The 234,921-nt window shown below is 32.3% G+C and overlaps 24 protein-coding genes, 2 non-coding genes and 5 pseudogenes across 28 annotated transcripts; 15 read left to right on the plus strand and 16 right to left on the minus strand.

Annotated features, from left to right (window-relative positions):
• Nucleotides 1–3,507: 3,507 nt before the first annotated feature.
• TRNAN-GUU lies at nt 3,508–3,581 on the minus strand. The gene has a single exon. It is a non-coding gene; the product is annotated as a tRNA-Asn (tRNA).
• A 1,636-nt stretch (nt 3,582–5,217) lies between these two features.
• Nucleotides 5,218–5,291, minus strand: TRNAN-GUU. The gene has a single exon. It is a non-coding gene; the product is annotated as a tRNA-Asn (tRNA).
• Nucleotides 5,292–8,828: 3,537 nt separating this feature from the next.
• Nucleotides 8,829–9,427, plus strand: LOC120138626 (GDSL esterase/lipase At1g28600-like). The gene is made up of 2 exons (XM_039154058.1): nt 8,829–9,078; nt 9,150–9,427. Exons 1-2 carry the CDS (start codon nt 8,829–8,831, stop codon nt 9,398–9,400), a joined length of 501 nt encoding a protein of 166 aa, XP_039009989.1. The 3' UTR covers nt 9,401–9,427.
• A 9,166-nt stretch (nt 9,428–18,593) lies between these two features.
• LOC120138625 (nematode resistance protein-like HSPRO2) lies at nt 18,594–20,117 on the minus strand. Its single transcript, XM_039154057.1, has one exon. It carries the CDS (start codon nt 20,064–20,066, stop codon nt 18,642–18,644), a length of 1,425 nt encoding a protein of 474 aa, XP_039009988.1. The 5' UTR covers nt 20,067–20,117; the 3' UTR covers nt 18,594–18,641.
• Nucleotides 20,118–33,817: 13,700 nt separating this feature from the next.
• On the minus strand, nt 33,818–35,743 carry LOC120138666 (60S acidic ribosomal protein P0). The gene is made up of 5 exons (XM_039154089.1): nt 35,358–35,743; nt 35,186–35,254; nt 34,604–34,702; nt 34,113–34,505; nt 33,818–34,033 (listed from the first exon to the last, which is right to left on the minus strand). The coding sequence occupies exons 1-5, from the start codon at nt 35,613–35,615 to the stop codon at nt 33,890–33,892; spliced, it is 963 nt and encodes a 320-aa protein (XP_039010020.1). The 5' UTR covers nt 35,616–35,743; the 3' UTR covers nt 33,818–33,889.
• A 1,839-nt stretch (nt 35,744–37,582) lies between these two features.
• Nucleotides 37,583–43,835, minus strand: LOC120138629 (peptidyl-prolyl cis-trans isomerase FKBP13, chloroplastic-like). The gene is made up of 6 exons (XM_039154060.1): nt 43,614–43,835; nt 40,934–41,170; nt 40,737–40,829; nt 38,987–39,047; nt 38,842–38,910; nt 37,583–37,774 (listed from the first exon to the last, which is right to left on the minus strand). The coding sequence occupies exons 1-6, from the start codon at nt 43,833–43,835 to the stop codon at nt 37,713–37,715; spliced, it is 744 nt and encodes a 247-aa protein (XP_039009991.1). The 3' UTR covers nt 37,583–37,712.
• A 1,152-nt stretch (nt 43,836–44,987) lies between these two features.
• Nucleotides 44,988–49,314, minus strand: LOC120138667 (annotated as a pseudogene).
• Nucleotides 49,315–61,986: 12,672 nt separating this feature from the next.
• LOC120138631 (sec-independent protein translocase protein TATA, chloroplastic-like) lies at nt 61,987–62,538 on the plus strand. Its single transcript, XM_039154061.1, has 2 exons — nt 61,987–61,990; nt 62,162–62,538. Exons 1-2 carry the CDS (start codon nt 61,987–61,989, stop codon nt 62,536–62,538), a joined length of 381 nt encoding a protein of 126 aa, XP_039009992.1.
• A 2,388-nt stretch (nt 62,539–64,926) lies between these two features.
• On the minus strand, nt 64,927–67,000 carry LOC120138656 (annotated as a pseudogene).
• A 3,033-nt stretch (nt 67,001–70,033) lies between these two features.
• Nucleotides 70,034–75,634, plus strand: LOC120138665 (nuclear pore complex protein NUP88-like). The gene is made up of 9 exons (XM_039154088.1): nt 70,034–70,404; nt 71,013–71,164; nt 71,465–71,587; nt 72,082–72,226; nt 72,748–72,809; nt 73,252–73,468; nt 73,688–74,608; nt 74,905–75,154; nt 75,250–75,634. Exons 1-9 carry the CDS (start codon nt 70,108–70,110, stop codon nt 75,504–75,506), a joined length of 2,424 nt encoding a protein of 807 aa, XP_039010019.1. The 5' UTR covers nt 70,034–70,107; the 3' UTR covers nt 75,507–75,634.
• A 9,252-nt stretch (nt 75,635–84,886) lies between these two features.
• LOC120138621 (chlorophyll a-b binding protein CP29.3, chloroplastic-like) lies at nt 84,887–98,733 on the plus strand. Its single transcript, XM_039154054.1, has 3 exons — nt 84,887–85,426; nt 87,317–87,643; nt 98,712–98,733. Exons 1-2 carry the CDS (start codon nt 84,923–84,925, stop codon nt 87,632–87,634), a joined length of 822 nt encoding a protein of 273 aa, XP_039009985.1. The 5' UTR covers nt 84,887–84,922; the 3' UTR covers nt 87,635–87,643; nt 98,712–98,733.
• Nucleotides 88,170–92,024, minus strand: LOC120138622 (annotated as a pseudogene).
• On the plus strand, nt 93,800–98,357 carry LOC120138620 (mucin-5B-like). The gene is made up of 5 exons (XM_039154053.1): nt 93,800–94,281; nt 94,381–94,504; nt 95,750–95,864; nt 96,497–97,564; nt 97,856–98,357. The coding sequence occupies exons 1-5, from the start codon at nt 94,089–94,091 to the stop codon at nt 98,108–98,110; spliced, it is 1,755 nt and encodes a 584-aa protein (XP_039009984.1). The 5' UTR covers nt 93,800–94,088; the 3' UTR covers nt 98,111–98,357.
• A 3,939-nt stretch (nt 98,734–102,672) lies between the features above and the next one.
• LOC120138632 (probable LRR receptor-like serine/threonine-protein kinase At3g47570) lies at nt 102,673–104,182 on the plus strand. Its single transcript, XM_039154062.1, has 3 exons — nt 102,673–102,688; nt 102,904–103,797; nt 104,166–104,182. The coding sequence occupies exons 1-3, from the start codon at nt 102,673–102,675 to the stop codon at nt 104,180–104,182; spliced, it is 927 nt and encodes a 308-aa protein (XP_039009993.1).
• A 155-nt stretch (nt 104,183–104,337) lies between these two features.
• LOC120138633 (probable LRR receptor-like serine/threonine-protein kinase At3g47570) lies at nt 104,338–106,182 on the plus strand. Its single transcript, XM_039154063.1, has 3 exons — nt 104,338–105,451; nt 105,574–105,986; nt 106,165–106,182. Exons 1-3 carry the CDS (start codon nt 104,419–104,421, stop codon nt 106,180–106,182), a joined length of 1,464 nt encoding a protein of 487 aa, XP_039009994.1. The 5' UTR covers nt 104,338–104,418.
• A 4,919-nt stretch (nt 106,183–111,101) lies between these two features.
• LOC120138634 (probable LRR receptor-like serine/threonine-protein kinase At3g47570) lies at nt 111,102–114,589 on the plus strand. The gene is made up of 3 exons (XM_039154065.1): nt 111,102–113,799; nt 113,920–114,351; nt 114,476–114,589. The coding sequence occupies exons 1-3, from the start codon at nt 111,102–111,104 to the stop codon at nt 114,571–114,573; spliced, it is 3,228 nt and encodes a 1,075-aa protein (XP_039009996.1). The 3' UTR covers nt 114,574–114,589.
• A 1,186-nt stretch (nt 114,590–115,775) lies between these two features.
• Nucleotides 115,776–131,534, minus strand: LOC120138612. Its single transcript, XM_039154046.1, has 2 exons — nt 131,524–131,534; nt 115,776–117,203 (listed from the first exon to the last, which is right to left on the minus strand). The coding sequence occupies exon 2, from the start codon at nt 116,930–116,932 to the stop codon at nt 115,925–115,927; it is 1,008 nt and encodes a 335-aa protein (XP_039009977.1). The 5' UTR covers nt 116,933–117,203; nt 131,524–131,534; the 3' UTR covers nt 115,776–115,924.
• LOC120138611 (probable LRR receptor-like serine/threonine-protein kinase At3g47570) lies at nt 128,307–131,957 on the plus strand. The gene is made up of 3 exons (XM_039154045.1): nt 128,307–131,158; nt 131,282–131,696; nt 131,799–131,957. The coding sequence occupies exons 1-2, from the start codon at nt 128,446–128,448 to the stop codon at nt 131,674–131,676; spliced, it is 3,108 nt and encodes a 1,035-aa protein (XP_039009976.1). The 5' UTR covers nt 128,307–128,445; the 3' UTR covers nt 131,677–131,696; nt 131,799–131,957.
• Nucleotides 131,958–134,336: 2,379 nt separating this feature from the next.
• On the plus strand, nt 134,337–134,851 carry LOC120138623 (protein EARLY FLOWERING 4-like). The gene has a single exon (XM_039154055.1). The coding sequence runs from the start codon at nt 134,456–134,458 to the stop codon at nt 134,789–134,791; it is 336 nt and encodes a 111-aa protein (XP_039009986.1). The 5' UTR covers nt 134,337–134,455; the 3' UTR covers nt 134,792–134,851.
• Nucleotides 134,852–136,118: 1,267 nt separating this feature from the next.
• LOC120138655 lies at nt 136,119–137,775 on the minus strand. Its single transcript, XM_039154078.1, has 2 exons — nt 137,246–137,775; nt 136,119–137,171 (listed from the first exon to the last, which is right to left on the minus strand). The coding sequence occupies exons 1-2, from the start codon at nt 137,259–137,261 to the stop codon at nt 136,783–136,785; spliced, it is 405 nt and encodes a 134-aa protein (XP_039010009.1). The 5' UTR covers nt 137,262–137,775; the 3' UTR covers nt 136,119–136,782.
• An 829-nt stretch (nt 137,776–138,604) lies between these two features.
• On the plus strand, nt 138,605–139,257 carry LOC120138635 (protein PXR1-like). The gene is made up of 3 exons (XM_039154066.1): nt 138,605–138,613; nt 138,712–139,014; nt 139,108–139,257. The coding sequence occupies exons 1-3, from the start codon at nt 138,605–138,607 to the stop codon at nt 139,255–139,257; spliced, it is 462 nt and encodes a 153-aa protein (XP_039009997.1).
• Nucleotides 139,258–141,616: 2,359 nt separating this feature from the next.
• On the plus strand, nt 141,617–142,554 carry LOC120138636 (protein starmaker-like). The gene has a single exon (XM_039154067.1). It carries the CDS (start codon nt 141,670–141,672, stop codon nt 142,552–142,554), a length of 885 nt encoding a protein of 294 aa, XP_039009998.1. The 5' UTR covers nt 141,617–141,669.
• Nucleotides 142,555–144,460: 1,906 nt separating this feature from the next.
• On the plus strand, nt 144,461–145,516 carry LOC120138637 (uncharacterized protein DDB_G0283697-like). The gene has a single exon (XM_039154068.1). The coding sequence runs from the start codon at nt 144,461–144,463 to the stop codon at nt 145,514–145,516; it is 1,056 nt and encodes a 351-aa protein (XP_039009999.1).
• Nucleotides 145,517–148,011: 2,495 nt separating this feature from the next.
• Nucleotides 148,012–148,539, minus strand: LOC120138641. Its single transcript, XM_039154071.1, has 2 exons — nt 148,223–148,539; nt 148,012–148,191 (listed from the first exon to the last, which is right to left on the minus strand). The coding sequence occupies exons 1-2, from the start codon at nt 148,508–148,510 to the stop codon at nt 148,027–148,029; spliced, it is 453 nt and encodes a 150-aa protein (XP_039010002.1). The 5' UTR covers nt 148,511–148,539; the 3' UTR covers nt 148,012–148,026.
• Nucleotides 148,540–155,189: 6,650 nt separating this feature from the next.
• LOC120138671 (putative serine/threonine-protein kinase-like protein CCR3) lies at nt 155,190–157,899 on the minus strand. The gene has a single exon (XM_039154093.1). The coding sequence runs from the start codon at nt 157,739–157,741 to the stop codon at nt 155,336–155,338; it is 2,406 nt and encodes an 801-aa protein (XP_039010024.1). The 5' UTR covers nt 157,742–157,899; the 3' UTR covers nt 155,190–155,335.
• An 8,116-nt stretch (nt 157,900–166,015) lies between these two features.
• LOC120138624 (carboxy-terminal domain RNA polymerase II polypeptide A small phosphatase 1-like) lies at nt 166,016–168,393 on the minus strand. The gene is made up of 7 exons (XM_039154056.1): nt 168,291–168,393; nt 167,936–168,252; nt 167,408–167,536; nt 167,199–167,319; nt 167,032–167,113; nt 166,559–166,712; nt 166,016–166,461 (listed from the first exon to the last, which is right to left on the minus strand). Exons 2-7 carry the CDS (start codon nt 168,239–168,241, stop codon nt 166,327–166,329), a joined length of 927 nt encoding a protein of 308 aa, XP_039009987.1. The 5' UTR covers nt 168,242–168,252; nt 168,291–168,393; the 3' UTR covers nt 166,016–166,326.
• A 2,071-nt stretch (nt 168,394–170,464) lies between these two features.
• On the minus strand, nt 170,465–174,236 carry LOC120138617 (serine/threonine-protein kinase ppk15-like). 2 transcript variants are annotated; one of them, XM_039154049.1, is made up of 7 exons: nt 173,797–174,236; nt 172,300–173,143; nt 171,903–172,182; nt 171,677–171,784; nt 171,250–171,528; nt 171,004–171,147; nt 170,465–170,914 (listed from the first exon to the last, which is right to left on the minus strand). In XM_039154049.1, exons 1-7 carry the CDS (start codon nt 174,077–174,079, stop codon nt 170,741–170,743), a joined length of 2,112 nt encoding a protein of 703 aa, XP_039009980.1. In that variant the 5' UTR covers nt 174,080–174,236; the 3' UTR covers nt 170,465–170,740. The 2 variants fall into 2 exon arrangements, with proteins under 2 accessions (XP_039009980.1, XP_039009981.1); XM_039154050.1 differs by having other exon boundaries at nt 170,741–170,914; nt 172,300–173,105; nt 173,797–173,953.
• A 15,666-nt stretch (nt 174,237–189,902) lies between these two features.
• On the plus strand, nt 189,903–193,260 carry LOC120138614 (annotated as a pseudogene).
• Nucleotides 193,261–193,876: 616 nt separating this feature from the next.
• Nucleotides 193,877–197,352, minus strand: LOC120138615 (annotated as a pseudogene).
• Nucleotides 197,353–205,960: 8,608 nt separating this feature from the next.
• On the plus strand, nt 205,961–208,655 carry LOC120138642 (PHD finger protein ALFIN-LIKE 2-like). Its single transcript, XM_039154072.1, has 5 exons — nt 205,961–206,157; nt 206,247–206,279; nt 206,733–206,955; nt 207,979–208,099; nt 208,200–208,655. The coding sequence occupies exons 1-5, from the start codon at nt 206,070–206,072 to the stop codon at nt 208,446–208,448; spliced, it is 714 nt and encodes a 237-aa protein (XP_039010003.1). The 5' UTR covers nt 205,961–206,069; the 3' UTR covers nt 208,449–208,655.
• A 4,931-nt stretch (nt 208,656–213,586) lies between these two features.
• On the minus strand, nt 213,587–218,453 carry LOC120138618 (probable 2-oxoglutarate-dependent dioxygenase At5g05600). 2 transcript variants are annotated; one of them, XM_039154052.1, is made up of 5 exons: nt 217,782–218,453; nt 217,323–217,653; nt 215,471–215,715; nt 213,855–213,857; nt 213,587–213,607 (listed from the first exon to the last, which is right to left on the minus strand). In XM_039154052.1, the coding sequence occupies exons 1-5, from the start codon at nt 218,291–218,293 to the stop codon at nt 213,604–213,606; spliced, it is 1,095 nt and encodes a 364-aa protein (XP_039009983.1). In that variant the 5' UTR covers nt 218,294–218,453; the 3' UTR covers nt 213,587–213,603. The 2 variants fall into 2 exon arrangements, with proteins under 2 accessions (XP_039009983.1, XP_039009982.1); XM_039154051.1 differs by lacking the exons at nt 213,587–213,607; nt 213,855–213,857 and having other exon boundaries at nt 215,421–215,715; nt 217,782–218,452.
• Nucleotides 218,454–234,921: the final 16,468 nt, after the last annotated feature.

Consider the following 234,921-nt stretch of genomic DNA (forward strand, 5'->3'; position numbering starts at 1 on the left):
TATTATATAATTTTATATGATATTTGATTTATTAAATATCATTACAAATCTTACTTACACATGTGAAAAATGAATATAAAGAAATATATATATATATATATATATATATATATATATATATATATATATATATATATCTCATATATGGTTAAAAAGAATCGTTTAAGTTGAAGCAAATTGATATCATAATATTATAAATTAATAATTACATTTAAACAGAAACTCTATTAAATATATCTGATTCAATTCGATTCAGATTTCATAAACTAAACTCAATTTGAACAAATTTTAAATAAATTTTTATATGAGTATTAATTTTAATGAAATTTTAATATTTTTTTATTAGAATTAATTAGGTGTTGACATGTGTTATCATTTAATTGATTGAAATAAAATTAATAAAAATAATACACCATTCTTGATTAGAAAAAAAGGACATTAGAAATTTAAAAAAAAAGAACACATCAGAGTAGTTGTTAAATATTTAACAAAGACAAAATTAAGAAATAAATAATGTTGGTGATGATTTTATAAATAAAACTAACTTAATAAGAAAACAGGAACATAATAATAGATTGATGACTGAAGATGTAGTTTACTCGAAAATAAACTGTCCCAACCCGGCCTTTGTCATCCCTGGTACTGCTTCACCGTCCCACGTGCTCAATGCTAAACACGATTGTCAAGGTTTTTAACCCAGCTGAAAAAATGGACTCTCCTCTCACGGAACCCGCTCCAACGTTAATGATAATTAGATGCGAGTAAAATTTGATTTAATTTAAAAAATTAATTCTTTTGATTTATTCGATTTAAATAAAAAATTTAAATATAAATTGAGTTATATTTATAACTCGAATAACTCAAAATTTTTAGTAATTATTATATTAATTTTTAAGTTTAAGTTAATTCTTGGATTTTATATGATATATGTATATCACATATGAAAAAATATAAAGAAATATATATGTATTATATATGGTTATAAGAAAACGTTTCAATTTGAATCAAATAGTATAATAATATTATAAATATTTACAATTAGATTTAAACAAAAACATGAACTCGACTCGACTCAAAGATTATAAACTCGACTCGAATTTTTTTTAAATCAAGTTCAAGTTATAAAACATAACTTGTCAAATGTAATAACTCAAAATCTTTTTGATTCAACTCGATCGAACGCTTACTCTTATTAGACCTGCTCAGTAAATTATTTTTGTTACTGTTAAATATGATTCATAAATATACCGGTAAAGAGAATAGAATATGACCCATATACCCGCTTAAGATCACAATCATACTGTTGATCGAATCTTTTTGATTTGAAAGGAATGGCTCTGATCACAACTACATGGTACAGTGCTGCTCCAATCATCGGACCAACCCAGAAAATCCATTGCAACCAAACCAAAGTGCAACATTAATAAATAATTCAAAATCGTAAAAAACAACAATACTTCCTTTAAATAATAAGGTGGTTTAATAAATTTACATTAATATCATTTTTAGAAAAAATAATGACTTAATTTAATATTATTATAATTCATATTGATAATCCATTTATATAAATAATTTATGTCATTGGACTGACATGTGTAAGGAAAATATATAATAATGGCATCCAATGCAACATATAATCACATTCAGAATCTTTTAAGCTTTTATTATGCTGGTAAAACCTTTAGGTTATGGACTTTATTAGTTCATCTTATTCCGTAAGCATATAATTTATTTAAAATAAATAAATATGCAATTACTACTAAGGGACTTTACACATCTGCCCCTGTTAATAATGACCTATAATTAAAATAGTTCTGTTTTTGATATCTTAGTATGAGTAGGATGCAAGCTAAGTCTATTTTGTAATTAATTAATTGAAAGCATGTATTTAATTCAGGTTAATCTAGTGGTTAAAGTTCTATCATTTCTATAAAAGTTTAATTAAAGAAATCATCTCAAAAATGTATTTTAAAAATATTATGGGTGGTTAAGTGTTCATTGCTCAATGATGATTGCATACCTAAAATCACATGCATGATTTAACACTGTTTAAAATAAGATTAATTATACCGCCCATTGAATGAAGACCATAGTTTATGTCTGTTGGTATGTCCAAATCACATGGCCTCACAAAAATGGTTGTTGAATGAACCGAAGAAAGACTATTTCTATCAAAACTTTTACAAGATAAGAAAAACAGATGCAGGAGAAAGGTGTAATTATCAGTTAACAGAAGTGGAAAATACGTGAATGAGCTTGTTATTAATTTCCATATTCATAAACCATGATATTCTTATTGAACATTAATGGTGTGAACGGTAAAATTATTATTATTTTTTAAATAGTTTGAGGTGATTATAAAATATTGTTTAAAATATTTATTAATTATTGATTATGTACATACATTATATAAAACTAATTATTCGAATCCGAATTTTCTAAAAAGAACAACACTCAATTTTACCACTAAAATCACTCGATAAATTTAAAAAAAAATAAGTTTTAATGATATATATCAAAAGATAACTTAAGGTTTGAGTTCTAATGATTTAATCTTAATTTTGAATTTCACTTAATAATTTGAGATATACTTCAACTTTCTCTCTGAATAACCTAAAGGGTTCTTTAATACCCTTTGAATACTTGAAGAAGATGAACAAATTCTCTCTCTTTTCTTTTCTTCAATTAGTTGGGTGAAGGTTTTTGTCCCAAAATAGTGTTCTTGGATTTTTCCACTGATGGATAGTTTCTTAATAAACTAATAATATTAATATTATCATCAAATTTCTAAGTATACTACACAATGGCACCTAGCATTATAATCCTACCAAAAACCATTATTTTCCCCAATGGAATAATTGTCATGCAAAGTTTTCATGTTTTTCTTTCTTTCGAATTAGTCTTTGAACATCAATTTAATGCTTTTTGTCTTCAATTTGATTCCAAATCAAACCAACAATCAATCAAATGAACTTAATCGACTTAAATGTATTTCTCAGGAGTTTAAGATAAATATTGTTTTTGATCATCAGACACAGAAAAATTTAGTTTAAAAAAATAGGAATGTTACAGAAATATTATAACCATAAGATTAATTATCAGCTGAGGTAAAATTAAGTTTATAATATGAATGAACATAGTTTAAGCATTGTTGGTTGTTATTAAAGCAAGGTGAGTGATGGTAAAATTTTGAAATTGTGATCACCTATGTTTATATATCGTATGAGAATGGTGGGAATAAATTAATAGGAAGAGAAATTATAACATAAAAGTCCTATTCAAGGGCAATGGTAATGATCAATGTCTATGCATTGTGTAAGATTACCGAACAAAAAAAACTATATAATGAGATATTAAAGACTTTACTTATTATTTTATTAAAGACAAAAAGACATGATTGGTGAAGGTTATGCGATTTAAATTAATATATAATTTCATGAAATTTTGAAAAGGATCATAGTTAAAGAGAGTTCTTTAGCTATGATGTAGAACCTAAAATCTTTTAGACGCTAGAAGGAGGGCTTGAACCTCCGACCTTGTGGTTAACAGCCACACGCTCTAGCCAACTGAGCAATTCCAGCCTTGTTTTATCGCACTGAAATAGCTTACTGAAATTGGAGAAGATCTGTATTGAAATGTAATTTCATGGAAGCTGATTTTCTTGATTTCTTCCCTTGGAAACGAATAAATCCAGCTTGAAATGCCGATGGAAGATGCCAACGAACTTTCTTCTTAGCATCGTTACATTGACTATCTTCCACTTAACACCCTTCGAACTCACTGTGGGCATCGCCTTTGCTTTGAAGAAACAGCTCATTGCTGGCTCTTGTGGACCTCTAAGTTCATGGAATGGTCCTTCAATGGGGAATTTATCTTTTCTTAATAAGTTAATACTATCCATTCAGTTTAGCTCGATTAATATCATTGTCGTTGCAAATACAAGAGGATGTGGTATCAAATTTGTTTAAACATTCAATATCATCCGATATAAAGTTAAAAAGTTAAACAAGAATCTGAATAATCCAGACCTTGTATCCAAAAATTAATGAAGGATTGACAAGTTTATTAATTATCAACAAAAATTATGATCAGGTAATCATCAACGCACTGATTAATCTTGAAATAATGGATAAAAAAGTGCAGAAAGTAATTATTTTATGAGTATGTGTGTTTTTTAAAGTTACTATTTTGGCGTTCAATTGCAAAACTATTAGATTCTCTCACTGAACACCTAGACATGTAAATAGTGAAATTAAATTGAATGTTTTGTGAAGATAATTCTTTCTTATTAAAAAATGAAAAAAATTAGAAAAGTTAATCAGAAGACGATTAACAAGTCATATTGTATTATCTTTGTCAATAATTTGTCACCAAAAATCCATTGGAGATGACTCAAGGATATGTTCGAAAGATATGGTAAAATACTATATGTTTTCATTAGGGGAAAAAAAGATTGTTAAAGGGCGTAAACTCGGCTTTGTTTTTTTTAATAGTTTAGGATGATTACAAGATAATAACTTTCTTAACCAATTGGCCGCGTGCACACACCCTGTAGACACAGTTACTCGAACGCATAACCTTTAGAGAGAATAATACTCTATTCATCACTGAGGTAACTTGATGAATTCGTAAACTTAGCTTTGTTAGATTCTCAAGCATTTGGAAGGATACACTATCAAGTTGAATGTTTTTGTTTTTCCAATCAACATATTCAACTTTATATGTCCAGGTTTAGTTCTTGCTCCTCGTATTAGAAGAGAGTTCAACTAAAGATCCAACCAGGAATGGATCAAAGAGATGGCGGGTGGGGGCAACCGCTGAAATTTTCAAATCATTATATATTTTAAATTTTTTTTCTTTGTATTTTCTATTGATAATATATTTTCGACCCTAAAATTTTAAAAGTTCAACCCCAATATAAAATTTTACCGCTTTAAGACAATACGATACTATTGGATAATAGGGATAGGAGCCCTACATGAGTATGATTATGGGAGTCCCTTTTAAGACAATTAAAGAGAAGTTGAGATGAATTTAATGAACTAGTTTGGGAGATTTTGAATGTTGAACATAACTAGCTTTGAGAATAATTTCAAATCAAATTCTTTAATATTATATCAATAATTTAGCTAGCACTAATCAAAGATAAGTATTCCTTTAATACTAGCTACTTACCTTGAATAAAAATATCAAGAACAAATAAGATAGAACACGGCTCGCTAGAAGGAGGGCTTAAACCTCCGACCTTGTGGTTAACAGCCACACGCTCTAACCAACTGAGCTACTCCAGCTTTGATTTCAAGGTTTGAAATTTATTTATTAATCATTTAGTTAAACTACACTAGATACAACTAAACTTCAAGTGGTGTATTGTCTATATTATTAAACTTTACATTTCTTCAATTATAACATTGAATTTTAGTTTTGACTTCAATTGTTCCACTGAACTATTAAAATCCAAACGATGTGATAAAATGGACAAAACGATAATGTTTTGATGCGATTATTGAATGCCTAAAATGGTGTGTTTTAAGCACTAAACTTTAAGAGTGTATCAATTTTGATGCTATAACTTTTAAACAGAATTTTTGTACTGTAGTTTTTCGGTCGTTGCCGGCAACCAATTATCATCCATCGTCAGTTGTCTTTCATGACAATATTAGTACCAAAATACTCTCATTTCACTCATCTTTCTTCTCATAATTAAGATTGATTTTCCATGAAACCCACTAAAAATTGACACAATTAAACAAAAAAATCTACCATTTTAGGGATTTGGGGGCTTTCGAAGATTTAAGAGATTTAGGGTGTTTGTTCGAAAATCCGAACAGTGAGAAGTATTATTTCGAGAAGACAAACAATATGTCTCAAAACTAGCCTCATCGAATGATCATTAGAAGATATCAAATAATTAGATGGATTTTCGTTGATTTTGAATAAGTTTCATGGAAAACTAATCTTAAGAGATGAAACCGATGGTGAAATGCGTACATTTTGATATTGATCTTGTCGTGAAAGACGATGTTGATGTGCGAACATTTTAATTGTTAATCGACTAACATATAATCCTAATCATAATCCTCAATATTTAATGGTATTTACTTAATTATAAATTAAATTTGTATATTAAAAAATCTACTCAAATTATGCACGGCTTTCAAGTATTAGTCGATTAACTTATAACCTTAATTCTTATCTTAATCTCTAGTATCTAAAAATAATTATTTAATTTTAAATTAAACTTGCATATTAAAAAAAATCTACTCAAATCACACATGGCATTTAAATTCTATGCCGACTTCCAAGTGTTAAACACAAACTTGTAACTCTAATCTTAATCCAAATATCTAAAGATAATCACTCGATTATAAAATAAACTTGCATATGAAAAATCTACTCAAAACTATCAGTAACATTCAAATTATGCACGACTTTCAAATATTAATTAATTAGTAATGTCCTTCTTAATCTTTAATATCTAAAAATAATTACTCGATTATAAAATAATCTTACATATTAAAAAATCTACTTAAAATAGTCAACACATTCATCTGATACTTTTTTTCCTCCTAATTTTATCTTCCAACAATTGGGTTGGCCTTCGAACTTATTGAAACCAATCAAAACGGAATTCAGTTCATAAAATAGACCCATTTAAAAGTATCCTTTTCAATTTACTCCCCAACCAAAGATAAGTTAAAACAAATATAAATATGGCAAACCTGAAGAAGATGAACAAAGAGATGACAATAAATCTTTGAAGGAATTCACTTCAACTCCTAAAGAAATATTGGTGGAGAAAATGGGAATTCCTTTTTCTGCTAGAAACGATGAATTGAGTGCAGTAGCACCCTCCACTGCAAAGTTCACACCCTTTTCGACCCGCTCCGATCTTCCATTTTTGGATCCGTAATACGGTGGTAGAAACGGAAATCCCAAATCTTCAGCTGCAAAAAACATGTCGAATTGATGATATGTAGTATTCATGTTTAAATATGTGTCGAATATGGATACGTACCGAGAAAATCGATAATCAAGCGGTGACATCAGAGGAAACTATTTTTAATAGGATCGGATTAAGGTAAAAAGGTTTCTTTTTCGAGTTTTAAAGGTTGTTATAGGTGCAGTGACACCATGCTTAGAGGGAATACTTTTATTTTTAAAGGCTTTAAGTTCGAGTATGATGTTTACACGGGTCGACAAAATGTTATTGTTAAACGATTAAAAGTTTTTGTAACATATATTACCTTATAATCACTCTATATTAATAAAAGAAAATATTGTTGTTACATGAAATTCAATTTTCTTTTAAATTTTATATTTTAAAATTTTAATTAAAACTCTTATATTTCAAAATTTCATCAATTCATTCCACTAATTACATTGATAATTAAATACAATTTTTTAAAAATCTGTGTCATATATCACATTACAATATTATTAAATGACATTTTAAAAATGTATTCATTATAATACGCTAATGGCTGGATGATTAAAACAAAATCAACCAAAAAATGTTAGTGACAAAATCAAGAGTTTTTGTAGTTTGATGATCAAATCAGAAATGTACTAATAGCTAGATGATTAATGATGCGTTTTATCTGTTTATATGTTCGTATGAACGCAAATCTCAATGAGCAACGCATACGTTTTCTTTAATATCAATAAATAAAGTGTACTTAGAGATTGACAAATATATTTGAATTATTTTTTAATTAAAATAAATTCAAAGAAATGTGTGATGTGAACCCTCAAAGTATATTTTATTTAATGGATATGCAAATATAAAGGGATTTGGAGTGCTGATTTTGTGTTACTTTTTAAATCGAGGTTATTGAAATATTTTATAGTCAGAATTAATCGTTAAATTTTAAATTATAAAAGATTTATAAAGTTTTTTATCAAAATTTATCATGAAAAATTATTAAAGATACCATCAAAATCTTTGTTTACTATTTTTTATATCACTTTCCTGATAATCAAATGGAAAACTTGTTTTTTATTCGAATAAAAATATAATTAGGACGCGAAGGTTATACATGGATAGGCTCGAATGACATTTATGAGTAGGTCCTCAAATTTTAGGGCCTATGACGTGTTACAGGCTACATGTGTAAATGGACAGACCTGATTATATATATATATATATATATATATATGAGATTTAATAGTGTAAAACTTCTTCGTTCTACAATGATTTAGAATCATTTGATAAGTGAAAATAGATGATGATATTAAAAGTATGGAATAAGAAAATATTCACTGAAAAAATAAGGAGTTAATCTCGACACTCTACTTACACTCATCCAACAACCCTAAATCTTTGTAAAATTAAAAAAAGTTTTACATTGTGTAAGTGGATCCAAACCTATATATATCGCATGTGTAGCATGCTTTCCTTTATATTATTTTAGGGTAAAGTATGCTTTAGGTTATTAATTTATGTGTAAATAACTTTTTTGGTAACTAGGTTTTAAAAATTATAAAATAGTCATTAGTATTTTGAGCAGTTACAAAATAGTCGTTAAATTTATCAAATTATTGCAAAATTGTTATGAAATTCTATTGAAATGTTACATATAGATCATTAAATTTATCAAACTTTTACAATTTATTATAATGTTATAGTGACCATCTTATAACAATTTGATAAATTTTGTTGATCATTTTATAATTTTTGAAAATTTAGTAGTTAAAAGTATTATATTTTAATATAGTTAAATAACTGTACTTTATTCATTATTTTATTGTTAGCGTTAGGTGCACGGAAAGGTAGCAGTATACATATCCACATTTCAAAGCTTAGGGTGCAATTCTTTTCATGTAAAATGTTGAAACATTTAATTATTGTTGATTTCCTCTTTGCCATATTAACCAGCCTTCATTCACCGGTGAATGCATGTTTCGCCTCGATTTTCAGCTTCGGTGATTCCTTGACGGACACCGGTAACTTAGTCGCGATTTCACGTTCGGTGTCTCGCCGGCTTCCTGCGTCGGCTTTTCCTCCGAACGGCCGCACCTTTTTTCATCGTCCAACCGGGAGGCGCTGCGACGGCCGGTTAATTAGCGATTTCCTTGGTAGAAGTCCCAACTCTTTTGTTTAAGTATTATTCTTGTACATATGGTTTGAATTCGGCATGATTTTGCAGCTGACTCTTTGGGATTTCCCTTTCTACCATCATATTACGGATCGAATCGAAAACCGGACGAGTTCGAAAAGGGTGTGAACTTTGCAGTGGAAGGTGCTACTGCACCGAATTCATCGTTTCTAGCAGAAAGAGGAATCCCCAGTCGAATCACCACCATTTCTTTAGGAGTTCAAATCAATTCCTTCAAACATTTATTGCCATCTATTTGCTCATGTTCATCCGGTATTTTTTTTTTGGGTAAACTTCTTTAAATACCACTAAACTTTAGGTACTGACTCGTTTATACTACCAACATTTTAATTTTATTAATTTTAACATTAATTTTACTTTTAAGTGTAATTATACCGCTCAGTTATTAATGATTTAACGGCACGATGATATGATAGTTTTACGTCGTGATATTGTTGACATAGATGTCTCACCAAAACGATGTCGTTTGATGCCTAAAAAGCCAAAACGACGTTGTCTTACTTGAAAGATTTAGTTAAATTTTGAGTTTAATAAAATTTGACTTTAGACCTTTAGAAACAAAGGCTAAAGTTTAACCACTCAAGTAACTTGAGATTTTAACTAAATTCTTATAAATATAGTATACATAACATAGAGTTCAGATTCTCAAATTTTGGTTAATATTTTTATATATGATTTATAATAAAAATAATATTTTTTTCAAAAACACCTAAATTTTTTAAAATTCTCAAATTCCTCAAAAAAAAACCCAAAGCCGTAAATATTAAATCCCTAATTTCACCCATTGTCGTCGTCGAATCAATGGTCACTGCCCACAACTTTTGTCGCCAAACCCTTGCTATCAATTACCCCACTTTCTGTCACCAGAAATCAAAGAGTAATGTGTTAATTGATCATTAAAACACCGAATATGAAATGTTCTAATCAAATCATGGACGACGATATATCGACGGGCAAATAACGAATGTCTTGCATGACGAGAAGAGAAGACTTCTGTGTGGTGGCAGCAATGTGCTATTGTCAACGATGGTTGATGAATTTAGAGATTGTGATTTAAGGTTTCTATTTTTTTGGTATTTTCGAGAATTTTGAGTTTTTTCAAGATTTTTAGGTTTTTTTTATAGAAAATTCATATTATTTATATTAACAAGATGATGTCGTTTTAGGCTTTTTTAAGCATCCACGTCAGCATCGTCATGGCGTGTGACTGTCATGTCATCATGTTGTTAAATCTTTAACAACAGAGTGGTATAATTGCACTTAAAAGTAAACGTTAGTGTTAAAATTGAAAAAATTAAAACATTAGTGGTATAAACGAGTCAGCGTCCGAAGTTTAGTGGTATTTGAAATAGTATAACCTTTTTCTAATAAACTACTACAACGGTAACTAATGCATTAAATTTTTATTTTTACCACCGATGTTTAAAAATTACATTAGACTCATTAATATTATCAATTTGTCATAAAATGATTATTCAGCCATTAATATCTATTGTCCATACAACTTATTAACGACTGAGTGATTGTTCTTAACAATTCGATAATATCAACAATCACAATATAACTTTTTAAATTTTAATGATGAAAAGAGAAACTTATACAAATTTTAATGGTCATTGATGTAGTTTATCCAATTTTTTTATATTTGTTACACTAGGTTGACTTCATCTCAATCGTTTGGGGTTGTCTTAAAAAAAACGAACCAATATACCACTAAAAAACGGCGTGACCAGAAACTTAATAAGATAATTAATAAATTCGATAAAGTGTTACCTATTATGTTGTCAGACTCATAATATTGTAGGTAGAAAACATAAAAAACTATTATAAAATTTGGTAACCGGTAAACTTTGGTCACCGGTAGGTATCGATACATATATATAAGTGTCCATACTTATTTCACTGTGAAAAATATAAATTTAGGGTTATCTTTTGAGTGTGTTTTAATATATTAATTTAGTAATTATACACGTCTAATGATTTATTTTTATGTTACAGTGTATATTATTATTAAATTAAAAAAAATAAACATATATATTGCATATTTATTATTATCTTTGGTTAAAATTGTTAAATTTAAATTTTAAATGATATTTTATAAAATATCTAAACAATCAAATAATTTTTGTGTAAATGAAATTATTAAATTAATGTTGTAGGTTGAAAGCATGAAGATCTATTAAAAAATTTTGAAACATAAATTGCATAACTTATGTATACATACTTACTCTAAAAATATGGATATTTATAGAAATATTGTCATTTTATATTGTTATGTATTAATACATTTTTATAAAGTATCGATACTTTATAGGCGCTATTACTGATTTTCTTTTAAATTCTAAAAGTATCGATACTTTCAACATATTCGGTAGCGTTTTATCGGATTTGTTATAATGAAACCGATTTTGTCATATTTTTACTTGTTATATTATTATGTATCGATACATTTTTATAAAGTATTGATACTTTATAGGCACTATTACTGCTTTTCTTTTAAATTTCAAAAGTGTTGATACTTATTTAAATGGAATCGATACTTTCAACATATCTGGTAGCGCTTTACCGATTTTATCATAATGAAACCGGTTTTGTCATATTTTTACCTGTTATATTGTTATGTATCGATATATTTTTATAAAGTATCGATACTTTATAGGCACTATTAATGTTATAATGAAACCGGTATGTATTTTAATGTAATAGGTAGCGCCTATTTTTTTTAATGTTTATATTATTAATTAGCAACCTTAAAAAAATCGGTAGATAATTTAATGTAATAGGTAGTGCCTATTTTTTTACCGTTTACATTATTAACATCCTTCAAAAAAACCGATAGGTATTTTAATATAATAGGTAGCGCCTATTTTTTTACCGTTACATTATTAACAATCTTCAAAAAAACCGGTAGGCAGTTTAATATAATAGGTTGCGCCTATTTTTTTTTACCGTTTACATTATTAGCAACCTTCAAATAAACGGTAGGTAGTTTAATGTAATAGGTGACACATATTGTTTTACCGTTTACATTATTAACAACTTTAAAAAAAACCGGTAGATATTTTAATGTAATAGATAACACTTATTTTTTATACCGTTTACATTATTAGCAACCTTAAAAAAAAATCGGTAGGTATTTTAATGTAATAGGTGACACCTATTTTTTTAAAAAAGAAAAAATAGAAAAAAAAAGTACATATGAATTAGGACTTAATTAAATTACATACAAAAGAGCGAGGGTCAGAACTTAACTAACCCAAAATAAATGCAAAAGGCACGAGTCTTCATGGTTTCGAGTTATGCTCGCGGGTCAGATACAAGTTGACTCAACTCACAAGCAGCAAAACGATGGCGTCTTGAAGAGGATATAAAAATCATTTTTCATCCCTTTTCCTCATTTTCTTTTTCTCATTCTCGTTTTCACTTTTATATCTCTCTATTTTTTTCCTCAAGTAGGCGTTTGGATGGGGGAATGTAGGATTCTCCTGTGAATGGAATCCACATTCCCCCGTTTGGTTTGGTCAAGAATGTCATTCCTGGTAATGTTTTATTATCAATAGTGAATTTTTTGGGGTATATTACCGGGAATGTCATTATCTCCGTTCCCTTAGGTATTGTAACATTACCGGTGTTTTGGACTAAAATACCCTTAAATTTTTATTTTTTTTCAAAAATATCATTCTTCTGTCATGGAATAATAAAAATTATACGAATGTTAAATTATTTTAGATTTACAAAAAAAATCTATAATTAAAATTTTATATGAAGTTCAGGGGTTAAAATAAAATTTTACCCTTTCATTAAACTTTTTTTATATTTTTAATTTTGTAAAAAAATTATATAAATATTATGAATTTAATTTTTTAAAGAAAATATATAAATATTTTACAACTTGTAATGTTATACAAATATATAATGACAATTTGGTCAAATATACATTCCCATAATCTTTTATTCCTTTAACCAAACACGGCAATCTTACATTCCTGCTAAACCAACCAAACACAAAATACAACATTCCCAGTAATCCTATTCCCTGATAATCTTTTATTCCCACTGATAATCTTACATTCCGTGAACCAAACGCACCCTAAAAGTTAACCGGTTGGTCGTCACAGTCTGTCACTTGTCAATGGCCATCGTCGCACGGATCATCATCTCCATTGGCGAATGAAGCTCGAAGTTTGCGGGTCACGCCTTTCCAAATTTAGATCTAAATTAAGCTCAGGCTTAATTAGATTGTTCTGAGTTGAACAAGCTAGCTTGGTTTTAATTTGGATCTAAATTCAGTTTTTCGACCTAAATCGGACCAAATATGGTGTTTACACGACAAAATTTTTTTATACAAATTCTAAATTTAATTCAAATTTTATTTGGAGAGAAGGGAAGAGAAAAAACTCTAAAGGAAAAAAGTTTTAGAACCTTTGACCTAAGAAAATATAAAGAAACAAAGAAAATATGACCAAACATAATTTGACTTAACATAATTTGACTTTTTATGTATCTAATTGATTTGTAATTAATTAAAATAAGAAACGAAATCAATTAAACTTATAATGTACCAACAAAAAATCACTTTATAACATTTTATAATAAAATGATATCATAGAAATAAGACATACATAAAAGATAAAATTTATTGTGGTTTAGTCTTATTTACTTTTACGAATGTGAGAAACAATAATTTACTACAAACGTAAATATAGTAAGGACTACAAATACATTATATGTATTCCAAAATCTAATATTTATAGCAAAATTCAATGTACCTTAAAATACTATTTCAATATATTTATAAAATATTTTATATGATGTAGATCCCAAAAGCTACATAGACACACACAAAAAACACGATTACATATTTCTATAATAATTGTCTTATAATTCTAAAGGTTAAATCATATCCTATATTTATAAAGTCAAAATATTTGATTACTTAAAAAAAACATAATCCGATAAGATTTCTTAGGTGGTGTTTGTTTTCACTGTTCTACATCTTCAAACCTTTTATGTCTACGCCGCGCAGACCACGCGTAGGCATTGGGTTTCGCAGACCGTTTGTTTTTTAGAAGACAGAAGTTCTTCTAACTTCTGTGCGACGCAGACGTGACCTTATTTCTGTAGACGTCTTTTAACCTCTTCAAAGAGGTTTTATATTTAATTTTATATTATAGATATTAATTTTTAAATAAATTAAATATTAATTTTTAATATTATATTATAGATATTAATTTTAATATTAATTTTTAAATAAATTAAATATTATTTTTTAATATTATATTAAAGATATTAATTTTAATATTAATTTTTTAAATAAATTAAATATTGATTTTTTAATATTATATTATAGATATTTAATTTTATATCATATAAATTATTTTATATATTATTAAAATTTTATATTTATTTTAATTATTTTGATTTAAGTTTAAATATAATATTTTTTTTGATTTGTTATTTTTAAATTATATTTAAACCTTTTATACGAAATGTAAATATTTAAACCACATTGCTTAATAAAAAATGATTTCATTGTTTGATAATTAAGATTTTAAAATATAAAAAAGTTATAAATTATGTTTTTAAAATTTTAAAATATAATCACAATTAAATAAAAAATAATCATAAAATAATTTGATAAATTAAAATATATTTTCTAAAAATATCATATAATTATAAAAATAAATTAGGAATATATATTTAAAAAATTAAAAAATATTACATAATTGCATATTTAATAATAGTTTAATGATAATTAATGTTTAAAAAAAGAGAGGTGTATGATTCATTGATTAATAATAGTTTAATGATAATTAACGTTGCTGTGCCATATGATAATAAAATTCAAAATTTAATATTATTATATAACTTTAGATAATTTAATGTTTAAAAAAATCATATAATTTAATGATCATTCATAAATTTTATTCTATAAAACTTATAAAACTAATAATATATGTGATTATGTGAGATTTATAATAGAATTAATAAGGTGGTGTTTGTTTTTCTAAAAAATTTATTATTGTAGTTGTATGAATTATTTAAATTTCAGTATTATAAAATTAAAATTATTTAAATCTTAGTATTGCAAAACTCTTTTATGTTTAAAAAATCACTTTATTTATATTTCAATTTATTTTAACAGTCTGTAGACGTTAAAAAACAAACAGTCTTCTTCTTGCATATTGCAAACTTTTGGTCCACCTCTTATGCTGCAGATGCCTACAGATGTGGTTCGCAGACTGCATACATTTTAACAAGCACCACCTTACTTAACATAAATATGTATTTATTAAATAAATTTAATTATCAAGTAATCATTAATCAATAGAATAATAATAAAATCTAATTTAATTACCCGTTAGAATTTGAGTCAATATTTGACAATAAATAATACATTTTAAATAGGATTATCATTGAGACAAGTTAAGCTCGAGTATTGTTGAACTCGACTTGACTAAAAGAATTCAAAGTTGAGCTTAACTCGAAATCTCATAAGCTTAAAATTATCAACCTTGACTCAAACTTAAAATCAAAAATAAAAACTTGATTCGAGTTAGAAAAAACATTGAACTCGAAATATTTTCATGTTTTGATCTATTGAAACTCGAACTCAAATTCGATTCAAGCTTAAGTTCGAACTCAAATTCGATTAAAGCTCAAACTCAAGTTCGAAATTGAACCTCGTGTACATGAAAAATTTATATTGTATTTATAAATATATAAATATTAAAAAATAATTTTTTTAGTTACTTGTGAACTTTTCGAGGTGGGTATCAAATAGTTCATTTCATCTCATTAAAAACTCAAGTCAAACCCATTCAAATTAAACATTAATGGCTTTGATTGAATAAACTCAAGTTATTTATGATATATCTCGTCTTATTTACGACCCTAAGTATTCCGAATTGAGACGTCGCAGTTAATATCAAGTGTTGGAAATCATATCTGTCATGGTCCTCGACAACAAGGTAAAGAAACTGAGCATAATTCAAAAGCAACAGAGAATTCTCCGGCTCCTCGGCGATACGCATCTGATAGAAGAGATTCATTCTGAAATGAGTTTCGTAGTTATTATACATTTAGAGGAGACACCAACTGCTTCTTGATTCGAGTATCCATGCCCTTATAATGCATTCTTGAAGCCTCCTCCACCATTGTCCTCCATAACCCTGATTCCCCATCAACCTCGACATCGAGATGTTCATCGGTTTCTTCCACGATCGGTTGTCTACCGACATCGATAAAGGCCTTATTCATCATTCGAATGTAATGAGAAGTTGACCAAGAGGAGCATCACGTAGACCATAAGCGTCGGAGTTTTCGAAAACACTTGCTGAAACAGCCACACATTGCATCTTGTTCACGGCGTCGATTAAATCATCGCAGTTTAAGCCTTCCTTTATAGCCAATGTGTAGCTTTGAAGCTCTCTTATGATCAAAACGAGCGACGAAAACGCCTTTTTAAGAGAGCAGTATGCAAACTCCCCTGCATCGGCGAAACCCTCTTTCCAATTTTGCTTCCTCTTTACCATCCGCAGCGAATGCGGGACGGTGAAACATCTTGCTCTCTGCTCGATATCGACCCGACATACCTCATCGAGCAAACCAGGGTCGATCAACTCGACATTCGATGGAAAAATATGCATTTCTACTCTTTTTGCCCCCGTTTTCATCGTCGAACCGTGCACGGCAAGCGAGTCTCGGGTTGCATCCCTTGAACTTTCTCCGGCTTAATCCAAAGGCCAAAGGTTGTTGATTGAATCCACCATGATTCGATAACCAAACGAAGGAGATCAAAAGGACTGATTTTTTTGGGACTTTGTGTATAAACATACTCTTTGGTGCTAAATTCAGCTCCATAGTTTATAAAACCGATCTTTTATCCGCTAAAGCAAGATCAATAACAATAAATTTAATATTCAAATTCGACACTTTCGAACATTTATGACTCGGAAACTTACTGGAATTGATGAATGGATGAAAAAGGATTCAAATTCGAGCACTGGTTGTCGGAGGTCGAGAATTTGGGTGGTTGAGAAATATACCACATGGGTTGAGTTCATTGTTCGCTGATATAAGTGAAAACATAGGGACCTTTTTCAGATCAGTCGCCATTTTTTGTGCCGGTAAATAGCAGGGAAAAAGGTTTGTATGGCGTTATTACCAGAGACACGTTGCTGTTGGATTATGTGTTTTGACTGGAAAATTTTGGGATGAGCTGAATGTCTGGTTTGTGCTTTGACGTTTTCTAAACTGATATTTAGTGATTTTTCATTCGATAGAGTCCATATTTAACTATTAAATTGATGTTTGGTTTGAACTCATAATCATTAAAAAGAATAATATTTTTTTCAATTACTGAAATAATTTGATAGGTTCATGTTATCGTTGAAGTTATAATATGTATTTTCTCTTCAAGAATATAACGTAGGGATCTTTTCAAAAATACAAGATTTCGTGTGTTCCACTCGTTATCCATATGTAACAGATTGATGGGTTTGTCTTCCATGATTTTGTGGTTGGTTGGTGCTGACAGCTTTCACATGCAAAGACTTGGTTTAGAAACTTCCACTCGTGGAGTTGCCAATGACCAAATGAATTCAATGTAAGTTTTATCAATGGAAATAAAACGTTTTCAAAGGCCATGATAATCGAACCCAAAGGAGAAATATCAGCCAAAATACATGCAAATATGGCATGATACAACATCATTCGTTCAATGAGAAAAGGGGCTCTACCATGTATATCAAAAGTGGTTTATAATCTTCTGGCCATGCGTGGAAACTCTATCTAGGAATAGGGATGGCAACGGGGCGGGTATTGGTCCCCCGTCCCCGTCCCCGTTTAAAAAGCCGGTACCCGTCCTCGTTTAAAAAATCGCGGGGATTTAAACGGGGATCCCCATCGGGTAATCGGGGAAAACTGCGGAGAAACGGGTATCTCCGTTTAGCATAAACGGTTATTTAAACGGGTATTGGGCCGGGTATTGGGTCGGGTATTGGGCCGAGAATCGGGCCGGGTATATATATATATATTTAAATTAAATATATAAATATCGGGTCGGGTATCGGGGCGGGTAATCGGGGCGGGTAATCGGGTAATCGGGGCGGAGATTACCAAACCCGTCCCCGTCCCCGTTTAAAATAAATAGGTTTTCTCGTCCCCGTCCCCGTTTATCATCCCCGAACCCGACCCGTTTAATTCGATTTTCGGTTTTCCCCATCGAATTCGATTTTTTTTGCGGGAAGTAGATCACATTACAGCCATCTTAAATATTATATTCGAATCAAGTTCTGCTAAATTCATAAATCAATCCCACTTCCAATGAATATTAACATTATGTATTTTTGTTGATCTCTTTTCTATAAATAATGAATCTCTCATACAAAAATTTAAAAATATACACAATAATCGACTCTCAAACTTCCACACTAAAAAGAATTTTTTTTTCTTCTTTCAATTTGCTTATCCCTTTAACCAAATTAAGTTTTCTATTCAAAATGAGTAGACCAAGGCAACTCACTTCTCCATCCGCCGAGTCAGTCCATACCCACCCTGTCCATGACTCCAAAACTCGCCCAAAAACGTCTTGGCCGCATCCAAACTAGGGAAATAAGTAGGCTCCAAGAATATCTGACTCAACGAGTCGCACGAGACGGAACTCGTCACGACTTGGTTCCCTTTCGCTTCCAAGCTCCCCATAGCCACCACCAACACTTGCTTGTACCCGTAAAAGAACCGTTTCAACGCTCCCTCGATGGCTTGCAACGCCTGTACTAAAAAGACCTTATTACCCTCCCGCTTCTCTGCGTACATTCTCATCGCAGCTTCTTGAATCCTGGGCCCACCTTTGGGGTCCACCTCCACGCCCAGAATAAAGGGAACCTTGTGTTTTAATTCCTTGGACATTTTCGTAATTTCGACCAATCCTTTCGACCTGAAACAAAACGCCTCAGTTTCGTTCACCGATTTTATCATCAACTGACTTTTCAAATGAAGGAAATCGTCGGGATCCATTAACAGGTGTAGATCTTCGATTTCCGATAGAAGCTTCCAGATCTTCTCCATCAAGTAACCGTCGCTCGCGGCGGCTTCGAAGCTGCCGGCGTCGATCCTTAAAACGACGCGTTTCAATACTTGTTTGGCGGTCTCAATCCACGATTCGAGGATCTGGTGCGCCGTGTAAAGCACCGCGTTCTCGTGGTTGTCTACGTGATCATACGGGCTCTTCTTCAGCGCGTGGAGCTCGTTCGGCCTGCAAACGGCGTCGTAATCAAGGTTCGGTTTGCCGGATAGGTTGGGTTCTCCCAGACCGAGGGTGTACGGACACCGCCTCATCTCGCACTCGATGGAGTAAAGGATTCTCTGCGCTACGTCCTCTGCTTTCTGCCACGTGGCGAGCCTCGGCAACAAACTGGCTTCGCTTGTCCGGTTCACGACCGTCGTTTCGCCGTGAAGTTTCCACACCTCGGCGGAGCTGCACTCGCGAGCGATCACTCCATTCGAGGACGTCAGATCGACGATCGGCGCTGTTCCGGCCGTCGTTTTGTCTTCGTATTCATCTTCGCAGAGCATAGCGATGAGTTCGATCTGACTCTTCGCCAGTGACTCGAGCCGACGCGTCCACTCCCGACTATTCGAATACGGTCTAGGATCCGACAAGACGATCGAAATGAACCTGAACGTGATCTCCAAGGCGTGCAAAGCAGACTTCAAAACGGCTTCGTTTTGCCAAGACGGAAACTCCTTTGTTTGCCACAACATCCTCAGCTCCGGTAGACGAAGATAGTAGTCGTAAGCAGAAGAAGCGGGAGCTGAAGCCGAAAGCGGCGACGAAATATCCGAGAAAGGAAACGACGTCGGAATCGAAACTTGTGGTTTATCAGAGGATTTGTTACTAACATCTGAAGAAACCATTTTTGATTTCCAATCAATATCAAGCATTCTCAGAACAAAAAAAATGAACAAAGAAAGAAGAAATAATTTCAGTGTGTTTAAACTCGGTGATCTTATTGTATAAAAATGAAGAGAAATTAGGTATTTATAGCGCAGAGCAAATAGCGTTAAATGGGAAAAGAAAAGGCGTGTGGGAAGGATAGGAAGGACGCGGATTTAGAAATTTTAATTTTATTTCTTTGTTGAGGATGAAAATTTTAAAATTTAAAAACTAAATCAAATATCGGGTAGAATACACCAAAGGTGATTTTATTATGACTAAATAATCATTTTGGTTACAGATTTTGAAAAAGTTACAAAACATTTATGTGTGGAGGGGAAATTTTAGGTCAAATTATTTATAGGTCTCTCAAACTTTTGAATCTAAGAAAAATAAGTTTTTACCCACCAAATTCTTTTGATCCAATTACTTTTAAAGGTCCTTCTTGGTTTTAAAACTAGAAAAATCAAGTCTTAACCTAAACTATTCGGTTTAAATATTTCTTTAGTTTCTATTTATTTTAAAAATAGATAAATAAAGTATGACCCTTATTTTTTTTTGTTTAAATACAGTTAGATCATTGCCAATTTCAAAATTGGGCAAAATAGACTGATATTTTAATTTTAAAATTTTATATTCATAGCTTAACAATTTCCTCATTTTATTACCATCTATATTCCTCCACTAAAAATTCATCATGGGTCCATCCATGATTATGATGATCATTTTATAATAGTTGGATAAATTTAATGACTAATTTATAATTTTTAAAAAATTGTGACTAAAATGATCATTTAAGTATTGTTCAATGACATATGGTCTAGTTTATCCTAAAATATTTAAAGCTTATCCAAAATTATTTTTCAGACCAAACCCTTGGGACTAAAATATGGTCTCGTGTTGGAATCTGTTGTTAGGAAAGTGGAAGCGAACGGTTCCAACTTGGACTTTGGTCGTTCCAATTTGTTTTTTCAATTAAAAGACCGCCTCAGCCAAGTTGATCAACTACATTTCTACTTAATTTATCCTTTTGGCTCACGACCAATCCTCTTTTGCCACATGGTTCACCTAATTTATTTAAAATATCTAAATCTATACAACTGAAAATATATATTTATAGATTATTAATACTTGACCAACAAGTACTATGGTTATAACTCCACTCTCCATTCTTATAGAGCTATTTATAAATATTTTTATACATTAAAATAAATAATTATGTATATTTATAAAAATATTTATGAAAATGAATAAGAAAATTTATAGATAATATTATGGTTAAGTTGTTCATTTTCGGGGATAAAACATTTAGCTATAATTATAGTTTCAATCTCTTTAATGTATCGAAATTCAAAATTTAATTTGACATAAAATCTTTTATTTACTTTTATAATGTTATTAATAATATTGATATGTTCATAGAAATTCACATCATTATTCCAAGTTAACTTATTAACAATATTATTTATTTGGATCTATTAATGATAATATAAAAGTAAAAGAAATCTAATTTTATAAAATTAAGCAAGCAAAATCAATCTCAGCATAGTTGAGGGACTAAAACTAAAATTAGACCAAACATTTATTCCAAGCAATTCATGGAATAAAGATGCTTCCTCAATTTTCGGCCAGTGTTCTCGCAAATAGACAAGTTCTCCTTTCCAGTCATAATGTTAACCTGCTTACCTGTTGACTTATCCAGACATTGTCCCATCTTCTTCTTCTATTACAATTATGCCATCATCCATTTTTTTTTATGATCAATAAGTTTTGGTTTATTGATCGAATAATTTAGATTATATATTGTGAATAGTATACAGATGTGATATTTTGATCTAATTTATTCTATTTTTAGTATTAATATTTAAATTCTTGACTTGATTTAAAAGTTTTAACGTTTCATCCAACCAAATCAATTAATAATTCATGGCTGTCATTTTTTCTCTCTCTCTTGGTTTCGTAGGGTTCATAGCTACAAAGATTTTTGTTGCTGAGATTGCACCAAACGGGTGTGAAAAGTCAGATCCGTAACAGGTTTCTTTGAAAGGCAGTTTAGTCAAACAAGTTTTAACTCACAGTTTGATGTTTGCAAGCTGGAGACATTTGTGGCATGGATTATGACATTTTTGGATAACATTGCATGCATTTATTACAATTTTCTAATTTAAAATTTGATTATGGGTTGCTCCTTATTATATGGAATTTCAACGTTTGTAACGTATAGGACGTTACAATGATTGAGATTATCCTTTCAAAATAAATTCCACAAATTCGGGTCATTAAATTTCATTAAGCATGTTGAAATCGAAATTCTTGCTTGTTATTAGTTTTGATTTTTAATTAGTTTTATACACGATTTTCTTGTTTTCGACGAGGGAGAGGTAAATGATTGTTTTGAAATTGAGTTATTTGTGTTGATCAATAATTTAATATCAAGTCATTTGTCACTTTAACTGTAGTTTAATTATCGAATTAAATTTGAATGATTTTTTTTCTTAAACATTCTTGTTTTTCAACTCTTGAAGAACTCACAGGTAAGGTAATCCTAGAATTTTGAGTTTTAATATATTCATTATCAAATCAAATTTGACTAAGTTATGATATTTTAATATATTCATGAGTTTTCTCTCGTATAAAAAATAAAGTTCAAACTCAAATGAAATATATATTCGACATGATCTTATTCGATTTCAATTATAATTATTTAGATATATTATTTGTATATGTAATTTAAAAAAATAATCACAATCGTTAAATAAAGTGAGCTTAATTCTTGAACTTCGATATTGTTGATATCTAACCGAAAATTAAAAATAATTTGATGCATTTATAATTTTAGTTTCGAATACCTCACATGGTTCATATGCATAATGAATACTCTTTTTCTTTCTTATCTCAAGAAAACAAATTATGGAATGGCAATGAATGCAAGGACCAACCCTAGTAATTAGTAGTGTATTAGTTGTAAAAAAATATTTGGAATATGTAAATATTCAACCACCACAAAGAAAACAAAACAAAAAACAAAAGACGTTAATGACTTGCCCATTATTTATCCACATTTTCCAAATATTCTCATATTCTTCAAGGCATGAAAATAATTACTTGATGCTTATTGTTAGTATGTATTGCACGTTTAATAAGTCTGACATTAAATGTTTAGTGATAGTGTTGTAGGGATTTTGATTCCATACAATGTGTTAAAGGTGTTCAAAATCTTTTATTTTAAGCCTTTGGTTTAAAAATTGATTTAATTTGTGATTTTTTATATATTTTAAGACGATTACAAAATAGTATATGATTTGATTAAAATTAGATAAACTCACGTACGTGTAAAATTATTCGAAGTCGGATCACTAATATTTCCTTTTAATTCTATGATCACTTTTTGAATTCTAATTAACTATGAACCTAGGTGAAACGACGGTAAGGGATTTTTCTACTTCAATTAGTGACCGAGAGTTCAATCATCACCCTAGGTATGAAGCAATTTTTAAACTTGTGACACGTTTTTATCATTGATTTACATATGTTAGGTTTTTGTTGATTCAATCTGACTCAAATATTATATTTATCCACATGTTACTTGATCCAACTTGGGTTCAGAGAGACTTCAACCAACTCGAAACTCGATCAATTTTGAGGTAAAAATCTACACTCGACGCGCACACACACGTGCACACATATGAGATACGATCTAATTACACAATATAAAACTAAAGAGTTTTACATTGATTTATGATCGTTACACACAAATATAAAGTAGCATATAGTTACACAATGTAAAATTAAAAAAGTTTTACATTGATTTAAGATCATCGAATGAGTTAAACTAGTCGAATGAGATTAATATGAGAAAATTAGAAGATATTCATTGGGGGGAAAAAAGATAAATAGATAATGTCAGCTAGCAGTCCCGAATTAGTACAAAACTATAAAAATTTTACATTATGTAAATTTATTCTTTTTCTAGTAACGGGTTGTGTCTTCTCCATTTCTAGTTCACTTTTCTGTTAACTGGTTGTATATGTTCGTCTATTGTGAGTCGGTTTCGATAAGTAGTTTGGAGGAGCTTGGATTGTATAATGTTCGTCTATCATGTGTATTATCCCTTACCACCTCAAGATTCACTCTTTTTCCTCCAATTAGGATTAGATAGATTTTTTTAATGAGGTCCTTGAGGTGGTGTACTTTGTTTTCTTTTAATACAAAGTACCTTATTTCAAAAAAAAATTATTCTAATCATATATATATAACTCTTATTTTTATTCGATAAATAGATATCTTTTTATTTTTTAAAATAGTTTAATATTATTATAAAATAATATTTAGTCATAATATTTTTTAATCATTAACAACGTATACATACTCTATTAATGTAATTGCTTAAACTTAAGACCTAAAACCTTAATAAATAACAACATGCTCTTTAATTATTAAGGTTATTCATTGAGTTATTATTTTTACGAATCTAATATTTATAAACTTATTTTTATTAGAAAATTGAAAAATGGGTGTTTCAATCAGTTCCATGAAATTTGATTTAAAAATAATATTATATGGATTAGTCTTCTAGTTCCATCGTTTCTTGCCCATTGAATCTTCGATTACAGTGACCGAGTCTCCGCGTTTGCCGCCTCAAAACCGCCATATCCGCCCAAAAGCCACCGTCTTTGATTGGGAACACGTGTCGTTATTTTATTGATTTTTCACGAGCTGACTCGGCCGGTCATGCTCTACAACTCAGCCACGCTTTGTCCGCCGAATTATCACGCGCCCCACTACACGTGGCTCGCCGTTTATTTAATGGGAGGCATACGTGAATGAGAATGCATTCCATTATATGTTCCAATAACAAAATAGATAAGCATTTCTATATTTTAAATTATAATAAATATCATTATATAATAACGACTTTATATTTTATATAATAATCTTTAAATAAAACAATGTTATTTACTGATTTTCATTATATGTTTCAATAACAAAAGCATCAACTTATTTAAATAATTAAAAAATAGAAAAGTATTTCTTTTTGTCTCATGATGGATCCTCTAGGGATTCTTATAATGATAAATATAAAATAATACACATGTTTTCTTCGTTAGGAAGGATATTCACGAGGTGATTCACTAAATCAAATATTTAATTATCTCAAAAAAAAATTAGTTGATTTAATAAAATAAGATATTAATTTTTAAAAATAAAATCTAAATTTCAGGTATTAAAAATAGAAAAAATAAATTCAAAAAATTATTTTATAATAATATTTGTTGTATTTAATTTATATTAATCAATCGAATGAATCAAATATTGAGTATTATTAAAAATAATATTATAATATAATATCAAATTTGATATTATAAAATAAATTATTCTACGTAACATATATTTATATAATCAATTTTTTTTATTTGTACCTTCTATCCAAACTCAGATGACAAAGAATAAAAAAAGAGGAGTTAATATTCACTAATTTGTAGATGCTTTGCTGTGAGGGTAAGCAAAGGCTTAGCAATCAACAAAATTTCTTTATTTATTTATTTTAGAAAAAAAAATTAATGACAAAAGGGTAAAGTACACAATAAGTCTCTAGATTATGATCAAATGATCATTTTAGTCATTGAATTTTCAAAATTATAAAATAATCATTAAATTTATTGAATTATTTAAAAAGTATTGACCATGACATTATAATAATAGTAAAATGAGAAATTTCAGTGATCATTTTGTAATAGTTTGGTAAATTGAAATGACTATTTTATAATATTATAATGATTATTTTATAATAATTTGATAAATATAATTTTTTTATAATCTATAAAAATTCAATGACCGTCCTTGCATGTTTTTCTTTTTCTTAAGAGAACAGTTTGAATCTTCTCTCACCTTTAATATAAAAAGAATTAAAATAATAACAATCTCAAAATTGAATTGCAATAAAATCATATTATGATGAAAAAGACTCAAAAGTAAAAACGGCTAAAAGAGCAGCATGATCAATCTTTTATTAATACTATTTAATATTTTTATAAGTATAATATAATAATAATGGTAAGAGATTTGTGTTTGAGCTATCATGTTTTGTCGATTTTCTGTCTGGTTTTAGTTCCCATGCTCGCTAACCTGTCTCCTTTATCCAAAATTATCTTTGTCGAGTTAAAGTTATATTCGAACTTATCAATTATATTATCCCATTATCTTTTTCTTCGAAATCACAGTCTTTGTTTTTATTTTTAAATATATTAAAAATAAAAAAATATTAATATTAATATATAAATCATGTAAATTGATTTTAACAATATATATCATATTTATCATTTAAAAAGGATTTTAAATTTTAATGTTTAGGATTTGGACCTTAATATTTATGTTTTAGGGTTCATGTTTTAAGGTTTCAGGGTTTATATTTATTATTCAAATAAACATAATTATACAAATTTTAGTTTACACAATTTATTTATAAAAAAAATTACTCTTGAAAGTATAATTTTCCTTTTTAAAAAAAAAGTTAATTATATCTTTCAATTCAATGGTCCCAATTGATTTTGGATTAAGATTAATGCAACTTTTAAAATTTTAAAATCATTTTGGTTCTAGTCAAGTTTTGGTTTAGATAAACTTGGATTTGGATTAATTTTAGGTTTGATCCTTTTCGAGTGATTTTTTTACAATCATGGGTTTGAGTTATTTGAGTTTAAGGTTTGTAGATTTTTTACATAACTTTTATTAGTATGAGATGATTATAATGTAATATCTATTTAAAATTTTTCTTAATAAATTGGTAATGGACGCACGTATATATTGTAGAAATAACTGCTCGAACTCAAAAAATCTAAAAAGAAAAATACTTCATTCTATCATTGATAATTTAATCTTTGACCAATCTAATTAAAATAAAGATTACCATTTTTAATGGGAATGCAACGTTATAATTTGGTTTTAGTATGGCATTTGAAAGCATTTTGGGTTTCTTATGTCTTTAAAATTAGGATATTTTTAAAAAGAAGAGATTTTCCTAGGAAACCGTCCTAGGACAACAAAAGCAGCAAACTTTAATATATTTTGGGCTGATTGTTTCACGCTTCAACAACCGAGTAATCTAGAAATTTCTTTTTAGTCAAAATTTTCTAAAGAGAGATGTATTTAATCTCGAACACATCTCTAGATTAATGTATTTCTATTTTGATATTTATGGGTTTAGTTTTAACTAATCCGAATTAAATAAATTTGAGTTTTAAATTTTTTTAAATCATTTTGATTCAAGTTAATTTAAAGTTAAGATTGTTTTGATCGCTGATCAAACAAGTCACAATTTTTTTTAATTCAGATCATTATTAGTACTGATCTCTTTAATTTTAAATCATTTTAATTTCATATAATTTTAAGCCAGTCTTGATTAATGAATTCGAATAATAAGCTAGATTGGTTTGAATTTAAATTTATATTCATGGTGGATGTACATGGAGACCGGGTGGGCACTTGCCTACTCTGAAATCCTGATTTTTTTTATATTAATTATTAATTTTATTAATAATAGTTACTCTCAAATTTTATTTGTGCTTATCCTATATGAAATTTTTTATTATTATTAGATATGTATATACTCTAAAAAAATATTTATAGATATACCACCGAATATAAAGAAAATTCTAACATGAGTTATGTTTAAATCTATCTTTAATAATGGATAGGCATTGACGACAAAATTGGTGCCATTTGCCCACAAAAACAAAAACAAAACTAAATTTATGGGTCCCGAGTGTTAGTGAAGAATTATCACAACTTTGGGAAAATAATTATTGTGTTTAATCAGGGTTTAATCGATTTTACTTTTTAATATTCACCGTTTACTTTTTTGGGTAAATTATATTAATTGGTCACTAAACTAAGCTAAAAATTATTCTTTTAGCCATTGTCGTTTTAAAAGTTATAATATGATCATTAAACTTATCGAACTGTTATAAAATTATTACTGCACTTTATAAAATAATGATAAGTTCTATTTTGTAACAGTCTGATACGTTAAATTACCATTTTATAATAGTTTAATAAGTTTAGGAACCATTTTGTATCTGTTGAGAAGTTTAATTACATTTTTTTAACTTCTGAAACTTTAATGGTTAAAAAGATAAATTTAATATTATTTAACGACTATTTATATAATATACCCTTATTTTTGAAGGATTATAAATACACTTTTGATATAATGCATAAGAATTCAGGGATATCTTGACATACGGGATCAAAGGTGTATTACCATCCCTCTGTATTGTAATAAAAAGGCTAGATTTCTATAGTGGCTTTTTTTATAATTAGTAGATTAACAAATTTAAATCGAGTAATACATATGTTCATTAGGGGCGATCCTCACAATCTAATTTTTCCAATTTACAATGTTAGGACTTAAACTCCTTGTTTAAAGAATCAAAATCTTTTTAGTTGTACATTTGATTATAAAATAATAACATGGTCACGTAAATTAACAAGGATAGGTTCATTTTTTATTAATGATGTAACAAAAATTGATTTAATTGAATCGATATAAAAATAAATTTAATTATTTAAATTAATATTCTATTTTAATTTGATTGTAAATTCAAAAAATTATAAACATTGAAATATTATTCTATATCAGTGTTATAACCCGTTTTCTATTTATTCTCCTGTCCGCTATCTTCATTCTTTATAATAAAATTCTGTAATTTTTGATCGAACATATTAAAAATAGAACAACTTTTACTATGTGCCGATGAAAGAATTACATAAAACCAAAAAATAAAATTAGTGAAATACGAATGTTAAAACCTGCCACTACCCACTTTGAAAATTTTGACCAAATTCATTGAATATCAAATTCGTGTAGGTTGTTTATCCATAGGGAATTTTCAAGGCCACTTGATAAAAATGATGGGCAAGTAGGAACCTAGACCTGTAGGGCAAGTATCCCAAACAAGTCCCACAAAATGATCAATATAAATAGACCAAACTTTAGCCTAATCAACCATGATTGACCGACTATTTTATCAATATTTAAGATCCAAAACAGGGTTTAATTCCAAGGGTCTTGACCATTTATCAAAAGTTCAATGTCAAAACCATCTTCTTCTTCCATGGAATTAATCTAGCCTTTTAAATTTATACGTTTTTAAAAATATTGAGTTGGATTTGAGCTAGTTGTAGGCATTTTAGCAAATGCTTGTATAGGGCGGTGGGCAATATAGTTTGGGATTAGATACATATCTATGTAGCTTTGAGTTGACATATCAAACTTCGTGGTTCACTGATTTTGAATATGAAGCAACTTGGCCAAGTCGTTCAAGTCACATCTTCTCAATTTGTGTTCCCTTTACGTGGTTCTATTATAAAGATGGTCAAACTATAACTTTTTTAACTCGAATTTGAATTTAATTATTTTACGAAAGTTAAAATATATGTAATCACACGTACATTATCAACAATTTTTTTTATAAAATAGTTATATCATTCATATTCTTTCTGCCAACAAATCAGAAGATATCAAATTTTTAAACATGTTCGATCTTATATTATTTATATATAATATATATATCGACAATAATAATTCAGGACCTCTAGAGAGAATAATACTATTTTTTAATCATTGAGACCATTTGATGGGCTTTATCGACAATGATTTTTTTCTTCTAAATAGTATGGAGTGATTACAATGTAGTATCTGTTCAGAATATCTTAACTATTGACAACACATATATTTTGTAGATGCAACTTTTTGAACTCAAAACCTCTAGAGAGAACACCACTCCCTTTTAACTACTGATGCCACTTGATGAGTTCTATCGATAACGATATTTTTTTCTAGAATAGTATGAGACTGATTGCAATATAGTATCTATTCATAATCTTTCTTAATTATTGACAATATGTATACACCATATAGATGCAACGACTCGAATTCAGGACTTCTAGGAAGAATAACACATTTTTTAATCACTAAAATCACTTAATATATTTTATCGATAATGATATTAATTAAACTAAAGACTTATTACATAAACAAAACTTGTGAAGGAGAGCTCAGAGGAACTCAACGTCTACACCCCCACAAAAAAAAAAAGATTTGAGTTGTTGGGATCACCACCACTACTTAATAAAAAATGGGCCTCAATCATGCAACTTATGAGATCACACACTTCTTTGTGAACCAAATCAAATGAATTTTGGACATTGCGTCACCCTGCTTGCTTCCTTGTTCCAACTTTCTTCTTTGATTTTTATCAGAGATTGTTAAGGGAAAGAAACAAAATACTTTATTTTCCCAAATTTTTAACAATAAAAATCTAAATTAAAATCATCCTAACGAAAATTTACATGAAATAATAAATAATAATCACAATTTCATTTATGGTAGTAAAAGGTCGTGTTGTTGATTAGAAAGAGAATGTCAGATAACCACAATCTCATTTACCGTCATGAAAAACTATGATCTTGGTTAGAAAGAGAGTACTACATTAAATAATAATAATAAAATAAAGATATATATTTAATATGAGTTTGACAAATTTTGATATAATTTTATGGTCGATCACTTTTTATTGAAAATTTAGGTTAATGAGTGATATAAAAATTTTGAACGACAAAATCAAATCAAATCAGATTTAAATTTAAAATTAAAAATATTATTAAGTATTGATCCAATTCAAAAAAAATATCATAATTAAATTTTATATATTTAAAAATAATTAATATAATACTCGTATATCTATATTTTTTTAATATTGTTTAATCAAATTATTATTCTACCTAATAAAATAATTATATATAGGGTAAATTACGCCAATGGTCACTGATGTTTGGGTAAGTTTTCGTTTTCACCACTAATGTTTCAAAAGTTACAAATAGGTCACTAACGTTATCGTTTGTGACAAAATGGTCACTGGCCGTTAACAGCCGTTAAGAGGCGTGACGAAAAATACAACTGGACCGTTATCTGCTAAGTTGGATCGTTGACCGCCATTTTAACTGGCTATTCTTCTTCTTCAACCCATTCCCCAACTTCTTTTTCTTCACTTTTCTTCTTTTTTTCTTTCTCTTCACTTTTCTTCTTTTCCTCTTCTCACACACGACACAATCCTCGTCTCCAAAGGCCAAACTTAAAACCTATATTTGAAGCCTGCCCTACACTCCAGACAGAAGATAACACTGAAATCAATACTCCTCCACGTACCAATATTGCACCGCATCCCAGCAGCGACACTTATGGCCCTTGGATGGTGGATGCTCGTCGAACTCGTCGTACAAACAAAAGCAGTAGTGAAAAGAAGCCTCAAGCTGACAAACCCATGTTCAACGGCTTAATGTTTAACCCTATCTTTGAAGTCGAGACTGAGCAAAAAAATGACATTTCAACTATTGTTCCTGATCATTCACAAGCTCCTCAACAGGCAAGGGTGCTTACTGCAAACCCTACGGTCAAAACAAAGAATAAAGAAAAAGTGCAGTTACTCCCCGACAACCAAAAGCCACCACCATCCATAAACCTTTAACCATCAACCTCTCATACTTCCCCATATTGTCTCGACAACTTGACAAAGACAATAGCTCTAAGTCTAGCTTAAACTCCAATAAAGGCCTCGCCCTTGACAAAACTAGACATTCATCTACAGTCATTGATGAAAATGCAGACCCAAACATCCTTCTTGCTAATCCTCAACCAGCTCTGGATAACACAAACAAATAAAATGAACCATTCGGAGACCCTTCGGATAAGACAACGAATCTTATCTGCGACTCCAGGGAAGTTGCACCAATGAACACAGACAATAGTGCTCGTATTGATGTTATTTCTGATATCGTAAGCCATAACATGGGTAGAGACCTTGTTGTGGCAATGCTTGAATAAAGTATGATCCTCCCTCTCTTTTCTTTATAGATTTAAAATTACAATGTTAGAATGTCCAGGGATGTGGTGACTATCGTTTCCTTCTGGCGGCTAAACCAATTCTTTGCGATAATAAACCTGACTTAGTGGTTTTTTTAACCTCGTATCAGTGGTCTGAAAGCAGACTATGTTATCTCCACTCTTAATTTTCCTAACTCACATCGGATTGAGGCCTCTGGTTTTTTTGGTGGTATATGGGTTGTTTGGTATGATATTATCTCTGTGATTCTCCTCATGCATCATTTTCAGTTTGTTCATTTTCGGATTACTCAACAAAGCAACAACTCCTCCTTATCCATAGTCGTTTATGCTAGTCCATCAGCTTCAAGACGTAAACTCTTGTGGCCTCATCTCAAGTGTCTTGCGGCTTTAATTCATTCTCCTTGGATTCTTGTTGGAGATTTCAATGTAACTTTATTTGATTCAGATAGAAAAAAAACTGTGCTATATCCGCCTGACCTTGCAGAGAGTTCCAAAATCTCATTTTCGACTATGGGCTTCGGGACATGCACTATCAAGGTCCTAATTATACATGATCGAGAGGATACTCCCAAGTTCGTCTGGATAAATTCATTTATAACAACTATTGGGATGAGAACTTTGCGGAAGCCACATTCCATCATCTTCTCCAAATTGTTCGGAGCACCGCCCAATTCTCTTAGACGTGGGTAGTCCACTGAAACCTTCTTCTGTGCAGCTTTTTCGTTATTTTACTGGATAGCTCTGTCATGAATACTTTTCCAGAATTGTTGGCGACAATTGGATTAAGAGCTCCAACATGACTAAAACTATTCTCCACTTCACCAAAGTTGTGGATACTTGGAATTAATATGTGTTTGGTTACATTGGGAAAAAGAAACGGATGATCATGGCTAGACTTCGTTGTATTCAAAAGGTAATTTGCATGAGATCCTCTCAGTTCTTACAAAATCTGGAATTTGATCTTCTCATTGATCTTGAACACCTCCTTGATCAAGAAGAACTTCTTTGGAGGCAAAAATCTCGATCGGATTGGATTTCTCTGGGTGACCGTAACACATGTTATTTCCAACAAAGCCATCTGCTGTAAGCAGCGAAATAAAATTGTTGCTCTCAAAATCAACGGCACCGATTGGTGCAGTGATGGGGATTCTCTTACGAACACCATTGTTAATCGGAGTTGGTCTTTGAAGAGAAGAGAAAGAAAGAAGAAAAGTGAATAAAAAGATGGGGACTGGGTTGAAGAAGAAGAAGAGCCAGTCAAAATAGCGGTCAACGATCCAACTCAACAGATAACTGTTTAACTATATTTTTCGTCACGCCTCTTAACGACTATATTTTTCGTCACGCCTCTTAACGACTGTTAACGGCCAGTGACCATTTTGTCACAAACGATAACGTTAGTGACCTATTTATAACTTTTGAAACATTAATGATGAAAACGAAAACTCACCGAAACATCAATGACCATTGACATAGCTTATCGTTATATATATTTATGTAGAATCAAATGCATATTTTTATCCTCTAAAATCAAATCGAGTTTCAAGTCAAGGAATTTATATAGAACAGATCAAACAAGTAAAGGGAAAGAGAGAAAACAGAAAAAATAAAAAATAAAAAGGGAGAAAAAGCTTAGAGCCCTCCATTAACCATTGACAATAGTAGAAAGCAAAGATCAAACCCACACATCTAACCTCGAGAAGATAAAAAAGAAACCGAAAGTACAAAACTCCAATCAAACAAATTTAAAATACATCAAATAAAAACTGGGAAATATATATAGAAATAACAAAACGACCAAATTATACTTTGAAATTCAACAATCTTGGAGAAATGAAAGAACATAAAAAAGAAACTGAGAAATAATCCAAGCTGATGATCAAAAACTGTCTTGTAATCCTCTATCTTGATGCTTAATACAAATCAAATTTAGTCAAAGAGACTGAATCCCATATCATCGTCCGACTCTTCTTCAGGTTCGGGTTTCTTCTCATCCTCGGCAGCGGCAGCAGCAGGAGCAGCACCAGCAGCAGCGGCAACGGGTGCGGCAGCAATGGCAAACTTACTTGGATCCTGGAAGCAATGAACATAATTTTAGCTAACATTGGGAAGCCAAAAAGAAAATGTTCGAATAAAAGCATAGTTTTCTTACAGCCAAGTACTCCTTCACTTTATCGGCTTGAGGGAAGGAATACTCTGTTGCGACTGCAACAGCCAACACATTCTTGTAGGCATTGATGAACATGTGTGGTGCAGCAGAAAGGGTTGGGTACGAGATGGCCAGAGACAAAGCCGTAACCATTGAGACACCAGTAGCAAATTTCTCAATCAGGTCATCCTCAGTGAGATCCAGCACCTCGGGGCTAAACACTGATCCATTGTCGTAAACAGACAAGACAATAAGACCATACGAGAATGGCCTGATTCCAAGCTTGGCAAGAAGGGCTGCCTCAGAAGAGCCAACCTTCTCACCCTTCTTGATAAGCTCCACGGGAGTGATAATTTCAACAGTACCCTTGTTAATCTTGGTTGGAATATTGAGCACCTAAAACGTAACAGTAGTTAAGAATCGTGCAAAGACTCGGATAAAGAGCACCCAAAACCAGATAAAAACAAACATTACTGCCAGAAAAATAGAATTACCTGGAAGAAAGAGGTCTGGGAAGGGTCAAGACCGGTGTTGCCTGGTGGGACAACAACATCAATGGGAGCAACCAGACCGACACGAGCCGGAGCTCCAACCTGTTATTAAGAAAATATGATATTAAAACAAACTTACAAAAGCAAGAGCAAGAAACAACATTAAATCAAGTGAAACTAAACTTTACAACAACCAGAAAATCACAATAGTATCATTTGAATTTCAAAACACACCAAAAGAACACAGATTAGCACAACAAGATTGATACCTGGTTTATCAATCAAAATAAGCTTAAACAGTCTATCCTTAAATGCAATGAAAGGAGTTACCATTTACCAAAAGTAAGTACATCAAGGAACCACCCTCTATTCAGTCAAATTTCTAAAAATTCAATATTTTTTCATCAAGAAAGAATATAAAAACAATTTCCCATTTCATTTGGCTAACTACACTAAATTATTGATATGAGTGAACTAAAATACACAAGTATACTTGCTATTAATCATGCAAAACCCGAATACTTCAATATTCCATTAACTACAGAAACTCAAAGAATTGACAGAATAATTCTAAAATCAAACCACCTTGTACTTGGCCACTTCCTCACTGACTTCCTTCAAATCACCCTTAGTGAAGATCAAACCCACATTTCCCTTTATTCCAAAATAACCAAAGAAAAGTGTTACTTAAACTTAATCATCAAGCACAACAGATCTCAAACCATATACATAAAAAAGTTCCAAACTTTCAAATCACCTGAAGCAAAGGGATGAGATTAAGGAAGGCCTGGTTTCCTGTCTTCTCAGCATGCATCCTAATGGACCTTTTCATCATAGTGTTCTTACCCATTAGAACAATTGAGTCGCCTCGGAGACCCTTGCGGATGTTCTGGAGCTGGTTCGAGCCCACGTTGTCGGCTGCCGCGATTAAGATCTGGGTGTACTCGTCTAAGAGCTGGCATAGCTTCGCGTCGTACGCGATTTTTTTCTCGGCCTTGGAGGGTTTCGCTACCATTTTTAGGGGTTAAAAAGGATTTTACAAAGGGAAAATGGAGGACCAAGACGATGCCGGATGGTCGGTCAAGGTGGACAGCTAAGACGGCGCCGTCTCTTTAACCTCTGCTTCTACGATAGTGCAAAATGAGGATTTAGGGTTACAGTATGGACTTATATAGTAGGAGAGGAGATGAAAGGGGAATTAGGGTTTTTGTGATTTCCTTTGATTGAACGGTTGAGATTTGTTCCGAATATTTTCTATGGTGGGAATTGGTTTGAATTTGAGTTTTAGGTTTTTACTTAATTAAGAAAGGCTAAAGTACACAAATGCAAATAATTCGGAAAAAACAACCCAATAATACAAGCGGGTAAATTATTTAGCCCAGTGATTCAAAAATAATTTTGAGATCTATGGTATTTACGATAATGTTTGTATAACTCGTCACGCTTACATGACGATTTTCATAAAAATATATTTAAAATTAGAATTTGTCATATGATATGAAATAAAATTGTACGAAACACTATAATAAATACCGTAGATCTGAAAATAAATTTTGAGTTGTCCTATTGAGTTAAGTAATTCGTCCGCTTGGATTTTTAGGCTAATTTTTCCAAAAAATTATTTATAAGGTATTGCTTTATTGAGTATTTCAATTATTAAAAATTATAAAACTGTCTCTTAATTGTAGGATATTACTTTGTTACGTCTCCAACTATCAAAAGTTATAAAATGATCACTCAACTATTCATATGTTCCAAATTCATTTTTTTCCATTAAAAAATTAATGGTCATCTGAGTTTGACGTTAACATGTTAACTAATATATAATAGAATTTGATCTTAAAACCGTTTGAGTTATATTTTGTGGATCAACTTTCCGTTTATATTACGTCATCGAGTCAAATGCTTGAAAATAATAGTGATGGTAGTAGGTATTATTAAAATGTAATTCTATCATATCTCAATTAATAGTTTAACGTCCAACTCATACGATCGTCAATTATTTAATGGAAAAGTATGAATTTAGAATATATAAATAGTAAAATAATCATTTTGTAACTTTTAATAGTAAGAGATTAAACAAAACAATACTCTATATAGTCAAAGGACTATTTTATAACTTTTAACAATTAGGTGATTGAATAAAATAGTATCTTATAATCAATGAATCATTTGTACACTTTACCCATCAAGAAAATGGTCTTGGTTTAGTATCTCTACCCCGTTCTGTAGCCATTGATATTAAATAGCTAACCCTATTCCCATATTAAATGAAATAAGAAGAAGGTAAGATAGTAGATTGACCCCAAACGTTCGATTGAGAGCAACTTCTGTGGAAGACCTCCAACAATTATGAATTGCCAACCGTGAGACTCGATACTACGACCTCAAGGTTAAGAACCTTACACTCTACCAACTGAGCTGGACATGCAATTCTGATATTAAATTTATTAATAGACTAATATAGATTATTATAAAAGGTCACGAATTTCTCAACTAGTCCACATCATCCCGGCCTTAGCCCATATACTATATATCGGCCTCTGCACGGAAGGTGAATTCGTAAACGGTCAGATCTCTTCATTTGCTAGTAAATGTTTACGCCGTCCGACCTCTGCTCGGACTAATATCATAACAGTGTAATTATATGGATAGAATGCAGCCGAGATACGGGTGTTCGCAGTTGGATTCGGATTGGGAGGTTGGGCAAGCATGACGAATTTCATCAACCAAGTCAACACATTCGGACTCTTCGCCAAGTGCTACCAGTGTCCCTCTTCATCATCATCAAAACATCACTGAATCAAGAACTTCGATTCAAGCTCATCCCCCTTCTTTTTTGTTTGTTTACAGTTCAACCACAGTGCATTGCACCTCCGTAGCTTGCTCTACAAGTAATCAATGATTATGAAGGGTTTTTCATGGTACATCAATATATTCAATTGATCTCTGTCGAAAGTTCTTGACTGGTCAAGATTAAATTGTGTCATCAATGATTTCATTTAATCCATAATTTAAAAAATATATATATATCAAAAACCTAAAACAAAGTGAATGTAGTTTCCTGTAAAAATTCCCATTATTCACAAAGAGGAAGCTTCCATGCTGTTTTTCATGCTTTGCCAATGAATTCCACATCAAATAGAACTGAATCTGGGGGTTTAATACATGAACCTGCAACACATCCAATATATATATTTATATGAGAGAAAAATACTAAAGATTAACAATAAGAGCAGTAAATTTTGTACGTTGTCCGATGCTGAGTTTTGTTTGGATCTAATCCACTTTCCGACTGATCTTAAGATCAAACTCGGGTCAATAATAAAAGGGTATTCTTTCAAGAGAACAGAGGTAAATTTATTCTTCTTAACAATATAATTTTTTTTTTATAAGAATTGGATGTCTCGTTAAAAAACCCCTTCATAATTGTCAATATACCATAAGGGTGCGTTTGGTTCACGGAATATAAGATTACCAGTGGGAATAAAAGATTACCAGGGAATATGATTACTGGGAATGTTGTATTTTGTGTTTGGTTGGTTTAGCAGGAATGTAAGATTACGTGTTTGGTTAAAGGAATAAAAGATTATTCGAATGTATATTTGACCAAATTATCCTTATTATATATTTGTATAATATTACAAATTATAAAATATTTATATATTTTCTTTAAAAAATTAAATTCATAATATTATATAATTTTTTTACAAAATTAAAAATATAAAAAAGGTTAATGAAAGGGTAAATTTTTTTTAATCCTTGAACTTCATATAAAATTTTAATTTAGAATTTTTTTGTAAATCTAAATAATTTAAGGATAAATTTGTAATTTAACATTCGTAGAATTTTTATTATTCAATGATAGAAGAATGATATTTTTGAAAAAAAATAAAATTTAAGGACATTTTAGTCCAAAACGCCGGTAATGTTACAATACCTAAGGGAAGGGAGGTAATGACATTCCCGGTAATATACCCCAAAAAATCTACTATTGGTAATAAAACATTACCGGGAATGAGATTCCCAGCCAACCAAACATGGGAATGTGGGATTTCCATCCCATGAGAATCTCACAATCCTTGAACCAAACACCCCCTAAAGGTAACCGATATAACTCAACAAATAAAAATAGGTTGAGTAATATAGTTATAAGTTGAAGATTTGAATACTAACGTCTTAGAATGCAAACTCTTTTGTATGGAAATAAGAAGTGCAGAAAGCTCTCTATAGTTGCTTACCTCCTTTACAGCCGGCACCTCTCATACCATATCCAAGCTCCGGAGGAAGCCGTAATGTTCGTTTTCCCCCTACATTATGATAAAAGAAATTAAATTACTATTGATTTAGAATAGTGAATTAAGAATTAAGATTTCTATCTCTTACCAGCAAGCATGGGAGGAACTCCATCACCACCTAAAATACCCTGGTCCCAGCCTTTGATCACCTGCGGCAATTCCTATTAAATATCTTTTATTTTCTATGCTCGGAAAATAATTTATTAGAATTAAAAAGACGATATCGAAACATAATACCAGCAAAAGACAACCGAGTACAATCTCATAAGCATCAAATTGAATATCGAACAGAACACTAACTCCCGAAGAAACAAACAGGCAAAATCACGAGACATAACATATAAAAAGCAATGCATTTCACATCCTTGTCATCCCTGCAATAACCAGGGCAAGTGCAACAACCAATACCAACATGTATCAGAAGCACACCTCCACTATCAAGTCTTAAGTCCATGCAAAAAACCGATTGAACCTGTTAGTTTCGGCTTTATCGAGAGCATCGGCAAATCCGTTTGCTTCCCTGAAAATATGAGTGACAGTCACCTCTTTAATTTCACCGAGCAAACCATCATTGTACCATGAAGCAGTTGCCAAAGAACAACCAATGAACAGATGATCAATGGTCTCAAGGGAATTATTACACCATGGACACAACATTGAGCATCATCAATAGGCCGCCCTCATCAATAAGCAGATCTCCCTTGAGACGCAGTAAACAGAAACTGGAAATCATTGTTCAGCCATACCCTCAGAATGAACTGATCAGAGACATCTTCAAGTTTCGGTCTTGTACAAGTAACATATCCGCTTTGGATGTTCTTAAAAGTTTACTTACAGTTTTAGTTTTTACAGTACTACTTAACCATGCGCATTCCACATAATTAGCTTCATGCTCACAGGATGTAGATCCCACATTTCACAATGACACACGCCCCTTCAACAGCCTTACCAAACTGTCACTGGCCCTCTAGTCTTCTATCCAATTCAATATTTACAAGATCCTCTATGAATAAATCATCGAAACCATTTGAAAGAAAACCAATGCTCTTACCTAAGCTCCATGCTTTTTATGACTCCTTTAGGATCACTTGTTTACTATTTTGGAAGTGCGAATCCGAGGGAGATCTGCTCGAAAATCTTTTTAGTCATGGTTTACTATTCTCTACATTCTTTAAGTTTCGTCCTCTCTGTTTATTGAAAATTTTCAAAGGGAGGCCATAATCATCAACCAAGTCACTCTGCCACTCATGTAGTATTCATCAGACCATACCCCAACTTCTTTAAACCAATTGCTTAACCACACCCATATTAGTGACTTCACCGCTTCCATCTTTTCTTCATCATCGAAAACAATGGAAATTAAAATTTCCAGTGATCTTTTTGACGTCGATGTCGAAGCCCCTTCCCAACGTGAACTATTCTCGACAACTCCATGGATTCTTATCAGACTCTTCATCACGGCATCAAATTGGGAAACCTTTACTTCATCACTGTCAAGCACCTTTACTTCATCACACATCAGCTACACTAGAGAAACTTGCAAAACCAAATCTTTGCCCGTCTTTGTTCTTCTTTTGAGGTATAATCGATTCAATAACTTCAACATAAGATTCGAATATTGTCCACAGACCCTACCATTGCACCCTTGTCATTCCGAACGAAAACTGCAGCACACTTCGCCGCCATCCAGGAAGAATTGTTGCTCGTAACTACTTTTTTATTTTAGTACTTCAACAGTATCATTTAGCTCATAACTGATTTCGACATAAAGCTACTAGAATCTTCAAATTGAAAGAAAAAGCGTAAAACAAGTGAAATAAGAGAAGAATTGGAAGTACCCCACCGACACCTACTCGGAATGTAAGAGGCTTCCCACGGTTATAGCTGCTATCAAACACTTTCCCATTCTCCAATCTCCCTACATAATGTGCCTGTTTCATTCACATACACATATAGATTTGAACAATCATCCTTTCATACTCATTCACAGTTGAAAATTGTTGAAATTTATTGAAACGAATAATTGTTCACTAACCTTTATCAGCTGCCTTTTAACAGCCTCAGGGCCTTTCCCCACAACTTTATCACAGAATGCCAAACCTGAACGGCTAACAGTCAATTCACAAGCCACCGTGGCTGCATCAATGGCCGCAACACTGGGACCGGGCTGTGGCAGAAACTGCAACAAAACATTATCAATCCCAACACATAAACCGATACCAATTCCTTCTCTTCTCTTCAACAGCACCTTGTTGGAATTCTCATTTTGTTGCTAAAAAATGTCTATGGAACCCAACTTTGGGTTCCTTTTTGAGCATCTAATTACTGGGTTTAGTGTGTTTTTATTGGGGTTCTGGGGTTGGGGATTTTGGGGATGTAAGTTCCTGCTGAGAATGGCAGTGACTTCATCTTCTCACTGGCCACAACTTCTTTGTCTGGGGATAATAGGGATAAGCTTATAGCACAGTTGTCGAGAGAAGTTAAAGACGTAGAATTTTCCAATTAAGGGATGTGGATAATAAGAAATTACTGCTATCTAAATGGATCTAACGATTAAAGTTATATTGAATTACTGATTGGGTTTTAAATTATTTCGATTTTAAGTTATAAATAAGGGTAAATTATACAAATAATTTCTCAATTATAAGATATCATTTTATTGAGTGACCTGATGATTATTAAAAGTTGTAAAATGATTTTCGAATATAATGCATTATTTTGTTGAGCCTCCTGATTATTAAAAATTACAAAATGATCACTTATCTATCAATTGTGTTCCATACTCGTTAAAGTCAAACTGACTGAGATTAAAAGATTAAAGATAATCTAAGCTAGACGTTATCTTACTGATTGAGATATGATAAAATATGATATTAAAATCTCAAACGACTGTCATATATCAGACAGCATGTTAAAGTCCGACTCATATGACTGTTAATTTTTTAACAAAAAAGGACAAGTTTGGAACATAATGAATAATTTGACCATTTTGTAACTTTTAATAGCCGAAAGACTCAACAAAACAATGTCATATAGTCGAGAGATCATTTTATAACTTTTAATGATCAAGAGACTCATAGTATCCTATATTCGATAATTATTTTGAAACTTCATGGCCGACTCTTTCCTTTCAACTAGGCTAAGCCACAACAAAACAACTTCGCTAGTGTTCATGGTTTTCAGAACCGGACTGGTTAGCGAACCGGTCATACTACCGGTTCACTGGTTCAATCGGTCGAACCGGTCCGACCGGTCGGAAAAACCGGACGACGTCATAATTATTTAAAAAATTAAATAAAAATACCAAAAATATTTAATAAAAAATAATTTTTTATATCACAAGTCATATTCAAAGCAAGTCATAACATATATAAATTAAAAACCATAAAATCAAGTGAAACAAAATGATTCAAATTAACTACAACATAATATTTAAGGTAAAACATATTAAATAATAAATATAATTATATAACTATAATTAAAAAATAAATTTGGGGCTAAAAAAATCATAACAAAATGATATTGTTTGGTTTAATTTTTTTTAAAAAACAATCCCACATGGCTAAGAAACATAGAAGAGCATCTCAAAAGTCTAAAGAGTAAAAATATGAGAACAAAACAATCCCACATTGCTAAGAAACATAGAAGAGCATCACAACTAACTTCTATAAATAATAGATGTAATTTGGCATTCAAAATCATGGAGCCTTTTGGTGAGCATTGAGTGAACTATTCTTTCACTTCAATCAAGCTCGAATTTTAGGCTTCAATTGAGCTTCTAAATTTTTTTTAGTTCAAGCCTTTTTGAGTTCAAGTTTCAATATTATATTTCGAGTTCGAGTTGAACTTGATAATTTTTAACTTGTGAGTTTGAGTGGAGTTGAGCTTACTTTTAAAGTTTTCAAGTTCGAGTCGAGCTCAGCAATACTCGAGTTCGACTTGGCTCGTTTAACTAACGACGTTTGGTTTAATTTTTAAAAACAAAAAACAAAATTTTTGGTTTTTTCCCGGTTTTCAGTCAGTCCGGTTCGAACGGTTCAGTGGTTCTGGCTGGTTCACTAGTAGCGATTCAACCAGTTTAGATTAAACCGGACTAGGCAACGGTTCTCGATTGAACCGGTTGAACCGGCCGGTCCGATTTTCAAAACAGAGCTAGTGTTCCTTTGTTTGGTATTCTCCTACTTCGCCATCTTTGTTCTCACTCTCTTTTCTTTTCATCGCATGTCCGTTTCATGCTCTTCAAAGCATGTCATCATTTCATCAATCCAACAAAGTAAGGAGAAGCGCAGATCCAAATAGGCTAAAAGACGTGTGTTTTGCTAGAGATGGGGAAAACGTGATCAAAGTACAAAATCAAGATATATGTTTTATTTTGGGTGATGGATCATTTCTCAACTTCTTTTGGGGGAATCAAGCTTCTGGGTTCGAAAATATCTGCTCCTTTAAGGCAAACTCTTACTTAGTGTTCTATGGTTTGGGTTGTGTTCTTCAACAGGTCACTATGTCAGTTTTCTATGTCTTATTCAGCTGTTCACTGTGTTAGTTTTCCGTTTGCGTTTCAGTAGTTCAGTTTGTTCTGGATCTTTGTGGGGATCATTTCTTTCAATCCTAGAAGAAACAAGAAATTGAGTTCATTCTGATGAAGCCAGATTGCTTCTGGATGTGCAGTGTGCTTCGGTGGTTCTGGAGTAATGTTATGTTTCTTTTAATGGTACGGTTTTTCCTTCTATTCTCTTTCGGTGGTTCATGAAGAAGAAAGAGTGTTCATTGGATGGCTCTTTGGCCGGTGGTGGAGTGGTGAATTCAGCAGTAGACGGTGATAAGAGGTTTTCTTGGTTGCAGTTATTGGTTTCGAGGTTGTCCTTAATGTAGAATGTTTCAATGTTACACATAGTAAGAGGTGTGAAGTTGGGTTTCTGACATGCAGATTCCCGCATGTTGATCTTTTTGGTGGATTTAAGGTGGTTGTCGGGTGATTGTTAACTCTTTTGATGCTTCAAGGATTTTTTATTGGTTTAGGGTGAGCATGGTATGGGCATTAGAGTGGAGGAGGGAGTGGTGAGTAAGTGGAAGTATGGGTGGTTTTGTTTGGTTGTAGTGCTAGCATGGGAGGCATGGGTGGTGCTCCCACTTTTGGCAAAAAGCAACGTTATTTAATATGGTTTGAGCCAAGCTTAGTATGTTGGGTTTGTCCTGGTGTTTTAGTAGTGCCAATAGGTTCTTACCATTGGCTTTGTTGTTTGTGTATGTTACTCAGTGTGTTCTCTATGTATATTGTCGGCTTGCCTGTGTTCGTTATACTTGTCGGATTGGGGTTTGTGGTAGGGCGGGGGTTCAGTTTGAACCTTGTAATAGTGTTATGTGTATTTGTTCTTGACCACCTTAAGGTACACTCTTTTTCCTCCATTTAAGATTAGGGAGATTTTTTAATAAGGTTCTTGAGGTGGTGTACTTTGTTATCCTTCTTAATACAAAATATCCTCTTTCAAAAAAAAAGTTCAAAGTTTGAGTTTTTGTGATCAAATTATTAATTTCATTTTAGTGATTTAAGTGTTTGTATATTTTTATTTGACTCTACTACTAATTTTGTTGGCTAAATAGTTCAAACGAATATTATTTTGGGAGAAATATATGTGTTTGAAAATTAATTTGAGATCTAAATCATTTGTTACTGTGCATATAATCGTTAGAAAGGAATAAAAGCTAGGTTATTACACTTATGATCATTTAACCGTAGACATATTTTATACACTTGATTGACATTATTTTATCAATTTGATCTTATTTACAAAATTAAGTGATCAATATTTAAAATAAAATCTGTCTATAGTTAAATGATCATAAGTGTAATTAAGAGATCAATCATCAAAATAAAATATGTCTATAGTCAAATAATCATACGTGTAATGTAGAACTCCTCACGAAAGAATAAAAGTAAAGCTATCAAATTAAAGTTAATTTATTCAACTTTTTAGAATAAAAATCCAAACTTTTCGTGCAAACAAAAGGATGCGAGATTTTTTACTAACTTTTAATCTTTTTCCATTACAATGCATACATAAAGACGTACATATTGGTGAATCATTGACACAATTCAAAAGACTATACTTTTGTGTGTTTTAGCTGCAATTCTGTGTGAGAGACAATAAGCAGTAGACATGACAGTAATCATGGGATTAACACCAATGGCAGTCGGTAAAACACTTGCATCACAAACAAACAATCCTTCAGCTTCCCAACTCTCACCGTTTACATCCACAGCACCGAGATTTTCATTAATCCCCATCCTACAACTCCCCATTTGGTGTGCACTCGTGTGAACGTCCCAATTTATGCCACTAAACAATGGTCCGCTCGCCGGTGAAACCGAGTCCAAAAACTCCTCCAAATCGTCATCGCTAACCCCTTTGCATCTCATTCTTTGCCCGTCGCTTCGATGGGTCCCGACCTCAACCGGCCCGGCCGCTACTAAAACCCTCAATGACCGTCTCAACCCGGCTTGGATATTTTCTCGATCTAATGCGTTGAACTTGTACGTAATGCGTCCACCGGTGTGGATGGTCCCGGACCCTCGGTCCCGGACTATTGTTATCAAATGAGCAGTTCTTGAGAATTTTAGCATTCTTTGCTTGATGTCAAGACCAGAGACCCAAGGGCATAATGCAGTGTACTGTGCAGGCCCAATTGATGGAGTTTCGATAATGGCTTGCACTTTATTATCTGATCCCAACACTTTATGAACCGATGTGATGATCCCACCCTCAGTGGTTTTCCCTTGAAGGTCTGAATCCGTATTTGAATCTGAATCTGGAAAGTAACCCCATGCCATTGAAACCGGATGGAGATGAAGGTTTCGACCGATGTTCTGATTTTTAAGGCCGCTCGAATGCATCAAGAGAGGTGTCTGAAGTGCCCCACATGCTGAAATTGTTACTTTGGCTTCTATTCGCAGTTTCTTCGTGATATTTTGGTTTGATGATTCTGCAATAACACCCAAACACTTCATCTTCCTTGTACTTGCTGTCTTGTTTCGTTCCAAAATCAATCTACCTGCCTTGCAGGCTGTTAAAATGACCGTGCCATTGTTAACAGCATCGACCAGCCATGTTGTGTCTGTCCCTTTCTTCTCTCCTCTTCTGCAACCAAACCCGCACGATCCACAATAATGGTCGTCCGATGAATTTCTCGACACGTTTTCGATGTCGAGGCCGAGTTTTTGACACCCTTTACGGAGAACTCGATTCTGAAAACCTTCCTTCTTACAATCATCCGTAACACCAATTCTCTCACAAACAATATCCATGGCCGAAGCATACTCTTCGCTCCCGAAAACCGGGATTTTACAGTCGTCCGCCCATTCTCGAAGCACCGGTTCAGGTGTCTTTATACAAGCTGACCAGTTGATGGCTGTGCCACCACCCACGGTGGAGCCGGCGAGAACCAGTATCTGCGCATCGATACTAGGAAGACTACCACCCGCTTCGTATAGTTTCTCCATCGAAGGACCTTCGTAGGGGGAATAATCCGCCGGACCGAAATAGTTTCCTTTCTCTAAAACGACCACCTTCAGGCCAGAACTAGCCAGCACTGCCGCCGCAACACCACCGCCGCATCCCGAGCCGATTATTACGGCGTCGCATTTGATTTCAATGACGTTTTTCTTGGGATCTTCTATGACTTGAAGGCCTTTATTTATTAGTGATTTATAAAGATCAGTGGAGTCCTTTGCATGCATTGTCTCAACCATTCCTTTCTGAAGAGGTCTCTCGTTTGCAACATTCTCAACTTTGTCTACATTGTACCCAATATAGCTCCCCATGCTGGGTTTTCACCATCTTCATCAACCTGAGGATCAAATTGTTAACAAGGAAAATTATAATCCTGAACTCGAATACGAGTGTCAGATACAAATATATTAACTTTTTAATATTTATTTTAAAAAAATCTTTAGATATTACAGTCTTATATTCATATTCAAATATGCATAAAATTGGATCAAAACCCTTTAAATTTGAATCAAATATCCATCACTACTTATCATATCTTCCCCAAATTAAAGCTTAACTACAATTGGAAACTATCTTTAAAAAACAATTATATTATAAAGGTGAAGGGGTTAAATTCTATAAAATAAAAGTAAAATGATTAATTTTATAGATAATTGTTGTTTTATTCTTTTATAGATAATTTCCGATTGTAGTTAAACTTTAATTCAGAGAAGAGATTACAACCAGCTCCTATACAAAAATAATGTATACGTCTCTTATTTTATAATAATTTAATAAATTTAATAATTTTTAAAAAACTAAATGATCAAAAATGTATTTGAATATTTTTTAAGGATCTCCTATGTACTTTACCTTATTCTGAGAGTTTAAACTCTTAAAATTAAAAACATGACTGAATTATGGTGTGCAAAGAGTATAGGAAATACCAGCATATTTTAACCAATTATAAATATAATTCCAGTAAGATACGGACCCAAAATTTCATATCAGGAGATAAACATCTAAAATTTTAAAAAAAAATCTTATAAAATTATAAGAGGAAAAATATTTTTTTTAATAAAAATACATGAAATAATTTAAATATATATAATAATTCTAAATTTTCAAGGGAATACTATCTGGGTCATCTTTTTAATTTATCTTTATTCCAGCTAATTTTTGTAATGATCCTCACCTAACCTAGATGTAAATGGGCATGCATGCACCATTTTATTAGTTGAACTCACAATTTTTTAATTAAAATACTAGTTTTTCTATAAATTAAAAACAAAGGTCGGCCCAACCCGACGTCATATCCAAATAAAGAAATCTTCTAGTGCAAAAGGTTTGGCTCATATAATCAACCTATTTATCAATTAAAATGTTAATAAATTGATTTCATATTTATAATTTATATATTTGGTAAAATAGTCACTTTGGTCCCTATTATTTTTTGAAGTACTTTGATTCCGACAATTCATTTTGAGGCAGAATATTTCTTGGCTAGATAGAAATCGTTAGTTGATTAATGATCAACGTTTATCGTTAATGTGACAAGTCTTATATATCCAAAGTAATAACGTGATATTTATAATGTCATTACTTATGTATATGTGACATGTTTTATGTCATCGTTTACTTATATGTGGCATAAACCATATCATCACTTTAAACACATAGCATGTGTCATATCATCACTTATGTACAAATTATATGGATCACATCATCATTTATATATACAAAAGACTTGTCACGTCAGCAAAAAGTGTCGATCGTTATTCAATTAACAAATCTCATCCAACTAGAGACTATTTTATCTCATCTAACTAGAAATCATTTTACTCCGAAATGAAATATTATACATAAAATACTTAAAAGAAAAAATAGATAAAAATTAAATTGATTATTTTATCAAGTGTTAAGAATAATTTTTAGAGTTTTATTTAAAACCGAATCAGGTAAAGAAAGTCATAAATTTGACTACAAATAATAAAAAAAGAATATAATTGATTAAATAAATAGTAAATTACCCTAGAGAAAATGTTCATCTTTATTCAATTAACTATTTTCTTAGAGATTATTTTATCTTGAAATTGTGTAAAGTTATTACAAAAATAGATTAAATGATGACTTTATCCAGCATTAGAGATATTTTTATAATATTAAGCCTTTCTTTAGAACCGAATCATGTAAAGAAAGTCATAAATTTGACTAGAAATAATAAAGAAAAAAAGTGAGTATAATTGATTAAATAAATAGTAAATTACCCTAGAGAAAAGAGTGAAAAGGATGACGACTTTGAAGTAGACGAAAGCAATCCTAATAGGAGTGAAGATGTTGTGCTTAAACCAGGCTTGCAAAACTTGCTCTCTTCTGCCTAATGGGATGCTCGAGAACCGATTGACGTAAGGCCATTTGCCCCCCAAACTATGCCTTCCACAAAGCAACAAACTCCCCACTCTGGTCGACAGCAGCAGCAGCACAATTCTCACCAGCGTCAAACACTCGATGAATGTTCTTTTCCATAGCATCTCTGCTGCCTGCCAAATCACAAATAGATGTTAAATAATTGAACAATTACACACTCAGTCCCTCTCTAAATCTGACTCGAAACACTTGAACGTGTTATGATCATAACTGTGCTTTTAGAAAAATAAACTTGTTTTACCTCGTCTGGAATTGGGGACTCAGAGGCAGAAGTTTCCATGAAAAACGGAACAGCTTTGTTTGTTGTCTGGTTTTCTTGTGTTTCAAAACGACAGGAAGAAGTTGAGAAAGAAGGGAACAAAACTTCAGCTATGGCGGCCAGAGTGTGGACCTCGGTTGAAGAAAACCCATGATCGTATTTCCTTTCATCCCCTTTCCCACCTTTCAAAAACGCCTTCCCAGACTTTCTTCCCATTTCTCTCCTTTATTCTCTCTTTCTCTTTGGTTTAGGAGGTTTTCTTTCTTATTGTTTGACCCTTTATATAGTGGAAAGTGAAACATGGATGATACTCATTGGGGGCGTTTAATTAATTCCATTAACAACTCCAACTTACTCTTATATATATAAAAAAGGTGTGATTCAATAACACAACGTAATTTTTTTTAGTTTTATACTGATTTTTTTCATACAAATCTCTCTATTTATTATTGTTGGCTCCGATCATCCATTTTTATTCGTCTAACAATCTATAAAATATGTGAAACTTAATATTCGATGCACAACTAATATTTGATTCAATGATAAACTAATTCAGATATAATCCTACATAAGCCCATTATAAAGATTACTCTCTTAACCTATTTTTATTCATTCACATTGTGAAGATTCAAACTCTTGATATTTACTTGAAGGAATATTTATATTAATATAAAATAATATGGGGTCAATTATTAATATTTGTCCAATTCATTGGTGTCACGTGTGATCATTTAATTAAAAGATGACACGTAAATTATTAGCAAAAAGAGAGAAAATGATGTAAAAATTAAATATATATATATATATATATATTAATGTCGTTAACAGTCGATGACCAAAATAAAAAAAAAGTGTCGTTTTCTATGACTAAAATAAGAAAGAAACAATAGAAACAATAAATTGGTGGCTAATAGTGCAGTTTAACCTATTTTTTTTTATAACAATTGATGGTAAGGGACGAGATTTTATTTAAATATATTAAAGTCTGCATACAAATCAATAATGCTTCATTTTTAGTTAACATAACAATTAATGCTAGGTTTTCCTGTGAAAGAATTTTCACAAGAAAAGCAATTTGGTATCTACCAATCTGAGAGGAACAAAAATTAAAAATTTCAATGCATTTCTATATTTGTTAAGGTAGATGTCAAGTTGGTCCAATCACACAAATTGGGTAATTTTTGCTTTAAATTCATCCCACTTTGTTAGATGAATAGTTATGATGATGCAGAACAACCTGGTAGAAAATGAAAACAACCTCTCAAATTGATTGAACAAAAGGTCGGTAGTCTATTTACTCCCAAACTTATAATTAAATGTTGGATTATAGTAAAAGGTTGGTTAAACTAAAGAAAGTCAAACTGAGTCCATGATCACAGATTACGAGTTGGAGTTCGAGATAAAATTTTAAATTTATTTTACATCATTTTGATTTGGTTTAAGAACACAAAAGAAAACCTGTTCACATTAATCTTATAAAAAAAATTTGATGATATCTTATTAAGGAATACTTTAGAAGATAAATATATTTGTCAACGTGAATACACGATTAAACATGCTATTAAGAAATGAGATTGAGATGTGATATGGTTTCTTTAGTATCGTTAAATCAAATATTTTTCTTGTGTTAATTAATAACTATTTTTACTATTTATTTTACATTAAATAAGTGTTAAATTATAATTATACTAAATCTAGAATTCAACTGCTTGAATTGAAAATTGATTTTTACTTTATTTGATAAGATTATCATTAACCTTTGAGGGTTGAAGCTAAGAGATTTATGTTGAGAAATCGAGATAAAATAATAAAATTTTTGGTGGTCAAAGATTAAAAAAAACTCATGCTAAAAACTTAAATTAAAATAAATATTTGAAGAATTTAGGGCCAAAATAAAAATTTACCCCGCAACCATATAATATTTGGTTTCTTCGAATTTCTTAAATATCTATGTTTGACATTTATATTATATATAGGGTAAACTTCATGTTTAGTATATAAATTATTACTCTTGTTCTATTTTGGTAGTGATGTTGACATTTTACTTAAGGTAATGTAATGTCATCATTAGAAAAAATAAAAAATTCTACATCAGCGGTTCTATTAATTTTTTAATAGCATGATACCAAATTGAAACATAAACTAAATGTTAGGTATGGTATGAAAAAAATAAAATTTAGGTATCAAAATAGAACAATGATACTAATTTAGATACAAAACGTATAGTTTACCCTTTTATATATATATTTGAGTATTAAAATATCAATATGATTAAAATATATCCTTATTGAAAATACAGAGACGGAACCAAAGGGGCGGACAATGACCTTCCCCTCCCCCAAATGGCCAATTTGCGACTGAGTCAATTTAAATTTTATAAAAATTTCAATTTAACATAATGATAAAATTTCACTTTGTCCCCTCTAAATTGTAAGTTTATGGTTTAGCTCCTTTAGAAATTGTAACACATTAATGCAATGATTAAAAACACATTTTGATCCTTCGAATTTTTTTCATTTAATTCAAACTTCGTATATGTGAACAAATATCTTTTTCTAACACTCACCTTAAATTCGAATAACATAACTTGAAAGGTCAGTTCATGAATAGTTAGTGACGAATCCATAAATATTTTTTAGGGTAAACACATATATATTAATAATATAAAATTTTGATATAAGTGGACACAAATAAAATTTCAGGATGAACACAATCAATAAAATATATAATTATCTTAATAAAATTTAAATTTTAGGATAGACACTTAATCACCTTCGGGCCTTAGTAGATCCGAATGGTCACATTTATTTCTTGCTTGTTTTCTGTTACCCATTTTTACGGGGATGGTTACGATTTTACCCTTTTGTTGGTGCAATTCTCCGGGGATAGTTAACGTACCGTACTCGTTTTTGGTTTGCAGAAGCACCAATTTGGCAATATCGTTTCATTTATTCCATAACTAAAGAGTAAATGAGTTTTCATGAGACGAAACTTCTTTAACTCTACAATTAAGTATTCGACATCTTCAAGATTTTAATTGAATTATTGTGTAATATTTCGATATCCAAAATTAAATTATGATAAATATCTTACATTCTGTATAAGTTTCAAATAGTTTCTTTTATTCTCGAAGTGCTCTACGATATGATAATCATTCTATAAATATAATACTTAATTATTACAAATTATGTTGGACAATATACAATCAAAATCCCTCAACAAATATAATATTTCATATAGTTACAATAAAGAGTAATACGATGGCAATATACATTTAATATTGTATGCATTGTATTTGTTATGATTTTAACACATTTTTATAAAAACACTACTATAATTGAGAAATTAATGAGAAACTAAGAACAAATCTAATCCACATAGTTGTCAAATAAGTTGGATGGATCTTTTAACTATAAAAATATAGGTGATTTAGTTCTGTCAAAATTTAATTATTTCATCAATAATGGATGGACAATTAATATATATATATTAGTCAACGAACAAATCAAATCATAAATAATTTCCACATAGCATTTATAAGTCTAGATTTTCTTGTCTTGTTTTCAATATTCTGGAAATGACTAGAATAATCTTCAATGTTTTGAAACCCTATGTTATACAAATGCACATATCTATCCTATCTTTATAAATCACTTTGAGAATATATATTATTTAATCCACTTACGGAGTCGGTATTTATGAAGGATGTCATTTCTAAAAGAATTATATATATATATATATATATGGGGAAGGATCCAATTACATAATGTAAAACTTTTTAATTTTATACCTTTTTAGGATCGTTAGACTAGGGGAAAACAAAGGCTGAGATTAATAGTAGGAAATGTGAATATATTTAGTAAAAAAACAATGAGTTAACCTCAGTCTTTAATTTCCCCTCATCCAACGATCCTAAAAAGGTGTAAAACTAGAAATTTTACACTAGGTGTAAGTGAATCCTAACCCTATAAATAAAAACAAAAACAAATGGTACCATTGACTTTATATATTTAAGTAAATTTATATAATTTACTTATATATTATAATTTAAAATTCTCATATCGTGATTTAAAATTTCTAGTTCCACCCCTATTGAATCAAATTAATATTTAGGTTTTATGTCAAAATTTGCTCCCCAAACATCTATCAAAATTGTCATTTTGAGACATATTCTTTTTTTTTGGAACATTTTAACCTTAGCGCCTCATTTTATGGCAAAAATACTTCTAACGTTTGATTAAATAATTACTTTGACTTTTATTAATTTATTCTGAAATATTTTAACAATAAACATTTCATTTTAGGGCAAAAAGACTCTCATTATAGAACATTATCCGTTTGTTAACTAATGATTTTCATTCATAAATTGGTGTTTTTGCCTCAATATGAAACGATGAGGTAAAAATACTAAAAAAATATGAGTTAAAATAACTATTTTGATAAATATTAAAGGTTAATTTTGATATTATATCTAATATTTAACAATAAATATATTTAATGTTGAACTATTCTAAGATTTTTAAATCATTTTGCAAATGAAAGTGACTATACGATAATGTCAAAAAAATTAGATTATAATATCAGAATTTAAAAAGAAATGATATCAGTATTTTTTTAAATCCTATCAAATTTGTTTTAGGTTTGTCGGATTTGACTCGGCCCGTCAACGCATTTCACTAATTGGAAAATAATAAATAAAAATATCTATTTATAATAAATTAATAAAAAAAATATTTATATTATTTAATTTAAACGATAAATGCACTTGATGCATTTTATATGTTTGATCTGTCAATTGGCACCCAAGATATATAAAAAGATAATGTCAACTTGCTTAAGATTGGCTCATTCACGCTGGTAATGGCCATTTGGTGGCTGTGACGGCCAACAAAGATGAGACCTAAGTTTGAATTTCAACTTGGTTAGTTGTTTAATTTGTCTCCATGGTTAGAACAACGATGAGGTCTGCAAAATATATAAAATTTTGGTGTTTAAAAGTGGAGAGGAAATAGAAACTCAAGTTGATCACTTTGAAAAGTAAACTATTGTAGTGTACGATATATTGTGTTTCTATTTTAATCATTCGTCGTTAAAAAAATTAACGACGATGTTGATGTTATTTTTTTACTGTTAACACATCATTAATAATTGATTTTTTATGCTTATATTCGCTCATAAAATAATGATATATGTCAATAAAAAATGTCAATGCATAACCAATAAGCTGGGTATCATATTTGGTCAATTTCACCCAAACAAATATTTAACTTATAATTAGATTACACTACAAAATAAATAATTAAATTTGAATCACTTCAAGTTTGCTCGCAAGTTAGCTCATTGGCTATGCGTTTGCATCCATTGCCATAGAGCTTGGGATCAAATCACCTCAACAGTAAATTGAGAGCACTGTTTTTATTTAATCGATTAAAGTGGGCAGTTGAATCATTTAAAAAAATTAAAATATAAATTATTAATAATGATTAAAGTTTTAATATATATATAATATTATAAAATTAAGAAGAATATAATTTACAAAGATTATTTAAATAAAAAATAAAAGTGAAGAGTGCGAGTAAAATCTGTACTGATTTTATTGTACTAAAGGAGTTTGACTGTAAAATCTACTGAATGACATGTCTATCGTAGCCAATGGCGGTACAAGAATCTAAGTTTCAAAAAATTAAATTATTATTATGATAAAAATAAATCTAAACTCTACTCTTACGATTTATAAAAACATACGAGTAATCTTATGAGTACGAGAATCATGCGGATTTATTAGATATGAAATATCATATTGGATCGATGTTCGAACAAAATATGAGTACCTTCCCAAAATACAAATTTTAAATCAATTCTATATCCGAAGTCTATTAAAAAATAAAAATACTAAAATTACAAATAATTGTTCGGGTCAACAGGTTTAATTCAAATATTTTGGATTATAATTTGGTGAAATAGATCATAAAAACGGAATCAACATGTCAAAAAGCATTAGGTCCAATCTTTCAAGGTTAATAGAAAAAGTCATTACCGATCAAAGCCAAAGTCAATGATCAACTCGACTAGACCAATTCGATTCAAACAAAATTGGTTCGGTTCATAATGGTTTCCAAGTAATATACTAAGTCCATGCGTGCAACGACCACCAATACTCGAAAAATAATAAAAAATTCCACAAATTAAATTTTCAGCAATGCGACAGAAGTAAATTTTCACGAATAACCAAAGTTTTCTCTCATCTAAGATTCACAAGGACAATGTAGATGTTGAACCAAAGGTACCTGTCACTCAGAACGACATACTGGAATCGAAGACATCAACGATGTGGCTCATGGATGACTGAACCATGAGAGGAAAGATATTAGAGAGAGAGAGAGAGGGGAAAAGTGATATATTTCAGATATCCAAAATTTTATCTAGTTATTCAAGATTGGATGCATATCACTATTTTTGTTATCTAAAATTTTGGATATCCAAATTTTTAGATTTAATATCTGAATTTGTGCACCACTAATAGACACTAGTATGATGATATAGCATTTGAAGTACCCAATATCTCAAAGGCACTGTAGCATAGGTGGTTACCTGAGTTACTGCAAATTCAATAGATTATAGGCATGAATCATTTAGATTTTATTAAATTCTTTTCCTCTCTTTTTACCGTTAAGAAAAATGATTTTGAAAAGATGCAGTCTAAAAAATATAAATATATCTAATCTATGAGTGTGTATACAAAGCTATTAAAAGAATTAAAGCTAAATTACTTCTTTATTACTAATTAAAGCTAAATAATATTATTTTTCTTTTCTTCCCAGTAATCTCTTCCTAATTATACCAATGGGTAATTCAAGAAGCGATAAGAAAGGGCCACTTCTTATGTAACCTCTGCAACCATGCAAAGTTTAAACGTCATGGTGGTCTCGCAAAGTTTAAATGTCATGTTGGTCTGGAACGTCAAGTGAGGGTCATGTCATGCATAGGAAAGGAGCTTACTTTGGAGTTTGGACACTTACAATCATAGAGGATATTCTCAGTATTTCTCCTATGTAACCAATAATCTTTGATTTTGTTTTTCATTTTTCTTAAATGAAGCTTAAAATAGATCTCATGTATTTTAAAAAATAAAAATGAAATACTTTGAATTTTATATATTTAATAACTAAACTAGTTTTTGGTTTTCTTTTTATTTTGTATTTTTTTCTTAACTACGCTTGGGATGGAACTTTAAATTTAATACGATGAAAATGTAATTAAATTTTAATTGTGGTATTTTCATAAAGAGTACTTGACACCAAATAATATCATAAGAAATGCATAGTTCATGGAGTGACTTATAATGAAAAAAAAATATGTATGTTGCTTAATCACAGTGTTCTTACAAATAAATGTTGGATAGGGTTGCCTCCATTTATAGGCAAGAACCCTATATCCAATGGTTAAGAATGTTGTAAGTGTATACACACACTTAGCTGACCCTATTCTCATATGTAATGGGAGTAAGGGGGAGATAGGATAGTAGGTTGCCCCCAACGGCAGGTTGAGAACAGCTTTCGTGAGAGACCTCCGACAGTCAGAATTATGAATTAGCCACCGTAAGATCGAATCCCACGACCACAAGATTAAGAGCCTTGCGCTCTTACCAACTGAGCTGGACATACAATTCAATATTGCAAGTGTATAACTATGATAAATCATCTAGAAACAGCTTAGACTAAGGCTTAGGGTGGTTATAAAGAAGTCTAGGTTGTGGAAGCTTCTAGGTGCTTATGGAGGCCTTTTGGCAGTTGACTGGGTGGTTGACCCTTGAGACTTTGGATTGCGTTACTCTACGGTCAGAGGAGTAATCAGAAGAATTGTCATGGACAAAAGGTTGGAATTACCACTTTGGTCATAAGCAAAATTTATTTTTTTTATAGTCAAAATGAGTTTTATTTATACTATCACGACCCGAAATATGACCTAGAATTTCAGGGGAAATTTGCTAAATTTTGGATTTATGAAGTTAAACTAAAACCCTAGACCTAGTTCACACATCGACCCTTGTCCCTTTTCAACTCTTTGTCGTCATTTTTAATGACAACCCTTACCAATGATTAGTAGGCAAAACATGTTCATGGCTTGATGGTGATGGTTATATGAAACGGGAATCAGAATTAGGGATGGAACGAGGGACAAGTGGAGATCATCATTTCTCTAAAAAATTTAAATTTATATATATATATATATATTTATTAAAAATATATTTTCGTTCCTCTAAAATTTTATATGATTTATAATCTATGTTAAGAACCCTCAATGGTGATCTTAGAGCTTTGAGGAAATTAGATTCTTGACGGCAGAAAGGTTCCTGAATGTTTATGTGTCAAAACATTGAATACAAGTTGTATTTTACATACCCTTTTAATATATGCTTCACCTTATGCTTACATTAGACGCGTATGTGGTCTGGTTTGGGTCGGTCTAATTGATCAACCCTATATATAATTGTATTTATACAACTTTGCAAATTCCATGTTAAAGTATCAACATTGCATCAACTTATTATCAAGAAATGATATGTTTCAATATAATTTTGTATACGCTTTCAGAAACTGATTGTCTGCAGAGATTTGTCTTTAGAAAATATGGTTTAATTTTTTTCCCAATACAACAATCCATACATAAATATTAAAGGAACTAGAAAGAAAAGGGAACCTAAAACATATGATTCTTAGAGGAATATGGTAGAAATTCAGCTATAGTAATGGTTGGAACATCATATATATCTTAACTCAGTACAGCATACACTGTGTAGGTAGAAGAACATGGTGATATAGAAAATTGAGAATCCCTCTAAACACCAATCCAAAGCAAACCTCTAGAGCAATTGATATTCTGGCACCTTAGGTTCCTACAACATATGTAACCAAAATACATTTTTTTGGGTCAAATCATTTGAACAATGCAAGTTGCTTACTTCATGTAATAATACACTATTTTGTTAAGAACAATGCAAGTTTTTAACTTCAGCATAAGAAGACATTCTTGAAATAAGCAAGTTTGTTCATCAACAAGATCCAGCGAGCAATTCTGCAGTTTTTGAACTCTGATATTATCTAATTCAGTCTCTTCAATTGGTTCAAGTTTTCTGACTCTGAAAGTCATGTGGCTACTATTTCCATGGGCCAGCTTTAGTTAAATGAGTCTACTTGGAGGTTGGTTTTTGATGGTTGATATTTCAGAAAACATTAATTTATTGTCTAAGAAAATGATATAAGCAGACCTTTCAAGTAAACGCTGGGTTATATGGAGGATAATCTCAGCAGGGTCACAATTATTGGTTCAAGTTTTCCAACTTTGAAAATCAACGCCCTTTTTTAGGGTCATGCATTATAACAAAACAAGCAGATTTCTAAACCATCAGATTTTACTTTGACAAAATGTATTTGAAAGCTTTGATGACAGATGCATCAAAGTCATGTCTACGCATTAAGGCTTTGGAAAAATATGAACGCCTAAACAAAGCAACCCTCTGTGGAAATTTTTTTGGAAAAATGTAACTTTTGATTTCCGAAGTCATACCCTTGAAGGAATGCCACTTTTCGAGCAATGAATAAACCAGAAACACTCATCCCCTTCTAAGAAACAGACAATCAATCCACTCATCAGTTTACTTTATTTAAGAATGTTGTGTCCCACATTGCCATCTACCAAAAAGGAAATGAACATTGTAATAAGTTTTGGCGAGCAATTTCCTATAGCTTTCCTTCACCTGAATATGCCATGAAGAATACAAAAAATCAAGTACTTTGTAAAGAGTTCGAGGAATTGCAGTTCCAACTTGATAACTCTCCGATGCTTGCGGCCGCATGTAACACCACGTCACTGACAGAAGTGAAGGAAGTATTCCAGGACTCCATAATTCTGAGCTGATCGCTTGTTATCTTGGCTTTGAACTGGAGTAAAGCTTGTTGATCAGTCTCATTTGCTCTAAACACACGACTTGCTGTTGCTAAACCAAGCAAGTTGAAGCATGAGAGGAGGGTGATAACTTTAATGTAAACAAGAGAGGTGGATGGTACCATATGTGTTTTTGATAGCTCTGTCAACTTGAGCTGAAGTCCTAGTTGTTGAGATTGGTTAGTATTTGAGAATGCTTTGTTCATCAACAAGAACCAGCGTGCAATTTATGTAGTTTTTTTTAACTCTGATATTATCCATTTCTAGCTGCCGTCAGTTGGTTAAAATTTCCAACTTTAATTATAACGTGACTTCGAGAAGTTTTTTTCCCGTAACTGAGTCATGCTTGCCGTACTTTCCCACCACTTTCTACATTAATTTATTGTACAAGAAAATGATAGAGGGAGACATCCCAAGTAAACGATGGATTCTATAGAGGAAATTCCCTCCAGGATCACAATAATGACTTTATGAGTCCCCCACCACTGGCAATTTTAAATATGTTTTATTATTAAAATAATATTTCATTATCAGAATTTTATTTATTTAATATGAAAATCGCATATATAATATTTAAATTTATTATTTATAAAAAAATAGAGATTAAAAAATTTCCATTGAATTTGAGTAACTCATGGTAACTTCATTATCACAAGCTTGTAAATTAAACTCTCGTATAAAAAAAATAAAGCTCAAACTCGAATTATGTTTACATTGACTCAATCAAATTTACATTGTGAACTAGATAGTTAGACTATATATTTAAATAATAATATTAGAGGTATCATAAACACAATATTCATAAAATAAATTAAATATTAAATGATTATTTAAATATGCATAACATCAATTAAATATTAAACTAATAAAAAATAAAAATATTGAGTGAAATTTACACCATAAATAATTAGTTGTTTAATTAAAAATTATGTAACAAAGATTCAGACGAAGAAAACACAATTCTATGTAAAACTGTAAATGAGACGAGACAGCTCACAAGTTACTTGATATTTATTCAGGCAAAGTTCGGTCAACTCTCAAATTGAATGGAGTCGAGTCAGGTTCTTAAAGAGTCGAAGCAAGCTACTTGATGCCCGACTCGAAAAGCTTTTGAACAACTCGAAAAATAATATATTAAAATTTTAGATTTATTAAATTAAATTATTAATAATATTAACTTTTATATGTTGTTCTTTCCTAAAAAAATGTGATATAAGGTTTTCATGTACTTAAGGTTTAAGTTCGAGCTCGAGTTTGAGTTTCAATCAAACTAAGTTTGAGAAACGAGTTAGAGTTAGAGTTAGAGTTGAGCTTCAATTTTTTTATTTTGAGTCAAGCTTAAAAAATTTAAGCTCGTGAACTTTCGAGTTGACTCGAACTTCAATTTTTTATTTCGAGTTCGAGTCGAACTTGACAATTTTAAGTTCTTGAGTTTTTGAATCGAGTCAATCTGAATAATCCTCAAGCTCGACTTAGCTCGTTTTTATCTCTAATTCTATGAATAATCATTATACTTTATTTTTCAAGCCTTCATCATGAATTTTGACCATAATTGATCCATATATATTGAATACTTTCTTATACAAAATTAAAGTGGCAAAGAGTATGATAAACTGATTGGCTAGCTCGTAATTGTGCTCTTGAAGACTTGAAATAGATGTTAAAGATAGTGGGATCTTAGTGTATCTTAGATTAGAAAATAGAATGGAAACCCAACTATTGCACTATGTTGATAGCACTTGACATTGAGAAAGTTTGCAACTTGGAAAAATGGTTTGGTTGTTGTTTATGATTTTAGCAGAAAGATGGTGGTCTTAAACGGTTTGTTTTTATTAGACAGAAATTCGTAATCGACAATAATTTAAAAAAGAGAGAGAGAGAGAGAGAGAAGAGAATAGAAAAAGATGATAAATAGTGGGTGTAAGGTTAAAACTTCCCGTCCAATCTAAAAAGAATAAATCGCTTAATACCACCACATCCTCGCTCAGACCATCAACAGTGGTGCAAGTTGAAGAATGACTATCCCATGTCTTGCACTACAAAAAGAGCTGTTTTCATTTAAGAGTTGAAGAGTCAATCAATGGTTATGTAAGTCTGCAAATTGAATAATGATGTAATTGGGAACTTTCACCAGCAGCTCCTAGGCTCCTTACCTCCTTTCACCAAGCTTCCACAAAGCTTGTGTTGTGGGATGATTTTATACACACAAATATATTTCACTTTTGTTATGATTCATTTTTTTTCTTTTTTGCATTGCTAATACGCTTTCAAATATGAATATTGTTGATAGTAACAAGATGGTTGTAACGGTTATAGATAGTTTATCTATTTTGGTTTGGAAGAAAAACCATAGTCAGTGAAAAACCAGTTGTTAGCCGATGATATTGACGTCAAAGATGCGGGGGAGAGTCGTAAGAGAGAATAATTTAGAAGAAATTCAGGAAGTCCCCCTTCTTGTCTGTAATTGAGATTTATATGTTTTCCTCTTATGCATGTTTCTGTCAGACCTACAGCCATCATTGTTTTTCGTAGACCAGCAGGATGTGTAAATGTGATCAGTTGATCAATTTAGTCTTGATAAATCTTTTAAATTTATTAAAGGCCTTGTCAAAGATTTATGATCGGTCAAAAAAATTTTAGTGAAAAATCATTCCGAAGATGATCTTATCCCCTAGAAAAACTTGTTGCAACTCCAATTTTATTAATAGGTTTAGGGGTAAAAATTAACCGAATTGAACTCGAATATTACTAAACTTAACTCGAACTCAAAAACTATAAACATAAACTCAACTCGAAAACTCACCAACTAAAAATTATCAAATTCAACTCAAACTCAAAACATATTATTAAAACTTAACTCGAACTCAAAAAAATTAGAATACAAAAAAAATTTCAATAGTTCAATTAAAATTTGAGACCCAACTTAATTCAAGCTCAATTCAAACTTGATTCTCCACCTTGACAGTGAGGATGGGTTAATTTTCATTTTTCTGAAACTCATCCCCTTTTATACACTGATTTTACCCCTTATTCTCCTATAACCACCGATTTGGGATATAACTCACACTCGTATAAAACTCTTAAATTCTCGAAAACATATCAAGGTTCTTCGAATTCAAAGATCTTGACTGGGAATACCATGCAGAGTTTTTCTATGACTCTTTCACTTTCAAGACCCCAGCAGCAGCAGCTTCACTTTTTCTCTCTTCTCCCCAATCCAATTTTATTAGCAGCAGTAACACCATTTTTTTGTTGAGCAGATCAAAATCCCAGAAAAAACCTGTTTCCTTTGTTGTCGGTCGACCAGGACGGAGGACAACAGTCGAGCCTGCTAGAAAGGGCTTTACTTGCAATGCTTTGTTTGGTCTTGGGTTGCCAGAACTTGTCGTTATTGGTGGAGTGGCTGCTCTTGTGTTTGGACCTAAAAAGCTGCCTGAAGTTGGCAAGACTATTGGGAAAACTTTTCAAGAGTTTTCAGCAAGTTTGTCGATTTCTTCACCTGGGTTTTTGCTCAATATGTAAAATGAATAAGAATTTGAATCCTTTTCTTCCTCTGTTCAAAAATGGTTCCTTTGTTATTGGGTTGTTCTAAAAAATGGAAGCTTCGGTGTTTTCACTGGGGAACTTTTAGGGGGGAAATGAAAAGTGAGGAAATTCTTTACTGCTGTTTAACTAGGTGAGCAATTAGAACATTCAGATGGTTTTTTATGGTGTATTGATTGAGATTCAAATTTGAGAGATGATTGAGCTAGGAAATGATAAATTTGAGTGTTATTTGGCATTTCTTTGAATCATAACTGAAGATAGCTCTACAAGCTTGGTTTCCTTGGAATAATAATAGCTGACCCTATTCCCATATATATAATGGGATAAGGGGAGGTAGGATAGTAGGTTGCCCCCAATGTCAGGTTGAGAGCAACTTCCGTGGGAGACATCCGACAGTCAGAATTATTAATTGATCACCGTTGGACATGATCCCACAAGTACAAGATTAAGAGCATTGTGCTTTACCAACTGAGCTGGACGGACAATTCCATGGTTTCCTTGGAATCATTACTGAAATTTAATCTGTAGATCAATAATAATGATTATTGAGTTTGAGTAACTTCAGTATTATACCTTTTTGATTGCCATTCATGGTACACTCATTGTCTTTGTGGAACTTTATCTGAATAAGTAGGGTTGCTAGTTCTACCAGAAGTGTTCAAGTTGCTAGCAGAAGTTCATAGCACTGTCGGATTGCTTGTTGTTGGTGAAGTATTTATTTCAAACACAGATTAATCACATAACGAGAATGAAATAATCACATAGCAACTATTTAGTAGTCTGGAAAGAACAGAGCTATCCGTGGAGAATTCCACAGCCGTTGGTGAAGAGAAGAAACCAAATCTTGAGGTCTCTAGCTCAAAGGAGAACATATGAGTTCGCGAAACCATTATTTAGTCGATAATTTTTCTGAACTCGTTTCTCTGTTGTACTGATGAACATCGAACAAATAATTTTGGATGTAGATTGGTTATGTTAGTGATTGTTTAATTAAACGATTAGACAATCTTTCAATACACTTGTTTCCGGTAATGCTTTGACTGTTGAGTTACTCATATAATTATAGGAAAAGGGGATTTGATTCACAATTTACATGAAAAAAAGAGAGGAAAACGTTGTTATGAACTTCATATGTTTTCCTTTTGTTCAGATTCCATAAGAAAATAAACACAAACACGCCAGACTGTAGATGAAAATAAGTTTTTCTTCTTCCTTTTTCAGGTTATGCCTCAGAAAAAAAAAATCAAGGATCAATCTTCTTTGTTGCTAAATGAACAAAGAACAAAAAAAAAAAATCTGGATCCAAGCTTCTTCTTTAGATAGCCTCAAGTTAAAAGAGTTTGATCTTTTTCTTCATGAGTTCTTGTCTTTATGTTGGTGAGTCAGTGCTTGAAAGCAATGACGGTGTCGATAGTCATCATTAAGATATGATAAAAATCATGTATCAATCAGTAAGTTGTGTATATTTATTTTGCATGTTGATATGTTTATGTATAAGTATGCGAATGATATATTTATGAGTCACATAATATCATTTTGCATAATTTGTATGTTACTTTCATGTGCATAACTTAACCCCTATCATATAATTGGATTAAGGGTTTAGGATTTAGGGGGTTTAAGGTTTAGGTGTTTTAAGGTTTATGGTTTATGGTTTATAGTTTATAGTTTAGGGTTTAGGGTTTAGGGTTTAGGGTTTATGACTCATTGCAAAGACATTAATTAATCGACTTGGTACCGATTTATGGGGTAAGTACAATATAATATTTTGATATTAAATGTTTAAACCCTCGATATTTATGATATTAGAACTCGAAACCTCAAAATATAACAACAATTTAAATAATTAGTTATTAAAAATATTATCATTAGAAATATATTTTTAACAAGGGTTTTGTTAATTTTTTTTTAAATTTTAATAATTTTTTTCTATAATTGATCTGGCTTGTTTTACTTTATATGGTACATGTTAGTAGTATGGACTAGGGATGATCATTTTCTCTCAAATATGATTTGATGTCATTAATTTTGTTAATTAAGACATTAATTTAAGTCTAAATGAGTTTTTTTCTTTCTTAATTCTTTATAAAATCGGTTACACTCTATTTTGATATATTTTTTAAAAATTATTAATATTTAAATTGAATCATATTTTTAATTTATTATATTTTTAAAATTTTATAGAATTTTTAATATATTTTTAAAATTCTATAATTATCAATATTGTATTTTTAATATATTTTTAATAATGTAATTTTAAAAAATCTAAAATTATAATATAATATTTTTTCGAGCTGCTCACGAGCTTTTTGAGTCGAATATCGAGTAGCTCGGAGAATGATAAAGATAGTAAATGCGGAAGGCTATAATTACCTTAAACCTTGTATAGAAGAATCAAGTGATGAGCCAAAAAGGGAGGGAAAAGGTTAAATTTCCACTTCGTGTTGAAAGTAGTTTTATTTCACTCTTTCTTCTTGGTGAATCTTTTGATACCTTGGAAACCCATTTTTGCAAGCGGAAATCTGTACACAAATACCATTAAAATCAGAAAAAAAATATTTGGGTATATTCGAATTTAGTATTATACTTTTCATTATCAGAAATTTAATCTCTCTATTTTTTTAATTCAAAAAATAAAATCTAGTTGCGTTATTGAATCAAAAATAAGGGGACATGATTTCAAAAATATGAAGAGTACAGTGACTAGATGCATAATTAGACCTATAAATATAATATCTAAAGATGTGACCGATCATATACAAAATAAATGTGGGCAGACAGGTGAAAGTGGCGTGTCAAATTGGCAAAAATAGCCTATAACATGCCAAAGGCGGCTGCCTTGGCCAGCAGCTCAGATTCCATTTATTTCGTTCCACTTGGAATTTGGAAAAAAACTCAAATGTAAAATGAAACAAAAACCATGGACCATGGAGATTATGTCAATTTTTAAGTTATTTATTATAATTATCTGTATTTAAGCTATTAATCTATCAATTCGAATCAAATATTATATAGATCTATTATTATAAGGATAATTCTTTAAATTTAATTTTTTATTCACAACATTAAAATTATAGTAACTTTAATTTTATTTCAGAGATCAATCAAATCATCTATTTTGACAATCATTTTTATCAAGGATAACGTTGACAGAGCTAGACATTTGATTCTAACTTTCCTTTATACGAATCAACTTTAAGTCTATTTAGAATTTGAATTAATCGAATTTTTTTTTGAATAGTATGGGGTGGTTATAATTATAATGTAATATTTGTTCAGAATATTTTTTAACCATTAACAATGCACATACATTTTACAGAGGCTGCTGTTCGAACCTAAGACCTTTAGAGAGAACAATACATTCTTTAATCACTTAAATCCTCTTGCATTATTATTTAATATTTTTTTAATATGACCCATAACTTCAAAATTTGCCAATTGGTGCATCTAGAACCACAAGTGGTTTTGGCATTAACCGTATGTAGAAATCTTTCTACAATTTTGGTATGAATAGGTGGACCATTTTGAAGTTTCCTTTTCCTTCCCCTATAAGCATATTAGGAAGGAATATTTTCCTATGCAAACTTTCCTGTAAATTATAATTAATTGTATAATTAAACATTAATTTTCTCTCCTAATTTTATTTAAAATATCGTCCGAGTAGTTTTATAAAATAAAAGATCGAAACATCGATTACGATGTTTCAATCTAATTATTATATTGATTTAATGAAAATCAGAGAGGAAGAACTTACTGCTTCAATGTCAATTTTGTAAACGAGGAGTTTTCTTCTTTCTCTGCAACTCATTCTATACGCCACAATCACATGAGCAATTGCAAAGGTAAATGAACAAACGAAAAGAGCACTCTCATGGCCGTAACACTCGACCCTTCTTCTCTAGCAGCACTTAACCAAACACGTACGATGCTTTCATCGAGACGAATATCAACGACAACACGGAGCATATCGTCGTGATTCCCAAGTAAGGTCCCCTCGAAAGCCTTGGCCCATCACAAAAGCTATAAACACCTATAAAAAGTAAAATCCAATCAGAAAATACGTAACTTCTTAACATCATGCCCGGTCTTAACATCATGTTCCGCTTACTCGCGAACTTACAGATTATAACAGCTGATCTGATAGCGGAAACGAGCGGGATATCGACGAGAGAATATCTGAAATCGTAGCTTTCGAAACTCGAAGAAAGGGTTTCGAACAACGAAGAAGACGATGGAGAAAGCGAAGCGGAAAGCAAAGCAGAAGGCAAGAGGGTGTCGATGATAACAAAGAAAACAGGGGCAGAGAAGACAAGGAACGAAACCGCCATAGTTATCAAGAAGCACACTGTTCTAAAACCTCTCAGAATTCTTCTTGATTTCTCTTCCTTTGAAAATCCCATCTTTTTCTTCTATGGTTTTTCGAAAACCAGAGCTTTTATGAACAAAGAAGAAGGAAGATGAAGATTTGTTTTTCAAAGAAATGGCGATGAAGGTTCTATGTGTTGGCTAGACTTGTCTAAAGCGACGACAAATACAGGGAAATATACACGCGGAAGTAGCCGGTCAATGGGAATTGGAAGAGCCTTTCATAACGGAAATACCTATATAAATATCACTGTATTCTTAGGGTAAAAAAAATGCTCTGAATCTATGTACTTTTCATGTATTTGGACTTTAGTCCTCTTATTTTATTATGATTAATACCTATATAAATCCTTATAAACAGGATGGATGAACTGGTGGCGGGTAGGGATGATTTAACCCGAACTGATAAATTCAACCTGACTTGATTTAATAAGATTGTTTTTTCTATAAAATAAGTTCAGGTCGGTGAGATGGGTTTAGATGGAGAGTAAAAAATTTCAACCTGATTCGAGAGCAATAATATAATTTTTCATATAGATTAATAGATAATTGTTATAATACCCTCTTTTTTGATATTTTTTAATTAGGTCCTTATTTTATATAGGGTAAAATCATATTTATACACTAAAAATTCTAATTCAATCAGATTTGGATAGAGGAAATATACTCTTTGGGTCGAGTTGAGTTTGGGTGGCGGGTATATATATTTTTGGGCAGGGTTAACCGAAAATCCGACTCAACCCGACCCTTTGCCATCTTTAGTGGCGGGAGCATCTCTCTAAAAATTTCAATTTTTTATATAATTTTATTATTTTTGTATTATCTACTTATAATTTAGTTTTGTTTTTAAAATTTTAAAAGTTCATTCTTTAAATTTTTATAAGTTCGTCTTTAACATAAAGTCTTGCGATCGTTTTTTGTCTAACAAAATGATATAAGTTTATGATATTTTAAATTATTTTCTAATATTTTATTATAATTAAGTTTAGAATGGAATAGTTTATTGAACTAATTAATAATTTAATGGAAATATATTTGAATGTATATGTTGTAAATATTTCAAAGTTAAATTATTCATTTGAATTAGTAAGTTGACTTGTACATGTTGAATTTTAAATAAATTTTATAATAAAATATATAAATATTATTATAATGAGTGAATACGCTCAAAAATCAAACTGGATGAAGACAAAAAATATAAATATATTGAATTACAATTAAAATAGATTTGATTAATAGTGTAATTAATTCTTCATATCATGTCTGATCATGTAAATTATACATATTTATTATATACGTTTAACTTTTAAAATAATAAAAACTATAAAATCGAATAGTATAATTAAAGTATATTTTATTTAACAAAACTCATAGATTATGATAATTATTAGAACACGTTATAATTTTATAATTATATTTAATTACACATAAATTTAATTACAAGACGAATTCATGTATAGTTAATCGTATATACAATATTTTATTATAGAAAGCTTGAAAGGAAACTATTTCTTCCACTGGCTGTCCATTTCATTCTAGAAACTTTTATTGGAAAAGTGATGAGCAAAAGTTTTGCTTTGTACCATATGTACGGCGAATTCTAGATATTCAACACTTTTCTTAATACCTCAAAAACAAAAATTGTGATACAAAGGGGTTGACTGAGGGACCTAAGATGATAATCGATTTTTTAAATTTTAAAATTATTATATATTTAAAAAAATTATATATATATATTTTTAAACATTATTTTTATTCCTTTTAAAATTTTGTAAATTCGTTAATTTTAAAAATTTTATAAGTTAATTCTCCTAAAATAAAAAATATGTGTTTGTTTCTAAATAAAAACTAGGTAGGGAGATACCCTTTACTTCGCATGAACATATCAAAATTGGGATATACTTGTCCTATTTATTGGGCATCTTAGATTTCTAGTGTTCATTATAAAATAATTCATTTTATTATATATGTAATCTTTTCAAATACTAAATTCCAAAATAGCTTTGTTTGATTAGAGTATGATAATCATTTCATTTATTAATATAATTTCATAAAAATATAAATGGTTCATTCTTTGATACAAGTGTGAATGGGTAGGTCGATCATTATATTATATATTCTAGAGAAAGATATGTGTTCCTTGTTGGACTAGTACGACAGCGGTCTGTGGCCAACACATGTCTACAGATTGAATCTTATACAGTTTCAATAATTTTGTGGGTCCATGGATCCGTACTTAACAAAATAAAAAAGAACTTTGTAAGTTTTCAAAAATTGAAGATATAAATTAAGGAATTGAATCTTAATAATGTGTGTAAATATATATATTGGTAAAATTAGTATAGGATTTTTTATAATAGTCTGAGGTGAATATATGATAGTATTTATTTATTATTTTTTTAGTTATTAATTACGCACATATATTTAAATTTGTAACATCTAGAAAGAACAATAATTCATTTTACTATTAAAATCGTTTAATAGACTCTTAGTAGTAAATTTTGATAATATAATTTAAGAGTTATTTAGGAGTCATTAGAATATTAGGTAGACAATTTATATTTCAAAGCTTTTAGAGTCGTCTAGACCTATAAAGGGGTCTTAACTAGGAAAGTTAACCTCAATGTCTCAAGAAGTTTACGTATAAGTTATTCTTTCTATTTATTTATTCATTTCTATCTCATACTACGTTGTATTATATCTTTTGAACTTCTAATATTTTGTTCTTGATATTTTGAAGGAAACAAACTAGATTAGAAAGATTACTCTTATAGTGAATATGTACATTGTTCATCGTAGATTAATTAGTTAATAAATCGAACATATCAAGAATAAGATTTCAAATAATAAAAATACTACAAATGATACTATGATAAATGGATTGAGAAAATCATACCCATAACAGGAATTTGGGCCTATTTGACCCAAAATCAAAATGGCCTCTTATATTATATGGTTCCACAGCATTGCTTAAAAACGCACATTTCTATCACCTAAAACAAAAATCTTTGTAATAGAACAACAAACGACGTCGTCTCCAGTCTCCTGCATTTCTTCAGCAGCTACAAAACGTAGTCGGCTTAGTTCACATTTTCCTCCACCTTCTTCTCAACGGCATAGTAGCAGAAAGAAAGATCGACGGTTCCACTCTCACAAAGAAAAAGCACTGCAAAAACAAAGATGAGGTTCAACTTCGACTTGGCGGAACCGACCGAGGGCGATTCTCGAAGGTCCTTAACACCTAAAGAAGAACTCCAGTGGGTCCCGCTTCAAAACCACCCGGTTTTTACCTCCGCCGACGGAGGGGATGCTTCCACCACCGCCTCCGCATCCTCTCGAGGTGTTAAGAATCTTCTAGCTTGGGACGGAGCCTCAAGACTCTATTATTGGGACTCCAATAAGCAATGCCTCCATCGAATCTCCATTCGCTTGGGCGAGCCCGCCCCTACCTCCGTTGTAGCTGTGTTTCCTTCTAAAGTAAATTCCGATTCTTTACATGATATAAGAAAAATTAGGGACTTTTAGTTTTTTAGTCGCTTGCTAATTTTACCACTGGAATGTTGTTTGAAATCTATGAATTTTGTATCTTTGAGGTGAAACTAGAAAGGGAATGAATTTGACGAGACTATTAGGTTTTGTAATTTTCGGATGGTTATCTTATCTCTGTTTGGTTGTTGTAAAAGAAAATAGTGAACAACAGAAAGGAAAAAACATAATTGATTAATAGATGAATAAATTACCATTATGTAACATGTGCAATAGATTTAATACATATATGAAAGTAAAATCAGGCATTTTGGTATTTAAAAGGATTGCCTTTTTTATTCTTTTCAAGTTTTGTTTCCTTTGTACGAATATATTTGGCCTTTTGCTCCTGAAACTCTGGTAAGTTTGAGCAAAGCATAGGAGTTTAAGAACCTTGGCATGCTTTTAAAAGCTTAGGATGGGCAATGGTTTCCTTTATGCAATGTGTATGGTTATCATATTCTACCTATATATGCTTGAATAGTTATGTTAGTTATAGTTGAATGATATATATGATTTTGGTGTTTGAATGCAAAAGATGTAATTACAATAATATATAGGTGTTGCGAGCAGACAAGGAGCTGAACTTTGTGGTTAATAAAATATCTATTAGCAGGAATGGATCAGCTTTACTCCTAGCTGGTTCAGATGATCTTTGTGTCATGTATCTTTATGGACATTCTTCTACTAAAGACAACGCCATCATTTGCAGGTAATAGTGTGAACTGACAAGTTTTATATATTATGCATGCTGGATTTTGTTTCTTATGTAGTACTTTAATTGAGGAGCGTGTTGATTGTAGCTACATGATTTTTAAGTTGATATGTTTGAAATTCAGTTATTGCAATAATCTATGGTTTATGAACCACTAAACAATAATATATGTAATGTGTGTCTAGATTGTTGTTTGTAGAACCTCTTGCTCATTCAAAAGTTTGTACTCTGCTTGTGGTGTCTGTCTTTCTCTTTTCCTTAGATGTTCCGCCTAAATGTTGACATTTTGTTCTGCAGGACTGTTTCAATTGGTTCACAAGTTTATTCTAGTGAAAGCATTGCAATACGCATCCTTCAAGTGTCATGGCATCCCTATAGTGACACTCATGTTGGAATCCTTTCTTCTGATTCAGTTTTCAGGTATAGAATATTCGTACCGTGATGTTCATTTTTTGTTAACTGATCATGATTTGGGGGCTACTTATCATATTACTTGCTCTGAGATTATACCTTGGTTTAGGAAGAGAGTTGAAGAATTGCGATAAAACTTAAAAAGCAGTAAGGAAAAATTTATTTTTAAAAATTGATGCCTGTTTAAATAAGGATGCTGCCATCAATGCCTATTTATGTTTATTTATATTTGGCTCGTTGCTTTCTAACTCCACGATATTTGAATTCCATTTGAAATTCTCTCACATACTCTCTCTGTCTCTCTCTTGTGGGGTGTGTTTGAGTTTGCAGATATGGCATGTGAGTTATTTTGATAGTTTGTTACACCGGTCACATTCCTTCATTGGTTATATTCTTCTATGCCTTGAAATGCATAATTTATGGGGGTCCTGTTTAAGCATTATATAAATGGTTATTGGCTTTGATTGAAGCAGTGTTAACTTCTTTTTTTCACTTCTCCGCAGACTCTTTGATTTATCCTCTGATTTGGTGCAACCGGAACAAGAGTATTATCTGCAGCCTGTTGAACCTGGTAGATCTAGGAATGCGGCATCGATCTGTCCTGTTGACTTTTCTTTCGGGGGTGACCACCTGTGGGATAGGTTTAGTGTAAGTTTAATTTATTTCTAGTATGTGAAATATTTTTTACTGCTGTTGAATGGCTTTGTTGTTATGAGTAATGCAATCGTAATGGTATAATTGCAGTGACTTGATGAATTTAGGGAAATCATATTACTTGATTCATTATTCCAATAAATGACTATTTTGTATCTCCTTCTAAGTTGAGTTGCCCAACGAACTTGGGATTGATGGATTGCAGTTGATATTCCTTTGCTCTGTTATTGAATCTGTCTATAATTTTGATCTGCTGGTGTATGCTAAACCTTACAAATCTTATTTTACGGTCCAAATGTGGCTAAATGGTTTGTTGTCTCATTGATCTTGCTTCGCTATGCTTAATGAAATTGCAAGCATCCTTTCTCTTTTGATTTTTATAAGAAATCCTTTACTTCTTTCCCATGTATTATTATATATTTTTCCTATTGCTGAGCCTGAGCTTGTTACATCTTGGAATTAATTACTATTCACATATTGCGGCAATCACTGAATATAACTTTTATGTCATTTAGGTTTTTGTATTATTCAGCGATGGATCTGTTTACATCCTCTGTCCAGTTGTTCCGTTTGGAAGGTATTCAAAAATTTTGTTTGTTTTATTCTTTCTCGTTTTACCTGTTTTCCCAATTCTTGCAATTAAACCATCTTCATAAACACTGCTGCGCTTATAAATTCATTTGAACCAAGTCAGTGCTGATGTTACCGTTAACCCTTGCTATATTTGACTTTGTTCTAAATAGATCAAGTTACCTGGAAATAAATGGGTTTAAATTTTGTTTATTTCCATGTTTACCACATGCCATAGGTCATGGAGATGTACGGTTTAATCGTTTATCCATTTGGATGTTCTTAAGCTGTTATGAAAATGTCTGTGGCCTAGAAATTTACCTATGCCTTCTCTTGCGTCTTGCTATTATATAACGATTTCATTGCCTTTAAAAATATTGATGTTAATTTGTTACTTTTTTTTCTTGTTATACTTTTTTTTATATATCTGACGATCTATTTCTAAACAGTGTTTATCAATGGGAGTCAATATTGGAGATATATAACGATGCTCATACTTTTGGACTGAACTCAGCCAATTCGGCAGCTGTTTGTAATTCTAATATGGCAATCTCTTGGTTAGAAGCAACGTTTCCTGAGCTAGCTCAACAAACAGCAGATGCTGAAAATCCATCTACCATAAAAGCTCATTCACATGCTTTATTTGACGCATCACTTGCTCTGCAGGTACGTGAAATAATGGTACTTTAGCCTATCTGAGGGATGCATGTAGTTTTGATTGGAGGTTCTCATTTTGTTTGGATGTGCAGTTTATTCTCTTTCTAGGAATGAGGAATTTAGGGTTGATCTGTGTATCATAGCATGAAAAATTCACTGAGAATATTAAGGCTTTGGAATGTTATCATTTCAATATCATTAATCTTTTGATTTGATGACCTTTTCCAGGGTCCGTTACGTAAAGTATGCCGTGCTGGGGAGGATGAAGCTGTAGCAGTTAGGGGTGCCGAATGTGAAGGCCGTGCAGTCAGTTTTCTCTATAATTTAGTCAGCAAAGACTCAATTCTGGTGACTGCCTGGAGTGGTGGGCAATTGCAAATAGATGCCCTAGCTGATGAAATCCAGCCAGTCTGGATAACTGGTAGTGCACCTCGTCTTCGTGTTGACCCCCGTGATTATGTTCGTGGGATTGCTATGATCTGTGAATCAATTGCTGCTGAGCATTCTATTGTGAAGCTTGATCAACCACTTGATAACACTGTTTGGTTGGGTCATCCACCTCCGTTGTTGAGACTGGCAATCGTGGATTTGGCTTTGCCAAGGAAGACCGAAGGTGGTTCTCTTATCACAATGTTTCCAGATCCGCTTATGCCCGAAAGAATATATTCTCTTCATGAGGGAGGGGTAGACTCGATAGTCTTGCATTTTCTCCCTTTTACGTCTCAGATCAATGGGAAGGATGAGAATATCAAAATTCCCTCTGTGCATCCTGTACTAAGTACATGCCAGGGAGAAACATCTTCACCTTCTCCTCTTTTTGGCTTTGCCTCACTATCAGATTCATTCGGATATTCATGGGTTGTGGTAGTCACTTCAACCGAAGAATGTGTTGTGCTAGAGATGAAAACTTGGGATTTGTTGCTTCCAATTCAAATTGACCAAGAGAAGCCCGTTAGCTTGGAAGAGCAGAAAGAGAAAGATACTCCAGATATCATAAGCAAAGAACTCCTCAGTGGTCCAAAGTCAGTTCTGGTTCCTCAGGCCTCTCCTAATCTGCGTTCTATCTCTGCAGATTCCATCGAAGGTCGATCTGCTCTTCATCAGTACTTCAAGCTTTTCCATGAAAATTATGTCGAGTATGCACATAAGGTGAGAATGCATAATCTAATTGAAATCCATTTACTAGCATTGGGTTTCTCTCCCACGGATTTGTCTGTGCAGTTTCTCTCTCCTCTTAGATTAAATGTCAAAAAGGTTCTTTCTCAGATGTAAAAGACTCTTCTTTTTCCTCAACTTCTCAAGACTGATGTTTGCACGGTTTAATGTCGATATAACATTTTTCTTTTTGATTCTAAAACTGCTTTTGCTTTCGTCGTCTCTAAAAGCTGAAATCATTGTCTTTATGGTTACTTTTTAATGTTCTATTTTTTCCTCGACATCTCTAGGTCTACTTTGAGCTGAAACATCATGGACCTCAGCTAAAGAGGATCATAGATGACCAGCACGCTCGTTTGAACGAGGCACAAGAGAAGATGTTGAGAGTTGAGGCTAAACAGTCTATGCTGGATGAGAGGATTGATCGTGCAGTCCAGCGACACAGTTCCTTGGAACAGCGTCTGCAACGTCTCAGAAGACTGCCCGGGGCACACAAGAAACCGTTGTCTAGAGCAGAACGAGAATTTAAGTCCGAACTCGGTAATCAATCTCATACACATAAAATTTCTTACTATGCAAAGTCTCATGTCGATAACACCTCACATCATTGGACAATTTGTTTGTTCATCATGCAGATCGATTCACCGGAGTCGAACTGGATGCTTTAAAATCCTCTATCGATACAATAAGAGCGAGACTTAGAAGGTATACACAATCTTCAAAAGACAGTGTAACAAACCAGCGAAGGAAAATGCCCGGTAGGAACAATGTGCAGGATACTCGAATCTCTCAACTGAAATCATCACTTGAGAAACTCTCCCTGCTCAATAGCGAGAGTACGAAGAAGGTTGAACTCGTCGAATCGGCATTAAAGACCAGGGACAGCAGCTGAAATAAAACACCATTGAAAAGTTTTGTTTTTCAAGAAAGGTGAAGTTTTTCAGTCATGGGAAATTAAATATTTATGTATTACAAGAATGAAACTTTGCACTCGCTATACTGTAATCTCTTTTTCCAACATTCATCTTTACATTGGCTAAGAAGACCCATCAAGTTCATCGGGTAACCCTTTACTCGTACTTAACCATCAAGTTAGAAATTTGTATAAATTTTAGCAAAACTAATATTTAGCTTTTCTTATCTGCCTTTACCACACTAGACATCGGTGATCATATTAGACACCAATAAACTTGTTTTATCGTCCTCTCATTTTATTATTTAAATTTCTTAAAATCTCTTTTAAATTCTTGGATTTATCATCATTTTGAAGTATGAAGTCTTTCTCAAATTTGAAGATTTTAAGATGTTTGTTTGAAAAATCTAAAAGGTAAGAAGCATTCTTTCGAGAAGATAAACAACGCGGCTCAAAACTAGTTTCATTGGATAACTATTCCAAGAGATTGGAGCTTTAGAATTTTGAATTTATAAAAACTATTTGTTAATTTTTAATAAGTTTTGTAGCTATAGTAGGAGTCTGAGTTTTAGAATACCGAACATTTAGATGAATTTTCATTGATTTTGAGCGTATTTCGTAAAAAATTAATCTAAGGAACCTTTTAATATTGATTTTGTTGAGAATGATGATTGACCAACAACAATAATCATAGGAGTTAGATGAATTTTTGCAGAAAAATAAAAAAGAAATAACCACATTTACATGCTATCAATTTAACGAACTAATTTTTAACGAATTTTCTTATATATATATATTGAAAAGATTTAGATTTAAACTCACGCACACATATAAATAATATTATTTGAACTTCAATCACTTGAGGAGGTTATCTTTTACCGTTGAGTCACTCAAGTATTGTATATAAAAAAAAAATTAAATATGCCTAAGTGAATTTTGTCCACTTAATGTTGTAAATTTCTTTCCCATTCATTCAAATGATGAAGATATATTGTAGCTACTTCATTGCTTTTCTTCAATCTCGAGCACAAAAAAAACTTTTTTTTTAATTTTCCATTACAAAACAACCCAATTGTTTGTTTGGTTCAAAGGAATACTTGAACCTTTGCTGGAAAATTACAGGAAAGATTCCGAAATACCCCACAAAATAGTAAGGTGAAGAAGCCATCAACCTCATCCATGGATGGATAAGGCAGAAATAAGGGCCCTAAAATTTGATGAAACAAAACAAAAGATCAAATTATGGTTTTGACCTCTATACTTTGATAAACTTTTGAATTTAGACTTTGCACTTTAATTTGACATAATATGGTTCTTTTAGTTTTGGTAAAAGACATTGGTCACTTTCAAAAAAATGAGCAATTTAGTCCTTGACAATTTTGAATGTGAGCAAAAGACACCTAGCCACAATAGGCGATTTTCCCGATATATCACCGGTGACCGGTAATATTACCGATCTAACACCGGTCAGATTATATTTCCCGATCTAACACCCTTAGCAGTAAAGCGCGCCCCCTGCACCGCGCTATACGATGATTTGGCGCCACGTGGGGTATAGCGCGCCCCCTGCACCGCGCTATACGGTGAGCTGGCGCCACGTGGGTATAGTGCGGCCCCTACAACGCACTATACTTGTATATCTGACACGTGGGGTATAACGCGGTGCAGAGGGCGCGCTATACCCCTAACTACCGACCCCTCATCCCTATGAATACCCCCATTCTCAATCAATTTTATCACACCAAATTCTCTCAAATTCTCTAAATTTCTCTCAAATACTCTCTTTTTAAGGTATATTTTATAATATTTTTACTATTATATTTTTACTTTATTTAATATCTTACTAATATAATTCTTTTGCAGATATATAATGAAAGGCAGTCTACTTCGCTCGGATGAAAATCATATATCTCTACACTTTGCTGATACAGTAACATTTTAACGTTTTAATTTAATTTAAATTATTAGTAATATTTAGTTGATTCATTTAACGCATGATTATTAGATTAAGAATTAATTTTTGTAATTATTTATTTTTAGGAGAAGGACCGTGTATTAGATCCTTTTATTAGGAATCTTAAGTTAGTGATACTCAGCCGTGTCTTGCCGTATTTAGTAGAGGCTGGATTCGGTTATATAGGTAGATATCAGGGTCACTGTAAGATAGAGCCAGGCCTGATTTCTGTCTTAGTAGAGCGGTGGAGGCCGGAGACCCATACATTCCATCTTCCGTGCGGAGAGTGCACGATCACGCTTGAGGATGTTTCTATGCACCTGGGGCTTCCGGTGGATGGAGATGTGATATCGGGGATAGCTTCCGGTTCTTGGACTGCTTTGTGTCGTGATAGTCTAGGACGTGTCCCGAAAAATTTTATCGGAGGTAGGATACTGTTAAATTGGTTAGATGCCAATTTTCGGGAGTTGAACGCAGACGTCTCTGAGGATGAGGTTAAGATGTATGCACAGGCATGCATACTGCAGCTGATAGGAGGGTTGCTGATGCCGGACAAATCGCGCAACCTAGTTCACTGCATGTGGTTGCGACATCTTAGCGACTTTTATCTCGCCGGATCATTCAGTTGGGGCTCGGCAGTTTTGGCTTTGCTGTACAGGGAGATGTGTGGAGCCACTGACTACAAGCGTAATGCTATCGGCGGATGTCTCCTGCTGCTGCAGTCTTGGGCATGGTATCGATTGCCCTTTTTATGTCCCGTTGTGAAGAACCCATTCGTATTTCCACTACTTCTGAGGTAATTATAAAACTGATTTTGTATATTAATAATTTTATACAGCGTATAACAAATTTTTTTCCTTGAATAGGTGGTCTACTGATAGGAAAAATCATCAGGAGCTACCTGATGATTTAGAAAAGATTAGGGTGCTAATCGATCAGAAGGCTGGCACACAGGTATGAATTTTAATGATTAAAAATCGATTTTAGATTATAGTTATATAATTAGATTATTATTTTGATAAAAATTATATATTATTTGTTTTAGTTTGAATGGGTGCCATATTCTACTGATGATGTGAGGGCGGTGATCCCACCTGAGTTGAGGGGTCCATTAGATGTTTGGATGGCGATGGTCTCTCTGATCTGTTATGCGACCGTTGAGTGGCACTCCACTGATCGCGTGCTCCGACAGTTTGGTTATTTTCAACCAATTCCGGAAGCACCTCGCAATATGGACGAGTTACATAGCTTAGATAGACGCGGCAAGACAGATACATATTGGCTGGTGAGGCATCATGGGTGGGTCGTGTTGTGGGAGGATCAACATCGGCGCCTTCCACGTAGAGAGCCCATTTTTACTGACTTCTTGATGTATGCTGAGGATTATTATGAGTGGTTCAACAGTAACGGAAAACTGTTTCTACTTCCCGAGGATGCACGAGGGCAGACATTTCCACGACGTCGACAAAGACGTTCACCGACACAGTACTATCATCCCCCGACTCGTGGACGGAGAGCAGGTGCATCCGGTTCATCCTCAGCTGCACCAGTAGGACCTTCCCAGCAGCCACCGCAACCATATATGATGCCACAACCATATATGATGCCGTCATCGCCTTTCCATTACCAGATGTCGTCGCCGGCTTCACCCCGATTTTATGACCCCACCACCGCCACCGTCACAGATGACCCATCCTGGAGGCTATTATGGGTCTATGTTTGCAGACCCGACTTGGGGTTCATATAATGGATATTTGGCGGGTTCAGGCTCATCACCCATAGTCGCATCACAGACACCGCCTCCTGTACAGTTTTCACACTCAACGATGTCTGGGTTTTATGACTTTTCCCAGTTTTCACAGGCCGGTGGGATAGTCAGTCATACACCTCCAGGGTCCTTATTCTACGGAGGTGCTTCATCGTCATCAGCTCCTCATGTACCTGCGCAAGACGACGATGACAACAACGACGACGACGCCGACGGTGATGATGATGACATCGAGGAGTAGGGGTGGGAATAGGCCAGGCCGGCCTCCAGGGGCCTGGGCCTGGCCTGGCCTGTTTAACTAAACAGGCCAGGCCCAGGCCTTTTTAAAAGCTTATTTAACTAAACAGGCCAGGCTTAGGCCTATTAAAAAGCCTTATAAGCCTGATAGGCCGGCCTATTTAGAGTGACTACTTTGTAAAATGTACTAAGTTAGAGTGACTTAATAGGGATTTACTCTAAAATTAATGGCTAAACTGAAAATATTAAATGTTTATTGTTAAACAGGCTTTTAAACAGGCCAGGCTTTTAAATAGGCCCAGGCCAGGCCTAAATAAAAGCCTTTGACAGGCCACAGGCCAAGCCCAGGCCTACCCAAATCATTGTAGGCCAGGCCCAGGCCTATTAAAGCCTGGCCTGGCATGGCCTATTCCCACCCCTAGCGAGGAGTCAGAACCAGTGATACGCAGAAATCCTCCTCGAGACCGACAGCCACCGCCCTGCGGAACACATTCGCGTCGCAGGCATCGATAGATTTTGTTTTTTATTATATTTGTATTTGCTTTATTTTGTTAAATTGTAATTTTTTTATTATTTCTCATTTAATACTTACTTTATTTTGTTTTTTAATGTATTTCAGTTCATTTTTTATTACCATTTAATATCAGTTATTATAATTTGGTTATCATTTACCATTTAATACTTATTGTTATTAGTTTGTTAAAATTTAATGATTGTGTTTGTTTTTTTTAATCTTCATCGGTGATTATCAAATGACATTAACTTGAAGTAAATGCAAATTAAAGTAGAAGAATTATAATTTGATAATAAAATACATCATTTCCTCATCAATTGTTACTTGATGACAACAGAAGTGGACATGTTTTTCTAGTGTGTCATGGGTTTCTACAATGCCCACATCTTCTGTCTTGTCTAGATCTTTCTCTAATATCCATATCGTAATGAATTCGATTGGATTTTGGACGATCACGCTCCCTCAATAAACTCGGATTTGGTACAATCGGAAGCCAATCTTGAACCTCATCAGGGTCTTTGTCATTACCTATGGGGGAAACTCAAATTCGTATACCTTAAAAACTTCAGATAGTAGGTATACGAGATCCAAAAAATGGTTATAGTCTTAACGTGTATACGAGCAAGCTGCTATCATATGAGAGCATGGATACTTCAGAGCTTGAAAAAACCCGCAGTCGCATGTTCTGTCCCTTAGATTTACTCTTAACGACACAGCTTCAATCCCTTGAAGAGGTCGCGGTAACTCTGTGACACGAAACATTTCATGCCTTCTAGAGAAGCTTGTTACCGACATTTCATTTGATGCAGCAATTTTTTTTTCTGTAGATCTGCAACTAATCTAAGGTGATAGACATGACCGCCTTGCATCCAGGTTTGATCTTGTCCCCCGAGTTTCGCAAAAAGCGCCCCCAAACGAAAACATATAGTCTTTACCAAAGCCGCTACAGGTAAGTGACGTGCACCCTTTAAGGTTGAATTGATTGCCTCTGCCAAGTTTGTCGTCATGTGTCCATATCGATATCTACCATCATATGCGTTCGTCCACATTTCTTTATCGATGAGGCTGATGTAATCAATTCATTCCTCGTTCTTCGCCCGCAACTCTTGAAACATTGATTCAAACGTTCGAGGAAGTAGTTCGTAACCTGATCAAAAAATATATAACTTACTAACTTGTTGTCTTTGCAAAATTAAAACGATCGAAAGATAACAAACTTGCTAAGTTTCACTTACCCATACGCACAATTAATTGACGCTCATCATTCTTCTTGTACCTTCCATGGTAGTTCGCGGCAATGTGTCGAAGACAATACCTATGTTGGACAAAGGGTGGTTGCCACATTGGACCCAAAGACTCCATTGCTACTTTGATCTCAACTCCGCGATCGGAAATGACACAGATGTTTTCCCTCGTGATAACATGTTCCCGTAAATTTCGGAGGAAAAAAGCCCAAGAAGATGTATCTTCTCATTCGACAAGAGCAAAAGCAACTGGAAGAATATTGCGATTGCCATCTTAGACAACTGCCAATAATAAAACTTGCTTGTATTTTCCATACAAGAAAGTCCCGTCGATCTGGACCACAGGCTTGCAGTATTTGACAGCATTAACGCACTGTGGGTAACTCCAAAAAACCCGGTAGAATTGGCATCGATCGCGAAGAACTCGATCATTATGGAATGCATAGGAGGTTTCTAAGTCCACAATTGTCCCATGATTCAACGTTCACACCAATCTAAACCAACCTGGAAGTTCGTTGTAAGATACATCCCATTCGCCATGAAGTTTGACAATGTCATTTTGTTTTGCCAACCAAGCTTTTTTATAGGAGACAGTGTACTCATACTGCGATTGTATAGTTGAAATCAATACTGCAACAACTATATGAGAGCTTGCTTTGACCATGAGCATGATGGCTTGGCATATCACTTCAGAGTCCAAGTTGAGATGATCTTGGTTGATCCCTCCAGCACAACACGTGTGAGGACCGTTGTATACTGTTAGTTCCCATCTGTTGTTTTTCCTCTTCCTCTTCGATACGCGAACCATCCAATTGCATCCATTTTCGCGCTGGGCACAATAGCATACATATTTTTTGGTCGTGGAGCGGTCTACTCTGGACTGAATAGAATTACGAATATTGTAATTTTTGATAGCCATCATCGCTTCTTCTTTGCTTGAAAACTCCATGCCTAAAGATAACTCACCATTATTTATTGATGAGTAATACCCATAGTCACCGAGATGAGGCATATCCGAAAATTCTGGCCCGTACATTACACCATAATCAACTTCATACATGTGTGCAGGAGGGTCAGTTTGTGCCACATTTCCTGGAACTTCATCATCATCGGAGTTGAATTGCGGTGATTCTGGGTCAATGAACAATCCAGTCTCAGCACCATCTGCACCAGGCTCACGAAGCGGTTCTTCTGGTGGAGATGATGGTTCCTCTATGCTCTCCACATTTAGGTCGAAGAACCTACTACTTGCACGCCTTCCCCTTGAACTAGAAGGCATAGCGACATTGAGATCGAAAAAGCTCGCAGTCGAATGCCTCCCCCTAGAGCTTGAAGCCATCGCGTCAAATGGAAACTGCACAGATGATTGCGTCGATGGCATCTCCATATTAAGGTCAAAGGGATTTGCAGATAAATGCCTTCCCCTTGAACTGGACGCGATGTTGACATACGGATTGTTCGTCGACCTACCTCGGTACATATCGTAAGGAGTTGCGGATGAATGTCTCCCCATTATGACATTAAAATCATTACACATTACTGTCGTCGGGCTGTTAACTTGATCAACTTGTTCAGTCAGCCCATAGTGAGAGCTTAATGATTGACCCTGAACAACACGCACTTGAACAAAATGTGCATACATCTCAATAGCAGCGTATGAATAATTACTTTGAGCTTCAACCATCATTTCAACATCATCATTGTTCGAAAGTTCGAACGCTGTATAAGTTAATGGCAACAATGATGTTGGAAATCTATACTGCAACGACGACACTCTTCTACTACTTCCAACATGAATCTTCCTCGAAATCTTCGTTATAAGCTCCTCAAGAGTTATGTTTCTCTTGAATGATATTTTAACACGCTCATTTGATACGAAAACAACGTCAGTTTCATCTTCTCGAATTTCACCATCATAATAAACAATAGCTGAAAGTCGCGCCATTATTTGAGTTTAAAAGTGCGACACTATTATATCTGGAAAAAAAATAAATGAAACAAACCTGATTTAATAAATTATATATGAACGAACATATAACACAATAAAATTTTTACACATCAACGTAAATAAATTAAATAATATAATTTAATATTATTACCTGCACCGCAAAACTATTTCGACGTATGCTCCCGCTTTCCAATTTTACAAACACAAAAATTAATTGAAAATAATTAGTATAATATTTTTTTTCAAATAATCATAATAAACAATAAATATAAAAAAATTATAACAAAATTACCTTATAACGAAAAATCGCACGAACTTCTAAATAAAATATGAGAAGATTGTCAGAATTATTGACTCGTTGACGGAATTGTTGTATTAATTTATAAGTTGAGAGGAGAGATGTGAGAAATTAACCGGCGGAGAATGGTATTTATAGCGAGGAAAGTTATACAAAACGCGGTACCTGCCCCGCGCTATATAAAATTATGTAGTATGTCGCGGTACCTGCCCCGCGCTATATAAAATTATTAGGAGTAAATGTATAGCGCGGTACCAGATCCGCGCTATACCCCTACGTGGCGTATAGCGCACTGCAGGGGCTACGCTATACCCACGTGGCGCCAGCTCACCGTATAACGCGGTGCAGGGGTACTCTATACCCCACGTGGCGCCAAATCATCGTATAGCGCGGTACAGGGGGCACGCTTTACTGCTAAGGGTGTTAGATCGGAAAATATAGTCTGACCGGTGTTAGATCGGTAATATTACCGGTCACCGGTGATATATCGGAAAAATCGCCGCCACAACATTCATATTTTCCGTTAGTTTTACATAATTTTGATGATATAAAAAAAATTTAACCCTCAACATCTATAATTTGTGTTAATTATATGTTGAATTTTTAAGAATCAAGCTCAAATTAACATAAAATTATTATTAATTATCCTTAATATCTAAATTTTGAAATTAATAGAGGCTGAAGTATTTTTTTAAGAGGCCAATTTCATGTGTTGAAATTTTTAAGAATCATGATTAAATTAATATAATATGTAAATTTTAAGGAATAATTTTATTATTGTGAATCAAAATTATGTAAAATTAAAAATCTAAAAAAAGTAAAATTGACAGAAAACATTAAATTTTTATAAATTATCCTTAATATCTAACTTTTAAAATTAACAGGGACTGAATTACTTTTTTGTTTTTTGGAGAGATTAATTTATCTAATTTTAAAATCAAAAGAAAATCTAAAAGGTCTTTTTATCGTTTCTTTCTATAATGATAGCAGTTAATCCAAATTATAAACATCAATTAACATTTATATTAAAATCTTGATATATGTAATTTTTTTTAAAAATTTCAACCAAACAATTTAATTTAATGAACAATTGCACATTAACTGAATGCATATATATATATATATATATATATATTATTGAAAAAAATCATGTTATTACTTATAATAGTTCATGGGGTTAATAATTTGGAATAACTAATAAAATTATAAAAGTAAAAAGACTAAATTATTCTAAATTAAATTATAAGGACTGAATTTCAAGTTTTAACAGAGTAGAGAGACCAAATGTAAGTTTTACAACTGAAAGCATAACAAGACATTTTTTTATACATGATATTCCCCATATTCAATATAATATATTATTGTAAAAATTTGTAGACACAATATCCTCTAGAGCTACTCAACCACTACCACCGTTTCGTAGTCCTCCGCCATGGCTACCACCACAACCGCCACCGTGTCACATTTTTTCGGGACCTGTATCCAAAACTTCAACCAAGGCTCCGGTAGAATTCAAGCTAGGTTTGGCTTTGGAACTAAGAAAGCACCACCACAACCCAAAAAAGCAGCCCCGAAACCGCCTTCCGATCGCCTTGTTTGGTTCCCCGGAGCGAACCCGCCGGAATGGCTCGACGGGACAATGATCGGAGACCGAGGGTTCGACCCTTTCGGGCTCGGTAAACCAGCGGAATACTTGCAGTTCGATTTGGACTCATTGGACCAGAACTTGGCCAAGAATGTGGCTGGTGAGGTCATAGGGGTGATTAACGAGACGGCGGAGCTGAAACCGACGCCGTTTCAGCCGTACACGGAGGTTTTCGGGTTGCAAAGGTTTAGAGAGTGCGAGCTGATTCATGGGAGATGGGCAATGTTGGGTACTCTTGGTGCAATCGCTGTTGAGGCACTCACCGGAGTTGCATGGCAAGACGCGGGAAAGGTACGTCGTTTAATGCGTAACTAAATACACAAATATATATATATATATATATATATATATTATGGGTAAATTACAAATTTTTATCACTGAATTTTACTTTCTCTCATATTTTGCTCACTGAACTTTAAAAGTTTTCAATTTTCTCACCAAACTTAATATATTAGATTTTTTGTCACTCTGTTGTTAAATAGTTAACGACATTAAAATGATGTCTTTTTAGAAAAATAAAATTTTCACCAAAATGGTATCGTTTTGCATCTATATAATAGCCCATTTATAACATCGTTAGTGAAAAAGCGACTGGATGACCAAAAAACCCAATGTATTAAGTTCTGTAATAAAATTGAAAAGATCTAAAATAGTGAATGAAATAGGAGAAAGAGAGTAAAGTTCAGTTACCAAATTTGTAATTTACCCATATATTTATATTTTTTTAAGAATCATTGCACGAGTGAAAATAGACGGGTGAGATTATCTCATTGTTTTTTCCTTATGTAAATATCTCCTCGTTCCTTATTGTTAATCTCAACTATCTACTTTCACTCGTCCAATAATCATAGAAAAGTATGAAACTAAAAAAAATTATACAATATGAATAAATCATATATATATATATATATATATATATATATATATATATATATATATATATATATATATATATATGAACTTTAAAAAATCTTAAATAGAAATTTTAATGGTTTAACTAAATTTAGATATTTGAATATTAAAGTTTGAATATGTTATATTAGTGTAATATTTTTCAGATGTGAGTTTTAACCATTATAATCACAACTTCACAATTCACTTTTGTATCACTCATTGTTTTAGGACAACTAAACTTATTTAGTCATGTTCAACAAACAAACGTAACAAATCTCATCCTGACCCTGATAAATAAACTGACGTTATATTCATTTTATCTCTCACGCTCATCTATCTGATCATATGATGTCTAGAGCACAGAGTATATAAAAAATTTCCCCTTCTCTATAGAGTGATGATTTAGGCTCAGGTAAATCTCTCTTTATCAAAGATTTTATAATTTTCGTTTCTAATAATTTTCTATCAAAATCAAAATAGATGAACTATCCCAACAACGATCATTTTCCTTATTGTACATCAACATAATCAAATTTGTATTTTAAATATGTCTAACTTTTGAACTAACCATATTTTTTAGTTTAATATTTTTATTAAAATCACATCGAATTCGACCTTTGAATAAATCCATACTGAAATATGATATATTCATTTATTATGATATTGATATGTTAAAATGTATGGTAAAACACCTAAATTTGTCGTCAATTTGGGAGAAAATTAAAATTTCAATATCCCAAAGGGTATAGGTAAAACGAGTGGAGGAAAAGGATTTATGTGTTATTTAATCTGCTCATTGGAGGGATATAAAGAAGGGTTCACTTTCATTCATAAAAGCAAAATTTGATCTTTTGGGACCATTTTGAAAACTACAACAATGGCTGTGTCCCACAACCCATTTTCCCCTTTCTCTCAATACAATCGTGTCTTCATATGATCCAACCAAACTTTATGATCTGTATTGGCTGATTAAAAGACAAATTGACATTGATAGTGAACTGTCATACATTTTTGTAAATATCATGCTCGAACTTGAAACCTCAATGGATAATAACAATTCTTTAATTACTAAGATTGTTTGGTTCGTACTTAACCTTTAAATCCTAAATCTTAAATACAAACCCTAAAATCTATAACTCTGACACTTAAATCCTAAATAAGACATGATATTGATATAATCCGATTGCAAAATATCTTTTTCACTCATCAGTGTATCATATAATAATCCTTATTATTATTATTGCATTTTTTAATTCTTTGTGTTTTATTTATATATTTTTTTTTCAGGTAGAATTAGTGGAAGGGTCTTCTTATCTTGGGCAACCACTTCCATTTTCGTTGACCACATTAATATGGATTGAGGTATTGGTGATTGGTTACATTGAGTTCCAGAGGAACGCAGAGCTTGACCCAGAGAAGAGGCTGTACCCTGGTGGCTATTTTGATCCACTTGGGTTAGCCTCAGACCCTGAAAAAATTGATAACCTCAAACTGGCTGAGATCAAGCATTCAAGGCTTGCCATGGTTGCTTTCCTCATCTTTGGAATCCAGGCTGCTGTCACTGGAAAGGGTCCTATCAGCTTCATTGCTACCTTTAACAGTTGATCATCATATATATACTATGCCATTCTTGTAAGAAAGTGGAAAAAAAGGAACAAGTACTTATCATTGCCGGCAAATCTTATTTGTAATGCATAATATTAATCATAGTACGAGGACCAAACTATATTAAATTAAAGTATAAGGACTAAATGCTCGGACTAAATATCATAAAAGATAATTTGACCTGATTTAGATAAGTTCCATGCGTGGTATTGATATCATGTATATGTCTCGAACTTCGGTTCTTTAACAAACCAAATCGGTTTTTATCATAGGGCCTATGTTGTTAGGCTCTTAACCCTGTGGTAGGCTTGGCATTCACGAGATGATGCAAAAAGTATGTATGCCCATGCCATTACTCTAATGGCAGTAGCACCTGTAGTCAGTGTTACTCAAACTCAATATAAAAGACTCATACGAACAACTCTCATACGAGTATGTGTCTGACATTAACATTCTCAATTTCTTATACATTTTTTGGATTTTTAGAATTCTGAAAACATCATACCTCCATACCCAAGATTGTGCGATGAAAATGAAAAACTGGAGCAACAGAGCATTTTTGCTTAAAGTGGCACATCAAAGCTTATTTAAATGGCGTATAATTGCCACTACAACAAGAAAGCATGAGCATATTTGAGTTCCTTGAACTACAAAATCCAACCGATTCTACATACCGATACGTATACGAGAGGTAGATGTACCGTACCTATTAAGAGATCATTGCTTCTTTAACTAAATGGATTGAACCGAAGTGATCCCTACTCCAAGTAAGCTTAGAAGCCTTGAAGGTACATTGATTCGAGATCAAACTTCTCAAGCCATCTGAATCAAGATAAATTATACTTCTTAATCCATCTGAATCAAGATAAATTATAGCCAAGTGAATAAACCATTCTCTCGGATAGCTCTACACCCACCACTCTCTGGTAGCAATGCAATAGTGTTTCTAAGTAATTCCTTCCGGATGGACCAAATGCTAGTTGTAGATCCTTTGCAAAGAAACCTTTAATTAGAATACAAAACAATTATGTAAATGCTGAACAGGTGCCATTATGTGACAATTAAAGGAGATTTATATTTAGCTTTCTGATCCAAGTTCAAATTATTTCTCTAGATCAAGGGTGTGTACTAATAAATATGTCTCTATATGTTGTTCGGTGAAGTAAAAGATAAGTTGCAACAAGTTTTCTTAACAATATATCATGGAGCAACTTGCAAACTGGAGAAGGAAATTATGACATAAATATATCGTGGAGCAACTTGCAAACTAGAGAATGAAATTATGACATAAAAGCTCGGTAAACTCCCTCTTGGGTGAATATAAAATTGCATACATTACTAGTACTATTAGAAAATTAGCATACAAACATGAACTGAGCACAAAAAACACCTAGCCTAGCATTTACTTACCTTGTATCTTAGTCGTGAACCTCTCAATCCAACTAAAACATTACTCACATCGCCATCAACTGTTGCACCAGATCCCAAGCCACTTGTTTCCGGCTCCAATTCATCATCGGAGCTGTCAGATTCAATCTCAGTCATCTGTTCATCTTCACCCATAGAAACATCATTTGAGTCTTCTAGTCCATTCTCATCATGCTGCAAGTCTTTGAGACTTTCAGGATTACAAGATTGGGAGGACTCTCCATCTTGTAAACTGGCACTATCTGACAAGACGACGTATTTCTTTTTATCAAGCATCGGTCTCGCTATATGAAATGCAACCCACCTGGAAATATTATTTCAGCTCATAAAACTTCAAATCACCAGTATATGCAGACAGTAGCAAACATGTAATATAAGATAATTCTAGTTATGCACAGCAAGGGGAGACTAGAGGATGAGATTCTCGAAAACAGTCAAGAATATCAAGCAAAAATACAGAATATAAGATAAAAGAAGGTTATAATGGATAGAAGAAAGAAGAGATCAAGTTTAAATGCCAAGAATATTAAAAATGGAATGAACTAAAATATACTAGATGCCCCGTATTTTTAGTGTTTGCTTAAAAAACTTTTAAGTTCAATAAAAATGCACTGCACTATATAACATTTATTTCACGGGATACAAAATCCAGAATCAGCAAGTGTATTAGATGTAGATGGTTGGTAGAGGCAGAACTTACTGGTAACGAAGAGGACAAAAAAGCTCAGATGGGTAATATGCTGCTTTGTATCTCATCTTGCGGCAGGAATGTATATAATAGCCCATATAATAATACTGAAGACTGGCACAATAGGCTTGATTCTCTTTCACCCAATCAATCTCTTGCAAAGCTGAATATTTACCCAATGATAGAAATGCATAATCAGGATCCCAGAATAAATACTTGACAAGCATCTGGGAAGGACATCTACCACACCAACAGCAACTAGCTTGCCATCAATGATGTATTGCTGATGGAATGAACCGAAGCCACATTGGAGGAACCATGCCATCAGCAGATGGGAAACAAAAAATAAGGGAGCATTGACAAGAAATCTCCTGTATGAGCTTTCTGTGACACGATCTGGTGGATCATTATGCACTTTGATTTGATATTGTTTATACAATGCATACTCTTCTGGATCAAAACTGGACCTTTTCAAACGGATCTCAAGCTTCCTCTTTTTCCCGTGACGGTATTCAGAGCTCTTCTTTACAGATCTGCTTTGACTTCCACTCCCAAATTCTCCAGGCAAAGCAACAATTTGAACATCTCTATCTGAAGATGCTCTTTTAGCAGTAGATTTTTTTTATAGGACTTTTAGCAGTAGAATAAAAATTGGTATGCCCGTTGCATGCCCTAATGGACAGGCCAGAAATGTTTGCTAGCTGATTTAGAGAAAATGCCAACTTTTCGGCAATAGATTTGGGACACAGATCAATTACTTCTGCACTATGTCTTGACATTCGTGATTGTTGGTTATCCCTCTCAGCTGATAGTGTCCGCCTCAAAGTGGCTGCTATTTGGAAGGCAATGTTGCTGGTGTACAAAAGATATTCTGACCCTTCAACTGCTAACTTTCTTTTGGCATGTGAAACCATTTTGACCACAGCTTTTGGAAATTGAATTCCAGAAGGAAATTCCCCACTTTCAATATATGCATTCACCACTTTGTCTATTTGATTAGATAAATGATGCATAAACTCTTCTGACTTATTTTCCATTTTACTATCACAAGAGAAAGATTCATTCGCAGAGCTTGAGACTAAATGATTGTATGCTTAGAAGCAATTTGACCGTCGGCATGTTCCATTGGTTTCCTCACCTCAAGTGTGCCATCTAAAAACCTAGGCATACAATACAGTCAGAACTCAGGATCTACATATTCCAAAAGAATGCGATGAATGCATGTTCAAACATATGTCCATATTTAGAAACCCTTTTGGTTGCTAGGAGCACGGTGGTTAAATGGCTCAATGGAAGTATCTTATTTTAAGCAGTGCACACAAAAAAAAAATTTACTATGACACTAAAGGGTATCGAAATTAGAAATTTTCTAGCAGAAGCCAAGACAGAAACAGGGCATGAGAATCACTATACCTTTGCATTCGCCTATAAACTCGACGTTGCTCTTTAGAAGGGACAAAATCACTTGCCTTCAAACGAATAGTATAAGATGGGCAGCATGTCCTTTCAATCTCAGGTTTGTAGAGGAAACAACCGGATATCCTCCAACCACGGTCAAGAAGATCTAACAAGCAGCAATGAAGAAACAGTATAAAATCAACAAATCCAAAGATAACTCTTATCAATGAACAAAACATTAAAAATCAGATTAATCTCAGTGATCACTACTGCATAACATTCATTAAATTCCAAATTACACACATTCCTAACAATTAAATAACAATTTTCTTCTGCAATTAACAAAATTTCTAAAGTCAAATTACATATTCCACTTCTTCAATAGAAACTGCAACATCAAAATTTTGTTTTAACAGCTGAAACAATTCGAAAGAATAAAATTCACTTAGAAGATTGCTGTGAATAAATAAATAAATAAACCTTGATAATCATTAACTGTAAGACTATGCGCCCATAAACCTGCAAAAACACCACCAAAAAGAAACCCAAAAAATATAAAATATCAACAAATATTTGAAATAGAATAGAATCCTTTAGCAATATCTTAAACTGATTAACTATTAGTTATACTTAAATCAATGAAAAATTAAGTCAAGCATATCAAATTTAAAATTGAAGCAAACCCAGGAAATTTATTCTTAAAACGGGGGAAAATAAAGAATCAGACCGTGAAGACAGTGGTTTGACCGGAGGATTTACAGTAACCGCAGGAGCTTCTCCGGCGGCCGCAATCGACAACCAAGCTTTCTTCTCTGCTGTTGCTGCTGCTCACTTCGTTCTTCATTTTTCGATTCCTTCTGCAAATAAACAAAAAAGAAAAAAAAATAGGACTTATCCTATGAATTTCAAAGTTTTATTGGGTAAATTATAAATTCAGTAACTAAACTATTTTCTCTATAATATTTTACTCACTATACTTTTAATTTTTTAAATTTACTCACCGAACTTTAAATATCGATTTTTTTTGTATTATATTTTATTAATATTTTAACACCAAATAAGCTTATAATAAAAAATAAATTTAAAATTTATAAATTATACACCTAAAACTTAATTTCCAAATTATACCCAAATCATGAACCTCAAATTATAACCTCATCTCAACTTTATCCTAAACAGCCTCACCCTCCCATCGGTGGATTGTGGCTCATCATGGTTCAAGTTTAACTGAAAATTTGTATTTTTGGACAACATCATAAGAGAGCATTGGTTAAGGGTATTTGTTGGCACCCCAAATGATCAGGGTTCAAATCCTGTTGTTGTAATCTCCCCTCCCCCATTTGTAATGGTACCAAAAAAATAAAAATAATAAAACATGGTATTTGAGAATTGAAATACTTAGGAACCTGAAACTCCGAAGACCAGGGTTTATAATGTTCTAGGACTGAGAATCTTGATGCTAGAATCTTTTATGTCTTCCTTTGATTTGGTTGGTTATTGTATATGGGCTAATTACCTAGTTTCATTGAATCACGAGGAAACACCAATTGCATGTGAGAGAGCTTTTCTAGAGAAATTGGACGGGTCCTGCCGAATTCCTATTGATGGATATGCTTGCCAAGATAAGGATGACAATTGCATATTTAAAGGACATGTAGCTTCTTCTGATGGAACACGCGGTACGTTTATACACTTAAAATATTTCCCTAGTTTCGGTTAAGCTTTAACTACAATGAGCCACCATCCGTCGATGAGAGGGTGAGGCTGTCAACGGTGAGGGTGGGGTGGTAGTTACAATTTGGGGTTTAAGGTTGAGTATAATTGGGGATTTAGAGTTTGAGTGTATAATTTAGAATTTTTAATTTTTTTGGTATTATAATCCTATATGATATTAAAATACTAATAAAATATGACATATCATATAGAGATAATAATAAAATAATCCATGTCATCGTAGAATGATTAAAAAAACTAATGTATAAAATTCAATGATTAAATTAAAAAATAAAAGTATTGTGAATAAAATAGAAAAGAGCGTAAAATTGAGTTGCTAAATTTGTAATTTACCTTGTTTCACCTTTTAAAGTATTAAACACACCGTTTACCGGAGGGGTTGAATATGCAATTTTTATTTTTTTAGAAAAGGGCCAAGCCCACCTCTGTCTGTAGTTTGGGTTTATTCTTACCCGAACTTTAAATGATACGAACTCGAAATAATTTTTTATTAGTATAAAGTGATTATAAGATTATAAATATTTAGAGTTCTCTAAATTAATCGATAATTAATGTATACATATTTCTGTAAACATTGTTACTCAAATTTAGATCGAGATTTATATGGAGAATAACACTCATTTTAACCTCTAAATCTTATAATATCGAATCAGAATCTATTAAATACAAATGTTTTACTATTCATATCAAGGATTCAAGCATTAAAATCAAATGACTTAAAATTAAAATAATTTGAATTAAAAAAATATCAAACTCGAAATTAACTTGAATCCAAATTGATCTCATCCAAAATCAATCAGACCTAATAGATTTTATTTAAACGGTTCATAGATGAATCAAGTAATATTTAAAGAGTTCAATGGCATAAATACAAAAAATCCAAAAGGAAAATTCAAAAGGAGGGTATTATCGTGATTATCCATCCACCAAAAACCAGGAATCTGAAAACGTAGCTTTTGAGGAAGAAATAGAAACAACGGGAGCTCTCTAGTTTTCTTCACTCGTCTCTCATTCAACAATTTCTCGTTTTCTTTCCATTTTACCCTTCCCTTCTTCCCCTTATTTACACTCCTCTGCCACTTTCCGCCATTGTCGTTTTCCTCTCCTTTTCCTGCTTCATGTCGTTTCACATTCCCAGTTACTCCGAAGCTCAATTCAACTCTTTAAAACGTTGCATTTAGGGCTCCTTTTTGAACCGTGTTGAAGATGAATCGGAGCTTTAGGGCTCAGCAAGAAACGGCAATGCAAACGGCAGCGTTGAAACAACGGCAACAGTTGAGAGCTTCGTTGATGAAGGAGAAAGAGGATGAGCTCTTATTGTTTCTCGAGATGCGTAGACGTGAGAAAGAACAGAGTACGCTTCTTAATCACCCCTCCGAAGACTTTGATGCTCCTTCAGGTAAGTTTTTTGAATTTTTCTAGGTTTTGTTGTTCGTGATTAGTTTGGCAGTTTTAGTTGTTGTTGTTGTGTTAATTTGGTAATTTCTGAAAACCTTAGGATCTAAACCTGGAACTTCCCCGATATTTAATCTTTCGGCACTGACGACTACGGCGGGGAGAAAGACGGGTGCTGCTGCTGACGATTTTCTTAATTCTGAAAGTGAAAAAAACGATTATGAATGGTAATTTGCTCATTTAATTTAATGTATTTATTTAGGCTATTACTTTAACTGAAAGCAGAATCCAGAAAGCTCTCATTCAACTTAGAAGTTAACGTCAGATGTTTGGATGATGGAAGAACTACGTTGGAATTGGCTTAGTTGTTTAATTTTAATTAATTGTAATATCAGTTTATATGTCATATTGATGCTTAGCTCATGTTTGCATTTGAACGCTCTTTTGATCATTTGTCGGTAGATTTTGGTTATTTACTTTAAGTTTGCCAAAACAACAGGAAGAGAAAGGAACAAGAAAGTGGGATGATAGTTATTGTTGACATGTGTTTCATTAAAGTTAATAATTTGAAGGTTGTGATGGGCAGTTTTAACATGTGCTCTGGGGTCACTAGCTGCAAGTATAGTAGCACTTGTATTCTCTAAAAATGGTGGCTACTTTTGGTTTTTGTCTGCTCTGAAGCTAGTAAAGTATTGATGATGACTTGTTATGGCGTCCTTTGATGAATTGGTTGCAGTACCGTACCGGGAACTCAAACTACAGTTTCCTTTCTATTTGAGTTGAGTTAAACCACATTTCAATGTTAATAGCTTGTTTCCATTTATTTCTCATGGTTCTATAGCCTTTTTTGTTCCCTATATTATCATATTCAGATTATTACTCATGATTCATGTTACAGTCCTTTTACATGCTTCCTTTCCTTTGTTTCTCTGAAAGAGGCTGAAAGGTTGGTAGATTCTATCCGCATATCTGTGGATAAATCTAGGTTAGTTGCGTCGAAATGTTAAGTTTCAGTTTTCCAAAACAAGCCAGTTGTTCAATATCGACACCATAAGTAGAGAATTGATCCAAAAAAAAAGGACTGGAACTCTGACATCCATTTACAATGTTGGTCTGTCAGGAATGTTACACTTTCAAATTGTAATAAATTCAGGAGAAATTCTAAATTTATTGTTACTTTAGTAAACATGATTTTTTGCTTCACAAAGTTTTCTGTGACGTTATGTTGTGAATCTTAAGATATGCATGCTTGATGTTAAGAATGGTAAAGGATTTTGAAATGCGGGTTTTGATTCCAAAACCTTTTAAACGGAAGTTTTAAGATGAATTCCCACAATCTATTGAAAGATGTGTTAAAGGCTTGCACTTGCTTGAGCTTTGTGCTAATCCTATCCTTTTCTCACATGAATGTAATTAAGTGATAAATAGTCCTTTTTATACGACTCTATAACATGAATTGTCTCATATTTCAGGCTTTTAACACCTCCTGGTACTCCACTTTTTCCATCCTTGGAGATGGAGTCACAAAAGACTGCAATGAGTCAGATTGGTGCTCCTAAGGCTGGCTTAACTGCCCTGAAATCTAGGGTATGAAAAGTTTTCCTAATGCTGTAATATGGATTGCATACCTTTGAAAAGTTTGATTATTTAAGTACATGATATAGTAGTTGCTGGAAGCAGGAATTTATCCAATTCCACATTTGTTAAATGAGTCAGATTTTCTTGAAAACCATGTTTGAACAAAACTTAGCCCTGTTTTGGCCAATTTGCTGTGAAATTTGATTATTTCCTGTCAATCTTTTAGATCCAAGTGTGGTCAAGAATTAGCAACTGAAGGTTCTTTGTTTTTGTAACTATACATTAACTGATTAAAGAGCCTTTTTTTAACTGGAACAAACATGGATGTCTGGCTGTTATCTTGGAACTTGTTAATCTTTCTCTATGTATGTTACTGACTTGCCATCAAAAATCAATTAGTACTTTTTCACAGCTTAGCAGGAATAACTCTCACTGGTCCCCAAATTTAAGCACTTGGAAGTTATTGAAAACTGTGTACCTGTTAAAATATTCTGGATGATCTATGTTCTAAGATATGTTTGCATCATAAAATTGCAAAGGTTATTTCCATCTGGTTTTGTTTGGTTTTTGGACGTTTAAGTGTTCTGATAATTGGATTCATGATCTTATTCGCAATAGCTATCTGTTCATTGTTTTTATAGCTGGCAAATTCCCACCCAGAGTCTGCTGCCAGGAGCAACTTATCACCAAAGCAACTAGCTTTATCCCCTGGGTTGAATTCTACAGGTGTTCGCAGGCCCTCATCATCAGGGGGTCCAGGTTCAAGACCAGCAACACCCACTGGGCGCTCTACATTGACTGGAGCAGCTAAACCTACAAGATCGTCAACACCCAAATCTCGGGCTACATTATCATCAACTAAGCCCTCAAATCCCTCAACTAAGCCTGTAACATCTGCAACAATGCCTGTAATGTCTGCTACTAAGTCTGCAACAAAACCAGTATCTTACACAACTAAGCCCATGGTTTCTGCTGCCAAGACTGCATCTTCTGTGACTAAACCCACAGTTTCTGCAAGATCTGCCACGCCGACAAGGTCCACCAGAAGGTCTTCAACACCGACTGCAAGACCTTCTATACCTTCATCCAAACCATTATCAAGAGCAGCCACACCGACCCGTCGTCCATCAACTGCTGCTAATATATCTGCTTCTCCAATCAAACCAGCCCCATCAGTTACAAAGCCAACTCCTGCAGCATCCAGAAATTCTGTTCCATCACGGGGTGCCTCTCCAGTGGTAAAATCTAAGCCATGGAAGCCTTCTGAGATGCCTGGTTTCTCACTTGATGCTCCACCAAATTTACGAACAACACTACCTGATAGACCACTTTCAGCGACAAGAGGCAGGCCTGGAGCACCAAGTTCTCGATCTTCTTCTGTTGAACCAGGCCCCATCGGTAGACCAAGACGGCAATCATGCTCTCCTTCAAGAGGACGTCCCCCTAATGGTGCTTTGCTGCATGTCAGTGGGAGCTCCGTGCCTGCAGTAAGTCGTGGATTTTCAAAAGTTAGTGACAACGTGAGCCCTGTTGTGATTGGAACTAAAATGGTTGAGAGGGTAATAAACATGCGGAGACTGGCGCCTCCTGGGCAAGATAATAAACATTCTCCTCATGGTAACTTGTCTGGGAAGTCTTCCTCGCCAGATAGTTCAGGCTTTGGAAGAACGCTCTCAAAGAAGTCATTGGATATGGCTATAAGGCATATGGTGAGTATCTCCTAAAATTTTCTGAGGGGTATGTTTTAGTTAATAGTTATATTCTTAGGTATCATGAATCATTTAGTTATCAAGGTAAATGTGTTTGAAGGTATCACGGTATCATTTAGTTATCAAGGTATCACGAATCATTTAGTTAATAGTTATATTCATAGGTAGCATAGTTACCCCTCGTTTATCCCAACCATCTCAACTTTTAAGTTCTTAAGAGCCAATACACTAACAAGTTGAAGCTTGGGAAGTGGCTATTTCTTTATCTGACTTCATATTTTTCTTGATCAGGATATAAATCGACGCATTCCTGGTAATTTACGGCCTTTAATGACAAATATTCCAGCATCATCTATGTACAGCGTGAGATCAGGTCCTACACGAAGCAGAAATATTAGTGTCTCGGATTCCCCACTTGCTACAAGCAGCAATGCTAGTTCAGAGCTTAGTGTCAATAACAATGGCATTTGTTTCAATGGGAACGAAGTAGAAGATGATATTGGCAGTGAGGTAGGTGGTCGATCCCCTGCCAGCATGCATGCCTGATGATTGCCAGGGTGAATAAGGTACGACAATACATTAATTGTTTTTTAAATCTGTGATATTTGACATTCAGAAGTGAACCAATTTCTAGGAAGAACCACGAATCGAATCACTATACTAATATTAATGTAAAGCTAATTAGATTTGCCTACTGTGTTGTAATTCACGATCATTGTTTATTAGGGCAACCAAGGTAGATGCTAGACATCTTTTCTTCTTCAATTTCGACACGGTGGGTTGTTATGAACTAGCTTTGAAATGTTTTGTTAGATCTTGCAAATTGAAAACCAGGGTAGATGTTAGTTATCTTTCTTCAACACCCTACTAAAAACTCATAAAATTTGCAAACGCCCACTAATTTTTGGCCAGTTTCATCTATTTCCCCCATATGTATATGTGTGTATTATTGAATGGGATATAAGTTCTGTATTGGTTTAGGGTGTACTGATATAGGGTTTAGGGTTTAAGCTCATATAAATGGCCAGTTTCATCTTTATTATGGGTGTTTTTTTTTGGTGATCAGAATTTCTTTTTGAAATACTTTTCTCAAGGATTGAGCTTTTGCATTAATATTACTAACTTCCCGTTTAGCATTGCGTCTAAAATGGTTTTTTTTGGTGTGTGTGGGGGGGGGGGGGGGTTTAAAAGCATTTTTAGAGCAGTAAGCAATATTAATCCGATAATTTTTAGGGAAAAAATACGTTTGAAAAATATTTTTCAACTTAATACAAAAGTTAAAATTTTCAGTTTTTGAATTTGTAAATTTTTTTTAGAGTTAAAATTGTAATTTCAACCTTCATCTATTATCTTCTAGTGTGTTTATTTTACAATTTATAAAATCTTAAATTTTTATCAACGATATTATTACTTGATTAATAAATTATTTGTGGATCTAAAATTTTTATCTCATCATATTAAGTCTAAATTTTATGCATTTTCATATAATATGTACATACAGTATAAATTTATTTATTTTAATAACAACTATTTTATAAGTTGATATATTTTATTTTCAAAAAGAATTGATATATTTTATATATAATAATATTAAAAAAATATAAGCATCATTTATTAGAAGATCATTTATCTTTTAAAAAATATTACTTAATATTAAATACTTGAAATTTTAATCAAATGGTCTACAATTCTTCGAAAAATATTTTTCATTATACTTCTAAAAGGTAATGCTGCCAAACTAGCACTAAAAAATAATATTGTTCGTTAGTCAGTGTGCGTTTTTGGGGTTAATTTGATTTACGATTAATACTCGTTTTTTCTAATTTTATACTTAATTTTTTTCTCGACTTTGATACTAAATTATTCATTTTGTTCCCGTTTAACAGTATAACCCATTAACAAGAATATGACATATTTTTATTAATACTGATAATTTTTAGAATATAACGATACAAAAATAATAATTTAGTTATCGTAATGAAAAAAATGTAAGTATTAAAATCAAAGCTTAGCATGTCAAACTTATCATGTGATAAAAGAAAATATTATTTTCTGTTAAGGTTTTGAGTTTGAGCAAACTTATCATATGATAAAAGAAAAATATTGTTTTCCGTCGAGGTTTTGAGTTCGAGAGGGTTTATATATGTTATCAATTATTTAAGAAAAATCTGAACAAATATTATCTTATATTATTAAAAAAAGCTTAGCATGTTAGATGTCACATTTAGATCCCTCAATGAGGAAGATAACCTTTGCAACCCTATCATCGAATCACAAAAGAGGGTTGCAACTTGGTCTTGAAAGTGACCATAAACCAAAACATCATATTCCCAAAGGGAAAGCTAAATGATTCTAAAAGACAGTTTGGTCCTTCATACGTAATATTTTCATATTCGGCAGTCTTAGCTGAACCCTTCATAAATGAAACACAATAATGGAAGTTAAGTGATTAAAATGTAAATTTATTTATAATTATGTAATAAATATATAATTATTTGTTTGAAATTTTTATCTTTGGACTAAATATAACTTTTATTCGCTAAAACAAATCCAACATAGAAGCCATGGAGTGCGCCTTAAAGATCATCTGAAGAGGTTAGGTGTAGTCATAGGGATGGCAACTCAACCCGAATCCGACGGGTTCCGACCCGACCCGATCGGGTCGGATTTTTTTTTTAAAAATTCGGAGTCGGATCGGGTCGGGTTTTTTTTTAATGCGTTGTTCGGGTCGGGTTTAGGGTGAAAAAATCCGACCCGACCCGACCCGAAAAATATATATGATTTTATCCTATATATTTAGGGATAATTACAATAATATCCCTCCATATATAATTTTTTTCAATTAAGTCACTGTTTTCATTGAATAAATTTTTTTTTATTATTATTTCGGGTCGGGTTTCTAAGTTATATATTCGGGTCGGGTCGGGTCGGTGAAACCTTAATTTGGTCGGGTCGGGTCGGGTCACGGGTGGAGGACCCTTTCTTCTCGGGTCAGGTCGGGTGGCCCAAAAACCCGACCCGACCCATTGCCATCCCTAGGTGTAGACAAATTTTGAATGAATGGATCCATTAAAACTCACGACTCATTGATTTAAGCATTCAGAAAGTTTTATAAGCCATAATTAGAAATTTTAGGGTTCTACCAATGATAAGTTGATTTAGTGAGATGATACATTATATCTTTCAAGTAAATTTGAAGTCATCTTATTACTCCCATCGATGTCAGAAGAAAAAAATTTTGCTCATAATGTCGTTTTTAATATCTTGAGGTCTGGAATTCTTCACTTCTCGCAGAAATATTAGCAAAAGAATCCTTTTGAGTATCAACAGTCCCTCCCATCACAAGGCCAAGCATCCATTGAAACATTTAAATCCAGAGTAACCTATCATCTGGCAAGGGAACAGACCTTTTTGGTGCCGTATGCTTGTCACTAGGAAATTCATGCAAAACAACATTATTAAAAATCAATTGCACCTAATAATGACCCTTTGTATTTTCAATAATTCTTTATTTAGGTGACTTGATATATTTGTGTTGTAGTTGCTTTATAATATATAAAATATTGGTGGGTTGTTATTTATTTGCATTTTCATACCTTGAATTTGTAAATTTTATCCTAGTTGATTCATTAGTTCTGTTATCATTACAATTAGGTAATCGTTTTGTATTGTTATTTGAAATTGAAAAAAAAGAAAAAAAGAGTTAACACAAATTTTCTAAAAATATAACATTAATACAATTTTAAAAAATATTAATGTCCTTTGACATTTTTTTTACAATAAAACTATTCTAGTCTTGTCTACCATCTCATTTCATGCATATCTTCTAGCTTGATCATCAAGCAAAGCATAGTCGATGACTCACTTATTGTGGTTGACCATGAAAATAACATCCGTTATGTCCAACAGTCGCAATGTGATTGATGATTATGTCGAATAGATGAGCCTCATCCAACTCGATCACATCATGAAACTTGTCCAACTCGATTTCATGGTCCAATCTTTTGCAAAAAGACTCTCCATCAACATGAATTCCTTTCCTTTGAGCATATAATCAAACTGGAAAAAGAGGCAAAAAAAAATCTTGGCTAAGGGAAGCTAAAACTAAAGAATAAGACAAATCCCCCACCCGCCAGCCAAATACAAGCATGTGATTAGGTATATATAGAGAGAGATTACCTCTTCAAGATTTCGTATCACCCTTTTCCAGCCAAATCATCTCACGATTGCATTAAAAAAATATTCATGTCTTCACTGGCTGTCCTAGGTGCATCAGCGTCATCAGGGTGCCGATATGAGATCCGAGTGGCATTAGTCACGGGTAAAGTGTTCTTAGCCATGTATGAATCTTCTTCATTATAGCGAAACCGACGGGCTCCACCATCTGTATCATAACTCCTCACTCGATGAATCATTGCATATCTACTGCCATGTTAACCATCATCATTGACTTCATATTTACACCCTTTTCCACCAGTAGCCCTATCAGGAAATCTTCCAGGTCGAATCATGGGGTTGAAGTAATCATCTGAATTCAATCTCAGAATGGGGAGCGCTTGATCAAACCTTTGGTCCTGCATGCTCACATGCGATTTCCGTCCCCTAAAATGGGCTAAACCAGGATTACGATCCTTAAACATCCTGGAGTTTCGCTGTGGTGAAGCACGACCTCGAGGTGGGGATATGAACTCTCCATAACCAGCAGCAAATCGCAACCTAACCCCATCTATTCTACCATCAGACCTAAAATCTGGTGACCTGTTGCAACGTCTTGAATCCTCATTTCGATCCCTCTGCAATAACCAATCAATGGGTGAGCGCCTCCTTGATCTTGATCGAGCTCTCTTGTAAGGTACGGCATGATGAGGTCTTCCACCATGGGGGGAAATGCTTCTTTCTCTCCTGTCTAAACGATGTGGAAAGCGGCTCATGTATTGTGTGCTGTCATCAGGAACATGCCTGAAATATTCATCTCTGATGCCTCTACTAACCCCTTGCGGATATCTTCTAAACCTATTCCGATCAGTACTAGTATCTCTTACAGTATCCTTCGCAGTTGGCCTCCTTGGATGCATATATATGTTGTGTTGTGAAAGACCATAACTTTCATGTTGTTATTTAAGGGTTTGTACTTATGTTTTGCTTTTCTATTTATTTAGCTTTCATTTGCAAAGCTCTTGATGAATAAAGAACTTGTATATCCCTTTATTACATCCTCTCTGTTCTAGTTGCAGAGGCAAACACTGCCCCAAATTTGAAGTAGTAGTTTGGACTAAAGTCAAGTTGGAGCTGCGAACTTGTATATCTCTTATGCTTCAACTTGCTTGGTTTAACAACAGCAACCCCTGCAATTAGAGGAAATGATACTGATCAACAAGCATTACTCCAGTTCAAAGCCAAGATAACAGGTGATCAGCTCAATGTTATGGAAACCTGGAATAGTTCCATTCATTTCTGCCAGTGGCACGGTGTTACATGCGGTCACAAGCATCGGAGAGTCACTAAGTTGGAACTACAATTTCTCAAACTGTCAGGATCTTTATCACCATACATTGGAAATTTGAGCTTTCTCAGGGAGTTGAATCTTGGAGGCAACAACTTCTACAACCAGATTCCACAAGAAATTGGTCATTTAATAAAACTAGAAATATTGGACCTGACCAATAACTCCATCAGAGGTGAAATTCCATCCAATTTATCTGCTTGTTCTGAGCTTACAATCATTGGTATGAGAGGCAACCAGCTAACAGGAGAAATACCTGCTTCTCTGGGTCTCTTGTCAAACCTGAAGTACTTGAGTTTTCACAACAACAGTTTGAAATGGAGTATCCCACCTTCATTGGGAAACTTGTCATCCCTGGAGGTGCTTGCCTTGACGAGGAATGCATTAACTGGGATTATACCTGAAGCTCTTGGACAATTGACAAATCTTTCATTTTTTGCAGTTGCAACAAATTCAATCTCTCAAATATTAGTCTTTGATATTGGTGGAAACAAGATCCAAGGTACTCTTCCTTCTAACCTAGGAATCTCTATGCCATATCTTGAGTTCTTTTCTGTAGGAGGAAACCAAGTCTCTGGACAAATCCCGATTTCAATAACCAATGCCACAGACCTTAATGTACTTCAATTTTCGTTAAATAGATTCAACGGAAATGTGCCTTCATTAGAAAAGCTGGATAAATTGATAAGCCTTCAACTAGGCGTAAACCATTTGGGACATGGGAGAGAAGGTGACTTGAACTTTCTATGCACTTTAGTCAATAATACCAAACTAGAATTTCTATATATAAACAAAAATAATTTTGGAGGGGTAATTCCCAAATGCATTAGCAATTTTTCTACCACCCTTCTGCATTTTAGAATAGAACAGAACAAAATATTCGGAAGGATCCCGGATGAGATTGTAAACCTCTCCAATTTAGAGGCACTAGTGGCATACCAAAATCAACTATCAGGTCCCATTCCGTTTGATATTGGAAGGCTTCAGAAGCTAAATATATTTAGTGCCCATACGAATTTTCTATCCGGGACTATTCCACACTCTATTGGGAATTTAACAATGTTAACAAAACTTGTTTTAGATGTTAACAATATTCAGGGCAACATTCCTTCTAGTCTAGGCAAGTGCCAAAGTTTAATTGGAATAGATCTTTCTTACAACAATTTTAGTGGGACAATACCCTATGAAGTACTTGAGCTCTCTTCCTTGTCTATTGAACTAGACCTATCATCAAACTCCTTGACCGTTGAGCTTTCTGTTGGAGCAGAAAAGCTGCAAAATCTAGGTGCATTGAGTCTTTCCAACAACAAATTATCTGGTTTTCTTCCAAAGAACATTGGCAACTGTGTATATGTTCTTGGATGGCAATTTGTTTGAAGGGCCCATTCCTCCATCTTTGAGTTCATTGAAAGGTCTTCAGGCATTGGACATATCTGACAATAATCTTTCAGGTGGGATTCCAGAATTTCTTGAGAGCTTTGGGGCATTACGGTATTTAAACGTCTCTTTCAATGATTTTGAGGGAGCGATACCGAGTGAAGGAATATTTAAGAATGCAAGTGCTACATTCGTTGGAGGAAACGATAAGCTTTGTGGAGGTATCCCCGAGTTACACCTATCTAGATGTAACACAAAAATATCCAAGAAAAGATTAAAAATTGCAATTGTTGTTCTGAGTTTGGGACTGATTGCGTTATTCTCTTTTCTCCTCATCTTATGGTTTAGAAAGAAAAAAGAGCAGCAGTCAATAGCAACTTGTGCAGAAAATTCGCTTTTACAATTATCGTACCAAAGCATCCTAAAGGTTACTAATGGATTCTCTGTGCAGAATGTGATTGGTTCGGGAAGTTTCGGTTCTGTATACAAAGGAATTCTTGAAGAGAGTGGAACATTGATTGCGGTAAAGGTGCTTAACCTTTTTAACCATGGAACTTCGAGGAGTTTTTTCGCTGAATGTGAGGCCTTGAAGAACATCCGGCATCGGAATCTTGTCAAGGTATTAACAGCGGTTTCAGGTGTAGATTACCAAGGCAATAATTTTAAATCCTTGGTGTACGAGTTCATGGAAAATGGAAGCTTGGAGGACTGGTTGCATCCATATGTCAAAATGAATGAACTTGAGACAACAAGAAACTTGAACTTCTTACAAAGAGTAACTGTGGCGATAGATGTTGCTCATGCACTCGAATATCTACACCATCATTGTGATACAGCAATCATTCATTGTGACCTCAAGCCAAGCAATATTCTCCTTGATGAAGAAATGGTTGGTCATCTAAGTGACTTTGGCTTGGCAAAAATCCTTTCTGCAGAAATGCTTAACTATTCTACTAATCAATCAAGCTCCCTCGGGTTAAGAGGAACCATTGGTTATGTTGCACCAGGTCGGTTCATTATATTCATTTCTTCCACTTCTATAATTGTTCTTTATATTCTTCGCAGATTCAAAGCATGGATGTGAGAAGAAATCTTGATACTATATAATTTGTGATAAAATTAACTACAGAATATGGCATAGGAGACGAGTTATCAACAAAAGGTGATGTATATAGCTATGGAATTCTCTTGCTGGAGATGTTTACGGGGAAAAGGCCGACTCATGATATGTTCAAAGAAGATTTCAGCATTCACAACTTTGTTGTGCAAGCTTTGCCTAATCGAGTGAATGAGATTATAGATCCCATTCTTCTTCAAGATCTAGCTATTCAAGGAAATATTTCAAGTATAACTCTCAATTACATACATATTCAGCACTTGAATTCAATTTTTGAAATAGGACTCGCTTGTTCTGCTGAATCACCTAGTGAGCGGATGGACATGAGTGATGTTGTTCCCAAGCTTTGTTCTATTCGAGACAAGCTTCTTTGTGTAATTTGCTTACATCGGAGCACCAAGCTTTATATGCTGCTAAATCAGAAGGTATACAATAACGTCTTCTTATGTGGAAGTAAACAACTTACATCGTTCTTAACAGAATAATCAATCATTACATGAGTTCAGATTAATGCTTTAATTCAAATGATTTTAAAAGTAAAATGAATTTTGGTTACATTCAATTCTAGTAAATCTGACCTTTCCTTGTTTTCATATGTTGCAGGTACCTAAGGTGCCATAATATGAATGGTTTTCTATCTGGTATTTTCAGGACTCGGCTTTAAGGAAAAGTATATATAGTTTACTGTAATCTGTTTTTATCATAATCACATCCCTTTGTGCACCAATCGATTAGTCACAATAAAAAGAAACCTTGTCTTTTTACAGTAGAGAGTTGGGAAAATTCTATATAGAAAATATTCATTGTTGAGAAGTCATATGAATGATGGTTTAGTTCCAAGGGTTCTGAATACCATATGACAATCTAATCTCATTCCATTATCCATATAACCATCACCATCAAGCTATGAACATGCTTTGCCTACTAATCTCGGCCTTAGCCAAGGCATCCACCATACCATTGGCCTCTTTAAAATCAATTCACCACTAAAATAAAACGAATGCCACTTTAAAGAGGAAAAAAAAATCCATAAGCATTCGTCTTCAACATGAAATGAATCACCATACCATTACACATGTTATAAATTGCTGCTGACAACTCTAACTATAGACAGCACCATTTGACTCTTCCAATTGATTAGAATGGGAGGAAATAACTCTTGATTGCTTGCACACTCTTTTAAATCTTATTCTTCCATTTCTTTAAATGTATTCTTTTGTGCAATTCACACACAAGGATGACAGATTACGTTGAAGTTGGCCTACACTTTTAACCAGTAACTCATTTCCAAATTTAAAATCAGGGCTGGAATAGCTCAGTTGGTTAGAGCGTGTGTGTATTAACCTCAAGGTCGAAGGCTCAAGCCCTTCTTCTAGCGTCAATAATTAATTTTCAATTAGTTTAATGTCCAATTTAAGACTTCCACAACCATCGACCAATTCTTCAACTTGCACCACCAACCCATTTTCCAAGTTGCAAACTTTCACAATCATTACTACTTATCAATTCAATTATGGTCAAAATCCATGATCAAGGATTGAAAATAAAGTAAGTATAATGATGACTATTCATAGAATTGTGACCTTCAAAAATATGAGGATGATGTTGACCATAAAAATTAACCCCGTGTAGACTCATCTAACAAAAGTAGGATCCTTCTGAAAAATCTAAAACCCTAAACTTTATATTCAAACACTAAATTTTAAATAAGAATTGTGACAATAAACATAGACTTAATTGAGTAACTCTCCGCTTCATAAACTCTACATTCAAGTTGGGTTTTGATCGATCACATAATTGGGGATAGCAACGGGTTGAGTTAGATCGGATTTTTGGTCCATTTGAATTCGACTCGAAAATTGATGTCCTCTTTACAAAGTTGCACTCTGTACAAAGTGCTTGGTTTTTTGTATTCTTCATGGCATTTTCAGGTGAAGGAAAGCCATATGACATTGCTCGGCAAAACTTATTACAATGTTCATTTCCTTTTTGGTAGATGGCAATGTGGGACACAACATTCTTAAATAAAGTAAACTGATGAGTGGATTGATTGTCTGTTGCTTAGAAGGGGATGGGTGTTTCTGATTTATTCATTGCTCGAAAAGTGGCATTCCTTCAAGGGTATTGACTTCGGAAATCAAAACTTATATTTTTCCAAAAAAATTTCCACAGAGGGTTGCTTTGTTTTGGCGTTCAAATTTTTCCAAAGCTTTAATGCATAGACATGACTTTGATGTATCTGTCTTCAAAGCTTTCCAATACATTTTGTCAAAGTAAAATCTGATGGTTTAGAAATCTGCTTATTTTTCTATGATGCATGAACCTAATAAAGGGCGTTGATTTTCAAAGTTGGAAAACTTGAATCAATAATTGTGACCCTGGTGAGAGTATCCTCCATATAACCCAGCGTTTACTTGAGAGGTCTGCTTATGTCATTTTCTTAGATAATTGTAGTCACTATTTTTGTCCGAGGTTTTATTTAGTATATATATACAATATATATAGTTTTTAAGACAAGAGTAGTCGAGTAATGTGGGTCACATCCATAGCGTGTATCATCTCTGTCTTCTTTTAAAGCCTTTGTAGTAATTTTCATGACTTCTACTTTTTATACATTTCTGTCATTGGAATTTATGATGGCCTAGAACTAGGGTAGCGGAGTAATGTTGCATTAGTTTTAGATTTTAACCCATTTGACTTTATATCTTCTCGTACCTAGCTATTCGTTGACTTTTGTGTATCATTCTCTTCATATTTCCTCTTTTTAAATTTAGTCAGGTCTTACGTTTTCTGTCTATATGCAAAGATTATTACGCATAGATTTATTTGCAGGGATTTACTTCCCATTACAGACGCGCATATGAAGAAAGTTTAACTATGTATTTATTATTATTATTATTATTATTATTATTATTATTATTTTAATACATTCATTGCATTTTATCTTTATTTTTAATTTTTTTACTGTCGGAGGTCTTCCATGGAAGTTGCTCTCAACCTGGTGTTGGGGGCAGCCTACTACCCTACCTCCCCTTTACCCCATTGCATATGAGAATAAGGTTTTGTTGTTGTTGTATACAATATATATAGTTTTGAAAAATATTTTTCTATAACATATATAATATATAGTTTTAAAAATATTTTGAAAACATATATATAATATATAGTTTTTAAAAATTATTTTGAAAATATATATAATATATAGTTTTTGAAAACATTTTAAAAACATATATAATATATAGTTTTAAAAAATATTTTGAAAATATATATAATATATAATTTTTGAAAACATTTTGAAAAAATATATATAATATATATTTTTTGAAGTTTTTAAAAATATATATACTATATAGTTTTTTTAAATATATTTATTATATATAGTATAGTCATTATATTTTATTCATTTTCATTTTTCTTTCTTTCGTCCAAAATACAGGGTCCAAGTCCAACAGTCTAAGAGGCCCAACAGGGAGCCCAACCGGGTGGCAAGCCTGACCCAGCAAACTAACCCGAGGACCCAGTAAGCTACCCGACCCGACCAAGAGCCCAACACGCGTTAGGGTTTCATCTTTTGGCATCCGCGCCGCAACACTAGATCCGTTGGATCTAAACCAATCCAACGATCCACATGGGCCAAATGATAGAGTTTCACCTCCGTACGTTCAGGGGAAAACACCAGTCAGCCCGAGGACTCTTGGAGAGTCCTCGTTCCAAGCAACAACAACAACATAAATCATTCGGCAAAAAACAACAAAACAAATCAACGTTTCAGTCAGAATAAAACTCTAAATCAACCCAAAAACAATGGGTTCACTAAGCTATAAATTCATGTAAATGTAAAATAAAAAACAAGTAAGATGGAGGCAAGAGAGCACTTGTAACATTCGGGAAAAAAACATAAATAAACAAGGTATTTTTTTACCCTTCTCGACTAGTTTGCATGTGGTTGTATTTGGAGTTTGTTTTTGTTTTATTTTTTATTCGAAAAGCCAATGATTTAAGTGGATTTTCTCTCTCTCGAAGGATTGCTTCTTCAGATATAGTCTTCCTCGAGGCTCTTTTGTGAAAATAAATCGGATTTTTGAAAAGAGTAGATGATAAGCTTTCGAACGGTGTAAAAATATTTTGGTTCATCGCCGATGAACGGCGTCCGACGAGACGGAGCACGGCCGGATTCTGGGTTCTCTATGAACCCCGGCTGGATTGTTCTTCGAGCATGAAGAACAGTACAAAGAATTTTGGGGGGAGTGTTTTGATCGGTTTGAAGGGAGAAAGAAAAAATGAAATTTGATTATGAATTTGGGCTTTTATAGCTAACTCGAAAATTCGACCGGATCCCTAAGGATTCGCATGTTTTCAAGCGGGTAGAGTCAAATTGCAACATTGGTTCCTAAATTGTTTTAAAAGTTAATTTCGTATTTTAAATTTGATTTTAATCACGATTTTGCCTCTTAAATTTATCACTCATTTTATTAATTCTTTAATTTGGTCATTCTTTTATTTAATTCATGTTTTCATTTAATTATTTTTAAGGGTATTATATTTTGTGAGTCTTTGATCCAACAGTTTTATTTACTTCTTTTATTTAATTTAATTTTTATTCTTTTTATTCTTTTTACTTTCTTTGCTTTAATTTAATTAATTTTCATTTGTGTTTGTAATTAATCTTGCAATTGAAATTTTATTCTTATTGTAATTTAATTAATTTTTTTCTTTATCTTCCTCATCATTTTGTGTTTTAATATATACGATCATTTCTTCTTCTTTTTTTGGTTTTTAATTGTTCTATTTAATTTTTTTGATCTTTCATTTTGTTAAATTTATGTCCATTTTTTTCAGTATGTAAGTACTTATGTATTTCTTTTCATTTCTTTATTTAAGGTATTGGAATATAATTTTTGCTATTTATTCCTTTTGAATCACTCCGTATTTTATTTTTATAATTTAACCTCTTAATGACCTTTTTAGGGATATTTTAAATCGATTAAAGGTAAGTAATTTGGATCGAATTTTTATCTTTTTATTTAACTTGCAATTTTCTTAATTAAGACAACTGAAAATTAAATTAGTACCGAAATGGCAATACAAGGGTGTTAATCATTTCTTGACTGTAACCGACTCTCGAATCCTACATATTTCTGGTAAAACGCAGATCAGGTAAGATGGTGTTCGTTCAACTTACATATATTTTAAATGATCGGTGGCGACTCTAATTCATTTATTAAAGTCGAAGCCTAATTCCGAGCCCAATCTGAAAGACAGACGCGACAACAATAAATTAATGTTTTCTGAAATATCAACCATCAAAAACCCTTCAAGTATACTCATTTAACTAAAGCTGGCCCATGGATATAGTATCCACATGACTTTCAGAGTCAGAAAAGTTGAATCAATTGAAGAGATTGAATTAGATAATATCAGAGTTCAAAAACTACATAATTGCACGCTGGATCTTGTTGATGAACAAAGTATTCTAAAATATAAATCAATCTCAAAAATTAAGAAATTGATTCAAGTTGATGGAGCTATCAAAAAATCATATGGTAGCATCCACCTCTCTTTTCCTTGTTTACATTAAAGTTATCACCTTCCTCTCATGCTTCAGCTTGCAGGGTCTTAACTTGCTTGATTTAGCAACCGCAAGCCCTGTAGTTAGAGGAAATGGCACTGATCAACAAGCTTTACTCCAGTTCAAAGCAAAGATAACCGGTGATCAACTCAGAATTTTGGAGTCGTGGAACAGTTCCTTTCACTTCTGTCAGTGGCGTGGTGTTACATGCGGTCGCAAGCATCAGAGAGTCACCAAGCTGGAACTGCAATCCCTCAAACTCTCCGGATCTTTATCACCGTTCATTGGAAATTTGAGCTTTCTTAGGGAGTTGAGTCTTGCGGGCAATAGCTTCTACAATGAGATCCCTCAAGAGATTGGCCGTTTAAGAAGACTGGAAAAATTAGACCTGACCAATAACTCCATCAGTGGTGAAATTCCTTCCAATCTATCTGCTTGTTCTAAGCTTACATTAGTCGATATGAGAAGCAACCAGCTGACAGGAGAAATACCTGCTTTGCTTGGATTATTGTCAAACCTGAAATCCTTGATTTTGGTGAACAACAGTTTGAGAGGGAGTATCCCACCTTCGTTGGGGAACTTGTCATCCCTAGAGGTACTTGCTTTGTTGATGAATGGATTAACTGGGATTATACCAGAATCATTGGGGCAGTTGACAAATCTTTTAGGTTTCTCCGTAGCGGGAAATGCAATATCTGGTATTGTTCCTGTCACAATGTTCAATCTCTCAAATATTCGAGACTTTGATATTGGTGGAAACAAGATTCGAGGTACTCTTCCTTCAGACTTAGCAATCAATATGCCATATATTGAGTTCTTTTCCGTAGCGGGAAATCAAATCTCTGGACAAATCCCGGTTTCGATATCCAATGCCTCAAATATACAGGTACTTCAATTGCCTGAGAATAGACTTAGTGGAAGTGTGCCTTCATTAGGAAAGCTGGACAAGTTGTTTAGATTTATAGTACACGAAAACCACTTGGGACATGGGGAAGAGGGTGACTTGCACTTTCTTTGCACTTTATGCAATAATACCAAACTAGAAATTATAAATATATACATAAATAATTTTGGAGGGGTATTGCCCGAATGCATTAGCAATTTTTCTAACAACCTTTTGCAATTAGAAATACACGAGAACAAAATATCAGGAAGAATCCATGATGGTATCATAAATCTCATCAATTTGGAGGTGCTAATGGCATCACAAAATCATCTATCAGGTCCCATCCCCTTTGATATTGGGAGGCTTCAGAAGCTAAAAATATTTTTGACTGATAGTAATTTTCTCTCCGGAACTATTCCATATTCTATTGGAAATTTAACAGTGTTAACCGAACTTGCTTTTGATTTTAACAATCTTCAGGGCAGCATTCCTTCAAGTCTTGGTAAGTGCCAAAATTTGCTTAGAATGAATCTTTCCCATAACAATCTTAGTGGACCAATAACACCAGAAGTACTTGGACTCCCATCCCTGTCCATTGGCTTAGACCTATCATCAAACTATTTAACCGGTGAGCTTCCTTTTGAAATAGGAAAACTAAAAAGTCTAGGTGTATTGGATGTTTCTCAAAATAGGTTATCTGGTTTGCTTCCAAACAACCTTGGTAATTGTGTAAGTCTGGTGAAGCTGTTATTAAACGACAATTTGTTTGAAGGGCCTATTCCATCATCTTTGAGTTCATTGAGAGGACTTGAGGTATTGGACGTATCTGACAATAATCTTTCAGGTGGTGTTCCAGAATTTCTTTTGATCTTTAAGGCATTAAAGTATTTGAATCTCTCATTCAATGATTTTGAGGGAGTGATACCAAGTGAAGGAGTCTTTAAAAATGCAAGTGCTACATTTGTTGAGGGGAATCGTAAGCTTTGCGGAGGCATTCCTGAATTACACCTATCTAGATGCAGTTCAAAGAGATCATCAAACACTTCTCTTAGAGTAAAAATTGCAATTGCTATTGTGATTTTGACAGTGACTTTGGTTCTTACTTGTCTCCTCATCTTGAGGTTTAGAAAGAAGAAAGAGCAGCCAACAACAACTTGGGTAGAAAATTCCCTTTTACAGTTGTCATACCAAAGGATCCTAAGGGCTACGGATGGATTCTCTATGCAAAATTTACTTGGTTCTGGAAGCTTTGGTTCTGTATATAAAGGAATTCTTGAAGAGAGTGGAGCAGTTATTGCAGTAAAGGTGCTTGATCTTCTGAATCGTGGAGCTTCTAGAAGTTTCGTGGCTGAATGTGAAGCGTTAAAGAACATTCGACATCGGAATCTTGTCAAGGTTCTAACAGCCATTTCAGGTGTCGATTATCAAGGCAATGATTTTAAAGCCTTGGTTTACGAGTTCATGGAAAATGGAAACCTGGAGGACTGGCTGCATCCATCAGTCCCCACGAATGGACCGGGGACAGCTAGACACCTAAACTTCTTCCAAAGAGTAAGTGTGGCCATAGATATTGCCCATGCACTTGAATATATGCACCATCGTTGTGAAACATCGATCATTCATTGTGACCTCAAGCCAAGCAATATTCTGCTCGATAAGGAAATGGTTGGCCATGTAGGTGACTTTGGCTTGGTAAAACTTATTTCTGCAGATATGCTCAACTATTCTAATAATTTGTCAAGTTCCCTTGGATTAAGAGGAACTATTGGTTATGCTCCACCAGGTATGTTCACTTTTTTAATTTATTCCATTATTTAAAAACAAACCAATAATCTAAAAGTAGGTTTCCCTATATTTCCTCTGCAATTATTTATATCTATAATTTTTTATGATTTAATTGTAGAATATGGCATGGGAAGCGAGTTGTCAACAAAAGGCGACGTCTATAGCTACGGCATCCTCCTGCTAGAGATGTTTACTGGGAAAAGACCGACTGATGAAAGGTTTAAGGAAGGTTTAAATCTTCACAACTTTGTTAAGGCAACATTGTCCAAACAAGTGATTGAGATTGTAGATCCCATTCTTCTTCAAGAGAGTGTACAAAGAGGAACAACCGCAGACATCACTCTCAATGAAAACGGCTTGGGAAATGACAAACATCTTCATTGCTTGAATTTGATAATGGAAATAGGACTTACTTGTTCTGCTGAATCACCGAGTGAGCGGATGGACATGGGTGTTGCTGTTACCGAGCTTTGTTCTATTAGAGACAAGTTTCTTCGTCCAACTCGATTACATCGTAGGATTCAAACTTCAAAAGCTGCTCAATCAGCAGGTAATGTTTTCTTATCTGAACAAACACTCCGTCATTTCATCATTAGAGTCAGATTTCCACTACTTTCGAGATAAATGTTGTGTTTAGATATACGAAGGAGTAAGAATGATTTCTATGCTTGCAAGTTGCAGGTATCTAAGTTGCTGTATTGATGAACGTGAGAGGCTTAGGTCAGACATGGTGTTGGCTTGTCGCTTTTGTTCTCATTCTATATGGTATTAGCAGGTCTCCTCATTTATCCAAAAAACACCCTGTTTTGAGGAAAGATAATAAATACGGAATATTTGTACTTTTCCACCAAGAATTTGTCAGTGTAATTTGTATTAATGTTTTGTTTTTCTTTGCATAATGAATTAATGGATTGTTACCAGATCACATGATACTGCAAACAATAATGTCATTAATTATTATCTTTGTATTATCTTAACCAAAAATGAAATTTTAATTTCAAAAAATTCAAAGACTAAACAAAGTAGAGTATATTTATCAAATCCATAATATATACATATAAAGATACTAACCATACAATTACAATACTACATTTTATTTATATAATGTTCATATTTTTTATCTGTGCATATAAAAAATCAATTACACCTAATAATGATCCTAACTATTTTCAATAATTATTTATTTAGGCGATTTGATATGTTTGTGCTGTAGTTGCTTTATAATATAAAAAATATTGGCGGGTAGTTATTTGTTTGCATTTTCCTTCCTTGAATTTGTAATTTTATCCTAGTTGATACCATTAGTTTTGTTATCATTACAATTAGGTAAGTTTTATATTATTACTTGAAATTGAAAGAAAAAAAAGAGTTAACACTGATTTTCTAAAATAAGATTAATATAATTTCAAAAAAAATATTAATATGTGAATCATTGCCTTAGACATTTTTCTACAATGAAATTATTCTAGTCTTGTCTACCATCTCATTTCATGTATATCTTCTAGATTAATCTTCGAGTAAAGCAAAGTCGATGATTCACTTACTGTGATTGACCATGAAAATAGCATCCGTTATGTCCACAATCGCAATGTGATTGACGGCATTGTCGAAAAGACGAGCCACATCCAACTCGACCATATCGTGAAACTCGGCCAACACTTCCAACTTGATCACATCGTCCAACACCAACCTTTATAACATTGCTCAATCAACAGGTAACTATGCCAAGGAAAATAAATATGTGCATTAATCTTTTGCAAAATACTCTCCATCAACATGAATTCCTTCCGCTTTAAGCATATAATAAATCTAGAAAAAGAAGCATAAATTTAGCTATGTGGAAAGAGAGTATAGAGGCGGAAAAAAATCTTGTCTAAGGGAAGCTAAAACTAAAAATTAAGACAAAATCCCCCACCTGCCAGACAAATACAACCATATGATTAGCTATTTATATATAGAGAGAGAGAGAGAGATTACCTCTTCAAGATTTCATATCACCCTTTTCCAGCCAAATCCTCTCACAATTGCATTAAAAAAAATGTTCACATATCTTCATTGGCTGTCCTAGGTGCATCAGCATCATCAGGGTGCTGATATGAGATCCGAGTGGCATTAGTCACTGTTTAAGTGTTCTTAGCCATGTATGAATCTTCTTCATTATAGCGAAACCGACGGGCTCCACCATCTGTATCATAACACCTCACTCGATGAATCATTGCATATCTGCTGCCATGTTTACCATCATCACTGACTTCATATTTACACCCTTTTCCACCAGCAGGTCTTTCAGGAAATCTTCTAGGTCGAATCATGGGGTTGAAGTAATCATCTGAATTCAATCTCAGAATGGGGCGTGCTTGATCAAACTTCTGGTCCTGCATCCTCACGTGCGATTTTCGTCTCCTAAAATGGTCTAAACCAGGATTACAATCCTCAAACATCCTGGAGTTTCGCTGTGGTGATGCACGACCCGGAGGTGGGGATATGAACTCTCCATAACCAGCAGCAAATCGCTTTGTAAATGGAAACGTAACCCCATCTATTCTAGCATTAGACCTAAAATCTGGTGACCTGTTGCAACGTCTTGAATCCTCATTTTGATCCCTCTGCAACAACCAATCAATGGGTGAGCGGCTCCTTGATCTTGATCGAGCTCTCTTGTAAGGTACGGCATGATGATGTCTTCCACCATGGGGGGAAATGCTTCTTTCTATCCTGTCCAAACGATGTGGAATGCGGCTCATGTACTGTGTGCTGTCATCAGGAACATGCCTGAAATATTCATCTCTGATGCCTCTACTAACCCCTTGTGGATATCTTCTAAACCTATTCCGACCAGTACTATTATCTCTTACAGTATCCTTCAAAGTTAGCCTCCTTGGATGCATATTGTAAAACTCATCTCCTTCAACTGGTGATCTCCTTCGAAGGGTTGGTCTGTAAGAGTCCATAAATTGCCTGGTAATGAGGTGGTCAGGTCTTGCAACATCAGCAGCATCTGAGAGTGCTTGGCCGTGATAAATATGTTGATGCTCCCGCTTAGAAGAATCCCAATAATTAGCTGAGGGATTGGAAAATTGAGCACTTTCTGGGCTTCTGCCATGCATATGTGAAGATCTATCACTCCACATGAATTTATCAGAACCAGAGCCTCTTCCAGTTCGGGGATATGAACCATTAGAACTGTCAGACCTGAAATATTCAAACGAAATCTAATCTTAAGCTTCTCCGACTCTGAATCAGTAACATTCTCCAGTTGTCTGGAATTTTTATTGGCTAGCCCCAATCCCATTATCAAGCTTTTAGCAACTGGTTTCCTGTTACGCCTCATCCCACTCCTATTCCTCTTTGGAACTGTCTTCCAAGAGAAGTAGGAATTTACAAAACTTCTGTGTTCCAGACCTGTTGTAGAAGAGAAACTTCTGGTGCAAGCATTAATATGGCTCTGGAAACAATTAAAGCAAAGATCCAATGAAATATGCATCTATATTAAGCTGAAAGGAAATACACAAACTGGAGTATAGAAATCTTGTATCAGAAAAATTCCACTAGTTGTATGAGATTTAAAAAAAATTCAACTAATGAAAACTTTCTTTTACGAAAATTTTAGTTTTTAAGTCCTTTATAGTGTCAAACAAACTACAAGGTCGAGAAACTTACATTTAATTTGGTTCCTCCAATCTTGTCAGATATCTAAAAATACACAGATTAATATAAGGTAAAAGAAAATCAACGAGAGAAGTGTCTATCCTTCCTGCAAAATAGCATCGACGAGCACAATCAGCATATGTGCACAAAAAAAGAGAACAAAAGTTCAAATGAAAGAAGCTTAAGCATCCATCCAATCCACTTATAAAAGAGATTTTTGTCGTAATATATTCAGCCCCATAGCCGACAAAGAGACTATAACCCTATGCCTCCAAATGCCACTTACCTTGAGGCAGATCATGGTGACACGTTTGATGTACAGGAAAATTCCTTTCAATTGAGAATGTTAACATTGGACAAATTTTGTTCAAAATTCTTGGAATCGGAGTTCTTTGCATACAACAGAATATATACAGTAAACGTTTCATCAATCATCATCAAAGCATACACTTTTGACTTTTGACAAACTGTGTTCTTTTCTACGCATTATTTCTGCATATTAACTTCCGCAATAAGTACGGTTGTTTCTATCCATGCCCAAAAATTTTGACATGGCAACCTAGCTACTACGTGTCAAACTATCCGACAGCAGGATGGACTGAAGGGGGCTGGCAGGACAAGTATTTTCTATTAATAATTTGTCTCACCTAAAATTTATAAATTCCCCCTCAACATAAAATATTGTGTCCCTGTCAGACAGGCAGTCTGACCAAAAGACAAAAACATCAGTAAAGATATCCAGGTCTCCTTTGAAGGACAAATATTATTCTTTCCCTCAATTGCCGTACGCCTCTTTTCTGCATCTAAGGTGTTTTGAATTTCAAAAACAAGAACATGAGGCTCCTTAAATCAGAAAAAAGAAACTCCAAGATCCATAGATCCAAATCATATAAACATTAAAAACACCAAATTTATCATCAGAAGATAAGCACATCAGCCTTTCGACGCATCTAAATGAACCATAAATCCATCTAACAAAAAGTAAACACCTTAGAATTTCTATCTAATCAGCCTATCGATGCATCACTATAGCTCCCATAATAGTGTTTCAAGTCTTGGTTAAAGAAGCAGCTAGATTGACTTCGATATATTGCACTAAAGTAGACAAACATCCAAAAATTAGCGATAAAAATCCCTTCCAAAAAAGCTCCTGCAGCAATGATGACGATCTCCTCACTGACGAATCATCCCAGAAGAAATTTTAATACATTCGATGCCGAAGGTCGATATAGGAGAATTCGAAAACGAAGACCCCATCTCTTCAACAACTTTCATCAATGAAAAAACAAAAATGCCAAATCTGCTCATCCTCTGAATAAGATTCTTTGACGTCTAAACAACGCCAAGTCCGATTTTGGAAGAAGGGGGAGAATCAACCACAAAGGGTAGAAATTCAAAATAAAATCAAATAAAACATTAACAATCGCCCCAGCCAATTCTTACCCAGATTTTCAAATAAAAGAATCCATCATCGCCAACACAACAAAAACAAATTCAGCCGTGAAAAAAAAACAACTCCCTGGAATTTCGGTCTATAAATCAAATAAATAACGAAAAATCCAATAATCGGGGCTTCAAAACGACGATCTGGAGCTTCGAAATAGCCGATTAATCCAAAATTGTTGTTCTTGTTTCCGGTGTGTGGGAGGCGTTTAAGGGTTTCCCTAATTAGATCAACACTGCCCGTGGCTGAGAAGTTATACATTAAAGAAAAACGCTATCCGTTTTATTATTATTTTTTTAATAAAATCGATAAAAATTATAAAAAATATTATTATTTTTATCGATATTATTATTATTAATCGTTTTATCTATTTTATTAACATATCTAATAAAATTTCACTTAAAATATTATTTTTTTATTAATCTTATTATTATAGGGTACTTTATCAGAACTATTAAAAAACATTAATGTTTTACAGATAAATAATATTGTTTTAGTTATTTTTTACTGATTTTATTTTAAAAAATAAGGGTAAAGTATAGTAATTGTCCTGAATTTTTATAAAACTTTCATTTAGGTCCCTCAACTTTTAAAACTTGTAATACAGTCCTACAATATTTATTCCGTTTGCAATATGGTCCTCGACGTTGCACTGTCGTTAGTACGTTTGCAATATGGTCACTGAACTTTTTAGCCGCTTGCATTTAGGTCCCCCAACTTTTAAAACTTGCAACACATTTCTCAATTTCATTCTAAACCCTAAATTCTTTTTCGATCTCAAATTTTCTTTTTCGCTTCTCTCTTCTCTCTTCTCATTTCCAGTGTAACTTTTAAGTCGGGGATGCATAAGAAGTTCTAATATAACTTTGAATTATGTGGAGGTGTTGACTTGAATAAGGGTCCATTGAGAGAATACCCGACCAAGGGACTATCGGGACCATCAACGATTCAAGGTGTAATGTTAGATACATGTCATCTCAGGTGAAGCATAAATGTTCGATGAAATGCTTGTGAGAAAAAAATGGGGTTATAAATGCAGAGTTGACAAATACTACTAAGATGAACTAAGTATCATTGTTGAAAGTCACCAACAAAACTGGAATTATTTTGTATAAAGGACATATAATAATTTATTTGTTTAATCCTTGTGGTTAAATATTTTCCAACAGATGATCAAATATAATGAAATCCCAAACAGCGCATTCATCTCACAGTCTCTTTCGCAACTCGAAAGGCATCATGATAGGGTCAAGTAGCTGCTACAAATATAATACCCTGTCATGATGCCTTTCGAGTTGCGTGCATGGAAAATCGTCTTCTAAAGCTATAATTCAACTATAAATTTTCCAAAACATGTAAAAAAATCCAATTCATTCACGATATATCAGTCCCATAATCAACATGAACTTATTAAAAAGAATACGAGCTCAGAGGATGCCGAAAACCACATGTCGGATCAATACAATTCCCAGTAAACAAGTACTAGCACTCTCTCAGATTGAGCCTAGCGATTTCACTATGTCGATACTCACAACCAATTCCCTGATTTAAAGAAAAACCAAACAAGAAGAACAAAAAAATTTAGCCTAGGACCCTCTTTCACTTTTATTCTGATTGACTGAATATCTTTCATAAAGAGTACTAAAAGTTTTGATTAAGAAGAAAGAAAGAAAATTAGATGGTTTTGGTTCAAAACTAACATTGAATATCCAGATCATTAACATGCAGTTCCAGAAAAATAAAAATTTCAACAACAAAAATACACAATGCGAACTGAAAATGGGAAAGTGCGAAAGAGGAAAAGCTTACTTCCGGATAACCCAAAAGAGAAAATAAATACCTTCTTGCAAGTGAGGGGAGAGGCTGAGAAATAAACGCAATCGATGTTGCGTTCCAGCAATTCTTCCTCCATTATTTCTTTTTAAATAAAAAGCTGAAAGACAGAGCACTGCTTGGGTTTACAATTTTACATGGCGGAAAATTAAAGAACAAAAACCAAACGAGAGTGCATGTGAGCGAAAGAGACTGAGAGGTGAATGCATTATTTGGGATTTCATTATATTTGATCATCTGTTGGAAAATATTTAACCACAAGGATTAAACGAATAAATTATTATATATCATTTATACAAAATAATTTCATCTTTGTTGGTGACTTTTAACAATGATACTTAGTTCATCTTAGTAGTATTTGTAAACACTGCATTTCTAACCCCATTTTTTTCTCACAAGCATTTCATCGAACATCTATGATTCACCTGAGATGACATGTATCTAACATTACACATTGAATCGTTGATGGTCCCGATAGTCCCTTGGTCGGCTCTTCTCTCAATGAACCCTTATTCAAGTCAACTCCTCCACATAATTCAAAGTTATATTAGAATTTCCCATACATCCCCGACTGAAAAGTTACGCTGGAAATGAGAAGAGAGAAACGAAAAAGGAAATTCGAGATAGAAAAATATTTTAGTGTTTAGAATGAAATTGAGGATTGTGTTGCAAGTTTTAAAAGTTTGGGGACCTAAATACAAGCGCATGAAAAGTTTAGTGACCATATTGAAAACGTACTAACGGCAGTGTAACGTTGTGGACAATATTGCAAACAGAATAAATGTTAGAGTATTGTATTGTAAGTTTTAAAAGTTAGGGGACCTAAATAAAAGTTTTATAAAAGTTCAGTGACCATTACTATACTTTACCCAAAAAATAATTACAAAATCTGTAACTATATATTAAAACCTTCGCACTTTCTATGGAGACGTATTTGGATGAACTTTTTGGCGATTTTCTTTGACCTGGTTTCAAAAATAAATGGGTCAAATATATATTAGGTCACTAAACTGTATTTAAATATTGTTTAATCACTAAAAATTTATAAGTAATAAAATAATCGTTAAATTTATCAAATTATTATAAAATTGTTTGTGTAATGTTTAAGGATGATAATTTATAAGTATTTTCTTTCTGATCTGAATAGCATGAAGGTCAAGAAAGAGGAGAATATATATCTTGATTTTACATTGATCAATAAATGAAGATTACATATAATACTAATAAAAGGTCGAAACTTTGATTTATTCTTTTTATTTTGAGAAAAATCAAATTGAGATTAAGAAAGAGGAGAGAAAGAAGAACATTATAGTACCAATTATATTATAATGATGACCTACTTTAATCGATCAACAACAGAGAATGATTTCAGTCATGAGAAAAACATGATTAAAATAGTAAGTTAATTACATAGATAAAGATGCCCAAAAAGGAACATTTCAACACTTTTGTTAGACAACCGACAATTGGGAGATCCCAAAAATAAACTTCAAAAGTTAGATGTCAAAATCTGAAAATTTTAAAGTTAAGTGAATAAAAAAGTACAATAAAATTTGAGGGAGTAAATATTTCATTTGCCCAAAATGTAATTGAGAGATATTTTGCATTGGCAAATAGCCAAATAGGCAATGAGAACGGGGCACCCAAAGTCAAAAGATTCGGCCTTTTGCCTAGTCAATTATTAGACGCCGGGCCACGCATGTTGTTATGGTTAGAGATGGATATTTGAGGTAGAAATCTTGATTCGACCTGATATATTGTATTTATATTTTACATATTTAAAGATAATTAAAATAATATTATCACGACAATGGAAGCAAATTTAGGGCTCAAAATTATGAAGGGGAATTGGGATTTCTGGGTTCATTTGGTAATCGGGCAGAGTGAAGAGTTGTAATCTAGGTGTTTGGGAGATTGGTTAAACGACGTAAGTTAATTTAAATGTATTAGACTAATTGTTTGATTGGGCCATGGGTAGACGAAGCCCAATTATCTGATCTCGTTCGGTCCTGCGTAAGTTAAGACCAAAGTTAGTTGTATTGTTGTATAAAAGGCATCAACTTCTAACATGAAAGTTATGGAAAATTTTAAAGAAAATAAAACTTCTGAATTCTTGTCTTCTTGTTTCTGAAATCTCCTTCTTCTCTTCAAATCACAACAATTGGTATCTAGAGCTTGTTCTTGATCCGAAAACAAGCTGGGTAAGTTAAAGAAAATGCATACCAAAGGAAGTGAAAGTAATGAATCTACAACCATGGAAGAACCAACGTCACACGATAAAGAAGTGCTGCCAACCTAGCGGGCAGAGCAAAAGAATACATGGGAAGAAAGGTTATCAAAAGAAACCCAGGGATATGTGCAAAAAATCTTGGAATTAATGTCCAAGGTAGCAGATGAAGTGGAGTCCTCACCTGCAAGCAGTCAACAAAAATATAAGAGTAGACAATAAACAATGGCAATGAAAGGTACTCCTTTGACGATAAATCTTGAATCAATCACGAACCCAGATGATGCGCCGGCTGTATCGATCTTTATCGATCTTGCAAGACTGTCACCACTCTTTGTGCCCAAAATGCATAATATAGCACCAAAGAGCTTACTGCACTCATAACCAAGATTGTTTGCTTCACCATTACACATGCACCAGACTTTTTGGGATGTTATATTCAGCATTTCGGGCTCGAAAAGCGTTTGACAAAAGAATTTGATTGATCCAGAACGCAAGCAACTAAGGTGTGTTTCATACTCTTTACAAAGTGCTTGCTTTTGTTTTTTTTTTTTTTTTTTTTTTTTTTGTATTCTCTCTTGCTGGAGATGTTTATAGGGAAAACGCGACTCATGATATGTTCAAAGAAGGTTTCAGCATTCAAAACTTTGTTGCTAGAGCTTTTCCTAATCGAGTGACTGAGATCATAGATCCCATTATTCTTCAGGAGAGAGTGCTATTTAAAGAACAATAGAAAGTATAACTCTCAATGATATACATCTTCAACACTTGAATTCAAATTTGTAATCGGACTAGCTTGTTCTGCTGAATCACCCGGTGAGCGGATGGACGTGATTGATGTTGTTCCCAAGCTTTGTTCTATTCAAGACAAGCTTCTTCGTCTAAGTGAGCCCAAGCTTTATATGCTACTAAATCAACAGGTATACAAAACAGAATAATCAATCATTACATGAATTCATATTAATGCTTTAATTCAAATGATTTTAACAAGTAAAATGTATGTTGGTTACATTCTTTTATAGTAAACCTGATGCTTTAGACTTTTCCTTTTTTTCATATGTTACAGGTAGCTAAGGTGCCATAACATGAATGGTTTTGAGTGGCTAAGGTCAGTCAAAGTGCAGCTATCTAGTATTTTCTGGACTCAACTTTGAGGAAAACTATAGAGTTTGTCTATAATCTGTATTTAACACAATCACATCCCTTTTTTCATCAATCAATTAGTTACAACAAAAACACCTTATCTATTTATAGTAGAAGAGATGGGAAAATTCTATATAGAAAATTTTTAGTGTTGAAAACTCATATTTAAATCCAGGGTTCTGAATACCATAAGACAATCGAATCCCGTGCCATATAACCATCTCCATCAAGCCATGGACATGCTTTGCCTACTAATCTCGGCCTTTGCCAAGGCATCCACCATTCCATTGGGCTCTTTAAAATCAAATGCACCACTAACATAAAACCAATGCCACTTAAAAAAAAAACCATAAGCATTCATCTACAGCATGAAATGAATCACCATACCATTACAAATGTTATACACTGCTGCTGACCACTCTGACTAATAAAGAAATTCAGAAAAAAAAGCTATATCAAAACTGAAAGCCAAAGCTGGAATAACTCGGTTAGAGTGTGTGGCTGTTAACCACAAGGACGAAGGTTCAAGCTCTTCTTCTAGTGTGTACGTAATTTTTAATTAATTTTTGGATATTTATAACTAATTATAAATTTTTCCTGCTTTTGTTGTTCGTGGTCTCTGAATCTGTATCAGTCTGAACAAGGATTAGTATGTGATTTACAAATTGGTATTTAGAGTGTATCGACATCAATACTCCCATGGGTTCTTGCTTTTTTTATTCTTGTTTCAGATATATAGCTACTTAATAGCTTTGTGTCCAGAATTTGAAGTCAAGAGTACAAGTTCTTGATGGGGGAGATCCTTAATGATATGAAAGATTATGAAGAATAAATACAATAATTAATGGATTTATGTTATGAAAGACCTAGAGTTTTGGCTATACTTTGTATGGATTCCCATACATGTATTGCCAAACAAACGGGGGTTAAATAAAAAAATGAATGGACGGTTTGGAACACCAAAATACATAAAAGATCGGTCATGGAGATTATGTAAATTATATAAAGAGAGACTTCTGGATAACATAAAAAGAATACCATTTGAGGCTTTAAATTCGTAGAAATGATTAGGCCATACTTATCAAGATGTAACTCAAAATCCTCTTCAAAAACTTTTCTTGCATTCAAAATTGCGATTGTTGATGTGATTTTAGGAGTGATTTTGGTTTTCATTTGTCTGCTCATCTTGTGGTTTAGAAAGACGAAAGAGCAGCAGCCAACAATTACCTGTGCAGAAAATTCGCTTTTACCGTTATCGTACCAAAGCATCCTACAGTCTACTGATGAATTCTCCATGGAGAATTTGGTTGGTTCAGGAAGTTTTGGTTCTGTATATAAAGGGACTCTTGAAGGGGATGGAACAGTTATTGCAGTAAAGGTGTTTAATCTTTTGAATCATAGAACATTCGACATCGGAATCTTGTCAAGATATTAGCAGCCATTTCAGGCGTTGATTATCAAGGCAATGATTTTAAAGCCTTAGTTTATGAGTTCATGGAAAATGGAAGCTTGGAGGATTGGCTGCATCCATCTGTTGGTATAAATGAACCAGAGACAACGAGAAACCTGAATTCTGGCAAAGAGTTAATGTGGCCATAGATGTTGCTCATGCACTAGAGTATCTACATCATCATTGCAAAACAACAATCATTCATTGTGACCTCAAGCCAAGCAATATTCTACTCGATGAAGAAACGGTTGCCCATATAAGTGACTTTGGCTTGGCAAAAATCATTTCTGCAGACATGCTTAATCTTTCTGCAAAAAAATCCAATTCCCTAGGATTAAGAGGAACTATTGGTTATGCACTTCCAGGTAAGTTTCCTTTATTCATTCCTCCCATTATTTAAAAGCAAAACACACAATCTAGTAGTAGTTTTTCTTATATCTAGAGCTTGGATGTAAGAGGAGATTTTTATATTTTTAAGCACTTTCATATATAATTTTTGATGAACTAATTGTAGAATATGGCATGGGAAGCGAATTATCAATGAAAGGTGACGTGTACAGCTATGGCATCCTCTAGCTAGAGATGTTTACGGGGGAAAGGCCGACCAGTGAAGAGTTTAAAGAAGGTGAAAGTCTTCACAACTTTGTTAAGGAAGCTTTACCAGAACGAGTAATTGATATTGTAGATCACATTTTACTGAGAGAGAGAGTCTAAGGAACAATAGGTGACATTTCTCCAAGTTCAAACAGCCTAGCAAATGACAGACATCTCCTGTACCTGAATTCGATACTCAAGATAGGACTCGCTTGTTCTTCTGATTCACCAAGTGAGCGGATTGACATGAGTGATGTTGTTACCAAGCTTTGTTCCATTAGAAACAAGCTTCATCAAACTCAATTATGTCAACAAGTTCAAATAAAATATGTTGCTCAATCAACAGGTAATAATATACCTTCAAGTGATAAATATTGTTTTTAGATGATATGAAGTAAATGAGATTTCCTTATTTTCTATGTTGCAGGTATCAAAAGCAAGAAATAGAAGCTTTGTGTTTTGTTCAAGTGATAGTTGGGAAAAAGTAGACTTGTTTGCCATATTAATAATAATGTTGGGTTTTGAGTCTGCAACCTAGACTTTTATGTTAGGGGAGTAAATTTATAAATTAAAAGGGGATACACTTCTAAAATTTTAGGAGGTAAAAATAAATTATCATTAGAAAATACAAAAAAAATTAAAATATTAGAGAATTTGAAAATTTTAAGGGCCGACTATCCCAACCGCTCCCCTTAAGTCCTTCCTTTGAGTTTACTCAAGACTGACATCATATTCATATGGAGTCGACCCAAACTCAAATCTATTACTTACTATTGATTTAGAACACTTGAAAATCATATTTAAAACCATTTTAATCCTTTGAACCAAAAGAAAACTTGAAATTCTTACATTTTTAGAAATCTGCTAAAAAATCTAATTATGAATAATTTTTTTATTTATTATTTTTATAAAATTCTATAGTTATTTTATTGAAATAAGTTCAAATATCTCTTTATATGATAAAAATACATTATAAAACATTTAGAAATTGATGCTAAACATTAAAAAAAATAAAAAATCATCAATTTTATATAGATTTTTGTTAAATTTTTATGAAAAAAATAGAAAACTCAATTAGATTAACCAAAATTCAATCTGAAAAGAATAACAGTAACCGATTGTTGATTAATTGCTTTAGCTTTTCATTTCCATCCTTATCAATAATAACACACATACTTCACGATACCAAGCTCTCTCATGACGGAGGAAGCGATTTTATTTTACAATACTGGAGAAGTACTTAAATATTTTACCATGATTATAGGATTGATTATTTCAGAGTTACATCTAGTTATTAAGAAGGAAAGCATAGACATTCTTGATCCAAGTGGTGAAGAAATTGGCGTACATGACCGGATCGGTAATGTTATCGTGTTGCTTTTTCGAATTCCATGGTCCATTTCACCAAGCTTCCATCCCCCTTCTGCTTCACATTTAGGATGGACTTGGAGTTCTTGTACCACTTCAAACAACCACCCTCTACCACCTTGTAAACTATTGTCCGATTTTCGTCGTCCATATTTTCTATCATTTCCTTCACGTTCTCAGATTTACCTATAAGAGAGCAACATTCATATGATGCTAAAATCCATAATTACAGTTACATATGTATAATGTTTTAGTAAAGTATGACATAAAATTGAGTGACGAATTATATTATATGTTATAAGTATTAAAATTTCACGAAAAACAAAATATAAATACCATAAGTTGTATTTATAATTTGATGAGAGTTATGGCTCCATAATTGGGTCCTATGAATGTGCCATTCATTGAATCCAGCTCTGCCTCGGCGTTTACTTGAAGGCGATGGGTTATGTCATGTCAAGTTATCTTCTACAAGAAAGGTTGAAAAATGATGAATCAATGTCTAAAGTTTTATTCAAAACTTCACGGCTTAGTCATTGGGGCAATATGAATTTCCTTTAATTACGATCACAATTCTACTCATCGGTTGACGGATGGTTATTTCTTTAAAAATTTTAAATTTTTATATATTTAATATTTTTTTATTAATAATTTATTTTTTCTGTCTAAAATTTTATAAATTGGTATCTTAGAATTTTATAAGTTTATTCCTAACATAAAATTTTATGTCCCCTGATTGACCATAAACATCAACCCCAATTAGACGCATCTAACTACAACATGCACATGGAAATAGTAACCACGCGGCTTTCAAACTTGAACCAATTGACGGGTGATAAATTATGATAATATCGGAGTTCAAAAACTATTTATATAGCACCCTGGTCCTTGTTGATGAACCAAGCACTCTCAAATACAAAGAAATTGATTCGATTTTATGGAGCTATTAAGAAATCATTTTGAAGGGTCCAGCTCTTTTTACCTTGTTTACATTGAAGTTTTACTTCTCTTCTCATGCTTCAACTTGCTTGGTTTAGCAACAGCAACTCATGTGGTTAGAGGAAATGATACTGATCAGCAAGCTTTAATCCAGTTCAAAGCCATGATTACTGGCGATCAGCTCAGAATTATGCACTCCTGGAATAGTTCCATTCACTTCTGTCGGTGGCATGGTGTTACATGCGGTCGCAAGCATCGGAGAGTCACCAAATTGGAACTGCAATTCCTCAGACTCTCAGGACTCGTATCGCCGTACATTGGAAATTTGAGCTTTCTAAGGGAGTTGAATCTTACGGGAAACAACTTCCACGGCGAGATTCCTCAAGAGATTGGCCGTTTAAGAAGATTGGAAATATTAGAAGTGGCCAATAATTCCATCAGTGGTGAAATTCCTTCCAATTTATCTGCTTGTTTTAAGCTTGAAATAGTTGAAATGGAAGGCAACCAGCTAACAGGAGAAATACCTGCTTCGTTGGGTCTCTTGTCAAACCTGTACTTCTTGGGTTTTAGAAACAACTATTTGAAAGGAAGTATCCCACCTTCCTTGGGGAACATGTCATCCTTGGAGGAACTTGATTTGACGAGTAATGCATTAAGTGGGAGTATACCTAAGGCCCTTGAGCGCCTGACAAATCTTTCATATTTCACGGTAGACGATAATGCAATATCAGGTATTGTTCCAGTCACAATCTTCAACCTATCTAATATCATACTCTTTTCCGCTGGAGGAAACAAGATTCAAGGTACACTTCCTTCTGACTTAGCAATCACTATGCCATATGTTGAGTTCTTTTCTGTGTGGGGAAACCAAATTTCTGGAGAAATCCCTGCTTCAATATCCAATGCCTCAAATCTGAATATACTTCAACTTGAGGGCAACAGACTCAGTGGAAACGTGCCTTCGTTAGAGAAGCTGAATAATCTCTTTTCATTTCTCATAGACTCAAACCATTTGGGACATGGGGGAGAAGGTGACTTGCACTTTTTCTGCACTTTAGTTAATAATACCAAACTAGAACTCCTAGTTATGGGCGACAATAATTTCGGTGGGGTATTTCCTGAATGCATTAGCAATTTTTCTAGCACCCTTACAGATTTAGTAATGCAAGAGAACAAAATAAGGGGAAGAATTCCAAATGGCATTGGAAATCTCATCAATTTAGAAGTGCTGGGGGTATCTCAAAATCAACTATCAGGACCTATTCCCCTCGATATTGGCAGGCTTCAGAAGCTAATGATATTTTCAGCGCAGATTAATTTTTTCTCTGGGAGTATACCTCATTCCATTGGAAATTTAACTGCATTAACCAAACTTGCTTTGCATGTAAACAATCTCCAAGGCAACATTCCTTCAAGTCTAGGTAAGTGCCAAAATTTGCTTGAATTGGGTCTTTCTTATAACAATCTTAGTGGACCAATACCACCTCAAATTCTTCGACTCTCATCCATGTCCATTTCACTAGACTTATCGTCCAACTATTTGACTGGTGAGCTTCCCGTTGAAGTAGAAAATCTGAAAAAACTAAGTGAATTCTATGCTTCCCAAAACAGGTTATCTGGTTTGCTTCCGGACAACCTTGGTAGTTGTGTCAGTCTAGAAAAGCTTTTCTTGGATGGCAATTTGTTTGAAGGGCCCATTCCGTCATCTTTGAGTTCATTGAAAGGACTCGAGGCATTAGACGTATCTAACAATAATCTTATTGGTGGTGTTCCAGATTTTCTTGTGAGCTTTGGGGCTTTAAAGTATTTAAATCTCTCTTTCAATGATTTTGAGGGAATGGTACCAAGTGAAGGAATCTTTAAGAATGCAAGTGCTACATTTGTCCAGGGAAACAATAAGCTTTGTGGAGGCATTCTTGAGTTACACTTGTTAAGATGTAAATGTAACTCAAGAACATCATCATCAAAAACTCCTTCTAGATTAAAAATTGCAATTATTGTTTTGATTTTAGGAGTGATTTTGATATTCTCTTTTCTTCTCATCAAGTGGTTTAGAAAGAAGAAAAAACAGCCAACAACAACCTCTGCAGGAAATTCGTTTTTATGGTTATCTTACCAAAGCATCCTAAGAGCTACTGACGGATTTTCAATGCAGAATTTGGTTGGTTCTGGAAGTTATGGTTCTGTATATAAAGGAATTCTTGAACAGAGTGGATCAGTTGTTGCAGTAAAAGTGCTTAATCTTCTGAATCATCGAGCTTCGAGGAGTTTCTTGGTTGAATGTGAGGCCTTGAAGAACATTCGACATCGAAATCTTGTTAAGTTATTAACAGCAATTTCTGGTGTTGATTATCACGGAAATGATTTTAAAGCCTTGGTTTATGAATTTATGGAAAATGGAAGCTTAGAGGATTGGCTACATCCATCTATCGACATGTGTGAATCGGAGACAATGAGAAACCTGAGCTTCTTCCAAAGAGTTAATGTGGCCATAGATGTTGCCCATGCACTGGATTATTTACATCATGGTTGTGAGACATCAATCATTCATTGTGACCTGAAGCCAAGCAATATTCTACTCGATCAGGAAATGGTTTCCCATCTAAGTGACTTTGGTGTAGCAAAAATCCTTTATGCAGACGGACTTAACTATTCTGCTAACCATTCGAGCTCCCTTGGGGTAAGAGGAACTATTGGTTATGCTCCACCAGGTAAGTTCAGCTTATTCATTTCTTCCATTCTTTAAAAGCAAAACCTAAATTGCAGTTTTTCGTATATTTAGAGGTTTCCTCTACGATTATTTTTATATGTGATTTACAGTGAATTAATTGTAGAATATGGAATGGGAAGCGAGCTGTCAACAAAAGGTGATGTGTATAGTTATGGTATCCTCTTGTTAGTGATGTTTACGGGGAAAAGACCGACCGACAAAAGGTTCAAAGAAGGTTTAAGCCTTCACAGGTATGTTAAAGAATCTTTGCCGGAACAAGTGATTGAGATAACAGATCGCACTCTTCTTCAAGAAAGAGTCGGAAGAGGAACTCTCAATGGAAACAGCCTGAGAAATGACAAACACCTACAGTGCTTGAATTCTATATTTGAAATAGGTCTCACTTGTTCTTCTGAGCAACCGAGTGAGAGGATTAACATGAGTGATGTTGTTATCAAGCTTTGCTCCATTAGAGACAAGCTTCATCCAACACGATTACGTCGACAGGTTCGAACGTAAATATATTGTTTGATCAACAGGTAATAAAATATTCTTATCTTGTTAAAAAAAACTCAATCATTTGATCACTTAAGGCACATTTCCACTATTTGTAAGATAATTGTTGTGTTTTCATTTTGCAGGTATCTGAGGTGGCATATTGATAACTTAAAAGGCTTAGGTCAGGCGAAGTGTAGGCTTAGAGCACTCTGCTTTGAGCAAAGAGAATAAATATTGAATATTTACAGTTCTCCACCAATAATTTGTATTAATGTTCCATTTATCTGTGTAATTTCCACCACTTTTGGGGCTTGTTTTTATATATGTTACTCTGTTTGTCATCAAATCATATAATTATGTACAACAGCTTTCAAATATGGTCTAATCAATTAATAAAGGTTACCAAATATGTGGCACACTTAATTTTCTAAATTAATCATTGAAATATGGTCCTCCATGTATTCATTTTTATTGGTGATTTTTTACTTCTTACCAAATATTTAATTTGTTATGAATTCTCTTACTCTGAAGTTCTATGTACTTGAAAATTTTGAACCATCATACAGATATTTTCTGGTGAGTGATTTTGCTGGTGTGTGAAGGTACGTAATGAAGGGGAAGTTTGGCCCTTGATAAAGGATTAAACGGTTGGATTTTAATATATTGTAAAAACAACATTTGGCATTATCTTTTTCCTCTTCTGGCATCAAACAAGCAGGGAACTCCATTTTCGATATTCAATCTCCATATGAATGAGCCTGCACATTCCTTCAACATCAAGCCCCATATGCATGAGCCTATCCTTAATATTCAATCTCCCTTAAAATGGCAAGCCAGGCAACAAAAGCAATGTGGAGAGGATGCCAAAGGCACTACACTTTACTATTATGCAGTCTAATCTCTGACCATATGACTCAGGTATTAATTCACCTTAAACCAACATTATTAGCAAAGAAAGTAAGAGCTTCACTCCTCATTTGAAATAACTTGTTCAAGCACCAGCTGACATTATTGTTGAATTCAGAATATCAGAAATCAGTACCTTTCAGGACATAGGCATTGATCCACACCCCCACAAAGAACCAGCACCAGCAAGTATATTTCATATCAGAAGACCACTAGACCACTGGTGCGACGATGGGAAAACTTTAATATATTATAATTTTACCTTTTGTTAATGTTAAATTTGATTCATTTTTTTTTAATTTATTGGCTTTTATTTGCTTAAAATGTGCTCCAAGTTCCTATAGTCTTCAAACATTTGGAATTTAGTACTCCATTTTTCAAAATTTAAAATTTAAGTTCAATTATTAAAATTATTTTGTTAAATTCAGTTCAACCACAACATTATTTTCTCTAATTACACGAAAGTCAAGTTAATCTTTGTTTAGTATTGTTTCTGAAAGATGTTTAGGGGGATAAAAGTAATGTCAAACATATAAATTTTCTTTAGAAAAATGGCTGATCACTTAGTTAAAAAAGAAATGAGGATAAGTTCTTTAAAGCATGATGGTAGTTAGGACTGGGTAAGAGTTATGTATAAGTCTTCCATTTTTATAACAGCACATGTGTTTTATATTAATCTTTGTGTTTTATTTGGGCTGATATTTTTTTCAATATTATAGATTTCACTCAAGTGTTATGTACTCTTTTTCTTTATTTAGGACAGAGAAGTTTTAACGAGACACATAATTTAGATATATGTTTTATCAATAAAATAATTGACGAAAAAAAACTGAAAATTAAAAAAAAAATGCACTTTTTAACTAGGATATATTTATTATATTCAAAGATATTTTTCCGCCACCTTTACTTTCATTTTGATCTTCTTTGATAAGAAAAATTGCAGCCTAAGATATTTCTTATTATTTCTCATTACGACTCTCACCAAGGCACATGTCTCTCACCTATCACATCTTTTTGGATCAAATTTTATGTCAATTGTATTAATTGATTTAATTTACTAAAATCATATGTGGTTAGTGGTCTTTTCGTATCATTATTGTTATTTGTTAATATAATATTTTCTCTGAGTCTCTTGGTAATTTCCTTAATTAAAATTAAGATGTTTGATTATATTATCCAAAAAAATTCTTCTAATAAATTTGATATTATTATTTGGTAGAACGTCAATGAAAAAGAGTCTCACAAAACTTGAAATAATAACAATGTCTCTTTAAATATATTTAAAAAAATTAAAAATGAAATACTTGTCATAATTTTAACAATACTTGTATAAATAATTTATCACGAATAATATACCAGATAATAAAATACAAATTAAACATCCTTTTAATATAATATAAACTTTTAAAAAAAATATTTTCTAGATTGTTTAAATTTTTAAAAATATATTTAACTCTTTTTAAAAAAACAATCAAGTAACAACTAGCAAATAAAGAAATTATTTAATTTTATCTTCGTTTAGATATTAATCCATATTTGTTTCAAATTTATCGTATTTTAAAATTATTTAATTTTATTTTTAATAATATATATAATATATAATATTGGTTTAAGATGGAAACTAGACCATTTGATATCGGTATTAACTAATATCGCACACGGCAATTATTGTAGTTTATATTGTTGTCCGATAATATAAATATTATCCTCACATTCGCTTTGGTAGCGCGTGAAACAAAGCTTTCTTCAACAATTTATACCCCAAGTCTCCTCTCCACTGCGTTTCTTCAATGACTCAACCCCTAAAACATGCTCTCGTCATGACTATAGCCTTCTTATCGTACATGCAAATGTGAAAAACTAGATTCCGAAATCCAAAAAAGATTGAAAAACCATGTCCAACAAACCAAGAAACAACAACAACGGGAAATTGAAACATCATCGGAACGAGGGTTCCGATGATGTCGAAGGCAACCCCGATGTCTGGTCCACGTTGGACAAGAGTTTCAAGCAGGTCCAGACGGTGTTGGACCGGAACCGGGCGTTGATCCAACAGGTCAACGAGAATCACCGGTCGAAGATAGCCGACAACATGGTGAAAAACGTTGCACTCATTCAAGAACTCAATGGGAACATTTCCAAGGTTGTCTCTCTTTACTCTGATATGTCTTCTACTTTCTCATCTGCGTTTCATAAACAACACAGCAATGGACACACCAGGGACGACTGAAAATTTTCTTTTGAATAGCGAATGAAATTTTCGTTATTCAGAATAGTAAATAAATAAATAAAATAATAAAAGGGTAACTCTTTTGTGTAAGATATGTTTTTTTTTTAATTGATGTGATTCTTCGGTTGTTTTTATATGAAAAATAAATAAATAAAATAATAAAAGGTGTGTTTTTATATGATAAATAAAAATGATTTTCATATGAGTCGGATTAATTTAGAAGCACACAAACCCATCAAGTAATCTTAATAATTAAAAGAAATATTGTTTTCTTTGCATAATATGTTTACATTGTTAATAACTAAGAAAGATTTTGAACAGATGATACCTTGTAATCACCTCATACTATTAAAAAAGACACACATAATCTCTAGAATTATCTCTAAATATTTTTTATTTTCACTCCACTAATATTTATATTAAAGATGAAAAGGATAATAAAACCTATAAACTAGTTAAACCAGAATCAAATATATATTATTTATGCGAAATTAAACTAATACTTCTTTAAAGAAAGACAATCCGGTGCCGTTATCACCCACATAGCGAAATCCCAACAATCCTTCCTCAGAAATTAAAACCATGGATCGCCCCAAACAATCCGAACCAAATTTTCAATGCGATACGATACAAAATCAAAAACAATACGATAAACATCAATGAACAAAGCAACGCCATGAAAGTCTTTCTCTTCAACACCCAATTCCAAGACATAAACAATTTACTACCTTTAGCTATCGCATGATAATTAATCATATCGATTGAGAAAATGTAGAAAATACATAAAACCGATATAAGATTCCTACAACTGGTCTTACCGGTATCAAATATATACCGAAAGAACCAACAAAAGTTAAATAACATCAAACATGCTTAATGAGAAAACAACACTATGAGAGATCCACACCTTCTTGAAGTTTTATGGAAGATGCTAGTTTGCCTGCTCCGAGTTGAGTATCTCAGCTGATTCTTTTGGTCAAAAATTCATCTACGCTCACCGTACTAAAATGCTGATTATCAATATTAGAGGATAGAAGTTGTGGTGTTGTGTTTGGTAGTTTATCTTTTCTTGATTTGGATAGAGACCGGTGAATTATGATGAGTATAGTAAATATTTAAGAGAAGAAATAAGTGCTTTGGTGACTGGACCGTCTGGTGAAGACAAACTCTATGCTTGGAGAATGGGATAATGATCTAATATTTGTTAACTAAATTGCCTAAAACAAATGACTCCATATTTACACTTCTTTAAAACTCAGTCAAAACGAAATTACCAATTTAAAAAAAAATATATATATATATATATATATGTGTGTGTGTGTGTGTGTTTCATTGAAATCCATCTGACGAACACTACGATCCAACCCACCTACCTTCTCTGCCGAATAAAGGATTTCATTGAAATCCCCAATAACCAGCCACGACAGATCATGATCAATATAAATTCCAAGACTCACTGCGACGCTGCTCTTCCGGAGCCCCATAGAAACTAGTACAGCGCCACGTGATACCATCCTCCACACACGATATAAGAGCATCAATATGATTGTCCGAAAAGGAATGTAATCAAACATCACAGTCACCACATCATGCTAAGCTCAAACCACCGCAATTTCCGCGGCAATTAACATCAATTCCATGAACGTAACCGCACTTCCTTCTCACACCTTCCATTCTATCAAGAAAACTACAGACGAGTTGACGTCTCTCAGCACATGCCGGAGATGCCCCGCGGCCCAAAGCTTCCTTAAGCCACGGACGTTCCAGTTAAGGATCTTCATTGCATCCGGCTGGCCTGGGAACACAAGCCTGTCGATATCTCAAGGTTACCAGATAAATTTTTCGTTTGCAAAATCGGGGTCTCTGGAGTACTCCGTTTTCTTTTCACACTGTCCTGTTTATGCAAAGGATTTGCCTCCTCCACCGAGGTCATCACAATATCCGAACCATTGACAACAAGGTTGTTGCCCCCTGAATGTCGAAACGTACGTTCAACCCATTCTTTCGTTCGTCCTAGTGACTGCACCCCCTAAAGTCGAACCAACCTCTTTCCTAGTCGAAACTCGAGCAGTAGAATCATCCAATTTGTCTTCTCGTAACCATCTACTCGTTTGTTGACCTCGCCTTCGTACGAGGGCCTTAAGAGTTGAGTACCATTGCGGAATAAGATCACCTTTCTCACGGAGAATGCGCATTGGGCAATAATTCTCACCATGCCCCAACTTGCCGCATAAAAAACAATAGAGCCTTAGTTTCTCATATTGAAACGTAGCGTAAGTAAACGTATCATTCGGTAATGCCAATTTCTTTTTCCTCTTCAAAGGTTTTCGAATACCCAACCCCACACGAATGCGCAAACTACCACGATAGCCCATGGAAACTGCAGTAGCATCATATTCAATAAAATTGCCAAGAAAATTACCAAATTGCTTATCAACCAGTTCCGAAACATACCTAAAAAGCAAGTCATTCACCACACCCAATAATCCACCACATCAAGGGCCACGAAACGAGGATCATCGCCCACCCCCAAATGATGCAAAATTAATAAGTGGGAGCTAAAATACCACAGACCTTCAGAAACAACCGATCAACATCCACCTCATGATAAAGGCGAAATAAATAACGATCCACCCCCAATTCAGAAATAGAAATACTGCCAATCGGATGCCAAACGTTTTCCGCCTCATTGCCTGAAAATTAATTGTGTTCACGGTACGGAATCTCCCCACCAAGCATAAATCAAAGGAGATTGGAGACGCGGTTCCTTGAGGCGTAATCGTGAAAGCTTCCTCCTCCTCTTCCCCGAAATTCAGATTCTCCAAATCACGCTCAATGACACACCCATCACACCCCAGCAACAACAACACACGAACCCTAAAAATAAACTAGCAAAACTAGAGAAGTTGAGAAATCCTCAGATAACGTGCCAATAAGCGGCAGAGAGAAACTGCACAAAAGCAGAGAAGCCCAAACGCAGAGGGTTTAGGTAGATTGATGGAGTTAGTTAACCAATTAAAAGTTAAACCACTAAAATATTTTATATCGTTAATTTAATATATTTGTTATGTCTCATATTATAATTTATACAAATCATGTGTTTTATTATAATTCATGCATATATATTAAACCATTAAAATAGCCCGTTACTAAGAAAAATAAGACCCTTGAAAATGTTTCGAGAAATTATCTCTATCTTACTCGTGTATGATTATTAAGCATTAAATCAGTCAACACTCATTTAGTTCGGCTTAAATTTTGCTACAAGTACCTAATCGTAAACTATTTAATTTTCATTTCCTTTACGTTCTTATTCACAACTAGCAAAAATATTTTTTTTTTATCTCAACTTATCATTCGAGAACAGGATGGTAAAGGTTGCTTTGGTAATTATATTCTCATTGGCCCTAGTCCACGCATTCCAATTTGTGATAAGCAAAGATGAGAAAGATTTGTTAGCTAATGATAATGATAGAGACCATGGGAAAGCTGGAGAAAAAGAGAGTGTTGGTAACGAGCTAAAAAAACATAAAGAGAAGAAGAGTGCGAATGATGAAAAGCATAAAGAGAAAGAGAGTACCGGCGATGAGAAGACTAAAGAAAGGGATAGTAACGATGATGAAAAAGCTAAAAAGAAAAAGAGAGTCAGTCATGAAAAGGGTAAAGAAAACGAAAGTGACGATGATGAAAAAACTAAAAAGAAAGGGAAAGCCGATCATGGAAAGATTAAAGAAAAAGAGAGCGACGAAGATGAAAAGTCTAAAAAGGGAGAGAAAGCCGATCATGTAAAGGCTAAAGAAAAAAAGAGTGGCGATGAAGAAAGTAAGAGCGACGATGATGAAAAAGCTAAAAAGAAAAAGAGAGAGAGTCATGGAAAGGGTAAAGAAAACGAGAGTGACGATGATGAAAAAATTAAAAAGAAAGGGAAAGCCGGTTATGGAAAGGCTAAAGAAAAAGAGAGCGGCGAAGATGAAAAGTCTGAAAAGGGAGAGAAAGCCGATCATTTAAAGGCTAAAAAAAAAGAGAGTGACAATGAAGAAAGTGAGAACGACGATGATGAAAAAGCTAAAAAGAAAAAGAGAGTCAGTCGTGAAAAGGGTAAAAGAAACGAGAGTGACGAGGATGAAAAAACTAAAAAGAAAGGGAAAGCCTATCATGGAAATGCTAAAGAAAAAGAGACCGACGAAGATGAAAAATCTAAAAAGGGAGAGAAAGCCGATCATGTAAAGGCTAAAGAAAAAGAGAGTGATGATGAAGAGAGTGAGAGCGACGATGATGAAAATGATAAAGAAAAAGAGAACGACCACGATAAAAAGAAAAAGAAAACGGGTCATGCAAAGGATAAGGAAGAAGTGGGAGCCGGTCATGTAAAGGACAAGGAAGAAGAGAACGGCGGTCATGCAAAGGATAAAAAAGAAGAGAATGCCAATCATAAAGAGGCTAAACATGATCTACAATTGCATTAAGTGATGTACCTGCTTTATGTTGATAACTTTTAAAAACAAAGGTATTCAATAAAATGAAAATGAAACTTTGATTAATAAGGCAATTGCATGTGTTGTTGTCCTCTTATCTTGGTTTTTTTTTTCAGTTGTTATTATGCTCTTATTCATACTCGTCTTTTATACAATGTGTTGTATGTTATATTCTAATGGTTTTGAGGCAGCTATTACCAATTTTTTTTCTTTTATAATAAAATTGATCTATACAGAGCAAAAAATCATTTCAAATTGAGCGCTTTAGAACTTGAAAATCATAAAAACATTTACGTTGTGTATTTTATTATAAGTTTTTTCCTATATTCTACAAATTTAAGTGCGACAATTTTTTGTTACACGTTTTAAGAATAGCAATTGGGGACCTCGAAGCAAAATCTGCGATACTAGTTGTTGAGAATACTGAGATAACTACCACAAACATTCATAAAGAAAATAATCAAAAGTAACACATAAAATAGCTTAAGTTGTTGTTAAAGGGAGTGTTGTTCTCTTTAGAGATCTTGAATTCGAGTAATAATTTTAGAGGGTTTATGTGTATTTTTTATGCTTTAGAAAGATTATGAAAAAATATGTAGAACCTATAATATAATTATAAGATTGAGAATATCTTACTAATACACTACAATAGTTATAACTTTTAATGATAACATTTTATATAATGATGAGTAATTTTGTCACAAATATGATGCTTATTATGAAGAATGTTTTTTATAACACTATCTATATAATAAATGTTATGCCCTTTTATTTGGTCACTATTATATTAATAACTGTGACGTGTTAAGCTTCTTTACAAGTAAATTGTCACTATTATTGTATTAATAATGCCAAATGGTAGTTCGTCACAATAAGTTTATCACTAGTAAAACATAAGTGACAATGCATTTTGGTAAGTTCAGGGACTGACTGCCTGATTTTCGCAGTATCCTAATTCCCAAGGATGCTAAGCAGCATGCTGAGCCTTGTGCACTACGACACCCTTGAATAGCAAACTACCCCAGTTTGGTTTTAAACATTTTTCCCAGTAAACCGAGTTAATTAGGGTATAAAGCCTAATTTCTTGCATCGAAACCCTTCAACTTCCCTTTCTTCTCAAAAGCTTTTCTTCCTCTATACTAGTTGCAGCCTCCGATTCGTCATCGTCCAACCGTTCATGTACAGCACCGCTGACATCAGCGTGACTCCCGCCTCGTCGCAAGTTGATTGGTGCCCTCACTTCCATCATTGCTGTTTGTCGTTGTGGAGCTTGGAGGAGAAAATACTTCTTCATCTCTCGCCATCGTGAACCAACATCAATATGGAACTCCTGGATCATTTTATTTCAATTATATAGTTTTATTTAATGTTCAAGCTAGGGAGAACGCTGCGCACAGCACCTTCTACACGTGGCTTTATGCCACAACTGGAAAGTCCAGCCCGAATCCATCCAAAACCCAATTCGTACTCATTTCAGCCCAGTTTGTGAACCAAGTCATCCATAACCCGAAGCTTGTTCGACCAACCTTATTGGCCCAACTTTCTGGCCTAAGCCCAATTCTACTAAGGTCCAAACCAAATACCAGTCCGAATTGCATTCCAAACCAATTGAGCTGATCTGATCTAAATCGATTGAGTCCAATCGAGCTGGTTGATCATTGATTGTGGAGATTTTTTTACTTTGATCCTAACATATTTCGTCACGTTGATTCTGTTTTTACCGTCTATTTTGCTAAATTTTAATTTGAAAGTCTTGAAAAAAACTCGTTGACCCAAACATACATTTATAACTTCAGTATTTTAGTTTGTTTAGTAGATTCAAAACAAAGAACTGATTTAAAATTGTATTTTATGAAGGTACTAGTATTTCACCTGATCGAATCTTGATCATATCTAACATTTTTTGTCCAGTAGATCCATATGATCCTTATACTCAGAGGATTACTTGTATGTTTCCCTAAATTATCAAAGTAAAGTTTAGATCTACTTTTCATCAATATAGTAATCTAGTTTATATATATATATTTAGGTTCTAAAACCACCATTAACCGTGATAAGCATATCATTTAGTAAATTTTCAATCGAACTTCTCAGCACGTGAACATTAATTATTCTTATTGATTTATAATCTTGAAATTACACCAAAACAATAAAAATATATGTTTCTTTTTATGATCCATATCATCATCAATTAAAATAAACCCTTAAAAATGTTGAGAGGAATTATCTCTGTCCTACAAGTGTATGGCTATGGAACACTAAACCAATCAACACTCCATCAATTCGGCCTAAATTTTGCTACAAATACCTAATCATAAACTATTTAAATTTCATCTCTCTTCCACCCCTATTCGCAAATAGCAAAAAATCATTCTTTATCTCAGCTTATCCTTCGAGAACAAGATGGCAAATATCGCTTTGGTAATTATATTCTCATTGACCCTAGTCCACACATTCCAATTTGTGATAAGCAAAGATGAGAAAGATTTGTTAGCGGATGATAAAGACCATGGGAAGGCTGACAATGAACTCAAGAAACATAAAGATGAAAAAGGAAGTGCGGATGATGAAAAGCATAAAGAAAAAGAGGGTGCTGGAGATGAGAAGATTAAAGAAAAAGAGAGCGACGAGGATGAAAAAGCTAAGAAGAAAGGGAGAGCCGATCATGGAAAGATTAAAGAAAAAGAGAGTGAAGATGACGAAAAGTTTAAAAAGAGAGAGAAAGCCGATCATAGAAAGGATAAAGAAAAAGAGAGCGACGAGGATGAAAAAACTAAGAAGAATGGGAGAGCCGGTCACGGTAAGATTAAAGAAAAAAATAGCGAAGATGATGAAAAGTCTAAAACGAAAGAGAAAGCCGATCATATAAAAGATAAAGAAAAAGAGATCGACGAGGATGAAAAAACTAAGAAAAAAGGGAGAGCCGGTCATGGAAAGATTAAAGAAAAAGAGAGCGAAGATGACGAAAAGTCTAAAAAGAAAGAGAAAGCCGATCATAAAAAGAATAAAGAAATAGAGAGCGACGAGGATGAAAAAGCTAAGAAGAAATGGACAGTCGGTCATGGAAAGATTAAAGAAAAAGAGAGCGAAGATGACGAAAAGTCTAAAAAGAAAGAGAAAGCCGATCATAGAAAGAATAAAGAAAAAGAGAACGACAAAGATGAAAAGAGTAAAGAAAAAGAGGACGACCATGATGAAAAGGATAAAAAGAAAAAGAAAGCCGGACATGCAAAGAATAAGAAAGAAGAGGGAGCCAGTCATGCCAAAGATAAGGAAGAAGAAAGTTAGGATCATGCAAAGGTTAATCATAAAGAGGCTAAACATGATCTATAATTGCATTAAGTGATGTACCTGCTTTATGTTGATAATTTTTAAATCAAAGCTATTCAATAAAATGAAAATGAAACTTTGATTAATAAGGCAATTGCATTTGTTGTTGTCCTCTTATCTTGGTTTTTTTTTAGTTGTTATTATGCTCTTATTCATACTCGTCTTTTATACAATGTGTTGTATGTTATATTCTAATAGCCTTGTGGCAGATATTATCATTTTTTTCCGTGCCGCAAAATACTGTCATCAGTAAAAATATTATAGGCAAATTAATAATGAATTACCAAAAATTCTACAACAAAACAAAGGGCAGTAAACAACAACCGACTACAGACCCAAATATTACTCATCACAAAAATCTTGAATAATTTCTCGAAATATGATGTTTATAATGTGTATTTTTTTTAATTAATCACTGATATTTAGATCTATTGACTAATTAATTCAGATCGGGTACTGCAGAAGCGAGGACGACCCTCCCAACTCATTTTACTCCATTCGCAAACGCCAATATTCGAACCCTTTACATTGCTTAAGGGACCTAGTATCTCATACCACTAGACCAATTGATTATTGATAATGAATAATATTTTTTGTGACACTATTTATATAAATAATTGTTATGCCTTTATATTTTGTCACTGTTATACCAACAATTGTGACGTGTTAAACTTTTTCCCAAATAAATCGTCATTGTCATATTAATAGTGTCAAATAATAGTTGGTCACGATAAGTTTGTCATTTGTCAGTGACAATACGTAAAGTTGTCACTGTTGTTAATACATGTATAGTAATGAAATATTTTGTAATAATAATTAATTTAGTGCCCTTGTATTCACTAAAATTTATCACACCTTCTGTGTAGTGAAATATTTAGTTAGTTTTTATCATTAGTCTATGTACCATGTATAAGTTGTGCATTTTGTTCATACATTCTAATTTGTTAAATTTTAGTCTTGCACTTTTTAAAATTTTAATTTGAACTTAATTAATACATGAACAATATGATTAAATTTCAATGACATAAAATGATTTAATTGCAGAATAGAACATAACACAAGGAACTAATAATAGAATTTAACTTAACAAATATCATAGTTATGTTTGGGTCAGGAGTGAAATTTCATAATTTGAAATATATTGGACTAATTTGATCAATTAGAGTAAATAGTCTAAATCAACAACTTGTGCGTACTGGTAGGACTAATAAATGGAATCTCCCCACCAAGCAGAAATCAAAGGAGATTGGAGACGCGGTCCCTTGAGGCGTAATCGTGAAAGCTTCCTCCTCCTCTTCCCCCAAATTCAGATTCTCCAAATCACGCTCAATGACACCCATCACACCCCAGCAACAACAACACACGAACCCTAAAAATAAACTAGCAAAACTAGAGAAGTTGAGAAATCCTCGGATAACGTGCCAATAATCGGCAGAGAGAAACTGCACAAAAGAAGAGAAGCCCTAACGCAGAGGGGTTAAGTAGATTGATGGAGTTAGTTAACCAATTAAAAGCTAAACCATTAAAATAATTTATATCGTTAATTTAATATATTTATTATATGTCTCATATTATAATTTATACAAATCATGTGTTTTATTATAATTCATTCATATATATTAAACCATTAATAGAGCCCGTTACTAAGAAAAATAAGACCCTTGAAAATGTTGCGAGAAATTATCTCTATCTTACTCGTGTATGATTATTAAGCATTAAATCAATCAACACTCATTTTAATTCGGCTTAAATTTTGCTACAAGTACCTAATCGTAAACTATTTAATTTTCATTTCCTTTACATTCTTATTCACAACTAGCAAAAATATATATTTTTTTATCTCAGCTTATCATTCGAGAACAGGATGGTAAAGGTTGCTTTGGTAATTATATTCTCATTGGCCCTAGTCCACGCATTCCAATTTGTGATAAGCAAAGATGAGAAAGATTTGTTAGCTAATGATAATGATAGAGACCATGGGAAAGCTGGAGAAAAAGAGAGTGTTGGTAACGAGCTAAAAAAACATAAAGAGAAGAAGAGTGCGAATGTTGAAAAGGATAAAGAGAAAGAGAGTACCGGCGATGAGAAGACTAAAGAAAAGGATAGTAACGATGATGAAAAAGCTAAAAAGAAAAAGAGAGTCAGTTATGAAAAGGGTAAAGAAAACGAGAGTGATGATGATGAAAAAATTAAAAAGAAAGGGAAAGCCGATTATGGAAAGATTAAAGAAAAAAAGAGCGAAGATGACGAAAAGTCTAAAAAGAGAAAGAAAGTCGAACATAGAAAAGATAAAGAAAAAGAGAGCGACAAAGATGAAAAAGCTAAGAAGAAAGGGAGAGCCGGTCATGGAAAGATTAAAGAAAAAGAGAGCGAAGATGATGAAAAGTCTAAAAAGAGAGAGAAAGCCGATCATAGAAAAGATAAAGAAAAAGATAGCAACGAGGATGAAAAAGCTAAGAAGAAAGAGAGATCCGATCATGGAAAGATTAAAGAAAAAGATAGCGAAGATGACGAAAAGACTAAAAAGAGAGAGAAATCCGATCATAGAAAAGATAAAGAAAAAGAGAGCGATGATGATGAAAAAGCTAAGAAGAAAGGGAGATCCGGTCATGGAAAGATTAACGAAAAAGAGAGCGAAGATGACGAAAAGTCTAAAAAGAGAGTGAAAGCCGATCATAAAAAGGATAAAGAAAAAGAGAGCGACGATGATGAAAGTGAGAGCGACGATGATGAAAAGAGTAAAGAAAAAGAGGGCGACCATGATGAAAAGGATAAAAAGAAAAATAAAGCCGGTCATGCAAAGGATAAGAAAGAAGAGGGAGCCAGTCATGCCAAAGATAAAGAAGAAGAAAGTGAGGATCATGCAAAGTTTAAAGAAAAAAAGAATGTCGATCATAAAGAGGCTAAACATGATCTATAATTCCATTCAGTGATGTACTTGATTTATGTTGATAATTTTTAAATCAAAGCTATTCAATAAAATGAAAATGAAGCTTTGATAGACTTCTGCTTTTGTTGATGCCCTCTTATCACAAAAATCTTGTATAATTTCTCAGAAATATGATGCTTATAATGAATAATATTTTTCGTGACACTATTTATATAAATAATTGTTATGCCTTTATATTTTGTCACTGTTATACCAACAATTGTGACGTGTTAAACTTCTTCACAAATAAATCGTCTTTGTCATATTAATAGTGTTACATAGTAGTTGGTCACGATAAGTTTGTCATTAGTCACTGACAATACATAAAGTTGTCACTGTTGTTAATATATGTATAGTAATGAAATATTTTGCAATAGTAATTAATTTAGTGCCCTTGTATTCACTAAAATTTATCACACCTTCTGTGTAGTGAAATATTTAGTTAGTTTTTATCATTAGTCTATGTACCATGTATAAGTTGTGCATTTTGTTCATACATTCTAATTTGTTAAATTTTAGTCTTGCACTTTTTTAAAATTAAAATTTTAATTTGAACTTAAATAATACGTGAACAATATGATTAAATTTCAATGACATAAAATGATTTAATTGCAGAATAGAACATAACACAAGGAACTAATAATAGAATTTAACTTAACAAATTTCATAGTTATGTTTGGGTCAGGAGTGAAATTTCATAATTTGAAATATATATGGACTAATTTGATCAATTAGAGTAAATAGTCTAAATCAACAACTTGTGCGTACTGGTAGGACTAATAAAAGAATTTTACAAAAAGATTATTCCACAATAATCATTGAAAGTGATGTCAAATCTCCTATTAATTATATTTAAAAATCCAAAATTTCACAAGTTTGTCAGTACTTCCTTTAATGTGAAATATATATCCTACAAAAATATATGATAATCAATTATAAACTAATACTGGACTCTAGGGAAAAGAATAGAGTACTCCTAATAGGTCTAGAACACATAACCTAAAAATAAATATAAGAGAACAAAAATAAACAATTTAGTCAACCGACCAAATATACTTACCCAACTAGTACTTTTTTCTAAATTTATTTTAAGTGGAGTACTCTATTCACATTCCATGTCTTATTTTAAGAATTTATGGGAAAATTGTTAAACTTTAAAAACTATTCAAAATTTTGTATAGAATCAATGCCTAAAATATTGAACAATTTACAATTTTTTTCCTTTTTATGATCCATCAAGTAAACTAAACAGAAGTAAAAGAAAAAAACCTATTATTTAGAGAAAAATTATTTTAACTTACTCGTGTACGATTATTGAGCACTAGAGCAGTCAAAAATTATTTAAATTTCATTTCCAAGCTTATGAAAAACTAGCAAAATTTCATGTCCTTCAAGAACAAAATGGTAAAGATTACTATGATAATTCTATTTTCATTGGCTGTGGCTCCATAAAAAATCGAAGGCGACGACGGGTCGGAGAAAGCTTTGTTTACAGATGATAAAGACCATGGAAAGGCTAAAGAAAAGGACAATGTGGGCAACAAAAATGCTAAAGAAAAAGAGAGTATCGGTGAAACTCTGAGATTATCATAGCTTCGATAATCTGGAGATCATCATTTGTAGCTTTAATCCATGTCAATACTCGAAGCTTTGAGTAAAATATGAGGTCCATCAAGGTAGATGATTTATCATTGAAAATGTTATCGTTCCTAGCCAACCAACAACTCCAATTGGCAGCAACAATCGAGATTAACCAAAGGAATCAGATTTAACCTGTTAAAGAAACACTAAAACAAAAGTTAACTTCCCACCGTTGCCAAGTTTTGGACCAAAAATAGCCCATTAAATTGCAATCTACAAACAAATTATTCAAATCTTTATGATCGGTGCTGCACCAAGGACAACTACATTGAGCTGAATTCATCTTTATCTACCGGTTCTTCACGAAGATTTTCGTTGGGATTCTTTTCTTTTTCTTCTCAACTTTTAACAGTTATGACTAGTACTTGAAGGGAAAAATTAGGCCGATTTGGTTGAGTGTTGATCAGTCTAGTGCTCAATAACTATACACGAGTAATATAAAGATAACTTTTAACATTCTCAAGGACAATGCTTTTCTCAATAATTGAATATTTTCCTTTTCTTAATGTTTATTTTACTTCATGACGACATGGGTCATAAAAATACATATATTTCAAAGTACTTGGTTTAAAGAAGATCAATTTTATCATAAAAGAACAAAATGGTAATAGGTGCCACAAGGCCATTAGAACAAAACACACAACAAAATGTATAAAGCATGAGCATTATAACAAGTGACCAACAAAAAAAGAAAAAGGAAAGAAAAAACAAGAGCACAAGACCTCAAAAGAAGCCATTGTCTTATTAATCAAACTTTAATTTTATTTCTAGCCTGGAAAATAACATTGTTTTGACTTTGAAAAAATTTCATAGCCTTTAGAAATTATGGACATAATGCAGGTACATCGCTTAGTTAATGATCACGTTTCGCCTCTGCAGGACCGGCACTTGGCCTTTGTATGATCTTCTTTATCATTTCCATTAGCATTTGCATGACCGGCACTCTTTTCTTCTTTAGCCTTGGCATGATCGACACTCTTTTTTTCTTTAGTCTTTCCATGACCGGTGCTATCGTTTTCTTTAGCCTTCATATGACTGTCTCTTTCCTTTTTTAGCCTTTTCATCGCCGACGCTCTCCTTTTCTTTAGCATTTTCATCACCCACACTCTCTTTTTCTTTAGCTTTCACATGACCATGCTCCTTGCCTTTTTTAGCCTTTTCATCATCCACACTCTCTTTTTCTTCAACCTTTCCATGATCTTTGTCATCAGTTAGTGAAGTTTTCTCCAACCCACCATGGCCTTCAGTTTTCTCGTCTTTGATTTTCACTTCTTCACTTATCACGAATTGGAATGTGTGGACTATAGGTAATGAGAATAGAATTACCATAACAATCTTCGCCATCTTGGCTCAAAAGATAAGCTAAAAGAAAGAACAATATTTTACTAATCATGCACAAGGATAAAAATGAGATGAAATTTAAATAGTTTATGATGAGTTACGGAAAAAATTTTGGTTCAGTTAGTTGAAGGTTGACTAGTCTGATACTTAATAACCATACACGAGTGATATAAAGACAACTTCTTTCAACATTTGCAAAGGCAGTTTTTTATCTTAATGATGGCTATTTTTTTTCCTTTTACTAATGTTTGGTTTACTTCAAGAGCTAGATAATAAAAATACATATATTTTAAAGAAAAAAATATAAAGAGTACAACTATTTTAAGCATTGATCCAATACAAAATTTTAATTCAACTAATGTGAAAAGACAGAGAGGGTGGATGAGATGAACGTGTTTTTATGAATAAGCTTAATTTGTTGTTGCTCAAAGTATCGATGCCAATGCTCCTTGGTAGGACCATTGTAGTTGTTCGTGCCGAACAAGGTCACGTCTAACTTACAAGAGGGTGCGGGAAAAATCAAGGTCACTGAACATGTGTGCATGCACCACAACACATTAGATGGCCAAAGGTGTAAGGACAAGTGTTTCTCAGGTAGACACCCAAGGTGGCAACCAAATAGAGCAGGAAGAGACCTCCGCACCTAGTGGAAGCCTCTAGAAGCACCTAGGGCTCTCTCCACAACTGACATTGTTTATCCCAAACCATCTCAATCAGCCTTAAACTGCCATTTTTTAGCCAAAATCATCTCAAGGAGCCTTCTCAAACTGCCATTTGACATTTTTCAATCCTAAAGACTTCTATGGGATGTATCTTCGGCCATACACCTAGTGAAATATTGGCCTTAGAATTTTAAGGGGGTTTTTGCCTATAAATATGAGAAAAGAAAGTATACCACGATCGGGGAAGAACTTACAAAAGCAAAGTACTACTCATCAGCTATAGACGGAGAAAGCGACACTGCAGACCTTAATCTTGTACAAGATTATTGAAATAAAAAATGACAGCACAAAAAACACACACTGGACCAACGCAAAAACTCATAAGGCTTACCCTTACCACCTCGCTTTAAACAAATCATGTCTACTCGTCCCGACCTTTGCGAGATAATCCATCAAAGTATTCTTATCCCTTGAAGCATAAATAAATGAAACATTCCCTATTGGATGTACCAAATGGTAGATCCCTTCAAAGGTGTCCCCCACTTCTACGGAAAAAAAAGTGAGAATCAGATTTAATTACTAATTCATTCTTTTTTATTTAACTGGTCTCACCAAAAATCTCGATGACATTTTAATTGCAATCAGTTTTGTGAAGTCAGAGTCGAAACACAAGACATGCCTAAATTATTGGGTAACAAAAAAAACAAAATTTAATAATTTTGAAATAATAATAATAATTAGATGACAAAAAAATAAAATAATATGTGAATGACTAAATAGATAATTTATGCTTTTTTAGTTATACTTGGACTTCATAATTTTAGTCCATTTGCAGAAGGAAACCCTGGCAAGTGCCTCTCTTGCTCAAACTACGGGCATGATTCTCAATATATTTTATTATTATTAGGGGAGGTTGATCGAGAAATTTAGGTGATGATTGATAATAGAATAACAAAAATCACAATATTAAGTTATGCTTAAAGATGGACATAGATTGAATTGGACCAACCATCATAACTGATTCTTTTAATAAAAAAGTGTCATCTTCACAGTATCAAAATATTTATGCACATCATTAGAAGAAGGTGTTGTCATAGTGGTGGTGAAACTTTAGTGTCATTGGTTTAACTTCAAAAATATAAAAGAGGGAAGAAAGAGAGCCCGAATGGAGCCTCATTTTTCTCTACACATCAAATATAGTTTTATTTATATAAGAACTATTAATTAAAGATCATAAGATTACTGATCAGTGATTCAATGAAGTAAAAATACAAAATCAAGCACTGAAATACTTCAAAACGAAGATAAAAATTACAAGTAAAACATTCTAAACACACGGATTTAGTATATTGATCTAAAAACATCATCACTAAATCAGTCCAGTTCATCCACAGTCAATCAATAACCCGACAAACATACTAGTAAATTACCATGAACCTACAACAATATTACACCAACCTAAAAATAACATCACTAGCAGTCGTCAACCAAAACAGTCTGAATTCAACCGCAAACAATACATAATCCTCTACAGCAACAATTCACTTTGAACACTTCTCCTATTCCACACAATCAACCATGGTTTTTTTTTTTAAATCATGCCGACTTGCAACAGTCTCAAAACAAAATCTTACATGAGAAAAAATTGATGTAAGCATAACCTTATAAGCTCCTATCACCCAAACTTAATTACTTTTAATTAATATTCAACATGCAATTGATTTGCAAACAAATTTGGAACCATGCACCTTTACACGAACCTAAACAGCCATAGAGTTTTAGGACTCCTCACCTTCGTCAGTCCACCTATTATAGCTTTCATCCAAGAACAAGTGGATTAACAGAACCACAATCACCTTTATATATTCAAGCAACCAGAAAGATTATAACTCAGCTCCTTCTTAAACATAACCACCATTGAAACAAAACAGCTATCTACAAACCTTCCAGCTTTGCAAATTCGGGCACAACATCCTCTTTGTTGCCTTCAACACTGAAACCTAGCTTCTTTGCAAAATCCCAAGCTTGACGTGCACACACTCAAGGCCTGCACCTCTCGAGCCTTCTTTCTCTGCTTCCTTAAAGCACGATCTCTCTTTTTTTTTCAGCTTCTGATAGTACCTGGTTTTGGAGGTCTAGCGTAGACCTGTATTTTTTCTTCCCTATAATAAGCGTACGCGCATTCTCAGCATTGAATGTATTTGAGTTGGGAACCCAAGATTCAATTTCAGCTACACGAGTAGCAATTGGATCATTATCACGCTCACCTTGCCCAATACTTGAAAGCCCCAAAAGACTAATATCTTCATAAGCTCGGCTGCTGCATGGATAAACATCCAAACCATCTAACTGATAAGGTTCCTGAGCGTCAACAACCCCTTCCACTTTAACTGATGAGATTTTCATGAAAGCTGAAAACTTGGAGCTTCATCAAGTTGTTAGGCATGCAGGTAAAGTTCACTATTCTGAAAACCCCCATTTAGCATTAAAAGCCACTTAAAATTTATCGTTTGTATATGATCTTTTTTCTTGTCTCCTGGTATGTAAATCGAACAATATCTAAACTGGGTCATGAAGACGCAAGCAAGAACATAGTAGAAATCATATTCCAGTCAAGCTGAGTGAAGAAACAAACACCCAAATCCTTAAAGTCCATAACACCCACAATCATCTGAAAATTCCATCAAATCCAAAGTCACCAAGCTCCCCAAAAAGCACCCACATTGCATAGCTGACAGTAACGAGCTCCTAAGGTTTCAGAGCACCACTTTTGCATAATATTAGATTAATTACAACTTAGGGCAAAGAAGACTTGATAATATTATTTATGAGTTGAAAAGATAAGCCTCAGCAACAAGGAGTCAGAGTTGTAATTATTTTAGGTTTATGTCTTGTTTCAGTATATAAAAGAGTGTGTTAGAACTTGTATTAACCAACGAAATCTAAGCACTTGTCCATCATCGTCGTCATGTCTTTGATAAAAAAAAACTCAATCCACCTGCTGCTGCTTGTTTAATGCTTGCGGAGGAAGAGAAGAGCGACAAACGTTGTTTTTACAACATATCAGAAGAAATCTTCGTCGAGCACGGAGATGCTGGGGGACTCCCTATGGTTGGATAGTAACATGTGGCCTCGATCTCGAAATTCAACTGTTTAATCCTTTATCAAGATTCAAGAGCCACGCTTCCCCTTCCTTCACTACGTACCTTCTCCCACCAGCAAGATCGTTTATCAATTTTAATTGAGTCGCCAACTGAAAGTCTTTCGAAATTCACTGCGATGTCCATAATCCAGTTATGGTTCAAGCATCTAAAATGATGATTGAAGAACTCAAATAATTTATTATTTTAAACTTTCGGGTCATCCCATCACACCAGCTACCTCCAATGAACCTGGATAACTTTCCTCTTCAAGCTCAGAAGAGACACCTGCAGCAACCGGGGGGGGGGGGGAGCAAGAATATTTCCATCGTGTATTCAAAGAACTCCATCCACAACTCGTTGAATCTCCTTTAGATGAGGCGTCAATATTGAATTTAAGATAACCCAAGGGGGGTGGAAGCCATTTAACACCACATCGTACAACTTTTATCCATCAAGTCAAGATATTGAAAAATTGATTTTGCACCAATGTGTAAGAAAATAGGAAAGAAAATTCTAAAGGTTGACTCACATCCCAAAGTTGAGTGACTAAAATATAAACAAAAAGTTAGGGTCCATTTGAAATTAAACTTAGGATAACTATGTATTTAGTCACCCAACTATCATTTTGGTTTTGTTTTGGTCATCCAACTATTTTTTTTCAAATTATCACTAATGTTACATTTTGGTTTGAGTTGTTGATGTGGAATCTTTTTATTATTATTTTTCCAATGATGACATGAAATTATCTTAGGATGACACGTCAACATCACCGTTAATGTATTAACGATGTGGGTGACTAAAATGAATTCAAAACGTAACGTTAGTGCTAATTTTGGGGAAAAATAATTTGGTGATCAAAACAGAACCGCACGAATAGTTGGGTGACAAAATATATAGATTACCTTTAAATCTATAGTTATATTATCATTACAACTAATTAATTGAGTGATTTAGTTGTGATTTGTTAAAATATAATGATCTAATTATAAATTTGTTAATAATAGAATGACTTGTGATGTAATTTACCCTTCTATATATAATGATGAGTTAATTGCATCACACATCCTCCACCTATAACCCTTATTTTTAAAGTGGTCCCTAAACTTTTTGAATATTCTAATTTCATTCTCAAACTATAACTCTCATTCTAAATTAGTCATCAAACTTTTGAATGTTTCAAATTCATCCCTAAACTATGACCCTTGTTCTAAATTAGTCCCCCCTACTTGTGAACATTTCAAATCTACCCCAAACTGTAGGTATATACTAATCACATACCCTACTAATAAAATCGTTAGGCAAAGTTATATTATTTTATGTTTGAAAGAAAAAATAGATATAATTATGGTTGGATAATTACATATTTGGATGAATTTGAGAATAATATTGGAAAATTCAAAAGTTTGGGGGACCAATTTAGAATGTGGATCATAATTTAAGGATGAAATTGAAGTATTCAAAAGCTTGAGTACTAATTTAAAATGCTAGTCATAGTTTGAAGATGAAATTGAAATACTTTAACATTTGTGGACCAATTCAAAATAAAAAAATAATAGTTTAGCTATATATAATACAACTAACTCTATCATAATTGTGTTTGTATTGTATTTACATTAAAAATGTATAAATCCATAGCAGAATGGATCTTATTAAGATGCGGAATGATTGTTTTGATTTTAGCATAATACTGTTTAAAGTGTTAATTTTTAATAGTGCTAACGTTATGATAAATATTTTAAAATATAAAAAATATTTAATAAAAATTATTCTAAAATAATGTAAGGGATTACATGTTATATCAACAATGAAGTATGTGTGGATCTACACAAGAGTCGTTAAAATTTTAAAAGATGAAAGTAACAAAGTATATAATTTAAGGATTAAATTTGTCATTATATATGAAATTTAAAATGATTGCACAAATCAATTAGATTAAAATTCGTTAATCAGTCATTAATTTAGTGACAAAATTATATGATTATCTTCTTTTGTTAACACCTAATCTCAAATTTAAATCTTAGATAATATATTCCCTTTGAAAAGGAAATAGATTAAACACAAATTAATTTTAACAAATATAATGAATTTAAAATTAAAAAATCTTCAAATCTAGGCTGTCTAATGATATGGATAACCTGTGGGATTAACTGTAATGACCGAGCACTAGTGTAACCCAAAAAACATTTTATACTAATCCAAAGTCAAATGCCTTTACGTGTGCATTTTTTTAATGTCCATTTCATTAGAAAATGAGTTTTGTAGGACCATTTCAGTGAAGGGAACCCCATTGTTTGGGTTGAAATTTATAGGGAAACAACCTCGAAGCCCCATAGCTGATGCCAATGTGTATGTAACTTTCAAACCACACGCCCTAAAGTGAAGTTACCCTAACAAACAACTCAATACTTTAGAGTACTTTTCATAGATATATTCATATCCGACATTTATATTCAAATTGTCCTTATATATAAACATAATCTGATCTTTCTTTTAAATTCAAAACTGAATCGAAATAGATAAAAGTTTTAAATTGGATCCGAATAGTTAAATTTAAATCATTATATTAAAATGGTAAGCGTAATTTCGGTAGTTGAAAACTTCAATGTCCAATTTGATATCTAACGGATCCTATTATAAGCACAAATACCATAATCTATTCATAATACAAAAATTGATGATCGAATTTAACTATCACCATTTGAGTTAAACTGAAATTTAAAAAAAAATACAAGTGTAAAGATTAGAGATTACCAAATTAGAGTACAATAATGTAATATATGCACAATATAGGGATTAATAGCAACATTTAACCTAAAATGAATAGCAACATGAATATATCATTTAAATCATTTCTCCTTGCTGTCAATTTTCACAAGATCCTACACTACAACTCAAATATTGTGGGAAAACAAAATCAAAATCAGATTTTCTAAAAATCTTTACAACTCCAAAAATAATTGGATAAATCATTGATGGAAAAAATTAATAAAAAGTAAATAAATTTACTGTAAGCGGAAAAAAAATCACTCTGAAACAATTTCGAATCCACCACTAGAGATGCTCCCATGGCTGCCATGACAAACGGTCACAGCCCTTTCCAAATTACAAACAATGTCACTAATCGTTGGCCTCTCTTTCCCTTCCAAATTCACACAATGCATTGCAGTGTATGCCATCAGCTCCACCGCTTCGGCTTCGTTCATCTCCGGCGGTCCCACTCGAATATCCAAAACCTTAGCCAATTCACCTGCCATTATTGCTGGCACTGCAAAATCTACCAAGCTCATTGGGTTCCCTCCGTTCTCTTCATTCTTGAATATAGCTCTCTTCCTCGTTAGAAGTTCCAACATTACGACTCCGAGACCGTAGACATCGCTCTTTGTTGTTAGTACGTTTAGACCGTAGTATTCCGGATCAATGTAACCGACTGTTCCTGCTGCTTTCATCGGCCTATAATCTTGGTCGGATTCTGGACCCATCATCGAAAGTCCGAAATCAGAAACCCTTGCTGTCCAGTTCGCATCGAGTAATATGTTGGAAGACTTTATATCCCTATGGATTATCGATGGAACTGCGTAATTGTGAAGATATTCGATCCCTCGGGCCGCATCCAACGCGATTTTGATCCTCATTTTCCATGAATTCAGCAAGCTACTGGCTTTTTCGATGTTGTTCTTGTTGTGTAAATGATCATAAAGCGCGCCATTCTTCATGTATTCATAAACCAGAAGCCTCTCATCCCTTTCTTCACAATACCCAACAAGCCTAACCAAATGCTTGTGATGAAGCCTGGATAAGAAGGCCAGTTCTGAATTGAATGCGGTCTCTTTCTCTTGGTATTTCTTCGTCTTCTGGCCTGTTTCGCCTCGTTTGATCGCTACATCACGCCCTTCTACCAACTTTCCCCTGTAAACGACGCCAAAGCTCCCAGCACCAATCTTGTTTTCGAGCGAAAAATTATTGGTCGCCGCAGCGAGCTCGGCCAAGCTGAATTCCTCAGCTCTGTCAGCATGTTTTGATGATGTGCCACTTCTTTGACGCTTCATTGATCTCGAGCCCTGGCGTCTGATCGTCAATGACCTCGATGGAGGACCATTGTTCGATCCCGGACTACCATTCGAACCGGCTCTAGTGATAGTTGGCTGAACAGAATTATGCACCTTCTTTTTCCCAAAACAAACACCAGTCCATAAGCAATAAACAATAGTACAAATCCCCATAAAACCTCCTACTGATCCAACTATTGCAAAAGCCAATAACCCTCTCCTCAACTCTCTAGAGGGCGTTCTCTGCCTCGGAACATCGGGTATCGATGGTGGTGACAATGGCGGAGGCGACGGGTTGGTTAAGTTAAAACAGGGTGATGGTCTACAAATGTTACCAGAACCAGAACAAAGCCTGCTCGATTGAGGATATAACCCACATTCAGTACAAGGAGAATCAATGCAAGGACCTGGTAAAATTTCAGCTCTCAAAGGTAACTCGTTAATGGAGGAATTCGAACTCGGTCCGGGCCAACCAAGACCCCAACAAAGTACTGAAAAATTCCTGGTAGTAATTCCACAAGTGAAATTCAGACCAGCAACAATAGATTCAAATTCGATTCCTTCGACAGCACTCTCGTTCATTGAACCCCAACAAACAACTGTCCTAATCGTTCTCCTAATTCCACAGCTAAAACCATCACCAAGAGCTAACCCTGAAGCAAACCCCAATCCTCTGTTTAACGGAACATCGAGTTGACCCGTTGAGTTATTTCCTCTACAAACTAACTCACCGGCTGCGTTAACTCCACAAACATGGGAAACCCCAGCTTCGATGTTCGCCATTGACATGTTCCCGAATTGTCTTTCTATCTCTTCAGCCACTGAGTTACCCCAACACGTTACTCTGCTGTTTTGACTCGGAACAATCCCGCACGAAAACCCAAACCCGGATGTGATTTTATCCATCGCCAGATTAACATGGGGTAATCCCCCGCTGTTATTTCGATTATCCCTGTCAGTTCTCCAGCAGCTTACCGGCGGTGTACTGTTCCTCGCCGTCGCGCAAATCTGTTCGTCGCCGATGGAGAGTGATTGAAGCAGGGCGGTGTTGTTATTGTATACGCGTTTAGTGGGAAAAGATTGGAGACTTGTATTTGTATCCCAACACAGTAGGCTATATCCCCCGGACCGGAGGGCGCAAAAGTTGGTTCGGCCACCGGCGAGGGCGGAGTAAGAGACGTTAGGTTGGATAGGGATGACGGCGGACGAGGATGCGCCTCCTGCTCGCAAGCAGATGATGCGCTGATTCGGCTCCGATGCTACGATGGCGCATACGGTGGCGGTGCCGTAAACGACGGCGAGAGTCGAGCTGGATCCTAATGCAAGAGTTAACACCGGGAATAAGAAAATGGCGAAAAGCAGAAGGAAGCTTAGTTTCGTCATCTAAAATGATCAAAATTAACGGCGGGGGAAGTGGCGTTTCCGCCCGTCAGCTTCATTTGGCGAGCAGGAAATCAGAGAGGAAAAGAAAGGAAAGAGCTTTGAAAATGAAATCAATAGTTTTTCAAGAGAGAGAAAGTAAGAGAAAGCCTCAGTTTTTAAGTGTGTTTTAAGAAGAAAGGAAAACTGCGTTTGGGGAACCAGAGGATAATTAAGTAATTAATTAATTTTAATTACATGTAACAGCCTTTTTTTACTTGCCATATTATGAAGATAATATTATTATTTTTGTTGATACATGTTTCAAGTCCTTGTATTATTTATATATTTAAAATTTAATCTTTTTATATATATTTTTCATGAATATTTTATAATAATAACTATTTGAAAAAAATTAATACTATTATAAAAATAATTGAACATTTTTCTTAAATTATAGGGACTAACTTTGTACTATGAGCAAAGTAAAATGACCAAAACCATAATATAACCTTTTTATTTAATTTTATTTTCTTTAGATGAAATCTTCAAATATAAGATTCTTGAGTAATATTATGAGATACTTTCAGATCTAAAAGTTATTTCTAGATTTGGTTTCTAGATTAAAATTTGAATTATTCAACTTTTTTTCAAATTAAAATTTTAAATTAGTTTTTATTTTATCTTTAGTATGCTTTATATATATATATATATTGAAATAAAATTAAATAACCTTTAACTTGAAATTTGAACTCACAAGAATACTTCTTTTATACACTTTATATATATATTCACATAATTCTAAATATTTTTTTAAGTCTTAAATTAAACTTTTGCCCTTTTGGGGTGCTGAAATAAAAACAGTATATTTTGGAAAAGCCAAACAATTCATGCTATGGGAATTGAAGATAATAAATAACTAACTCGCGATGATTTGTCACTCGCTGTATAGGACCAGCACGTGTTACCATATGAAATATATCACGCGCGTACGCGGTGAAAGCTACACGCTTGAATGGTCGACGGTCGACACTTGGGACACGTTGACACGTATCATTGTATTATGAAACATGTTACCTAATATTGACCAAATTGGTCTTTCTTTCTAAGGCATGCATTCTCGATGGTATCAAACAAATGTGATTTAAATGTTAAAATTTGTTGTTTTTATACTTTAAAAGTAAGAGTTTGAACATAATATTCAATTTGTTCAAATTTATCATTTTATATATATGCGAACAAAATTTTATATTATATTAGACATTAAAATATAAATTTATAGAGAGTTATATTAAAATTTTAAGAGTACAAAAATTATTAAGTGATCATAATAATTAAAGAGACTGTCATTCTCTCTTGAAGTTTCAGATTTGAGCATATACATTTGTAGGGTGTATGTGCATTGCTAACGTAGGATCATCTTCATATTGGGCCTTTCTAATATTCGATCTAGATTTGTTAATTAATAGATTGAGTACCAGTAGAAATATAAATAAAATACTTAAATTATATAAAAATTTAAAATATAAAAAAATATGATTGCCTTCAACATCGCTCAATTCATCTTTGATTATTAGGGATGGTGAATTGGCCACTTTACTTGGATCTAATGAGTTTCGATCCAACTCAATCAGATCATTTGTTTGGCTCAATCCGACTTATTATCATGCCTATGATTATTTAGATTTGGTTACGGCAAATTTTATTTTAATAGTTGTTGAAATTCAATTAGTGTTATGACTATATTTTTTTTAGAATCATCTATATCTAATTTATCCATTACTAGAAACTTCAAAGTAAGACAAATTTTATAATTACCTTTTTTTTATTAAGTAATTACATTAAGCAATTTATGCGGGATGACTAAAGTGGATGGTTGCAACTGGAGTTTTGTGTGATAATAATGTGCCTCTAAAAATTAAGAGAAAGTTTTATAGAATGGTAATACGACAAGCGTTGCTGTATGGATCAGAATATTGGGCAATCAAGAAGGATCGCGTAAGGAGGATGGAGGCCTCAGAAATGAGAATGCTTCGATGGACATGTGGAGGACACTGTGGGACATGACACTAAACTCTGCAATTAGAATGTCCATGAGAGTGGTGCATGTATCCGAAAAATTGAGGGAGGGAAGACTACGGTGGTTTGGATATGTCCTTAGACGACAACCGTTGGATATCGGTCTATAAATGACAAAATCGGTAAAGAGCTACCGGATATGTTGATAGTATCGATACTTTATTATAAATATCGACACTTTTGGAATTTAAAAGAAAAGAAGTTATAGCGTCAATAAAATGTCGATACTTTATAAAAATGTATCGATCCATAACAATATAACAGGTAAAAATATGACAAAATCGATCTCGAAATGACAAAACCGATAGTAAAAAAGTGTGCTTGTGTGATCATTTTTATTTCAGAATTTTTATTTTTTAATACAAAAAGTTGGATATTTTAAACAAAACCCAGTAAGAAAATAACAAAAACTTTACAGTAACAAAAGAATAACATTGGGAAACCCATTATGTTATCAGTTTCTTAAAGAACAAAAACCCAGAAACAAACATCTCTCAATGCAAACTTATGATATACTCTTATTATCTCCATAGGATAAAGTTAGGCCAGTTTTAGTTTCTTAAAGAATAAACTTATGATTGAAGAACCCAAACTGGTGCACGCATAAATGTCGATGCATTTATGAAAAGTATCGATTCAAAAAACATCGAAATCGATAATTATTATGTAAGAGGTAAATTTACAATGTAACCGGTAAAAATATACTGGTTAATTAATAAATAGGTTTACATTATGTATCGACACTCTTTAAATATGTGTCGATACTTTTTCCCAAAATGAAAGCACAACAAGATGCACGCATAAAGTGTCGATACATTTAAAATTGTATCAATCCCAAAAACATCAAAACTGATAATTATAATGTAATATGTAAATTTGCAATGTTACCGGTTTAAATATACCTATTTAGTTAGAAAATAGGTCAATATAAGCGCTACCTATTATATTATATAAGCATTACCTAATATATTATTGTACTTGATAATATTTCCGGTTAAATAATATAACATAAACGATCTAAATTTTAATCAATCATTTGTTTAACAGATCACACTATATTTTAACCTTTTTTTAAGCGCAGCACAACAAAATCACCCAACTTACTCAGTCAAACAACATGAAAATTACGGCTACTTTTCGTTGGAAAGTGATGGAAAAGATTAAAAAAATAATATAATTATCATAATATTAATAATATTTTAGTTGTTTTTAAGTAATTTAATAATCGATTAAATTACGATACTAACTAAATTGATAGTACATATATAATTTTAAATACTACCTGACACCTTTGATCATGCATTTACATTTCAATAGAGTATATTAGATTGATCTTAATTATAAAATAAAGCACCTTACAAGCTAATAATAATTAATTTTTATTTTATTAAGAAAACAATAGACAAAGATTATGAAATATCCATGCGTAATCTAAATTGTGCATAATATCCAAAACAAACACAAAGTATGCATTATAAAACAATTAAAATAATATTTATTTTACAATTTTATATAAAAAATTAAAAAGTTTATTTTGATAAATTGAAAAAAAAATCCTTTTCCTCCACAATTTTAACCTTATCAACAAGTTGTTATCTACTTATTTATCCTATAATTATTAAACGTAATTTAAAATTTAAATATTGAAAATTTTCATTTTTAATGAAATGATATTTCATTATTGAACTTACCTTAAATTTTGATTAGGACATTCATTTTTTTAAATTCGGCGGGTTTTAATTAGATCATATATAGATAGGTTAGTTTTTATTTTAAAAGTTTAGACTCGAATAAGATTAAATTCTTTAAGGTGTGATCAGATTAGATTTGGATTTATGATGAAAAAATTTATTCAATCTAATCTAACATAATATCATGATTATCATTTCATAAATAATTTATTATTACTCTATACTAAGGTATTTTTTTCATTTAAAAAATCGAAATAAAAATGGTTGGCTATGGCTGCTGCTCGTATTAAGTTGCTTTTCTTTTTGAATAATTTGACGGTCAAATTAATTTATTCAACGGAGTTATAGTTTATTGACCATAGACTTCTCTCTTTCTTTGAACTTCCAAGAGTAGTTGTAGTTGTTGTAAAACCAGGGAAATGTTAATTAAGATAATATTTTTAATTTGGTATTTTATACATATTAATCGATTCCATTTACTTTCCCACGTGGTAAAGATTATATGATTTTTTATATAAAAAATGAATATTTTTCAATGATATGATGTAAAATTAACTTAGGAAGATTATAAAGAGGAGTTCCAGAGTGATGACCGTTTCTCAATTGAAAATTTATGATTCCATGACTATAATGTTTCGAATTTTATTATTATGCCTTTGCCCACAAGTTGTTAAGCTTCTACTATCAACAACATAATTGATATAATAAAAGAACATGGTCCATATGATCACTTTCCAACATTTTTTTTAATAAATCCAACAATCATAACATAGTATTTCACCATGTGTATATTATCGATTGAATTTTAATTTAATTGATATTGTTATTTTTATAATTGAAGATTAGTAAAATTCGATTTGTTCAAGAAAATTTAATTTTTTTTATTTTAAAATTTAAATTAGAACCATTTAGTACCATAATATTATAAATAATTATATTTAAATTTGAATAGATTCTCAAACAAATGTAATTGATTTGACTCTACTTGAATTTAATAAACATGACTCGATAAAATTTCAAATAATTATTGAATGGTAAAATGGTACTCATAAACTTGATTAACTTAATTTTTTTTACTCGATTGGGTGGGTCGAATATTCACCCCTAATTACAACATATATAAGTAAACGTGACCTCGGATACGTTTAAGCATACAATATCCTTCAATTTATTGGTAGTGAGAGAGTATGGATAGATTAAACCTAATATAAAACGTGTATATGTTTGTTTTTTATAAAATGATAATAAATAATATTTTATTATATTTATATATTTATAATATAATAATCATATTCTGATTATATAATATATATATATATAACATATGTACCAAATATATATTAATAGCATCTTCTGATTTTATATTATATTAATAACATATGGGACCCTAAACATGTTAAAGGGTAATCATAGCTGTTTCCCAAATGGTATAAGAACATTTGTTTTAGGTAATAAAATTCTTTAAAGGGATGTATTTTTTTTTTTCGTTGAAAAACAATAATAAACAATGGTCACATACTATACATTATTGCATATTATATGTACATCCTGTTGCATACTTTAGCATCAAATCTTTACTACAATAAAATGTAATAATCTTATATGTCTTCTCCATGTGAGATGTTCCGATTCCTTTTAATTAAAGTCTCATTCTACGTTGTCCTATCCTATTGGTATGTTGGTAATCACTCGGTAATAGATCTGTCTAGGGATGATCAGGGCTATGGTCTGTTTACAATTTTTAAATAATTACATGTTTTAGTTATTTTTAATTTTGTATTTTTTATTGATAATTTATTTTCGTTCGTCTGGAATTATATAAGTTTACCCCTTAACATAAAATTATGTATTTGTTCCTGGTAGGGATAGATAGAGGGACGAGGGCGAACGAGGATAGTTGTCCCATAAAATTTTCAAATTCTCGTATACTTTAGATTTTTATATATTTTCTATTGATAATTTGTTTTCGTCCCTTAAAAATTTATAAGTTCACTCCCCTCTAAAATTTTATAGATTCACCCCCTAATAGAAAATTATGCGTATGTTCCTGATCTATGAATATGTTGATTATACATGAATTTAAAAATTTGATGTAAACCTAACTAATAACTAAGCTAAGTGACATGATATGTAATGTAATTTACCCTTAATATTTCCTCATCCAATTGTGTAATACAAGAAAGGAAAAAGGCAATAAAAACCTGGAAAAGAGTATAGGGCAGAGAGATAGTGTGGTGTGTTCTTCTCACTTCATATATGTATGTGTAGAAGCGTTTAGGCTGCTTTTGGGCACTTATATCTAAGCTTTTTGCGACAGGGAAAGCTGTAAATAACTTAAAATCCAGTTCTTTAAGTTTCTAACATTCTGTCGAACCTATTTTATACAAATTTGAAGCATGATTGTCCAACTGAACTAAACAAAACAAAACCCATCCCACTTTCATGTGACCAATGCCCAGGTTGTCCCTTCTTGCGCCTTGATGTTCAATATTGTCGCGCTATTGGTTCCCACGATGTGACAAAATCAAACTAAGGTTAGGGTCCAAGACAATAATATAAAGTGAATCAACTGAATGAATTCAATAGTTAAAGGGAGTGTGTTCTCCCTTGAAACTCTGAATTCGAATAAGTGCATCTGCAAGATGTGTATGTGTTGTTCAAAATAACCATTGGTTCCTTTCAAGTGCTGGGAAAACATGTAATGATAGGATTCTTTTAATTACAACCAATCAATCGATAAAATACTCACATTTCCAAAGACGGAATCAGACATAAAAAGTATTTGGGAAAAAAAAGAAGGTTAAAATTCAATTTAATTAACCTTAAAACTATAGAAACCTACAAGATGATTAAATTAAAAATCGATATAAAATATAATTTGACTACTTTCAAAATTGGTAAAGATATAAAAATAATTAAATTAGAAAAGTTAAAAGATAGGGACTTAATCTGATTAATCTCAAAATTAATAGGAATATTAAAAAATAACAAACAATAATGTTAGTCATTAGACTTTAAGTTTTATATCGATTTTAGTACTTAACTTTAAAATGCTTCAATGTAAGCATTGAACTTTGATTTTGAATTTTGAAATGATGTGATAACATGATAGATTTAAGACTAACATGGAAATTTAAAAAAAAAATATTCAAGCCATTTTCTTTATCAAATTAGAGTTTTCCACCTGTTTTTAGCCATCGTTGAAGAAGTTATTATTTGACGTCTTTTGCAGATATCCTAAACACCAATAAACTCATCTAATCATCCTTTATCTTCTTATCAGTTTAGATTTTCTAAAATTTCTTTAAAACTCGTAAAATTAAAAAGAAAAACTATTATTTTTTGGTGTTTTGAGTGTTTGTTCAAAACTTCTAACTGTGAGAAGCATTCTTTCTAGAAGAACAACATACCTTGAAACTATCTTCATTACATAGTCATCAGAGGATAGTAGAACATTAGAACGTCAAACTATTAGATAGATCTTCATCATTTTTTTGTAAGTTTCAAAGAAAATCAATCCGAGGAGAAGAAAAAAAATATTGAAACGTTATACGTTTTATATTGATCTTAATGCAAGTATTGGTGATGGGCAATGATTGATCGACAATGTCAGTCAGAGAAGTTGATAATTTTCTGTAGAAAAATGGAAAAGAAACGATCACATCATCACGACATTAACGATTTGACGTCCTAATATCTTAACTTGACTCGAAACTAAAGTCCGTTGCTTACATCGAAGTGTTTTTAAAGTTTAGCGTTAATATTAAAACGATTCAAAATTCAATGCTAAAATTACAAAGAGATCTCAAGTTTGAGCTTGAAAACACAAACATTCTATAACAAAGTTTTAAAAGTCCCGTGGGATGTCCTAAGAGGTTGTCCTAAAATACAAGCGTTTTGCCTTTTAGCCTTAATTGTACTCCAGAAATAAAGGCTAACAGGGAGGGAAACTAATTGTTCTCAGAGACCCTTTATTTTTGGGGCATTGGTAAGTAGAATTTGGGTTACCTACCCTAACCTTTGAAAATTTAACAACCTCAAGTCCATGCAATATGTTAACAGGTGGCCACCATGCTACGACATTAGCATTTTGTCTATTCAAGGTACATTCGTTGTCAAACAAGTACGCCCAAGCCATGTTTGAACCGAGAGTTCACTCCATTTGGTTCATTGAATCACTTTTAAGTGTTTGTATGGAGGGACGAACGTATAATTTTATGTTTGAAACGAATTTATAGAATTTTACAGGTGAAAACAGATTATCAATAGAAAATTTGAAATTTTCAAGAGAAACGACCGTCACAATCTATCCATGATTGTATTACTAGTCTAGTATTTCATGTTTGGAGGATTAACTGACAGAAGATCTACAAGTAGTTATTACTCATTTGTTTCGAGAAATTTTAAAAGCTGAATCGTATCAACCCAAAACTAGTCATATCCAAATCCACACATATGAAAATGGATCCACCCCGAACCTACAATAAATAGTAACTTAACATCCGAATTCGTAAATTATGCAAATCCGTAACAAAAAACAAAGGATCTATAAATTTACAAAATTCCGAAAGCTATATAAACATCCAATAGGATTGCAAGCCTATAAACAGAGTTACAATATGAATCGACAATTTTTGTGTGGATCTGAATACATAATGCCTCACCTAATACAATACGAGATAGCATCCGATTCATCCCTTTGCAAGACTCCGGTGGCTTTCATCAGCCTGTCCGGAATGCGGATGCTACCTATAAAATTTATGGTGCCTTTGGGCAAAGATCGGTAACGGAAAGAAAGTATGCCGAAGAACTGACCGCCTCGCATATGTGATCTTCCTCCTACACTGACCAACCAGAAGCAGGGATACCCTGCTTTTGAAACCATTCCGGCATGTGGAACCTGTCGTAAAGAAACGGTCTCACGTCTTTCTGCAGAGAAAGGTGCTTGAGAAGTGGAAGGAGGACATCCAGAAGCTTTTCAACATAAAAACCAGAGGTACACAAACAGAACGTTATAACAAATCGATATTCAACGAGGATAACGAGTTTAAGATGATGTGAATCCCGCTACCTGTGTATCATGCGGCTGCCCTGCAGAAAAAGGGATGCATGGAATCCCATTTAAGGGTTGCAATAAGAAACTGAAAGGATTGTTGTCTACAATAACAGTTTGGCATAAGTTCTTCGATAGGCATGAGAGGTCTTTCACATGCTCCCGATACTCGCTGTTGTGTTAGAAGGAAAACAACAAATACATCACGAAGAAGTTGATTTCTTACACATACAACACAGAGGAAGCACAAGATTGCCCTAAAACATCTAAAGCCTCACACAAACCGAGTTGAGAGTTTTCAGGCGCTAAAACTAATTCCTAGTGCGTTCCACAAATACAAATGTTATCTTAAATAGGCAATGAGATATATAAATAACCATAAGTATAATTTCCTACACAAAGTACGAAAGGATTTCATAATTTTCCATCAACAAATCCGAGAGTATGCAGGCCGGAAGATTATAGGAGCACAGAGAGGAAGCAGTACTTACGTGCAAATTGTAGAGGGCCTATAAAGTCTAAGACTAAATCGATTTTCTTTATCAATTCTGTCAACAAGCGGTCTAGCATAGCCTGTGGGTAGCCATTAACAAAATTCATGAGAAAATGAATGAAGTGATTTGTTAAAAACAAAACAATGTCTAATAGTTGAGCAAACCTTCAAGGCCAGCAGTAAACAGCACAAGTTCGGCAAATTCACTTAATTGATTCAAGAATTCCTGCAACCCCGGGCGCTCGAACACTGTTACGTAACTGATCTTAGGTTTCCCTTCGAATTCCTTCAAAGATCAAAGTACCCAAATGACAAAGCTCTTACATAAACATCACATCATTTAAAACAGAGAATTGGATTCTTCATATGCAAACCTTGTCTGAAGATACACATTCCAGTTCAAACCACTTCAATCCGGCATCCGTTGCTTGATTACGAAGGGCTGGTGGAAGACTAGACGTCTCGTACGCGCAGACGAGAGTTTCATCCAAGTCGAGAACTACCTGCAAAAGCAATGATCAAACCTAGAACATCAATCATACACACTATCTTTTGTTTTAAAGTTTCACAAGGTTGGAACACCTTACCTTGAAAGTAACCAAACTTGGCATCTTTATTACTTCTTAATAGAACTTTCCACATCCAAAAATTTTAGGCATAATAGACACTTTACTAAATTGAAAACCTACACATGATATGATTCCTTTTGTTACTGACTTTACATGTTGAATCCCCAATAGTGATTGATTACGAATCAAAAATTGAATTTAAAGAACTGACATGTTCCTTTCAGCCCATGATTTTAATTTGAAATTTTAAAAGAACCGATGAGATTGCATTTTGATTGCTTAATTTAAAGAACATAGAATAATACGAGTAAAAATGAAGAAAAAAAAGTCTACCGTGAGTTTTTCGACGCGGACACCGCCGGCAGGAACAGGAGAGTCCAAAACGGCAGCGATCTCGACCGTAGCGGGGGACTCGATCTCGGTCGATTCAACGACCGGCAAGCGCTTAAAACGGTGCGCTGAAGTCGGAGTCTCCGTCGTCGTCGATGAAGAAGACGAAGAGGAGAGCAAAGGATATTGACCGACGGCTCTGATGATCTGAGCAAAGATCTGAACAAAAAAAGCGAGCCAATTCAAAAGCGCTCTCCATACTTGCATAGACCGAGGCGTATACACATCGGCCCGAGTCAACTCAGCCATTTCGGAGGGAAAAAAAGAACAATTCTACGCGGTGCGGATTGCGGATTGCGGAAGGGGGTAAGGCTTATCGTGCGTAGGGATTGCTAAAGTGCGCGCAGTTAACCGGAACCGGAACCGGTTCGTTAAATACGTTTAGGACATTAAAAAAGATGGAGCTTTGTTCTCTCTCTTCGCTAAGCAGTTTTTTATCAGAGGTTGTGGTCATGGTGGTGATTCGAGAAAGTGATGTTTACCCACGCGCTGAGACAAGCGAGTGACAGGCTCTTTCATTTCTCTTTTTATAGTATATAATTTGGGACAAATCATTTTGAGGACTAATTATTAAAATCATCTCTCTATTTTATAATAATTGGAAGTTTAGTCTCTATTACTTTAATTTATCAAAATGATCCCCGTATTCTTTTAAAAAGAATTGAGAACTTAATCAAGTCATTCGTACAATAGTTTAACTTGAATTATTGATTTTTGTGAATTCAATTCATAAAAATGATAATGATGGCAATTCTAATTGCAGATTCATGTATCTAAAGATGTTTGATCTATTTTTTTACATATTTGGATATTACAGATTTGGATAGTATTCTATTTTAGATATTAAATTACTATTTCATTCGAATCTAGAGTGGATACTGATAAACACCTTTAAATATCTATTATTTGTATTTATATTTTTATGCACACATGGATTTTGAATTCATATATTTGAATAAAAATATAGATTGTAAAATAAAGAAAATATTTATTTTTGAAATGATTTAAACATTGGACATCTAAGATTTTGGATGATTCATATTCATATTTTTGGAATTCAGATGATTTAAAATTTATATTTTAGTTTAGATATTCGATGAGTAATAATACTCAATTCATATTTATATTTATATCCATATAGTAACAACCGAAATTTTGTTATTGAAAACATTCCAAACACTAATTTTTGTTAAAAACGTTGGGGGGAGATTATTTGCGTAATTTATTCTTCTAATTAAAATGCCTCACGCGCTGAAAGTGAGAGTGAAGAAAGGGCAATTGAGCCGATGGCATGGAGCGTCAGGCAATGAGAAGAGACAACTTTGGGTTGTTTATGACACATTGTGCTGAGAATTCCATGTCAGGAACGAATCTATTGTGTTTAAAGCTATGCTCCTATATAATTTTACTTATTACAAGAGTATAGAATCACCGCGTGTAATCAATTCATATACATTATATTTATGTTAAAACTAATTTATTACTGTATTATCGCTGTTGTATTTTATAAACGATGTTTATATTTTACTATTGATACTAATATTTTTATGAATTTTTTAATTTTTAAGGGTCTCAATAATAAATCTGTTCTTTTTGAATTAATGCTTAGATTATGGTGAGCTTGAGCTTGAATTCAATGGAAAAATCATTGTTGCAAAGCTTTGTTCTTTACGACAATAATAATAACTTTTCTTGAACAACGTTCATGAACTTCTCTCTCTTATTTGACAAATTTTTTTATAGAGTACTCTATTAATCAAACTTGTCTGCTTGTATTTTGGCTTGGTTAAATTTCAGCCATTGATTTTGATCTTTTCCAAATTTAATATTAGTTGTTGTCATTACCCAAACCTTGTCATAAGAGACCTACAATATGTTTTGCTTAAACTAAAGACATATTGAATGATGTCTTCCTTGCTATATTTTTTTAGATGAAAACAATCATTAAAATTTTGACTACTCTCAATTTGTTCCATGGAATTTTTTAACCAATGATAATTATCACATAATTTTTTTAATCTTTATGATGATAGATTTTATCATGTCATCACCTAAGATTTTAATATTTTTGGGCCTTAAAGGAGCTTCGTCCCTGATAAGTGTAGATACAGAGAGATAGTTTTAAAGAGTTTTACAACAAAAGAATCCTATGGTTTTGGAAGATCAAAATAAAAAAATTCAAATATTTCAACATATCAATGGAGTTGGATATGTTTCTTTATTTAACATTTAATATATTATTATTGATTATTTTACATGATAGATTTTGATTAATCTAATTTATATTGTTTTATTTTGATTCTAACAAACAACTGATCTTTTGTATCCGCCGTTGTTACTTGATGAACAAGGTAGTATTTGCAGGCAAATTAAAACATAGTATTAGAACTCAATGATGGAGGAGAGATTAAAAACAGAACTCCCCCCCCCCTTTTCTAGAGGTGTAACAAACGAAGTTCAGAGGAACATATACAGTAACCGGAGCAAGTATCGATTCGATTGCAGGCGAAACAAAAAACAATCTATATATCTATACATGTATGTAAGCATATACAGTAATTGGCATTAAGAGATTCAATCAATGAATTAAAAGAATGTTAATAAACATGAAGTGTGATCCACTTTTTTGCTATACATAAAACCAAAATCGATATCGGAAATATGCTCGTCTCATAAGATGTTGCTTGATGAGTGTGTAATATACTCTCAGAAAGCGGCATTCCTCTGCCGATCTGGTTGAGTTCCGGTTTAGTACGAGTGGGAGAGCCATCGGTGTTGTAATGCCTCCCTCGCAGTTGGGCGCCTTTCAGGATTCATCTGAAGCAAGTGTCTAACGAAATCGATGAACAGCACATCAGATACTTGAAGATGCTGCTCCAACGAAGACTCCTCGGTAATGATGTATTCGAGTTGGTCCGTCTCCTGGATAGGAAAACAAACAGTATGAGTTCATCGTATTAAATCGAAACATATTGAAGTTGTACTATTTCTAAAAGGAAACCTGAACAAACCTCGTTTATATGGTACAAATCATATTCTTTTGTGAAATACTTGTATGTCTCTTGCCCGTTCTCCAACATCTCCATATCGAAAGGGCCAAGCATTCCAACCATCCGCGCGAGGATCATCACGACTGCATCATTTGGGAACAGCACCTATAAAAAGACATAGGTACCTTAATGAGTAATGGTTTAAATCGTTTCCGAGGAACAGTTGTTTCAAATGATCTGTAGCAAACATTGGAATTAAAGACATACTTCCCCTGAACATAGCTCAGTAAGGATACACCCCAGAGACCAAAGGTCAATCTTCTGGTCATATGGCAGGCCAAGGATGACTTCCGGGGCTCTATAGGAACGAGATTGAACATACAGACATAGATTGTCGGTCCGGAAACAACTGCTTCCGAGATCGATAATCTTTATCTCACATCTCCTATAACTTTTGATAAGAATATTCTCGGGCTTTAGATCGCAGTGAATAATTCCCAACTCGTGCAAGTAATCAAGTGCCTCCAAACACTGACGAGCTATGATCTGTACGAGAGAATATCAACAGCAAATTATTCAAGGTGAACCTAAAGTGCTATCCACTTATACTTCAGAAACATATAGGTAACTGCAATCGAGAGAAACGAAAAACTAAAAGAAGAGTGCAGGCAAGGTGGTAGCCATTCGAACGAACCTGCGACCTGCTGAGTGTAAAATAAGCTTCTCCACCCGATTCTTGATTGAATTTCTGAAATTCATACAAGTTTGCTCGAAGCAGTTCACAGACAATGAAGAGGAGCTCCTGGACCGATTATTTTGCACGAGTTTCAAGATATCATTAGCATTAATAAACACTTACGGAATGGTTCTGCCAGAAACTCAGAATGAGAGGGGTGGCAATAGCCATTTCACTAACGTACCCGGTGATAGAAGTAATCGTAGAGACGTAAAATGTGGCACTTATCTCCGGGATCGTGCTTATTAACAAGCTTTAGAAGCTTAATTTCATCCAAACTCTGGTCGAAAAAATCTTTGTCGTTTTTAATGATCTTCAGGCAAACATCGATCCCCATGAGAAGATCATGCGCTTGAACAACCTTACTAAAAGCAGCCGAACCTAGGTATTCCGTTACATAATATCTTCCGGCAATGACACTATTTAGTAAAATAGGCAGGTCCTTGTTTTCTTCGAATCCAGTTCTGCACATGACATAATATACAAGTTTGCTAAGCGAGATGCATTAACCTGCAGCCCATGTCTTGAAATATCTATATATTAATTCAAACTCTGAACCACACTAAGAGTATAAAGCTAACCTGTTTTTCCTGTGAATGATTCGTAAATCGAATACTTCGTATTCATCCTCATTAGAGTACATTTGAAGTTCATATGTAGCGTCACCCTCTTCATTTGCAGTAGCCTCAGGTTCACCGAGTTCTCCATCTTCAACTTCATTACCGTCAACTGTATCGGTTATTAATTTTTCCTCGGAAATCTTGTTCGCCAAGTCAGAATCACATCCAAAGCCATCAATCAAATCATTTGAACCCCTTCTGGCCGAGTAAAGGTTCATTTTTAATATATGTTCAGAAGCTCCATTATGATCCACATCAATGTCTCCAGCAACATTTACTCGAAAATCATCAAAATATGTTCCTTTAGAGCCTATATACCCGAAGTTCAGCGGATTTTCATCATAAAGACCTGGTCCCTCAGAATCATAAGCACAGTTCTTCAACTCGGGTTCAAAGTCACCTTCAAGCTCATTACATTTATCAAAATGATAATAACCCATAATTCGAGCCTCGTCTTCTCCATTTATGTTGGCCATATTCAAAAGGCAAGGCTTGTCCAAGTAATCAATGCCGTCTTCGGTTCGAGATCCGTCGGACTTTTCATATGAAATCAGCCTATTATCATGTTGCATCTCTGACTCCGACGTTGTAACAAACTTATCCTGGCTAGGGAAACTGTAGAAATCCGACCCAGCGAAGCACGGAGTCAAGAAGTGGTCTTCATCTTTATCCTCATGCCAAAACAAGTCGTTCTGCATTTCAAAATCCGGATACTCGCGTGCCGTTCCGAACTGAGATAATCTATCCGAAGAAGTATCAGAATCATCCTGAGATGCAGAATGAAGTCCATATGGATTCACAAAGTCTGCAAACAAGAAAAGAAAAAAACGGTTGGACTGCTCTTATGCCTCTATCAATTAACATTCACCTCCCAGCAGCCATGTAGATATCGAAAATAGAACCAAACAAATAACAGTAAAAATCCTATGTTACTCGAACTTGGATATGAGTGTCGGATATAATTGGAGGACGGATGGAGAGCCACATCCCCTTCGTATATGTGTCGGATACAAGTGTCGATTTTAAGATTGGAATATCAGTTACAAAGATCCATTGATGAAGAAAAAGCAGTAGTAGCAAACAAAAAGGATGAAATTTCTTGAATGGCAGCAAAAGGCTGTGTTACTCGAACTTGGGATGAATCAAGGGGGTGCTGAGGGCGGTGGCACCCCAGCAAATTTCAAATTCTCGCATAATGTATTTCTTTTGATGATCTAATTTTGCATGCCTAAATTTTTAATATACTTGCTAAAGGTTGATATCGTAACGCAAAATCTTGTGGTCGTCTCTAGGCGAGTTTCGGATATATTCGGAGATCTATGTCCGCATACGTGTCGGATAATTCGAAACTGAGATCAGAATATTATATTAGCTCTAAAGATCTATTAAAACGAGGACAGTAATTAAACTTACTATAAACATGAACTGAGATGAACAGATTAACTATTTTCTTCTTACCTGAAGAGCAAACATCACTAGAAGAAGACCTCAAGCTGACGAATTCATCACCATCGGAGCCCGACCCACCGCTGGACTTCACTTGCTCGTCCCCCTCCGATCTCCGGATTATCGCCGGAATCCTCACCGGCGGCGGCATCGGGAACAAGAACTTCTCGAAATCAGAAGCACACACCTCTTGCTTTTTCTCCATCACGTCTTGTTCGAGAGCTTTCACGGCTTCTTTCAAGCCATTTTCCCTCAAGAACTCGATCACGGCTTCAACTTCGAAGCTCGCCTCCATGAAAACAAAAACACCAAGAAAAACCAGCAATTCTCTCTCTAAGTGTTTTTCGTGTTTTAGGTGTCGTAAGTTTGGAAATTAAGTGATTTTCGAGAGTCAAAACTGGAAAACGACATGAACAGATTGCCATGTTTAAGCTCCTGCATTTTTACCCCCTTCGTTGTGAAACCATGAAAAGAGGTAGAGGCTGACAAAGGGTTTAACTGGGTTTTTCTTTTTTGTGGGTCCCATTTTCATCTTACATACAAAGATTTTTTTATATACATTTCCCTAAATACAAAAACACTTAACCAATTAACTGACATTCATGTTCCTCTCGGTATTTAAATTTGTTACTTCTATAAAAAGAGTCTTTTAACCACTAATATCAATTTATTGGTGAAATATTTTTTTAAATTATATATTAAAATACATATTATTTAATAAACTTTTTTTCTTCAACAAACTATTTTATTACAATGTCATGCATTTTAATTTATTTAAATATTAATTAAAATATATCTACTAATTTATAATATGTAATTCAAATCATTTATTAATTAATATATATTAAATGATATATAGAATTATTATAGTAAAAAATTTCAAATTTATTTTTCTTCGTTTATAAAGTTAAATTTCAATCATATTTTAAAAATTATTGTGTTATCTCATTTTTATGATTTATTTAAATTAATTTAAGATAATTATTTGTATTGGAAAGGACAAAATAAGTATCTTGAAATACTTAAATCACTGTCTTTTAAGAAAAATAATAAAGTTTCATAATCATAATCGATGTTTGAATTTCGAATTTGTCAATTTTCCAACATAGAAAGATGCTTCCAAACAAAGGTAAAGAGGTACTCCTCCCTTTTTTTAAGAAAATTTTAGGAGCATTTATATTTTTCTAATTTTGACTTGTACTCCTAGGACAAATTAATTTATTGATGACAAAAATTAAATTTGACTGAATTTAATTATTTTAATAATTGTTTTAAATTCAAACATGAGAAATATATAAATAAGTTTAATGAATGAGTTTAAATTATTTAAATTTTAATTTTAAATCAAATTTAAATTAAGAAATAAAACTTGATCAAATTTAATCAGAACCGTAGATCGAATTTCGAACCGATTTCCATGTATTACATTTATACCCTAGTAATTGATAATTTGGTGTGGGGGACCATAGGTTATTTATTTTTATTGGTGCAACCTACTTTTCATGGGGCCATGGGATTATAGCAAAAGTAAATATATATAGATATATATATATATATATATATATATAAAGTTCATGACATAATGAAATTATATTCTTTCCCCATGAATAGTGTGACAACTACAACCCTTTTTTTTCACTTTCTAAGTTTCTTTTCCATGTGACCATTAAAACAAAAGTATGTAATTTTCCCCTTTTGTATTTATTGCCACCTTTCAATTTTCCCTTTCATAAATTTTAAATATCATTTAATTCAAAAATATAAGAAAAAACCCTAAATTTAAAAGTTTATGAACATTGATGGAATGATAATGGAATAAGGGGAGGTAGGATAGTAGGCTGCCCCCAACACCAGATTGAAAGCAGCTTTCGTGGGAGACCTCCGACAGTCAAAATTATGAATTGCCCACCGTGTGACTCGATCCCACAACCACAAGGTTAAGAGCCTTGTGCTTTACCAATTGAACTAGACAGACAATTCAATGATCAATTAAGAGTGTTCAAATTAAATTATGCTTTGAACACTAATCATCGGTTGATATAATAAGATAAGTCGTTAGATCCTTAAACAATAACAAATATTTGAATTATGATGTTATGAATGAAACAAATTGAGTTGTAAGAATTATCTCTATAATAATCTTTACAATACTAAATTTAAATTTTAGGACCAATAAAGCATAATAATAATTATACCAAAAGAATATACTTTGAAATAATGTGTTTGAAAATTTGTTATGTCACTAAATTAGAATATGACTAAAGTTTCAACCTAAAAGAGGGTGTTTAATAATATAGTAGGTGAGTTGGTCCAATATTGGGACAACATGTTTGGCCAAAAATCCAACTCATCAATGTCCATCTAAACCAATACTAGCTAGCTAAGAGGTAGGTCAAATTTATTTTCAAAACTTTAATGGATAAAGATCTAGTTTCGCAATCATGTGGCATCAAAACTACGGGTTAGCTTAAATTATTCATTTTTGCGTCCTTTAGAAGGTGGATTTCAATAAATATGGGTTATAATATTAGAATGAATTAATTGCATCATGTATATCTAAAATACGATCCTTATTTTAAGTTGGTCTTTAATTTTTTTTAATATTTTAATTTCATTATCAAATTATGACCTATTTTAAATTAATCTCTACTTTCGAATGTTTCAAATTCATCCTCAACCCAGGATTCTCATTCTAAATTAATCACTCAACTTTTGAACTTTCCAATAACGTCTCACAAAATCATTCAAAAGTTTGGGGATGAAATTGAAACATTCAAAAGACTGTGACCAATTTAAAATGAGAGTATTAAACAATATTGAAATTAAAATATTCAAAAGTTTATGATCAGTTTAAAATATAGGTTATAATTTTAAGATGTGTGGTACAATTAACTCTATTAGAATTATAAATTTAAATTCTTCAATTTTTCTTAGTTTTCTTATGGACTAGTAGGGAGGGGTTGTCAATTTTTGAACTCAAAATATGATGACATAAAGCATTTACATAATTACGGAGATAAATTTGTTTAACTTTGAAATTAACATGAACATAAGAAGTATTTAATTAAAAAATGAAGATTAAGATTTAATTTATGTAATTTTAAAATATAATTAAACTAGAAAAATGTTGGATAAGGCTTACTTTCACTGATTTTAAAATTGGCAGGGACTGAAATAGTAATTTCAAAATATTATTAGGGACTAAAAATTAATTAAGCTCTAAACCTTAACATTCTTTGAAGCGACAATTAAACCAAATATGGGTTAGCTTTTTCCTTGCTAATAATCAAACATTATTTGTTATTATTGTCATTTTTATTTATTAATATGTTCTAATGACAAGAGCATATTTCTGTAATATTTTCAAGACTAACAAACTTTTGGGCATGTATTAGGCGATGATAATTGTTCATGGACAATGGAAAAGAAATGGTGATGGTTAACATCGAACATGATTCATCCTTTATAATTTAGATAGAATATTATTAAGAAATAATATGAATATATCGATAATTATTTAAGAATAAAGCACAACTCTCAAGAAGAATTGACTATTGACCAAGAGTGGTTGTTTTCTCGTAAGTTCCATTAATATATATTTGTTATGAGTATAACAGTGTTGATGAAAATTAATGATTTTTTGATGGGTTTCGTTTATATATATTATTATTATTATAATTTTTCAATCAATAAATTAATATACTAATAATGTATATAATTAAGACTAATTGATAATGAATTTAACTATCATTATTTAACAATAAAAAAATAAGAAAAAAACCATGATTTTGGAGATAAATCAAAGAAAAAAAACATGAGTGTAATCAAAGGTGATGAAGTAACACATAACCTACCTTAGAATACTATTATGTATGCAACGTGATGGGGTAAGGTTGGAGAAGACAAGTTGATGATGAAGCAAGAATTAGCCCACACGACCGTAGCTTTCATGTCAAGCTTTTATTTTCATTTCTCCAACCTTATATATATATATATATATCTTATCCATTTTTTCTAAATTTTGTTTTTTTATATAATATTTTATGTCGATGGGACACTTGCTTAATTAAAATAAAAAAAGTTTATGAATTTTGATATATTAAATTCTTATCTCGCCATATTTCAGTTTAACCAAATATATGATATTTATTAGTTCTTTCAATAAGATTCTTAATAATAAAAAAAAGGCCTAAGGAAGGGTGTTAATGGATGGGTTCAAGTTTTTGGTTGATCTGAATTTAGTCTTCGTATGATATCTTTTCATTTGTCATTCGATCTAATTTGATTTAAGGACACTTTATATGATCTAAATTCGATTTAACTTTTAGGGGGAAATTTTATTTCTAACCTGACCCAAAATATATATATATATATATATATATATATATATATTTTTTGATAAAATAAGGACCGAATTGAAAGATATAGCAAGGGATATATTATTTCAACTATCTCTAAATATATAAGGGATAACTATTATCTCGACCATCAAATAATGAATTTTTTATTTTAAACTCAAACCCAATCTAATATTTATTCTTTAAAAAATTATTAAATTTGACCTAAATTCAATTTTTCTTTTAAAAAAATGAACCTGTAAAATCGAGTGAGATCAAAACTCTTCGAATCTAGGTTCTATCTTCAAGGACATTTTTCATAAAAGATGAAAATCTTTTGGGTTGATTATGGATTATTGTTTGGGTTAAAACTACCCATGTAATTGATGGATCAATTGGCCCAATATTGATTCGAATGTGGCCTCAAAAACTTTAAATTATGGGTTTTAAGTTCCGAAAGTAGCCTAGTTCAATGTTTGGATATAATCATGATTTATTCTAGATAGGTCAAATTTATTATGAGTCCATATACATAAGTTTCGAAATTAGTCCCTATACTTCAATCCTGATCAATTTTGGTTTATATATTTTTTTAATTTTCAAATTTGAGTCACGATACCAATAATAGAAGGACAATATGATTAAGCTATATGACTTAAAATGATCAAGTTAGATGACATGAACTAAACCTACAATTTACACTTAGTACAGAGACTAATAACATAATTTTGCTTAATATATTTAACAATTACTATTTGAATTAGAATCAAATTTAAAAAAAAATAAAAATATAAAGACTAAAAATAATCAAATTAAGTACAAATAAATTAAATTTACCAATTACAAATAATATATGACCAAACTTTTAAAAATAATAATTTTTTAATTATTAAGATAATTTGATTTATACTAAAAAATTATAATATTATATGAATAGAAGTGGTGAAGTCAAATGCACTGTTGCATCAAGTGGTGGATCTATAAATTTAAGAATGGTGGTCTAAAATTTTAATTTAATTTTCTTAAAAATAATGGGTATGCAAAAATTATAATTTCTTTTTCTTTAACATGTTAAGTTAAATTTAACCAATTTTTTAAAATAATAGGATGCACTTGGACTTAATGCATCGCTGCTGGTTGCATCCAAAATGCAACTCAGTTAATCATTGCTCTATAGATACAATGATACTTGCTCCACATGTGCTCTTTAGACCCTAAATCCCATCGAGACATTATGGGCCTTTTGCTGCCGTCTTTGTGTTGAAAATTGTGGTACATTTTTAGTGAAATACGACTGTCCCTTTTAGAATATAAAAAATCTCATTATTACTATTACTTTTAATAAAATCACGCTAAATGTTAAGTTTTAGTTTTATTTTAATTATATTGTTAAAAAATAATAATAATGTGTCACTATAAGATAATGTTATATTATATAAGAAAATAAAAATAAAATATCACGTCAACACCATCATTAAAAAATTAATGACGTGTGATCAAAATAGAATCAAAACGTAATATTAAATATTATTTTTAAAAACATTAATAGTTAGATGACTAAAAAAGAAATTAAGTAATAGATGAATGACCAAATAAATAATTTACCCTAAATTATTTACTATAAGATGTATAAAATAAAATAATGAAATGCCAATAATACTATTTATATGAACTGATATATAAATTATTACGTCAGTGTCGTGAAAGAATAATTCTCACTTCATTATATTTCTAATTTTGCCTTTGTTAATCATATATTTAAGCAAAAATAAAAATAAAAAAGGTAGAAGAACAATTACGTATAACAAAATGAGGGGAAAAAAACAGAAATGGAAGGGTGAAGTCTGATCTTATAGCCCTTTATGCGACAATGGGTGCTAAAGCAATATTTCAACCCCATTCCCACCTTTCATTTCATATTATTAGAGTATCTTATTCAAATCTTATTCCATCCAATTTTTTTATACATTTAATTCATATATAATTGTTTTATTTTTTTTAAAAAAAATAAAAATTTCTATTATTTTTTTAAAATGATTTAAGATTTATTTCTCGTTAAATAATTAACTTTACAAATAGATATTAAATATTGAGATTATAAATTTAGTCATACAAGTCGAAAAAACTATTGTAATCGTAAATCTTTTAAAATTTTAATAATATAATAAATTTCTCTTCTCTATACATAAATCTATGTTTCTCATTTTATTGTGCGATTGTTCTTCTATTATCTTTTGCTTAATAATGACAAAGGGGACGGACATAAGATTTTATATCATAGGTAAACTTATAAGATTTTAGGGAATAAAAAAATATTTTCAATAGAAAAATATAAATAATATATCTAAAAATATATAAAAATTTAAAATTTTCAATGGACATCCATTTAATCTCCCTTGGTCCATCCTTGAATAACACATAGCAATAATGTTTTTTAAAAAAAATACTCATTAGTTGAAAAAAAATAAAATTAATCTCATTTACATCCACCATAAATATTGGCATTAAAATATTCGTTTTTTTCATACTAAAAAAATAAAGTTTTGGAGAATAATTTGACACGAAATGTTTAAAAGGGTTTTGAAGTGAATTTAAGGGTTTGTTTGTTTGGTTGTAATTAAATTTCCGGAAAATGAATTACTGGAATTTGAATTAATGGAATTTGAAAGAAAACATCAGGAAAACGTTTTATGATATTTGGAAGATGTTATTTAAACATTTTTCCACTAGTTGAAGAGTTTTTAAAAAATTATTTATTACAAATATTAAATATAATAAATAATATTATTTATCATAAAACTTAATATTATTATTTTAAAATATTAAAATAATTTATTTATTATTAAATATTATTTTTATAATTTTATTAATAAAAATATTAATATTGGTATATTTTAGTGAAATAAAATATTATAAATTATATTAATTATTTATTAAAGTAATAGTGGTATATTATATTTTAAAAATATTAATTAGTATATTTTAAATATCTTTACTAAAATATTATTTAAATATATAAATAAAATTATTCATTATTAAATATATAAAAAATTTATTATATATTATTAAAATAAAAATATAATATCTTATATTATTATAATATAATTGATTATTTTATATAAAATTAAAAATATAATATTATATTATTATTATAAATATTAATAAATATATTTTAAAAATTTTAAAAATTAATATTTTGATGAAAATGATATTAAAATATTTTATTAATATTAAATTCATAAAATAAAATTATTTTGAGTATTTTTACTTTGAAGTGAAAAGTTTGAATCCGTAAGTCATTTTACAGAAAACACAAAGGAAATTATGTTACTAGGAAAATGAATTACGTTCCGGAAAATGAATTACGTTCCAGAAAACGAATTACGTAAAACAAACACGGGAAAACATTTTTCGGAAAACGAATTACGTAAAACAAACACGGGAAAACATTTTCCGAAAAACGAATTACATAAAACAAACACGAGATTTCGGGGAAAACCAATTCCGTAATTTCAATTACGGCAAACAAACACCGTTGTTCAAATGATTCTTGGCCATGGAATTATTGATCTTATGTTATTATCATAAATTACCTTTAAGCAATTTTAATATGAGAGAAATTTAAAAAAATACGATAAGTACGAACCGAAATTCAAAACTTTTAGCATAAAATATATAACTTTATATATTCCAATTGATATTGTTGGTGTAAATAAGTATACTTTTTTTTAAAAGTTTTGTATTGTATTAGAAGAAAATACATACAAAATAGGATAAGACATGGACCTCGTTAAAAAATCTCCTTACACTAAATGGAGGAAAAATAATACATCATGAATTGTCGGAAGAGAGTTCTCTAACAAGCCAAATAAAACAGCCACCAACGGTGAGACAATCACACAGTCAAGAGGCTGGTTTACAACAACACAACTAAACCTGCTACAAAAGAGAAGTAACGTATTGAAAATACTCTAAATATAGCACGAACAGCAGCAAGGAGAGACCACGCCATACCACCATGGAAATTTAAAGCTAGGTTCACCAATTTAACAGCAGCAAACATCGCAACTAAAATAAACGGTCAGACTACACAACTCAATTATCAACAGAAAAGCCACAACTAGTCATCATCAGCAAAACTCATACCACCATCAGGACCAGGGACCTCTTACGCCTACCACACCAGTATCTAACCACGACAGTATGGACCAAAACCAAAACGAAAGCAGAAACATAGCCAGACGTTGTTTACAGAAACGATCAACATACCCTAGCCACAGCATCTTTAGGACATCGAGCAAAATCAGCAATAAGAGGAAATGAAAACGACCATTTACAACTGCCATAAAAACCAATTCTTAAGATTGCCAAATCAAAAATTTGGTTCGAACACCATCTTTTATGGTTAAAAATGGCTTCATTACGACAAAGTCAAATAATCCAAATAAACCCCCCAAAAAAAACCAAATTCCATATTGCTTTAACCGATTGACGCAAAACAAGACGACTCCAAACAAGCATCAATGATTTCATATTACCTGACATGACGAGATTGAAACCTATTTCTGCCAAACTGCCCAGCTAATTATGAATTGCTTGGTGATTATTGGTATGTTCATGAATTGATGAAAATTTTAGGTGAACTACATATTTCATCATATACATATTTTCTTAATTTTTGTTTTGGTCAGTCAACTATTATTGTTTTTCAAAATCATACTAACGTTACATTTTAATCATGTTTTTATCACTTGTCATTAAAAAAAATTAACAGTGATGTTGTCATGATAATTTCTTAGTATTTTTTAATATTAAAGTGACATTACCTTATAGTAACACATCAACATCATTGTTAATTATTTAAGGACAAGTGATTAAAACATAATGTTGGTATGATTTTGAAAAATAATTGTTTGAGGACCAAAACAAAAACTAAATAATTGGCGGATAACCGAATAGATAATTGAATTTTTTAAGAATTTGTGAACTTTGACACCATAGAATCTTGATAATATTAATTAATTAATGGGGAAAGTGGGAAGATTCTAAAAGAAAGATGTTAATTGGGTTTCCAAAGATTCTTCTCCAATTCCATTGCTTAGCTTTTGTTTTCCATCTCTCACTATCAAGATTGCCTTCTTCAGTATTCTGATTACTAAACAACGGTGGCCATTGGGACAAGAATGTGCTTCTTTCTCTGCCAACTTCACACGGTCTTTGGTATCAAATATATATGATTGACCCTAGCTCCATATAATCATACAATTTCTTTTACATTTCTTTTCTATTTTTATCTCATTTTTATACATTCTCTAGAATAACAATCGAATTATATTTCGATAAAACTTATATAAAAATAAATTTTAGATTTAAACATACATGATATTTATACATAATCAGACTCAAAGATGAGACATCAAAGTATCAATTTTGTATCAATCATGTCTTTCAACAGTTTAACTGTTACTTTTTGTTTGAATATCGTGGAAAAAATATGTTCCAAATTACAAATACATTTATATTTATCACATCAATAGATTAAATTTGTCATGTTAAAAAGAACATACAACAAATAAAAAGAACATACAAGTTATATGCAAATACTTCAAAAAAAATTAACAATACAAAATTTTAAAATCTCCTTAAAAAAATGTATTAATTTTTAGATTTTAAAAATATATATTAATATGTTTCTAAAAATTGTTAATTACATAAAATATATTGACTCAAAATTACTTTTTTTTTTGTAGAGATGTTTTATGTGTCTCTCATATTCCAAAGTGATGAGTATGATGAGTGGATGTTTGTGCTGGTGGGTGCTGTGTTATTTTCTCTTCCTCCTTTCACTTTCAACTTTTTTTTTTCTCACAATTTCATCAACGTTCTAATCCCACATACGTCTTGTCAACATTTTTGCTAAAAATGAAATTTAATTTAATTGATTTTATTTTTTTAATTATAAAGCTTAATATAAAAATTAGGGTTCAAATTATATCATTTTTCTTAAATAAGTGTCTAAATTTTTTTCGATTAATTCATATGTCTAATGTTACAACTTTAGATACCTCGACCGTAACAGTCATTAAAAAACTCCTTTAAGTAACATGTGTCGAGTTTAGATAATTTTAAATATTTTATTTAAATAAAAAATTAAAATTATTATTAGTTTTTAAAATAACACTAAAATTTCTCTAAAATATAAAAAAATCTAAAAAATCCTTAATCTCGAAGCATCAACACACTGTCGGCCGACCCCTGTCGGCGGCGGCCTACCCACCCATTACCTGATCTTCATTGTCGGACATGCCCTTGTCATTGCCTCAAATCGCTAAATCTCAATACCCAAATCCCTACATTCTTAAATTCAAACACTATATCCTTAAATCTTAATACCCAAATTCAATCTCGGGTCTCGTTCATATTGCTAGCAAGGAAAGAATCGTCGATGTTACCGTTGCCGCTACCACTGCATGGATTCACCGATGTTGGGATTTGTAAGAATCTACTCGTCGATTGCAATTTGCAATCCTAATTCACCGTAAACTTGCAATTTGCAATCAACGAAAGTGTGGATAGTGGCCATTAAATGGATGGGTTTTGGAAATTAAAGTTTTTGTTCTTAAAGTTCGTTTTGGAAATTATAAAATTAAAGTTTTTATTCTTAAAGTACGTTTTGTAAATTATGATGAGATCAATTCTTTTTAGGGTTTTTTCACTTAAAGATCACTCGTTAAAAAATATATTTTATTTTAAGATTTATATTCGTAATTTGTAAATTGAGACAATTTTGGGCGTTTTTATCGAAATATCACCTTCAGACCCAGTAATTATCTGTCAGATACCTCTCTCATAATATTACCGATCTAGCATCCTTTCTGACAAAGCGTGTATCACCATCCACGCCTTCGCGTGATTTTTTCTGAGCTGGTGCCACGTAAGGGAAGGTGTAGATCGTCATTCGCGACTTATCTGAACGAACCTTTGACATATATGGAAAGTGCGGATCATGAAGCGTACCTTCCATGGGAAATGTTGATATGGTGCCACGTGAGAAGTCACATTTCAAGGAGCATGCCTTCCAATATTCACATCATCCCTCAAATAATTTTTAAAAAATATGCTTTAAAAAATAAAAATAAATAAAACATCATAATTTAATACATATTAGTTTCATGAGTTGAAGAGCTTAATGAGATTAGCTTATATAGGTATATTAGAATTTTAGGTTGTGTTTCTTGACAATGTGAAATAAAAGTTAAAGAGTGTATTTCTTAACATTTTTATCTTTATATCTAATGAATCTACTTATACACTATTGTTTACTCCTTTGTGATCTCCCCTTTAAAATTGTTGAAGCTCATATACCTAATCAATTTTTTGGTTAGTAGAAAGCAACAATCTTGATTATCATAATGTGAAAAAAATACTTTCAAGTGTTTCTTACAGATGTGTTAGACTCTTAGGTTCACCAATTTCATAAGGAAGAACATCTTGTAGCTTATTCTATCTCAAATTACTACAACAAAAAACATATAATTAAATAAATTACATAAAAATTACGTATTATCTCATAATCTAAATTTAAAACAAAAGAACATACAGTATTTTAAGATGTTTGAGCCGCCCGAATATAATTAATTTTATATTCAATCTTACATAAGTATATTGTTTCCCCTTTGATATATATCAGCTTCAAAATTTAATTTAGTATAACTCTTAATAATAAATATTAACTTAATGTAATTATTTAAATATGTTAACATATAAAAAATATCTAATCTTAATTAATATAAACCTTAATAATAAATATTAACCTAATGTAATTTAGCAATATTGTATAAATAGATTCATTTTAGATATAAAGATAAAAAAAATTAAGAAATACACATTTTAGCTTTTATCTCACATTGTTAAGAAACATAACTTAAACAATCCAATATGCCTCTATAACTTAATCATATTAAGCTCTTCAATTCATGAACTAATATGTATTAAATTACGATGTTAGCCCTTATAGTTTTATTTTTTTTAATTTTTTAAAATATATTTTATTAAAATACTTTGAGAGATGATGTGAACTTTAGAAGGTCTGCTCCTTGAAACGTGCTTCTCATGTAGCGTCGTGTCAATATTTTTCATAGAAGGCACGCTTCATGATCCACGCCTTCCATACATGTCAGAGGTTCAGTGAAGGCGTGAATCTCTTAAATGGCGTCAGCTCGGATAGAATCCCGTGAAAGTGTGGATAATGATTCGCACTTTGTCATAAAATGAGTTAGATTGATAATATTAAGAGAAATGATGCATGACAGATAATTAATGGGTCTAACGTAAGATTTTGGTAAAAACACTAATTTTTTGTCTAAGTGATGCAGTACTGACGCAATTTGGGCTAAAATAAAAAAGGGTAAAGAGGGGTTAAAATATGGAGAGAAAAAAAGACAACAATGCGGTTGTAGACATATATTTTACAAAAGCACAATCTAAAGAACGACAACACATATATATTATCCTTATGTTCACTTATTCAATAAATGAATATTTAAAATGTTATATTTAAACAATTAAAAATCTCCGTATATAAATAATGTGTGATTTAAAAAGTTAATGACGATAGTGACATATGTGTATTAGCCTTATGTTCGGTTATATTTTAAATTCAATTAAAATTTAACACCACTTTTAATAAATAAAAAAAGCTAAAGCGTAAAGTTGAGGAATATGATATAATTTAGGTATCAATTTATAAATTAACCGAATCTCTTTTAGTGTAAAGTACATAAATTGTCTATCCACTTTGTTATGTCCCTCGAATATTAAAAGTTATAAAATGGTCATGAGTGTTATTTTGTTGAGTCTTTTACTATTAAAAGTTACAAAACGGTCACTCCGACTATTCATGTATTCTAAACTCGTCATTTTCTGTTAAAAGATTGGTAAACCTCTAAGCTAGACGTTAACTTGTTGATTATTATTTATAAAATTTGATCTCAAAATTGTTTTGTTGTGTTTTGTGGATGGACTCTTTGTTTACATTATGTCATTGAGTCAGTGCTTGATGATGTCATCGAATCAGTTCTTGAAAACAACGGTAGTACTAGTAGACATCATTAAAATAAAATTCTATCATATCTCAATCAATATGTTAATGATTAACTCAGACTACTACTGTCAATTTTTTAATAGAAAATGACGAATTTAAAACATATAAATAATCAAATATCTATTTTATAATTTTTAATAATAAAAAAACTTAACATAATAACTCTCTATAATTAAGAGATTATTTTATAACTTCTACTAATAGAGATATTTAACATCATATAATCATAAAATTATTTATATAGTTTACATTTTTTTTTCTTTGAGTAGTCAAATTCTGTTACAATAGTCAACTCGGTTGTTATATCGATTCTCATACAGCGGCACAAAAAATCAAAAAAGAAAGAGGGAATTTCTGTTGTGCGGCGCTTAAAAAACAACATGACCTGTTAAACAAGTGACCGGTTAAAATTTAGACCGGTTATATTATACTATTTAACCGGAAATATTATTAAATACAATAATATATTAGGTAGCGCTTATATAATGTAATAAGTAGCGCTTATATTGACATATTTTCTAATTAAAAATGTATATTTAAACCGGTAACATTGCAAATTTACTTATTATATTATAATTATCGGTTTTGATATTTTTGGGATTGATACAATTTTAAATTTATCGACACTTTATGCGTGCACCTCGTTGTGCTTTCATTTTGAAAAAAAAATATCGACACATATTTAAAGAGTGTCGATACATAATATAAACATATTTGCTAATTAACCAATATATTTTTACCTGTTTCTGGGTTTTTGTTCTTTGAGAAACTAATAACATGGTGGGTTTCTTAATGTTATTCTTTTGTTACTGTAAAGTTTTTGTTCTTTTCTTACTAGGTTTTACTTAAAATATCCAATTTTTTGTATTAAAACATAAAAATTCTGAAATAAAAATGACCACACAAACACACTTTTTTACTACCGGTTTTGTCATTTCGAGACCGATTTTGTCATATTTTTACCTGTTATATTGTTATAGATCGATACATTTTTATAAAGTACTTCACTTTATTGACGCTATAACTTCTTTTCTTTTAAATTTTAAACGTGTCGATACTTATAATAAAGTATCGACACTATCAACATATCCGGTAGCGCTTTACCTGTTTTGTCATTTATATACTGGTTTTGTCAGTTTTTTTACATGTTATATTGTTATGGATTAATACATTTTTATAAAGTATCGACACTTTCAATATATATGGTAGCGATTTACCTATTTTGTCATTTATAGACAGGTTTTGTCATTTTTTTACATGTTATATTGTTATGGATCGATACATTTTTATAAAGTATCGACACTTTCAATATATCGGGTAGCGCTTTACCTGTTTTGTCATTTATAGACCGGTTTTGTCATTTTTTTTAGCTGTTATATTGTTATGGATCGATACATTTTTATAAAGTATCGACACTTTCAATATATCCGGTAGCGATTTACCTGTTTTGTCATTTATATACCTGTTTTGTCATTTTTTTACCTGTTATATTATTATGGATCAATATATTTTTATAAAGTATCTACACAAACCGACAAATTAAGTTTGTCGATTGCTAAATTTTTTAATATTTCTTCATGATTTCTACCTATTATATTATTATTACTCGATATTTCTGATAGTACTAAACCGAATTTATCAAATATATTTTAATATATCTAATAACGTCATATATTAACAATATATTAATCTACTTATACAATCCCAAAAGAAAGAGCAGGACAAGGGAAAAAGATTGAAAAGAGATGCACATATACACGTCATCAAGTGAGTGTGACGCTGAGCTGATTATCTGCCCCACTCCTTAACTCAGTGGACACAGCATCTCCATTGTACCCACCATATATAACACAACAAATTAGTGATTCTCATCATTATTTTCTTTGATTTAACACTATCAATTAATACACATGAAAATTACAATTAAAATAAACTCCCAAAACATATACTCTATTTTTACTATTAAAATAAAATTAAGCTTTTAACACCAATTTTATAGTTAAATTATTTTAGATGACTATATCTATAATTATTTAATTTTATTAATCAGATCATTTGATTATTTAAATAATATTAATTAAATAATTTATCGTTAACATTTGACGAAAAAATAACATGATAATTAATAGACATAATATAATTATATATTTAATCATCATTACTTATAAATTCTATTAACAAGCTCATTTTTACTTTTAATTTAATAAAATTAAAATCAAATTAATAAAATATATAAGTAATGAATATCAAGTATTTAATTATATTAATTTATCGGCTATCATACTAATTATTTCATCAAATGACCTTAATAATAAAAGAGAATATTATTCTTTCTAATGATTTATGACTTAAACAACTACATTTACATAATATATATATATATATATATATATATTTTTAATAATTTAAAAAATTTAAATAAATATTACCTTATAACCATTATAACTTATTAAACAAAAATTTAACTTAGTACCGTCTTAATCAATGATGCTAATGGCAATAGACATTACTTATTCTTCCCATTACCTTATAAATAAATTTAATATAAATTATTATATAATTCACTCTTCTTCTTCCTCGTTTCATATCTTATGTTTTTTTACTGCATTTTCCTTCTTTATAAAATAAAAATTATATAATTTTTAAATAAAGATTGTATATTTGTATTCGTGTTTTTTGTTCCTTTTTTTGTATGCCTACGCCGGTTATTGTAGCGCGGCAATGCTTAGCGCCAGAGGCAGCAACCGCGCTAGACGAGGCGGTGGCCGTCGCGCGACGTAGAGGACACGCCCAAACGACGTCTCTACACGCCGTCTCCACCCTCTTGATCATCCGTTCGTCCTCCGCCTTACGCGACGCATGTACACGCCTTACGCGACGCATGTACACGCGCTCGTAACGTTGCTTACCCTCCTCGGCACCAATTCAAGCGTTGGAGCTATGCATAAGCGTGTCACTTGACCGTGTCCCCTCGGGTCAACATAGCAACGACCCGCCCGTTTCCAACTCGCTCTTGGCGGCGATAAAGCGGTCTCAGGCGAACCAGAGAAGACAGCCGCCGGAGAATTTCCACGTTTTCCGCGATATCTCACATCGAAACAATTCCAGTATCTCGTCCGTCAAAGTCGAGCTTCAACACTTGATCTTGTCAATCCTCGATGACCCGGTTATCAGTCGGGTTTTCCGCGAAGCGGGTTTCCGAAGCTCCGAAATCAAGCTGGCGATCATCCGTCCCCTCCCTAATCTCCTACGATACTCCCGACCACGTGGCCCACCCGTTTTCCTTTGCAACCTGGAAAACCCTGATCCGGGTCATCGGGGCTTCAATTTCCCTTTCCCGGGTTTTACTTCCTATACTGAAGAAGGAACAGGTAAGCGAATAGGGGAAGTTTTGGCGCGAAGGAGGAATCCACTACTCGTCGGTGTATATGCTTACGATGCACTCGCCAACTTCATTAAGAAAAAAAAAGATGGTTTGAACATAATTTGCATCGAAAACTATATTGCAAAGTGCATCAACGAAGGGCTTAAGAAAGCAGAGTTGGAATCGAAGTTTGAAGAAATGGGTCGGGTCGTGGTGCGGGAAATGGAAAGATCCGGTGTTGTTGTAAATTATGGAGCCCTGGAGATTTTCGTTAATGGAAAAAACAAGGAGGATAATGATGATGAAGAAGAAGAAGGCGGTGTTGGTTATTTAGTGGAACATTTAACTAGGTTATTACAAGTTCACAAAGGGAATGTTGGGTTTTTGGGAGCTGCAAAAAGTTACCAGACATACTTGAAGTTCATATACATGTTTCCTTCGGTTGAAAAACATTGGGATCTGCAGATTTTGCCCATTACTTCATTGCCTCAGTCTTATTCCAAGTCCAGGTATATATATACATATATTTATATATATGTACGTACGTATGTATGTACGTATGTGAGTGTTGTTATGGAACATCATGTGTCATGCGTTGTTTACTGGTTTTGTATTAGTTCAGACCATTTCTCATGGTGTGATTGTCAAAAACTACAGCTTGATGGAGTCCTTTGTTCCGTTCGGAGGGCTCTTTCCTACGCAGACCGAGTCGAAGGGCTCTTTAACTGGCTCGTATGAATTCATGTCACCATGTTTTCGTCTATGCAGCAAGAAATGTGAACAAGAAGAGATAGGGATTTCAAAGGGAGGAGGGTTTGATGTTTCAGTTGCAGATCAGTTCCGATCTACTTTGCCTTCTTGGTTGCAGATGGCAGAGGTTGATGCACATGCTTGATTGTATATGAAGGTGTGTCCCTTAGTTTATGATTCTGTTTCGTTAGCTTTAAATACCGGCAACGGAGTTGCCATCGGTTTGTTTGTCGATATTTATGAAATTTATGTGAAAAACAGTTTGTATCTCTTCAGTGCAGGCCAAAGATGCTGGACAGTTATTGAACACTAAGATAGCAGGGGTGCAGAAGAAGTGGGACGATATATGCCGGCGCGTTCGTCACATTCATCAAGTCCCCGAGTCGAACACTTATCAACCGAAGCCTTTGAAAAGGAGGTGATTTTCAGACGCCTGAACCGATATCTCCGTACAGTTTGTCCAATTCGAGTGGGGGCAATGTTACTCAAACATCTCCCATGTCTGTAACTTCTGTGACGACAGATTTAGGATTGGGTTACAATCGGTTTCTTCAAGCAACAAATTGATGAAACCGACTAGTCAGAACCGTGCAACGCTTGCACGAGACTTCTCAGGTTGCCTTCCTGCAAATATTGATGTTATCAATGGGAGTGTGTCGAGCCATCAAGCTCAGTCCTCATCCTCTTCATCTCCCAACTTTGGTGGACCGCTTGATCCTAGGGATTTCAAGAAGCTTTTCGCGGCTGTCACCAAAAGAGTCGGCTGGCAAGATGAAGCTGCAAATCTTATTTGCCAAACGGTAGCCAACGGCGGAGCACGGAAAGGAAAATGTCATGGAGCCAGTCGAAGTGGTGATATATGGTTGAATTTCAGTGGACCGGATAGGTGTGGCAAGAAGAAAATTGCTATTGCACTTGCGGTTGTGATCTATGGAGACAGAGAGAACTTCATCGACATTGATCTAAGTTCCGAAGATGGGGTCAGGCATTCCGATTTAAGGTTTAGAGGGAAGACCCTGGTCGATTATGTTGCCAAGGAGTTGAGCAGAAAACCCTTGGCTGTCGTATTCCTTGAGAATGTAGATAAAGCTGATATCCATGTTCTAAGTAGCTTGTCACAGGCTATCCAGACCGGCAAGTTTCCAGACTCACACGGAAGAGAAGTCAGCACCAACAATGCGATCTTCGTGACAACTTCAACTTCGATATCAGAAAATCAAGTTATTTATAGTAAAACACAAACATCGAAGTACTCCGAGGATAACATATTGAGAGCCAGGGGCTGGCCACTGCAGATATTGATCAAGCATGACAACAACACAATCAGCCATGACTCGAGGCCGGAAAGCATCTCGATGCAGGGGTCTCTGAATAAAAGAAAGCTGATCGGGTCCAATGAAACAACGGAGCAACATGAGATCATGGAAATGGTTAAACGGGCTAACCGGACATCATGTCCGAATCTAGATTTGAATGTTCCAGCCGAAGAAACTGACGATGGAACCATTGAAAACGACTCTGTTGGTGAGAACCCCACACCTTGGTTGCAACATTTCTTCGAACAACCAGTTGAAAACGTGATTTTCAAGCAATATGATTTCGATGCACTCGCACAGAAAGTATCAGATGATATAAGCAAGAGTTTCCGCGAGTCTATCGGCTCCGAATGTTCACTAGAGATCGATCCGAAAGTCATGGAACAACTACTAGCAGCTTCATATTTATCAGATAACATGGTGGTGACAGATTGGATAGCAAAAGTTCTTTCAAAGGGATTTGTAGAAGTGAAAAAGTGCAACCTTAACACTCGCTCTATCGTGAAACTCGTTCCGGACCTCTACACACTTCCATCAAAGAAACTGGTTGGAATTACTCTTCCCGGGATAATTACCGTGAACTTAGGCTAACCCGGGTAGGTAGGTACGTACACATTCAGCATGTTGTGAATTATTGTACCATGTATAATATTATGGTGAAAGTGCTAAACTGATAGTGTGATATATCATTGAATTCATAACAGAATGATGTCGTGGCAGCTATCTCAGTGGAGTATTGGAGTATCGCTTTGTAACACTCTCTACCCAATCTAATATCTCGTTTGGGTAAACGGTGCACACCCAATGATAGGGGTGTTTACGTAATCTAAATGTGAATCATAATATTTTCATTTTACTCAAGGGTCTAACTGAAACAAATCAAATATTTGTGACATAATTTAAACACTTTAATTATTAGACATACAGACTATACAATTTGAACGTAATAGTAAATATGAAAAATATAGAAAATATTTATTATTTTTAAAAACAATATTTTGTAGTATATAAATCCACCATAATATAATTTATTATTTTAATTTTCATGATATAAGTATCTCCAAGGACCATCGAGAATTTAATTTTCTCCAGAGATTTGATACCATGGAAGGAAAAATAGCAAATGATTGTACAGTCTTCCAACAACTAAACGATAACGCATATTACTAAATTTAGAAAAAAACAAAACAAAAGCCTGCTGCATTTAAATATCTAAAGATTTTGTAGTTTATTTTTCAGAAGTCTGAAAAGGTAAATAAAAGATCCAAAGATTTTAAAAGCTTACAATAAAACAGCTGATCTCAAAGCAGGTTTAAAGTGTTCCTCATTCCTCCAATCAGGAACCTGCTCCCCACAAGGTAACATTGTGAAAACCAATCAGATGGAAGCATAAAAGAAAACCACCCGCAATAAGACATGGGATGGGAGGGCTTTACATCTGCTACTTCTATGCCAAAATGATCCTCGATTTTCGACATTATCATTTCGTCCATATTGCCGCATAGCAAGTTGAACACAGCTCCTATTAATCAGATCCAATTAAACTTTGAATAATTTGCTCTTCCTCATAGTAATTGTTCATTTTATAACCATATGTTTAATAACACAAAAGATACAATATTGGCTAATCACATCTTCATTTTAAGAACTTACCCTTGCGTCCGAATCGCCCTGCTCTGCCGACTCTATGCATGTAAACCTCACAATCTGGCTCTGTACTACGGTCATGTTTCACAGGAAGGTCATAATTGATCACCAAATTGATATGCAAAAATGATACAGCATCAGGATGATGATGCACTTTGTAAGAATATAGGCAACTCGGAAAGATAAAAGGGAAACGATACCTGTTGCTGGTCGAAACCCCGAGCAAGAAGATCGGCTGAAATGAGGACCTGAGACAATCCATCTTTAAACTCTTTGACTATCTTGTCTCTGTCTTCTTGCCTGAGAGCACCTTGAATTGTTGTAACATCATAACCGAGGTCGACTAGGGAGTTATGCAACGTTGTTGCACTATTCCTTGTGCGTACAGATATTATTATCTGCCCTAAACGCTCCCCGAATTCAAATATTCTATCCTTGATCAGCATAATCTTGGAAAGTTCATCTGGAGCTTTCACTTTATACTGCTTCACAGAATCCAATGATAGTTCTTCTTTCTTGACAAATAACTGGTTATGATCTCTTTTAACTATCATCAAGACAAACTTTTTAACAGACTCGTTAAAGGTGGCAGAAAACAGGATAACCTAAAAATTGATTCAAAACCATGCATTCAATCAGCCGCTGTTCTCCAAAACTGTGCATGCAACTAAATATTGATGATGAATGCTCATAACACTAACCATTTATATGGAGAAAACATACAAATTCAAGTTCCAATGCTCGGGTATTCTTCAAAAATATTGAAGAAACATAAAATCCATCCAACAATTTTAACATAAAGAAATGCTAAGTTAGCATATAGGAAAAAGACGATATACCCACATCCTACACCAAATAAATAACATTTAGAACACATCTTTAAAACAAACCTGACAATGAGAACCGACACTTTCAATGTCTTTCTTTAATCTCAAAGAGTCGTCTTTAAACCCTTCCTGCAGCAAAAAAAAGTACGTGACGATCAACAATAAGCTCGTCTTACCGGTTAGACAAAGTAAGGTCGTAACAAGCTCATAAATAGTTGAGTAAAGCTCCAAAATTTTCCATAAAAAGAGAAACAGAATTCCTTATAAATTTAACAGTAGCAAAATGTTTTCTGTTCCCTAATACTGAAAACAAGAGAACCATACATTACAAATTTAACAAGACCAAGCAAATAAACCAAAGGTTACCTCAGTAAGCATATGATCAGCCTAATCAAACACAAGAATCTTCACATAACTCAAACACAATTTCTTAGCTAACTTCCATGATTCCATCTCTTAATAGTGCCAGGAGTACCAATAACTATTTGAGATGTGATAGGCGGCTGTTTAGTCTTGGAAATATTATTAGAAGTAGAACTATCCAATGGAATAGCACATTCTGAAGTTATCCCAGTATATCTCGCCATCTTCCTAAGCACTTCCAAATTCTGTGCAAAAAAGTCCAGCATCAAAATCCAAAAGTCAAATTTCATTAAAACATGGAAAATTCAAGTTCATAAAAACAAAAACCTGAATAGCCAATTCTCTAGTGGGACAAGCACACAATGCTTGTTGTTTTCCAGAACAAAGCAAGTTGTTTTCCAGAACCATTATGAGCTTGAGCAATTAAATCCAGGTGAGGGGGGTTCAAAACCATCGGCAAAGTACAACAACAACAATAAAACCCAATTCCCATATGCAATAGGATAATGGGAAGGCAGTGTAGTAGGCTGCCCCCAACGCCAGGTTGAGAGTAGCTTCCGTGGAAGACCTCTGGCAGTCAGAAAATTAAAAATATAGATAAAGTGCAATGCATGTATAAATAAATACATAAATACAGAGTTGAACAGTATTCATATGCAGACATTAATATCATTAATATCATATGCGCGTTTGTACTTGGGCAGTAATCCCTGCAAATAAATTCATACGAAAAAATCTCTGCATATAGACAGAAACATAAAACCCGACTAAATTTAAAAGTGAAGAGAATGTTACACAGAAGTCAACAAAAGCAAGCCCAGTTCTAAGCCTTCATAAATACCAATAACAGAAACGTATAAAAAGTAGAAGTTACCCACACTACTCGACTACCCTAGTTTTGAGTCTCCATACTTTTCTATCAGAGGTCATGTCCTCGATAAGGGCTAAATCCATCAAATCAGATCTCAAGCAGTCTTCCCACTTCCGCCTTGGTCGTCCTCGCCTTCTGGCACCGTCGACTGTAATCGACTCTACCCTCCTAACCGCATCCGACGGTAATCGCCTAAGAACATGTCTTAACCGCCGTAGTCTTCTCTCCCTCAAATTTTCGGAAACAGGCACCACCCCCAAGAACATCCTAATAACAGAATTTGTTGTCATATCCCACAGAGTCCTACCGCATGTCCATTGAAGCATTCTCATTTCTGCGGCCTCTATCCTTCTTATATGATAGTTCTTGATTACCCAACATTCTGATCAATACAGCAGTGTTGGTCTTATTGTCATTCTATAAAATTTTTCCTTAAGTTTTAGAGGCACATTCTTGTCACACAAAACTCCAGTAACGGCTCTCCACTTTAGTCATCCCGCCTTTATACGGTGTGTAACGTCATCTTCTACAAAACCATCGGCAAAGTGATAGCTTGAATTTTACTAGGTTTTTCAAATTTCATCTCAACGTATAAACCCTTCAATAGTTCTGGCGACAAATTCAAACGCTGAAGTGTACGGCGTATCCCCTAATGGAACCTAGTATATCCGAACAAAACAAGAAATTACAAATCAAAATTCTAAGACTAGAAAGAAAAAAAAGTTTTAGATTCATACGGCTTTGATGTTGGAGTCTTCGGGTTCGTCGGGAAAATTATTGGTCTCTCTGCTCTCGTTGATTGTTAGGTTTCAGAAAGTCGATTTCCGATACGTCTTTTTCTTCCAATGTTGAGGAATAGCTCGGATCCTTCGGAACATCGTCTTCTATATCAGCCCATCGTGTTGGCGCGTCGGTGGCACTTTTGTTTTCTTGTAGCGGTGGGGCCTCGACGGCGCCAACAAATGTGGAGCATGCGGCGCTGTCGGCCATTAAGGGAAAAAGACAAGGGACTGGTTTTTATAATTTATTTTTGGAGAATGGGGTGGAGATTATATAACGCGTAAATAAAATTGCAATTACATTACAAAATATATTCGTATAATAATGATGGTAGAACCACATAAATTGATAATCAAAATATATCAAGATTTAAAATTAAAATAGATATACAATAAAATTTAAACAAAAATAAAATATGTACTAAATATAATATTAGGTAAAGTACAATAAATAGTCCCCCGACTATATGACATTGTTTTGACGAGTCATCTAATTATTAAAAATTACAAAAATGATCTTTCAACTAGAAAGAGTTACTTTGTAGAGTCCATCGATTATTAAAAGTTACAAAATAGTCTCTTAACTATTAATATGTTCTAAACTCATCAATTTTCGTTAAAAATGATGACAATCTAAGATGGGTGTCAATATGTTAATTGAGATATGATAGTCGTTTGATATTTTATAATCAATTTTTAATATATCACATCTAACATGTTAATGTACATCTCAGATTTCCATCAATTTTTTAACAGAAAATGACACGTTTAGAATATATGAATAATTAGGTAACCATTTTGTAACTTTTAATAATTTGATGACTCAACAAAGTAACGCCTAAATGACCATTTTATAACTTTTAATAATCAAATGATTCAACAAAACATCACTATATAGTCGATAGATCATTTATGTATTTTACCCTATAATATATATATATGACCAAACTTAAAATCTTAAAATTTCATTTAACATTATACCAAAACCTCGTTTACAAGATTTGTTAATATTAACTTTATCATTTCATTTTGAAAATGAAATTTTGAGACCTTCACTTTCCCTCTTTATTCGTCTTTGAAAAATGTTGCAAAAATATCCTCCTGTTTTTCGGACGTAATGATAAATCATGTTTGTTTCCTCGCCCATATTTGGTTTAATTGTTGTTTCTAAGAACCTTAAGATTTGAATTTTTTTTTATATTTTTACTTACAATTAATCAAATTTATTTTTGGAAAATATTATATTTTGGATTTGATTTCGAATAATTTTTCATAATTTTTTTTTGGATAAGCAGAAAAATTTATTATCCAAAACGAGTCAATACAAAATCCCATACAAAGAACAAAGAAAACTATATACAACAAAAATGGTTAGTCTATGCTCCAAGAGCGACAAAGAAGCATATTAAAATTATCAAGTCTATTGAGTTCTCTATTTCTAAGTTGAGCACCCACTATCTCTTTAATTGAATCAAGCAAATCTTCAACAGTTCGAGACTTTCTTTGGAAGATACGTCTATTCTTTTCCTCCCAAACCTTGTAAATGAAAGTACTCCAAGCAATCTTCATGATGGAGGTTAAAAGAGATTTACCTTCCCATGTTGAGGAAGCCCAAACAAGTTTGCTTTCCCATGACATATTAGGTAAAAACAAGTGAGATAACATTAAGATATCATTCCAAAGAGTAGTAACCATAGAACATTCGGCAAATAAATGGTTTCTTGTTTCAAGAGCATCATTGCAAAGGATACAATAACCAGAATTGGTGATTCCCATTCGTAGAAGTCTTTCCCTAGTAAGGAGCCGATCAAGGATTGCTAACCAAGTAATAATACTGAATTTAGGGATATGAAGAGGAAACCAAAGAAGTTTATGCCATGCAACTTTGTCATGCTTGAGTCTAGTCTTTTCCCAGATTAGTTTGGTATTCGTAACTCCTACATTAATAATGGGGATGGCCTCATTTCTCAACTTCAACAGTCTTTTGAAGGTATAACTTGTAGAATCAGTTGGAGACATGTGACTAAAATCATTAGTCTTGATCACATAGGAAAAAGTCCATGCAACCCATAAAGAACCTTGACCAGCAAGGAGATTACGAATAAGTTTCATCATGCAGACTTTGTTCCACGTTTTCAAGTCTTTTAAGGCTAACCCTCCTTCAGATTTGGGTCTGCAGATTAAAGACCAACTAACTCTTGCTCCAGAGGCTGATGTGTCAGAGCCTTTCCAAAGGTATCTTGAGCAAAGCTGATTAACTATGTTGATAACAGATTAGGGCAACATGAACTGTCTACACCAAAAGTTTGTAATGTTTTGTAGGACAGTTTTAACAAGTTCTAACCGACCAGCATAGCTTAAATGCTTCCCAGACCATTGGTGGATCCTTAATCTGATTTTGTCAATAAGGGAAGAACAATCCTTAGCAGTAAGTTTTTGAGAGACTAGAGGAACTCCAAGATATCTCACTGGAAGAAAACCAAATTTGAAACCAGTAGAGATGTTAATGATTTCAAGATTCCTATGAGAAATTCCAGCAGCAAAAATTTCATATTTGGCCACATTAAGTTGAAGCCCAGAGATATCATAGAATTTATTGAGAACAGAAATAACACCAGCAATAGATTCTAAATTTCCTTTGAAAAAAATAAGGAGATCATCTGCGAATGTAAGGTGGGTGAGCCCAATTTTTTTACATTTTGGGTGATACCCGAATAAACCTCTAGCAGCAGCAAGATTCAGAAGTTTTGAAAGAACGTTCAATGCTAGAACGAAAAGAATGGAAGATAATGGGTTACCTTGCCTTAGACCTCTTTCCCCTTTGAAATAGTCAATTAAAGAACCATTAAGGGAAATTGAATATCTTGGTCCAGAATAGCAAGCTTTAATCCAAGAAATGAATTTTGGAGGCAGATCAATGGCTTTAAGGATAGAAGAAATGAATCCCCAATCAAGGGAGTCAAAAGCTTTTTGGAGGTTTATCTTGGCACACCTTGGAGAAATAGACTTTCTTCCATAGCCTCTAAATAGTTCTTGGGCTAGGAGAGTATTGTCAATAATATTTCTTCCCTGAACAAAGGCTGTTTGATTAAGGGTAATTACATCAGGAAGTAAGGTTGTCAGCCTCTTGACAATTATTTTAGTTATAGCCTTATAAACCATAGAGCAACATGAGATGGGTCTATAATCAGTAACCTTGCTAGGATTATTAATCTTAGGAACCAAGGCAATAATAGTAGAGTTGAAAGCTGGTAAAATAACAAAGCTATGGAATAAGTATTTTACAGCTTTTATCACGTCCTCACCAACCATAGACCATGTTGATTTAAAGAAACATGGCGTAAAACCATCAGGGCCAGGAGCCTTATCGTTTCCTTGGCTAAAGAAAGCATCCTTAATCTCCTCATCAGTGATGCTTCTATCTAAATCTGCTATAGCTTCAGAAGACAGATTAACTTGTAGCAGATTTTTTAGAGTTTGAGGGTCACTGCTTATAATATTCTGATCAACATGTCCTAATTGATTTTTGAAAAAGTGACTAACTTCAAAGGCCATGTCATCAAAATCTTCAAGCCTATTGCCTTGATCATTCACTAGGACTCTAATTGTGTCTCTCTTGTTTTTTTGAGGCAATGACAAAGTGAAAGTATTTAGAGCATTTGTCCCCCTCTTTAAGCCATTGAATTTTGGCATTCTGTTTTAAGAACATGTTTTCAGCTTGTTCATGGGAAGAAAGTTCACTCTGGACAATAAGCTCAGATTCGATAGAAGTAGTTCTGTTGAGAGTAGAGAGTTGAATTTGTTCAAGTTCAACTTTCTTTTCCTTTACTCTAAGAGAAATGTTGCTGTAACAATCCTTGTTCAAATTCCTCAAACAAGTCTTGAGATTTTTTAATTTGAGGAAAAACACTATCATAGGATTTCCTTGAGTAGGTTGTTGCCAGGAGCTCTGAATTTCAGGAAGGAACCTAGGATGCTTGGTCCAAAAGTTAAAAAATTTAAAAGGTTTGGGGTGATTAGTGTGGGAATCTTTGTTGAACCAAACAAGGGCCATACAATGATCAGAGAGCCCTGGTGCAATAAATTCCACAAAAGATTTAGGAAATGAGCTGGCCCAATAAGAATTAACAAGGACCCTATCAAGTTTCCTAGCAAGATATAAATCTTGCTGTTTATTGCTCCATGTGAAAGTTGGCCCAAAGAAAGGATGATCCTGAAGGAGAATATCTTGGATAGTGTCTTGTAAGTCTTTCATATCATTGGTAGTGTAAGGACCCATAATTTCACTGTCAGAACTTTCAAAAGAATGGAGATAGGTATTAAAATCCCCCCTAAGATCCAAGGAAAAGATCATAAATTAGCATCAAGATCTTTTAAATATTGCCAAAGTTGTTTTCTTTGAGAACCATCATTGTACCCATAAATGGCAGAGATAAAAAAAGGAACACCATTTCGAAAACCTTTAACAGTGATACTTTGGGCAGAAGCTTGATAGAATGATAAATCCAAACCTTTCTTCCAAAGAAACCAGATCCTTCCATTTAAAGCATAATCGTAATTTGTGAAGGAATTCCAATTACTGAATTTGAGGTTAAGAATGGCTTCAGAATTTTCAGATTTGACCCTGGTCTCAAGAAGACAAAGAACATCAACCTTGAAGAGAATAACCTTTTGGATAATTTTATTCTGTTTACGAGGATTATTCAATCCTCTAACATTCCAGAAGCAGAGGATCATTGAGAAGAAGAATGTAATTCACCCCCAATAACTTTTTCAGTTACACATTTAGACTTGTATAGTAGTTCATTCTTTTTAGTTTTTAAGTCTTTAATTAACAAAGCTGCTCCCAGAGCAGCTGATCTGGGCTTTTTATTGAGATTATCTAAAGAGGGAGAGACTTCATTAGTTGTACTTAAGACCTCAAATCTGTTTGAGGATCCTTTAAAAGATGTCTTGCTTTTGATTTTAACAGGTCGACTTCTTCTTCTTTTAGGAACAGTAGGAGCATTTTCGGCATTAACATGGGGAGAAACAGTCTGTGAACCAATTGAAGAGTCTGAGCAAGGAATAGGAATTATAGTAGAATCTGGGACTTCAGTAGAATTAGAAAAAGATGGAGGTGAGACAGTGATGACAGAAGGATAAGGAACATCAGATACAAGTTGAGGAATAGAAGGTAACAGCACAGAAATGGAGACCTCCTTTGCTTCAAGAGAATATGGGAGTTGATCAATTTTTTTTTTCATAATTCTTTATTAAAAATCTTTCGAAAATTAAGACTGAGAGAGGCCATAGTCCAAATTAAAAAAAAATCATGTTCAAGACCGTTTTAAATAGATAATTTTTCTGCTAAACACATTTTACTATTCATATAAAAATATTTTAAATATTTTATTATATTAATATTTATAATCAAATTTGGATTAAAAATATAATTAGTTCGATAAAGAAAATATTACCCAAACTCATTTTAATTCAGATTTATTAGAGGAATGTAATTGAAACCTAAGAAAATAGAAGAAATGCTTTAACCAAACTTTATTAGATGCGAATGAATTGGACAAGATAAACCCTAGTACAAGACGCGAAAGAAATTTGATCAACTTTATTAACTGTATAAATATATTTAAAAAGTACTAAAAATATAAAAGTGTAACATATTGGACACGTGGTGAGCACAAGTTATTTATCCTCTGCAAGTTGCAACAATGTACCTTATACCATCCTACGAGTAAAAGTTATTATATTAAGCTGTCACGCTCTCTCCCCTGTTTCTCCATTCTGCATTTTCCTTTGCGTTCATCTCTTTTATAAGTTCCAGTATTGAAGAACGATGAATTTTACGTTGAAGAAGAGAAAGAGGGTGAATTTAGAACCAATCAATTTTCTTTCATGGCGATCGACGTATTGGTTCCCATGACACCTGAACCGGAATTAATTTTGTATCTCACATCTCTGCGGTTTAGTCCCTCTCCATCTGAAAAAGTGTATCTACTTCTAGTATAATATTAACTTTTATCTACTTCTAGTATATCTCTTACACTATTATAATATTAAACTCATTTATCTTCTTCTAGTATATCTCTTACACCATTGTCATGATAAAAATCCATCACTACTATATACAAAATTTAGTCTCTATTCGATCATTGACACATATAAATAGGCCTGTAAATGAACTGAACGTTCAGCGAACCGTTCATGAACCGTTCGGCGGGAAGTTCGTTTATGTGCGTTTATTTATTAAATGAACGAACATGAACAAGATTTTTTGTTCGTTTAATTAAATGAACGAACATGAACATAGGTCTCGTTCGTTCATTTACGTTCGTGAACGTTCGGTTATGTTCGTTTATGTTCGTTCGATTATGTTCGTTTATGTTCATTCATTTATGTTTAACCCAATCTTCTTAAATCAATTTTGGTGACCAATTTGTAAGTATCTTAAAAATATTAATTAATATGATATTCTGATGACCAACTCCATAATTAATCCAATTTTATTTGGAGATTAAATCCAATATGTTAACCTGTGAGGCACCTCGCACCTATATTCATTTCCCCCTTTTTTTCCCAAACCCTAGTGTTCACTAGAGAGTGGAGACGATCGCTGAAAGCTTCAAAACAAGTTATATTATAGTGCAATATGAAGTTTTACATGTTTGTTTTCATCTCTTTCTCTGTTTTATTTGGCTTAATAGTTAATATGTAAAGTTATTGCAGGTATCTTTACATCTAAAACTCAAGAAAACATCATACTTCTTTCTAGAAATAGATGGGAATATAAAGGTAACAATCGGAAGTATACGAGCATCAGTAAAGAGAAAAATATATAGAATTTACCAGAAAACAAAACAAATGTTTCTATGACATTTCTGAAAAAGAGTGTAATAGGAGAAAATGATTGTTCATATGTAATCATGGACCACTAAGATAAATGTTATAGCGTTAAATTAAAGTTGTGTGAATCATTTAATATCTTTAAAAGATCGATCGAAATATTTGATATCTTCAAACATTTCATCACTGCTAATCAACTCTTACGCTATTTATCACTGTAGATTTGGTTGATTTGCATTGTCGACTATTTTTCATGAAAGAACAATGGAAGGTAGGGTCTCCAACGTTTATGTTCGTTTATGTTCGTGTTCATTTATGTTCGTGTTCGTTTATGTTCGTGTTCGTTTATGTTCGTTTATTTATTAAATGAACGAACATGAACAAATTATATTCCTTAATAAACGAACATGAACAAAAAAAATTTTGTTCGTTTATGTTCGTGTTCGTTTATGTTCGTCTATTTATTAAATGAACGAACATGAACATACCTCTGTTCGTGTGCTTTCGGTTCGTTTACAGGCCTACATATAAATATCTTAGTCATTAATTTTATAATTATTTATAAATTATATTAGGTAAAACTTTAGTTTTCTAGAGCCATGCTATTTAGTATTATTTTAATAATAAATATCTAGTCGTTAATTTTATAATTATTTATAAATTATATTAGGTAAAACTTTAGTTTTCTAGAGCCATGCTATTTAGTATTATTTTAATAATAAATATCTAGATAGTTATTAAGAATAATCTAGAAAGTGAAAAGTTAAAATATGTAACACTCTCTCAATGGTTTCTCTTCACAAATAATTTACAGAATATGCCAAATGTTTTTTTTAATCTTTTAATCTTCTTATCTTTTTTATTAGTTTGAATAAAACTTGTTTAGTTATTTTTATTGTACCATCTCTTTTCAAGGATCTTTTCTTGAATATAACACTTGTCTACTTTTATCGTCAAAAAAAATAAAAGAAAAATTATAATATCTAAATTGGGCATACTAATTGAGAGAAGGTTCTTTTTTTTAAAAAAATATATATCTAGATCTCTAAATTTAGACATACATACAAATTATACGGTTTGAATCCTGATCATTAAAGAAAAATAAAATTTCCTTAATTACTTGTACTACTTCAAGAATTCCTAATTAAGGGAAGTTAAATAAGAATAAATTATGTAAATTTTGAATACTTAGAATTGTTATGTATCAAGTGTGTGCAAGAATGTTAATTTAACTAGAAATCGACATATTTCGATCTGATTCAATTTGATAAAGTCGGTTTAAAAAAAACGGATTCAAGTTGGTTTATTCGGATTTTATATAGGGATAAGGTCGATTTGAGTTCGGAGAGGGTGAAAAAAACTCTAACCCGACCCGACCTCGGAGTAATAGTATAACTTTTCCATATAAGTTTATGGATAATTGCTATAATACTTCTCTCTATAGTTTTTTTTATTAATTATGTCCTTATTTTTATATAGGGTTAGATCGGGCCGAGTCAGAGTTATACTTTAAAAATTCAGGTCGATCGAGGAAATATACTTTTCAGGTTGAATTGGGTGGAGTATATATATATATATATATATATATATATCGAGTCGAGTGGGGATATATATTTTTAGAATCGGTTCAAATTTAGTTAGAGGATATATATATTTCATATCAAATCTGATTGACCAAAACCCGTCCTATCCCAACCCATTGCCATCACTAAATGCATGTTGTATTGTATTTTAAAATAATACTCTATATATTCGAAAAAGCCATATTCCAAATACCCCAAACAAGGCCTTATTATTTTGGGTTGGGCCTAATCCAAACACGGCCTTAATAAGCTCCATGAAAATATTCTAAAAAAAAAAGCCAATCTACCAGTCATGTCTTTCGTTATGTTTTTGATTTTTCTGCCAACCGAACTGACAATTCTCCCTTTCCCTTCTTTTTCTCCTCTCTTGTCTGTCCCCGTACACCTGAGCTTCAAAAGCTCTTCCCTTTTCCTTAGAAAATATATGTTAAATTAAATTTTTTGTCTTTGAATCGAATTGTCGATTGAAAAAAAAAATTACACTTTGAAATTATTAGAGCAAAAAATGGCTTCTTCTAGTCCTCGCACCGTTGAAGAGATCTTCAAAGACTATAACGCTCGACGCTCACATACGGTAAATTTCCCCTCTTTCTGTAAACCCTAATTTCATTTGTTCAATGTGTTATTTTTGTTTAATTTTGAGTTTCTTTTCTTTTTATATTTTGGTTTGGTTTTCGATCAGATGTAGACGATTTCTACTCGCAATGTGATCCAGGTCAGTTTCCGTTTTATTCAGTTATTTTTGTTTGTTTTGCTGAGAAAGTTGACGGGAAACTTAAGATGGACATTCTGTTTCTTCCGATGCGTTTAATGCGAGCTAAGTAGTCTCTAGGTGATCGAATCGGTTTGGTTTTGCCTAGATTTTTTCCCTTTAACTGTTTGAAGGTTTCTACTTCCTTATAGTCTGTTGGATTTTCAAACGTTTAACTTCACTTTGTTTTTAGGTTAATTGCAAAGGATTTGCATTTTAGCGTAGGAAGTTGACTTGAATCAAATTGAGCTGGTTCGGATCGGTTTGTTGTTCTTAGATGCGAATTCGTTTGCACGTGTATCGTTTAAGTACTGTCTGAGTAGAGATGGAACATTTATTCAAATGCAAATATCGAATAGAGTTGAGCATTTTGTTGAAATTAATAGTTTTGATTCCAGTTATTTTTCTGTTCCTAAGATAAGGAGAATTTGTGTTTGTATGGATACCCAAATGAGGCATGGGAGGTAGCTTTACCAGCAGAGGAAGTCCCATCAGAGCTCCCCGAGCCAGCTTTGGGTATTAATTTTGCTAGAGATGGGATGAATCGTAAAGACTGGCTTTCACTGGTTGCTGTACATAGTGATTGTTGGCTGCTGTCCGTCGCATTCTATTTTGGTGCTCGCCTTAATTGCAATGAGAGGTGCGTTGTTCCGGACTATTTCTTCTCTGGAGCTGCAACATTTTTTCTCTCCTCTTTGTTCGACATAGTGCCTACGATCTGAGCTTTGGCCTCTTGCTCTAAAAAAATAGTTTTGGTATATGAATTCTTTGACTTGACATAAACGAGAAATGAGTACGGAGTCTTCCTCTTACTCTTATCTTTTGCCAGTTCTTTTTACTTCAATCTAGAGTCTTCCATTTAATCAGGTGGTGTAAATCGGGAGATCTATACCTTCTATCCTCCATCTCATGTATCCTTTTAAGTAGAGACCACTTTCTCCGTTTGCTCTGGCGTTTGTATGCTCAGTTCGGGGGTTCTAGCTAGAAGGTCATTTCCAAACCAATCTGCGAATACTACCCTATTTCATTAAATGCCACATACTGATATGACTAGTCATTTAATTGAAAATAAGATGCTTAGCATTTAAATGATTGGTTTCTTTACTTTAGCAGTATCAGAGTTTGTCCCTACACTAGTATTGCTGGTGCTTGCCTTTTTCTGGATTTGCAATTTCTTTGTTTTGACTTATTGGTTCATGATCGTAGGTATTGCTCTAGTTCTCGGCTACCAAATATAACGCTCCTTTCAAAAATCTCGAGTGATTGATGCCTTTCAAGATGACCCTTTTCTGGCATCCCTCCCCCCATCAAACAAAACAATCCCCTTCAAGCTTAGCAAACTAAGCTGTCATGTTGCCCCCAAAATGTTTTTGTAATACACAACCGGCAACCCCCACACTTTTCCTCTTTAATTTTCATTAATATGTTAAATCTTATCTCTACTCGGTTAATTGCTGCTGGCTCTGCCTGTTGCATTAGATCTGATTATGTTGCTTCTTTTGATATACCTTTTCAAATGTTATCGCTAAAATCACATGGGACCAAGCACTGGCTATTGCATTCTTAAGTCCTATGATATCAACCTTCTGCACTATATCTATCGCTTCTGACTCATATTCTTATAGAACTATTGATGATGAGTTTCGTGCCCTTCACTTAACAGGAAGCGCTTGTTTAGCATGATGAACGATCTTCCCACTGTCTTTGAAGTTGTAAGTGGAAGGAAGCCTGTGAAAGAAAAGCCCACACCGGAGAGTGGAAGCAAATCACAGAACAACACAAAAGTGGATTCACTTCGCCCTCGTTCCACGACAATTATGAAGAAAGCAATTCAAACTGTTAACACGGTCAATTGATTATGTTTCGTCTTTTTCTTCTTTTCAGAGATCAATCGATGGACAACCAACAAGCAATCCTAAGTTAGCCGACGAAAGTTATGAGGACGGTGAAGAAGAGCAGGGTGATACCTTTTGTGGGAGCTGTGGTGGAGGATACAATTCAGACGAGTTTTGGATCGGTTGCGACAATTGTGAACGGTGGTACCACGGAAAGTGTGTGAAGATAACACTGGCCAAGGCCGAAACGATTAAGGTTTACAAATGTCCATCGATCCAAAAGAAGGCCAGGCACTAGCAGCTGATGTTTGATGGTAAAATCTTCAGGTTGTTGCAACCCCAATATTTAGATTCTTTTAAGTTACATGAATGACATGTAGTGGCATACAAAAATGGATTATGTATTAGGGGCTTTGTGTAGATCAATACATTCTTAACTCCTTGTCTCCCATTTCTTTAAGTTTCGGATACTTAGGATGATGCATAAATCATAAACGGTTTCTAATTACACATGTAAGAATGAACAAAACTCAATTCGATTAAATTTATTTATCATTTTTTTAATTTTGAGTCAAGCTATTTGTGTTGACTACAAATTTTGGTTTGGATTTTGTATTCGAGTCGAGTTTGAATTTACAAAGTTACTGGGAAAAAATTAAAACGAATTATTTTAGTTTTTAGTTAAAAGTAATTTGATTTTTTTGTGATTTGGTCCCTAATTTATTTGTTTCTATAAATTTTCATTTATTTTAAGTATGTTTTTTATCAATTTTGAATTGAATGTTCCTTGGCCACTATAGAATATCAAATTTTCTTTTTGAAAATAATTTTTTAAAATTTATAATTTAATCTCTCAATTTTTTATTTTATTCAATTTAATCATTTGTCTTTAAGTTTTTGCAACAAAAAAATTATCCTCAATTCATTGACTTTTATACCCTCGTCGATAATTTGTCCTCCAAATCTCTTTCTTTAAAAATAACATTATAAATATATTATATAATATTAATGATTTTGATTTATCAAATAACTATACAAGTTTTATTTACACACATTAAAAAGAATATGAAAAATATATACATATATTCTTTATTTATATTGAAATTAATTAGTATCAAAATAAATATTCACACTTAAATATTTTGAGCCAAATCTTCAAATTCCGACATAGTTCTTTTGACATGATTTTCTTTTAATCCTTAAATTTGATTGGTTTTTTTTAATTTGATCTTTAATTTTTCAATTCACTTAATTGTTAAATTTATATTTTTTATAATTTCTTAAGAGTGAATCACGTGTTACTATATAAAAATATCATACTATAGAAATGATTAAAAATAGAAAATCTTGGCATGATCCCTAATGTATGCATGATGGCCTGGTTGAGCTGTGGTTGAACGATCTAACGTCAGCAATGATGCAATGATTAAGGTGCTTGAATTTGTTCACGTGACCTTTTTAAAAATATTAAAAAGATAATGTTGAAGCACGTGGGAATTGACTTGGAGAATTGAATGTGGTGTGTGACTGTAAAAAGAGGGCCACAGATTTCTCATCATTTGGACCCTGAAAGCTCTCTCTCTCTCCCATCCACTTTCTTTCTCCGTCTTTATCTTCATTTTCTTCTCTCTCTCACTTCTCACGCAATGTACTTATTTGATTGACCCTTCAAGATGTAAAAATTTTAGGGTGTGTTTGGTTTGGGGAATGTGAGATATTCATAGAAATGAAATCTATATTCTCCCGTTTAATTGGTCGGGAATGTCATTTTCTGGAATCTTATATTATTAATAGTGAATTTTTTGGAATATATTACCGGGAATGTTATTACCTCCCTTTTCTTATGTATTGTTAGATTATCGACGTTTTGGACTAAATGTCCTTAATTTTTTTTCTTTTAAAAATATCATTATTCTGTCATTAAATAATATAAATTTTACGAATGTTAAATTACAAATTTATCCTTAAATTATTTTAGATTTACAAAAAAAAATCTATAATTAAAATTTTATATGAAGTTCAGGAGGTTAAAATAAAATTTTACCCTTTCATTAAACTTTTTTATATTTTTAATTTTGAAAAAATATATATATAAATTTTATGAATTTAAATTTTTTTAAAGAAAATATATAAATATTTTTCAACTTGTTAAAAAAATATATATATATAATAAGGACAATTTGGTTAAATATACATTTCAATAATCTTTTATTCCTTTAACCAAATACGGTAATCTTACATTTATACTAAACCAACCAAACACAAAATACAACATTCCCAGTAATCTTATTCCCTGTTAATCTTTTATTCGTACTGGTAATCTTATATTTCGTGAACTAAACGCACCCTTACTATATAAGGCTTGTACCTTTCTAATCCGTTAAATTACGATTTTAGACCTTCCATTATTAACTTCCATATGTAGTTCTTGTCCTTTTTTTTCCTATTATTATTATTATTATTCAGGGATCTATTTACTCAATAGTACAATCTCGAGTTCATTCGATTTGAAATTTGAGGTTTAGAGTTTAAAACCAAGTTTTATTCGAACATGTTTAATAAGGATTAATTAAATTTGATGGTTTAATGTAAATTTAATTTTCGTGATTAACTCGATATAGAATACCCCAAAAGGTAGTTATTGAGGTGAGAGTCTAGGTTCATACAAGCTTCTTATCTTTTCTGTGTGGTCCAAGTCTCGTACCTTGACATATAACAATCCATCACGTTCTATAATGACTCCAATGTGAACCGACTTTGTACTTGTTTTGTCTAATTTCGGCCAGACATGTAATTAGGATTGGTAGAACGAACCGAACCCGACGGGGAAATTTAAAATCTGGTTAAGTTCGGGTCGAGTCGGTTTGAATAATATCGGGTCGGGTATCATGGTAAAATTCGAAGATTTTTTCGGGTTTGGGGCAAGGTATTCCCGTCCCGACCCGATTATATATATATATATATATATAATATTTTATATATTTTATATTAATCATATATAATACAAACAAAATATTTAACCTAGGTAAGTCGGTAACACTATATTCTATATTAACTTATATGTCATTTCCTTTTTGAATAGTATTTGTGTTAAAGGATAATTTATGTTATTTTGTTTATAGAAACTTGTTCGGAAGAGACCGAGGCATATTGTTACTCTGTTGAATATGATTATGTCATGGATTAGGTAAATAATGTTTATAAAAATATAACTATTTTGGTAATATGCTTTTATAATTATTAAAGTAAAATTTGGTTGATTTATTGATAAATTTCTCAATGTGAGGAGCTACCAAAAAAGTGACAAAAATAGTACGACGATTTGGATGATTTTATTTGACTTAATATTACATATGCATCTTTGTTGTATAATTTGAATATCGGAACAAGTTTGTATTTAATTATGTATGTGTTTTATTTTGGAGTTTAGAAAATTATTTAGAATTGTGTTTGAATTTGTGACTGTAGTTTGAATGGTAAATCATATAGACTAATTTTTCAGTTTTTTGTGATCGTTTTTTCTATTTTTATGAAAACTACGACTGCTCAATTTTTTTCGGGATCGGGTCGGGTTCGGTATAACATTCCGGGTTAGGTTCAGGGACGGAATAAAAAATATCTCCGACGGAACGCTCCGATAAAAAACTCGACGGAGAATGGGACGGGACGGGGAACGAAACCCGCCCCGTTGCCATTCCTAAATGTAATATTGATTTCACCATTCGTGGCGTACGATTACAAGAGACATAATATTTGACTCTAATACTAATTGATATAAACTTTTAGAGAACCACATCCCAAAAGCTAACTATTAAGTTTATATAAATTCCACACGAAGACTCATATTTTTCATATTGAAATTCGTATCTCATACCTTACAATCGACACATAACATAATTTTAAATTGAATTATTTATACTTTAACTCAAATTTAACATGAAGTTTTTAATAATCATTAAAAATATTTTAAAAGGAAGTATGATTAGACTTATGAACTATATAATCCAAGTAAAAGGATAACCTAATATGATTAGACTTAAGAACTATATAATCTAAGTAAAAGAATAACCTAACTTACTAAATAACTTGAGCTCGGCTCAATAATTATTGAACCGAATTCAAAGAAATTATTTCTGGAGCCAAACCCATGTTACTTTTCAAGGTGTTGAATATGTTGGACTCAATTACTTTAAAAATATAGGATGATCTTGTCACGATGGTCGAGTACGGATGAACACCGTTAAATTAATTTATAAAAGTTAAATTATAAAGTACTAAACATATAATTATAAATTAGTTAAAGATCTAAATGTAATTTAATTAAAATATAATATTTAGAAAACAGTTTTTAGAGTAAACTATACAATTGACCACCTAATTATTTACTCATTTTACTTTAACCACCGATTTTTCAATTTTATCAATCGGGTCACCTAACTATTTAAATCTTGTCAATCAAACTACATGCCATTAAATATTAATGGAGGAGATGATGTGACAGTTAATAAAAATTTATATAGTTACACATTTAATCTTCATTACTTACACATTTTATTAATTTGGTCCTAACTTTTATTTAATTCAATAAATTTAATTCTCAATCTAATGGTGACATGTATCACTGTGTGATTGGAATTTTTAAATATTTTTTATTTAATAATTTTTTCATCCAATCAAATGGTGCCACAAATTGAATGAGTGAAAAATAAATTAAATCAGTAATCACTCTTAGTGGAGTTTGAACCTGTGATGCAAGCTAAAAAATGAGCACCCTATCCACTAAGTTAAACCACTAAATTTGTTTAGTATATAGAACATAATCTATATAATTTATAATATAGTTAATGGTAATAAATGACCTTATAACTCAAACATAGAATAATTAATAGTATGAAAATATAAAATATATATAAACAAATAATATAATTGATTAATAAATGAATATATTTTTATTTATATTTTAAATCACATTTAACACAAAAATTAAAATAGAAGTGAATTTAATATGTTATAATTGAAATGTATCTTCTTACATATTTTAAATTAATAAATTGTCTTCATTATTCTAATTTTATTGAATTAAAATGTATCATATCTTATATTTTAAAATATTATAATGTCGATCGAATTTTAATATTATTTAACAACTCTATATTAGAATAGAATAATTCAATAAAATCAAATTTCCCCTAAAATTTTATTCAAATATATAATGAATAAATAATAAAATAAAAAATTATTACTCTAGCTAGGATATAAACAAGTCAATGCATAAGTTAAAACGCTTACTACGATAAGCCATCAATTATCAAGAAAATTCTAAGTCAACGAAGCTCTTCGATATATTTCAATTATAATATTGTATATATATATATATATATCATATTATTCAATTATTCAATTATTCCATGTTGGAGTTCTTATTAGGTCATTTTCCTTTTTTTTTATTGTCATTAACTATATATATATATATTGTCTTGATAGGTTTGTTATTTGAATGGTGCAACCCAGTGGTTGAGGCATTTGCTTTCTCTCCTCATGTCTTACGTTTGAACCCATCGTTAGCGGTTATTGATTCAAATTATTTTTTATTCATTCAATTGGTGATACATGAAACCATTTTATTGGATGAAAATTTTATTAAATTAAATAAAAATATTAAGAAAAAATTTCAATCACATGGTGTCATAGTGACACAATCCACCATCTGATTGAGGATTAAATATATTGAATTAATTAAAAGTTATGACCAAATTAATAGAATGTGTAAGTAATGAGGACTAATTATGTAATTATACAAATTTTTTACTACCACATCATCTCCTCCGCTAATATTTAACGACATGTAACTTGATTGACAAGATTTAAATAGTTAGGTGACTCGATTGACAAAATTAAAAAAATTGGGGGTTAAAGTAAAAGGGTAAATAGTAAGGTGGTCAACGATATAGTTTACCCTAAAAACTAATGTTTTATAAATATTATATTTTAATTAAATTACGTTTAGATTTTTAACTAATTTATAATTATACGTTTAGTACTTTATAATTTAACATTTTATAAATTAACTTAATAATGCTCATCGTTAACGGTGCTCATCTACACTCGACGAGCGTTGTAGAATTTTTCAAAAATATATATTAATTTTAAATATGTTTATTATGAAAAAAAGATTTATTTTATTTCATATAGTAAAAATAAAAATAAAGGTTTAAACGACATGAGTGGGATACAAAAGTGAACTAAAAAGTAGCTTCAAAACCTCAATCACATTTGATCAAAAGAATTGACCCCATGTGGATGTAATCATATAATGCACTTTATATGATCCTAAATATTTATATATTATTATATTCTAAGTAATATATTTAATTAGATAAATAATGGTTTCCTTTGTTTTTTATAGAGTGGATTGCACTCACAAAAGTAAATTTCCCATTTTTTTAATAACTTGAATATGATAATTATTATCTTTGTTAGTTTGAATATTTATCAAATTATATATTGTTCTTCTTTAACTTTAAATTAAACACTTATCATATCTTTGTTAATTTTAAAATTAATTTAATTTCTTTCTAATTCTGGTTCCGTCTTTGAATGTATATGTTTAGTATTTTATTTTTTAAGTCTAATTTATCTTTTAAAACGTGCAATTTCTTTTGCTAGGATGTAACAAATTTTGGGATATTGATTTGCTGTACCATTAGTGGTAGGACAATGTTTAATTAGTCAATTCCAAAGTTTCCAATCAATTACAAGGGCCCTTAAGAAAAAGTTCCCAACACTACACTTACAAAATAATAATTTCTTTTTTTTCTTTTTGCTCCTACCTAAATTTAATTTGCCAAAAAACTACATTTAAATAATAAATTAAAACAAGAAAAATATTATTTAAACCGATTTAATTAAAAAAAATTTATTAAATTAATTTTATCAATTTGATTTTTCAAATAGTTAAGATAGTTAATATCAATCAATTTTTAGTTACAAGTTTTCATAATCGAAATAACTTATTTAACTAACTTGTAATATGTATTATTTTTAATTTTAAAAATACGTTTATTATATAATATATAAGATCATAACTATCTTTATTTTTAAAATACATTTACAATATGTAATTCTCATACTTGAAATGAAACAGTAGGAAAAAACCGGTTTAACCGATTTAATTGACCAATGTTAAGTAAGATAGTAGGTTACAGTTAGGGGTTTTCGACTTGTTTAATTGTACCGATCGGTTCGACTGGTCCGACCGATTACTTTCCGGTAATATAAAATAGGATTTTGTAACAATGATAGTGTTAATCACATATACACCTAGGAGACTTAAGAGACTCCACCTGGGATTTACCTTTAGGACCCTTTAATCTGATGAAGAGCCGGTATTCATCGAATGTCATTGGTGGATAGAGGGCCGGTTTTTCTTCCGAAACCAATTCCTCGACCGGTTTAATTGGTATATCACTCTTTGGGTTGTAAAAGAATGCCAATGATACCCTTTCCATCCCTGAATTTACAATCACCCTATGCTCTACACTCTTATAATTTGCATTGCTTAGGACCTGAAATAAAAATCAATAAATATATTTGAGATGATTCAAAAATTAATAATTCGATATTTTATTAACCGATCATATAAAAGATTATATTATAAATTATTATCGTATATACTAAAGATAAAAAAGAATTTACAATGGGAGTCCTATTGACGAAATTTGTTTTATTTAGGGTTTATGATTATAAGATTTATATTTAAAGTTTATGATTTAAAATTTAGACTTTATAGGTTAAGATTTAGAGTCCTTAGATATTGTTTATTGATAATGTATATTTATAAAAAAAGGTATAGTGAATAAAATAAAATATTTAACTTTAGAAAATGTAAATATATTAAACACATGGAGGAAAGTATACAAGTGGGAAAACTTCATGGTGAGACTGCAATGCCATGTCATTGTCAAATTTGGCTTTAGCTTCCCATTGTTGAATTATTAAAGATAAAATTAAATACATTGCTTAAACAAATGAATATTTTAGAAATTACAAGGGCCAATTCTTTTTTAAAGGAATAAAGATATTTTTAATCTTTGAACTTGATTTTTTTCTTCTTTTTGTTATAATATTAATTTTTTTATTAATTTTGGGTGATTACAAGATAGTATCTATTCTAAAAAGTATCCACTATTTTTAATTTTTTTCAATTTAAAGGTCTAGAAGTTTTTAAATTTTTGAAAAAATATAAATTAAGTTTTTAATTTTTTTCACATCAATTAATTTATGTTTTTCAAAATTTTATCAATTTGCTTATCTGATCAATATTGACCATTAAAATATTTTTTTTGAATTAACTGTTGACACATATCGCATCACGGTATTGTTTAGTATTTTGTTAAAAATATTTTATTATTTAATAAAATTTTACAATTTTTTTAAACTTCAATAGCTGTTTTAGAACTTTTATCTAAAAATATTTATAAATTTCACGTGACAAAAGCGTAATTTGCCGTATAATAATAATAATTTAAAAAAAATTAAGATTTAACTGTTGAATTATGTCAAAAAGATTGACTGATTTAATTTTCGATTGTAAGACTTAATGATTTAATTGTTTAATTTAAAGATTTATTCAGGTGAAAAAAAGTTAAAAGCTTACTTTATTTTTTTCAATTATTTAAGTTTCAAACACCCTTAAACCTATTATTTTGTCTGCAATAATTAAAATATGATATCATTAAAATGACTAAAAAATCAAGTTTACAACTAATGTGGAGAATACAATTCAAGGACCAAAATAGAAAAATGTTAAATTTAGGGACTAAAAATTACTTTATCCTAAATTGAAAAAACAAACAAATTTGAGACGTGGTAAGTTTTAACACACTTGGAACAGGCAAGTGAAGGCTGAACATACTAGAATGTTCAAAGTTGTGTCATTCCCACAAATCTTTGTAGCCTTCAAAATTCATCATGTCTATCCACTTTGTCTGTTTTCTTTTAATGCCCCAAATATTTTGAATGATTAAATATATAATTTCACTTATTAATCAAACAGGAAGCCACCATGTGTGATACTTTGACTAACATTTGAATATATACGGTTCATTCTCCTATCAAAACACAACACGTTTTCATAATAATTTGAAGAGAGAAGAATTTAAAAGAAATTCACCTGAACTTGATCGCCGATATTGACAATGAACGCGTGTGGAGTAGGCTTGACAGTGATCCACCGATCATCTTTCCGAACCTGAAGTCCTGGCACTTGATGGTCTGGTAAGAGAATCGTCAAGCCACCGGGATCCGAGTGCGACGACAAACCGAGTGTGAGATCGGGTTGTGGACACTTTGGATAAAAATTAACCCTTAAGCATGCCCCTAAGTTGTCCCCTCCAAATGCATTTTGAAGATGGTCTTCTTTTAAACCGAGGTTTATAGACAAAACCTTCATTAATCTTCCACCCAACTTCACTAACTCCTTCCCATATTCATTAATTATTTCCCTACATTCATCGAAAACAATCAAAATCGTATTCATATACTAAAACTCGAATCGATTTGAATCGAATTAACTAATGCATGACAATAAAAGATTAATAAAAATGTTTGATTGACATCGTTGACGGTTTACCTGCAATAATCCGGAGAAGCGGGCCATTTGTTGTAGTCTTTGAGGGTTAAAGGAAGATAGTGAAGATAGTAGTAATCACTCCAATCAAGAATGGCACCTTTCTCAATCCCTAACCTGCTGCCATAACCTTCGTAAGTCTTCGGTGAGTTGGCATAACCTTGCTTGACCTCCATAGGCAAATGGAAGAAGCTCCGCCATGTTTCTCGAGCTCGGTCCATTAAACCGGGGCTGACTCCGTGGTTCACGACTTGGAAAAAACCCCACTCCCGACATGCCGAAGAAATCCGGTCCATCGTAGTTGGAGAAAGCTCGATTTTGTCATCAGATAAACCGGTGAGATCGATGAGAGGAATGTTGATGTCACCGCCGTTGTCGTCGCTTTCGGGCTGGTTTATGATCGGCCTGTCCGAAAGTGGCTTCACGTATCGATCCGGGATCATCGGTATGCCACTTTCGGAGAGTGATTGAACCCGGATTATTGGTTCAGGCCACTCTTGTAAACCGTTCATCATGCAAGAAAAATAAGGGATTGAAGATGAAGAAAGAAATTAAAACAAGAGAAAAGGGTTTGTTTGAGAAACTTGTAAGTTGAAGAGTTGTTATGTGGGGGATAACCATGGAAGCAGCTGTGAGGTGTGCTGAAATAGACATGAATTACAACGTGAAATAAATGGGAATTTATTTTTTATTTTTTGAAAATTTTCCACTTAAGAAAACATATGATTTATGGTTGTGGGGAAGACTGAAAACGATGGATTTTTTTTCCAATTTTTTATAAGTGGTTAAAGAGAATTTGATATTTTCTCACTTTAAAACTAAGTAAATTAAACATTTTTTTAATTTAAATACTTCTTTAATTTGTTATTAATTTTTTAAATTAGATAAATCAAACTTGAACTCATTTTCTATTAACACTTACTAAGTCCCTTCTAATTTTAAAATTAAGCAAAATAGCCTCTGACCTCATTTTTATTACTTGTATTTGCTCCTTTTTAAGGGTGAATATTTGATCTAGTCTAGTCAAAAAAATTTAAATTAGTCAGGTTGAAGAGTCATATTTTATGATTCATACTTTATTTGATTTTTTTTTTAAAGTCGAAACGTGTTTATTATTTTTTTCTCAAATGCAATTGTATTTTTTATAATATATGGTACATATTGATTTCAATTTAACGACTATCTCTATTCATATAAGATATACATATAAGTTTTTTTCATATTCTTTTTTACATGTGCAAGTAAGACTTGTAATTTTATTTAATAAATCAAATAACACCTAAATTTATAAAAAATATTTATAATGTTATTTTTAAATAAGAGATCTTTTAAGATAAATTATTGGAGTATAAAGGAGTCAAAAGAATCGATGAAAATAAAAAATTACTAAAAATATTCAATCAAAGGATTAAATTGAATAAAATATGACTAAATTGTAAAAAAAAATAATTTTTTTGTTAATAATAGAAATTGAAGTTATATAGGTATACTATAGTGTTAGTGGAGCATGCATTTAAATTTGGTCAAAATAGACTTAAAATGAACGAGTTATTGAAAAAATAAAAAATAATGTAAAATTTAGGGATTAAATTAAAAAAAAAATAGGAAATTGGTTTTTCAAAAAGTGGAATTGAAGATAGATCCAGTGGTTTAGGAGTGTGGAATTCAAATTTATCTAAAATTGGACCTGAAATAAAAGAGGAATTAAAGAAATAAAAAAATCAAGAACTAAATTATAAAACAGTCAAATTCAATTTATTATTTTTTTGAACTTAAAATCAAAACTAATTTTAATTTAACTAAAATAACTTGAAATTAAAAAAACTCTAAATCAAGTTTTGCTCACATTTCTTCCTCGACGTTCATATTAGTCTCATATATACATTGGGGAAGGCATTATTGGTATTAATATTGATACATAAAAACCCTGAACATAAACTATAAAACAAACACAAAAGATAATAAAATATAAGATAAAGTACGTATTTTCCACTTAATTATTCTTGTGATTTTGTCGTGATCACGTAATTATTTTCTTAAATTATATATAAAGTTACATTTTGATTACGTTTTAGTTACCTATCATTAAAAAATTAACAATGATGCTTGCATGACACCATAAGATAATGTTACATCATCATTGAAAAAATTTGTCACGTCGATAATCACATTTTTTAACAATAAGTGATCAAAATGTAACTTTAAATATGACTCTTTTAAAAAAATAGTTGAATGACAAGGCCTACCCCGACTATTTTTTAACCCAGGCCAAAATTAAAAAAATAGGCCCTAATTCAAAAAAATAAAAAAAATATGTAATATAAAATTTTAATTAGAGGTTTTTTTGGAAAGTTGAACTATTTATTAACATTAATATAAAACTTCAATAATTACAATTGATACCTTAATAAATTTATGGTCCGTTATTTTATTTTATAGTTTTTTAAAATATTTTATTTTATAGTTTCTTTTATTTTTTATCAAAAATAAAAAAAATATTACACTAATAATATTTTTAAATTTGTGGGTCCTGAACGGACACATATTTACTTCGGCCCAAGGCCGGCCCCGTTGATTTATTAAAATAAAACTACGAGAATAGTTAATTGACTACCTACGTAATTTACCGTAAAAGTAATCATTACTCTGTATTCGACACGTAAGAAATAGGTTGAGATTTAAATAAGGGAGTTGGACCATGTATTTTGAATCTGGGGTTATTTCCAAACTAGTTTAATAAATGGTGACCACGTGATGGTATTGTGTATTTTTAGGCCCTATTGATATAATCTTGGGAAATGGACAGACAAATATAGAAAACACATACATTTCCATCTTCAAGAAAATACATGCAACTTGTGCGTTCATAAAAATACGTAAGAATTGGACCCCAACGACAGCCACTATGTTTCCCAGTTCGGCGCCGTGATCAACTTGAATATCTCTGCTCACCCCCCACTATTTTCCTTTTTTCTTTCAGTTCACCACCTATTTTTTATATTTTAAACTGTGACTTGATAATGACATCAAAATTTTAATTAATACGACAATGTTTTATTTTTATTTAAAAAGAATATATATATATATATATATGATATTTTTTGCTATAGCATTCTTTTAAAAGAATTAATTAGAATAGATTTATTGAATTTAAATTGAAATAAATTTTAGATAAATTACATATTTAATCACAAAACTATTCTTTTTTTAAAGTATATTACGTTTTTTATTTGAGAAAATAACTTCAGTGACCAAAAATGCCTTACAATATACGATTTTAATCAATTTTTTGGATTTGCCAAAATGACCAACTAAAATGCAATGCGATCGATAATTCGCAACGCGATCTCCGGTATCGCAAATCAGTTTCCAGATTCGCAATGCGATAGTCGAAGTTCGCGTTGCGCTTTATTCCAAATTCGTTGCGATAGTCCAAAATCGCAACGACTGATGATATTGCATTTGTTTCTTAAGAATTTTCTCTAAAAAGATAGTATTCGCGCGGACGTGTCGAAGACACGTATTACCACGACCACGACTCGAGACGAGACAAACGGCGGTGGCGGCGGTGCGCGAGAGTCCCCCTTGTTCTCTATCACTCAACAAGGAAGTGGGAAAGCCAAACCTTAAATACCATTCCCAATAGTGTTTCCAATACTATGTGGGATTGAGCATTACCAACACTTGTTTCCAATACAATGTGATTATTCAGGAAACAATTAACAATCATGCACCTTAAAACAACTTAATCAGCAACCAATTGCATTAGTATTATACGATTAAATATGTCATAATTAAAAGTCAATTTACAATTAATCGCGATTATTACAATTTTAAGCAAAACATTCAAAAATAATATCACTATTTAAGGCTCAATACCACATAGTATTGGGAACAAGTGTTGGTAATGCTCAATCTCACATAGTATTGGAAATAATATTGGGAATGGTATTTAAGGCTTGGCTTTTCCACTTCCTTATTGAGTGATAGAGAACAAAAGGGACTCTCGCGCGCCGCCGCCGCCGCCGTCCGTCTCGGGTCGGGTCGGGTCGGGTCAGGTCGTGGTTGTGGTCGTGGTAATACGTGTCTTCGACACGTCCGCGCGAATACTATATTTTTAGAGAAAATTCTTAAGAAACAAATGTAACACCACCAGTCGTTGCGATTTTGGACTATCGCAACGAATTTGGAATAAATCGCAACGCGAACTTCGACTATCGCAACGAACTTGGAATAAATCGCAACGCGAACTTCGACTATCGCAATGAACTTGGAATAAATCGCAACGCGAACTTCGACTATCGCAACGAATTTGGAATAAATCGCAACGCGAACTTCGACTATCGCAACGAATTTGGAATAAATCGCAACGCGAACTTCGACTATCGCAACGAACTTGGAATAAATCGCAACGCGAACTTCGACTATCGCAACGAATTTGGAATAAATCGCAACGCGAACTTCGACTATAGCAACGAATTTGGAAAATCGCAACGCGAACTTGGACTATCGCAACGCGAATATGGAAATCGCAATGCGATAGTCAAAGTTCGCGTTACGAATCTGGAAACTGATTTTCGATACCGGAGATCGCGTTGCGAATTATCTATCGCATTGCGATTTAGTTGGTCATTTTGACAAATCCAAAAAAAATTGATTAAAATCATATATTATAAGGCATTTTTTGTCACTGATGTTATTTTCTCTTTTTATTTTGTTTTAGTCAAAAGTTGTACTAAAGAGACCTAAATGAATAATTATTTTTTGGTTAAATTATTCCACCAGTCATCAATCTATTGCTTCTTTCATATTTTGGGGATCAAACTAATTTTCTTGGCAAAAATGTCATTAACATATATTTTTTAAAATTTTTCTCACCGATGTTAAATATTTAATGACAACATAAACTTGGATTTCCCCCTTCTTACACGTTATTTTATCTCTCCTAGGCAATATTGTTGTGTTATTTTTCTTATTAAGTTTATCCGTTTAATAAGATAAATTATATTATTTATCTTTTTAATTTTCTAACAAAACAATTAATATTTTTATATAATAATTTATATTTAACTTATTAATCCATTAATTCACAGTAAACATTAGGGGTGTTCATGGTCAGTTAATCGTACCGCTAAGACTTAACAATATGATTAATTGTTATAACGATTATTAAATTTTGTTAAGTATAATATAATCATTAAGAAACGGTTAACCACTAACGGATTACTGTTATTAACGGTTCGGTTATAGGTTATCGTATGGTTAACCTATTACAATATTTTCAAACATAACACAATTTAAAATTTTTAAATTTTCATAAAATTTACGATGGTAGAAATATATATATTTGTAAATATATTTTATTTTATAGAAATATATATATTACAAGTTATATTCATTTTTTACTGTTTAAAATCTTATGTGTATATTTATATTTTATAATTTAAAATAATGTATTTCTTCTATATATGTTTAATTTAATATGCCCCTATATAAGATAAACATAATAACTAAAAAGTACGAGAAATCATTTTAATTTTATTTCTAATTCTACTGTAAAAAATATATATTAATTAATTATAATTTATTAACGGTTAACCGATAGTTGACCTGTAACACTCCAACCCGTATCCGACTCGAATACTAGTCCGAGTTATCACATTGACATTTCAAAACCTTTATTCTTGCAAAATAACAGAATATTTGAACTTATATTAAGAAAATATGATCATATATTGTTCAATTGTGTTTGTTATAAAATTTTGAGGCAAAAATATATTTATGAACAGTAAGATACGGTATGAACAGTAATAAACAGTATTGTAAACAATAATGAACAGTACTATAAACAGTAGCCGAATGATTTCATCCGTATAAAATTTAAGTTTTCATCCATTTAAAATTTCCATTTACATATACACATTTAAAACATTACAAAATTCAATCATATGATTTTACAAAACTGATTAAAAATATCGGATTCAAATCTTTGTTTACATGGCAACCACTTTAAGTATTACAAAATGTATACTATTAACTTCTTTTCTGATCTGATCTTTGGAAAGGAGAAACTGACATGTCTTGCATAACTTTTATCAATCTTCCTCTTCTCGGAACCTACATGTGAAACAATCACACGCTAAGTCGTTGACTTAGTGAGGCATATAAACATATAATAAAACCATAAAACATTTCATATATTAAATCCACACATGTACATATATGATTATCTTTTTTCTTATCATTATCCTATTATTATCATTAATACCTCTTATCATATAATCATATACTTATCCTATTTACACATCATATACCATTTCATAAAGAAATACACTTAACATCATATAATTCATGTAATACAGTTCATATAACTACAAACATATATCTTTTCATATAACCAATACATGAATCATGTAATTTATTCCATATAACAAATCACATATACATATCACATTCAATATATTTGTTTAATCTCTTTATTAGCCCATGTACACTTGTGAGAATTTAAGGTATACGAGTAGATTGAGGTTGTGCACTAATGCTGTCACCACAGCTCGTATATGTCCCACTGAGTGGCATATGAAATTTGTCCCGAATGACCTATCCAGAGGTCATAAAGAACCTCGGCAACTGTCTATAGGTCCCGTAGAACCTATGTAAACTGTCCATGTTCCTTAGAACATATGTATATTGTCCATATGTCCCGAAAGACATAGGTAATTTTGTCCATATGTTCCATAGAACATAGGTAAACCCTCGACTCTTGGCATGCCAACTATACAACTAGCTCTCATATCACATAACATGGACATTATCATTTATATCATTTCACATATTCACATGCACATTTCACGTTTCATATGATTTCATAATCATATGTCACTTAGCTTATAACACTTCTCTTGTGTTCATATGACATGTAAATCATTGGCATATCTTGTTCTCATATGCTTCACATATATCACATTCATGTCACATATTCATATAAGCTCACGGTTTTATCACCTATCATGTTATTTCACATATACACTTTTATATCATATAAACCCATATCTTCTTATCACATAGCTTCTTATTATATCATTCACCTTTCCATTTATTTACATAATTCACATAGCATTTACAATAACATATCCACTCATATAATCAAGCATACATAAATTTTCATGTCATTCATTTCATTCTCTATATCCTTATCACATAGCTTATTTTATTTCTCATGTTTTTATGTAAGCACATATGTCATGTCTTGTTTACTTATATTCATATATATATATATATCACACTACACATAGAACAACATGTCAAACATATCAAGTATACATGTAATCATGTAATCACTCACCTTAGTCTTTATTGCTTTGATTCAATCCTAATTATTTGATTATTCTGGAACTTGTTTAGTCTCTGTATCTACATAAATATAATTTTCAAAACAATTATCAGAAGCCTAAACCTTAAACTTGATGTTAATAACTTAAGCTAGTTTAATGAATTAAAATTCCATTTTTTCTTTAGGGGAATCGATACCCCCCAGGGGGGTATATGTTCTATTTTTTCTTTAGGGGCAAAGACAAAGTAGCTAAGTAATCAGAATTGTGTATTGGAAATAATAGCAAGACGAACAAGGTGAGTGCATTTAATTATGTACGTACATGTGGTAATAGTTAAAATAGCATAATTTATTGATGTATGTATAGTGATTACCGAATGTCACTTTGTGTGCTAAAATGATAAGGACATCATACTGAGTGTATAGATTTCCATATGGAGCACTGAGTGTGCTAATATGATAAGGAAATCATACTGAGTGTATAGATTTCCATATGGAGCACTCAGTGTGCTAAATGATAAGGAAATCATATTGAAAATATAGATTTCCAGATAGGGCATATTATGTGCTAAAACGGTAACAAAATCATACTAATATATGGATTTTTGAATAGGGCACTTTGTGTGCTAAAATGAAATGGGAAGCATACTAAGTGTATGATTTTCCAGATGGAGCACTGATAGTGCTAATATTAAAAGGAAATTACATGAATTGTATGAATTTCCTATGGAATGTATGGATTCCAATAATGATTGATAAATGAGTTAACGACATCAATAATGCAGATTATTGTATATTCATTGGAATTAAAGATTCCTTGGAGATTAAATATCAGAAGATAATTTGTACGTAGAAATGTTATTCGTGATTATTTATGCCTCACTAAGTAATACTTAACGTGTGTTTATTTCACGCGTAGGTTGAATACAGCTTGTAAGGAGATATTTGGATATTCAGTCAAGGTCGCCTCATCAGTAACCGTATGACATAATGATCTGTTTTAGTTATATTTTAGTCGGCATGTAATAGATTTTAATAAAAATGTTTTAAATGAATTTAAACGTATTTATGTAAATGATAGCTATATAGTGATGCACGATTAAATTTTTATGAGTTTTATGCATGTTTGCAGAAGTTACTGTAGTAGTGTATCGATGCATGTAGCAGTGTATCGATACATATTTTTTATTTGAAATGTTGGTGCATCGATGCCTGTTCACGGTACTGTAGCAGTGCATCGGTATATTATTCATTGTTCACTATTCATTTAAAAAAATAGTTTTAAATTTGTTATAACGAAGAATAATGCATATGATATGATATTATCATAATATCATTTACCATTTTTAAGAGAATAAATTTGTACGGATTTTTATATAGTAAATTGTTTCGAAAGTGATGGGACATTTGTATCTTGTATACATAAAGGTATACGGGAGATGGGTGTTACATATACATACTTAAACTAATTTCTATCCATTTATTTCATCTTAAATCTCAAAATTCTATTCTCCATATAGAAATCAATAATCATACCAAATTTTTCATGTTATCCAAACTTAATTCTAACACTTCTAACTTATTATTCTCATAGATGACAAGTCAAATTCATCCTCCAAATTCATTTAAAACTTCTTATTCAAAATTTCACTTAAAACCCATTTTCTTTAATATGTCATAACTCCTTTATCTTTTGATTTTAAGATAACTTAAGCTTTCCTTAAGCTTAGTTATCATCTAATGATCAAAACCCAACATTTAATTCAACAAAGAATCAACAAAATAGAAAACTCACCTTTGCCTAGCTTCCACGGGGAGAAAGAAGAAGAAAGGAAAAAGAAGAAGATGAAATGTTTTCATCTTACTCTCCCCACGTGTTTATCTCCTATTAAAGAGAAAAAAATATATTTCCTTGTCAATTGATCATTTTTTCATTTAATTCCTTGAATAATTACTAACAATTTTCTGGAAATATTCCAAATAAATCATTAAACTATTCAACTATTATACTTTAATCACCAAATTCTCAAATTTTACAATTTAATCACTAACCCATAATTTGAGATGTTACATAACCATTTATCAAAATTCATTAACCATAACCATAATCGTTAACCGATATTTTTAATGATTCGATTAACCGAAACTATGAAATCTTAACAGTTCAATTACTTAACCTATAAAATATAACTTAATGATTACAGTTAACGATAACAGATTAATTTGAACACCCTACCAATCCAATTTTCTCATATTCTTACTAATTGGCTCGCGGAATAGTCATCCAATCATGTTTAACAAACCCGGTTCGGTTTAAGTTTATAGGGTAAAGTTACAAAATTTGTCTTTTTTTACTAAAATATTATCGGTTGATTGAGCTAAATATTAACATGCTGATTGAGATATAATAAAATTATATTTTAATGATATCTATTGGCACCGTCGTTGCTTTCAAGTATTGTTTCGACGACATAATATTTAAAGCATTAACTCGACGTCATAATGTAAAATAGAGACCCGATTTATAAAATACAACTCAAATAATTATAGTATTATATTTTATCATATCTCAATAAGTATGTTAAAATCAAGTTTAGATGACTATTAAATTTTTAATAAAAAATTATGAGTTTAAAATATATAAATAGTTGAATAACTAAATAAAATAATGTCCTATAATTAAAAAATTATTATATTATTTTTAATAATCGAGATATTCAACGAATTAACTGTAATCGAGTTTCATTTGTGTAATTTATCTAAATTTTTAACGTGTGAAAACACTTTTAGAAATGATTTGTTTTATCTGCGTTTGGAGGAAAAGAAAGGGACATGAATTTGACATAACATAGGTAGGGTTATAGTAGCTTACTATAAGAGGCCATTTAATTATTTTGGATACGTGTTTAACTTCTAAGCTACGTATTGTAATATGATGATCAGACTTTATTACTAAATTGTTAGTATATTATTTGTTTATCAAGTTATATAAATAAGCATAAATTAATTAGTATTTTATGATTAAATTGTAAGAAAATAGAATTTACATGGTCCAAATTGGAAATTAAATGGATTCAAACCAAAAATAAAAATTTTAAAATGATAATAAAAATTTAGGAAAAAAACTAAATTGAATTAAATATCAAAAGTACAAGGACTGCAAAAACAATTTATCTAAAAATGTTAAAAACACACAGATCCTACTTTAGATTTGATTCTATAGTGGGTCGAAACTCCAAAATGACGTCAGTCTACAATCTGAATAACCCTGACGTCGTTTTAGGAACTTTAAATACCCACTGAAAGTCTTCTTTAAGCTCTCTTTTTCTTACTCTCCCTCTAACCTATTCTCTCTAAAAATTTACAATCTCTTTAAAAGATTAATCAAACGTCGTCATCTAAGGTGTCGATCGCTGTTTGGTCCCTTAATGGTGATTGCATGTCACATAATTTTACGGGGAGTCCCACCTCGATGCCTAAGTCCAAATTTAGCCTCCATTTTATAAAATAAATATCATAAAGCTCGTGGAATTGGATCCTTCAACTTCTTCGTCTCCAATCTCCCAAATCTATCATTGGATTCAGCCAAATTTAGGTTACGTGGTTTTACTCGCGGCCTTCTTCACTTTCACCGTTTAGATCAGCATGAGCGTCGACGACAACTATGAGTAGAGCCGGGAAGGAATCAAAGGTCTTGATCAAAAGATTGTCATGTGGGGTGGAGTCGAGGATCTTCGTGGCAGTCTCCATGTCCTGGGTGAAGGTGTAAATTTCCTTCATGAGAGAACTGCTTGATAGGGCGATGATCGAGTGGAGGAGACAGATGATGTTCTTGTTGACATTTCTTGTCGGGTTTTAGATTTTTATTCATTTTAAATTCTATCGGACGAAAGGTTGTTAAAGTATGCATGGTTGCAATGGAATCAAACACTAACTCTAAGATGTTTCGGGTAGATATTGTTTATTTACAAAAGTGAATTATATTTACAAAATATTAAGGGTCAAATTAAAAAAATAAATGAAAATTTGAGGACTAATTTTATGAATTTTATTATTATACCTTAAGTAAATGATTTTTTTAAAATGTTACATATCACTTCTCAATTCATCCATACATGAGAACAATATTTCAAGTATAAAACTAAGAAAAGATAATAATTATATGACATTAAGAAATTTAAAATAATACATGTCTCAACCAGAAAAGTAACCTTTATTTTATTCTTACATATATATATATACGTACAAACACTAAACCATTAAATTTATTATTTAAGATTCGAACCAATGACAGACCATCCTTGTACATAATTTTTGTTCACCATATCTAAAGACTAAATAGGTAGTGTTCTGTGTTCATGTGCATCCATGTATGCCTAAAATACTAATATATATGATACCATCAATAAGCCAATACGACAAAAAGCAAATATTTTTTTTGTCATTGTTGATTTTTATCGTGCTTTTCGAGTCATGCAAACATCATAAAAAATTGTTTTTTAATTAAAACAAAATAAAAAATATGTTAATCATGTCATTTTCTCAGCCTTCATTTGAATAGTGTTTGTTTGGAGTGTGAATTTTAATAATCAGTGAGTGACGATAAAGTTAATTAGAGTTTACAAATCTTGGGAATTTAAAGCTTGAATATTCGAGATTTATCAATTGAATAATATTTTAAAATTTCATCCACATGTTTTAATTTCATAATGTTAAATCTTTAAAGTACTTTTTCTTTAAAAATTTCGATCCTCCCATAATTTATGTTTAATTTTATCATTAATAAATGATTGGACAGTTATAAAAAAGTAACTTTTAATCTTTCACGATTATAATTTTACCAAATTGATCTTAATATTTAATTTATATATTAAAATTATCATCAATTGAATAATACAATATTTAATTATTTACATTTATAATCTTTTAAGAGTTAAATTAATGAAAAAAATATAAATATAGAAGACTATAAAAGTTATTGTTTTTTTCTCAATGGCGGATGGTTAAGAAGAATATTAAAGTATGAGATAATTATTATAACTATATAAATAATTAATGAATGAACTAATCACTATAGAAAATAATATATATGTTTATGAATTTAATAAAATAGCACCTAAGTCGGTGTTTATTAAAGATCAAATTATATTTGCAATCCTTGTTTTATATGCAATTTATGAATTTGATCATTATACTTTATTTTGGTCACTTTTATTCTATTAAATTTTCATACGTGACCTAAATAACACAAAGATATCATAATGATAAATTATTTACACTTTACTACCTGGACTAAAAAGTAAGATTTTTTGGAGCATTTTGGCCATTAACTTTTTATTTTAGGGTAAAATGCCCCTATTTTAGAGCATTAAAAATTTGTTGACTAACTATTTTGATCAATAAAGGGGTATTTTTACCAAAAGATGAAACGTTGGAGGATAAAGTGCTTCAAAAAAGATTAAGGACAAGTGTCTATTTAGTTAAATATTAGAAATATTTTTTTCTCATTATGCATAAAATGATTTGGTCACAAACTTAGTGTAGGGGTGTGATAAAACTTAAAAAAAAAATAGAAGGGTCAAAATTAAAGGGTTTAATTTTAAAAGGGATTAAATTAAATAATTAATATTTAAAAGGACCAAATCATCACTACATTGATATCATTAAGGTGAAAATGATTGGGAAATAAAGGAATACTTATTTTAAGTTTGATTTAATTTTTATGAAGATAGATTCAAAATTGGTGGACAAATTATCAATAATAAAATTAAGGAAGATTCATGATGATACAATGACAGATTGATAATTTATGAATATATTATTGAGTTGAATACTAATATTTTCATGATTCTTATCTCATGCAATAATTGATTCAATTATGTACTAACATGTAACCTTTTCTTAATTTTTTTTATTTTATAAATTTGAAATTTAATATTAACCTTATCTAGAGATGAAAGAATAATGCTCCTAGCAAGTTTAAAACTCATAACTTAAGAAAAATATGAGGAGAGATAGAGCCAGAATAGTAATTCAAGGAAATTAAAGTATAATTAATCATAAAAATTGAGGCAAAAAAAGTATAGTTAACCATAAAAATGAAGCGTAAAATCAAAATAAACTAAAATCACAAGGTCTAATTTAGTATTTATCCATGTATATTTTTAAATTATAAAAAAAGATAGTGGCCCCGGGACAAAACATATCTTCGTCCCTAAATATGATAAAATAAATATGAGCATATTGATAAATTGATCAAATGTACTTTCTCATCCTTTTTCTTTTTCCCTTATGAACTTATAAAGTAATCTTGTGGTAAGATGAAGCATTATTTTCCTTACAGGTAGGTAAGATGAAGTGTTATTTTCCTTACAGGTATAAGATTTAAGCACATGTATTTATAGGGTGTGTGTGCGTCGTTAATGACAAAAAAATCATAAATATACATTATTTTGTAATCACCGAAAACTAGTTAAAAATAGAATTATTTATTTTATGATGATAATTTGTATAATTTTTTTGAACAATTTCTAATTAGGAGGAGGGAAAAGAGAATTTTACACCTAATAAGTATTGAACACAACTTAAGGAGAAAGAACGTGTCAATTGAAACTTTTAACCCCTTACTCTATGAGTTGCCGACGATATTTTGTATAATTTAAATATAATTTTTTTATGGAAATATCATAAGTAACATGTCTAGTCCAATGACCAAGTGTTTGGGCCCTTTCTGAAGAGTGTTGGGATCAATTCTCTCTTTCAACATTTCAAGTTTTCTTTGATTTTATCCTTATAAGGTGATGATATATGTCATTGTTATATTGATCGAACAAAATCAATTAAAAGTACTATTAGATTATTAAAAACGAAAGAGAAATCAACGTAAAAATTTAAAAATAGTAATAAATATCATGTTCGTATCATCGTTTAATTTTTATCGATTAATGAAATAAAAAAGAAACATAATGTTATGTATGATTAGAAAATAATTCTATAACTAAAACAGAAGTACTAAATAAACTAGTGATCAAATAAGTAGTTTACGTGAAAATAGTTCGATCTCGACTCCCTTTTACACAAAACTCATCCCAATCGTCTATGAGCTTGGCCTAACAAAGAAATAATAGAGACAACTTGGTCTTGATTTCGATTTCTAGTTGTCATTGTCGACAACCTTTGACAATAGCTATTATTTATTTATTATTATTATTTTGTTATATTTATTAATTATTGCTCAGAATGAAATGTGAACACACTTTTGCTTTGAATTTGGTTCGACAAATGTAATCTAGTTTTTAATCAAGTTGATAAAAAAAAGGAAATCTAGTTGAATACGTCTAAGCACGTGGGGAAATTGTCACAATTTTTGGAATTTTCATAAGACTAATTGTAAAATAAATCATGCACTCAAAGCCAATTTTAGTCCAATTTTGGATAAGCTTTGACATGAAGACTACGTTTCATTTTTTTAAAATTTTTCTAATAAGGGATTAAATTTTAAATTTTAAGGGGGAAAAAACTTTGATCCGTTGGGCAATAAAGGTATTGTTGAGAAAAAAATGTCAAGGACGAAGTTAAAAAATTTGTGTATGAAAGTTGAGTTTAATTTTAAAATTTTTAGAGGGACTAAAGTTAAAACATTAATTTGAAAGGAACTAGATTATATAATTGTGGTCAAAATGAGAACTTTTAATGTAATCATTGGAATAATAGGTTTATATTAAACTTTTAATACTTAAGAGGGACTAAAAATGAAATTAGCCCTTTTAACGAAGGATGTCCCTAGGGATGGCAATGGGTCGGGTCGGGTTTTTGGGCCACCCGACCCGACCCTAGAAGAAAGGGGTTTTCACCCGTGACCCGACCCGACCCGACGAAATTAAGGTTTCACCCGACCCGACCCGAATATATGACTTAGAAACCCGACCCGACCCGACCCGAAATAATAATAAAAAAATTTTATTCAATGAAAACAGTGACTTAATTGAAAAAAATTATATATGGAGGGACATTATTGTAATTATCCCTAAATATATATGATAAAATTATATATATTTTCGGGTCGGGTCGGATTTTTTTCACCCTAAACCCGACTCGACCCGAACAGTACATTTTAAAAAAACCGACCCGACCCGACCCGAACCCAATTTTTTTTAAAAAAATACGACCCGATCGGGTCGGATCAGAACCCGTCGGATTCGGATTAAGTTGCCATCCCTAGATGTCCCTGGGTCCTGAGGCCTGACTCCTGCCTCCCCTAGCTTCGTCCCTGTTTCCGTTAAATTTCATATGGTTTGGCGGTGTCTATTGATCCATTTAATAATAGAGACTAATTTAAACCAATCATTATAATAAAGGGACCAAACCAATACATTAACAGTAGAGAGACTAGCACGAATCAAGTGATATCGATGCTACATACATTGTTGTTTTTAAACATAAATGTCAGGATATAAGTATCTAAAATTAAATGATTGAAATTATCTTTAAACATATATTACCCTCTAGTTATATCAAATTAAATAATAATAATAATAATAAACAATAGAGAAACTAAATTGATATAGTCCCCTATAATAGAGGAACAAGACAAGTACTTTTACTATTTTATTATAGTATTATTTTATAATTTTACAATTTTATAAAAACTGAATTTTTATCATCCTATTTAAATGATATTATTTTATTACATCATTTATCTTGTTTATAGAATATGTAATATTTATATGGTGCTTTTTATATGGCTACTAAAATGATTAGATTTAGTAGTAATTACAAGAATAAAAAGAAGTTGAGTCCAATTGACCCAAAGAACAATAACAAATATCGAAAATTTTCAGTTCGAAAATATATATTTTCTTTAAAAATATATATTCTTAAAAATCAAAATTTTCATCAATCATTTATAGTTGAGCACGATTGAATATCCATTAAATCATCTTTTCAAAAAAATTGATTTTTTTTAAAAAAATATGATTTTAAGAGACTATGTTTAAATTAACATCAAAACAAAATGGGCCATTCTGCTGTTGTGTTTGCGCTTGGAACCCGGGTTCAGTTTGAATTTGCATGCACGGCCATCATCAGGGATGAATTAAAGGAGATAGGTAGGGGTAGTGGTTCCTAAAAATTTCAAATTATATATATATTTTTATATTTTTTATATTTTTAATTTATTTTTGCTCTCATAGAATTTTATAATTTCACCCCTAATTTAGGATCATACTTTCGCTCCTGGCCGCCATCATTGCCGTTCATTTCCGCCATCTCTGAACAGAAGCACACCAGTGTTCTCTTCTTCTTCCTCTTGTGTCTGGGGTTTCGACTGGTGTCTTTGCAACAACATGTTTTCTTCCCCCCCCCCCTTTTGTCAAGAGTGGTTGAACCATGAAGGTGATAAGGACCGACTAGGTTAGTGGTCATAATATTCGAATGAATTGATCTAACGATATAAGGTTCGATTCGAAGAGGCTCGAATCAGCGGCTGTTGGTAGGGTTTAGCGAGGATTGAGAACGAATGGTGTGAAGTTTAAGTAGGGATGGACTGAAGGGGCAAACAATCGAAAATTTTAAATTCTTATATTTTAGATTAATTTATTTTATATTAATAATATGTTTTTATTTATAATATTTTTTCCAATTCGTTACTTTGAAAAAATTTACAAATTCATTTTATAATATAAAAAATTTGTGTATCGATGATAGTGCCAATATACAATATGCAATTGCTAGCTGTCGTGGTCACATATAAATTATAAACGATTGAACTTTGATTACTTTGGACAACACATGTAATATAAAAATAATTAA

The sequence above is a fragment of the Hibiscus syriacus genome, unplaced genomic scaffold (genome assembly GCF_006381635.1).
Source record: "Hibiscus syriacus cultivar Baekdansim isolate YM2019G1 unplaced genomic scaffold, ASM638163v2 tig00110704_pilon, whole genome shotgun sequence".
In the NCBI taxonomy this organism is placed as follows: Eukaryota; Viridiplantae; Streptophyta; class Magnoliopsida; order Malvales; family Malvaceae; genus Hibiscus; species Hibiscus syriacus.

Coding starts and splice junctions, on each gene's coding strand:
- LOC120138626 (XM_039154058.1), top strand. CDS start 8,829: ATGTTGAAACATTTAATTATTGTTGATTTCCTCTTTGCCATATTAACC. Junction 9,079..9,149: donor GTTAATTAGCGATTTCCTTG/GTAGAAGTCCCA, acceptor ATGATTTTGCAG/CTGACTCTTTGGGATTTCCC.
- LOC120138625 (XM_039154057.1), bottom strand. CDS start 20,066: ATGCTTGATATTGATTGGAAATCAAAAATGGTTTCTTCAGATGTTAGT.
- LOC120138666 (XM_039154089.1), bottom strand. CDS start 35,615: ATGGTAGCGAAACCCTCCAAGGCCGAGAAAAAAATCGCGTACGACGCG. Junction 34,703..35,185: donor AGGAAGTGGCCAAGTACAAG/GTGGTTTGATTT, acceptor TCTTAATAACAG/GTTGGAGCTCCGGCTCGTGT. Junction 34,034..34,112: donor AAGTGAAGGAGTACTTGGCT/GTAAGAAAACTA, acceptor CATTGCTTCCAG/GATCCAAGTAAGTTTGCCAT.
- LOC120138629 (XM_039154060.1), bottom strand. CDS start 43,835: ATGCGGGAATCTGCATGTCAGAAACCCAACTTCACACCTCTTACTATG. Junction 41,171..43,613: donor AGAGAATAGAAGGAAAAACC/GTACCATTAAAA, acceptor GACATTTTTTAG/CAACAAAATGAGAATTCCAA. Junction 39,048..40,736: donor TCCGAGTAGGTGTCGGTGGG/GTACTTCCAATT, acceptor GAATTGCCGCAG/GTGATCAAAGGCTGGGACCA.
- LOC120138665 (XM_039154088.1), top strand. CDS start 70,108: ATGAGGTTCAACTTCGACTTGGCGGAACCGACCGAGGGCGATTCTCGA. Junction 70,405..71,012: donor TAGCTGTGTTTCCTTCTAAA/GTAAATTCCGAT, acceptor AATAATATATAG/GTGTTGCGAGCAGACAAGGA. Junction 71,588..72,081: donor TCTTCTGATTCAGTTTTCAG/GTATAGAATATT, acceptor ACTTCTCCGCAG/ACTCTTTGATTTATCCTCTG.
- LOC120138621 (XM_039154054.1), top strand. CDS start 84,923: ATGGCTACCACCACAACCGCCACCGTGTCACATTTTTTCGGGACCTGT. Junction 85,427..87,316: donor CATGGCAAGACGCGGGAAAG/GTACGTCGTTTA, acceptor TTTTTTTTTCAG/GTAGAATTAGTGGAAGGGTC.
- LOC120138620 (XM_039154053.1), top strand. CDS start 94,089: ATGAATCGGAGCTTTAGGGCTCAGCAAGAAACGGCAATGCAAACGGCA. Junction 94,282..94,380: donor AGACTTTGATGCTCCTTCAG/GTAAGTTTTTTG, acceptor TGAAAACCTTAG/GATCTAAACCTGGAACTTCC. Junction 97,565..97,855: donor ATATGGCTATAAGGCATATG/GTGAGTATCTCC, acceptor TTTCTTGATCAG/GATATAAATCGACGCATTCC.
- LOC120138633 (XM_039154063.1), top strand. CDS start 104,419: ATGTTCTTGGATGGCAATTTGTTTGAAGGGCCCATTCCTCCATCTTTG. Junction 105,452..105,573: donor CATTGGTTATGTTGCACCAG/GTCGGTTCATTA, acceptor AATTAACTACAG/AATATGGCATAGGAGACGAG.
- LOC120138634 (XM_039154065.1), top strand. CDS start 111,102: ATGGTAGCATCCACCTCTCTTTTCCTTGTTTACATTAAAGTTATCACC. Junction 113,800..113,919: donor TATTGGTTATGCTCCACCAG/GTATGTTCACTT, acceptor ATTTAATTGTAG/AATATGGCATGGGAAGCGAG. Junction 114,352..114,475: donor AAAAGCTGCTCAATCAGCAG/GTAATGTTTTCT, acceptor CTATGCTTGCAA/GTTGCAGGTATCTAAGTTGC.
- LOC120138612 (XM_039154046.1), bottom strand. CDS start 116,932: ATGTGGAGTGATAGATCTTCACATATGCATGGCAGAAGCCCAGAAAGT.
- LOC120138611 (XM_039154045.1), top strand. CDS start 128,446: ATGGAGCTATTAAGAAATCATTTTGAAGGGTCCAGCTCTTTTTACCTT. Junction 131,159..131,281: donor TATTGGTTATGCTCCACCAG/GTAAGTTCAGCT, acceptor AATTAATTGTAG/AATATGGAATGGGAAGCGAG.
- LOC120138623 (XM_039154055.1), top strand. CDS start 134,456: ATGTCCAACAAACCAAGAAACAACAACAACGGGAAATTGAAACATCAT.
- LOC120138635 (XM_039154066.1), top strand. Junction 139,015..139,107: donor AGGGAGAGAAAGCCGATCAT/GTAAAGGCTAAA, acceptor CACGATAAAAAG/AAAAAGAAAACGGGTCATGC.
- LOC120138636 (XM_039154067.1), top strand. CDS start 141,670: ATGGCAAATATCGCTTTGGTAATTATATTCTCATTGACCCTAGTCCAC.
- LOC120138637 (XM_039154068.1), top strand. CDS start 144,461: ATGGTAAAGGTTGCTTTGGTAATTATATTCTCATTGGCCCTAGTCCAC.
- LOC120138641 (XM_039154071.1), bottom strand. CDS start 148,510: ATGGCGAAGATTGTTATGGTAATTCTATTCTCATTACCTATAGTCCAC. Junction 148,192..148,222: donor AGAGCGTCGGCGATGAAAAG/GCTAAAAAAGGA, acceptor AGTCATATGAAG/GCTAAAGAAAACGATAGCAC.
- LOC120138671 (XM_039154093.1), bottom strand. CDS start 157,741: ATGACGAAACTAAGCTTCCTTCTGCTTTTCGCCATTTTCTTATTCCCG.
- LOC120138624 (XM_039154056.1), bottom strand. CDS start 168,241: ATGGCTGAGTTGACTCGGGCCGATGTGTATACGCCTCGGTCTATGCAA. Junction 167,537..167,935: donor TCCGCGTCGAAAAACTCACG/GTAGACTTTTTT, acceptor TTGCTTTTGCAG/GTAGTTCTCGACTTGGATGA. Junction 167,320..167,407: donor AATGTGTATCTTCAGACAAG/GTTTGCATATGA, acceptor TGATCTTTGAAG/GAATTCGAAGGGAAACCTAA.
- LOC120138617 (XM_039154049.1), bottom strand. CDS start 174,079: ATGGAGGCGAGCTTCGAAGTTGAAGCCGTGATCGAGTTCTTGAGGGAA. Junction 171,785..171,902: donor ACGATTACTTCTATCACCGG/GTACGTTAGTGA, acceptor TAATCGGTCCAG/GAGCTCCTCTTCATTGTCTG. Junction 171,148..171,249: donor CTGAGCTATGTTCAGGGGAA/GTATGTCTTTAA, acceptor GTCTTTTTATAG/GTGCTGTTCCCAAATGATGC.
- LOC120138642 (XM_039154072.1), top strand. CDS start 206,070: ATGGCTTCTTCTAGTCCTCGCACCGTTGAAGAGATCTTCAAAGACTAT. Junction 206,280..206,732: donor CTACTCGCAATGTGATCCAG/GTCAGTTTCCGT, acceptor TCTGTTCCTAAG/ATAAGGAGAATTTGTGTTTG. Junction 208,100..208,199: donor AATCACAGAACAACACAAAA/GTGGATTCACTT, acceptor TCTTCTTTTCAG/AGATCAATCGATGGACAACC.
- LOC120138618 (XM_039154051.1), bottom strand. CDS start 218,293: ATGATGAACGGTTTACAAGAGTGGCCTGAACCAATAATCCGGGTTCAA. Junction 217,654..217,781: donor GCTTCTCCGGATTATTGCAG/GTAAACCGTCAA, acceptor CGATGAATGTAG/GGAAATAATTAATGAATATG. Junction 215,716..217,322: donor ATATCGGCGATCAAGTTCAG/GTGAATTTCTTT, acceptor TTTTTATTTCAG/GTCCTAAGCAATGCAAATTA.